Genomic DNA, 288,358 nt, shown 5'->3' on the forward strand with positions numbered 1-288,358 from the left:
TTTAGCCTGCTGAGCTAACAGTCCACTTTTTAGCTTTGAGATTTTGTCTGTTCGCATTTGGCCTCACAAGCTATCATACTTGTCTTTGTGACAGCATTCATAATGTCGGCGCAGATTGTATTCTCTTCTATTTTTTCACGTTCACGTTCTGGGCAAAGTGAGGTCGTAGTGGCAAATTTTTTTTTTAGCGTGGTTCACAATTCGAATCAAATGAGCTTTATTGACATGAGGAAACATTTCCAGGGATTCAGTCGGGCAGGCCCACTACACCCCAGTGTTCTATGGGTGCATTATTGTTGATCGCGTGGCCAGACTGAAAAAATAATAATGCGAGGGAAAAAAATAATGCATCTCTAATATTGTTCAGGGGGCCGGGTCAAATGTGGAGGTAGTTTGGGGACCACTGCCCTACAGTGTTGTGTTGAAAAAATAAAAAGCGTGTTGTATAGCTGTCACCATTCCCTGCCCATATTACTGGATATGAAGTTGTTTTCAAGGTCAACTTTGGCTTTGGGTGCTAACAAGGATTAAATGAATACTTGGCCAGCCTCTGCATTCCTGTTGGCTAAGGCCGAGTTTACTGTTGGGAAGTTTGAAGACAATCCATAAAAACCTGATTTTCACACTTGGTGTGACTTTGACAATCACCAAAACTGAATCAGCTGAAACAATATCTTCAAAAACTGTGGAGAATAGACTGCTAACAAACAAACAAACAAACAGTTTGTACATTATTTCCCTTCCTAAATCTACGAAGTATAAGGGCCACGTTAACAAAAAGTAATCATTTTGAGAATAAAGTAGAAATTTTGAGATTAATTTTGTACTTCAAGAAAAAAGTCCAGCTGCCACGGTTGGTATACCCTCTGAGTTTGTGACGTCATACTTCAGTGTGTCGGTAAATATAAGAAGAAAAATCAAACTAACTGGGGAGAGCTGATCTGTACAAAATGAAATGTCAGAGGACCGATGAAAGGTTCGTCTAGTAAAGATGATGTATGCTGTATCACAGCACCAAGGTTTTCTGTAGAGGGAAACAACGAGTGTAATCTTCACATTTAGACTTTTTAATCCAAATAGATTTTTAGACTGCTTTATTTTCGAAACGATCAACAGTCTTTCTTTTCGCACTGTGGCCCTAATACTCCACCGTCCAAATCTGAGTCGAGAGGCTTTTGTTTTGAAAGGTCTATCGGAAGTCTGTGGTTTGGAGCTTGTCAGGCTGCTCCCAAACTGCTTTCCTGTTCCAACTCCAGCAGTTACATGATAAAGCAAGACTGTGAAGTGTTTACAGAGGATGACACACAGTCCCGTCACGCATTTTGCCGCCGCGCTCGGATAAATGCTCATTTTTCCTTCCGCCTGCGCTAAAATAATAATAATTATATTTTTTATTGGCTGAATCGGATCCAGGATGCCCAGAAACGGGATAGAAATCCCCCTGTTTTCTAAATTCAGCGTGACGTCACCGCCGCTATGCTAATTTGTTACATTTAGGACACAGTGAAGTAAAAGTGGAAAGGAAAATGGGATTCCTGCACCAACTCCATCTTCTGCTGTGGAAGAACATATCTCTGAAGAGGAGGGGGCCGGTAAGTGTGGCTGTGTTCAGCCTGCCCCGCTGCTGCATTGCCCACAGATGATGTTTGGACTAATTCTACCTCCGCCTGCTTCGGTCTGCATATGTTCCCATCAGGCATTAGGATAATACCGCAGCGTGAGAGTGGCTGGGTGTTGCTGAGCAGGAACGTGTACTGTGCGTGTGCCCGTGCTGGCGAACAGGTTGTTTCGAGATAAACAACTGTATGAATTGTGAGCAGGCCTATGCAGCGTCTGTAAGCCATGTTGGCGTGGACTGATCACGATGATCATTGTGATCATATTCAACAGCTGCTGTAATATTTTAGAAATATTACAACATGTTTGATTTCAGCCTGAGAACGGAGGCTGTAACATGTTGTCATCGCGGAGCTACTTCAGCACCACCCAATGAAACAGATTTCATATGAACTTTTCTCATATTAAGATTTATGGCAACAGGAATATTGTGATGCTTGACTGCAGTATTCAGGTTATTCTGATATGCATGTGTGTGACATAATGGTGATGAAATCATTCTGTGTTGGAGGAGTCAACAGAGAGCTGGAGGAGCAGGGACAGATATCTCAGCTTCTTGTTGATATGTTTTTGTGGAGAGTCAAACTCTGGAGTTGCTCTTGCAGTATGCTTTGGGTCGTTTGCATTTGACATCACCAAATCACAACAGCAGTTCCCTGAAGTGCACTTGCACTCAGACAAGCTCTTCTGAGTAAGTACTTGACAGTGAAGGATAAACTGGGACAGAACCAGGTTCAGGGAGGGGCAAGGACCGTACTCTACTCTTTATATCATGTATACACGCCTGTAACCCAGTTCCACTGGCGGCCATATGCCCATGTCATACCAACGCATCCATCATGTTTGACAGATAATGGGGTTTGCTTTGGATTATAAGCTGTAAAGTTATTTCTGTCCCTTTTTCTTAGCGTCATTCACGTCAACTAATCTTGGTTCCATCCGAAGCCTTCCCGTCATAAATGTGCTGGTTCTTGCAGCGCTTTTCAACTCGAGTACTCAAACAACTTGGAGTACAACACACACGTTACACTGTGTTATGACACTTCTGTATTTACATTTTTAAATTCCTCTCTTGATAATGATACTCCCACCTCCTTCAGAGTGTTGACTTGGACAGGTGTTTTGAAGGGGTTTTCTTAACCAAGGAAACATTGTTGCAATCATCCACTATATTTGTCTCACATGGTGTTTTGGTGTTGCTGGAAGACACCAACAAAATTTAGCCATGTCACTGATTGGTCTGAAGGGAAACAGGCCTCGGCTGGTCACAGAACTGATCGATCAGTCGGTAGTTTTCTGCTTTCTTTCTCTTTAAATGTAGCCGAGGCACCATAGGCATGTACCCAAGCTGCAATCCTTCTGTAACTGACAGCAGTCGCACATATCTATGAGTGTTCAGTGTATCCTTATATGCTGAAGAAGGAGGAGGACAGCCACAAGAACAGGGAAAAGTACACATGGCACAAAATTTCACCTGGAAGTCGGTGACTAGTTTATGATAGCTATGACTTATTCGACATAAAAAATACACATTACCTTTTATTATGATTATTAGTTTGTTTTTTTTAGACAGCTGGAATTGCTGTTGTGAAATTAGCTTTTTTCTAAATTCAACATTGTAGTAATGTTAGTAGTAATGCTATTTGGCAACAAAATATTATTTTAAAAAGGTTGTCTACCATGAATTTAAGGAATTTAAGTCCATGTGTTAATCATTTTGGATTTGACTTGATTACTTTCGAGCTATGCATAAAATGGTGTAATTCTTTTACAGTTAATGCAATATTTCTGTTAAAGCCCTTCATTTATATTATATCTTGAAGCATAATCACCAAAATTATGTAACTTCCCAATATTCCTAATGGAATGAAAACTATTCCTTTGTGTAGATGCACAGGGGCATAAATACATGTGACAGTAATGAAATCCAGGGCTCTGCTGTAATGTGGTGTTAGTCTGTAGTACCAGCAGCTAGCAGTGTGTCTGACCTAGAGCTAGTAAACAAAAGTGGACTTGCATGGTATCTATAAAGACCACGAATAGCTGGAGACTAGAAAAAGATTTTAAATGAAGAGAGAACACAAAAACAGAAACACAGCAGGAAAGGGATAAACCATCTGCACAGGAGAAAGGAGAGGATGTGAGAGAGAACGATTTTAGAGATGGATGGATGAAGAATGAAGCTCCTGACTCATAACAGAGCGAATCTGTAGAGGAATGTTCAATGACAGTTATTTGTAATGTCTAAGAAGCTGGACCACCGAGGGCTAGTACCGGAGACGCGAGACTTGATCTGGAAATCCTTGGGTTACAAAGTTCGACTCGACTTGAGGGGATTTAGATGCAGTTTGAGCTTCTGTTTGTTCTGCTCCACACGTGGATGAAGTTACTGACGAGGTTTGAATCTCCTCCACCAAATGTGTGTAATTTACATGTTTACAGATGAGGTTGTTCCTTACATAGACACATCCACAAAGCCTGACAGTGTGGTATAGGAATATTAACAGATCTGCAGTGTGTGCTATGTAATACATATAAAATACTCATACCTAATCAACACTATATATAGACCTATCCTCAAATACTGAAAACTAACCTGTTTTCTAGGGCTGTGCGATATGACCAAAATCTCATATCCCGATATTAAGACATCTATCGTCCGATAACGATATAAATCACAAAAATGTAACATTTTCTGTAAATTCTGTGAATGTAGGGCAGCTTGACTTGCGGGAAGTGTTTCTAGCTGCACGTCATGTGGAGTCGAGTAGTTTAACTGATGCATGAAACGATACATTTTTAGACATAAGTTGTAACGGCCGCCGTTTTCTTTGTGAGTATTTATTACACAGCGTGCTGCGGGGAAAAGCCTGTTCTAACGTTTGAGTCTAAGGTTTATTTTTTAGCACCTGACGGCTCTTTTTTTACTTCTCATCCGTAAATACTCTGCATCTTTCACGTGATTCAGTTTATTTTGAAAAGTCTCAACAGGATCTTGAGCTTTATTGTGAAAGGTTTATGTGGGACAAACAAGCGGACACGCGATGGTGTTACCGTCGTTGTTGCTAACCACAACGCATAAAAACAAGCGCTTGTCCTTCTGTAGTGTTGTTATATAAAATATAAGAGAAAGAGAGAACTTTAAGAAATTAATGTAGCCACTACAGTGAGCATCAAAATAATGAAAAAATATTGCCGTAAACAGTTTATTTTGCGACACCACGAAACAAACAATAGCGTAAAATGAAACGATAGACGTTTTTCTATCGTCATCTGATATATATCGTTATATCGAACACCCCTACTGTTTTCACACACAGAGTGCAGCACTGAACTTTCCTCCACCCGGGGGTGTGAAAGCCTGATGGAGTCAGATCATATCGGATATCTAAATATATTCATTTATGGTGATGTCTAAGTTTCTGTTTCAAATCGAGGTTATGGTTGGAGGAATTACTTGTTAAAAGAACAATTAACCTAAAAATATCCAAATATCTGTTTTTCTGACAAATATCGAGCTTGTTCCAAATGGGTTAAATGAAGACTTCACACCAGGCTGTCCACTAGGTGTTTATGCTAAGACTATTAAAGCAGTTCTGATGCACAGTACTGGAGACAATGAAAGCCAGCTCAGAGCTTTGTCCACCGAGTGCCTGTTCTGAATGGACGCTGAGTTTAAGGAGCTTGATTTGAACCATTATGAAACGTACTGTTGGTGAAGAAGTGATGATAAAAATTTGGTAGTTCTGGACCATCATCATCTTTTGCCTTTTTTCGGGGTTTGTTTTTCCACAGAAATGCTAAGATGTTTGAGTCTGGTGACTTAAACCAAGCAATGGAGGATTTACTAGCGATCAGTGAGAGTTGATTTTAGGCTGAAGGTAAAGACTTCAGTTTTAACTGTTCAAATATAAGAAATTCAAAGTCATCCAGTTCTTAATGAAAGCAAGGAAAAAATGCATGGAAGCAACATTTTGTGGGTTCTTTTTCTAGAATATGCAAGGTGCATAAGTGGCAGTTATGTTATGTTAGGTTGGTGGATTGCATGGATGAGGCCAGAAATAGGTATTTAAAAAAAAACAACATAGCAGTTGATGAAATAAAATTGTCAGCAGTGGACTATCAGTGCTCTTCCAAGTATGCCAGCCCTGTTTCACAGCCTGTTGAGGAAAACTGCATGATCAGCTGTGTCAAACGCTGAAGTACAGTCAAATCACATTACTTAAGTATTGATTAAAATCCTATCCATAACCCTAAGCTTCTTCTGAACTGTTTTTAATAGTCAGACTAAAATTAATACGTTTTTGTGTTCCATTAGCTCTATAAGCTGCCTGCTAATTGTGTTTTAGGGGAAATTTGCAGATTGGAAGGTAGTTATGATATAATATATGATCTATTTAGAATTTAATATTGCAGAAACCTCTCGGTCTTCAGCAGAGGTGGCACTGACATTCGCTGGAACATGGTTAACTAGACTTTTAATGTTGTTGAAGACAAGTTACAGGTTATGTTTCATCGTGGTAACCATCTGTGAAGTTAGTTCCTCAGTCTTTATGAAATCAGTCATTAAAAAAACACAACTGTCTCTGTAATGGAGACCAGGGGTTCCATTACCTTGTTTGTATTGTTAGTAATTAATTGATGGATTGGGAATTTAAATTAGTATAATAAAGAAAAACACATTAGTTCTTATGAATTCTTTACTAGGTTATTTGACATACGATTAAAATTGACAGCTTGTAACGGTGAAGAGACAGTGGGACTGGCCATCCTACCTGTGTCAGAGAAGAACCAAAGTTAGAGCTGCTTACAGTTAATCATTTATCAAGAACCTAAATATATGTGAAATGAGAACTTCTAAAGGTACTCACCTGTCCTGGTTGCTTCTTGCAGGATGTGGAGCAAAAGGGTGAAAGCAGCTCAATCACCTGCTTCTGGAGCAGACCAGTGTGCCAGGTTAGGGAGTATGGTTAAAGAGGGTTTTAATTTAGATAGTAATGGGTGAAGCTTATGTTATTGGTTTGTTTATAGTACGTGTTGGAAATATGTATATGTTTGTGATGTGCTTTAATGTTATTGTATGTTTGTTTGTGTGGAGGGTTATGTTTTCATTTTGATTAGTTAACCCCATACTTGGACTATTCCGGATGCTCACCTGGAAAGGTAGAGTATAAAAGGAAGCCATTTTGTTTAGTTGTAGTGAGTGTGTGTGCTCTTATCATGTTCCTTCATTAATGAAGTGCCAATCCATGGATGTCTTTTACTCCAGTCTCGTGTCATATTATTGGACAGAACCTATGACCGCCGGCCAAAGCTGACAGTCTCATATGAAAGGAGGTAGAGCAGGTCATCTACTGATCGGAAGAAGACGTCAGTGTAGGTTTTCAGTCATCCACCGCATTGTAGTCTAAGGACCTTGGACATAAAAGCGACTGGACTTCTTTAAATTTCTTGAAGACGTTTCACCTCTCCTCCGAGAAACGTCTTCAGTTCTAAGATCAAACAATTGCAGAATCTCAGGTATTTAAACCCCAGTGGGAGTTGTCCCTAAGAGGGCCCACTATTGATCATGTGGCAATCACATGAGCCGAAGTGTGAAAAAAGGCCGTGGGTTACCATTGTGAGACCTTCCCTCACTCTATCATGTGACCCATTGAGATCACCTGATGATGTAGATGTGAGTGGACGTTAAGGCGTCGTGCCTTATGTTGTGCCATGAGTTCATGCAGTGGCTGTTTGGTTTCTCTAAGGTCTGAGTACTACTTGTTGCATGCACAGCATACACTGTCTGTATTAGCTTATGTTTGGGAGATTTGTCCTTGGGATGAACCAGTGTTTGTCTGAGGGTGTGGCTGGGTGACCAGGATGTCATGTTTGTAGAAAATTCTCCTGAGCTTCTCTGATAAACCTGTTACATAAGGGATGACAGTGTTGTTCCTTTGTAGGGTCCTGATTAATCCCACTTTGTGTTCCAGAGGGTGGTGGGAGTCAAAGAGGAGGGCTGTGTGTGTGTGGGCTTCAGGTAAACTTCAGTCTTGAGGTTTCCATTCTCCTCAATGTTCACAGCACAGTCCACGAACAGCAAACTGTTGTCCTTTGTGTCTTCTCTGGTGAACTTAATGTTTCTATCCACTGTTGATGTGAACAATGAAGGATTATACTTTTTGATTTTTTACGTTTTGATTTTGACAACATATCTGTACCAGTGGCTAGGTGCTGTCCCTTTAAAAGAGCCAAGAGCCTTTCTGTCCTAAAATGGATGACACCGAGGAGTCCATGGCACATCCATGTTTTGCTCTGTAGAAAATAAGTTCGTCAAAATAGAAGCCTTAACTGTTCACCAGCTTTTCTTTCCAAGCTCCTTACAGTACTGGTCAGAAGGTTGGTGGTTCGATCCCCGGCAGCTCCAGTCTGCATGCCAAATCCTCTTGGGCAAGATACTAACCCCAAGTTGGTCACTGATGCATCCATCAGAGTATGAGTGTGTTTGAATGTTAGATAGAAAGCACTTACGCATAGAAAAAAGTGCCTGTGTGAATGAGGCATGTTGTATAAGTGCTTTGAGTGCTCTGGGAGAAAAGTTCTGTTTAATTGATAATGTTGACTATAACAATTAATCGATGCATGATATAATAATAATAACAATAAATGTTTTTTGTAACTGCAGTACACTACAGGTAATATTACAGTAATCCTTTTCCACCTAACATTGGGTAGTTAATCTGTGGGTTGGACTATATCATAATAATCAGTTAAACTGTTTAATTGGCACTGAACACTACTCCACCTGAGAAACTATAACATACAGCCATCAGTGTAATTAGTTTTTGTCTAATTCTGTTTGTTCTGTTTTACTAGTAGTAAGCACAGGCATTTAGATGAATCTGTCCTGTAGAGGCTCGAGCACCTCTCAAAGTGCTGAAGTCATGACAGAGAGCATCACCTCAAAGATAAGAGCACGCCTCAGTCCAGGGTATGTCCCCCGCTATCGTGAATTCATGAGCTGAATCATCTGTTAGCTTGTTTTTTTGGACTGGAAAATAAAGTCTTTTTGATTCAATTTAAAGCTTTATTTGAACTGATGGATAGAACCCATTTCAGTTTCTTATTTGCACATTATCTTTTGTTTAAATACTACTAGCACTTTAATTTGTATTACTTGATATTTTTATTTATTTCATTTTTAGTGTGACGGGCTTATTGAGTTATGTTAAAAATACATTTGATTATTTTTGAAATTCATGTGTTTCCTGTTTTAATTTGCTGTGGGATGAGACAACAGGGTGATATTCACAGGTGGGCAGACGTGAGCACGAGGTTTGCTCTCAGGAAGCAGAGATAAGAGTTACTGAAATAGTCCTTGACTAATCGAATAAAAGTCAGTCAACAGATTAGTCAACAATCAAATAATCTTTAGCTGCATCCCTATTTAAGAATCAGTCCATTTACCATTCCCCTTTGAACAAGCATGTGGCAACAGGAATGACAAACTTCCTTTTAACAGGATGAAACCCCGGGTAGAACCAGGCTCAGGGAGGGGCGGCCATCTGCCACCACTGGTTGAACACATAGTGAGTGAAAAAGAAATAATGCATCATGAGATGTGCCCAGTAACTTTTTGCGCTAACTAACTAAGAGAGAATTCAGGGTCACCTGATCAACCCATAACTATAGGCTTTAGCAAAAAGTCAAGTTTTAAGCCTAATCTGAAAGTAGAGATAGTGTCTGTCTCCTCCAAACTAGGAGATGGTTCCATAGAAGAGGGGCCTGTGGAGTGTGGGGTTAAATGCTTTGGTTTATCCTGCCTCTTGCTCAAACAGTATTAAAAGTGACACCTTTGTGATCACGTCTTCTTTTATACAATGAATCAATCTCTCTGTATTTCCTGTGCAGCCAAAAGTGCCATAAAAGCACCACATTGATTCTGATAGTAGATAGCAGATTTTCTTAAACTCCTCTGCCCATTTAGGTTTGTCTAATACTTTTTTCCCCCTGATCCTCATACGTCAGTTAAAATATCATGCAAATATTTTTATAAAGGTGTCAGAAATTTCACTGGACCTAAAATACCTGCTCCAGCAGGACTAGATGGCATTAGCTTAATGTGGAAGGGTTTTTTTGTCTTTTATAACATGTGTCTAGCTGAGATGAAACCTGCTTAAATCACCAACTAGGCCATCGAAACTGCAAAAAAGCAATTTATGTTTTATATGTTTTTGTTTTTTTTTTAAATATACTTTAGTAGACTGTGCCTGCTGGCAGAAGTCATTCTATACTCTTCACTGAAAACCAGTTACCCAAAACCAGTAGGCTTTGCTTGTGGCAGAGGGTTCCGTGAAGAGCACCAGAGATACATTTTGATTACATCTATAGATGAAATTAAGCGAAAAAGAATTACTGGATAAGATAAAAGTGGTTGGAACATTCATCTGATAAAAGCTAATCTTGGGTTGAAATGCAGTTGTTTTTAAACCTCTTTCTTAATGAAACACATGTTTACATGGCAGGTTATACTTCAAATCTTGGGATTTGCCTTCCATCAGTCTACTTTACTTAATCCATAATGTCAAATTATTTCGAAAAAATTCTAATTTAACAGTACTGATATCAGTCCCACAGTGTGTGCAGTATTTTGTATATTTTGTTAATTAGCCAAATCTAAAATCTTTAGACCTTCCTAGAAGCTTAAGTCTGGATTCAGTCCACTATTGTCTTGGGTGTTTTCGTTGAGTCATTGCTGTGCTGAAAAGTGATCTGTTGCCTTGAGCTCCGGTCTCTCTATACCTATACCCACTTCATCCATGCATCACCTTTGAAATGCGTTAGACAGGTCAAGAAAGAATGCCTGGTGGGGGGGTTTTCTGCTTTTTAAACCAACTCTTGAGAAATAAAATTCTTTCTACAAAAGTGTCCTATTAGATCTTTGTGCATCCAATGGTCAAGTCCAATTTTGTGTGGAGTTTGAATGTTCTCTATGTGTCACGGGGTCTCTTAAGCTTACTCATAATGTCCTTCCTAAATTCCCAACACATTCATGTTAGTTTTCTTGATGTCAATTAGTCGTTGATGTGTTTAGTGCTTACAGTACATTGAATAGAGCACTTTATGAAATCGTGGTTAAATGCGTGCTTTGAGTATTAAGTAAGAGTAGAAAATGCTGTATAAAGGAACATATGTCTGTAGGTTTTCAGTCATTCAGGTCATGGTAGTCCGAGGATCTTGGAAAGAAAGTTGAAGAAACCTCTTAGATGACTTTTCTCTTCAAGAAATTTTAAAAAGTCCTGTCACTCTCTTTCTAAGCTTTTCAGACCCCTAAAGGGACCAGTTAAAAGAAGAAGAAGAGGAATCTATAACGCCACCAAAATGTTCCTTCCACTCCACGATTTGGTTTTTGTCCTGACATGCAGTATAGTTTAACTGTAACCGTAGTTACCGAGTTGTGTTAACCGTACCTCAGGTTACCACAACTCTAATGCGGTCAAGGTCTACACACACCTCAAATGTCCTGTATGTAAACTGTCTCTTACTAAGTTTTTAGTCTAACTAGGATAAATAGTAAAAGGACTAGTTCTTATATAGCGCTTTTCTTCTCTGAGCACTCAAAGGGCTTTACACAACTTGTCTTATTCACCCATGCCCTTTTTTCTGTGCTGTTTCTAAGTGCTTTCTGTCTAACATTTACACACATTTATACTCCGATGGATACATTGGAGAGCAACACAGGGTTAGTATCTTGCCCAAGGATATTTGCCATGCAGACTGGAGGAGACTGGGATCAAACCACCAACCTTCCGGTTAGTATCTGACCTACAGCCACCCCATGGTGTAAGACAGTTTACAAACAGTACTCACTCTACTAGATCTGAGTAGTTACCTGTTGTAAGTGAACAATGTATCAAACATGTTTGTGGAAGTAAACAAATAAGCAAAGATTTCTGATACCCCATTTCCATCTGTCTGATGGTGTCATTGGTGAATAAGCATCCTACTCACAGTTTTTATTTGTGGGTAAGGTCCTATAATAGGGCTGTGCGATATGACCAAAATCTCATATCCCGATATGCGACATTTATCGTCCCAACAACGATATATATATCACACATCACAAACATTTTACATTTTCTGTAAATTCTGTGAATCTCGGGCAACTCGACTTGGGTGACGTGTTTTCAGCTGGGCGTCGTGTACCTGGAGTTGAGTGTTTTGACCGATGCATGAAACTACATTTTTAGTAGGGGTGCAACAATACTCGTATCGATATTGAACCGTTCGATACAGTGCTTTCGGTTCGGTACGCATATGTATCTAACAATATAAAAAATTTTAATTTATTTTATCAACTTTTCTTCTGACGATGCTGTCTGTGTTGAGCACTCAGTGGATCTGCGTTCGACTACTCCGCCTAGGCTGCACTGTCGAGTGCAGATCCACTGAGCGCAGCACAAGCTAGCAAGACAGAAGCTAAGCTCGTTGCAACATGGCAATTGAACCTCCCCCACCCTCATTCAGATCTGGCGTTTGGAACTATCTTGGTTTTCATGTGAAGCATGACCCTGATGGTTAGAGTTGGATGTCTCGAGACCGGTCTTGGTCTCGAGACCACTTTTACGTCGTCTTGGTCTCGTCTTGGTCTCGACTTGGTCTCGACGGACTTTTGTCTTGGTCTCGGTCTTGGTCTCGCTGTTTCGGTCTTGCGTTCTCAAATCGACATAGTGTTCGGGAGATTTGGAGTCAACCATCAGCGGAGCGGGGGGGGTGGCTTACTGGGCTTAAGCCAAGGTCATTTTTTCAGAAGCATGGGGTCTTTTGGAGTGCAATTTGTTAGTTAGATGCCTGACTGATAACTGTATAAGACAAAAGCAACACACGAAGCACAGAGCGCACGGTCGTAAATTCACCCTAATTTTGCACCGGGCGACTGAGCACAGCACCCATGTGAGCGAGTCGGGAGAAGCTGCTGCCTGCGAGTTTGCTGCAGACAGAGGAGAGCTTAAGTTTGACCAGGTACCAAAACAAATCATTCGTACTGAACTAATAATGTAAATATGACGGTGTATCACAAAAGATTGATATCAAACTGATCACTTGGTTGCGTTACTTGCTCTTCGAGTGAATCAACAAATGGATAACTAAAAAGCCGAACGACAATGCTGATTTTTTTAGAGAGTCTTAGCTTACATTTCATATTTTCAGTTCTTACCCTCCACGGCTAAACAAACTCTCTAAATCGGTTTCAATTGTGTACTGATGAACACAACAATGGACATAAGGAGCTTCTTTCAAAGAAAAAACTCAGGTAGATGTTATTTTATATATTATGCTTTGGATGTTGTTCAGTATATTTCTATGCAAAACAAGAGGAATTTCAATACACAGCAGTATATTCACAGCTGAAACCAGATGTTTACATACACTTTAGGGAGAAAACATAAAAACTGTTTTTTTACCGTTAAACATCAATTTAGAGTAAACTTTTGTTTTAGATAAATAAATGTTGAAATATATATATATATGTATATATACAGTTAAGCCCATAATTATTCATACCCCTGGCAAATTTTGACTTAAAGTTACTTTTATTCAACTAGCAAGTTATTTTTTGACTGGAAATGACACAAGCGTCTCACAAAAGACAATAAGATGATGTACAAGACGCATCATTGTGGAAAAAAATATTTCTCAGCTTTTATTTACATTTGAGCAAAAAGTATCATGTCCAGAATTATTCATACCCTTCACAAACTGTCACAGTCTCTGGGAAAATCCAAAGTTCCATACCATTCCAAATAGTCAAAGCTGTTCTAAAGCATCCTAATTACCCTGATTAATTGGAAATAGCTGTTTTAATCAACTCAACAGGTGAAAAACAGCAGCTCTCTGCAGGTGGTCTGTGGACATTCATGGCTAAGACAAAGGAACTCAGTGAGGACCTGCAGCTGTGCATTGTGGCTGCTCACAAGTGAGGAATGGGCTACAAGGCCATATCCAAATATTTTCAAGTTCCAGTGGCTACAGTGCAAAGTATTATTAAAAAATACAAGATGTTCCACACTGTGGAAAATCTCAGAGGACGTTGTCAGAGGCCAAAAGTGAAACCTGTGCTGGCCAGGAGAATAGTGAGAGAGGTGAAAAAGAATCCAAGGATCACCACCAAGGCCATTCTGGTGAATCTGGGCTCTGCTGGTGGCAATGTCTCAAGGCAGACAGTCCAACGGACACTGTTGGGTTCCACGGATGCAGACCAAGAAAAACACCACTTCTCCAGGCACTTCTAAGGCATGCAAAAGCTCATTTGGCCTTTGCAAATGCTCATCTGGACAAAGAAGAAGATTTCTGGTCTTCAGTGTTATGGTCAGATGAAACAAAAATTGAATTATTTGGTCACAATGATGTTGCCTTCATTTGGCATAAAAATGGAGAAGCCTTCAATCCACAGAACACCATCCCCACTGTCAGGTGGTGGGAACCTAATGCTTTGAGGGTGTTTTTTAGCCAATGGACCAGGGAACCTAATCACAGTAAACAGCACCATGAAAAAAGAGCAATACATGAAGATTCTCAACAACAACATCAGGCAGTCTGCAGAAAAACTTGGCCTTGGGAACCAGTGGACATTTTAGCACGACAATGACCCAAAACATACAGCAAACGTGGTGAAGAAATGGTTAGCAGACACCAACATTAACGTTTTGCAGTGGCCTAGCCAGAGTCCTGACTTGAAACCAATTGAGAATCTGTGGAGGGAGCTAAAGATCATGGTGATGGCAAGAAGACCCTCCAACCTGAAAGATGTGGAGCTCATTGCTGAAGATGAATAGGCAAAAATGCCTGTGGAGACAAACTGGTCTGCAATTATAGGAAGCGTTTGATTGCTGTAATACCCAATAAAGGCTTTTTTCTATTGATTATTGAGAAGGGTATGAATAATTCTGGACATGATACTTTTTGCTAAAATATAAATAAAACCTGAGAAATAGTTATTTCCACAATGATGCCTCTTGTACATCGTCTTATTATCTTTGGGGAGACACCTGTGTCATTTCTGCTCAAAAAAGTACTTGCTTGTTGAATAAAAGTAACTTTAAGTCAAAATTTGGCAGGGGTATGAATAATTATGGGCTTAACTGTATATGAAGTCATTCTTTTTTTGAACAAAACTCAAAACAGAGCATAATAATCTTTCTGTCATTTCTACCCTCACTTAATTTCCTTTCGCTGCTCAGCTCTCACACAGTGGCTCAGTTATGCTCCAATCCCTCCATATTGTGGCCAATCACATGCGAGGATATAGGATAATATCATTATGTGAAAAACAGAGAGGGTGAGAGACGCGACAGTCAAGTGGAGCATCCGTCTGTCCTCTCAGTAAGTGAGTGAGACAGTAGACAGCGGTGAGGAGGGCTGTGCGAAAGCAAAAACACATAAATATGCCTGAGACCCGTAAACGAAGCAGCATCTGGCTGCAGTTTAAAGACTTTTTTTGTCTCGGTCTTGGTGTTGGTCTTAGTCTTGTCTCGACTCGGTCTCGGTCTTGGTCTCGTCTCAACTTGGTCTTGGTCTTGGTCTTGTCTTGGTCTCGATACCCTCTGGTCTTGGTCTTGTCTTGGTCTCAATACCCTCTGGTCTTGGTCTTGCCTTGGTCTCGGATTAGGCGGTCTTGACTACAAGTCTACTGATGGTAAGCGCGTCATGGACAAAAGTAAATCAGTATGTCGGATGTGCCACGCAATGCTCAACTGGTGGGAACTAGTGTGTTAGCGCTGTTAACGTGTTAACGTGTTGACACCGTCCAGCCCCACGCACGGGGCGATCCGCGGTAACTCGTTAACGGAGATTTGCCGCGTTATGGCATTAATGTCATTTTAACGAGATTAAAGCTGACAGTACTAGTGGGAACACAACGAATATGACTGCACATTTACGCTGACATCATCCTGGTGCAAAGACAAGTGGAAGCAGACAAAAACAACAAGCACGCATGCTACAAACTTTACCCGAGTCATTTAGACAGCCGTCAGCACATGATTCTCCTTATGGGGACCTGATATGTTTCATATGCTGCTGAGAATATACCCCAGAAGAAGGGTATAGTATAGCTTTTATTTTGGAAAGAGCCATTTCTCTGTAATAAACTCTCTTTTCCAAAGATGAGTGATTTCTCGATCAGATAGATTTATTTTTTTATTTTGTTGTTTCAGCAACATTAAATTTAAAAACTGTACTTTTGAGTTAAAATATATATTTATAATTTTAATAAATGACAAATTAAAAAGGCATGAACATTTTTTTGTATCGAAAAAATATTGAACCGTGACACCAAAGTATCGAACCGAACCGAACCGTGAATTTTGTGTATCGTTGCACCCCTAATTTTTAGACATAAGTTGTAACGGCCGCCATTTTCTTTGTGAGTATTTATTACATGGCGTGCTGCTGGGAAAAGCCTGTTTTAACGTTTAAGTCTAAGGTTCATTTGGAGCACCTGTTGCCTCTTTTTTACTTCTTATCCCTAAACTCTCTCCAAACTCTTTCACTTGACTCTTGCGTAGGTGGTAGAAGAGCTTTGCCGTGTTAGAGTCTGAAGTGAGGAACGGTTTCCTGCATAAGTTGCATAGTACAGTTAGAGCTGGGCGATATAAGATTTTTTCATATCACGATATGTTTTTTTCATTTCAGGCGATAACGATATATATCACGATATAAGCCAAATAACTATATTTGTAAGATTTAAATGTGCCGTTGCTCACAAGTAAAATGTGAAATAATTAGCAGCTTGTTTTAATTAAAATATTTATTTCCCATAATAAGTTCAACAGGGTAGATGTACTTAAGGAACATGAGACTTCAGTTTCAGATAAATAAAGGCAAATATTGCAAACTACACAAAAGGCAGCCGCTAAAGCGTTTAAGTTTCAAAATAGAACAAACAAAACAGACTAAATTGTCAATTCCACTTAGAAACAAAATATTAATTCTAAAAATAAATCTTAGGTCGTTTTACAGAAGAACAGACAAAATTGACTAACTTTAGTCAATATCAAATAAACTGAGAACTAAAAGGAAATTCTCAATCTCTCCTTGTTGTATAGCTTAGCTTTTCAAACAGTTTTAACAGTTACTTTAGTCTGACAAAAGCCGAATGACGAATTAGCGCTTTCAGTCAGAGATTGAGCATGCACCGCTTTATTCTATTTCCAGACTTGCTTTCGGCACAATTTACAGTGCGCGCTACTCTGTTTTTTGTCAGACTTGAAATAGCCGAAATACCTTCACACTACGGAACTTCTGTGGCCCTTCTGTTCGACAATCTCTCCAGCATTGGAACCATCATCTGTTTTTTTCTTCGGTAACCTTCGCTCACGCTCTGATTTTTCTCTAGTCGGCAAACTCATTTCCTTCATTACCCGGGCTGCACGGCTGCAAAAACAAATACACATGTGCGCCTTGGCACTTGTGCTGTACGTAACAAGTCACATGACGTGACGCTGCGGCTGTGATTGGTTCGGCTCTGCGCTACTTAATTTGGATTGGCTGTTCTTTTTTTTTTTTTAAGAGGACAAGAGAGATGAGGCCTATCGCAATAGTTTAATTTTTCTATCGAGAAAAAGTTATTTCGCAATACATATCGTTATCGTTTTATCGCCCAGCTCTAAGTACAGTTTTCTGGTCCGTGTCAGACTTTTCATAACCAAACCATGTCCATGCTACAGAGGTAGCCCTTCGTTTAGGAATAAGGTCCTTGGTTTGTTTTGACTAGTCCTTTTTATTTGTCATCATTTCAGTTTATTTTGAAAAATCTCAACAGGATCTTCAGCTTTATTGTGAAAGGTTTATGTGGAAAATGAACAAGCAGACGGCGGAGCCACACGCTTGTTGCTAATGACAGTGCGTAAAAACAGTCGCTTGTCGATACGTAGTGTGGTTATTTTAAATATAAGAGAAAGAGAGAACTTTAAGAAATTCATATAGCCACTACAGTGACCATCAAAACTATGAAAAAATATTGCTGTAAACAGTTTATTTTGTGACACCACGAAACAAACGATAGCGTAAAATGAAACGATAGACGTTTTCATATCGTCATGCGATGTATATTGTTATATCGCACTGCCCTGTCCTATAATGATCCATCCATCCGTCCATTCTCTTCCGCTTATCCTTTTCAGGGTCGCAGGTGGGGGGTGGGGGGCTGAAGCCCCAAATGATTATGTTGAAAGTGTCAAGGAAAGGACTTTAAACATGTATTTGTTTCAAATATGTCAAACAAAAAATTTCTCATCAATCAGACTCACAAAAGTGTTGGAAGCAGATAGCTCTTGAACACCTAAATATTAACTGCCTTGCTGAAGTACTTATTAAGCTTGTCCTGAAATCCAAATGAATCAAAGTATAGTAAGTATTTTTAAAAAGCCATGTACATTTTTTTCATGAAGTGCTAAAAACAGTGCTGATGAGGTGTATGATTTAAAAATATTTTTTCCATGTCACAGGGAATTGAAAATTTGTAAAAGTTGTAATTATACTGCACTTGTCATTGTGCATTGTAAAACCTTGGGTGGCTGTAGCTAAGGTGGTAGAGCAGGAAGGTTGGTGGTTCGATCCCCATGTTGCTCTCTGATGCACCCATCGGTGTGTGAATGTTAAATAGAAAGCACTTACATATAAAACATAGGAAAAATGTGCTGGGGTGGATGAGGCGAGTTGTATGAAAGCGCTTTGAGTGCCCAGTTAGAATAGAGAAGCACTATATAAGAACCAGTCCATTTGCCATTTATTTTTTTACCCAGCAGTCCAGTCACAGTGGAAAACGGGTGAGACAATCACTGCATGACTCACTGTCAAATCCTACTTGTACAGCTGTTATAATACAATGGAGCTATCAGAAAACCTCAAGTAAACACAATACTGATAAAACCTCCACGGTCAAGCTTTTAAAAGAGAGCGTGGTGTTGGCCTGGTGATTAGAGATGGCACGATACCACTTTTTTATCGGCAGATATCATAAATTTGGATATGTGACGATAACGATGCGTAATATCGGATCGGTCCATCCCTACTGGTGATAGTAAAAAAACATTTGCCCTCAGAATTTTGCTAGTTGTACTTTAAAGTTCCCAGACTTCTCTTAAAATAGATTCAATATTTCAACATCGTGAGATTTCCTTACCTGGTTGATTGAGACATTTTAACTCACTTCGGTGTGACTTGAATTCACTGAGAAGGCTCGTCTAGCACAGCATGAAAAGTCTAAGACCAGGCAACAAAGGATGTTTGATTGACTTTTTGTGCCTCAGAAACACCAGCAAAATTTGCAGAAGGATGCCACACCGAGCATGAACACCTGGGATCAAAGGCACAGAATCATCAATTTGTAACAACAACATTGCAGATGTGGAAGAAGAGCAATGTTTGATGAAAGCACTTACTTCATTTAGTTACGACAACAACATTATCATTCTTCTGGCAGACAAGGGTAGGTGCACAGTTTTGCTAAATCTGAAAGACTATGACAACATTTTATCACTGCTCAGTGACAAAATCACTTATGAGCCCCTGAAGCGAGACCCAGGTAGTGGTTACAGGAGAGGGTGAGAGATTGTCTGAAGCAGTTAGAACAAGACAACGCTATTGACCAGACCTCAACTTGGTCACTGTGGCAGGGAGTGGTTGGTGGCTTAGCTACAGGGGATGAGTGGAGCAGCAGGTTCAGGGTGTGGTGTCAGGGAAGGCTGGTGTTCTCAGCCGGTGAACATCATCTAATCATCCCTTCCCAATTTCAGTAGCAGCTGGGCCAGAGAGAAGGATGGAGCAGCAGACACTTTAAAAAGTTTCAAACAAAAACGTGACAACACAGTCATTGTGAATAAAATTAAAAAAGCTGAGAGGGAGGATTTTGAGCCGTGTCTGGTCCTTCAGCGTTACAGTCACCTATAACATTTCAAAGTTTATGGCTTTGGTTATTAACTCGTTAGTAGGCAGCTCTGAACATCACATCCAGAACACCTTTGATTTTTTTTTTTTTTGAGAAGGTGCAAGATGTCATCATGGAGGCAGATGAAACAATGGTCTCATTTAGTCGTCTTGATGCATTCTCAATCATCCAGGAAAGTAAATCTCCAAAAGTTGAATCTGTTCATCTGGACGTAGCGTTTTGTGGGAGAAACGTTTCGTCACTCATCCAAGTGACTTCTTCAGTCTCAGCTGACTGCAGGTTTCCCCAATCTTATAAACAGTACATTTGCATAATGACTGAACCCAGCCCACTGAAGGAACAATGGGCTGGGAGGTCAGTTCCTTAATCATAATTATGCAAATTCTCATGACCAGCCTGCAGTCAGATTCAACTTTTGGAGATTTACTTTCCTGGATGATTGAGAATGCATCAAGACGTTTTAACCCACTTTGGCAAGGACTGCCTAAAGCTTGTACGTCAGTATGAGCAAACAGCACGTAAGATGGCGGACTACAGGAACCACCTGAGATTCAGCCTCAGATGCCGACAAAACAGGATTACTCCTAAAAGTCTGCAAATGAGCTCTTCAGTTAAAGGCTTCCGGGCAACAAAAATCCTCCAGAAGGCACAGCATCAGTTGCTTAATGAACGGGTGAGGCAAACAAATTTTACCATCGACATGCTAAAATCTCAAGAGGAGCGGATCCAACGGAGACTGACAATACTTTTAGATGAGAATACTCTTAAAAAGCTCTTTGACTTTACTGAGAAGGCTCATCTAGCACAGCACAAGAAGTCTAAGACCAGGCAACAAAGGAAGTTTGACCTACTTGTTGTACGTTGGAAACCACCGCAAAATACGGAGAGTGTCCTCAGTGGCCAGAAGAGACAAGGATGCGACACGGAGGATGTGGACAAGTGGGTGAAGAATTTGTCTGACAGACAGCTCACCCAAACAGAGAAAAACATCCTTGCTAAAGGGTTGAATTTTGCTGTCGCACCGAGATAAATCCCACATTATCATCCTTCCGGCAGACAAGGGTAGGTGCACAGTATTGCTAAACCAGAAAGACTATCATGAGAAGATTTTGTCACTACTCAGTGATGAAAATACCTATGAGCCCCTGAAACGAGACCCAGGAAGTGGTTACAGGAAGAGGGTGATAGACTGTCTGAAGCAGTTAGAACAAGACAAGGCTATTGACCGGACCTCATACCACAGGCTGTACCCAGGGGAGTCTACACCAAGTCTGTATGGTTTACCGAAAATACATAAACTGGGTGCACCTTTAAGACCGATTGTCTGCATGATCAACTCTGTCACCTATAACATCTCCAAGTTTCTGGCTTCGATCCTCAACCCGCTGGTGGGCAGCTCTGAACGCCACATCCAGAACACCTTGGATTTTGTTGAGAAGGTGAGAGATGTCATAATAGAGGCAGATCAAACCATGGTCTCATACGACGTTACATCTCTCTTCACTTGCATCCCAGTCACGGAAGCGTTGGAGGTAGTTCGTAAGAGATTACAGGATGACACCAACCTCAGCAACAGGACCACTCTCAGCATCGACCAAGTGTGTTTGCTTTTGGAACTGTGTCTTCATTCCACCTACTTCACATACAAGGGTCAGTTCTACAGGCAGAAACATGGGTGTGCCATGGGCTCCCCAGTTTCACCCATCGTGGCCAATTTGTACATGGAAGAAGTGGAAAAGAGGGCGTTGCTATCCTACCCTGGAACACCACCAAGCCATTGGTTCAGATATGTGGATGACACCTGGGTGAAAATCAAATCTCAGGACGTACTACATTTCACGGATCACATTAACTCGGTGGACCAACACATCAAATTCACCAGGGAGGATATGAAAAGTGGCAGGTTAGCCTTCATAGACTGTGAGATTTCCTTCACTAATGGGGGACATCAAAAAGCTGACGTGTACGGTAAACCTACGGATACGGATCAGTATTTAAGGTTTTACTCTCATGATCCACTGGAGCATAAACTGAGTGTCATCAGGACGCTACAACACAGAGCGAACACCATCCCCACTGACACCCACAGGGCAGGGAAGCAGAAGAACATCACATCAAGAAGGGCCTGAGTAAATGTGGTTATCCCAGCTGGACTTTTGTCAAAGCTGGGAAGGCTCCTAAAGAAAGCTCCAGCTGATCCAGGAGAGAAGGACAACCGCTGCCCAAGCGAAAACCTGTAGTGATCCCATATGTGTCAGGAGTATCGGAACAGTTGAGAAGCATTTTTTCTAAACACCAAAATACTGTGCCAAAAATTGGCCCACCCCAAGGATCGTGTCCCCCGACACAAACAGGGTAATATAGTGTATGCAACATCAGCAGCAGTTGTTGTGGTTAGCACTAGAAGTGTCCAGGAAATGACTGTAGGTCAATTATTAATGTATAAAGTAATAGAAACGTCCTTTCTCAGGGAGAACACACTTTGTTTTTTAGGATTGACACTGCAAAACACTTCTTCTGCTGAGCATAGACCATAGCTTGTCTGTCTTTAAGCACAGAGTTTATTTACGTCAGCCCATGCTCTCTCAGCTCTCAAGTCAGATGAAGTTGACAGTGGGGTTAATAATTTGGGGATTCACTATTAATCATTGCTTCTGGGTGAAGTGCCTCTTTAAATCTAAGTGTGATTAGAGGGAGAACTGCAGTTTATGGCCACCTGACTTAAGGAAATTTAGAATGATGGACTGATTACTCCACTGAGGGAAGAGAAGAGAGGTAAAAGTTTTCAGAATGAACATTAACAGGACTGCTTATGTCACACTGTTGTTGACTGAATTGAAATGGTTGTAGCTTTTAGGTACTATTAGTTTTGTCAGTTACTTTTAGATTTAATTTGATTTATTAAATTCATCACTGAGAAAAAATACTCACAACCATCTCACAGAAATAACATTATGTACAGCTACTTTCAGTAACACTGATATTAAATTAGGCTCTTTTTCTCCAGTCGATCTTTCTGTAATTCTGTAATTATTTTATCCAACCAGACGGCACAAAGAAGTCCTACTATTAATTTAATCTTAAATATGATCACTCTGTCTCTGTTAATCGGCTATGTACCACAGACTTTCAAGCTAGCAGTACTTAAACTGTTACTTAAAAACCATCTCTAGACCCAGCAGTCTTAGCTAATTATAGGCCAATCTCCAACCTTCTTTTTGTCTCAAACATTCTCAAGAGAGTAGTTGTACAAGAGGTAATAGCGGAATAGTTTATTTGAAGAGTTTTAAAGAGTTTTAAATAAGGTTCAGGTTTCACAGCCCATGACAGCACAGAAACAGCTTTAGTGAAGGTTACAAATTATCTTCTTATGGCCTCTGACAGTGGACTCATCTCTGTGCTTGTCCTGCTAGACCTCAGTGCAGCGTTCGATACTGTTGATCATAATATCCTATTAGAGCGATTAGAACATGCTGTAGGTATTACAGGTACTGCACTGCAGTGGTTTGTATCATATCTATCTAATAGACTCAAATTTGTTCATGTAAATGGAGAGGCTTCTTCACATGCTGAGGTTAATTATGGTGTTCCACAGGGTTCAGTGCTAGGACCAATTCTGTTTATATTATACATGCTTCACTTAGACAGTATCATCAGAAGACATGGTATATATTTTCACTGCTATGCTGATGACACCCAGCTCTATCTATCCATGAAGCCAGGTAACACACACCAATTAGTTAAACTGCAGGAATGTCTTAAAGACATAAAGACCTGGATGTACTCAGCTCTGAAAATCTTAGAAATATGTTGCAAAATGCTGCAACAATAACACTGCCAGTAACTAGAAAGAGAGAGCATATTTCTCCTTTACTGGGTTATCTTCATTGGCTCCCTGTTAGATCCAGAATCCAATTTAAAATCCTTGAATAATCAGCCCCATCTTATCTTAAAGACCTCATAGTACCGTGTCACCCCTGCACTCAGTCTGCAGGCTTTTGCTTTCTAGGGTATTTAAAAGTAGAATGGGTGAGCCTTCAACTTCCAGCCCCCTCTTCTGTGAAACCAGCCTCCAGTTTGGATTCGGGAACAGGGTTCGTACGGGTGCTTGAAATCCTTGAAAATGCTTGAATTCTAATGTTGTCTTTTCAAGGTTTGAAAAGTGCTTGAATTTCAGATGTGGTGCTTAAAAGTGCTTGAAAACGTAACTGTATTTCATTCACAATAAATAGCTATCTGATTGAATTGTTTTCTTATCAGATAGAGAAATAAAATGAGACGCAAAAGCAAAATTTCCCGCCTGGGCTGCCTTGCGTCTGTTTCAATATGTGACCCCGCCCCTCCCTCGGACAGTCGGGGATGAGTGCGCTAACATACCTGTAGGTTGCTGTTTTAATGTGTTTGATGGAAAACAACAATGGCGGAGTTTGCGTTCTCCAGTCGCATGATAGGTGAGTCCTAGTAAATAATTTCCCAGTACGTGTACGTTACACATGCTATTTTTTTTAAATTATGGTTATTATTTTGCTAGCTATCAAACTCGCTGGAGAAATGATTGAAATGCACTGAGTGTGATGCAGTATGGCAGCGCTATTACGGAATATGCTGTGAACTTAGCTAACATTACTTAGCAGTAATATGAGTTAATTTACTCAAGTGAAAGCTTTAAACATTAGCCCGATACGTAACTAGCTAACTTAAGGCTTTCTGATTAACCCTCTGGGGTCGACGGACCCAGAGCCTCCATTTCAACTTGGGTCGAACGTGCGGACTTCAAGCTATATACCAGTTTTTAAATTGCGTTGATAGGGCACGTAAAACCGATGTTTTTTTGGGGGGGGGGGGGGTTCTGAATAAAACAGTGGCGTTTACTACAGGAAGAAACGGTAAAAACAGCATTTTTTATGGAGAGCGCTAGCAAACACGCTTTGCTTGTGAGTGAAAAAAGAAAAAACACTCCTTCCCTATTGGTGGAAAAATGTACCATGTCGACCAATCAAAAAATGATACGGCAACATGTGGTATTTGGTTGTTGGGAAGAGAGAGAGAGCGAGTGAGCGAAAAAGAGAGAGAGAGTTTTGATACGTGAGAGATTTGTGACGTTTATCATGTTTGGAGTCTCAAGTTAGTGTGTTGTCTTGTGTAGTTAGTGTGTAGTGTAGTCGTTTTGTTTTGTGTGTCAGTTCTACTAGTGAACGTCACAGTTGCTGCAACTGTGTGCTGGAAAAGCTTAAAAAGGGACCTTGAAAGTGCTTAAAAAGTGCTTGAATTTGACCCTGAAAAAAGCGTACGAACCCTGTGGGAAACAGACACCCTTACTACCTTTAAGATCAGGCTTAAATCATACATGATAGACTTCGGACTTTGCGACGCATGGCGTTCCCTTCACCCCAACTATAAGGTATATACTTTTTTTCTCACATCCCAAAAGGTTTATTCTGTTCATCTGGACCTTTTCAGTGGGAGAAACATTTCATCATCATCCAAGTGACTTCTTCAGTCTCAACTGACTGCAGGTTTCCAAGCTTATAAACAGTACATTTGCATAATGGCTGAAACTAGCACCACTGAATGAACAATGGGCTGGGAGGTCAGTTTATAATCATTAATATGCAAATTTGATTGCCATTCCCCAAATCTCTGTGAATGGTACTCATGACCGTTGATCAGTTGGTCAGTGGTCAGTGATTGCAAAATTTTGAAGACAGTAACAAATCCGGTCAATTTCTAATTGACCAGTTAAAGATAAATAAAGAAAAAATGACTATGTGCTGTTAAAGACTCATCTGGGAACACAATATATGACCCTGAAAGAATAAACAACACTTTTAGGGACAGATAAACCTATCAAAAAACAAAATTGATCAGTTTCTTGACAATGTAATCCTTCTGAAATGACCAGACAGTCAAGCAACAGTGCTGGATTCATCACTGACACCAGGTGAACTCCAGGAAGCCCTGAAAAGTTTGGCTTTGGAAACTCTTTCATTAACTGGTTAAAAATATTCTGTAATTCCCCAACAGCTTGTGTCAGGACAAATGACCAAACATCTTTCTGTCTCCTGAGGGGCACCAGGCAGGGATGTCCACCCTCCCCTTCACTGTTTGCAGTTTTTATCGAACCACTAGCAGTAGCAATTAGACAAACTTTAGTAATTAAGGGCATAAGATGCAAGAACACAGAACACAAGATCAGTCTTTATGTGGATGATGTGTTGCTTTTTCTCCAAAACTCACAAACCAGTCTCTCTGAGATAATTACATTAATAAACTCTTTTTCAAGAGTTTCAGATTATTCAATTAACTGGTTAAAATCTACAGTTCTTCCAGTTAATTGCTCCTTCCATAATTCTTCTTCTACCCCACTGCAATCTGGAAATATTAAATACTTAGCTATTAATGTTAACTAAGCTTGCAGATTTAACTAAATTAAAACACATCCCACTTTTAAAGAAAGTGGAATGTGACGTAATTAAATTAAAACTGGCTAGATGGAAATCTCTACACGTATCAGTCATGAAAAGGGTCGCTACAATAAAAATGATGGTCTTGCCAAGAATCAATTATTTATATTCAATGATCCCAAGTAAACCATCACCAGACTGGTTTAGATCACTGGATTCGTATATTTCTAAATTCCTTTGGAAAGATAAACCCCTGTGTATCAGATTAAAAACACTACAAAGGACCAAGGACCAAGGACTACATCTGCATAACTTTCAACACTACTTCTTAGCCAACAGGCTTCAGTTCATCTCAGGATGGTTAAAACACACCCCCTTAGATGAGCCCTGGGTAGATGTAGAACAGGCACTATGCAGCAATATAGAGATTTCGGATGGACAGCATGGTGGGAGTTTGTAAAAATGACTGAGTCTTCGTTAATCCCATGCAAACGTTCACCCATTTGTAACAACAATGACTGCACCAGCAGGCAAGTCGACCAGCACTACTGGTGGTGGTCAGAGGGCCCGGTGGCGCCAGTGTCCGGCAGCCTCGCCTCTGTCAGTGCGCCCCAGGGCAGCTGTGGCTACAATGTAGCTTGCCATCACCAGTGTGTGAATGTGTGTGCGAATGGGTGAATGACTGAATGTAGTGTAAAGCGCTTTGGGGTCCTTAGGGACTCAGTAAAGCACTATACAAATGCAGGCCATTTACAGAAAAATAATATGATTATGGGGGCCTGAATGTTGAGTGAATTCACTAAATGAATGTTGGGGTGGGTGTAGTTCTTCCTCTGCAGTGGGGTCAGGTGGGCCACCCTGGGCTCTGTGGGGCTTTCAGTGCAGCACCACCACTCCTTCCCTTACCCCCCCCCCCCATTGCCTCCCTCCTCCTACTCATCGCACCACCACACATGCAGGGACTTGAGGGGAGGCATCCCTCCTCTGTCCTCTGTCCCCTCCTGGCCACCTTAATTTTATTCCACAACTTAGACACTCCATTGGATTGCTTATGCTCTCATGACACATACATATAGGGTCTTGGGGGTGGGCACACTAAATAGCTTCCAGAGGAATGTCTGTTTATTCAGCCTTACCTCTGGTGCTGGTGCTCACCTCTCAATTTTAAATACATGGAGATATTGAGGGTTCTTGGGAGGGGCTGTGCTGATGCCAGCTGCTACCTAGCAGAGGGTCTTTGCTACCATGCCCCTCCCCTGTTTAAAATGTACTGTAGAACAGCACGCAGCAACACCACATATGAGTGGGCAGGTGAGGTATGGGGTCTTCACACTCGCATTCTCTGTTCACCAGGGACGGGGGGCCGGGAGGACCTGGCCGGCTGGTCGGGGTCCTGGCTGGTGGACTTCCTTGCTAGTGCAGGACCGGGGGCGGTCCGCTTGTCTCCACCCCAGAATAAAGGCAAACATCTCCTGCGTCTGGGGGTGGATTGCCCCTCCGGGGGTGATGGTGTCTGGACCTGGGCGTATAGAGTATGTTTGGGGAGTGTGAGTGTGTGTACTGTGTTCAGTTCTGTTTGTCCCTATGGCTTAGTCGGGCCTCTTCTGGGGCGCGGAGGGCCCTCGGATCTCGGGTCTCTGGGTCCGGGGCAGTCCGCTCTGGTGTAGCTGGCTGCCAGCAGAGCCTGTTGTTCCTCGGCCCCCTGTGGCTTCTGCACCGTGGCTGCTGGGTGACCCCCTGTCTGGGGCTCTATAGGTATACTATAGGTCTTGGATTGTTTATACTGTGTGCACATGTAGTGAGAATCATTTTAGCCAGTGAACATGAACTAAAATTATTCCTGGACAGGCCTTACTTACAGATTCTCTTTAGTATCATAGACAAAAACACATTAAGACAATTGTGGAAACTGGCTGATCCACTGACAAGGGCCAGGATGTGTCCCTGCTTTTTGTTTGTGGAAATGTTTGTAGGAGGTAGATCCATGTGGCACAGACTACGCACAATCACGGATTACAAAGCCAGGGACACTGCGCCGACCAACGCTGACTCTACATTCTCCAGCAAGCTGAACCAGTTCTATGCCCGTTTCGAGGTTAGCCAGGCGGCTAATACTAACGACTGCCTGACAACTGAGGAAGGTGACGTCATCAGAGAGGGACCGGCGAGCACGACGTCCGAGCGGCGCTGAGGAGAGTGAGCACAAGGAAAGCGGCGGGGCCAGACGGCATCACCGGCCGTCTGTTGCGGTGCTGTGCTAACCAGCTAGCAGGTGTGTTCACTTTGATGTTCAACCAGTCCCTGGCTAAGTCTGTGGTCCCCACATGCTTCAAGAGATCTACCATCATCACTGTCCCCAAGAACAACAAGCCCTCATGCCTGAATGACTACCGGCCAGTTACACTGACCTCGAAGATTGAAGATTGAAGGCTGCTGAAGAAAATCATCTCCTCTTCCATCCCAAACACCACAGATCCGCTCCAGTTTGACAGATCCACGGAGGACCTCGTCCATGTCCTGCACACCACCCTCAGCCACGTGGACAAGAAACAGGGTAACTATGTGAGAATGCTGTTTGTTGATTACAGTTCAGCGTTCAACACAATAGTTCATGGTAGACTGTTCACAAAGCTGAGGGATCTGGGACTCAACAGCCATCTGTGTGCATGGCTGTTGGACTTCCTCACTGGAAGAATTCAGGTGGTGAAGGTGTGTAGCTGTGTCTCCGACAGCAACACCATGAGCACGGGAGCGCCACAGGGGTGTGTCCTCTCGCCACTGCTCTACTCCCTCTACACTTCAGACTGAGTGGCCACCCACGGCTCCAATACCATTGTGAAGTTTGCTGACGACACAGTGGTGTTGGGCGCCATCTCCAACAACGATGAGGCGGCCTACATGGATGAAGTGAAGAATCTGGCATCGTGGTGCCGGGACAACCATCTCCAGCTGAACGTCGGCAAGACAAAGGAGCTGGTGGTGGACTTCAGAAGGAGTCAGCACAGAGACTACAAGCCCATTATCATTAATGGAGCTCCAGTGGAGAGTGTGCAGTCCTTCAAGTATCTCGGTGTCCACATCTCCTCAGACCTGACATGGTCTGCCCACATTCAGGTCCAGACCAAAAAGGCTAGGCAGCGCCTGTACCACCTACGACAACTGAGGAAGTTCAGGGTCTCTCCAGAGATCCTCAGGACTTTCTATACAGGTGCTGTGGAGAGCATCCTCACACAGAACATCACATTCTGGTATGGAAACAGCTGTGTCAAGGATAAAAAAGCTCTTCAGAGAGTGATCTGTATGGCAGAACGCTTCTGCAGGACTGCTCTCCCTTCCCTACAGGACATTTACGTCAGGAGATGCTGGACTAGAGCAACTCAGATTTTGAAGGACCCATCCCATCCCAGCAATGAACTGTTCCAGCTTCTGAAATCAGGCAGAAGGTTCCACACCATCCGAACAAGAACAGAGAGGCTCAAGAGGAGTTTTTATCCTCAGGCCATTTGTGTGTTGAATCAGCCCCCCCATCATCCATAAGTGACTGAGACAGGACTCATTACCACATTCTCACTACAGCACAAGACACTTTAACACCCTACCCACACAATGTACACAAGCTGTAAATTTCCAGATTGTTTTATTTTATTTTATTTCTCTTTATATAATGTACATAACTCACCCACTTGCTGTACATAATGTCCTCCTTGTATATACTCATTCACTGTATATAAAGTTCTGTCTCTCTCTTTTTTCTTTGCACAGTCGTGGAGCGTATCAGGTCACATTTCACTGCATGTTATACCTGTATAACCATGCACGTGACAAATAAAGAATCTTGAAACATCCTGCTCTCTGTTCTTCCTTTAGTTTGAAAAATTCCTTCACCATTTGTCATTGTCAACTATTAGTAAAAACATTTCAGTAATATAGTAGTTACCAATACTGATACGTAATATGTATATGTAATATGCAGGCTAATTTCCCTGCAATGGTTCTCTTTAGGTGGATTGTCTGAATACTAGAATTTCACATATGATATTAATTCTTCAGAAAATACTCTGTACCATTTTCAATACCGTTAATTTCAATATGGCAAAAACTTGACAATACAAGCAGAGGTTTAAGTTGTCAGACATAACATAACACATGTGCAGTGTCTCTCTCTTGCTCTCTCTCTCTCTTTGTGTGTGTGTGTAATAACTTGACCATATAAACTTGGTCATAAGGGAAAGCTGTAGAGTCAGACACTGAGAAAAAAACCTGTTGTTTCTAAATCAAATCAGCCATTTGCATTTTTCCCCCAAGAAATGAAAAATAATACAGTTTTAAAATCACATTAAAGTCTCCTTATTTGTAGCATTTTGTTTTCCCAAATTGACCAAAGTTGAGATGTATGAGAGTGCTGTCAGATCAAATGGATCATCTATAATAGAACTTGATATGTGAGAAGAGACATATTAGTTTATTGTAACCTGTGTGTCAGTGGACTCTTGTCTCTGTCTAAAGGGCCTCTTTGTCTGTGCTAACCTTCACAAACAGAACACACGCAGCAGCTGGGTGTGTATCTGTGGGCATCCAAGACAGAAGCACAAAGACATCATGGTTCCAACAGTTCTGTGTGGACAGTGTTACGAGTTACAGTGTTATGATTCATGATTCCTGGAAAGAATCAAGGCCTTCATTTGGCTTTGTTAGCACACACCTTTGTTTTAGATTTCATTAAATGAAATAAACTGCAGCTGCTGGGGGTCCATGTCCAGGTTAAATTCAGGAGTGTTGAAAGAGAAGATGACAGGAAGTTGCCCTAGATGCCAAAGAGCTTGATGAAATTGTCTTGAAAATTTCTGGAGTAATTTCTGAGAATTATTCTGGTGATCAGAATGCACCCTGATCAGCACTCACAAATGCAGTGATACATTTGTGAGTGAGAACACGCAATCTACTGTGAACCTTTGTTTTAAACTATGGTACTTTTGTCAGCATCTTCTCTTCTCTTCTCTCCTTCCTGCACTGCATGCTGGGAGTGTGAGTGAATGGGTGTGTGAAGGTGTGTGGTGAGTGCGTTGAGCTGCTGAGTGAGTTTGGGACGTTTGGACTGTTTTTTTCCGGAAAACTTTGGGCTTATGGGTGGTTAAAAGTAGGGATGCACCGATCCCGATACTGGTATCGGGTATCGGTGCCGATACTGTAAAATGTGTGCGTACTCGTACTCGTAAAAGTCAACCGATAGCATGAACCGATACTAATGTAGCCCGGATGGGAATTTGGTAGTAGATACTCATAATTCCCATGGACTTGAACGCCACATAAGGTGTTCACAGTTCACAGAAGAGAACGGCATGGAGAGATGCACGAGGTTAGCTGAACCAAAGTGAGAGACTCGGCTAGTTTTACTGAGGTTAACTTGCACAAAAGAGTGTGTGACTAGAAAGCTAACCGTGTGAGAGCTTCGCAACAGAGTGTGGGTGAAGTGACTTTTTGTTTCAACGGTCGCACCACCGTCCGTGGAAAACTGTGTTTCCAGCCATGACCGCCGAGGCTAAAGGCTAGCCCGGACTGCTTGGCTGCGCCACGGAGGCAGCTGCTATGGACTGTCGGAGAGCTGGACAGTGACTGGCTAACGCGCTGTAGCAGAGACAGCATCGGGTCCGCAGGGAGTGGATTTAGTGTGGGACTGGTGAATGGCGACCTACCGAGCAACGGAACTGTAAGTCAGACTTTTGTGCTCTTACTGGGGAGAAGAGGATTTTTCTCCATCGTCCGGCGTGAGCAGCAAACAGGCCTGCAACAAGTGTGAATGTGAGTGTGTGTGGAGCCCATGTGTGAATATTGTATGTTTAGTGGATTTATATAACGTGTTTTGGAGTGTATATTAGTGAGTCACTTACCAAAAGGTGATAACATAAGTTGGGTTGTTTAATATAATTTGCAAGGGAATTATTTCATTTATACAGTGTATTTCATTTGGTTAAGGAATTGGAATATCATTTGAGTTTAAAAAAGGGATGTGTTGTACAGTATTTGTCTCTGCCCTTACCTTCAGTAAACCTTTCGTTTGTGTTAAAGAGTTGTGTGGGGTCGTTTCTTTACTACCGGTTAAGTTTAACTTGTGTGTGGCAGAAGTATCGGTTTTTGTACTCGGTATCGGCAAGTACTCAGATCCAAGTATCGGTATCGGATCGGTTTGAAAAAATTGGTATCGTTGCATCCCTAGTTAAAAGGTAAGGCAAGTTTATTTCATTGTGTTGTGTGAAGTGAAGAATTTTAGTTAATTGGCTGGTTTCACCTTGAGTCATGGCGTCCCTCCTCAGTGAGGGTTCGCCTCCCCTGTCTATTAGACATGGGGCCAGGGTGGTGGCACCCCAGCAGTATAGTGTGGAGCAGGTTCTGCTGGCTGTTGGTGAACAGGTGGGCCATGAGAACATAACTTATGGCTCTCGGATGAACAAGGCTGTGGTTGCTTTTCTCCGTGAGGAGCGCTTGGTTCACCTGTTAGTTGAAAGGGGGATCGTTCTGGATGATTTGTTTGTGGCTGTTTCGCCACTGTTTGTGCCATCTACGCGGGTCACCGTGTCCGGTGTCCCGCCGTTCATCCAGAATGAACTACTTGAGAAGGAACGGACCCGCTTTGGAAAGTTTGCTAGCGGGTTCAGGGTTGTTCGTCTTGGCTGCAAAGACGCCAGACTGCAGCACGTTCAGTCACTAAGAAGGCAGGCCTTCATGTATCTGAACGATCCTTCACAGACACTGGAAGTGTCGTTTAAAGTACGATATGAAAACGGCTTATATACTGTTTACGCAAGTGCAGGTAGCATGAAGTGCTTTGAGTGTGGTGATGTTGGCCATAAACGCTCATCCTCCCCTCACAAAGAGCAGGAGGTGCGCGGTGACACAGGTGACCAAGAGGCTCATGCTAGTGGGGCAAGTGGGCAGGAGCGCGCTGTAGATGCCGGTACGGGAGAACAGCCGGCTCGTAGCGGTGCGGACGAGCAGCCGTCTACGAGCAGCGCTGTCATCGGCGAGCCGCTAGCGGCGCAGGGTGACAGAATGGAGGTCGCAGCCAGTGCTCCACAGGCTGCGCTAGAAGAACAGGGGATAGTACAGGGGACCAATGAGGTGGAGGATGGATGTGATGACATACAGGACGGGGAAAGTGTGGAGGAAACTCAGGACAGTGGGCAGACCAAAGCAACGGCAAGTGAGGTGGGTGTTCTGAATGTAATTTCAGGTTCTTTGAGCGCAGAAAATGAGGAAGATGATTTGTTGGAAGATGATTCCCTGTCACAATGCTCTGATGTTGTTTCACAAGAAGACCATCAGCAGTCGTATTCCTTAGAAGATATAAACCGCTTTTTGGATGAGACATTTGGCATGCAGTCTGTGGAAGTCACTGAGTTTTTTCCAGATGTTGATCTTTTTATAAAATCTGTTCTGAAAATAAGAAGAGTTGTTGGTTATGAACAACTGAGCAAACAGAAAAGATTCCGTCTTAAAAAGATCCTGACTAAGTTGAGGAGGGAAAAACGAGGAAAAACTCCTTTAAAAGCATAGTAAAATGTTTGGAGCACTGTGGGTGTCTTTCTGGAAGCGTCTCACTGTCTTTTCTCTTTTTTTCCTCCTCTCTGTCTTATATGGCGAGCTTGAGAGTAGGTACACTTAACATTAATGGGGGTAGGGATAGGGAAAGGCGTGCAGTCTTAGTGGAGCTTAGTAAGAACAAAAACATCGATGTGTTCTTTTTACAGGAAACACATAGCACCATAGATAATGAGACAGAATGGGGAATGAGTTGGAGTGGGCAGGCTTTTTTAAGTCATGGTACTAACCTCAGTGCAGGTGTAGCAATTTTATTTTCTAGGCACTTTCAACTGTCACATGTTTCTGTCTGTGAGATAGAGCAGGGAAGGGCACAGGTAGTACAAGCAACCATCAAGGGAATTTCTTTTGCTTTTATGAATGTATACGCCCATAACTCAGCTGCGGGTCGTGTGCGATTATTTCATAAAATTAATGATGAGTTATCAAAATTAAATAGTGGGTCAATAATAGTGGTGGGAGGGGACTGGAATTGCACAACCCACCCTTCAGTTGACAGAAACATAGGAGAGCCCCGCCCACTTTCGGGCTCACTTTTGTCTACAATCATTCTTCAGAATGATTTGACTGATGTGTGGGGAAAGCTCCATCCCACAACCAGACAGTATACATATGTAAAAGTTTCTGAGAGCAATGTGAAAGCAACTCGGCTTGATAGGTTATATATCAACCAGATGTATAATAATAGACTGGTTAAAGCAGAGATTTCACCTATTGGTTTTTCTGATCATCATTTAGTGACTGCAGATATTTCTTTATTGATGCATTCTAACATCTGTTCGCACTGGCACTTTAACGTGCAGCTGATTCATGACAAAGAGTTCTGTCGAGCTTTTTCTGACTTCTGGCGCCACTGGAAACTAAGGAAAATGGACTTTTGCAATTTGGCTCAATGGTGGGAGGTGGGGAAAACACAGATTAAGCTTTTTTGTCAACAATACACATCACATGCAACGGCCACTGTTAAGGACTGCTTTGAGGACGAGAGCTCAAGGGGCTAGAGACTGAGATTGTAAGTGGGACAGATAATGCACATAGTACCTGGAACAGTAGGAGGAAGGCTTTGGGCAAGTTTCTTCACGAAAGAGCAAAGGGTGCTCTTATAAGGACTCGGATTTCTACCATTAAAGAAATAGATGCCCCGACAAGGTTCTTTTTTAAGTTGGAGAAAAGGGTTCGAGAGTCACACCAAATGTTGCACCTCAGGCTTCTAAATGGGAAGGTGACATCTGACTCAGTTGAAATGAGGAAGCTCGCCATTGACTTTTATGCCAGCCTCTTTAGTGCTGACACGTGTGACCCTGAATGTGTGACGAAGATGCTGGTGGGGCTGCCACGGCTGGATGAGGCTGAATCGGCTGTGTTGGAGTCTGCTATTTCTTCTGAGGAGATGTCTTTAGCGGTTCAACAACTCAACAGTGGTCGGTCATCAGCAGTTGATGGTCTTCCTGCGGAATTTTACCAGAAATTCTGGTCGCTGCTAGGAGAGGACATTCATGAGGTTTGCAAGGTTCATGATCTTGCCAACAAGTTGCACGAGGCCAGGGTTGTTCATATGTTGATTTGGCATTCATTTTCAGTTATGGTTGTGAGTTGAAGTATTGATATAATAAAGGTGTGTTAAAGGTCAAAGGTCTCTTCTCTTCTCCTCTCCTCATCTCATCTCATCTCCTCTCATCTCCTCTCCTCTGATGGTGAGGCACATATCTTGCAGTGGATTGTACAGCAAACCTGCCATATCAGCCTGTCTCTGATGGTGTCTTTAATCTGTAACATGCCCACAGAGCAAACTAAACTGCATTGCACAGCCTGCTTTAGTGAGGTCCACACCAAGAAAAAAGCACTATAAAAAATTTTTGTTTGCATTTCTTATTGACTTGGGTGAGTAATAACCACAATCAATATTTTTTTTTTCAATAGACCCTGTAGCCTCTCCGTGAATCGCTACCTTATCGTGGTGGAGGGGTTTGTGTGTCCCAGGGATCCCAGGGGCTATGTTGTCTGGGGGCTTTTGCCCCCTGGTAGGGTTTCCCATGGCAAATTGGTCCTGGGTGAGGGACCAGACAAAAAGCGATTCAGAAGACCCTTATGAAGAGAACATCGAGGGAACAGTTTACCCTGCCCGGGATAGGGTTACCGGGGCCTTGCCCTGGAGCCAGGCCCGGGGAGGGTGCCCGAAGGCGAGCGTCTGGTGGCCGGGCCTTAGTCCATGGGGCCCGGCCGGGCACAGCCCGAAGAGGAGACATGGGCTCATCCTCCCGCAGGCCCACCATCAGCAGGAGGCGCCATAGGGGTCGGGTGCATTGTGTGCCGGGCGGCGGCCAGGAGCGGAGGCCCTGGCGGACTGATCCCCGGCTGCCAAGACTGGCAATAGGGACATGGAATGTCACCTCTCTGGTGGGGAAGGAGCCTGAGTTAGTGCGTGAGGTTGAGAAGTACCGGCTAGATATAGTCGGGCTCACCTCTACGCATGGCTCGGGCTCTGGAACCAGTCTCCTGGAGAGGGGCTGGACCCTGTCTCAGTCTGGAGTTGCCCCTGGTGAGAGGCGGCGGGCTGGGGTGGGTATTCTAATATCCCCTCGGCTTGCTGCCGGTACGTTGGGGTTTTTCCCGGTGGATGAGAGGGTTTGTTCCCTGTGCCTCAGGGTCGGGGAACGGGTCCTGACTGTCATCTGTGCTTATGCGCCGAGTGGCAGTTCAGAGTACCCAGCCTTCTTAGAGTCCCTGGGGGGGGGGGGTGCTGGAAGGTGCCCCACCTGGAGATTCTGTTGTCCTGCTGGGAGACTTCAATGCTCACGTGGGTAACGACAGCGAGACCTGGAGGGGCGTGATCGGGAGGAACGGCCTCCCTGATCTGAACCCGAGTGGTGTTTTGTTATTGGACTTCTGTGCAAATCACAGTTTGGCCATAACGAACACCTTGTTCGAACATAAGAGTGTCCATAAGTGCACGTGGCACCAGGATGCTCTAGGCCGCAGGTCGATGATCGATTTTGTAATCGTATCACCAGACCTGCGACCATATGTTCTGGACACTCGGGTAAAGAGAGGGGCTGAGCTGTCAACTGATCACCACCTGGTGGTGAGTTGGATCAGGTAGCGGGGGAGGACGCTGGACAGACCCGGTGCACCTAAACGTGTAGTGAGGGTGTGCTGGGAACGTCTAGCAGAGGCCCCAGTCCGTGAGATCTTCAACGCACACCTCCGGCAGAGCTTCAACAGCATTCCAAGGGAGACTGGGGACATTGAGTCCGAATGGACCATGTTCAGCGTCTCCATCGCCGAAGCTGCTGCATTGAGCTGCGGTCGCAAGGTGGTTGGTGCCTGCCGTGGTGGTAATCCCCGAACCAAATGGTGGAAACCAGAGGTGAAGGGAGCCACCAGGCTGAAGAAGGAGTCCTATCGGGCTTGGTTAGCCTGTGGGACTCCGGAGGCAGCCGACAGGTATCGACAGGCCAAGCGGAATGCGGCTCGGGCAGTGGCTGAAGCAAAAACTCGGGTGTGGGAGGAGTTCGGAGAAGCCATGGAAAAAGACTTTAGGACTGCCTTGAAGAGATTCTGGCAAACCGTCAGGCGTGTCAGGAGGGGAAAGCGGTGCTCTACCTGCACTGTGTATAGTGCTGGCGGAGCGCTGCTGATGTCGACTGAGAAAATTGTCAGGCGGTGGAAGGAATACTTCGAGGACCTCCTTAATCCCACTGACACGTCTTCCGAGGAGGAAGCAGAGTCTGGGGATGAGGGGAATGACCCGCCAATTTCCGGGGGCGAGGTCACTGAGGCAGTTAAACAACTGCTTGGTGGCAGAGCCCCTGGTGTTGATGAGGTCCGCCCCGAGTTCCTGAAGGCTCTGGACGTTGTGGGGCTGTCTTGGTTGACACGCCTCTGCAATGTTGCGTGGAGATCAGGGGCAGTACCCCTGGACTGGCAGACCGGGGTGGTGGTCCCCATCTTTAGGAAGGGAGACCGGAGGGTGTGTTCCAACTACAGGGGGATCACACTCCTCAGCCTCCCTGGGAAAGTCTATGCCAGGGTGCTGGAAAGGAGAGTTCGTCCGCTAGTCGAACCTTGGATACAGGAGGAACAATGCGGTTTTCGTCCTGGTCGTGGAACACTGGACCAGCTCTTTAGCCTCTCAAGGATACTTGAGGGTGCATGGGAGTTTGCCCAACCAGTCTACATGTGTTTTGTGGACTTGGAGAAGGCATTCGACCGTGTCCCTCGGGGTGTCCTGTGGGAGGTGTTGCGGGAGTATGGGGTGTCTGGCCCATTGCTACGGGCCATTTGATCCCTATACAACCGTTGCAAGAGCTTGGTTCGCATTGCCGGCAATAAGTTGGACTCTTTCCCGGTGGGTGATGGGCTCCGCCAGGGCTGCCCTTTCTCACCGGTTCTGTTCATAATTTTTATGGACAGGATTTCTAGGCGCAGCCAAGTGGCGGAGGGCTTTCACTTCGGTGGCCTCAGAATCTCATCTCAGCTTTTTGCGGATGATGTGGTTCTGTTGGCTTCATCAGGTGAGGGACTCCAGCTCGCACTGGAGCGGTTCGCAGCCGAGTGTGAAGCAGCGGGAATGAGGATCAGCACCTCCAAATCTGAGGCCATGGTTCTCAGCCGGAAAAGGGTGGAGTGCCCACTCCGGGTCAGGGATGAGTTCCTGCCCCAAGTGGAGGAGTTCAAGTATCTCGGGGTCTTGTTCGTGAGTGATGGGAGAAGGGAGCCGGAGATCGACAGACGGATTGGTGCTGCGGCTGCAGTGATGCGGACGCTGGACCGGTCCGTCGTGGTGAAGAGGGAGCTAAGTGTAAAAGCGAAGCTCTCAATTTACCGGTCGATCTACGTCCCTACCCTCACCTATGGCCACGAGCTGTGGGTAGTGACCGAAAGAACGAGATCGCGGATACAAGCGGCAGAAATGAGCTTCCTCCGAAGGGTGGCTGGCCTCTCCCTTAGAGATAGGGTGAGAAGTTCAGCCATCCGGGAGGGGCTCAGAGTAGAGCCGCTGCTCCTCCACATCGAAAGGAGCCAGTTGAGGTGGTTCGGGCATCTGACAAGGATGCCTCCTGGGTGCCTCCTGGGTGAGGTGTTCCGGGCATGTCCCACCGGGAGGAGGCCCCGGGGCAGACCCAGGACACGCTGGAGAGATTACATCTCTCGGCTGGCCTGGGAGCGCCTTGGTGTTCCCCCGGATAAGCTGGAGGAGGTGGCTGGGGAGAGGGAGGTCTGGGCTTCCCTGCTTAGGCTACTGCCCCCGCGACCCGGCCTCGGATAAAGCGGACGAAGATGGATGGATGGATGGATAGACCCTGTAGTTTTTAAAATATTGATCTCTACCAAATGGTTGAGATGTCACTTAATGGTTAACGTATGAAATGCCCTGCAAATACAAGTACAGTAGATAATACAGTTGAAAAAAATCAAATAAATGGCCAAATTATAATTAAATTAATAACAAAAACTATCCAGGGCATTGGATACAGTTTATTTCTAGTAGCATGCCAGTGAACATTGGTGTTTTCATTCCATGAAAGGAAAGTATTATATCAAACAACAAAATACATTTTTTTTTAATCTGCAAATGTGAAAAATGTGCAACAGCACAACAGCAAAAAAACAAAAACCTTGCAAATCAAGCACGTCTGTTTGTGGTTTTGGTCGTTGGGGTCTTAGGGTGTAGCATTTATTCTGTGGTCTTGGAGAGCTGAATCATGGTTGTCCAACTCTAGATGCTGGCTTGTTAACTTGGTTCAGACACAGCCAAGCAGAAACCTTTTTGAGAGCCATCTGTTTCTGGTCCAGTAGGGCACAGTCCCTCTTGTAGACCAGGTATTCTAGTCAAGGACGTGGCATGTGGAATATGCCACGTCCTTAACTTGTAACTTATAACTTGTCTTATACAGGTGTAATAGCATATCAGAAAGCTTAATTCCTCCCATATGCTAATTATATACAGGGATGAATGATGGGCATGAAAAGGTGATCTTTGCATTGGACTCTTTGCTCCACCGTTTGACCGATGAAAGAGGCATGAACCCACAGGCGTTGTTTAGAAGGTTGACACATTTCTTGTCAAACCATTTTATTGCAATCAGACCTGTAAGCAGAGGCTCCATGGCCCTTCTTCATCAGGTCTTTGTCTGCCATCAGGGGAGCTCCACCAGTGCAGTTTGGTCATACAGTACCAATGCACCTGACACCCAAGGAGGTGTGCAAGTTCTGGACCAAGCTGAAACTTGTGAAGAGCTGAGGTTCTTTTATGGGTTTGCATAGTGTTTTTTACAACTTTGGCGCCTTAGAGGTAGCTTCTGTTCCTTTTCACTGAGGGGAGCATTGAAGAATGTAGACCCCCCTGATACAGCAGCAAGTCGTGGATGATGCCAGATGAGCTTGCTTGGCAGAACAATTTAAAGCCCCACTCATCTGGTTTGTTGGCAGTATATTGGTGGAGAGTGCCAGCCCTTGTGGCTTCATATGAAACCATGACCTCAAACACACTGTGGTTGAGGGTGGATGGTATCATGAGCATCATGCCACTGGACCATGTGATTTTTAGCCATTTAATTGCTTAGAATAGAATAGAATAGAATAGCTTTTTTATTGTCACTGTTACAAGAACAGTGAAAGGCAGTTTGGCATTTCTCCATGTGTGTGGAGTACACAATAGCCTAAGTATTTACACAATAACAGACAAATTTACATTTACACAAGAAAGATATGTACAAGTTATACATACACCTGCAAACATACATGCACATACATACATATATGTATATATACATATTTGCATCCGTACATGCATACACACACATATTTCCACATACACGCTTACATCTATATACATACACATACATGCCATCTAACTAGCAGGTGCATTGAGAGGTGCAGTGTGATCAGTGATATTGCACATTGAGTGTGTGTGTGGGGGGGGGTGATATTGCACATTGAGTGGGGGGGGGTGCTGTTGGAACTCTACTAAATAATGTTATAATAAATACAGTTTAAAGAGGTAAAGGTGTTGGTTGCATTGAAGTATAAACAGAAATACGATTTATAAATAAGGTGTAATGTCCATGAGTGTTGGCAGTGCAGTTATCCTCCAATCAGGGTGGAGGTAGGGCATGTTTGACAGCCTGTGGGTAAAAACTTCTGTTGAGTCTGTTTGTCTTCGACCTGATGGACCTGTAGCGTTTACCAGAGGGAAGGGGGGGGAAGTGAGTGTCCAGGGTGCGAGGGGTCTTTGATGATGATGCTGGCTTTCTGCTGAAGTCTGCCAGTATAGATGTCTCTGAGGGGAGTTAGTGAAGTGCCGATTGCCCGCTCTGCTGCCCTCACCACCCGCTGCAGTTTCCTCTTGTCCTCCGCGGTGCAGCAGTTGAACCACAGTGTGCAGCAGTAAGTCAGAAGGCTCTCAATGGTGGAGCGGTAGAAGTTTACTAGCAGTCTTTGGGGTAACTGGGCCTGACGTAGTTTCCTGAGGAAGTGCAGCCTTTGTTGTGCTTTCCCTACCTGGTGGGAGATGTTTGTGGACCAGGTAAGGTCAGCCGAGATGTGGACTCCGAGGAACTTCAAGCTTTCTACCCTTTCTACCTCCTCCCCATCAATGTAGAGGGTAGAGTGCTCAGATCGCTTTGTTCTTCTGAAGTCGATTACCATCTCCTTGGTCTTGGCTGTGTTCAGATGCAGGTTGTTGTCGTCACACCATTGCTTCAGATGCTGAACCTCCTCTCTGTAGGCTGAATCATCGTTGTTGTCGATCAGTCCTATGACAGTGGTGTCATCAGCAAATTTTATAATGGTGTTACTGGTGTGGATTGGTGAACAGTCATGGGTGAAAAGTGAGTATAAGAGGGGACTGAGGACACACCCCTGTGGGACACCCACATTCAGAATGAGGGTGGAGGAGGTGTGCTCTCCCATTCTTACATTCTGGGATCTGTTGCTCAGGAAGTCCAGTATCCAGCTGCACAGTGAGCTGCTGAGTCCTAAGTTGCTTAGTTTATTAACCAGTTTGTGGGGTTGAACTGTATTGAAGGCAGAGCTGAAGTCCACAAACAGCATTCTCACATAGGTGTTACTACAGTCCAGGTGTGTGAGGGCTGTGTGAAGAGCTGTTATTATGGCATCCTCTGTCGACCTGTTTGCCCTGTATGCAAACTGGTATGGATCGAGGTTTGCAGGGATGGCAGCTTTAATGTGTGACATGACGAGCTGTTCGAAACATTTGGCAATTATGGGTGTTAAAGCAACTGGACGATAGTCATTCAAGTAGCTCACTGTGTTCTTCTTGGGCACTGGAACGATGGTGGCTGACTTAAGGCAGGATGGTACTACAGACTGTAGCAGTGAGAGGTTGAAGATGGTGGTGAAAACCTCTGCTAGTTGGTCTGCACATGCTTTAAGCACTCTACCGGCTACACCGTCAGGACCAGCTGCTTTTCTCGCATTGACTCTGCGCAGTGTGGCTCTGACCTGGTGCTGCTCCAGCTGGATGGGAGCGTCATCCCTCTCTGTAATGGCAGGATGGGTGATGGTGTCCCTGTTTTCTTGGTCAAAGCGGGCGAAGAAATGGTTTAGGGTGTCAGGTAAGGTGATGTCTGGGGAGTTGGTTTGTGTGCGACTGTCTTTGTAGCCAGTGAGTGTCTTGATCCCCTGCCACATGTTTCTGGAGTTCTTTGTGTTAAAGTGTTCCTCGATGCGCTGTTTGTATTTGCGCTTGGCTTCTTTTATGCCTTTAACCAGAGATTGGTGTGCCTCTTTGTAGACTTGTTGGTCTCCTGATTTGAAGGCGCTGTCACGTGCTCTTAGTAGGGCTCTCACCTCACTGTTGAGCTATGGCTTCTGGTTTGGGAACACTTTAACAGTCTTTGTTGTTGTTACGCTCTCAGTACAGAAGCTGATGTATGAGAGTACGGCAGATGTGTGGCCCTCCAAGTCTGATTCTTCTGCAAATACACTCCAATTCGTGTTATCAAAACAGTCTTGTAGGGCCGTGGTGGCTTCCGCGGTCCACACTCTTACTGATTTTTCAGATGGTTTTTGTCTTTGAATTAGAGGTTTATAAGCAGGGATCAGGGAAAGAGAGAGATGATCAGAGTATCCGAGATGAGGCAGGGGGGTGGCCTTGTAAGCATCTGGGATGTTGGTGTAGACCTGGTCTAGTGTGTTGTTTTCCCTCGTCTGAAAGCTCACGTTTTTAAAGAATCCAGGCAGGACAGATTTCAGGTTTGTGTGGTTAAAATCTCCTGCCACGATCACAGCGCAGTCCGGGTGCGTTGTTAGCTGTTTATTAATGGAGTGCTGGAGTAGCTCCATGGCTGACTTAGCATTAGCTTGCGGCGGCACATAAACTGCTATTATTGTGATCGCTGTGAGCTCTCTCGGCAAGTAGAAGGGTCTGCACTGAACCATCATGTATTCTATGTCTGGGCAGCAGTGAACGACTTTAACTGTGTTGTTGGTGCACCAGTTATTGTTCACAAACACTAGCAGACCTCCCCCGCGTTTCTTACCGGACTCTTTGTTCCTGTCCGCTCTGAACGTAGCATGGCCCGCTAGCTCAATCGCAGTGTCTGGGGTAAAAGAGTCCAGCCAAGTCTCTGTGATGATCATAACACAGTAATCCAGACAGCGTGAGGTGATCCGCAGTCGTAGCTCATCCATCTTGTTATTTAGTGACCGTGAGTTGGTGAGGAAGAGACTCGGAATAGCCGGTCCGTGTGGGTTAGCACGTAGCCTAGCCTTCAGCCCCGCTCTCTTCCCTCTCTTCTGTTTCCTGTGCCTCCGTCGCCTACGCCACTTCAGCGGTGGTATGGTGAAATTAGAGTCGGTGACCCTCCGGATCTCCGGGGGAATTGAGTCCCAGTCATTGTCAGCAAAGGTGTGCAGGTTTTTGTGGTTTAGAACCGCAATCAGTTCAGTTTTACTGTACTGCATATGTGCTCCTGCATATCGGAGTAAAAGTGAAACAAAAATACACAAAATAAAAAGAAAACCGCTAAATTAAGGAGAGCGCCGGGCCGCTGCGACTGCTCGCGCCGCCATCTTGAAACTATAGGGTGCATACAGTACTTGTTAAACATGAAATTATAATTTTGACAACTTAGTAATATCAATTTACCAGCTACTGTAATTTGATTAAAAGGTAATCAGTTGTGATATTTGTGATTTCCACATGTTATTCTTGATTTTTAAGATATTTACTAATATTAACTGAGAAAGTTACAAAAATTACTTACTGAGGAAATTATTTCAGCATATTCTTGCTGTGCTAACACTTAATGTGATTTATCATTAGAACCATAAAGTGACAAATCAACCGTTTGGTTGAGCACTTTTTTAAAAAATTATTAAACATTTAATTTCACTTTTTTAATGCTGTCAAGTGACATACATCTGTTTAGTAAGTCCTCTAACACTATCATATATCCAAAAATTATATCTTCCTACCTTAGTTTAATCAAAAACACTCAAAATATGTTGGAAGGTTTTTTGTTTCTGACTTCCTGGTTGGGAGTTTACATTCACATTGCCTTCTGGTGGATTTTTTTGGCATTACAGATGTAAACTGATTTGTAGAAAAGACTCAATAAGGTAGGTAAATTTCAGCCTCAGTTGGATATAGGGCCTGAAAATGTACTCTACCAATTGGTTGAGCAGAACGCTAAAGGGTTAGAGTAATGGCCACATAAAAAGGGTTTGGCATTGCAATGAAGAGCAGCTGTGCAGACTGGACATCTTTCACACTCCCTCACTGATGTAAAAGATTGATATCTTAAAGTAAGCAAACTCTGTAAAGTCTGTTGTGAAACATGAACTGTGAACTGTGTGATGGGAACTGACAAGGAGAGTGTAATGGTAAAGATCCATGACTCAAGATCACTGACCTGAAACTGGGCTAGGTTTAGCCCAGATTTCATTGAAACGGAGTGAAAAAATAATACTGTAAATTATCTTTCTTGTTCCAATTCAGTGGGTGCTGGCTTTTGAGATTTTCATCCCGCTCGTCCTTTTCTTCATCCTCCTGGGTCTGAGGCAAAAGAAGCCAGCAATTCCTGTCAAGGAAGGTAAGCAGAGCGTTTGAGAACCTAAAGACAGCAGTGGGGAAAATTGTATTACTAGTAGACACGGGGATGGAAGCGGCGATACATTTTACTGAAGTTGCTAATAACCAGGATTGGCCTTTAAAAGTGTCTACTGCATCTTCATCCTCAGAATCAAAAACATTTCAGTACTCGTACTACATCCTGCTGTTTACAGCAGTGATTGCAGATGAAGCACGGATATTCTTAGTATATTTTTAATCAGTGTCCATTGCATAGAAAAGATTTAGGTTAATATACAGTAGTTTGTCAAAGCTACATATTTCTCTCAGTCAGTCAATTTTTTAAAGATTTTTTTTAAATTAAAACATTTCATAATCAAGTTCAAATTATTTTTAGTTTCAGCATGTTTAGAGAATGTTTTTAAATACATAATGAATTATAATAATCAAAAAATGTTAACCTAAAAATATATAAAAATGACTAGACCAGCATAATAACTGTGTAAACACAAAGTGCAGGTATCTACCAGACAAAGCAAATCTAAGAAGCTTCCTGTCAGTTACTTCATGGGTTAATCGAGTAATCGGATAAGAAATGTTTTTGTTTTATTAATGAACAATAATAAATATTTAAAATAGAAAAACAGCTATTTCAAAATGAACTGCTCAGTGGTTTCCAATTTAGAAACTGGTCATAAAGGACCGATTTTATAATTAACCCTGTACAACATCTGTCAGAAAACTAAACTTATTCATTATATTTATGTGCTGTATTAAAGTTTAGGTATGGCAAGAAAACTTAAACGTGAAAATGAATAAATAATCTACAGTATGGTAATGTCACATAAGATAAGACATATATGTGCAGAACATAAAATGTGGCTTTTTCCTGCCTTATTGGAATTCTTTTTGAAATAAGAGAAATAAAAAGTTTCATCTCTCCTGGATGACATAGACTTGTGTGTGTTCATGTGTATGTGTTTTTGTGCGTGTGCATGCATGTGTGTGTCTGTCAGCCTTTAAAAGAGCACGTGGTAGCTGAATGAAGAAAAGTGAGCCAATCAGCATCCTGAAGTTCTCCCTGTGCTTTCATGCAGTTTTGTGATGCTGGAAACATGACGACATGTTAACATGTTAATAATATCTCAGTGTCCAACCTAACAGTTTTACTGCTTTTATATTGGGCTGCACACAATTTAATTAATACAACATTTTATACAATGCTTTAAATCTGAAAAATACTGTCACCAAAGCCTTGAAATAAGGACAGGGATATAGTACACCCCATGCCCTCCTTTAGATTCACCCCTGCTTGTTGCAGGTACATCCACACACAGTGATGATGGCAGCTGCAGAGATCGCTTTTCTTCATATAAAAGTAGTTTGATGAAAGACTCTGTTTTTATTGCAGGTTTGCTTTTAGTCCCAAATGTGGGTGAAACTTGTATTTACATGATGATGACTGAACACAGTCATCATCAGTCAGTGCATGAAACAAAGCACTGAGGATTTTAGAGTTACTGTTTATGGCTTAAGTTTATCATAAAGGGGGTGGAGTCATGTGCACTGCCTTAATACTCCTCATTTTTGGTCATTACTCTTACCAGGAGGAACTGGAACTTAAGTAAACTTGATATTATTTATTCATTTTAAAAAGCATAGTCAGCTCCTGCTTCATGGTGAGGGAGCAGTCTCACTGCTTTCAAAGTTAAAACATGCAACATGAAACAGCTTTTATTAAATAAAAAAACTTTGGAGAGCTAATTTAGTCTTATATAGACCCTTTATACTGTCCTCCCACTCAATCCACCAATAATATGATATTAGATCAACTTCTGCAACATTTCCAGTTTTTGTGTTCTTGGTTCATCTCTTAGTGACGTGTCAGCTCAGCTGTTTGCTGGTTTTTCATGTTTAACCCTGTAGCCATCGTAGCACCCAGTTTATTTTAATTTCTTTGTCTTTTATTCTTTTATTTTACATTTCTTTCTTTTTTCTTCCTTCCTTCCTTTCTTTCTTTCTTTCTTCTGCATGATGCATGTTCTCAACATTTTGGATGGACCAGTGTGTAAGTGCCATTGTGAATTTGTTTTATGCTAACAGATTATATAATATACACTCTGTATATTGCAAAGCTGAGCTCTACCCGGACCTCTGGCTGATGGAGATTTCTTTCTTTCTTTCACTTTGATTTAAATTGCTGTCAGATTTGTTTGAGTGATAATCTTAAACTGTCCCTTCTGTTATCTCTTAAAGTTGATTTTTGATACAAAGTCAAGAAATGAATTCATGGTTTAACTATAAATGGAGCATTTTAAATGCAACACAGAGAAAAAAGTGATATTTGCACCACAGAATAAAAGACTGAACAGGCAGCCAAGTTTGATGCATCTTAAATGTAGTGATGTATAATCATGTCTCATAAAGGAAATAAATGAGCAGGCGTACACACACATTAGTGTATATAGTTGTGGTTACACTTGGGCACACTACTCACAAAACCAGAGGATGTAGACTGAAAATCCAAAAGCCAGTTTCATATTTCTTCTGAATTTGTACATTGGACCACCTTTACAGGCTACTCAACACATTAGATGCTAAACAGTGTCTTTGCCCAGTCAGGAGCCAGTACGGATAATTCCAACTGTGCCTTTTAAAATAACATGATTGACGAGCATGATGTATTTGCTCCAGGTGTATAAATGAATGAGCTCAGCACATACAGAGTTGGTAAAATGTGAGTGCAGATGAGTCTGACGGCCTAAAACTTGGATTGCAGAGTAACTGCAGTTCCCAACATAATGGTTTTAGTTTAGTCCTAGCATAGTGGATGTTACCCTTCTCAGTCGTGACTTTATGTCTGCTTACTGGAGCATTTTCTACTTCATAAGATGCAAAAAAACAAAGTAATCAAGGGAATTAATCTTTCTTTATGTCTCATGAGCTGCTGAAGGACTGAATTTAATTCAGTGTGTGCACTCAGGTAAAAAAGCTCATCTGGCTCCTGTGAGTGAGCTCCGCTCAGGCTTACTTAGTTCACCTCAGAACCAGCACCGTGATGCACACCGCTGGTTGGCGGACACAGAGAAGCACATCTGTTTTGTTATCCAATGGAATTACGAAAAGTAATCTAATCCACAACAGAGCTAATAAATACTTCTGTAATTACTTTGTTGAATCTTTTCACACATTCATTCACCATGTTCAGTGTTTCTGACCAGGCTATGAAAACTTACATTTATTAATGAGCTGCTGTTTAGTACATGCTAATTCTGTTTCCTACGCCATGCTGTGCACTTAACACTCAGTATATCTAACAGACCTGATCAGAGAGGACAGATGTCAGTGAGCTGAAGAATGAACTGAACTACTTTGTAGGGCACATTTTACATACTTATAAATTCACACTTCCATTATAGAAATGCATGATGACATTATTCACTGTGGACTCATCACTGAATAAATGATGTCTATATATACTTGGTGGCCTGTGACATGTAAAGACAATCTTTGCTGTTGCCTGGATCTTGTATTGACCCTGTGATCTCCAGACAACCCGTGGACCAGGAGTTAAATGCAGTCATTAGTTTAAGGTGGACTCCTTTCTGAACACTATAGTTTCTTCACCAAGTCTACCTTTTGTTTCATTTTTTTTTTCATTTGAAAAGAGGACATCCTGTAAAAGTCAGCTTTTTGTGTGGTTAAAATGTTCCCACTGCGTCAAAGGGACGTCTTTTATGTCATTTTTGGACACACAATTTTAGTCCACTGAAGAGGTTGTTTTGTAGCACCAGGTGACCTCTTTTTTTATACATCTTTAATACTTCTAGGGTTGATGTCAGAAGGACCTCCGTGGACGAGCTATTTATAGTCCAAATCTGGTGGCTGTGTACATCTTTTCAATGTCAAACTTAGACTTATTTTAGATGGTGTTTTTATAAAGCTTCCACCTGTACAGGCTCTGTAGTCCCACAGGGTAGAGGGCATGTTTTCTGTACTGAAACAGTTATGTGTGAAGGAATGAAGAGTGATCAGCAGACATCTCCAAGATGGTGCGGGCTCCTGGGCTAAAACAAAACTGAGCAGCTGCACAGTTTTGAGCAGAAATGTCCTCAGATTCTAACAGACAGTTTGCAAAATGTGCACATCGACAAAGACTGTCAAACAGATAGTTCAGTTCATACACACTTGTATAAACTTTCCATCGCAACTTCTCTCAGTCCTGCTAGCGATCACAAGCACACTCACTTCCTCTTATACAGCTCTTCACAATAACACAGGATACCAACCTCACTAAAATAAAAATGAACCATATATTATGCAAATTCTTTTTAAAACTTGTTAAACACATTATACTCCTTTTAAAATGAATTGTCTTGATGCATGCTCAATCATCCAGGTAAGGAACTCCCAAAAAGTTGATTCTGTTCATTTGGACGTTTTCAGTGGGAGAAACGTTTCATTATCATCCAGGTGACTCCTTCAGTCTCAGCTGACTGCAGGTTTACACAACCTTATAAACTGTACATTTGCATACTGACTGAATCTAGAACCACTGACAAACAATGGGCTGTCAGGTCAGTTTCTGAAGTATTAATATGCAAATATTCATGACCACTGATCAATGTCCATGAGTCCCATTCACAGAGAGTTGGGGAATGGCTGCAATCACAGCATTGTAAGATGGTGACAGATGGACCCTTAGGCCCCCTCCTCGATTCACAGGTGGTCTTTCCCTTTTCACGTAAATGGCCTCCTTGACTCCGCCCTCAAACCAGCGTTCCTCCCTGTCCAGGATGTGTACATCCTCATCATTGAAAGAGTGTCCACTGGCCTGTAGGTGTAAATAGACTGCAGAGTCCTGGCCTGACGAGGTAGCTCTGCTGTGTTGTGCCATCTGCTTCGCCAGAGGTTGTTTGGTTTCCCCGATGTATAAATCCTGGCAATCCTCCTGGCACTTAACAGCGTACACTATGTTACTCTGCTTGTGTCGGGGGACCCGATCTTTGGGGTGGACCAGTTTGGACCAACAGTTGTTGATCAATGGTCATGACAATTTGCATCAAAAACTTTATGAGGGGAGCAGGTGAAACACTATGAGACTAAGACAGCTGTAGGCAACCATTACAGAGAGAAGTTCAATTCAATATAATTCACTTTTGCTTATATAGCACCAAAATGCAACAACAGTCACCTCAAGGTGCTTAATAATGTCAGGTAAAGATCTTCCAATAATAGAGAGAAACCCCAACAATCAGGCCCCCCCCCCCCCCCCCCCCCCAGCTAGCACTTTGGGGAGGAAAGAGAAGGAAAAACTTAACAAACAGGAAGAAACCACTGACAGAACCACGCTCAGGGAGGGGCAGCCAACTGCAACCGGTTGGGGTGAGGGGAGGGAAACAGGATAAAAGACATGCAGAGTGGTTATAAACACCTGGTGAGAAGGAGAAACTGTAAGGATGGCAAAGCTGGACAATATAGATATGAGAGTGAGCAGGAGGACAGTGGGAAGTGTTTCTGTGGGTAGGATGAACTGAAGCCACACTCACAGGCAAGCTTCAGGAGCAGAGTAACCATGGAAACTTGGAGCAATTAGCAGGAACCAAATTTTCTTTTATCACCGGCTATGAGATGGTCCAGCTAACATTTATGGACAGAAGTGGGAAAATGTCACAGACCATGACAACATGATGAAAGGCTTCATATTCAGCATTGACATGTGGGAGCCTCTTTGGCCATTAACTGCTGTGCTGCCTGACAGCTTTCCTCCTTCCTCAGTCTAACCCAATCTCTCCTTCTTCTTTTTTCATACTCATTGTCCTGTTTGGTGGTCTGATTTTCTTTACATGACATCCCAACCCTTCATATTTACTTCCTCTGTTTCACCCTCGTCCCTCTCACTCTGTCTGTGGCTGTGTCTTTTTCTCCTTTTGTGGCACCTGTCCCATTTTTTCCCTCCCTCATGTCCAGCCTTTTACAGCGCTGCACCGCTCACCTCGGCTGGCATCATTCCCATCATGCAGTCGCTCTGCCCAGATGGACAGAGAGATGAATTTGGTTTCCTTCAATATAAGAACTCCACGTGAGTAGGGCTTGTCCACAGTCACTTTCTCATTTGTGTTTTGGTTGAGAAATATGCTCACTGCTTCTTGAGCACACTCTAAGGTCAGTTCTTCTACACATGATGGTTTCACTGCAAAGGCCTCTGACCACTCCAAGCCCCTCACATTTCCCAGCACTGAAACTAGGCCTTGCTGCAGACGGTAAAGTTGAAGAGGCTTGAATTGAACGCTCACTTTTGTGATCAATGTTGCTAGAATGTTACAACATTACAAATTTTCATTTATGCTAATAATTATTTTTAGATTTGAAAGATCATAAATGTCAGCAAAAATTTCTGGCACAACTTCACCTACTTCCAAGGTGCATGGAGACGATGAAAGAATTCACAATGCAGGAACTCCAGCAACACTTGAGGGAAGATGAACAACTTTAATAATTGACCAACGCGTTTCGGCTTGTGGCCTTCATCAGGGTCATAGTAAAACATTGTAGAAAATTGCTTAAATACAAGACAGGAAACAGAAAAAAATTGAAATTAACCAGTCAAAACTTCATAGATAGATCAGCTGACATATAAGAGGTAGGTATTGGTTATTTGGTTAAGTCACGCCCAAGTAAATACTGGACTAGATCATTAATGATGAGGAGGGGGAGAGGTGACATAACCCCCACCTGTCTGAAAATAACATGCATGAAATGCATAAGAAGGATCCTATAAATATACACACAAACAAAAACTAAAAGGGGGGGGGGGGAGACAAAGGGCAGTATTTAATAGTAAAAGCACATTTGAATTAAAAAACAAGATTACATCATCACATTTGTTAAAAGGTCCTTATTTATGTCTCTAAAATGTAAAATCTCTAAAATTTAGACTTAAAATGTAGACTTAAGATGAGATGTCTAGAACGCTACTCCTTTGGCTGAAAAAATAAATAACATTAATTAAATAAACATTACTCATGTGAGAATAATTTAACTGATAAAATTAGGATAAAAACATTTTTTTTAAAAAAGAAGAAAAAAAAAGGTTTAGTTCATAAAAACTCATTGATAGAAAAATCCTCATTCATACCGCTGGGGTGCAGACTCTTAAAACGGAATGTCCAAAATGCTTCTCTTTTTTTCCAGATAAAATTTACCACCTCTTTGGTTTAGTTTAATGGCTTCAGTGCCTAGGAAAAATAATGGTGAATTTGGATGTTTATCATTGAAGTGTCTTGCAACAGGTGTTCATTAATTCGATCTTTCAGAGGGCGGGATGTTTCTCCTATATATATTTTATTGCATGGGCACTGTATCATGTAGATCACATTTTTAGTTCTGCATGTGATAAAGCCCTTTATGGCAATGGTTTTGTCACCTATAGGGTCTTTGAATGATTTAACATTTTTGGTGTATTGACAATTAATGCATGCCTCACACTTGAAATTACCATGTAGGTTATGGGTTATCAGGGTTTTGTCTGGAGTATTAGGGTCCTGGCAAGCTCTAACAAGCCTATCTTTAATATTCCTTCCTTTCTTTCAATGAGTTTTTATGAACTAAACCTTTTTTTTTTTTAAATGTTTTTATCCTAATTTTATCAGTTAAATTATTCTCACATGAGTAATGTTTATTTAATTAATCTTATTTATTTTTTCAGCCAAAGGAGTAGCGTTCTAGACATCTCATCTTAAGTCTACATTTTAAGTCTAAATTTTAGAGATTTTACATTTTAGAGACATAAATAAGGACCTTTTAACAAATGTGATGATGTAATCTTATTTTTTAATTCAAATGTGCTTTTACTATTAAATACTGCCCTTTGTCCCCCCCCCCTTTTAGTTTTTGTTTGTGTGTATATTTATAGTATCCTTCTTATGCATTTCATGCATGTGTTATTTTCAGACAGGTGGGGGTTATGTCACCTCCCCCCCTCCTCGTCATTAATGATCTAGTCCAATATTTACTTGGGCGTGACTTAACCAAATAACCAATACCTACCTCTTATATGTCAGCTGATCTATCTATGAAGTTTTGACTGGTTAATTTCAATTTTTTTCTGTTTCCTGTCTTGTATTTAAGCAATTTTCTACAATGTTTTACTATGACCCTGATGAAGGCCACAAGCCGAAACGCGTTGGTCAATTATTAAAGTTGTTCATCTTCCCTCAAGTGTTGCTGGAGTTCCTGCATTGTGAAAGATCATAAATGTAGCATAATTTATCAGTTTTTCTGCTGAGGTGACTTATACAACACTGTTTTTTATGTGCAGGCACTAAAAAGGCACATATAACAGAACCTGTCATTAACTCCTGCCTATAGAGAGACTATGTTCTTCTTTTTGAGGTGTGTGACTGTTTCATGTCTGAATCTCCCTTTCAGTGTGACCCAGCTGCTGGAGCGGATAAGTGAAGTGGTTGAACAGAATCACCTCTTCACATCTGATAGACCTGGTTTAGGTCAAGAGCTGGAGACCCTGCAGCAGCACCTAGAGAGTCTCAGCTCCACCCCATTACCACATGAAAACAACTTTAACAACAGCCAAGGTGTGACTTCCAGCTATACTACATCGAATTTGACTGTTGCTTTGTCGAAGTCTGTGCTTCACTATTTTAAAACAGTATTTGTGTTTTGAATTTCCTTTTGAGAAAGAGGACAAAGTGGTTGGGAGTCAGTGCAAGATCCTGCACTGGGACAAGACACAGTGTGTTTTCTTCTTCCAGTGGTGATCCTCAAAATGAAGGATAGTGCAGTGTAACTCAGCTTAGCTCCACAGTGAAATTTCAAACCAACATATGCACAGTTGGGAATCTAATCTTATATAGCAGGAGAGCCATGAGCAGAATGATGGTGCTCGAGAAGAAGAAACTCATGTTTCCTCTGAGTACAGTAGAACTTCTCGATCATACATATATACAGGTTATTTTCAAAACTCTTGTTTTACTGAATGTAGACCACTGACATGAAAGTGTTCACATGTGTTTTGGGTGCAGGCTTCACTCTGGCCAGCGTGTTGAAGAATGAATCAGTTTTCCAGCAGTTCCTGATCAAGAACCTTTCCTTGTCTGACTCCATAGCCAACCTTCTCCTCAACACTCCAGTGAGCCTCGGAGAGGTGATTCACCATTACTAACATAACCTCTTCACTCGGTCTGTTTGGTTTTTTTAGTTCATCTCAACTCAGGTAAACTGCTGTTATTTTATATGTTATGTGACCCTTTTGGGTTTGTTTTTCCTGAGTTGCTATGGTAATTTTTCCCATTACAAAATCAATTTAAAAAGTAGCCAACGTCCAAAGGACAAGACATTCATAATGCCCAGAAGGCACTTTAAAAATAATTACAGTAGGTGAAAGTCTGGCAAGATATACATGAATGTTCAAGACTTTTGCACAATGTAGAAGTTTAAAGAAATGTAAAGGATGAATCCAAACATAAAGTTGTAACCTAAAATATAGGTCATGCTCATAATTCAGATAGAATTTTGTGATGCTTTTGAATAATCATACAATTGACCAATTTCACATAATCCTAAATAAAGTGAAGGCTTGCATGGCATCGGTGCTGCAAACTCATGAACAGCTGCTGCTTAATGTTTGTTGTGGTCATTATATTCTGTTTTGATGAGAAACTGCAGTTTCTGTACAAACAAGATAACTAATCCATATCACCTGAAACATCTTCTCAGTTATTTCTACTATTCAGACTGTATGTTGTGCTGGTGTGTTCATGAGTGTATTGCATTGTTAGCTTTAGCACTTTAAAGGACTCTGTCATTGCTCTGAGAGGGAGTCAGAGGACGGAAAGCTTCCTTCAGGCAGGCATTAGCATGTGGCTCCAGAGGGGAACTGGATTCCAGTAACACACTGGTCTCTAACTCTTAAGGATATGCACTGCAGGGAATCCAGCTAGCTCACACAATACACCTGCAAATGTGTTTGTAATCAATAAGCTAGTTTAGAGTAAATGTCTTTAAGCCAACCCAGGTTAAAGTGCTGGATTGAAGCTGGAAAGAGCAAAGAAATATCCTGAACTCAAAGCATCCATTACAAAGTGGTTCAGTAAAGATGGATAACTGGTAGTGTCCACAATCTGCAAAGTCTGTGCAAATTACACCTGTGAACACTTACCTGTGAAGCCCCTCCTCTCAGTCCCTCCCAAACATGCCTGAAGTGTTCCACGGAGCATAAAAAGAAAATGTTTTGCTCAAAAGCAAAAATAAAAAAACATAAAATTTATTATAAAAATCCCAAAACAAAATTTTTGTGTTATTAACGTTTGCTATTTAAGTTTTATCTTTTGCTTCCATACCAGTTTGTTTTGCAATGCCAAAATCAAGTGACACTATTCTGGCCATCAGTTTGTGGCCTGAAGTTCAAGCACACAAATGCTCTGCAGCAGGAGAGTGATTGGAAACACACCAGCAACTCCACGGCTGAATGGTTAAAAAAAGATTTTGAGTGGCCATACTGAAATCCTATTGACTCGCTTTGGCAAGACGTTTAACGGGCCTTTTATACTCAAAAACCCTCCAGTGTGGCTGAACAGAAAGCATTCTTCATAGAACAGTGGTCCAAACCTCCACAGTGACTCACTGACAGTTTTGTGTGTGCTCTGTAGGTTTACAGCCTTATCGTCGGTACACATTTCGGAGATGGTGGAGGAGCCCACAGCTGGATTCAAAGGGCCAAGGGCACCACACAAAAACCAAGAGACAGAGTCCTTCAATTAGAAGTAAGTGCTTCAAGACTTTAAGGCTCATGTGGCAGTGATTCTTGAGATAAGGGACAAAACATGTCCGGCAGATAAAACCCAATTTTGGGGTTACAAATATGCATACAAGTGTTAACCCAACTGACTAAAAGACAAACCAAGGCAATGTTTATACAACAAAAGTATGATTTTGCATTTTTTATACACATATATTTATTTTAAATGGTACAATACATTACCAGTACCCTAAAAATCCATTGTCCAGAAGCAGGTGTGATAATATTAAAATACAGAAAAAACATAAAAGTAATGTAAAATTAAACATCATGGCTCTCGTCACTAAGTATATAAGTCAATACCTTATATAATATCAAAATATGATATTGAAAATTTATTTTTACATATTTTTTAAGTGATTAAAATCGTGTCCAGAATTTTTGTCAACACCATTAAAATTTTTTAAAAGTACAAAAAAATCAGGAATTATTGTGGGTAGCTTACACTCTGAGGACCCCTTTACCACTTCCTGTTTGATACACATGCCATGAGGTCACTGCTGTGATATTTTTTTCATTTTTATTTCATTTATGGCAAACCTTTCTGATAAAACTCTGTGTCACAACCATAGTGCGTCAACACCAAAGTCGATGTAATGCAAGATTTAATTATTATTTTTTTTGTAAACAGAGCTTCATTTAGGTAGATTGTAGAGGCCATAAGCATCTGATGAAAAACAAGATGGCGTCTGTCAGAAAAACATGTGTTATGAGAGAAAGTAGGGCATTTTGTCAACACCATCAGGATTTTTGTCTGACGGTGTTGACCCTTTTTCTAATGGTGTTGACAAATGCCACAAAAGTGTGCTATTCATCAATTATATTAAGTTATTTTTATTAATATTTCAGTCATATTACTTCCTTTGTATTTTACTGATATTTCTGCTTGACAGATGTGTCGAATATTTGCCTTATCTTGAATCTCATTGTTTATGTATACATTATTAATCCTGTAGGAAAATGCTTAGTCCTCTGCATTTGACTCGTTCACTCAGTGATGCAGTGGGCAGCTACCAATCCAGGATAGCCGCTGTTCGTTGGATTTGAATGCCCAACCTTCCGATTGTGTGGCATCTACTGAGCTAGCTGTGCCCTGAGAGCTGGTCTTTAAGTGATGATGTATGAATCCTGCTTCCGGGCCCAAACTGCTCTGTGTTTATTAAGCCTGTTGTGCTGTTAAAATGTTTTAATGGTTTTTATCTTGTTCTGTTTTTCTGAACAAGCCCATAAAAACAGTCAGTGATCACTGTTGGCCTAACCATCAGAAACCCTTCCATTAACTTTTATCAAGTGGAAAAAAGTTAGCGTTCATCCTCCAGCTTCACTGTGTTTATGCTATGCTAACATAGCTGTGTCGCTAGCGATTACCTAGCACATCATTATATACCAGCTAGTCCAACTTCAGTAACACTACAAACGTCACTGCTGTTTAGTTTTCTGTCTTCATTTATGTTGGAATGTAGGTGGAAACCAGCGAGCTAACGTCTATCTCAGCCACACTGATCATTTTATTAAAGATGAAAGAATTTAGACAGTTTGTAACTCTCAGTGATGCCGCAGAGTTCCTTTGACTTTGGGATCTGCAGCAAGACCGGATAGCATTTCTATTGCTTAATACATAATTGTGTTGTGAATATCCATCCTTAATCTGCATATGGTTCTGAAAAATTATAGTAATTACAAAATGGCACATTTCAGGCTAGAATGGCAAAGGAGAACCTGTCAGTAGAGGAACGAAAGAGAAGGAACGGGGATGATCAAAAAAGGAGAAAAAATTAACAGCCAGCCTGAGTTAAAGAAAGAGTTTCTCATAAAGGAAAGGGAAAGAGGGAAAAATAAAGAACATCAGTGATCTGAAAGAAAGAGAAAAAAGGCAGAAGAGAAGGTTTTGGAAACAAGCACAGAGAAACATGAGGAGAGAAAGTACAGCAGGATCACGCAACCACAGAGAACTTTAGGAATCAAGGAGGAGCAGGCAGCTACTTGCTGGTGAACTATTAAGATGTAGAACTTGACATGAGCAAAAACAGAATTGTTATGATGTGTCTTTGTAATATTACATAAGTTGTTAAGGTTTAATGGTCATTTTGAAAGAAATAATATCTTGTTTTCTACTAGTGTGTCACCACCGTCAGCACCTTGTCAACTCCATAATATGGAGTTTTTGTTTATTTTTCTCTTTTGGAGAACCATATATTTTCCTCCCTCATGATCTTCCAATAAAAATATGTAATTTTCTCAATAAATGTGTAATTTGCATGCTGCTAAATATGATTGTTTCTTATAGAGATTAAATACAAGCTTCTGAAAATATGTATGACTGTAACTCTAATAATAAAAAGCCAAAACAATCTTATTTTTAAACGTGGTATAATTAGTTTAAAAACATACGTGCATAAAGAATAGAATAGAGAAGCTGCTAACTGTCAAAATAGCTGAAACAACTTAATTTAAAATATATCTTTGCATTTTTTTGTGCCTGACGGTGTTGACAAAAACCTTGCACTTCTCCAGCAAAAACATAAATTATTAAAAAATGTTACACCTGGGAGATTGTACCAAAACATGGTGAGACAGCCAAAACTTACAACTTGCATAACAATTATATGTAAATATGTTTTTGAAAAATCAAAAAATATATTTTAGAAAATTAAAACCTGTTTTGTCCCTAATCTCAGGAATCACTGGTGGGCAGCGACAGTGAAACCTAGAGGGGTGTAACTGGGAGGAATGGCCTTGAAGAAGTTGTTTAACATTTAAACCTATTTTCTGCATATTCCAGCATATAAAATAAAATAATGTTTTGTGTTTACACTCACTCTTACAAATAGATGCAAGTAAAACACAGCAAAAATAAATAAAATCAAACATTCAGCAGCACTGAGTCCTGTCGCTCTTAAATCTATTTTCACCTGTTTACCAGGAGTGGGGCGGGTGGAGGTTTGCCCACAGTGGTCATGTCAGTGGGGGGATCCGGGGGTTTCTCTGTGAATGTCACATCCCCGTGGCAGCGTGCTCGGTGTTCGCTCAGATTTGAAGTTTAATTATTCGCTGTAGAAAAACGTTTCCTTCCCACTCAGAGTGTACGGCGGACGTTAATCTTTTTGTGAAACTCAAAGTAATGTGAGTACGTCCACGCTTTAAACGCTGCATGGTCGTACTCTCTCCTGCACTCCATATTATCCATTGTTGATCTGCACATGTCTGTCAGGGTTCCTGGGTCATTGACCCAGTGATTTCAGTTTGTTCATATTCAGTTTATTTTGCCACATCAATGTTGTTCTCACTTCCTGTTTCTCCCGTATCAGCTCGTCTCTCATGTCGTTAGCCAGATTATGTTCAGCTGTGTACTCACCGGTCTCTCATTATCATCCGCATCAGTCTGTGTATTTAAGTCCTCAATTTCCTCCAGTTCTTTGTCGTGTCATTGATGTTCGTGTGATGTTGTCCTTCCCGTGTGTTCCCTCAGTTCAGTCAGCCATTCAGTTATCCAGCCAGTCAGTGTCCGTTCACCCTCCGTTCATCCACTCCTTATAATAAACCTTCACCAGTCCTCACCTACCTGCGAGTCCTGCGTTTGGGTTCTTTCTTCCTCGCCTCCACACAAAACCTGACAACGTCCCACGCTTGTATGTCATTGTCATGAGAAACTCCCACAAACAAACTCACGGTTTAGGAATGCAGCGAGCTTACAGGGGAGTAACAGTAATCTAAATACTTTTTTTGCAATAGTAATCCTTTACTTTTCTCGTTACTTGAAAGGAGTAATCCATTGGTTGATATTTGATCACAAAATGCATACCCTGCATGTGGCCCTTTATCATCTCCATGAACTCAATTAATTCAATTCAATTTTATTTACACAGCGCCAAATCACAACAACAGTCGCCTCAAGGTGCTTTATATTGTACAGTAGATCGCACAATAATAAATACAGAGAAAAACCCAACAATCATATGACCCCCTATGAGCAAGCACTTTGGCGACAGTGGGAAGGAAAAACTCCCTTTTAACAGGAAGAAACCTCCGGCAGAACCAGGCTCAGGGAGGGGCGGGGCCATCTGCTGTGACCGGTTGGGGTGAAAGAAGGAAGACAGGATAATTTCAATATTATAAACTTACCTTCTGTGTGTCTTTGTGTTTGTGTGGCACATCTGTATATTTGTGTGTCCATGTCCAAGAGCTGGGTCATTTCATGTGGCTGAACTCCACAGACTCACGTAGAGCCTGAAAGTCTTTATGAAGATTTTCCCCACTAAAGTATCAGGAGCTTTGGTCAAGTAAAGTGTTTCTGTTGTTCATAGGACAGCCTTCTAACTGGATCCACGCTTGAGGACCTCACCTGTGGGGACAGGTCCACTGAGCTGAGTAAGATCCTGCTGGTACCTGAGAAGCAGCGGCCCGTGATCCAGGCGTATCGCAGTTCTGTGTGTAGCGAAGGGGCGGAGCAAAAGTCAGCGCGCTTCAGGCAGCTGAGCCTGGAGCTGAGAGAGCAGATCAACACGCAGAGTGTCACTGAGAAGGTACCATGGAGAACATCTATCAGGCCATTTTTAAACATTGGTATAATTACAGTTATCACTGACAAATAATGTTGTTAACTATATGCATGTTTTTCATTTCCAAGACCTACTCTACTACCTGTTTTGAGACCTACAGCCCTGGAGTTTAGGGATAGGAATTTATAAGAATTTAGCGCTTCCGAATCCATTATCGATATCACTTATTGATTTGTCTCCTATTGAAAATGAATTGCATCACAGTGTTTCTGCTTTTGAGACGTGAGCAGATAGAAATGGAGTTTGCAGCCTGACTGTTCACTCAGCTTTCACTCTGGGTTCTTGGCTAGCTTAGCATTAGCATCCTGTCTGTGCAGACGCTTGCAAAGAACCAAAGTTGTGTTAGCAACATAATGCGGTTGTTTATGTCCTGGATGCAGTTTTCCACTTTACCATCATTCTGTCGTCCTTTGGTGCAATAAAACTATATTTCCATATCCACTCTCTACACTGCGCCGTTATTTTCCTCGTCTGACACACAAACTGATATTAGCTGATTGTAGAACGAAGGCACGAACTGATAAGCAGTGATCAGGCAGACTAACAATTCCAAGGAACTGGACTTCTAGGGACCGGTTTTCTACAAGAATTGGCTCTCGACTCCCATCCCTACCTGGAGTAGTCTGATAGTTGGTGCCCAAGCACTGAAACTGCAAGAGCCCTATCTGATCCGTTTAGTGCGAAAACCCTGTTCTGTCTGCTTCATTCAGTTTTAGGTCTTCAGCACAAAGTGCAGAGGCATTATTGTGTCTGCTCTGTGGAGTATTATTATTATTTTATGGAATGAACCAACTTTCTAAGGTCATAACCATGACCATGTGTGCACATGCTTCAGTAACAGAAAATGTTCGTATTATATAGGTTTCACATACTGAGACTACAGAATGCTTTTTTGAACTCTGGGGATTTGATCTGATCAACTTTATATTTGGTCAATCTTAACTACATCTCTGGGGCAAATTAAATAAAATTTATATTTGCTCAGTTTCACATATATCATCCATCTGGACCAAACCTGTCATATGGGTCCATCCCTGAACCCAGTACTATGTTAGCTTTTAACAATAGTCACAGCACCACATAGTGGTGACAGAAAATGTCATGTTTTATATTTTGAGGTACAGTTTCCTGGTGGTTTTGCAGAATCATATAACATTTGGTCAGGAAAGCCTTAACGAGTATTACTTGATTTTAAAAACAGTTTTGGTTTTGTTTTGTTTTTTGCCACAGGACACTACACGGTTTCTCAATTGTCAAGTCTGTCAAAAACTGGACATGCTTGAGTCCCAACTTTCAGACGTCTGAGTGCCAATATTGGGTCACTATTATGGCGCCACCTAGTGGCAACAGGAAATATCCAGTAGATTATAATCATCCCATTTAGGTGAAATTTTAGTTGGTGCTTCAACACGATATACATCAGCAAGACATGTAATAGTGAGTATTCTCCATTCTCCAAGCGCTTCATTGTATCCGGCCTGTTTAATGTTAGTCAGGGAAATGTCTGACCTTTGTGAAGGCCTAAGCATGCTCGAAAACTAAACATGTTAGCTATGGTGAAAATTTACGTGTTTTATGAATCACATATGCAGAGTGGAAAATGGATCTACAGCACCTGTAACAGTGTTACGAGCACATAGATTGATCTTCAAATATGAAAGTTTTGGACAAAAAAGTCCATGGGACATATGACCGTAACATAACAGGAAGTCCAACATTTTGATTTTAGTAATTTTATAATTGGGACCTGATAGAGACAGCTAATCAAGTACCGAAGAGCAAAGGAAGTAACTGTATGGCAGGAACTGGAGACGACCTAAACCACATTCTTCAGCACTACCTATGTCTGAAAATTTTAGAAACCAGTACTGTGATCACCCAAAGGTGGATTTGGTCAGAACCTGGGAAGAGTGTGTACTGCAGAGCTCTTAAATGGATGTAACGTCTGAAGATAATTAAAGTCTCCGATCTCGCAGTCGTATATAACTGGTTCCACATGCAATGCATGTGTGACCCCCATAACTACCACCTTTGCTCATGTATGTTGGGCTGGCCTCTGCCGCTTCCTCCTAATTGATGTGTTTTAAGGTTTTATTCTGATACCTTTGATTTCATTTAATCTGAATAAAAACCTTCTGAAAGTGTTTTTTGATACAAATTATATATTTATATATATGTACAATATTAAGGTACTAAGCTCAATGCCATATTTAAATGCCATATGTGTTAAATAATAGATTGTCTATTAATTAACCTTTTTAAATTCTATTTTATCATGTGTGACAAGTATTTTGGGCTTCAGTCTCAGTTTATACAAATGTGAATTATTTTAATCAAATGGAGGATGTTTTAATTAATTTTGCTTAATCCTGAGGCTAGGGAGAATAAAACCTTATTTGAATATTAATATTTAAATTTGATTGTGGATTGGTAGTACTACTTGTATTTAGACTGTGATCTGAATGGCAGATATAAGTTTTTTATTAGTCATACTAAGCGTGGGTGTGGACACTTCCAACTGTACGGTTTGATTTGATTTTTGTGTCTGGATCCTTTTCTTTATTTTGTAATTCTCTGGGAACCATGAAGACCCAAGCTGCTGCTACAAGTTTTTTTCACTGTCCAGGAGTGTGAATGTGGGCTAGCAGCCCTGTGGTGAAGATCCCAGTATGGAAGCTGTGGGTCCAGTTTGCAGAAAGACCAGTTAATGCCTGAATGTGCGTCAAAGGTGCACACGACTACAGAACAGACTTTGTTACTCACACAGAGTTTCTGAAAGTCGGCCTTGCGAAGAGAGTTGTAACAGTAATGTGTGGTTCTCTGCCCCGAGACACCCACAGTGCTGTCAGATGGTAAGCATGTCTATTATAGCTTACGCTTCATAATTGTCTAGCAGCCTTTGGGCATGCATTTGAAATGCAATAAATCTCCTAATCAGCTAGAAATATTAACAAATTTACTATCTAGTCAAAAGAAAGAAAAAGCAACTAAAAGCTATCAAACAATGACGATGTTCAAAAATTTAAATGAACATGCGTTGAAGTCACAGTTAGTGTTGAACCGTTCCTTAATCTGTAGAGGCACAAAGACTACATTTGTGTCTGGTTGAATATCAACCTGCTGTAATGATTGTTGTTGAGTCATTTTTGGTATTGCAAACTGTAAACCAAAAATAATGCAGTTCACATGACCCCAAGTGTTCGCAAACCCACTGGTTAATACCAGGAAGTCCATGCCTTGTCTTGCCCATCCGGCATCAAAGACAGTGGGGAGACTGCACACAGTGATTTTAGTGAGAGGTAATCGAGAATATATGCTGACTGCACCTGTGCTGCTAAATAGTAAAGTCAATTATCACCCTTCCCTTTTGTTTGACTGTTTGACCTTGAGACATGCATCCACGTGTGTGGAATGTCTGGATGCCTGTGTGCAAGCCCACATCCATGTCTGCCGCCTACAGTCAAAGTCATCCCCTTCCTGGCCTCATTATCTCAAGATTGGGAGTTAATTATTTTGTTATCTTTTGCTAGCAGATTACCTCTCCAAGTTACCGCACTTCACCAACCTGGAGAGGTAATCTGCCACTATATTACACTTGCCAATAATGAACCTAAAAGCCTGAAGTGAGAATCACCATTGTAACAGGCAGCTGTTGTAATTCTTCATGGAATTGATCCAAGTGAGTGCTTGGTGGTCAGTTTCCAGATCAAATTTATCTACACAAATAATATTGGAGTTTTTCCAGTGCCCGCTTAATGGCCAAGGCTTCCTTCTTAACAGTAGAATACATTGTGCCACGTGGCTTCTGGCCGTGATATAGGACTGGATGTTCTTTTCCATGGTTTCCTCGGGCCAGGACTGCTCTAGAGTGGTCTGTGGAAGCATCAAAAATCTTCAGCTGAAGTCAGGATTCCTGAGAACTGTGGAAGGTACACAAGTAGGCTTTCAGGGTATTCACAAACTGCTTGTCATATTACTGGGTTTCTTTGCTCCTTGCTGTTTGGGGCTGTAAGAGGGACTGCCATCGTTGCAAACTAGAGTACTAGCAAACAGTCCTGAAAAGAACCGTTCCTCCTTTTAGGTGCAAGGCTGAATTTCTGGATGGCTTCCACCTTATCCTGAGGACCCACCTTGTCTCAACCCTCTTGATAGCCCAGGTAGCATGTCTCTTGCTGTGGCCATTCACATTTAGAGGGGTTGAGTGTCAGCCCTGCCCTTTTGGATCCTTCTGGTGACCTCTGACAGGTGCTGCAGATGCTCTTCCCATGTGTTGCTGTGGATCACAACATCATCAAGACAGGCTGCACTGCAGTGCTCACACCCCTGTAGTATCCTCTGGAAGGTGGCGGGTGCCCCTTGCAGTCTAAATAGCATCACAGTGTACTGGAAGAGCCCAGCTGGTGTTCGGAAGGTTGTGTATGGTTGAAAGGACTCTTCCAGTGGCACTTGCCATTTACACACATCTCCTTCTTAAAGATGATGACCACTGGACTGCACCTCTCCGAGAGGAAGGCTCAGTCTCCCCAAGCTTCAACATCTTCTCCACCTCCTGTTGCAAGTTTCCCACCAGTGGTTGTAGAACCCGGTAAGGACGGTGGTGGATGCGTTTCCCATGTTTTAGGTGTATCACATGTTTGACAGAAGTGGTTCTTCCGGGGTTAACAGAAGACAAAGATGGAACCTCCTGGAAGACCTGGAGTAACTGGGCTGGCTGCTGTAGAGCAAGACGCGACAGCACCAAAGACATCAGAAGGGTTTCTTGCTCTGATCTCACCTCTAACTTTAGGTTTACTTCCTTTTACCAATCGAGCTTTTCTGGAGTCTGAATTGGACACTCTTTCCCCTCTTTCAGAAGATTTTCAAGGTAGGTCTGTTTCATTTCTTAATTTTCTGTGTGATTCTCATATGTCCCTGGCCCTATCCTGCGAAAAACTATGGTCCCTTTCATTTTTGTCAGAATTTTTTGTTTTATAGCAAAAGGAAGGAGTAACAACACTTTTTGACCAGATGGAATTCACAGTGGCAAGCCTGCTGCTCATATCAGCTCTTCTAGCTTTTCTGAGCCTTGTGCAGGTTGACCTCAGCCATCTTGCGGTATCTTGCCAGCCAATCCCTTATTTTGAGCAAAAACTGCTCCACCCTTTTATCACTTTCACTGGAGAAGAGAATTTCCACCCTTCCAGGGTGCTAAATAGTGGATCTAACAACTTTCCTTTATACAACTTTCCTCATTCACCCATTCATACAAGTACTTTTTTTCTATTCAAGTGCTTCTAACACACACACACCAATGGATGCATTGAAGAGCAACTTGGGTTTAGAATCTTGCTCAAAAGAGCAAACCTCTCTGTTAACTACCTCACTCTCTCCCTCCAGGCTTTATATTAGAAGGTAAAGACCCTATAATTAAACAAAAAAAACAGAGAAATCTCCAACAGTCATGTGAGCCCCTTTGAGCAAGCGCCTTGGTGGCAGTGGGAAGGAAAAAATCCCTTTTAACAGGAAGAAACCTCCAGTTGAACCAGGCTCAGGGAGGGGCGGGGCCATCTGCTGCAACTGGTTGATGTGAAGGGAGAAAGAGAGGATGAAGGCACTTTGTGAATGCGAACCAGAGATTAGTAATAACTAACGATTAAAAGCAGAATGGTTTGCGAACATATAGTGAATGAAAAAGAAACACCCAGTGCATCATGGGAATCCCCCATCCTAGACATATTGCAGAATAACTAAGGGAGGATTCAGGGTCACCGATCCAGCCCTAACTATATGCTTTAGCAAAAAGGAAAGTTTGAAGCCTAATCTTAGAAGTAGAGATAGTGTCTGTCTCCTGAATCCAAACTGGGAGCTGGTTCCCCAGAAGAGGGGCCTGGAAGTTGAAGGCCCTACCTTCCAAAGCAAAGTGCTTTAATAGGGTGATATGGTACTATAAGGTCATTAAGATAAGATGGGGCCTGATTATTTAAGACCTTGTATGTGAGGAGCAGGATTTTGAATTCTGGATTTAACGGGAAGCCAATGAAGGGAAGCCAATACAGGAGAAATCTGCTCTCTCTTTCTAGTCCCTGTCAGGACTCTTGCTGCAGCATTTTGGATTAGCTGAAGGCTTTTCAGGGAGTTTTTAGGACATCCTGATAATAAAGAATTACAGTAGTCCAGCCTGGAAGTAATAAATGCATGAACTAGTTTTTCAGCATCACTCTGAGACAGGATATTTCTAACTTTAGAGATGTTGCGCAAATAGAAAAAAGCAGTCTTACATATTCGGCATCGTGATGTGGTGGGACACGTCCAACAGGGCAGAGGAGGATTTGGTCTTGGCGCAGTAACACCTCGGTGGCAACAGGCATCTGTAACCGAACGTTGAAAAATGGTGGTGGAGGAGGTGCGTCGACAGGAGGAAACAGCCAGACATGCCAGAGCTGTGGCACTGGCCAAGCAGGGTCGCTGGATGAATTGGGAGAGTGTTGAAAAGAGGAAACTCTCATGGAGTGAAATCTGGGGAATGGAGTCTAATACACTAAGTTTCATCATCCGAGCAACATGCGATGTGCTACCTTCCCCAATAAATCTGCAGATGTGGTTCGGAAAGGACCCATCCTGCCCCTTGTGTACAATCCCAGCAACACTCAAGCATATCTTGGTTGGTTGTAGGACTAGCCTTACTCAGGGCAGATACACATGGAGACACAACCAGGTTCTCAGGTGTCTAGCTGAGAAAGTTGAGTGCAAAAGAAAATCCATCAACACTAAACCTTTCACGAACCAAGAGGAGCGTTAGTTTTCATCAACATTTGTCCAGGAAGGAGACAAGCCGAGGACAAGCCCCTCAACCCCAGACCTGGGCCTGTTGAAGGTTGCCAGGGATTGGCAGATTTAAGTGGACTTGGATCAGAGGCTAATTTTTCCCACAGAGATCGTAACAACAACTCTGCGACCAGATCTCGTCCTTTGGTCTAACTCCCAAAAACTTGCGTACATCATTGAGCTGACGGTACCATGGGAGGAAGCAATTGAGGAAGCGTTTGAGCATAAGAAGCTGCGGTATGCCAACTTGGCAGCTTAGGCAGAGGACAGAGGCTGGAAGATCAAGGTGCGCCTGGTGGAAGTGGGGTGCAGGGGCTTTGTTGCCCATACAACAGCAAAACTGCTTAGAGAGATTGGGATCAGAGGACAGGCTATAAGAGAATTGGCTAACACTGCTGAGAGGACCAGTCACTGGTTATGGTTAAAAAGGGCTGACATCACTTGGGCAGCTAAGGTAGTCAGCTAAGAGAAAAGAAATATTCCGCTCTTCTCCCCTCTGCTCTTCTTCCCTTTTCTGGGAGGCAGTGGGGAGGTAGAGCATACAGCCCAATCCGGTGGGGAGGTGTGGGAAGCCACATCGGGCGCCCCCCTTCCAGCTCTCCTCTCGGCTTTCTCCTATCTTGTCCCTTTTGTCTTTCTTCTCTCTATCACCTTTTCTATCCCTTTGAAGAAGTTAGGCTCCATAAATGCTAAAGAGGTAAGTATTATTTCTCAGTTGCAGTGAATAGATGGGAAATAAACTGTAGGAAACTAAACAGAAAAAAGAAGAAGAGAAATAACAATTTAACATAAACCAGTGACACACTCCGGGGCCTGATCAACCCTGGCAGGGTCTCCTTGGATGAGGGTGTCTAGTGATAATGGCCGAAACACCCGATGAATCCAAGGTCCACTACTGATGATGTGTCCCAAATTTTAAAATGATAAGCTAGATCAGACCTCTAATCCCTAAACCTAACCAAGGAAGGAAAATGTCAGATTAGCCTGGGTAAAAGACCGAAAGTTGAGGCACACAACGATGTGTGCTGCTGGTAAAGTTTCTGGGCTGCCTTTCCTCATAACAGCCATCCCTCAAGAGTCTCTCCATCTAAAGCAATGCATTATCAGGGACTGTAACATCTCGTCCTTTTTACTGAATGTTTAATATGTGCATTGAAGGACATGTCCTGGTCAAAAATGACTCCAAGGTTCCTCACAGCATTACTGGAGGCCAAGGTAATGCCATTCAGAGTAAGAATCTGGTTAGATACCAGGCTGCGTGTGATAACTTCAGTTTTATGTAAATTTGAGAAAATTAGAGGTCATCCTGGTCTGTATGTCTTTTAGTTTAACTAATTGGTGTGTGTTAATTGACTTCATGGATAGATAAATTTGGGTATCATCTGTATAGCAGTGAAAATGTATACTATGCCTAATGAAGAAGCATGTATAATGTAACCTTTTAAATTTTTGGAGTACACATAGATAATGAACACCAATGCACTCTACAGGAAGTATGTCTGTGAAGGTTCTCAGTCATCCAGGTCATCGTAGTCCATCCCGAGTCCAAGAGCCATCCAACTGTTACCTTACCACTTAGGCTAGTAGCTGTCCTAACCACACTGTTTAAGTACACTTTTTTCAAATTGCTTGGTCTTGTAATTTTCCAAAGAGGGACAAAGGACCCCCTGGTGTCCCTCTTTGGGGGGATACTCCCACTGGGTTTAAATCTGGGACTCTCGGCCATTTGACTTTAGAACTGAAGAAGCTTCTCGGATGAGAGGTGAAACGTCTTCAAGCAACTCAAAGAAGTCCAGACGCTTTTCTTTGCAAACTCCTTTGACTCTACAGGAAGGGCCAGACTCGTCTTTATTTTCTGAGGCGGCTGAGGTCTTTTAAACATCTGTTGCCCAGGATTTTCTATGAGTCTATTGTGGCCATGCTATCCTGTGTGCGGTTGTATGATGGAGCTTCAGGTTGAGGGTCGCAGATGCCAACGGACTCAAACTGGTCTGCAAGGCCAGCAATGTTTTGGGGATGGAGCTGGACTGCCTTAAGGTGGTGTCGGAGAGGCAGATGTTGTCCAAGTTAAGGACAATGCTGGAAAATACATCCCAACTACTCCATGAAATGCTAGCCAGTCACAGGAGCACGCTCAGTGAGAGGCTGAGATTACCCAAATGCACCATTTAACAACTCAGGAAATCATTCCTGCCTGCACTAGCACTGCATTGGCACACGATAACAGTGGAGAAATTATATCCTTTACTTAGTTATAGCACAGAAAGACGTCTACTGTGAGAATATCTATTCCCAGTTGTGTGTAATCTCTTATTGTAAATTTAAATGTTATCAAGGAATGATCAGAGAAAAGAAGGACATAAGGGAATGTTGTGAAATATTCAGTTTCTATGCGATATGTTAAAACAAGATCTAGATTAAAGTGGTGGGTGGGGTCTAATAACAGATTAAAAGGCTGTGTTGAGGCTGTCATTTATAGCATCTACATGGATGTTAAAATCACCCACAATAATTATTTTATCTGAGCTGAGCACTAAATCAGATAAAAAGTCTGAGAAATCAGACAGAAACTCTGTGTAAGGCCCAGGTGGACGATAGATGATCATGAATAAGACTGGTTTCTGAGTTTTACAGCTGGGGTGGACAAGGCTAAGCATCAGGCTTTCAAATGAATTCAAACTCTGTCTTTAAATAATAAGCTTCATTGGACAATTGATGCCAAACCCTCTCTTGGCCTGTACTTTGAGGATTCTGACAATTAGTATGACTCAGGGACAACTGATTCATTTAAACTAACATTATGTTGCCTGGTAGCCTGGCTGCCCCTGAGTGGATCCGGGGCAGGCGGGGGGCTTGGGGTTCGGGGGTGCTTCGTCTCCGTGATGGGGCTCTGGCTGGGCCTTGGGGCTTCGGTCCTCGTCGGTGTGTCGCCGAGGTTGTGGGCGGGTGGGTGCACGGGGGCTCAGCCCTGGCGCAGGGGGCCTCTGGTGCATCGACCTAACTGGGGGACTCTTCAACTGGCAGGGAGGTTGTTCCATCCTTGCAGAAGTCCACTCTGCAGGTGGGGGAGAGACACAGGAGAGGTGGAGAATAAACCTAACCTGGGTGTCTGTTGTCGTGTGTAGTCTGGAGATGATTGAATGTTGGGGTGGGTATAGTTTCCTCTGCGGTGGGGTGGGGTGGGCTTCCCCAGGTCCTGTGGGCTTAGCGGTGCTGCTGCCGTAGGCCCCGATCGGGATGGGCCTGGGCTCCCTTGCCTTGGTGGGTACTAGAGGACGGGGGTGCCTACTGGGGTCAGCCGGGGAGCTGGCCCTAAGGAGGGGCATCTTGCCCCTCCCTTCTTTTCCTCCCCATCCCCGGCTGCCTCCCTCTTCCCACTCCACCACACCCACCCACACAGGTAGGGCCTTGGGGTGCGGGTGTGTCACCAGGGTGCAGGGGAGGCATTCCCCCCCCTCTGTCCCTTCTGGCCACCTGTGCCTCAATTTTATTTCACAACTTAGACATCCACATTATTCACACTCTCATAACACACACACACACATATATATATATATATAGGGCCTTGAGGGTGACCACGTTAACGGCGTCCAGAGGACGGTCTGTGTATTCAACCCTACCTCTGGCGCCGGTGCCCACCTCTCAATTTTAAATCCATGTAGACATTGAGGGTTCTCGGGAGGGGCCGTGCTAACACCTGCTGCTCTCTGGCAGCAGCACCATGCCCTCCCTTGTTTTAAATGCACTTTAGAACAACACGCAGCAACACTACACATGAGCGGGAGGAGGGAGGTATGGGGTCTTCACACACCCCCGTTCTCTACTAGCCATCGGGGCGGGGGGCTGGGAGGAGGTGTTGGCTGTCCGATTGGCCTCCCTGCTGCTGCGGAGCCTGGGGCGGTCTGCTTGCCTCCACCCCGGGGGAAAGGGTCACATCTCTTGGGTCTGGGTGCCGTTTCCCCCTCTGGGGGCGAGGGTACCTGGACCCAAGGCATAGAGTATGTTTGGGGAGTATGATTGTGTGTACATGTCTATGTATGTCTATCCCTACGTTGGGTGAGTGCTGAGTGTTTGTATATGTGTGCATGAGGGTGGGAAAGCATGTTTATGTCTGTGTGTGCCTGTTTGTCTGTGTCTATATGTCAGGTCGGGTCTTAGACTCCACCTCCCTGGGTACTCCCAGGCCCTCCAAGTGTGGAGGCCTATCTCCCCTCACCACACTCCCTGCTGGTAACTGATGCCCTCAGGGGTTGGTGCATTGGTGGTTCTTGGTGTCCGGGGCTGGGCGCTCAGGTATGCACCAGCTCACTCCCGGTGGCTACTTGGCGGGGCCCGGTGCCTGTCGCTCGGTCAGGCCTCTTCCGGGGCAAAGGGGGCCCTCCGGCCTCCGGCCTCGGGGCCTGCAACTCGGTTCACTCTGGCACAGCTGGCTGCCAGCAGAGCCGGCGGGCACGCCGGTGCAGCCCCCTCTGGCTTCTGCTCCGTGGCTACTGGGTGACCCCCTCGTCTGGGGATCCCCTCAGCCCTTCCCAGGAAGGTGGCACGGATGCCCCTCCGGTGGTACTCCTTGGGCTCTCGCACTCTGGGGCCTCTGGATGTCTGGAGCCTGGATCTCCTCCATGCCTGCTTCATGCCCTGGGGGACGGGGCTATGGGCCTCCACACCCTCTAGCAGACCGTTACATGGGGAAACCTTTTGTATACAAGCGCGTTGATCCACACAGGTGTGCACACGGGTGTTCACTGTTCGTAGACATAAACTACACCTTTCTTAGCTGCTATTTCAAAGCACATTGTGCGCTGTCTGTCCTGCGTGCTGCACAACAACTTTCAATATTTAGTATTTACTGCTGTTCACACTCAGCTAGATTAACGTGATGGTGTTGTGTTTAGTATGTTGCTTTGTTTTTGTTTGGTTTTTTTTGCTTGTCTTCTCTTCTTTTTCTCTCAACAGGTGATCCAGGAGATTTTTTATTTTTATTTTTCTTTCTCTTTGTCTTTGTAAGTGCCCTTTCTCACTGTCCCTTTTCCCTTCTGTTTTTCTTTTCCTTCCTCTCTTTCTTTCTCCCTTTCCTATCCCCCCGTCATGTCTGTCCCATCTGTAAAAACTGAAAATAAAATAAATAATAACAACAAAGTTTGATCAAATGGACCAATACGGCAATGCCATGATGATCCATTTGGCAAAATAAATCCATTTGGTATCCTTGTTGGTCTTCAGACAACAATTCTGACGGCTTAAGAACCAAATGGGACAGACAAAAAAAAAAAAAAAACTAACATTATGTTGAAACCAGTTTTCTGTAAGGCACACTAAATCAGTTTGTTGATCAATTGTTAATTCATGTACTAACAGGGACTTAGCGGGACACCAAATATTAATCCAGATTTGACAGTTTTACTCTTCGGTGCAGTTTGGGACTAGACATAGTCTGTAGCTGCAGACAGCTGTGTAAGATTCTGTCGCTCTTTCTGGTTAAGATTTTGGACAAATCAGTTCATCTGTTTGAAGCACCTCTTGCACCTCTAGTTCTTGGGCATCTCTGGCTCCACACTCGTAATCCAAACACTGATTGGTCACATAATAGCATTTCTGGTTAGATCACATGGTGTCAAACCAACTGCATAAAATCTGCATCACTACCTTCAGACACTTATTCTCTTTTACCTCCTGATGAATCACCACCTGATGTGAAACTTTCAAAATGTTTTCAGTTCGGGTATAGTAACAGCACAGGGAGGATTGAATTCATGAATTCAGCTGCTTTCTACATCAATATCAGCAGGGGGTCTAGAGCAGATTGCAGTTGTGTTCTCAGGTAGTTTTAGTCTTTAGTTTGAGTTAAAATGTGCATTGACATTGGAAAACAGGGTCCTTTTTCATATGTCTGCTGTAGCCATCATGTAATTTGCCTATTTCCTCCTTTCTTCCCATCCAGCTTCACCTGCAGCCCAGCTCTTCGGCTCTTCTCTCGCAGTCTAACGTTGGGGCTCTGTTGAAGGAACTGGCTGATGTAGAGAGGCTTCTAAAGGATGTGGACCTGCTTTCTAGTCTAGCTCGCCTGTTGCCCAAAGGGGCCTGTGCTGGTCGAACTCCAGCATCGCCTGCAAACACAACATGGGCTCCTAATGCCACCACATGGGGCCCCAACACAACTGACATTCCCGGAGAGGGGGATGAAGGAGGAGAGGAAGTTGGAGGAACAGGAAGTGCGAAAGGGAAGAAGGAAACGGAGAATCCTCATTCTCAGTTTTCAGCATTTGTACAGCTATGGGCTGGACTGCAGCCCATTCTGTGTGGGAATAACAGGTGGGTAAAACAAAAACTGTCTTTAATTGTGTGAGGAATGCTTTTGTCATGTTGTTTTAATATGAACATACATTTAAAGAAGTGCCCACATGTTTAGACTACTCTTTTGTACAAATACTAAAAGCCATCCAACAGAAGAGAAACAGAAGCAGTCACAGGTTTTATCTTTATATGAACAATGCTCAGAGTATAAAGTATATGCAATGAGAAAACTCCTCAGCTTCTCAACATAATAAAGTTTTAGCACATAAATTAAATACTAATCACATCAAGAATATGAGAACAATTATCCAAGCCCAGAAAGATTGAATGGTTCATCGAATGGTTCCCTCCAGCTTGCCCTGAAACGGTTCGCAGCCAAATGTGAAGTGGTGGGAAGGAGAATCAGATAGGGTGAGAAGTTCAGCCATCCGGGAAGGCTCAGAGTAGAGCCGCTGCTCCTCCACATCGAAAGGAGTCAGTTGAGGTGGTTCAGGCATCTGACAAGGATGCCTCCTGGACACCGCCTGGGTGAGGTGTCCTGGGCATGTCCCATTGGGATGAGGCCCCGGGGCAGACTCAGGACACACTGGAGAGATTATATCTCTCGGCTGGCTTGGGAATGCTCTGGTGTTCTCCCGGACAAGCTGTAGGAGGTGGCTGGGGAGAGGGAGGTCTGGGCTTCTCTGGTTAGGCTTCTCCGCGACCCGGCCCCCGGATAAGCGGAAGAAAATGTATGGATGTTACTTAGCAGTACAGTTGGTGCTCTTTAACCATAGATCTTGTTGCAGGATAATTGAACCGGAGGCTTTGAAGCAGGGAAACATGAGCTCTCTGGGATTCACCAGCAAAGAACAAAGGAATTTGGGCCTACTGGTTCACTTGATGACTACAAATCCCAAGATCCTCTACTCTCCTATTGGCTCCCAGGTGGACAAAGTGATTCAGAAGGCATGTAAACAGCACTCTCTTTTGTGTACATGTACAAACAGATTTACATCATCAATCAAGTAGATCACCACCATCTAATTTGTAGCCCTAACCTGATACAATGTTCATTCAGAACATTTTCGATGTTTTGTGTTGGTGCAACATGATCTATGCAAAACTCCATAATGACAAAGCAAAAGATGTTTCCATTCACTTGTTTTAAAATTGTTGAAAAAAAAAAGGCTGATATTTTCCATTCACACTATTAATCATGCACTTTGATATAACTGTGCTCTGTTGTCTGTGAAATGTTTTTATGATTTGATTGGAGTCCACCTGTCATAGAACATAACTGAAAAGGGTAAGAACCAGGCCAGTGAGACGGGGCTGTGTCAAAGCACAGATCTGGGAAAAATATATTTAGGATGTTTAAGACCACGGTAACCTCCACTACTGTAAGAACTGTGTTATTGTATTGGAAGAAGAAGATATATATTATTATTATTATAATATATATATATTTGCATATACAGATTCATACAGATTGTAATGAAGAACTAATGTGTTCACTTTTTTCTTTAAAGGCCAATGAGACATTTGCATTTGTTGGGAATGTGACACATTACACCCGGGTGTGGCTCAATATCTCCTCACAGCTCAGGAATTTCCTGGAGGAGGGCCAGTTCCACAAGCACCTGGTGTGGCTGCAGCAGGTACATTTACAAGAGATTCCACTTTTGACATAATGCTGCACTAATATTTTCCCTTTACATCCATCTTCACCTAGAATTTGATTTTGAGTCAGGAGCATTTTAATGGTTCTCTGCTTCTGCTTCATTCATCTTGTTTTTCCTTGCTCAAGCTGTTCTCAGATCTTCAGCAGCACCCTGAGTTGATAAATGGCACAGACACTGAGCTAATGCAAAGTCTGATGGAAGGAAACTACAGTCTTCCCAACACTTCCACCCTGCTTGAACAGCTGGACACCATTGACAATGCTGCCTGTGGCTGGACACACTTTATGTCTAAGGTCAGCACAGTTTTTATCTTTACTTTTACGAAGATAAAACAATGCATCACTTCATGACAGGGGATTTCTTTAAATCACCCTGCCGTTCTTTCTTTAGCCAAGACTCCTGAGTTAGAAAACACAAAACACTGCAGTTCTTTCACTCGCGAGGACGGTCACAGAGCACTCGCACAGGAGACACTCATGGACTCGCACTTTGTCACCATCTGCGTTTCTTTATTTATACAAGATGTTTCTGTGTGTGTGTGTGTGTACAAAGATAACAGAGTTATTCTCAGAACTCAGAGCTGAGGTTCCCCTTTTCTAAGTCTGTATGTTCCAAAACAGAAAGAGGAAGCTGTAAGTTGTTTATCACAGAAGAGTTCATGTCAAAAGTTATTAGGTGAAAAGTCACGTAGACATGTGCTTAATGATCAATAAAAGAATACATTTCATGTTAGCTGATCACAAAATACACGATTTTCCTTTGACACTTCGTAAACTTAGTTTTGACCTGATAAAAAAGCAGCACTATAAAGTTAAAGTAAACCCTTATCTGTGTCTTGGCGTCGGTGAGCAGGCGACCACATGCCACATCGGCCCAGGTTTGAGTCTGATCCGTGTATGTCTCCCCCCCCCTCTCTCGATCTGCTTTTCTGTCTATCTCTACTATCGCTATCCAATAAAGGCAAAATGCCTAAAAAATAAAAACACTTATGCATCCTGGATAACTATGCATAGTATGGATATCGAGTTCAGAAGAGAGAGAGTTCTCAATAAAAGGAAAAATACAGTAGATGATTTAAGAAGGGGCCTCCTGAGCACTGAATATTGAGCTGGCAGTACAGTTTTGGACCAAATACTATAATCCCAGAACCAACTGGTGGACATGGGAGGTGATCAGGTTGAAGAAACTCTTACCTGGCTTTGTTAGCCAATGGGACTGCTGATGCAAAAACTTGGGTGTGGGAGGAGTTTGGGAACATAAAACAAGACTTTTGTTCAGCATCAAGGTGATTCTGACAAACTGGCAAATGACTCAGGGGGGGATGCAGTGTTCCACTCGCACTATGTAAAGTGGTCGCAGAACACAGAACAAGCTCTTTATCCTCCTGAGGTTATTTGAGGGTGTGTGGAAGTTTGACAGTTTGCATGTCTTTTGTGGTCTTGGCATTCAATCACGTCCCACAGGGTCTGGGGTGTCTGGCCTGTTGTTATGGGCCATTTGCTCCCTCTACCACTGCAGCGCGAGCTTGAACCATATTGTTGGCAGTAAGTAGGACTTAGTGAGTGCTGGACCATGCCAGTGCTGCCCTTGGTCACCAGTTTTGTTCATAGCTTTTATGGACACATTATCTAGCCCTAGCAGGTGGTGGAGGCTCTTGGGGTCTTATTCACAGGGTCACAGATACAAGTGGTGGAAATCCAAAGGGTGTCTGGGCTCTTTCCTTAGACATAAGGTGAGACGTTTGTTCATCCAAGGGGGACTTGGAGTAAACCCTCTGCTTTTCCACATCAAAAGGAGTCAATTGAGGGTTCAGGAGTTTGATTAGCATCCCTACTTTATGCCTCCTAGCCAAGGTGTTTCAGGCATGTCCTACTGGGATGAGGCAACAGGTCACGGAGAGATTATATCTGTCAGTTGACTTGGGAACAATGCAGTGTCCCCCTGGCTAAGCTGGAAGAGGTGGTCAGGGTGAAGGAAGGCTGGGCTTCTCTGCAAAGACTACTGCTCCTGCGAGCCAAACTTGATGCAGGGCTGCAATAATATAGCATACAATAATAATGACAACAGTATTCATTCATTCATTTTTATCTGCTTCATAATAATAATAATAATACTAAAGAAATAATCTTTCTTTAATAATGTTACTTATGGAATGGGGTCATTAGCGACTGCTATCAGCTTATAGCTACGTCTTTCTTTTTTCTGTTTAATCATGTGCCAGTATTTCAAGTGTTTGGATTACACATGCAAACACAAACGGTATACTGGTTTGATATTAACTTTTTTATTTGCCTTCTTGATTCCAGTGTCAGTCACAATAACCATGGATGACTCTTTGTGTTTATCCATCCATCCATCCATTCGCTTCCACTTATCCTTTTCAGGGTCGCGGGGGGCGCTGGAGCCTATCCCAGCTGTCATAGGGCGAGAGGTGGGGTACACCCTGGACAGGTCGCCAGTCTGTCGCAGGGCCAACACACAGGGACAGACAACCATTCACACTCACATTCACTTGCACATTCACACCTAGTGACAATTTGGATTATCCAGTTAACCTATCCCCACAAGCTGCATGTCTTTGGACGGTGGGAGGAAACCGGAGTACCCGGAGGGAACCCACGCAAACACGGGGAGAACATGCAAACTCCACACAGAAAGACCCCGGCCTGATGGTGGAATTGAACTCAGGACCTTCTTGCTGTGCGGCAACAGTGCTAACCACCGTGCCACCGTGCTGCCCATTCTCTTTGTGTTTATATTTTATTAAAATTGTTATTAGGAATCCACAGATAAATGCAAAGTCATTGCAAGTTATTACATTTATTTAATATCTTCGGACACGATCCTACTGCGTGCTGTAAATATGCAGAGACTTTGTAAGCTCATATGATGGTTTCACCTTTTGTGCTAAAACACTAACAGCCTTCTGCAGTGAAACATGATTTGTGTCTTTTACTTGTGTTTACAGGTCAGTGTTGATGTCTTTAAGGGCTTTCCTGATGAAGACAGCATTGTCAACTACACCCTGAATCAGGCTTACCGGGACAATGTTTCTGTGTTTGCCAGTGAGTCACCTTTGCATGTCAGACTGTAATCATGGTATCTAATGCATTTAAGTGAGGTGGACATACTCTAGATTTTCACAATGTCCTGTTTGTTCTTTGCTTGCAAAAAGGTCATTTGTGTACCCAGAGACCTTAGGCCACTTCCAGCTAGAGGCCAGCTGACAGGATGACAGGCACCTCCTTCACTCTGGGTGTATCTCATTCCACTATAAACACGCCCCTTTCACTTTCAATTGCAGAGTGTCACAAGAAGGTGCTTTCTTCAAGAAACCTTTGACTTGGATAGTTAGCTATAGATGATTTTCTTTATATCACAAGTCTTTACCTGATGATGGAGAGCGCATTGAGGCCACTGTTTTGATTTGGTGCTATAGAAATAAAACTGAATTTGACGTTCTTTTGATAGCTTTCATTTTAAACCTCATCCATTAAAATATGAAAACTTTGTTGTAAAATGTAAAATAAATGGATAAATAGATCTCAAACCACGTGTGGAGGTTGGGCTGCAACTTAATATTTTGATTTACACTTTAGATTTCTTTAAACTCTTAAATTGTGCAAAAGTCTTGGGTCCATAATTTCTCTATATTTTGCACAAGAGGCCAAACTGTCACTGAGTTTTTCTTTTCTAAGTGCTCTGCAGGCTTAATGAAGGTGTTTCAAATTGTTCTTTGGACATTGGCTACTTTTTAAATCATTTTCAGTCCTGTCCTCGTACCACAGAGGGTCATATTTTAGTAATGTCTATTTTAGTCTTTCAGCCATACAAATGAAAGTGTATTACACCAGTGTTAACTTGATAGATATGTGTGGGTGTGTAACTTATCAGCTGTTTGGGGTGAGTTTTATGGGGGCTTGGATTACATGCTCCCACCGTTACACCAAGTTAAATGTTGGAGCTTGGAAAGAAAAGCGTCTGGACTTCTTTGAGTTTCCTCTCATGCGAGAAGCTTCTTCAGTTCTAAAACCAGTCGGTCCCAGATTATTTGCCGTAGTGAGAGTTGTCTGTTATGAGGGTCGTTGACTCGCTAATGATCCTCTACCCTAATCACATGAGCCAAGGTGTGAAAACGGGTGTAGGTCACAATCACCATTGCGTACCCACTGTGAAACCTAGCCCCACCCCATCATGTGATTTCCTAACGTGAAAAGGTCCAGGATGTGAGTGGGTGTTAAGGCGTCTGAGAAGGATCCGACCCATAGTCAGACCACATCTGGATCCCCTTCAGTTTGCTTACCAGCCCCACCTCGGAACTGAGGACGCCATCATCTATCTGCTCAATCATGTCTACACCCACCTGGACCAGCCGGCGAGCACTGTGAGGGTCATGTTTTTTGACTTTTCCAGTGCTTTCAACACCATCAGGCCGACCCTCCTGGGTGATAAGTTAACAGCGATGCAGGTGGATGCTCTGGTGTCCTGGATTGTTGATTACCTGACAGGAAGACCACAATACAGGGAGTGCAGAATTATTAGGCAAATGAGTATTTTATCCACATCATCCTCTTCATGCATGTTGTCTTACTCCAAGCTGTATAGGCTCGAAAGCCTACTGCCAATTAAGCATATTAGGTGATGTGCATCTCTGTAATGAGAAGGGGTGTGGTCTAATGACATCAACACCCTATATCAGGTGTGCATAATTATTAGGCAACCTCCTTTCCTTTGGCAAAATGGGTCAAAAGAAGGACTTGACAGGCTCAGAAAAGTCAAAAATAGTGAGATATCTTGCAGAGGGATGCAGCAGTCTTAAAATTGCAAAGCTTCTGAAGCGTGATCATCGAACAATCAAGCGTTTCATTCAAAATAGTCAACAGGGTCGCAAGAAGCGTGTGGAAAAACCAAGGCGCAAAATAACTGCCCATGAACTGAGAAAAGTCAAGCGTGCAGCTGCCAAGATGCCACTTGCCACCAGTTTGGCCATATTTCAGAGCTGCAACATCACTGGAGTGCCCAAAAGCACAAGGTGTGCAATACTCAGAGACATGGCCAAGGTAAGAAAGGCTGAAAGACGACCACCACTGAACAAGACACACAAGCTGAAACGTCAAGACTGGGCCAAGAAATATCTCAAGACTGATTTTTCTAAGGGTTTATGGACTGATGAAATGAGAGTGAGTCTTGATGGGCCAGATGGATGGGCCCGTGGCTGGACTGGTAAAGGGCAGAGAGCTCCAGTCCGACTCAGACGCCAGCAAGGTGGAGGTGGAGTACTGGTTTGGGCTGGTATCATCAAAGATGAGCTTGTGGGGCCTTTTCAGGTTGAGGATGGAGTCAAGCTCAACTCCCAGTCCTACTGCCAGTTTCTGGAAGACACCTTCTTCAAGCAGTGGTACAGGAAGAAGTCTGCATCCTTCAAGAAAAACAGGATTTTCATGCAGGACAATGCTCCATCACACGCGTCCAAGTACTCCACAGCGTGGCTGGCAAGAAAGGGTATAAAAGAAGAAAAACTAATGACATGGCCTCCTTGTTCACCTGATCTGAACCCCATTGAGAACCTGTGGTCCATCATCAAATGTGAGATTTACAAGGAGGGAAAACAGTACACCTCTCTGAACAGTGTCTGGGAGGCTGTGGTTGCTGCTGCACGCAATGTTGATGGTGAACAGATCAAAACACTGACAGAATCCATGGATGGCAGGCTTTTGAGTGTCCTTGCAAAGAAAGGTGGCTATATTGGTCGCTGATTTGTTTTTGTTTTGTTTTTGAATGTCAGAAATGTATATTTGTGAATGTGGAGATGTTATATTGGTTTCACTGGTAAAGATAAATAATTGAAATGGGTATATATTTGTTTTTTGTTAAGTTGCCTAATAATTATGCACAGTAATAGTCACCTGCACACACAGATATCCCCCTAAAATAGCTAAAACTAAAAACAAACTAAAAACTACTTCCAAAAACATTCAGCTTTGATATTAATGAGTTTTTTGGGTTCATTGAGAACATGGTTGTTGTTCAATAATAAAATTATTCCTCAAAAATACAACTTGCCTAATAATTCTGCACTCCCTGTATGTGCATCCACAGTGTGTGTCTGACAAGGTAATCAGCAACACAGATGCACCACAAGAGACTGTCCTCTCCCCCTTCCTCCTCACCCTCTACACCACAGAATTCACCCACTGCACAGAGACCTCCATCTTCAGAAGTTTTCTGATGACTCTGCGGTGGTTGGATGCATGAGCAGGTGTGATGAGTCAGAGTACCGGGCTGTGGTTGACTCCTTTGTCACGTGCTTTGAGCAGAATCATCTGTAGCTCAACGTGGCAAAGACCAAGGAACTGATTGTGGACTTCAGGAGGACCAGGAAACACTTGACCCCTGTTTCAATCCAGGGGGTCAACGTGGACATTGTGGAGGACTATAAATACCTCGGAGTACACATTGACAATAAACTGGACTGGGCTACAAACACCACAGCACTTTATAGGAAGGGCCATAGTCGCCTCTATTTTTTGAGGCGGCTGAGGTCCTTCAACATCTTTCGGACAATGCTCAGGATTTTCTTCGAGTCTGTTGTGGCCAGTGCGACCCTCTATGCTGTTGCATGCTGGGGGAGCAGGCTGAGGGTCGCTGATGCTAACAGACTTGATAAACTGATCCGTAAGGCCAGTAATGTTGTGGGGATGGAGCTGGACTCCCTCAAGGTGGTGTCGGAGAGGCGAATGTTATCCAGCATAAAGACAATGTTGGATAACACCTCCTACCCACTCCATGACATGCTGGTCAGTCACAGGAGCACGTTCAGTGAAAGACTGAGATTACCAAAAAGCACCACTGAACGACACAGGAAATCATTCCTGCCTGTGGCCATCTCTCTGTACAACTCATCCATCTAACACATTGTTTACTGCAATAGCTACACCCTTTTTACACATGCTCTTCTTTCTTATTCAGATATTTATCAATAAGTGACATATGTGTATACATATATATATATATATATATATATATATGTATATATGTATATGTATATATATATATATATATATATATATATGTATATATATGTATATACATATATATATATATATATATATATATATATATATATATATATATATATATATATATATATATATTTAGCTGTCCATACCTGAGGCCTTGGAAACTGCCAAGCAAAGACTCACAGCCTTGGCCAGCCGCTTGAGGAGGTACACCAGAGAGATAGAAGGCAGGAGAATGAACCAGCTGTTCTCCACAGAACCAGCAAAGGTGTACTCTCAGTGGCAAGGGAACAATAACAGAACAGCACCACCAAGGCTGGAGATGGAGCAATACTGGAAGAGCATATGGGAGAAAGACGCAACCCATAACGGCAATGCTCAGTGGCTAGTGGATCTGAGGGCAGACCATAGCAACCTCCCTGAACAGGGTCCAGTAACCATCACAGTGGCAGACATCCAAGAAAGGGTCTCCAGTATGAAGAGTTGGACAGCACCAGGGCCCGACATGGTTCACGCCTACTGGCTGAAGAAGCTGACTGCACTCCACGAGCGCCTGGCATCACAAATGAACCAGCTGCTAGTTAACGAGAGACACCCGGAATGGCTAACCGAAGGTCGGACGGTCCTGATCCCCAAGGACCCCAAGAAGGGACCGGTCCCATCCAACTACCGACCAATAACCTGCCTCAGTACTACATGGAAGCTCCTGTCAGGCATCATATCGGCTAAGATGAACAGGCACATGGGTCAATACATGAGCGGGGCACAGAAAGGGATGGGCAAGAATACCAGAGGCGCAAAACACCAGCTACTGGTAGACAGAACAGTCAGCCGAGACTGCAAGACCAGACTGACCAACCTGTGCACTGCCTGGATTGATTACAAGAAGGCCTATGACTCAATGCCCCACAGCTGGATACTGGAATGCCTAGAATTGTACAAGATCAACAGGACCCTAAGAGCCTTCATCAGGAACTCAATGGGGATGTGGCGTACAACACTGGAGGCCAACCTCAAGCCCATAGCACAAGTCACCATCAAGTGCGGGATCTACCAAGGAGATGCTCTGTCCCCACTGCTGTTCTGCATAGGCCTGAACCCCCTCAGTGAGATCATTAACAAGACTGGCTACAGATACCGACTACGAAACGGAGCGGTTGTCAGCCACCTCCTGTACATGGATGACATCAAGCTGTATGCCAAGAGTGAACGAGACATCGATTCACTGATCCACACTACCAGAAGTGTAGTCAGATGGTAACAAAGAGAGGGAAGGTAGTCAGAACTGAGGGGATTGAACTACCAGAAGGCAACATTGCAGACATAGAGGACAGTTACAAGTACCTGGGGATCCCGCAGGCGAATGGGAACCATGAAGAGGCCGCTAGGAAAGCTGCAACCACCAAGTACCTGCAGAGGGTCAGGCAAGTCCTGAGGAGTCAGCTGAACGGTAAGAACAAGATCTGGGCCATCAACACCTACGCCCTGCCTGTGATCAGGTACCCTGCTGGGGTAATAGGCTGGCCAAAGGAGGAGATAGAAGCCACTGACATAAAGACAAGAAAGCTCCTGACCATGCATGGAGGGTTTCACCCCAAGTCCAGCACCCTGAGGCTGTACGCTAAGCGGAAGGAGGGGGGCCGGGGACTGGTGAGTGTCAGCACCACAGTCCAGGATGAGACAAGAAACATCCACGAATACATCACGAAGATGGCCCCAACTGACCGAGTGCTCAGTGAATACCTCAGGCAGCAGAAACCCAAGAAAGAGGAGGAAAGCGAGGAACCGTCATGGAAGGACAGGCCCCTGCACGGTATGTACCACCTGCAGATAGAGGAGGTGGCTGATATCCAGAAATCCTACCAGTGGCTGGACAAAGCTGGACTGAAAGACAGCACAGAGGCACTAATCATGGCAGCACAAGAACAAGCTCTGAGTACAAGATCCATAGAGGCTGGGGTCTATCACACCAGGCAAGACCCCAGGTGCAGGATGTGTAAAGATGCCCCAGAGACAATCCAGCACATAACAGCAGGGTGCAAGATGCTAGCAGGCAAGGCATACATGGAACGCCATAACCAAGTGGCCGGCATAGTATACAGGAACATCTGTGCCGAGTATAACCTGGAAGTCCCGAGGTCAAAATGGGAGATGCCCCCAAGGGTGATGGAGAATGACCGAGCTAAGATCCTGTGGGACTTCCAGATACAGACGGACAAAATGGTGGTGGCTAACCAACCGGACATAGTGGTGGTAGACAAACAGAAGAAGACGGCCGTAGTGATCGATGTAGCGGTTCCGAATGACAGCAACATCAGGAAGAAGGAACAGGAGAAACTGGAGAAATACCAAGGGCTCAGAGAAGAGCTCGAGAGGATGTGGAGGGTGAAGGTAACGGTGGTCCCAGTGGTAATCGGAGCACTAGGTGCGGTGACTCCCAAGCTTGGCGAGTGGCTCCAGCAGATCCCGGGAACAACATCGGAGATCTCTGTTCAGAAGAGCGCAGTCCTGGGAACAGCTAAGATACTGCGCAGGACCCTCAAGCTCCCAGGCCTCTGGTAGAGGACCCGAGCTTGAAGGATAAACCGCCCGCAGGGGCGAGAGGGGTGTTTTTTTTTTATGTATATATATATATATGTATATGTGTGTGTATATATATATGTGTATATGTGTATATATATGTATATATATATATATTGTATATATTCTGCTATTCTTACTTCTTCTAGTGTCTGTCTTTGTTACTGTTTGTATTGGAGCACTGTAACCAACATAATTTCCCCTAGGGATCAATAAAGTATTCTGATTCTGATTCAAACTGGATTATCGATGGCAGACAGTTGGTGTCATAAACCCCGCCCTCTTCATTCACAGAGAACATAGATGGCTTCTTTCACTCCTCTTTCAAACCATCTGTCTTCTCTGTCCAAAATGTGAACACTGGCATCCTCAAAGAGTGACCTTTGACCTTTAGATGCAGCTGCGTCTTGTCCTGTCGATGTGGCTCTTCTATGTTGTGCGTTTATGAAGTGGCTCTTTGGTGTCTTCAGTGTAGAGGTCTGAGCACTCCTCACTGCACTGAACAGCTACACTACATTGTTTAGTTTGTCTTTGAGATGAACCAGTTTGTGTCTCAGTGTGTGGCTGGGTCTGAAGTACACAGCAGTCTACTTCAGACCAACTGGTTTTAGAACTGAAGAAGCGTCTCAGATGAGAGGTGAAACATCTTCAAGGAACTCAAAGACGTCCAGTCGCTTTTCTTCCCAGGCTCCTTAGTACAGCATGACCTGGATGAGAACCTTCACAGACAAATTCTGATATCGGAGTTTTCATAAACGCAGCTCTGTGCTGAAAACAGTTTCTCTGACTACACGGACCTGAATAAACTAAACAGGCTTGTTCTGGCTTGACAGATCAATCCACCAAGCAAAAATTACTTCTGCATATTTTTAAGTTATGATCTTTTGTACATTCAACATGATGTCACAAAGTTTGCAGATGTATTAATAATAGTTTTTGTAACATAGTGTTGACTGTATACTTACACACACATATTGATGCAGAATCAGAGCCTGTTTAAATTTAGATTTTGCATTTTATATAAGAACATTAGCAGTGCGATGAAATAATAGTTTATGCTTTCATGTCAGAAACACAAGTCAGTTAAATGTAAATGTGCCCCCACACTGCTCCCCCTGGTGGATACACAAGACATTACCACAGGTTTTCCTAATTGTCATTTAGGGGCGTTACTATTGCATCATTCACGTCACAGGCGGGGGATACCATGACACTCACCCATCACCCAGCAGTCAGTCAGGATTCATCACTGTCCTGTCAGTGATGAGGCAGCCGTTTTAAGTTTCTGTTTTTATATCAATCACAGAGTCTTTCATAATCAAATGAAGCATATTAAATGCCCACATCGGAGTTTTGATGCAAAATTAATTTTTTTTGCATAAAGAAACTTGTCCTGAGCTTGTTATACCATTCTAATGTTTTGTTTTGTTTTTCCCAGGTGTGATTTTCCAGACTAATAAAGATGGCTCCCTTCCACCACATGTTATGTACAAAATTAGACAAAATTCCAGCTTAACGGAGAAGACCAATGAAATCAGAAGGGCCTACTGGCGCCCTGGCCCCAACACTGGGGGGAAATTCTATTTCCTGTATGGCTTTGTTTGGATCCAAGGTAAGGAAGTGAAATTCACTTACTTCCCCAGTGCTGAGCATTTGATTATTTGATTTGACTTGTTTTACTCCCTGTGATTGAAATGAGAATTCTAAGTCTTGTGTGGTTTTTGTACAGTATATAGTTCAACGGTTTTATGCACAGGACCCAAGGGGTGGCACACTGATATCAGTGCACTGTTTCGTTTGTTTTTATGAAGTAAAGGTAACATGGTTACCTTGCCTTGTGTCAGACTGGCAACCTGTCCAGGATGTACCTTGCCTCTTGCCCTATGGTAGCTGCGATGGGTTTCAAACCCCTGCAACCCTGACCTGGATAAGCAGAAGGGGATGGATGGATGGAACGTGCTTACAAAGAAGCATTTCCTAACTACAAATCATATTTTATGCTGAAAGCAGGGACACCACTCATCTGACACAGAATGTTGAATGATGAAATCAGTGATGGACGTTTCTGAAGACAGCCCAGGCAGTGTAAGGCTGTTTTTAGCCAAGAGAGGTCACAGGCTCTGACAGGGTTAGATCATTATAAAATGACTACAAATTAATGTTTCACAGTCACGTGTGTGGGAATGGAAGGAGAGGACCCAAATGCAGGACTCACAAGTTTATTAGGCAGTCGGCTTCCACCTCAGCTCTTCCTCCAGAAAGGAGAGTGGTGCCTGCTCCAGCTGGTAGAAGTCCGCTGGGTCCATTTCATATGTTCTTGGGTCTCATCGTTCTATAGCATAGAGTGATATTGTAATAGACTTTTATTGGATGTCATTCCTATGAAAACTGGTCACACTACTAGTGTGGTAGACCTTTATTGGTCTGTGGTCTTTTATTACTGCAGTTTATGTTAAAAGGAAACAGTTCAAGTTATTAGAATATTTCTACTTTATCAGCCTGTTTAAAGAATGAGCTTTTGGCTCCTCTCTGTTTATTACCCTCATTCATAACTGAGTACAAGTCACGTGCTGATGTGTAAGCCTGCAGAAGATAGGATATATATATATATATACATATATATATATATATATATATATATATATATATATATATATATATATATATATAAAAATATATATATACAAATATATATATATATATATATATATATATATATATATATATATATATATACACACATATATGTATAATTGAGTCCCTTATATTTTATAATGTTCTGGCTCACTCTTTCTCCATATTTATGTTAAATTTTGTCACTGCGCTTCCCATGAAAAATGTTTAAGCATAAATATAGAATAAAGGTTATATAATTCTACTGTATTGTATCTATTATTGATTGATTTGTAAATCAGTCTGTTGACTCACAACATCCTTTATTACCCAAGCCGTCACTATCAGCTGACATACAAATATTTACACATCCATGTTGGAGAGAAATTAAAACCCTGTCTTGACGTTTTTTTTCTCTTTTCCAGATATGATAGAGAGAGCTATCATCAACACATTTGTGGGGCATGATGTGGTGGAGCCTGGCAACTACGTTCAGATGTTCCCCTATCCATGCTACACCAGAGACGAGTAAGGAATGGACTAACACATAACACTGTACTTGTTTTATTTATTGTGATTCTGTTTATGTGATAATAATAAACAAAGTAATGGCAAGGTATCATTAGAAAGTAATGTAGAAAGAATGTCTTAATCAGTTTGAAAAGTTCATTTAAATGTGACAGACGATGATTTTGGATGAATACGTTCCTCCACCATCACATCTATCTGCTGTTGTGATCATCGGCTCATACCCTGTGTTGCTGTTTTCTTTGTAGTTTTCTCTTTGTGATTGAGCACATGATGCCTCTGTGTATGGTGATCTCTTGGGTTTACTCAGTGGCCATGATGATTCAGCATATTGTAGCTGAGAAAGAGCACAGGCTTAAAGAGGTGAGTGTTTGTTATCGTGATTGGTCCACATGACAGTGTGCTCACTCACAGATGTTCAGGGATGGGAGCAAACAATTAGTGTTTAAAACAAAACAAAGATTCAAACTTTAAACGAACATTTGAAATATAGAGCTTGTATTTACAAAAACATATAGTACAGCTCAGTGATAAAATCGCTCGCAGCATTTTTCATGCGTGTCAACACCCCCGAAACAAGTCCAACTTATTGCTGGTAATGTGGACCAGTGTCTCACAACAGCTGGACAGTGATGGAATGGCTTTCAGTAATGGCCCCAAGCACTCATGTACCTGAGGGACATGATTGAATGTCTCCACGTCCACACCCACCCTCAAATAGATAAGAAGATAAAGAGCTGGTCCAGTGTCTGCAACTAGGACGATAACTGCACTGTTCCTCCTGGATCTGAAGTCTGACCAGCGGACAAACTTTCCTGTCCGGTCAGAATCTATTTCCTGAGCAAAAAACAGCTAAAAAAAAAAAAATGCTAAAAACTCATCTTTTTAAACTTGCTTTTGGTTGATTTTTATTTTTAGGTTTTAGCTTCTGTGAAGCACTTTGTGATTTTTATCTTGAAAGGTGCTATATAAATAAAGTTTTACTTACTTACTTACTTACTGAGCAGATCCAAGATGAAGCGACTTTCTCCTCCTCTGGTAGAAACCCGTCATACAAGCAGCAAGCTGAGGGAACACAAGGATACTCACCCTGCCTGTTACCTCTCACCAAGACCAGGGGAATAAACTGTGCACGAGCAACCAGCTGCAACAAGTCACAAGTGAATTGCTCCCTGTGTGTACGCAGCTGTGTGACTCCTTTGTGTTCCTCTGTTGGTGAAAAGCAGTGTTGCTTCGAAATCCATGACAACATTGTTCCACGGTGTTGTTGTCTCCTCTCAGGCGTGCCATCACTTTGATACTGCTGACCACGCCAGCCTTACAAATACAACACAAACATGGGTCCAAATTCTGCTTGGATAAACTTGATTTTGTGCAAGCCACTTTTTACATTTTCACTTTTTTAATGATAAGATTATGTTTTTTTTACATTGATTAACACCTTACAACAAATAAATGTTATATGTTAACTTGTTGAATGGAAGTAAAATTAAATTCTCATCTATAAAACAGTGTAAAAGTACTTTTAAAACATAAGAAGTTTTATTTCATCTTATATAGGTTATATAGGTTAATAAAAAAAAGACTAACTGACTGTTCTGCTGTTTCTCTCATCAGTCAGGGACTCATCATCACTTTCCTCCTGCTTACGGCGTCCCTGTCTGATCTTTGACTTCTGTTTATCGTACACGCGCTCACACCTCTCAGTGTACAACATATCCTCTCTGGGCACCAGTATAACTCAGTGGGTGACCGTGTGACACATGGCCACAAGGCAGCAGCCTGGGCTCTCTCTGCGTATGTCGTCACTACTGGTGTCAAATAAAGACAAAATACCAAAACAATAATATTAAAAAAACAAAAACACTGTGCAGACTGATTATGATGATGAAATACAGATGACTTTCTTTATTTGCTTTGTTGTGAAGCAAACGATGCCTGCAGCATAAGTCAGGACCCAAAACCAAAAGCCACCAGTGGAAATATGTAGAATATACTGGAATATACTTGGACATAATCCTGAACTCTGTGTGTGTCACCTTAAAAAACCTCAAAGTGCTGCAGGTGTGTGTGAGTGGGTAAACATGGGGAAAAATACTACCACTCCCATTACTTCACAAAATTCACTTTCACAAATTTTCCAAATTTATCATTAAAAAATAAGGATGTGAGTGAAACAATGAGTGACTGAACAATGGAAGTTTCTCAGTCTGGAAAAGGTCAGAAAGCCATTTCTAAAGTTGTGGGACTCCAGAGAACCACAAATGCTGGAAACACAGAATAGTGGTGAACCTTCCGAGGAGGAGCCGACCAGCCAGAGTTACCCCTGTTTTTCTGTGTCAGGACCTGAAGACTTGCGGTGGTAAATGGAAACAGGATTTCTGCCGTCTACCAAAACATCCAGTAGGAAAATGTCTGGCCATCTGTTTGTGACCTCAAGCTGAAGCACGCTTCAGCAGGACAATGATTCAAAACACAGCAACAAGTCCACCTGTGGATGACCTAAGAAACACAAAATGAAGACTCTGACATGGTCAAAGTCCTGACCTCAGATTGAGATGCTCAAAAACCCTCCAGTGTGGCTGAATTACAACAATTCTGCAAAGATGAGCCAGTATTCCTCCACGGAGTGTAAAACACTCATTGACAGTTATCACAAACACTTGAGTGCAGTTGTTGCTGCTAAGGGCCAACCAGGTTTAGGGGACAATCACTTTTTCACACAGGGCCGTGTAGGTTTGGGGTTTTTAATAAATACTTTCATTTAGAAACTGCATTTTCTGTTTACTTTTGTTATATAAGGGGCAAAGACTTTTTCACACTACTGTACATACTTGCAAGTAACCAGAGTTTCACTCTGTCAGGTGATGAAGATGATGGGTCTGAACAATGCAGTCCACTGGGTGGCGTGGTTCATCACGGGCTTTGTGCAGCTGTCCATCTCTGTCACTGCTCTCACAGCCATTTTAAAGTATGGAAGGGTGTTGCTCCACAGCGATCCCTTCATCATCTGGCTGTTCCTTACCATTTATGCTGTGGCTACTATCATGTTCTGGTAAGACTTTATAAATTCCTCTCTTCTGGCTCAATGCCTCAGTGTCCACAGCTTAACAGCTAATGTTTAGTACAGTTCAGACACTAGAATAGGAAGGGGAAACTCTCACCACAGGCTGAAAGGTCAGTTTTGCCCAGACATCCAACATATCTACTGGTGTGCATGAGTCTGCTGAATTTATGAACTGAAATGCTATGTGAATATGACTTGTAAATCATGGTGCATTTAAAGACTAGAAAAATCAAATGTATACACACGTTGAAAAAAATTAGGAAATTGTCAGTTAGCATTCATCGATACAGTGGATAAAGCATAATTTAATTTTTAATTCTGACAGCAGTTTGATATCTTAAGATTAAGAAATTCCTTCCCACAGTGAATCTGCAATCAAATGTTGTTTGATATTGTCTGGCCATTTTCACTTAAACATAAGGGGTAATGAATTTTAACATATGTAAACCTGGCAGTGTTTTCATTAGTAACAAGCAGCACTCTGAGTGCAAACCTCCACCAAGGCAGCTTACTCTTTAGGTTTTAGGGAATAAGATTATAATATGCATATATTATTTTTACTTTATTCTTTTAAAAATACTTTAAGAAGTTTGCAGTGCATGAAGAGTGCAGGCTTTTGTTATTTGTCCTGTTGAAACCCACTTATACTATTTTATTACTTATTTATGTAGAGAGTACTTGTGTAGCATTCATAACACATTTAAATGTTTAGTTGACCTTGAAGAAGAGGTCAGTTGTCAAATGTGAAATGCTATTTAAATATTTATGAGGTACTTTCTACTTGTTGACAATACACATGACTGAATATAAACTCTCCACCCACTCAACGTTTCATTTTAATTGATTCAGAACTTTTCGAGGCATCGTGTTTACAGACATAATGCCAGGATGAGATGCATGCAAACTCTACCAAGGAGTTACTTCATTACCTGAAGTAACTTTATTACCATATACCAAATAAAATGCCCATTCTTCCTGCGAGCAGTCTTTATCCTCGGGTCCTCTACCAGAGCCCTGGGAGCTTGAGGGTCCTGTGCAGTATCTTTGCTGTTCCTAGGACTGCGCTCTTCTGGACAGAGATCTCGGGTGTTGTTCCTGGGATCTGCTGGAGCCACTCTCCCTGTTTGGGGATCGCTCCGATTAGCACTGGAGACCTTCACCCTCCAAATCTTCTATTCAGTTTTATTTAAACAGCACCAAATCACAACAACAGTTGCCTCAAGGCGTTTTATATTATAAGGTGCACCTACAATAATACAAAGAAAACAGAAAACCCCCAAAATTAGATGAACCCTGTGAGTAAGTGCTTTGGTGACAGCGGGAAGGAAAAACTCCCTATTAATAGGAAGAAACCTCCATCAGACCAAGGCTCAGGGAGGAACTCACATCTGCTGCTACTCAATGGGGGTGAGGGGAGGAAGACAGGACGAAAACATGGTATGGAAGAGAGCCAGAGATTAATAATAACTAATAACTAAATGCAGAGAGGAGTGAGAAAGGTGAGTGAAGAAGAAACGCCCAGTGCATCATGGGAATCTGCCAGCAGCCTACACCTATTGCAGCATAATTAAGGGAGGATTCAGGGTCACCTGGTCCAGCCCTAACTATATGCTTTAGCAAAAAGGAAAGTTTTAAGCCTAATCTTGAAAGTAGAGATAGTGTCTGTCTCCTGAATCCAAACTGGAAGCTGGTTCCACAGAAGAGGGGCCTGAAAACTGAAGGCTCTGCCTCCCATTCTACTTTTAAATACTCTAGGAACAACAAGTAGGCCTGCAGACCAACAGCGAAGTGCTTTAATAGGGTGATATGGTACTACAAGGTCATTAAGATAAGATGGGGCCTGATTATTTAAGACCTTGTATGTAGGTGTTGTGTTTTGGCGCTACATGTAGACTGACTGGGCGCCCAGTTGGATTACTGCAAAAAGGTGCTGTGCCCACCAGGGAAAAGTTGCTGTCCCAAGTGGAGGAATCTAAGTATCTTGGCGTCTGTGATGGAAGCAAAAGATTGACCGATTGGGGCCATTTTTGCAATGTAGTCCTACCTGGAGGAGACCCAGGGAACGCTGGAGAAATGTCCCTCCCATAGCCTGAGAATCCCTCAGTGTTTCCTAGACGAGGTTTCTGGGGTGAGTTAGGTCTGGGTTTCTCTTGTTAGGCTGCTGTCCTTGTGACATGGTTATTCATGGATGGATGGATGGATGGATACTAAGCTGCCAATATTTCAATGTAAGAGGATTTTATAGTCAGCCTCGTGGTCATGACTTTTGGTTATCAATGGCTTTTTTTCGTTCAGTGCTGGAGGTTTCTGCCAGATATGGAAAAACTGGTGTCTTGAGTTTCAATGTTAGTGAACATTGCACAGAGTGATGATTATTTTTGTGAAATTGTGAACCTTGTCTTTATATTTAGTGATTTTGCTGCATATCTCATTGTGTTTTTAAAAACTTGTGACGTGTGGAATATGTCATGAAACAAATGAAGCGTAACTTTTTTCCAGTTTCCTGGTGTCAGTAATCTACTCCAAGGCTAAGCTGGCTTCTGCCTGCGGAGGAATCATCTATTTCCTCAGCTATGTGCCCTATATGTATGTGGCCATTAGGGAGGAGGTGGCTCACGACAAGATCACTGCCTTCGAGAAATGCATTGCTGTAAGGCATTTTACATTTTTTCCTTTTTCACCAATAAAAACTCTTTGAATTTGTGGTGCATTGGTAAAATGTTCTTTATCTGTTGTTCTGTGAAATCAGATAATCCAAATTGTTTCCTTCTCTTGTAGTCTCTGATGTCTACCACAGCTTTTGGCCTTGGTTCCAAGTATTTTGCTCTATACGAGGTAGCAGGTGTTGGCATTCAGTGGCAGACCATAAGCCAGTCACCTGTAGAAGGCGATGACTTTAACCTCGGCCTCTCCATGATGATGCTCATCATTGATGCTGGAGTGTACGGTGTGCTGACCTGGTACATAGAGGCTGTGCATCCAGGTGTGAAATCCTTCCTCTCTCTGATTTTCTCCCAACAAACTTTATTTAGGAATCTTCTGTTGATTAGATTAAAATTGTTTTTCCCTCTCCATTAGGAATGTATGGGCTGCCACGCCCATGGTACTTCCCACTGCAGAGGTCCTACTGGTCTGGCAGTGGCCGTGTCGAGACCTGGGACTGGCCTTGGTGCGGAGGTGGAGCTGCCAGGCTGAGTGTGATGGAGGAGGATCAGGCTTGTGCGATGGACCACCGGAGGAATGGTAAAGACCAACAATATGGTGCTCGAGGACAAGATTCTCATATTCTGTCAATCAGCTTAAAAACACTGTAATACACACCATCCTAAACTTTAGTAAAGGGATAAATATTATTTAACCATCCATAATATTATAATAATATTAAATATTATTATTTCCTTACAAAGGAACCTTTCCAAGTTTGCATGTTTGACCAGAATTTCAAGATTCCAATGTGACACATGAGACAGTTCAGTTCAAAATGACATCAAGCTACACCCCTTTTATTTCCTTATTGGTCCCGAGTGATTAATAGTGCTGAGTTCAAATCTCCATGAACAGACCACAGGGTCTCTCCCTGTTGCAGACGTGATTATTTGCCCCTCCTTTACTATTTCGTCTTCCTCTTAGTGCTTTTAACAAAAGAAGTGGAATTAATGATGGAGAAAACACTTTTTAAATCTATATTTTTATAAATGATTCAGATTTTGTTCACACTGCTTTTTCTTCTGTGTCATTCCAACTCCAGAGGAGATCCGTGGGATAGAGGAGGAGCCCAACCACCTTCCCCTGGTGGTGTGTATAGACAAACTGACCAAGGTGTACAAGACAGGCAGTAAACTGGCCCTGAACAAACTGAGCCTCAACCTCCATGAAAACCAGGTGGTTTCCTTCTTGGGACACAATGGAGCTGGGAAGACCACTACAATGTGAGAGGCAGTGTGCAACATGCAGTAATGGTTTTTATTCTGCAGCTACGGCACTCTGACCTGTACCCTTCTTTGTATTTGTTTTTTTGGAGACTTCAACTACAATTTACTCTTGCATGTTGTTTTAGATCACACAGAGAGATGCAGGTTTTATAAGACTTTTATTTAATGAAACATAAAAATCCATTATCTGTTCTTAAATGTTCAGCCTGCTGTAGCTATACACAAACCAAAAAAAAGGAAGAATATAAAAAAATGATATTTTTAAAGTTATTCATCACTAAGATATATTGGCCCAAACAACATTTAAGCAACAAATCCTGTTTAATGTATCACTGTGACCTGTAATCTAAACTGTACGTTCATAGGTCGATCCTGACAGGATTGTTCCCGCCCACATCTGGCTCTGCCACCATTTATGGCCACGATATCCGCACTGAGATGGAGCGTATTCGACAGAACCTCGGGATGTGTCCACAGCACAACGTCCTGTTTGACAAGCTGAGTGTGGAGGAGCATCTTTGGTTCTACTCTAGACTCAAAGGCATGGCTGAAGAAGACATCTGCAAGGAGATGGACAAGTGAGTACAAGTCAGCTGCTTTTATTCAATTCAGTTTTATTCATGTAGCGCCAAATTACAACAACGGTTGCCCCGAGGCACCTTCTATTGTAAGATAAAGAGCCTATCTTGAACCCTTATGGAAATTCAAACTGTGCATACATAAAGGCAGCCTGGTCATCAGCACAGGCTTAATGCTGTTTAGTTGTTTGGGACTCAGTAGGGTTTAACTTGCTAATGGAAATAACCTCACAACTTTTCACTCAACCAGTCTCAGTCCTCCCTGAAAACCAATCAACAGAACACAACAAGCTGCAAAGTGCTTTGCTCTCTGTCTGTGTGTGTCCAGGATGATTGTTGACCTGGAGTTGTCCAATAAGCGTCACAGCTTGGTGCAGACATTGTCTGGTGGGATGAAGAGAAAGTTGTCTGTCGCCATTGCCTTTGTTGGTGGTTCCAGAGCCGTCATCCTAGACGAACCAACCGCAGGGGTGGACCCCTATGCCCGCCGAGCCATCTGGGATCTCATTCTCAAGTACAAACAAGGTGAGTGACTCCTAGGTCCCGTGCAGAGTGCCTTGCTTTTGGGGAATCTTTTTTCAAAGTTCTCTTTGGAGTCCAGAATTTTCAGACTACGAGACATGACATCAATCCAGGGATTTAATCCTCACCAAAGATATTTAAATGTTCTTCAGTCTGTTCGTATTTCTTGTATGCATGTGAGAAAAAATCTCGTCTGTGTTCAGTTTTCAGAATATTGTTGCAGAGGCACTCTATATCCTTTTTTTGATGTCCTGTTTGGTAAATGTAACCCAAACCACCTCCTACATATGTGTGTGGCTCCTCTGCCTTAGGCCGCACAATTCTGCTGTCTACCCACCACATGGATGAAGCAGACCTTCTGGGAGATCGCATTGCCATCATCTCACATGGGAAACTCAAATGCTGTGGCTCCCCACTCTTTCTCAAGAGCACTTATGGAGATGGATACAAGCTGACACTGGTCAAAAAGCAGAGCGAAGGCCGAGGTGTGTGTGTGTGTGATAGTGTTTTTATTTCCTGCACCTGTGATGCTGTCAGGCTACAGAGCATTTGCAGATTTACACTAAGAATTCTAGCAGAGCCCCTTAATGATACATATGGTCATGATTTGTTAATGCATGCATGCACTGGTATACACAGAAGTGCAATCATATACACTGTATACATTGTTTGTCTATTATACGATTTGTACATTTGGCATTTTATTGGTTTTATTTGACATAAGATGTCATCTCAGGTGGAAGGACAACCTTTTTCTATATTTTGGTGAATTACAGTAGAAAATACTTACTGGCACGGTGTTCTGATATGCTAATCACAAATGTACATCCAGTATTCATATCAATAATCTGATTATAATATAATAATTTATGAGGTAAGAGTTCAGTCAAAGGAGCACCTCATAAATTATATTCATTTTATTCAGTGTATGTGTGCAGTTGAACTACACACAGCAGAAAGATGTTAGAAGCAGAGCTTTTAATAGAAAGGCAAAACAAAACCACACAACTAGAAGAGCATTACGCTATGCAAATATGACCTATCCTGTTTATTACTACAACAAACATGTGCCCCACCCACCCACCAACCCACCACCACCACCATGCAAAAAACCAAAAGTCTTCATGTTTTGTGTTTTTTCTTTCAATGCTAAGGCCAGCCCAGCCTGTCTCCGTCCTCCTCTCTGTCACCTTGCTCAGAAGTTCAGGTCACCCAGTTTATTCGTCAGTTTGTGGCTTCCTGCCTGCTGGTGTCCGACTCCAACACTGAACTGTCCTACGTGCTGCCTTCTGAGGCTGTCAAGAAGGGCTGTTTTGAGAGGCTGTTTCAGGTACATTTACACAAGCAAAGAAAACTCTTCTGTTACAGAATAAACTCACAGGCCGGCTATTGATCGCAAGGTTGGTAGTTTGATCCCTGGCTGCTCCCAGTCTGTATGCCAAATATCCTTGGTCAAGATACTAACCTATAGTTGCTCATCAATGCATCCATCAGAGTGTGAATGTTTGATCAAAAACACTTGTGTAGAAAAAGAATAGAAAGAATTGTTTGTGTGAATGATGAGTGCTCAGGTAGAGCAGAAAAGCAGATAATTTACAACTTTTCTGGTAGGTGCTGATATGTTTACGTTTGTTAGCATTCTATATATGGTCAAGCTAATTTCATAAAAGACAGTGTGTTTTAAATTTAATCTAATTCAATTCAGTTTTATTTATATAGCACCAAATTACAACCACGGTTGCTTCAAGGTGCTTTTGTAAACTAACAACTCTGCAATAATACAAAAAACAACTCCCTTGGTGACTGTGGGAAGGAGAACTTCCTTTTAACAGGAAGTAACTGCAGAACCAGGTTCAGCAAGGAGCAGTAATACGCTGTGATAGGTCGGCCGTGCAGGGAGGAAGACAGTACAACTGTGGAAGAGGGCCGTGGATTAATAATCGATGGATGGATGAATGGATGGATTTGGCCTGCACCAAGCAGACCCCCCACCGGGCACCAAAGAGGCCCAAGCCAGGGGAAGCAACTACAAATGAGTAGCAGTAGGGAGGGGAAACCCCCACCCTCCATGACCATGGCCTGCAGTGGGCAGGGCTCAGCAAGGCCCAGGCTCAGGCCTAGCCAAATATACATGTTCCAAAAAGGAGACAGCCGAAACTGAGAATGAAAAAACTAAATGGGATATAATAAAAACTTAAAATGACATAAATAAAGAACAAAGATGTGGAAACCACACAGTGATAGGTAGTACTAAAATGTTGAACTCAAAATGCTAGTACAAAGACCCAGGACTATGGCTGTAAGTGTGACATTAAAAAAAACAAAAAACAGGAAGAGGGTAAATACTTTTTAACAATGCTGTAGTACCCCAAAACCTTGGCAGATCTTAGCATGGTGTGCAGTGTCTTCAAAGAAATGGACAAACTGGACAAGTGGACAAAAGAAGACCCATAAAGGCCTACAAAATTCAATTCAATTCAGTTTTATTTATATAGCACCGAACAACAGTCGCCTCAAAGAGCATTATATTGTAAGGTAGACCCTACAATAATACATACAGAGAAAAAGTCAACAATCATATGACCCCCTATGAGCAAGCACTTTGGCGACAGTGGAAAGGAAAAACTCCCTTTTAACAGGAAGAAACCTCCAGGAGAACCAGGCTCAGGGAGTGCTGCTGCTGCGACCGGTTGGGGTGAGAGAAGGAAGACAGGATAAAGACATGCTGTGGAAGAGAGACAGAGATTAATAACAAGTATGAAAACTACCCGTAGCAGATGAACAGTATCTAAAAGCCATGTCCTTTACAAACGGGGAAAAAATACAGCACCTGACATAGGACTACATGCACCCAGCCCGTCATTTGACCAATCAAATGACGGGCTGATGAGACTTCAGCATCCTTGCTGAAGTCTCATCAGAAATGATCTCACTGTAAGAGTGGCTGTCAAGAAGCCATTCTTAAGGAAGTATGCCAAGTTGTGCAAGAACTAGACTGAAACAGACCTTAACAATGAAGCCAAGTGTTTCATTTTTAGACAAATCCCCAGTGAAACACTATCAGCCATTCACTGACCTGCTCAGACCCAGGAACTTAATATTATTGTAGCGGTGTGGAATGATCTTGACAGAAAATGAAGAAAAAGGCAGCAAACATCCACAGATAAGCTTTGGAATATTCTTTAAAAAGCCTGTATAACTGAAGACTACTTCAGAATAAAATAAAAGAAAGCTTGCCTTAAAGAGTTCAGGCTGTGCTGAAGAATAAAGGTGGTCATACATAAAGATTGTCTTTGAAGCTTGTTAGAAGTGTACAAACTCTCATTTTGCCTTATATACCAATTTGCCTTTGTACCTCCAGGCTTTAGAGAAGAGCTTGGACACTCTGGCACTGACTAGCTTTGGGGTAATGGACACCACCTTAGAGGAGGTCTTTCTCAAAGTGTCTGAAGAGGACCAGTCTCTTGAAAACAGTGATGCTGGTGAGCGCATGTTTCTTATATGTTCATATGTGTGTTTTGAGTTCATCAGTTGGCACATGGCTGACATGATTACCTTTTTCCCACTCCTATTATCTCTGGGCAGACATAAAGGGTTCACCAGGAGGGAGCTCTGTAGGGAAATCGTCAATCGGTTCAGAAGGTTTTGGGGGACCACAGTGTGAGACAGGATCCCAAGTGGAGCCTGAAAAGCCAACGGTGGAACTAAACAATCTGGTGAAGTGCTCCACACTAAGCCAGAGCCAGTCTTCTCTAATGTCCTCCTCATCTGTCGGCTCAGTAAGAGGCGATGAAGGAGGGCTATATACCGACTTCTATGGAGATTACTGTCCACTCTTTGACAACAGACAGGGGGCTGACTCTGCTAGCCTCCAGGGTAAGACAACAACAACAGCAGTTGTGCTCTTGTTTGATTGTTCTTTGCCATATCCTTCATTAATTAATACACAAATTGAAAACATGTTTTTGTTTGTTTTTTGCTGGTTTATTAAAAAAAAATCTTTACAAAACCATTCTCTTACTCTGTTGAGGCAAATGATGGCGTGGTGCACTCTACTGGTTTTAGCATCTTTAAAATGTGTCAAGAAATGATGGCTGGAGACCAGATGATGCAGAGTGACAGTGAATCTAAAATTTGGGAGAAAAATGACCTTAATAAAAGAACAAGTCAATCATCCGTCCATCCTTCCCTCTCTTGTTATGGGGGCAACAGCCTAAGCAGAAAAGCCCTGATCTCCCCCTCCCCAGCCACCTCACCCCACCAGTGTGTTACGGACTTGCTCCAAAGCCTCCTGTCGATGGGACATGCTGACAATACCTCACCTAGGAGGTACCCAGGCAGCATCCTTGTCAGATGTCTGATATGTTCTTCTGATATGGAGAAGTAGCAGCTCTAGACTGAGAAAAGTGCATCGTTCCATCCTGCATCTGAGGTTTGACTAATGGACAAACTGTCCCTGAGAATAGACCTTTCGAGGGAAGCTGAGGAGTGTGACCCCCTTGTAATTATCCACAGCATGTCTTTATCCTGTCTTCCTTCTCTCACCCCAACCGGTCGCAGCAGATGGCCCCGCCCCTCCCTGAGCCTGGTTCTGCCGGAGGTTTCTTCCTGTTAAAAGGGAGTTTTTCCTTCCTACTGTCGCCAAAGTGCTTGCTCATAGGGGGTCATATGATTGTTGGGTTTTTCTCTGTATGTATTATTGTAGGGTCTACCTTACAATATAATGCACCTTGAGGCGACTGTTGTTGTGATTTGGCGCTGTATAAATAAAATTGAATTGAATTGAAGGAAACTCTCTGATCCCCCCCTTCTTAAAGATAGGAATCACCACCCCAGATCTCCATGCAGTGCTGCAGAGGAGTATCAATCAAGACAGCCCTACAAGATTTGGAGCCTTTACTAACTCAGGGCAAACCTCCTCCACCCCAAGGGCATGGCCAGGCTCTGGGTCCTCTACAGAAGATGTGTCAGTGGATTAACACATTTAAAGTATTCCTTTGCAATGCCTGACTACGTCATTAGTTCAAGTCAGCAGCACCCACACCCACTACACACTGTGTAAGTAGTGCTCTGCTTTCCCCTCATGTATCACTCGTTTGCCAGAATTGCTTCAAAACAAACTGAAAGCCTCATCAAACTGCTGCAGCAACCAAGTTTTTGCTTCAGCTACTGGACGAGCTGCATTCTCTTGGTCTGCTGGTAACCATCAGCTGCCCACTGTCTACTAAGCCCAATAAAAATTCTTCTTCAGCTTGAGGTTTACCCTTACCTCCTCTGTTCACCATTTGGTTCAGGGATTACCACCACAACAGGCAATAACCTCTTTGTCGCAGCCTCAGCAATGGAGGTGGAGAGTATGGTTGATATAGACTCAATGTCCCCAGCCTCCTTCAGACTGCTGTCAACGTTCTGCCAGAGGTGTGAGTTGAAGAATTCACAGAACGGAGCCTCTACCAGGCATTCCCAGGGCACTCTCACAATACATTTAGGGGTGCCAGGTTCAATATCCTCCCCCACCACCTGATCCAACTCATTACCAGGCAGTGGTCAGTTGACAGCTCTAGCCACTCTCTTCATGTGAATGTTCTGGATAGATCAGAAATCTGATAATACAATAAGAAAACTGATCACCTGGCATGTGCCGAGGCGCGCGCGCACCAAAGGATCCAAAAGCAGACTTAAGTGCTAGCAGGAAAAACACTTTATTATAATAACAAAAGGCGACCCGGGAAAAACAGAGAAGCAAATGAGGAACTGAAAAAACCCGGGGAAACAAATGATGCGAGGAAGCCAGAATCGGGATCGTGGGAGGCTGCAACAGAAAGGGGAGAAAATTACTAGTGAGCCGGGAAGCAGGGGACCACAACAAGACAGGGTTAGAGTAGTTGGCTTACGATCGGAGTGGGACCGTGGGGCTCGGGAGGAAAGTGTGAAAGTCCGTGGGAAGGAAATCCCAAAGTTAGTTACAGAAAGTTAGTGAGCATCCGTCAGTGCAGGGTTAAGTAGTCCTTCAGGTAATCACCCCGATGGAAAGCAGGTGTGCTGGTGATGGCCCAGCCCGGGGGTGTGGCTACCCGAGCATCACACACACAGACTCCACAGACACAGGACCACTGACCATGACAGTACCCCCCCTCAAGGGTCGCCCCCTGGTGACCGACCGGAGTGCTGCCTGGGGAGAGAAGCGCGGAAGTCAGCAATGAGGGAAGGATCCAGAATGAAGGACCGTGGAACCCAGAGACGGTCCTCAGGACCGTACCCCTCCCAATCCACCAGGTACTGCCACCCCGCCCGCGCCGGCGCGCATCCACGATCCGCCGGATCGTATAGGCCGGGTGACCGTCGATAAGCTGGGCGGGAGGGGGCTCGGACGGAGGGCACAACGGGCTGTGGTGGACAGGTTTGATCTGGGAAACGTGGAACGTGGGATGTATGCGCCAGGAAACAGGGAGCTTGAGCCAAACTGCCGCTGGGTTAATGACAGCATCAATTTCATACGCACCGATGAAGCGGGGGGTTAGTTTCCGGGATGACACGCGCAGCGGAACATTCTTGGCAGCTAGCCAGACCTTCTGCCCTGGCTGGTACTCGGGGGCGGTGGTGCGACGGCAGTTGGCATGGCGTGTGTTGTTCCTTCGTCCGCAGGAGAGCTTGGCGGACCCTGTGCCAGACCCGCTGGCAGCGCCGGAGATGATGCCGTGCAGAGGGGACTGCGAGATCGAGTTCATTTTCAGGGAAAAGTGGAGGCTGATAACCAAGGGAAGCTTCGAACGGGGACAAACCAGTGGAAGACGAGGTAAGTGAGTTATGAGCGTATTCCATCCAGGGCAAATAGGTGACCCAGGAGGTGGGGTTTTGGGATGCTACGCATCGTAGCGCAGCCTCTAGCTCCTGGTTAAGCTGCTCAGTCTGGCCATTAGATTGTGGGTGGAAACCAGAGCTTAAACTAACTCTCGCGCCCAGAATAGAACAAAAGGTCCTCCACACTTGTGAGGTAAACTGCGGGCCCCGGTCAGAGACAATGTCGAGGGGAATACCATGGAGCCGGAAAACATTCTCAATCAGGGCTTGGGCTGTGTCAGAGGCGGAGGGTAGTTTTGCAAGCGGAACGAAGTGAGCCGCTTTAGAGAATCGGTCGGTTATGGTGAGGATGACGCTCTTTCCCGAGGAATGGGGAAGACCTGTAACGAAATCTAATGAAATATGAGACCAAGGCCGGTGAGGCGTGGTGAGCGGGTGGAGCAGGCCTACCCGGTGCTTAGTGGATAATTTATTGTGGGCGCAAACAGCGCAAGCAGACACGTATTCCTTCACATCCTTTCTTAAAGTCTTCCACCAGAAATGTCGTTTGAGAAGATCAATGGTTCTACTCACACCAGGGTGACATGAAAAACGTGCGGTGTGGATCCAGTGAATTACTGCTCCACGGGCAGCAGCGGGGACAAAACATCGCCCGGGAGGTCCAGTACCTGGGTCGGGGTCTCCCGGGAGGGCCTGGCGGATAACCTCCTCAATATCCCAGGAGAGGGCGACCACCACACAGGTGGGGGGGAGAATGGTGGTTGGTGACGATGTTTCCGTGTCTGGGGAGTACTGACGGGAGAGCGCATCTGGCTTGCCATTCCGTGAGCCTGGGCGATAAGAGAGAGTGAAGTTAAAGCGGGTAAAAAACAGAGACCAGCGGGCTTGTCGGGAGTTTAATCTTTTAGCAGTCCTGAGATAAATCAGATTCTTATGGTCAGTCCATATGAGAGAAGGCTGCACGGCTCCCTCTAGCCAGTGGCGCCACTCTTCCAAAGCAAGTTTTATGGCCAAGAGCTCCCTATCTCCTACATCATAATTTCTTTCAGTAGGAGTGAGCCGGCGGGAGAAGTAGGCGCACGGCTGGAGCTTACCTTGAGGCCCAGACCGCTGAGAGAGAACCGCCCTGACTCCGGTGTCGGACGCGTCCACCTCAACGATGAATTGTTTAGTGGTGTCGGGGTGGACTAGAACGGGCGCCGAAGTGAACAGTTCTTTTAACTTAGTGAACGCTGTGTGGGCCTCCGGGGGCCAGGTGAAAGGTACCTTAGAAGAAGTGAGGCGAGTGAGAGCCGTGGCGACTTGACTGTAGTTTCGGATGAAACATTGGTAGAAGTTTGCAAACCCGAGCAAGCGTTGAAGCTTCTTCCGCAAATCCAGGACTGGCCACTCCAGAACTGCCTTGATCTTTGCTGGGTCCATCTTCACCTGCCCTCCTGCTAAGATATAGCCCAAAAAGGAAACTGATGAGGCGTGGAACTCACATTTCTCTGCTTTGTCAAATAGTCTGTTCTCCAGTAACCGTTGCAGCACACTCCGGATGTGAACACGATGCCCCTCCATGGTCCTGGAAAAAATTAGGATGTCATCCAAATATACAAAAACAAACCGCAGGGGCATTTGTTAAGCCGAACGGCATGACCAAATACTCAAAGTGGCCCAGTGGAGTGTTAGAAGCAGTCTTCCACTCATCCCCTTCTCTTATCCGGACCAGATGGTATGCGTTTCGCAGATCCAACTTCGTGAAGACAATGGCTTCCTGGAGAGATTCAAAAACAGAGTTAATTAGCGGAAGAGGATATTTGTTCTTTACTGTGATGTCATTTAAGCCCCGGTAATCTATGCACGGCCGCAACGAACCGTCCTTTTTCCCCACAAAGAAGAAGCCTGCAGCGACTGGGGAAGAAGAGGGCCGAATAATACCTGCCACTAGTGATTCTTGGATGTAGTTCTCCATCGACTCCCTCTCAGTGCGAGACTGGTTATACAACCTGCTAGAGGGTAGCAGGGCTCCAGGTAACAAGTCAATGGCGCAGTCATATGGGCGATGAGGCGGTAGGGAGCGAGCCTTGTCCTTGTTAAACACTTCCTGTAAATCATGGTACTCGGGTGGGATGGAGGAACTGTCAGCTGCTTGTGAAACAGGTGGGGACGGATTTGTTGGTGGAGCGGGGACTGCCGATCTCAAACAATTAGCTAGGCAGAACAAGCTCGAACTGGCGTTCCCTCTCCTCCAGCAAGAGCCGAGAGCGCCCGATCTGCATCGGCTCCGGCGGAGGAGGTGATGGTGAGCGAGCGCACGCTGCTGGGGAATCAAACGGGGACAGGGACGGTGACACGCGGAACTCCGGGCGCAACACGGGTTTCGGCGGTTTGGGATGCCGTTCGGTCTCTCTCTCCCGCAGGCGCTTATTTATTTTACGGGCGAGAGAGACCAAATCCTCGAATGATTTAGCTGCCTCGTAAAATGTGAGTTGATCTTTCATTTGATCATTCAGGGAACGTAAGAAAATTCCCCTTGGGGTGAATCGGGCCAGCCCACGGCGGCTGCCACGGTGCGAAACTCCACCAAATATTCCGCAATACTACGCCTGCCTTGGCGGAGCTCCAATAGCTGTTGAGCGGCATCATCCTCAGAAACCGGAGGAGAGAAGGTTGCTTTAAATTCTTCGAGGAAGTCATCGAAATCGCACTATGTATCGGGTTGGAAGATAAATATGCATCAGCCCACGCCAACACTCTTCCCCTCAACAGTCCCACAAAGTGGGAAATCTTGGCCGCATCAGTGGGGAAGGCGAGTGGCATGCGACTGAAGAAAAGAGTACACTGAAAAAGGAACCCCCCACACTGGTCCAATTCGCCATGGAAGGGTTCCGGCGGCGGAGACGTCGCACCACGGTACGCCGGGTCGGGTTGTTTTGCGTGCATCTCGCCCTGTGTCTCGCTAAGTTCTTGGAACTGATTCTGAATCGACTGAAGTAACTGATCGTGCCGGCTGAGCATGGCACCCTGCTTACTAATAGCTGAGCGTATTGGGTCTGCTGGATCCATTCTGGCCAGGCCGTACTGTCATGTGCCGAGGCGTGCGAGCACCAAAGGATCCAAAAGCAGACTTAAGTGCTAGCAGGAAAAACACTTTATTATAATAACAAAAGGCGACCCGGGAAAAACAGAGAAGCAAACGAGGAACTGAAAAAACCCGGGGAAAAAAATGACGCGAGGAAGCCAGAATCGGGATCGTGGGAGGCTGCAACAGAAAGGGGAGAAAATTACTAGTGAGCCGGGAAGCAGGGGAACACAACAAGACAGGGTTAGAGTAGTTGGCTTACGATCGGAGTGGGACCGTGGGGCTCGGGAGGAAAGTGTGAAAGTCCGTGGGAAGGAAATCCGTGGAGTTAGTGATGAGGCCAGATGATGCACCAGGTGATCCAATTGAGCAGGAGGACAGGCAGGTGGCAGATACTGGACGCCGGATCGAAATCTAAACACAAGAAGGCAGATTTAACGCAGTTCAAATAAGACATTAGCACAACACTTTCGCGGGGGTCTAGTTACCACAGAGAGGTGATTAACGGACTGGCGTGGAGCATCCGTCAGAGCAGGGTTAAGTAGTCCTTCAGGTAATCACCCCGATGGAAAGCAGGTGTGCCGGTGATGGCCCAGCCTGGGGGTGTGGCTACCCGAGCATCACACACACAGACTCCACAGACACAGGACCCCCGACCATGACATCACCAACCTAAGGTGTTCCGGTACTATGTCTGCATATGGGCACCCTTATGTTCAAAAATTGTGTTCAGTATGAACAAACTGTGATTTGCACAGAAGCCAAAAACAGAACCCTGATCTGGTTCGGATCATTCACCCCCCTTCAGGTTTCACTGCCATTGTCCACGTGAGTGTTGAAGTCTCCAAGTAAGATGACAGAGTGACTAGATGGAGCAGTGATGTAAACAGTCCAGGACCTCTCCAGGAGACTGGTTCCAAACCACAGCCATGTGTTGAGCTGATCTTGCCACACAGTAGCTAGTATCTCTCAACCTCACACACTAACACAGACTCCTTCCCCACCAGAGAGGTGGCATTTCATGTTCCAGCAGCCAGCCTCGATATCTGGGGATCAGACTGCCAGAGCCTCCATCCCTGACCACTGCCTGACACATGCAATGTTTGAATGGATAAAATGTCAGCCAAAGCACAGACAGAATATCTGTGGAGGGATATAAACATGGCAGTTCACAGGCACTTCCATTCACGTCTAACAGAATTTAAGATAACTGAACAAACAGGTGTGCACAGCTTTTAAATCTAAATCTTTATCTAAGATGACTTAAAGTTGAGTACATTTTTAATGGAAAGAATAGACTTTTTGTTTTATAAAAACACGCAGTTATCACTCTCATCATGAGTTTAGATGCTTCCATTAGAAAAGACGTTTAGAAATCAGAGTGCTCAAAACCATGAATCTCATAGCTTGTTTCAGGTTTTAGTGACTTATATTGTCAAAATTTAGGTGAATATTTTCATGAGTTTATTAGTTAATAAATACAAGTAACAATGCTACAATATTAAATGTTTTTTTCTTAGGTTTTTTTTTCTTTAGATCTTTTTTTCTTTAAAAAGTTTTGCTCATGCTTCTCGAATAAAAATGCTCATAGTGACCAAAATAGTGTGAGCACTACAGAATCATACAGACAGGCGTTGTGATTACTGTTCTCTTCAATATTTTGTCAGTTTGTCTATTTCATGTTTTCACTTTTTCACTTTAGGAGATGCAGAGAACCCCTCGTCACCAGAGCCAGAGGTGCTGGAAGGGCAGGGCACATTCAAGTTGGAGGGTTGGTGGTTGAAATTAAGCCAATTTCATGGACTTATTATCAAGAGGTTTCACTGTGCCAAGAGGAACACCAAGGGTCTCTTCTCTCAGATCCTCCTGCCTGCCTTCTTTGTCTGTGTGGCCATGACCGTGGCATTATCTGTGCCCGAGATTGGTGAGATTTTACTTCTTCTTTGGTAGGTTTTAATATTGCTGCTGTCCTGCCTTACCAAGAAGATAAACAGGACTGCAGAAGTTGTCTATATACTGTTAAACAGTTCAATATTTAGATTATGGTGAATACAGTTTTGTACACAACTTTTAATACTTTACAAGTACAGCTATTTAGAACGGCTAAGCTGGCTCTCAGCAGTTTAGATGATATATGTTGTTGTGATTTGGCCATATGTAAATAAAACTGTATTCAATTTCACATTCATCGAACAGTCTTTGTTTGTAAACATCTTCCTAAAATATAAAAACTTAAAGTTCAGTTTTGAAAATGTAAAATATGTGGATAAAACTTTACAAGACAAATGTTTGAACCAAAGTATTAAAATGAATCATGAAGGGGGTACACTAAGATTAGCAGCAGAGAAACTGAGTAATAGAATAGAATAGAATAGAATAGCCCTTTACTCCTGCACGATTGACAACGACAATAAAGTATCAATGGTAAGACAGCAGGAACAAATATATACAAACAACAGAAAAGCACATTTTGGAGAACAGGTTGCAAAGCGTTTAGAAGTAGTGCAAAGGACTCTGAGTCCATGTGTGAGTGACTGATGAGGGTTACTTAGACCAGATTGTTGAGGTGGGTTGGCAGGGTGGGGTGTGGGGGGATAGTGTCTGAATGGCCCAGTGGAAGAAGCTGTTTGTGAGTCTTGAGGTCTGGAACCTGACTGACCTGTAACCTGAACCAGAATGCAGCGGGTCAAACGGGTAATGCCGCACATTTAGTCAGCAGGCGAGACTGTGATCGCTGCCACCATGATTGTTGGGTTTTTTTTGGAAAGCGTGAATGGCGAGGAAGACCAGGAGTTTTACAAACAGTGCTAGAGATTCATGTCCGTGTCCTGCAGCGGCTTTTCACTGACCTCATTAATCACCTGAAATGTTTAGAAGCCCCCCCATACTTGTAGCAGAAACACACTCACATACATATTGTTGCATAGTCACAGTGCTCCATGCCTGTTCATTGTATTGTATTAATTGGTGCATATTGCACGATCTAGCAATTAATTAATTCATGTTTAAATTTAAATTTTACATTTTATATATGAACAGAGCAGCGTAGTTAAATAATCATCTTATGCTTTCATTTTTAGAAACGGAGGGCATCAATAATCATAGACTGAAAGCATCACTTTGTCATCTTGTTGTTATGAGTCACAGTTTGGCTCAATGTGACTCGTTTTGCTTTTCAAATTGTGGAACTCCTGCAGCCAGCTACGAAGAATGAGGGATATACCAGGGTGGAGGGTAGCAGTAGCTGGTGAGCATGCTCACTTCAGTAGATATTGCAGATATTTAAATTATTTGTTTATTTTATTCATTCAACAGTTAAAACAGTGGAGCTACTAAACTAATGGAATGCATGGGTCGACCTTGCACATGGTTTCTAGGGCTCATTGCACTTTATTTTTACAATTAGCTGTAAAATCTATGTAAAAAGATCCCTGATTAATGGATTAATTTTCTGTGTGAATTATTTTACAGGAGATTTGCCACCCTTGATCTTGTCCCCATCTCAGTATCATAACTATACCCAACCGAGAGGCAACTTCATCCCTTATGCCAATGAAGACAGACCCCAGTACAGGTAGAATGATGTTTAATTTACTGATAAACTCATATGACTCATGCAGATTTTTATTATTAAAACTAAATATTGCAGATGTTTCTTTGACAGTGAAGTTACTACACATTTCTGGGTTTTTCCCTGTGAAACTCAGCAGCTGTACATTTACCAAACAGAAACTGTTTGTGTTTCACTTTTATATTACTCAACACTAAAAAGTAACTGTTTATGCTCACTCCAGTGCTAGCTAGCCTGAAGTAAAGCAGGTACAGCAACTTGATTGACAAATAACAGTGTGTAGGCAAAAAACTGTGTTTGACCAAGTATTTCTGTGAATTAAACTGGAACATCGCGTCATATTTACAGCAAATCAAAAGTCAACATGCTTGATATTATTTATACTAAACTGTCTGTCAGGTTTAATTAGTGTAGGTGCCCTGATTATAACTGTCCTACGTAAGTCCCCACACTGCTGTACCAACTTGTCTCTTGCTTAGTAAACAGCTGCATATAAGAAAGCTCTACCAAGACATATAAAGGGTTTCTGGTGCCATGTAGTGAATCATCTCTACATCAGTAATGAAAGGATTTGTTTCAGTATATGTGGCACATGCTAAAGTTGTGTGATGGCTGCAGTGAGACCAGGGAACTGATTTCATCTCATTTTTATGATTGAAGATGTATGTGCTGATTGTTTATGCCTGCCACTGTCACCCTTACACACAACAGTGTGTGCCAAAGTGACCTGTGTTAAAAATGATATAGCCTTGTGTTAGCAGGACTGTCAGCGATGAGTGTGCCACGCATAACTATGGTTCAGGGTCATGGACTAACTCATTCAAATAATCTTATATATTACTCCATGGAGTCCTGTCACCTCGACCTCGAGCAGAGCTTAGCAAGGTTAACCAAGAGAAATCTTATTAATCCAAATACTGGAGCCTTTAGATGTTGAAATAAGCTGTTACTTTAAACAAAATCCTGGTGCACAGCAGCAATTTGCTCAAGTCAACATTGACACAGTGGAACAGAAAGAAATGTCACTGACACATCTTTGGTCCACTCTCAGGAACAAGCTGTCACCAGACGCCAGCCCACAGAAGATCATCAACACCTTCCGCCTGCCCTCGGGTATCGGTGCTACTTGTATCCTCAAGACCCCCTTCAACAGCACCCTGGACCAGCTGGCACAAACCCTCAACCCCAACGCCAATAACTCCAAAACCCTAGCTGCCAGATACTTTGATTCTATGTGTCTGGACTCCTTCACTCAGGGCGTCCCCCTCTCCAACTTTGTCCCCCCACCACCTTCGCCAGCACCTTCAGATGACCCAGACTCTAATTTTCAGGACGGTCTGTGGAACCAAACAGTCACTCCTCCAATTACAGTTCATAGTAAGTGCTTCCATAATATGTGTGCAACCCATTTAACATGTGTAGCTGTATATCTGAAAATCAAGACTTGACTTAAAACTAAAAAAAATTAAAGGAACACTTTGAAAACACATCATCATGCTGGATGTCTAAGGTGATGTGGTCCAGGTAATATATTAAGAATGAAGGATCACACATCATTTGATGAAAATCATCAAGCTACAGAGGGCTGAAGTCAGGCACCCCAGAAGTCATAGTGAAAAAATAATGCAGCATGCAAGTATATTTGGTGGAAAAATTGATTGCAGCAAAATGGTAGTCACTATTTTGTATGACCCCCACATGCTTGTATGCATGCCTGACAATGTCGAAATATCCTTCTAATGAGATGACAGTCTCCTGGAATATCTCCTGCCAGATCTGGACACACCAGTGAGCATCTGGACAGTCTGATGTGCAGAAGCAGAAGATATTCTCCCACAGGTGTTCTATTTGAAGGGAAGACTGGGGGCCACTAAGTAGTATCAGTTCCTCCGAGAATTGCCTGGATGCACCAGGAGGAACCCAGGACCCACTGTCACTGACAGCTGCCTAGCCTGCATAGGCTTGTGCATCTGCCTGACCATCACTGACTAACCAGCAAACTGGTCATACTGGTTGATGTTACAGACTGCATAACTTTCTCTATGGCTTCTCCGGGCCCTTTCATGTCTGTCTTACGGTAATAATAACAGGGCACCACTACTGGACCTGCCAACTCTAGTATGTTATGGCAAAGGCCAGTCAGGCTCCACGGTGCTGGGCAGTGACCACAGGGCTGATGGGTTAAGGACTTTCTGCCCAAGGCGAAGCGATCAAAAGTCTGGCTGTACTTCACAGCAAAAGATGCAAACTCAGCAGCCTGCAACAAGTGCTTTAAGCTGATACTGTGATACTGTCAAAGGAGGTAACACCTCGAATCTGATGAAACACCTGGCGACGCATAGCGTTTTTTCAAAAGCACTGTATTTGATAGCTTGCTGCAAGACCTCACACCGAGCACATCTACTGCGGGTATGGTGCCTGTTATTGGACCCGGAGTTAGCAACATCCCCCAAGAACCCGTAGAGGAGAGTCCTGGCCCCTAGCGCTGCCAGTGTAGCAGAAATGATGACGGATGATGATGGCAGCAGCAGCCGTTCTTCTCTGGGCGAGTAGCTTCATGTTGTTCGTGTGTAATTTACGTTGAGTAGGCTAACCACATTATTACATTAATGCATGTAAGGTGAACTAGCAAACACCGTCGTAGTTACATGCGGCTGTCTTCTTGCTTGATAGAATGATACCATATATGCCCCCTAGCTGCAGAAAAGGCTAACATTGTTATCTTTTTACAACAACAAAACAGCTAACCATGAGAGGTTTTAGGACAAAGTTTGTGTTTTCCATTCTTTAAGCACCGTTTCAAAAGTACCGGTTTGGCACTGGAATCGGATAAAACCTAAACGATACTCATCCCTAGTGTCTCCTGGCATGCTGAGATACAGCTAACCTCTGGTAATGAAATGTCTTGATGTGCCTCGCTGTAGGAGTTGGCCTGCCTGTGCAGCCTCTGTAGGGTGCAGGTAGTGCTTCATGCCACCAGTAATGACGCTGACCCTGCAGTCAGAAAAGATAAGGAGACAAACACCGTCAGTGGCCTTCATCTGTAAAACCATTTCTGTTTGGGGGTTGTCTCGTTGTTGCCCATCTAGTCCACCTGTTGTTAATATTATTAATACCAAAGCAGCTGAAACTGATTAATAACCCCCTCTGCTCCTTACCTGACCAGATCACCAAGTTTAATTTATGTGATGCCATACTTTGATTACAAAGTGTTCCTTTCATATTTTTAAGCAGAATATTGTTATTATCTTATTATATTTTGCTAATATGGACTAATAGACAGGTGTACTGATGCCTACATTTCACTTTGAACAGTGTCTTGGCTCATTGGGAGAGCTAATAAATAATTTCTAACATAATTTATTCCCCCTGTGCTTTTTCTGCTTTGAGAAGTCCATGTGGACTAAGAAAAAGATCAGCTGAATGAATGATGACTCTTTCACTTTTGCTTAGAGCCTGTTACATCTCCACCTACCTTTCCCTTGTCCATCCATGAGCCGGTGCGCTGCGTCTGCTCTATGCAGGGGACAGGCTTCTCCTGTCCCAGTGGGGTAGGAGGACAACCCCCTCTCATGAAGGTGGTGACCGGTGACATTATGGTGGATATCACAGGCCGGAACGTCTCTGAATATCTGCTTTTCACATCAGACAGAGTGCGGCTGCACAGGTAGGATTGCTGCCTGACCAACTCAACTGAGCCACAGAACAGAAATACTGACAACGTACTGCAAACTGTTGCTTTGACTTTTCAGTGTAGAATCTAATTACACAAAATACTAGTTGGATCACCTTAGTTTAAATAGAATTACAACATATAACATTTAAGTTATACATCATGGGCTGCTACTGGGACCTCAGGACATTGTGCATTAATGGAGAGCCTGAGGCAAGAAGAGCAGCTGCGAGCTCCCCTCAGAGTACACAGCAGGCATCATTATTGAAACATGTGTGAACACACACAGAGACACAGCATGTAAGGCAAAAACAGAGTTTGTACAGTTCTATATTCTTCCACACAGCCTAAGCTCTCTTAGGTAATCTTCAGGAATAGTTCTCCAGGCTTCTTGAAGGATATCCCAAAGCTCTTCTTTGGATGTTGGCTGTTTTCATCATGTTCTCTCTTCCAATTTTTGTCGAGATGATCCCACATTGCTTCAGTAATGCTGGGCTCTGGGGAGGCCAATCCATGACTGGTGCTTAGTGTTTTTTCTATTAAGGTTTGCTTAGTGCTCTGGCAGTGTTTGGGATCATTGTCATGTCTGTGAAGGTTCTCAGTTCAGGTCATTATAGTCTAAGGAACTCGGAAAGAAAAGCGTCTGGACTTCTTTAAGTTGCTTGAAGACGTTTTATCTCCCATCCGAGAAGCTTTTTTAGTTCTAAGAGCAACTGGTGGAGAGTCCCAGATTTTTAAGCTCTATGGGAGTGTCTAAGAGAGTCATGGACCCAGTATTGATCCTCTGCCTAATCACACGAGCCAAGGCGTGAAAATGGATGTGGATGAACCAGTTTGTGTCTGAGTGTGTGGCTGGGTCTGAAGTACACTGGGATGTCGTGCTTGGAGAAGACTCTCCTGAATTTCTCTGATACACCGGCTACATAAGGAACAACAGTGCTGTTCTGTTTGTCCTTCCGATTTTCTCTAGCTGGTGTCTGATCTTCTTTTCTGTGCATCTTTGCTGACTTTATAAACGCCCAATTAGGATAACCGCATGTTTTAAGTGCTTCCTTTACATGTGTGTGTTCCCTCTTTTTCCCTTCAGGCTTAGAGGGAACATGTTCTGCCCGGTGGTGTAGGGTCCTAATTACTCCAAGTTTGTTTTCCAGAGGGTGGTGGGAGTCAAAGAGGAGGTACTGGTCCGTGTGTGTGGGCTTCCGGTAAACTTCAATGTTGAGGTTTCCATCCTCTTCAATGTTCACAGCACAGTCCAGGAAAGGCAAACAGTTATCCTTTGTGTCTTCCCTGGTGAACTTGATGTTTTTATCCACGGCGTTAATGTGCGCACTGAAGGATTCCACTTCTTGTGTCTTGATTTTGGCCCAGGTGTCATCTACATATCTGTACCAGTGGCTAGGTACTCTCCCTTTGAAAGAGCCAAGAGCCTTTCTTTCCACTTCCTCCATGTAAAGGTTGGCTACAGTAGGTGACACAGGGGAGCCCATGGCACATCCATGTTTGGGCCTGTAGAAACCCTCGTTGTATTTGAAATATGTGGTGGTGAAGCAGAGGTCTAACAGTGTGCAGTCTGATCAGGGTGAAGCTGGTTCTGCTTTCTAAACAGGGGTCTTGTTGTAGTCGTTTTCTGACAGTCTCCACTGCCTCTGTTGTAGGTATGCAAGTGAAGAGAGAGACTACATCAAAGGACACCATAGTTTCATCTGGGTCAAGTGTAAGTTACTGGACCTTGTTGGTGAAGTCGGTGGAGTTCTTGATGTGATGGTGGTGTTCCCTACATGGGGCGCTAGGATGGTGGCGAGGTGTTTGGCAGTGTTGGATGTGGCTGAGTTTATGCTGCTATCAATGGGTCTGAGTGGGACTCCTTTGTGGATCTTTGGAAGTCTACAGGGTATAACATCCCCTTCGTCATGTATGATGAAGAAGCTTCTCGGATGAAACGTCTTCAAGAAGCTTACAGAAGTCCAGATGCTTTTCTTTCCAAGCTCCTTAGATCATTGTCATGCTGAAAAGTAAAGGCGTTATCAATCAGACACTTTCCAGATGTTATTAATGGTGGATCAATATTTGCTGGTACTTTTCTGAATTCCTAAGTCCATTAATTTTGCCAAGTCATACGCTCTTATTGTAATTGTGCATTGCTCTTTGGTAACATTTCGTCTTGATTTCACATGGATACAGTAACATGCGCATACTAGTTTTTCTTAACTATTTTTCTGTCAAATTAATTTTGTTACAGATATGGTGGTTTAACAGTGGGCAACATTCAGAAATCAATCCCAACATCTTTTGGGAGAAATCTACCACCTATGGTTCGCAAAATAGCGGTGCGCAGATCAGCTCAGGTAAGACAAAGACACAATGACTCTAAACTGGACAGGTACAGTATAAAATACTGCTAACAGTGCAAATTACTGTGTTCAGGTTCTCTACAACAATAAAGGCTACCACAGCATGCCAACGTATCTGAATGTCCTCAACAATGCCATCCTGCGTGCCAACATGCCTCCCTCCAAGGGCAATCCTGCTGCCTACGGTAGACACGCCAAAGTGGCCATAATAGCTGCTGAATAAAGTTGTGCTAGTTAGGTTGGTTATTTTTAACTACACAAGAGATTGTTTGTTTTATTTGTTTTGCAGGAATCACAGTAACAAACCACCCGATGAATCGCACCAGTGCCAGCCTCTCTTTAGACTATTTGTAAGTTTCTGTGGCTTTACCTTATATATTTATGTGATAGATTCACATTTGTGACTCATCGTTCACGTAAACAATGAGTCTTCATTGTGGGGTAGCTCTGGAAGAAGAGCAGACCATCTACTAAACGGAAAGTTGGTGGTTCGATTCCTGGCTACTCTAGTCTGCATGCCAAGAATCCTTGGGCAAGATACTAAGTTGTTCTCCGATGCATCCATTGGAGTATGACTGTCAATGTTATATAGAAAGCACATCAATAGATGAAGCACAGAAAAAGTGTTTGTGTGAATGCGGCAGGTTGTATAAAGTTCTTGGAGTGCTCAGATAGAATAGAAAAGCCCGATGTCAGAACCAGTCCATTCACCATTCATCAAACAAAAAAGTTAGTCATAGACTTCCTTAACCCTCAGCTGTAAAACACTGGGTGTTGTCACCCTTCATGGATACGCTACTTTGTGAACACGATAACTCAAGAACAAGGCAACAAATGATTTTCAAATTGATACCATAGGTGCATCTCCTAAAAATCTCAGATAAGTTTGGATCCTGTTGACCTTGACCTCAAGTTCAAAGTCACAGGCCAAGTTTTCTGAAAACCTTGCTAATGTGATAACTCGAGAAAGACTAGGCTAGGAGGCTTAGGAGTAGCACTGGCAGCTGCCAGTATTTTGTCTCTTCTCTTCTCTTCATTGGAGTTAAAGTATCTGAATTTTAGGAGCAGGGCCACGCCTCCGAACAAGTTCCTTTAGCTTCTTATCTATATATGCTGTTCGTTCTCGTTTTCGTGCCCCACCCTCTCTCCCCTTTTTCAGTTCTTTCACTTCTCATTAGTTCATGGGGGAGCTGCCAGGCCTGGGAGCTGCCGCCAGTCCCCTCTGAAGCCTTGCCAAAACTGCAGCTCAGTTCATGTTTAAGCCATTCACCTTTATCTACTACAAACACTGTCAAACCTAAAATGAGGACATGGGCCCAGCGAGTGAATCCAGCCATATGGCTGATGGCTCCTACTCCCTGAGCCTGGTTCTGCTAGGCCTCTCTTCCTGTTGAAAGGAAGTTCTTCTAAAAGGGAATGCTTCTCCTAGGCTATTGTCTATTAAACCCCTTTTCCATTCGTACCTACTCAGATCGACTTGGCACGGTTTTCAGGGTTTTCGATTAGGTACCTGGTACCAGGTACTTTTTTAGTATCTGCTCGCCCGGGGTTCCAGGTGATCCGACCATGTACTAAAATGTGACATCATCAGACTGAATGCCACCGATTGGCTAGTCAGTAGCGTCACTTGATGAGTCATGAGAGCGTCTCTTTCTATCACATTTAACTTAGCCTACTCGAAGATGAAATGCTGATTTGGTAGCACGTAGTGAGGCTCCAGATGCTTTCAGTGTGAAGTAACTCCAAACTGCTGACATGTCTCACACACCACAGCTGCTCTATCACGTGACGCATACTGCTCCGACATGCTGAGGTCACTACCTGGGTTACGCCATGTTGCAAGTCTTTTGAGGTACTGATACTGTATATCAGATCATTCCATCCCTAGTTATAACTGTGCTTCGGAAAAACAAATAGCAGAGGAGCCACAACGATGCCTGAGAAGAGGACAGATACAGAGAGATACATTCCCTTAGCTTACTGTAAAGATTGATGTTTAGCTTTAATTTCAGAGAGTTTTGCATAACTTTATGAATTTTTCTATCAAAAGTGCTTTGAAATGACTGTTGAGAACCAAATACTGTACACTGAAATTGAACTAGCTCTTCTCCTTGTTTTTGTACCTGCAGGCTCCAGGGCACAGATGTAGTGATTGCCATCTTCATTATAGTAGCCATGTCCTTTGTACCAGCCAGCTTTGTGGTTTTCCTAGTAGCAGAAAAATCCACAAAGGCCAAACACCTGCAGTTTGTCAGTGGCTGTGACCCAGTCATTTACTGGCTAGCCAACTATATTTGGGATATGGTGAGGATGTGATGTTGCAGATGTGAATGTCTTACTAAATGCTTTAACATGTGTGCAGCTCCTGAAAACAGTTTCTCCTTTTATCTGTCCTCAGCTGAACTACCTGGTACCTGCTACATGCTGTGTTATTATTCTGTTTGTATTTGACCTGCCAGCGTACACCTCTCCAACAAACTTCCCTGCTGTCCTCTCCCTCTTTCTTCTCTACGGGTGAGACATCTGTCTGCACACACATGATTTTTCAGCATGGTTCTGAGTTTCTGCTCATGTTGTTATGTAATTTAGTTGTATACTGACTAGAGATGGCACGATACCATTTTTTTATGTCCGATACCGATATCATAAATTTGGATATCTGCCGATACTGATATAAATCTGATATAGTGTGTTTTATAATCAATAAAAAAAAAAATTTAACATTTTGTATAAGTTCATACTCAAGTTTTAAAAAAACTAAACTAAACTAAAGCTATTCTGTTATACCTGTATGCAAAAAATACACTGCACCCAAAATATTTAATGGTTCAGCAATACTGATCAATCTAATAAACTTTCTTCAACAGAATTGCAGACTGCACAGATCGTACCTTCCCAAAGGAAAAAGTACTATAGCTTACTAGGTTATAAATTTCACTTAACAGTTACTATATACAGTAATGGACTTCTATACATTTTACATCAGATTAAAACTTTGGGTGTAATATTCAGATAATTATTTATTAAAAGCTAGACATTTTAAATGAGAATAAGAAAGAAAAGTATGTCTTTGTGCCCCCTTTTCCCTGTTCATGCCCTATCGGCCCCCCTGGCTAAACTTTGCTAGATCCGCCCCTGCACAGTTACCAGCCGTCAGCTACGTAGAAAAGGATCCTGGTGTAGAAAGTAATATTAAATACATTCTAACACCAGCTTATCAAGCTTAAACGTGCTGCTGTTGTTCAGCCGCTGGTTTCCTCTTTCTGGTGCAAAGTGGGCGATAAACAAACAAGAGAGATGGACTCGCGACAAAAAAGCCGATCAGCTGATCATTGATCAGTTTAATGACTGAAGTAGCAGCAGGAGAGAGAGAGAGAGGGAGAGGCAGTCGCTCCATGTATCGGTTGTTAAGCTTAACGCGGGAACGCTTTACAAACATTCAGAGATGAACTTACACAATTGCTTTACTTCTCTCTGGGATAACTTCCTCGGAGATGAAATGCTGGTTTGGAAGCACGTAGCAAGGCTCCAAATGCTCAACCAGACCACCGAGAGGTCTCGCACGCCACAGCCGCTAACAGGAGCCCATTTTGTCATATTGACATGCAAACTCAGAATCTCAGAACAGTACCAGCTCTAGTATCATGCTAGGTAATTTCCTATTTAGGTGCAGTGTTCACAAAATTCTACTACTTGCCTAAATGTAAATTAAATTCTAAGATCTTTTTTTAACATGAAAACATATAGCAAGTTCTCTCTAGTTTCTTTCTTCCCCTCTCCAGGTGGTCGATCACTCCCATAATGTATCCTGCATCCTTCTGGTTTAAGGTTCCCAGTACAGCCTATGTCTTTCTCATAGTCATCAACCTCTTCATAGGCATCACTGCAACTGTTGCAACCTTCCTTCTACAGCTCTTTGAACATGACAAGGTCTGTTGGATTCTTATATCTTACCTCAGACACATCTTGACTAACATTCTGTGAGCTCAAAGCCAAACACCATCACTCGTTTCCCATTCAACAGCAAAAGTACAAATTTGGAAGAGATGGCGATCTTTGAGTTAGATCACCTTCTCTTCCACATAATCGAATAAATACTACAAAATGGAAAAGTATCTGACATGACCTTTGCCTTTTACTGTATTTCTTTCTTTTACTTCTTTTTTTGTTTTTACAGGATTTGAAAAAAGTGAACAGTTACCTAAAGTCCTGTTTCCTCATCTTCCCCAACTACAACCTGGGTCATGGCCTAATGCAGATGGCCTACAACGAGTACATCAATGAATACTATGCTAAAATAGGTACACTAATAATTGCAATAAAGTTAAGAGAAAATCTTAAACTACTATGATTTATTTAGCAGAGATGAACTAACACCTCTTGCAAGAACCTAAAAGTTGTGCTATACATCCTTAAAGATTTATAAGGGTATTCAGAACACATTCTTAGTTTGGTGCTACAGATTTTATCACAAGATTTGTTGACAAAAAAGATTTCCAGTCTTGCAGGCTTTTTGTTTTCTTCATAATGATTTTAGTAAATTGAAGTGCAAAGCTGTACATTAAGATGCTGTAATTATGTGCTTTAGGGCAGTTTGACAAGATGAAATCACCATTTGAGTGGGATATTGTGACTCGAGGACTTGTTGCAATGACAGTCGAAGGCTTTGTTGGCTTCCTCATCACCATCCTCTGTCAGTACAACTTTCTGAGGAACCCCCCGTGAGTTTTATATACATATATATGTATTTTTAAACTGGATGCCTACCACTTAGTTACACAGAGAATCGTATGCTGAGAGATCTACAGTTATAGTTGGCTGAGGACTGCACTAAAGATGTATTTACAGTATAAACAAAAGGTACCAGCAGTATCAAGATGCTAAACAGAAAAACACTAAGTTTTAGTTAAAGCATAACATTCTGCATGTTTTTCTCAGTTATCACAAGATGTGTTGCAGGGGAGCAGTAAAGCTCAGCTGGTAGTTTATTTTATGATCCAGCTTTAAAACACAACTAACCATGAATGACTTAACAACAGGAAAAAAAGGGGGAAAAAAACCCCAGAACCAATGAACTGTACTGAGCTGGCACCAAAGCAGCTTTTCAGATTGATCCTTCGTATATAAGACAAATAATGCAGTAGGGTTTCCTGCTGATACACAGCTTTAAAATATCTGTGTCTCAGGGCGTGGTCTGCGGCGCAGCTGCTTAAAAAAATAAAACAAAATAATTCCCCTCTCGCCCCTGTGAGCGTTCATGCCTTCATGCTCGGGTCCTCTACCAGAGGCCTGGGAGCTTGAGGGTCCAGTCCAATCCAATTTTATTTCAGTTTCAGTTTTCAGTTTTATTTGTCATATGCAAGTTAGCACAGGGTCAACATTGCAATGAAATGTGTTTGACGAGCAGCAGTCACTCAGCAGCATGGTACAGTAGGAATGAGCAGCAGAAAATTACAGTATTGCACTTTTTAAATATAAATATCAATAACAATAAAGTGGAGTGACCAGTGCAGATTAAACAGAGTACTTGTGAAGCTGCAGGGTAGCTTCTGAGTGCGTCCTGTGGACTGTGGTGTGTGTGTTTAAGTGTTGTGGTAGATGGTAGAAACTGTTTTTAAGTCTTGTAGTCCGAGCAGACAGACTCCTGTAACGTCTGCCAGATGGTAACAAGGAGAAGAGCTGATGTGCTGGGTGGCTGTGGTCCTTGATGATGCTGTGTGCTTTACGGAGGCATCGCTGGAGATAAATGTCCTGAATGGCAGGAAGCCTCAAGCAAGTGATGTGCTCTGCTGCCTTCACCACCCTCTGTAGTGATTTACGGCTGCTGGCAGAGCAGCTTCCGTACCAAACTGTAATGCAGCTCGTCAGCAAGCTCTCAATTGCACACCTGTAGAAATTTGAGGTGATGTTGGCGTTCATGCCAAACTTCCTCAGCCTCCTCAGGAAGTAAAGCCGCTGGCGAGCTTTCCTGATTGCAGTGTCTGTGTGAAGGGTCCAGGAGAAGTCCTCGGTGATGTTGACTCCAAGGAACTTGAAGCTGCTGACCCTTTCGACCTTGACACCATTGATGTGGATGGGCTGGTGTTCCCTGACTGGTCGTTTCCGGTAGTCCACTATCATTTCTCTGGTTTTGCTGATGTTGAGAGTCAGGTTATTTTCCAGACACCACTTGTACAGTGCCATCACCTCCTCTCTATAGGCTGTCTCGTCGTTGTCTGTGATGAGGCCTATGATGGTTGTGTCATCCGCAAACTTGATGATGATGTTGGACTCATGTTTAGCAACACAGTCGTGTGTGAACAGGGAATATAGGAGGGGGCTAAGCACACAACCCTGTGGTGTACCTGTGTTTAGGATGAGTGGTGAGGAGGTGTGCTTACCAACTCTCACCACCTGGGGCCTGTTTGTGAGGAAGTTTAGAATCCATCTGCAGATCGGTGTTCCCAGCCCAAGGTCGACGAGCTTCGTGGCAAGTTTTGAGGGGATGATGGTGTTAAATGCCGAGCTGTAGTTGATGAAGAGCATCCTTGCATATATATTCCCTTTTTCCAGGTGAGTGAGGGTGGTGTGCGTTGCCAGGGCGATGGCATCCTCTGTGGCTCTGTTTGTCCGATAGGCAAACTGAAGAGGGTCCAGTGTGTCAGGGAGGGAGGAGCAGATGTGACCTTTGACCAGCCGCTCCAGGCACTTCATGATGACGGATGTCAGTGCAACAGGACGGTAGTCATTCAGACAGGAGACCACTGATTATTTGGGAATGGGAATGATGGTGGATGCTTTGAGGGACGTGGGGACCACTGACTGCCTCAGGGAGAGGTTGAAGATGTTGGTGAACACCTCTGCCAGCTCGTCTGCACACACTCTGAGTAGCCGGCCTGGGATGCCGTCCGGTCCTGGAGCTTTGTGAGGATTGACCTTTTTAAAGGTCCATCTCACAGCTTCTGTTTTCAGAGTTAAAGTTGCAGCCTCACTGTCCTCCTGAGGGTAGAGGATCTGCTCTCTGTTGTCTGCGTCAAAACGAGCATAGAAGTTGTTAAGCTCGTCTGCGAGAGATGCAGTGGGCTGAACACTGACTGTGTTGACCTTCTTGTAGTCAGTGATGCAGCGCAGTCCATTCCACAGTCGCCTGGTGTCAAAGCTGTGGTAGCTGGACTCCATTTTGTCCCTGTAGTCCTTTCTGGCCTTTTTTATGGACTTTCGGAGGTCATACCTGGCTGCTTTATATGCATCAGCATCCCCGGAGTTGAAGGCAGAGGCCCGTACTTTTAGCTTGGCCCTAACGTCTTTATTTACCCAGGGTTTCTGATTTGGATATATGCGGACGGTGGTTTTAGTGATGGTATCATCCATGCACTTTCCAATATATCCAATGACAGAGTCTGTGAGTTCATTGATGTTGCCATCAGCTGCATCCACAAATATCTGCCAGTCAGTTGTCTCAAAGCAGTCCTGCAGGACCTCCTCAGCCTCACTGTCCCATTTGTAGATGACCCTGGAAACTGGTTTTTCCTGCTTCAGCCTTTGTCTGTATGCAGGCAGCAGCAGAATGGAACAGTGGTCTGCCTTACCAAAAGCTGGGCGGGGGAGGGGTTTGTAGCACTCTTTGAATGGAGTGTAACAGTGGTCCAATGTTTGATCACCTCTTGTGGGAAAGGAGATGTGCTGATAGTATTTGGGGAGAACCTTCTTCATGTTGGCTCTGTTGAAGTCTCCCAGCACAATACAGGCAGCTTCTGGATTTTTGTTCTCAAGTCCAGTGAGGATGTCATACAGTTCGTCCATAGCCGTAGCTTTATCAGCGTGTGGGGGAATGTAAACAGCTGAAAGGAGAACTGAGCTGAACTCCCTCGGGGGGTAAAAAGGCCTGACTTTAATGGTCAGTAGCTCGAGGCTCTGAGAGCAGTAAGTTTTTAAGATACACACATCTCTAGCCCACAAAGAGTTAACCATAAAGCACACCCCTCCTCCCCTTTTCTTGCCTGAGTCCTTCATTCTCGTTCAGTCTCCCCGGTAAACAGTGAATCCATCCGGCGTGATGGCGCAGTCGGGGACGCTGGGCTCCAGCCATGTCTCTGTGAAGGTCAGAACGCAGCAGTTCCTGATGTCTTGTTGTTGTTTAATCCGTTCACGCAGCTCGTCAAGTTTGTTGTCCAGAGACTGGAGATTCGCAAGCAGGATATTTATAAAGCACTTTAAAATACCCAGCACAGGACCAAAGTGCTGTACAGAAAATATGTTAAAGACAATAGAATAACAGAAAACAGCAAAAATAAATAAATAAAACACAGGTTCCTGCGCAGTATCTTAGCTGTTCCAAGGACTGCGCTATTCTGGACAGAGATGGTTTGGTAGCGAGGTTCCAAATGCTCAACCAGACCGCCGACAGGTCTCGCACGCCACAGCCGCTCTATCACATGACGCACACTGCTCCGACGTGCTAAGGTTATGAGCTGGGTTACGCATGTTCCAAGTTTTGTGAGGTGCTTTTGTGATGGTTAATGGATTGGATTACATTTTTTATTTCTCTCTGATATCCAAGCCAGTAATTTAGGTCAGTATCGAACCGATACCGATACGTAATATCGGATCGGTCCATCTCTAGTAAATACACATACTTTTAAAATACAAATACGTTTAAAAAATGTTTTTGTAAAAGTCTTCACAATACATTTCTGTAACTCCAGACCAAGGAGAAACTATGATCATATCCCCCTTCTTGTAGTTGATAAAAGATATGTAAAACAAGTGGAATTACTGGCTGACATAAAGTGAATATGCTAAAAGATGATTGGAGTATATGTGCTTAGGAGGGTGCCGGTCAGCTCCAAGCCTATAGATGACGATGATGTAGATGTGGCCTGTGAGAGACAAAGAGTGCTGCGTGGAGACGCTGACAATGACATGCTGAAGATCAAGAACCTAACCAAGGTTAAACTTTAATATGTACTTTGGCTAACGTTTACACAACTACATATCTTAAACTGTTCGTTCAGTTATGCCATTACTTTAAAATGATCCTACTCTGTTAAAATGGTCGTTACCATCAAAAAGTTATTTACATTGCTTGATCCTCAGGTATACAAATCCAGAAAGATGGGACGTATCCTTGCAGTGGACCGCCTGTGTCTGGGTGTCCGGCCTGGAGAGTGCTTTGGATTGCTAGGAGTAAATGGAGCTGGGAAAACCAGCACCTTTAAGATGCTGACAGGGGACGAGTGTACTACTGGAGGAGAGGCTTTCATTAACAGAAACAGGTTTGTGGCTGAAATAACAGTTTACTGTTAATGTTAAGGTAACATTCTTAGCAGATACTTTAGCAGCAAATGACTGATACTTAGTTGCCAGATAAGAAATACATGCGCACTGACTGTATCCATGCATAGTCTGAGTTTGTACTGCAGGACCACTGCTGAAGTGATGCCACGTGTGCTTGCGTGTGTGTGTGTATGCATGTGTGCAGTATCCTGAAGGACCTGTTACGTGTGCAACAAAGTATCGGCTACTGTCCACAGTTTGATGCTCTGTTTGATGACCTGACAGCCAGGGAGCATCTGCAACTTTACACTCGCCTCCGTGGCATTCCTTGGAAAGACCAAGAAAGGGTTAGTTACTCTCTCTTTCTCTCTCTCTCTCACACACACACACACACACACACACACGCGCGCGCGCACACACACACACACACACACACACACACACACACACAGGGACTGCTGATTACTAATAGAAACTGTAATCCAAATCATAATAATAGAAAAAAAAGTGTCATAAAGTGATCATGAAGACTTTGGCCAGTCCTCACTTTCTCAGTGAAGAGGATAAAGCCTCATATTCATGACCAAACTCGTTCTGACCGTGGGTCCGGCCATTTCATAACCTTCCTACACGCAGTCAAAGTATCACTGGCTAACTTGGAACATAACATGGATATATTTCCTCAGACAATCGCTGACCCACTGCTAAACCAGGCAATTTACTGTACCAGTTACAAAGCCATGGTAAATGTAAAATGGACTGGTTCTAATATAGAGCTTTTCTATTCTATCTGAGCACTCAAAGCAGTTTAAACAACTTGCCTTATTTACCCATTTATACCAGCACTTTTTTCTATGTGTGCAGGCTGTGTAACATTCACACACATACAGTTGTGTTCAAAATAATAATAATAATAATGATAATAAATTTATTTCCATTCATTGAGAACACTGCATGTTATATTTTACATCAAAACATGAAGAAAAATGTATCAATATTTCAATTACTTTAGAGAAAATGAAGGGAAACATGATATTGGGCTGTTTAAAAAAGTAGCACTGTCTGGATTTTTCATTACAAGCTCAAATATTTACTCAGTAAACTGAAAAAACATTACGATTCAGCATTCCTGTGAATCACTAAACTAATATTTAGTTGTATAAACCCTTGTTTTTGAGAACTGCTTCACATCTGTGCTGCATGTTGACCAACTTCTGGCACCTGTAAACAGGTATGGCAGCCCAGGATGATTTGACAACCTTCCACAATTCCTCTGCATTTCTTGGTTTTGCCTTAGAAGCACCATTTTGAATGTTTTGAATGTTTTTGGGGGTCATTGTCTTCTTGAAACACCCATTTCAAGGGCATTTCCTCTTCAGCATAAGGCAGCATGACCTCTTCAAGTGTTTTGATAAGCAAATTGATCCATGATCCCTGGTATGTGATAAATAGGCCCAACACCTTAATAAGAGAAACAACCCATATCATGATACTTGCACGGCCATGCTTCACAGTCTTCAGAGTGTACTGTGGCTTGAATTCGGTGTTTGGGGGTCGTCTGACAAACTGTGGCCCTTGGACCCAAAAACAACAGTCTTACTTTCATCAGTCCAGTCCATTTCTCTTTAGCCCAGTCCATATGTTCTTTGGCAAATTGTATCCTCTTCAGCACGTCTTTTTTTAACAGTGGGACTTTGCAGGGGTTTCTTGCTGATAGATTAGCCTCACACAAGCGTCTTCTAATTGTCACAGTACTCACAGGTAACTTCAAACCGTCTCTGAGCCTATCATTTTCTGCACTTCTTTATATGTTTTCCCCTCTCCAATCAACGTTTTGATTAAATCTCGCTGTTCTTCTGAACAATGTCTGGCATGATCCATGTTTCTCAGGTTTTCAGAGAGGATTGCATGTACAACATGTGCTGGCTTCATCCTTAAATAAGGGCCACATGACACCTGTTTCTTCACATAATGAATGACCTCACTGATTGGATTCCACACTGCTATTATTTTGAACACGCCCCTTTCACTTAATTATTCAATTACACAGACTCAGGTGCATTGATGTCATGAATGTTGGGTCTGTTGGTTTCTCTGACTCTACTACACCTACTGGTAAATTTTTTGCCATGTAATAACACGATTTATACCAAAAACACCGACTGATCTGGTTAGACATGTTGGACTGCTATATTTTGAACACAACTGTACATATTCCAATGGTTGCATCGATTTCAAGTTAAGGTGAGTATCTTGCTCAATAATATGACACAGAAACCAAACCAGTCTGCATGGAGGGATAAGAAAAGATGAATGATCTGTGCCACTGCTTGAAAAAGCATTCTCCTTTCTTGTTTCCTCTCCCATGCACCTGTTGTCCTCTGTCTTTGAACCAAGCCAGGTGTTCATAATGATTTATATTTTTTATCTGGACAGATTGACATCCATCTGTGTATCATCCATTTTCTGCTGTGGCAACAGCTATCTAAGCAGAGATGCCCAGACCTCCAACTACACAGTCACCTCTGGGGGGACATCAAGATGTTTCTAAGGCAGCAGAGACATAATCTCTGTAGCGTGGGTTTACCCCAGGACCTCTGCCCAGTAGGACATACCCTAAACCCTTTACTAAGGTGGCATCAAACCAGCTCATCTGGCTTATTTTGATGTGTAGGAGTAGCAGCTTTAGTGGATCCTCACTTTGACTGCATGTATCAGCAGGCTCATTCCTTCAGTCACTACCCACAGCTTGTGACCAAGGTTGAGGGTAAGAATGTAGATGAAACAGTTGATCAGTTTCCTCAGCTCTCTCTTCACTACAGTGTCCACATGACTGCCAACACCACACAGTCCCATCTGCATCTGCTCTCCTCTACATGGGTACAACACCAGGAAATATGGAAACCATTGGGATAGCAAATCCTTCCCAACCTGGAGCGGGCAGTCTACCCTCTTCTTTTAGAGAAATCTGGCTTTAAACTCTCTGCTGCACGCTTGAGGTCATCGCTTGATGTTGTCAAATTAACCACCACATCATCTACAAAAAACAGTTAGATTATCTCACCAATATGGAACCCCCTCTGCCACTTTGCTGTGCCTAGAAATGCTGCCTATAAAAGTTATAACAAAGAGCAGCCCTGGTGGAGTCTGACTTCAGTGTCCCTCAAACAGGATGAAAACCACATTGGGTCCTCCTAGTTCCAAGATTTGACTAACTGCTAGTCTCTTCTTTCCAGCACATTAGCATAGATATTACTGGGACATTTGAGAAATAAGTTCCCTCTGAAAGAGCACAACCTCTGGTACAGTTTTTTTGAAAAGGGAACCACCAGAACAGAATGGTTCACTTGGACTTGATGCCTCCAGCCTTCCTCAAAATGCTGTCAGATCTCTGCTGACAGTCTGAATTGAAGCTCTCATACATCAGGGCCACTGTCATACTCTCCCAGCTTACCCACACTATGCCACACTATGTTTTTGGGATCACCATGCTATGTTCAGCATTCTCTCCTGCCCCCTGATTCACAAACAGGTAGTACACAGGGCTAGGCATTGGCATTGAGCCCTGGCACCTCTCGGTCACCACCCAATCACCACTAGTCGCGGTGAGATGTGGCGGCCCCACTTTAGAAATCCAATATATTAAGCCTCAAGGGTTCTAATTTCATGCTTATACTTTTCATGTTTTTTAAAGTTCTGTTCAGTAAACTTGCATTTGGTTAGCCTTTTTTTTTGTTTCGGCTTAAATGCCCTGGTATTTTTTTGTGAAGCACTCTGTGAGGTTTGTCTTGAAAGGTGCTATAGAGATAACATTTTACTTCCATCAGGCATCACCTTTGAGCAAGATAAGTGAGGTGTGCAACAGCAACAACTTTGCAGATATTATGCTTCCCATTTCCATTGAGATTAATAAACAGGTTCTTTTTATGTTACACAGAACATATTGCTTCTTTTGTTTGTACTTGAGCAGATACAGAAATCAGAGCTAGTTACGTACCTGTTATCTGGTTGTGTATCATTGTACAACTTAAGGTTGAAATTAAGGTTTGTACTAATCCAGTTCTCTTGTCGTCCAAGATGGTGCCTGTGTTTGGCTTCGCCGCTTGTGCCGCTAGTACAGCTCGCTGGTATAGTTTTATACTGGCCGCTATTGTCGCCTGCAATATTATTTTTACCGTTCTGTGTCTTGATTTTGTCTCTGCCACCAATATTTATGATCAGGGCACGCTGTTGTATATTAAATACTCAATGGAGAGCTACTTTGACACCTGGGACAGTTACAGGAAATTTGTCCCTCCACCTTTTGTGTGTTCCTCACCTGAGTGCATGTTACCGTACATATCGGTGGGATTCAACACAAAGAAAAGAAGGAGGGGAACCAGGGCCGCTGTCCAGGTGCGACTGAGAAGGTACCGAAGATGAGCTTCTTGGATGTGGGAAGATTTCCGCTGCCTACGACCAATTCATCTACTGTCACCTGGTGCCGACGCTACACTTCAGTTCCCAATCTATGGTCTGATGGCTCCATGTTCACCTTGCGTCCATCATCTGACCACCGTTTTGATGGCAGAGGTGATGTACTACCATGGATATTAGCTTCAGCTAGCCCTGAAGTCACTGCCCGGTGTAACAGGTGTAGAGGTGTGCACAGGTGTTTAATTCGAGTGCCGCTGCAGCCAGCTGTTGAGTGCACCAACCAAACGTCATCGATCAGGTTTGCCCTGCTCAACACTCGCTCAATCACAAACAAATTGTTTATTTTAAACAATCTTTTTATAAAGGAATCTCTCAACTTCATGTGTTTAACTGAGACGTGGCAACAAAACATGGATTATATACATCTGAAGGAAATTTGTTCAGCTGGCTGCTCCGTCATCGGAACTCCACATCTTTCGGGACGTGGCGGAGGACTCGCTGTTGTGCACCAGGACAGATTCACATGCAGGCTGATGAATTCGGATTCCTTTACTTCATTTGAGCTGCAGATGATTAAGGTCGGCTCTTTGCAAACCTTTTATTGTATTTTAATCTACCGACCTCCTGGACCTGCTGGAGTCTTTCTGACTGAATTTAACGACCTTCTGACATCCGTTATTAAATTAGAAAGGTTGTAATGTTGGGAGATTTTAACCTTCATAGTTTGACGGTGAAATGACTTACAATGATTTGGACTTCCTTGTCTCATCCTTTAATAATTGGTGTAATTCTATTTTAGACATGGTTGCACCTCTGCGCAAAAGTACTGTCCTATATTTGAAATCTCGTCCTTGGACAAATGAAAACATTCGTAATTTCAGGAGATATTGTTGTAAGTTAGAACGTTTGTGGAAGGCTTCCAAGCTTGAGGTTTATAGGTTACACCTTAAAGAATCTATCCTCTTACTAAATGACATATGGAAAAATGCCAGAACAGAGTATTTTTCACACCTCATAGCTTCAAAAAAGAAAGACCCTAAATTCTCGTTTAAAACAATTAAGAGTATTGTTTCTCCTGATGCTCCTTGTGCACCAGTTCACTCAACGTCTGAATGCAATGAGTTTATGAACTATTTCACAAATAAGGTCATTGCCATCAGGTCAAATATCTCTCCATCATCTTCTCAATATCAAACTTACAATTTGCTCACCTCTGATACTTGGTCCTCTTTTACTCCTGTTACATTACAGGACACCAGAGTCCTGCTTTGTCATATAAAACAGACTTCAAGCCCCCTTGATGTCCTTCCATCTTCACTTTTCACTAGTGTCTTTGACTCTATTGGCCCCTGTATTGTGGCAATGATAAATATTTCTCTTCATACTGGCTCAGTTCCCAGCTTCTTTAAACAAGCTGTTGTTGAGCCAATGTTAAAGAAACCTCACCTGGATCCATCTCTTCCTAACAGTTATAGGCCAATATCCAAATTACCTTTTATATCGAAGATTTTAGAAAAAGTAGTACTAGAACAACTTAACTATTTCCTGGATAAAAATGCTGTTATGGACACTTTCCAGTCTGGTTTTTGTAAATTGCATTCCACTGAAAAGGCCTAAGTTAGTGTAGCTAGTGATATCTTGATGGCAGCAGACTCTGGAGAGTACACAGTGCTGGTCCTGTTGGATCTCTGCTCTGCTTTTGATACTGTAGATCACAGTATCATGATAAACAGACTCAAGAACTTGTTTGGGATTACTGGTGTTGTCTTAAAATGGTTTATGTCATATTTGTCTGAGAGATCTTTTACTGTTTGCATGAATCATGTGACGTCAGAATCAATAATTTTGCCGTGTGGGGTACCTCAGGGATCTGTCCTGGGTCCAGTTCTCTTTCTACTTTATATAATCCCCCTAGCCAAATTATTAAGAGCTATAAAAATATGTCCTATTCAACTATACTGTTCCTTCAAAATTTCTGAGTTTTATAAATTGTCTAATTTAAGTAATTGCCTGACAGAAATCAACCAATGGTTAAATGACAATTTCCTCCAACTAAACTCTGATAAAACAGAAACTCTAATTATTGCTCCGGACCACATGGTCTCAGAAATTAGGCAGCATATCAGCTTCTTAGACCCTTATGTAAAATCGAGCCTCAGAAACCTCAGTGTCATATTTGACAGCTCGATGTCGCTTGAGCAGCTGGTCCGAAACTGTTTTTATCATTTACTGAATATTTCAAAACTCAGACTAATGGTGTCAAAGCCTGAACTTGAGATGATTATTCAAGCTTTAATTTCTTCACGTTTAGACTACTGTAATGGTCTTTTTACTTGTTTTAACAAATCAGCCTTAAATTGTCTTCAGACTGTGCAGAATGCTGCAGCATGACTCTTAACAGGCACCAAGAGAAGATCTCATATTACTCCAGTTTTAGCCTCCCTTCACTGGTTGCCTGTTTTTATTGTTTTATTGTTTTACTTTGCTGTTTTATTTACTGTTACATTGTTTTATATTTATATATCTGTGAAAAGCGCTATATAAATAAATTTTACTTACTTACTTACTCACATATGTTACATATTACATTACATGTATAGCGTATGACCCTCCTTTTATGAAGGCCAGTAGATACTTGTTTAAGACCCGCTGGGTTGCTCAGCTACATCCTATAGCTTATCCATAAAACAGCTCTGCTGGTGTGAAATCACTGATTGGCTGATCTCCACCTAGCAGTCAGCTGCCCCGTGTGTTGAGTCTCTGTCATTACAAATGTGGGTGACAGCATTTAATCCTTCCAAGATTGCTGTTTGTTTTCTGTGTTGACTCTGGCTGTGATACCTTGCCACTGTATTGCTCGCGTGCTGTGTGTTACCTCACTGTGGTGTAGAGGTTGGTGGGCCAGGTGAGTCAGAGTTTCTCTCTAGCTTATAAAGAGAGCCCAGTGGGTTGCTCATGGAGTCACGCATTTGCAGCCTTAGAGTCTAATGTAACCTGTGGTCCTTACTGGCGTATTGCTCGTGGGTTATGAGTTTACATGCTCAGCACCCCCTAAAATCTGATGTAGGCTGGTTGTGGCCCCTTACCAGCATATTGCTCATAGGTTGCAAGCTAAACTCACTGTGGTGCTGGAGTTCTGGATTTGGACCCAGATATATTCTTTTGTATGTTTGAGAAGCTTGTACATTCACGTGGTTGGTCGGATGGTGAACAGACTTTGTTACTACAGAGTCTCAACAACTCTTTGTGCTGTTTAAATGTTAATGTGTGGTGATACAGGTATGTTTGGTAAACCCTTACCTTCAGCACCAAGACTCCTCTTTTACAAGACTGCAGCCTCTAGTTCATCTCAGGTGGTGCTTGAGAGGAAGGAGGAGTACTGGAAGATAGGATGCTGCAACATCGTCTTAAAAAAATTGATGGGAAGCTCTGAGCAACTTGTACATTTGAAGATAAACCCACACAATTGATTGACATCAGACAGTTACATGCACTGAAAATGCTACATCCAGATGAACAGAATAAACTTTTTGGGAACATTATACAGTCTTATCTGTCTCTGTTCTCAGGTACACCATCTTGTGGTCATTTAGTGGACCATGATATTGATGATGCTCAACCTATTAAACAGCATTTTTACCAGTCATCTCCTGATAAGCAACAGATAATAGAATCTGAGGTAAAATAAATGCTAGAAAATGATGTTGCCTTCTTCCTCTCCTTGTTCATCTCTGTGTTTGCTGATGTAGAAGCCAGATTTCAAATTTAGGTCTTGCACTGACTTTTTCAAAATTAATGGCATTATACAGCCAGGTGCTTATCCTCTTCCCAGAATGAAAGATTGTATTGACCAGGTAGGCAAATTTTGTTTGACCTTTTGAAAGGGTATCGACAGGTTCCTCTATCTCAGAGAGCCAAATACATTTGTTCTGTCATCACTCCTTCAGGTCTGTGTTTATATGCTGTCATGCCATTTGGTCTTTGAAATGCAGTACCTACTTTTCAAACATTAATGAATACAGTTGTGTCAGGATTATAAACCAGTGCAGTTTATTTAGACGACATAGGTGTTTACAGTGAAACCTGGGAGGAGCATGTAGAGCAAATGAAGACACTTGAACAGAGGGGGGGGGGGGGGGGGGGGGGGTTCTGCCCATGGAGAAACGAAAACCAAACACATGAAGGCTCAGTAATCTGAACTATATTCACAAACACCAGTCAGGATCCATTCCCTGACATGAAGGGGAAATGACTCTTTCCTCCATTAGGTTGAACCCCAATTCTCTACTGAATCAAATTCAAATTCAAATTTTATTTGTCACACACACACAACCATACACAGTATGACATAGGGGTGAAATGCTTGTAGCTGTACAATGCCCGACCATTAAATGACAGAAAAAAGTTTTACAGTATTTACAATTTACAGGTTACTACAAAATTTACAAATTAACTTAGAAATTTACAGTAAAAAATGTGCAAATAGCAGAAAGAGATTATAAAGATTATAAATTATAGGAAATGTGTGGTGGTGCGTGTGTTAATGTGATGTGTGTGTGAGAGTCCAGTCTTATAGTGATGTGATGTGTGTGGGAGAGTCCAGTCCTACACCTGGTTTAGGGCCCGAATAGCCTGGGGGAAGAAGCTCCTCCTCATTCTCTCTGTTTTGGCCTTAAGGGAGCGGAAGCGCTTCCCAGACCTCAACAGTGAGAAAAGTCCATTGTTGGGATGGGAGAGGTCCATCATAATCTTCCTAGCTTTGGACTTGCACCGCTTGGTGTAGATGGACAGCAGGTCAGGGAGCTCTGATTGAATGATGCGTTCGGCCGAGCGCACCACTCTTTGCAGATCTCGTCTGTCCTGCTTGGTGCTGTTCCCAAACCAGGTGCAGATGTTTCCCGTCAGGATGCTCTCGATGGTGCAGGAGTAAAAGTTCTTGAGCACCTTCAGTGGCAGATGGAAGTCTCTAAGTCTTCTGAGGAAGAAGAGACGCTGACGGGCTTTCTTAACCAGGGTGTTGATGTGACAGGACCATGACAGGTCCTGAGTGATGTGGACACCCAGGTATCGGAAACTGTCCACTCTCTCCACTGGCGTGCCACTGATGATGAGGGGTTTGTAATTCCTCGCCTGCTTTGTAGTGAAGTCCACGATCAGCTCCTTAGTTTTGGTGATGTTTAGGAGGAGGTTATTCTCCTGGCACCAGGTCTCCAGGTTCCTAATCTCCTCCAGGTAGGCCGTCTCGATGTTGTCGGAGATCAGGCCTACAACAACAGTGTCGTCAGCAAACTTGACAATGGAGGTGGTGTCTGATGTGGCTACACAGTCATAAGTGTACAGTGAGTACAGCAGGGGGCTTAAAACACAGCCCTGAGGCACTCCAGTGCTGAGTGAGATGGAGGGGGAGACTTGTTTTCCCACACTCACTGATTGGGGTCTGTCTGTGAGGAAGTTGAGGATCCACTGACACAGTGATGAGCTGAGTCCTAGATCCGTCAACTTGGTGAAAAGCTTAGAGGGAACTATTGTGTTGAATGCTGAACTGTAGTCCACGAACAGCATCCTAACATAATTCCCTCTGCCAGTGTCCAGGTGACTCAGGGATGTGTGGAGCAGATGAGATATGGCATCGTCTGTGGAACGATTAGTCCGGTAAGCAAACTGAAGTGAGTCGATGGTGGCAGGAAGTGAAGAAGTGATGTGATCTCTCATCAGTTTTTCAAAACACTTCATCACAATTGAAGTCAGTGCTACTGGACGGTAGTCATTGTGGCAAGCGGGCTGTTGTTTCTTTGGAACAGGAACAATAATGGACTGTTTGAAGCACATGGGAACCACTGCTTGGGCCAGGGAGAGGTTGAAGATCTCCGTGCTGACCAGCTCCGGTGCTAGCTGGTCAGCACAGGCTCTCAGGACCCGGCCAGGGATTGCATCTGGTCCTGCTGCCTTCCTGGTGTTCATCCTCCTGAAGGTGTTCTTCACGGCATGCTCTGTGATGATGAATGCATTGTCTTCACTGGTGCACTCCGAGCGCGCGCAGCCGTTTGTTGTTTTAATTGCTGCGGCGTCGAAGCGAGCATAAAACGTGTTCAGCTCATCAGCCAGTGAAGCATCGGCATTCATCATTGAAGAAGCTGGTCGTTTATAGTCCGTTATAGTCCGCAGTCCTTTCCACAGGCTCCTAGAGTCGCACTGTCGTAGCTGTGACTCTAGTTTTTCCCCGTAGCTCCGCTTTGCCTTTCTGACCGCGCTGCGCACGTTGTAGGACGCAGCCTTGTATAGGTCCATATTACCGGAGATGAGCCCTTCATTGTAGGCAGCGGTGCGTGATCTCAGAGCGTCGCGGATGTTTTTATCCACCCACGGCTTCTGGTTGGGAAACGTTCGGATGATAGTTCTTTCTGCTGTGTCGTCCGCTAGTTTCCCGATAAATCCCACAACCGCTTCCGTAAACATGTTGATGTCATCAGAGCTGCGCCGAAACATGTCCCAGTCTGCGTCATCTAGTGCGTCCTGCAGCGCGGCCACTGATTGGTCTGTCCAGCGAGCGACCTCCCGCCTGATTGGTGGTTGCTGCTTTAGCCTTTGTTTGTAGGCAGGCATGAGGAAGATGGCGGCTTGGTCCAATTTTCCAAATGCCGGCAGGGGCTGAGCCTTGTAACAGTTCTTGAACAGGGTGTAGCAGTCGTCTAATGTCCTAGTGCCCTGGGTGGGGCAGTTGATATGCTGGTGAAGGTTGTGGAATGTCCGTTTGAGATTCACTCTGTTAAAATCTCCCATAACAATGAGTGCGGCATCTTGGTGAAGTGTTTGTTGATGTGTGAGAGCCTCATGCAGCTCACATAAGGCAGTGTCCGAGTCCGCGTAATGCGGAATGTAAACAGTGCAGGCAATGACCGCAGTGAATTCCCGAGGGAGATAGAAAGGGCGACATTTAACGATCAAAAGTTCCAGATTGGGCGAGCAAGAGCATGTGAGTGGGGAGATGTTTGTGCTGTCACACCATCTGTTGTTCACCATCAAACACACTCCACCATCTCTTTTCTTCCCCGACTCCATTGTCCTGTCCATGCGGTAAACCGAAAAGAACCCCGCCGGCTGCACGGCGTGGTCTGGTATCGCTGGGTTCAGCCAAGTCTCGGTGAAGCAGAGGAGGTTGCAGTCCCGAATGTCTCTCTGGAACTTGATTCTGGCTCTGAGGTCATCAAGCTTGTTCTCGATGGATTGAACATTGGCTAGCAGGATACTGGGCATGGGTGCGCGGTGTGCGCGAGCCCGTAGCCTGTTCCTGATGCTGGCTCGTTTCCCTCGAGGCCGTCGCTTAGGGTCGCATCCTTTGTTCTCTCTCAGGATCTCCTTTGGCCAGGTTGGGTCCGGAGTTAAACATGGTGAAATGTTCGTGTATTGTAGACCAATAGAAACCAGAGTGTCTCTACTGTAGCGTCAGGGGTATTCAGAGACCCTCGACCTTAGGCTCTTGTCCTGCCAAAGAGGTTAAATGGTCAGGTTTGCTAACTGTCCATCCTACCGTCCGAGCCTCAACTCCTGACAGCCACTGAATTCACAAAGCCCTGACCCCCTCCAACCCCTCCTGTAGGGGTGTGTCTGCAGGAAGTGAGGTCCATGTAGGACTTTTGGCCTGGGCCAGCAGTGGATTCACTTTGATGAACCTGGACCTTCAAGTCTAAACTGATAAAACTTAAATGCAACTTTTTTGTGATGATTGAGTGTTCCCTTAATTTTTCGAGCAGGTGAAACCTGAGTTGAGCTAAAAATGACTTCACATTGTGACTGCAGTTGTTGGACTTTGTGCAGTAAGATAATGAAAAGAATATCCTGTGCATGATGAACTTGCTCACTCTGTGTTACTGACGTGGAGAGACATTTAGAATGTGAAGCGTGTTTGATCAGTTTTTTGTGAAGTAAGTACAAAGAAAAAAAGAGCTAAAGTTTAGTCTTATGCAGTATTCTTCTTCCTCTGACCTTTATTTCCCAATAACTTTTAAAACTGCTATTTTATACAACAGTTAGTTAGCTATTTTAATTGTGTTATTTTTTTTCTATCAGATTCCACAGGACTCTGCGTAGCTTGTAACTTTTTGGTGTCTTGTAATTATCCACTTAACACAGCCAGCAAAACATGGTGACATGTTAACCTACAAGAATTTTTGCTGATTCCGCAGTTATTTAGTAAAGGACCAATACTTACGGTCAAAAGTCAGACCCAAAATGTTGGACATTGCCTTAACATGTAGGATAGAGAAATACAAGCTGAGGATCAAATACTGGGACAATTGAGCAAATGTTACGCAGTTCCACATTAAGGGGACTATCCTACCGTTGTCTCCTTCACCACCTGAACAGCAGAATTTCAGAGGCTCACATTACCCTTTACTCCCTGTAGGTGGTGCAGTGGGCATTGGAAAAGCTGGAGCTGTCCAAGTATGCAGACAAACCAGCTGGCACTTACAGTGGAGGAAACAAACGCAAGCTCTCCACTGCCATTGCTCTCATCGGGTACCCGTCACTCATCTTCCTGGTAAGAAGAATAGACACTCTCTGTGCTGTACAAACACACTCGGGGCAGCGTAAGAAAGATCAGGGTCAGTCCGCTGGTTCCTTCATATTCTGTTTAAAGCTTTAGTTCATTTTTGGAAGCATGTTTAACATTGAAATTGAGCTGTTTAAAGTAGCTTTGACACAGTTTATGATAGAAGTGCTTAAAAGCATAAAATAAAGGACTATATGAATGTGTGACTATGGGGCTTGGAGTAAAGTTTATAATCAGTAATCTGAGTGATCATTTATAAATATTTTTATAAAAACTTGATAGTATTGTATACATGTAAACAAAGTATTATTATCAATTAATTGCTCAGCCCAACATTTTCTTCATCCAGTTAGTCAAATGGTAAAAAATTCCAGATTTAAAAAACAAACAAACATCAGAGTTGTCCAATATTTCTGCCAGCCTATCAAAGTCCCAGTCAGTAAGGTTCAGAATCCATGCAGAGTCTATCGCTGTTTTAAACATTGTTGTGTTTGCTTGTGTTTAGGATGAGCCCACCACTGGGATGGACCCAAAGGCCCGCAGGTTCCTCTGGAATTTAATCCTGGACATAATCAAGACCGGACGTTCTGTAGTGCTGACATCACACAGGTTATAAAGCTTAGTAATGACATGCATGTTCCTCTGGAAAACCTACTGTTATACCATCTGTTTTACAAATGTTTCACCAAAGTGTTTTCACTACGTCTGCAGCATGGAGGAGTGTGAGGCCTTGTGTACCAGACTGGGCATTATGGTGAACGGCAGGTTTAAATGCCTGGGGAGCATCCAGCACCTAAAGAACAGGTCAGGACCTTCTTTAATCATAGTTAATCATAGTTATTGAGTCCAGTTTTCTGAAGACACGGTTACTCAGACCTGCAGCTCTGAGATGTTGGGATATGCAGAGGTTTGATGTGTGACATCTCGAGGGTGCAGCGACACATCTAAGGGCCGTCGTCGTTAAAGATTCAGCTCTGCAGGAGAAACCAGTGGACAGCTGAACAGCTGGATTTAGGGCAAACTGGGAGTCATGAATTTGTCCCACTGTTTATGACTGGTTTCAATGTAAGAATCTCTTGTTTTTAAGGTCCAGTTTACTCTTTCCACAACATTGCTTCGAGGATGTGTTCATTCAAATTCCAGGTTCGGGACACTGTCTGCAAGAATGAGGAGACAAACTGGGTTTCATGACTTCCAGGAGGTCAAATTATGGATCAGACAGGGTCCACTGTGTCAGAGCTTCTGATGTTAATTTCTTAAAGAGAATAATCCTACTTACCTGGAGTCGTGTCAACAAAGACACTTTGGTTGATCTTCTTGGGGGATGGACCCATCACATACATCCCTAGCGGCCTTTGGACCACCGTTTGTTGGTTGCCTGCTGGTTTCTGGTTTTTACAATAGAACACATTACAGTTTTGCACATTCTCCTGAACATCCCAGCTTGGTTTTAGCCAGCAAACAATTTCTGCAATTGTGACTAGGTTTGTTTTTTTCCCAGATGTCCAGGGGGAGGATTGTGGCTGGCACATGGTCTTGTAGGGAAGCTTGAGAACACGATAGATAAGGTCCTGCTTTGATGACATGGTGGGATTGATGTTATATCTCCTATATCAGTGATTTTTAGGGTGTGGCATTCTGATTTTCTGCTCTGCCTTCCACCTCTATCGTAAGCTTCTGTGAGGGGACCTGTAGAGCACAGACGATGGTGCACATTCTGACGTGGAGACACAAGGAGTGTCTGCTGAAAGAGAGCAGTACTCTGGTCACCCACCCCACCACACCCCCTACTCCTGAAGAGAAGTGTCTTATCTTATCATCATCAAACCAATACTTTCCTTCTGAAACATCCAGCTGCATACCAATGAAAAATATGAAATCCAAACTCAGTAGAGAAGGAAATGCCGTTGTCTTTGAAACAAGCACCACCACAGGCACATGCCAGCTTTTACTCTAAAGAGTCATTTGAGCTCTTTGGTTTTCTTGGTGTTCAGTGCCAGGTTGTTCTCTGAACACCATGCTGCCAGCTTCAGGACTTCCTCCCTGTACTCTGCCTCGTCTCCCTTTGAGATGAGTCCGACTAACGTGGTGTCATCAGCAAACTTGATGATGAGAGTGTTGTTGTGGGTCGAACTGCAGTCGTGGGTGTAGAGAGAATACAGGAGGGGGCTCAGCACACAGCCCTGTGGGGAGCCGGTGCTCAGTGTGCGAGTGGAGGAGAGATGAGGGCTGAGTCTTACAGTCTGGGGCCGGTTTGTGAGAAAGTCTTTTATCCAGGCACATGTGAGAGGAGGGAGGCCAAGAGTGACCAGTTTGGTGATGAGGATGTCCAGGATGATTGTATTAAAGGCTGAGCTGTAGTCCACAAATAGCATTCGGACGTAGCTCTGCCGCTGCTCTAGGTGACTCAGCACAGCGTGGAGGGCTGTGGCGATGGCGTCTTCTGTGGATCTGTTTGCACGGTATGCAAACTGGTGGGGGTCGAAGTCTGGGGGGAGGTAATCCTTGATGTGCTGAAGGACTAGTCTCTCAAAGCATTTCATGATTACCGGCGTGAGGGCCACAGGGCGGTAATCATTCAGGCTGGATATGGGAGACTTCTTCAGCACTGGGATGATTGTGGCTGATTTTAGACAGGATGGGATGGCTGCCTGATCCAGTGAGAGGTTGAAGAGTCTGGTGAAGATGAGGGTGAGCTGGTGTGCGCATGCTCTTAGTACCTTGCCAGGTACTCCGTCTGGACCGGCCACCTTCCTGGGGTTCACTGCTAGGAGCACATGTCTGACATTGTGCTCCGTTACAGTGAGTGGAGCGGTGCAGGAACCAGGTGAGGATGAGGATGGGAGCAGGGCTGAAGCAGATGAGTGCTGCTGTTGTGGTGTTTCAAAGCGGGTAAAGAAGCTGTTTATTTCCTCTGCCAGCTGCACACTCAGGTTTTCTGTTTTCACAGTGCTGCCTCTGTGGTTGATGATGTCTTGCATTCCCTGCCACACCTCCCGTGTGTTGTTGCTGGACAGGTGGGACTCGATGCTTCTTTTGTGGTCTGACTTGGCTTTTTTAATCCCCCTTTTCAGGTCAGCTCGAGCAGCCCTGTACAGAGCTCTGTCACCTGACCTGAAGGCGGCATCGCGGGCTTTGAGGAGTGAGCGGACCTCGCTGGTCATCCAGGGTTTTTGGTTTGGGAAAACCTGAATGCTTTTGTCCACAGTCACATTTGCAGTACAGAACTTGATGTAGTCCAGTACTGATCCTGTGAAGGTTTCTAGGTCCTGGTGTTCAAATATGTCCCAGTCTGTCTCTGTGAAGCAGTCTTGTAGTTTGTGGAGAGCATTTTCAGGCCAGGTTGTAACAGTCTTTGTGGTGGGCCTGGCACTGCGTCTGAGGGGGGTGTAGGCTGGGGAGAGCAGGAGGGAGAGGTGGTCGGACTGACCGAGGTGGGGGAGGGGTATGGCTCTATATGCATGCTTGATGTTGGAGTAAACATGGTCTCGAGTGTTTTCTCCTCTGGTGGGACATTTGACATGCTGATAGAACTTTGGGAGTACAGTCTTTATGTTGGCCTTATTAAAGTCACCTGCAATAATGTGAACACCGTCCGGGTGGGCCCGCTGCTGTTCGTTAATGGTGTTCAGCAGGATAGAGAGCGCCGTGTTTACGTTGGCATCGGGTGGAATGTACACAGCCGTGATGATCACTACTGTTAGCTCTCTCGGTAGAAAAAAAGGCCGGCATCTTACTGACATGTACTCGAGGTTCGGGGAGCAGTGACTGTTTATAATTGTCCCGTTGTTGCACCAGCTTTCATGCATGTAAATACAGAGCCCCCTCCCCGCTCTTACCGAACTCTTTTGTCCTGTCCCAGCGGAGCAGTGTGGTCTGCTAGCTGCATGCTAGCATCGGGTATTCCCGGGTGAAGCCAGGTTTCGGTGATGATCAAGGCACAGCAGTCACGAACATAGCGATTTCCCACTAGTTGTAATTCCAGGTCGTCCGTTTTTTGCACGAGGGATCTGGCGTTGGAGAGAGAGAGGCTCGGCAGAGGGGGCTTGTGTGGTTGGTTTTTTAGCCTCAGCATAATGCCGGACCTACGGCCCCGCTTTTGCTTCCTCTCCCACCGTTTGCACCGCCGCCTAGTCCCGATAACAATCCATGGGGAGCCCGGTGGTCTCGCTATGTGATCTGGGATGTTGTGCGTGCGATGAAAGTCCAGTGAAACAGATGTTTGATGCTGGTCACCGATGTCTATGAGGCACTGGTGGGTGTAGCGAACTTTGAAAGCAGAGCCGATAGTGCAGAAAAAAATAAGAAGGACATACAAACTAAACAAAATAAAGGAGTACTGAGACGGAGAGCTGTAAGCCGCTGCAACAGTGTGCGCCGCCATCTTGGAGAAAAAATAAATAAATAAATAATCCTGCACTCTTGCCCTGTCTCCACTAGTTCATCCTCACAGTCCATGGAAAAACAGGCAGTCCTTAAAATCAGACGAGGTTTATGTGTCAGCTGCACCAGATCCTGCAGTCTAGTGCAGTTCTGTCCAGGACATTGCACACAGCTGCCATCATTTCTTTAGCTGTCTGAGGATGCAAGGACAGAAAATCTTTACATTTGTCCAGATTTAGAAGCAGCTCTGCTTCATCATCCATACTCCCAGTAGAAACTGAAGCTTAATTGGGTATTTTCCAGGGGATCCCACAGGCAACCGCAAAAGACCACCCTTAACCTCAGATCTCATAGTTGACTACAGATGTGCCAGCTGTCAAAGGGTGGGAGCCAGGGTGCACCCCAGACAGGCCGCCAGCCTTTCTGACAGACAACCATTCACACCCGTGGGCAATTTGGGATTCCCCATTAACCTGTCCCCACTAACTGCATGTGTGCGGACTGTGGGAGGAAGCCAGAGTACCCAGAGAGAACCCAGCAAACACAGGGAGAACATGCAAAGTTCTTGCTGTGAGGCAACCGCGCTAATCACCACGGCACAGTGCTGCCGACATTCATGAGGTTAAAAAAGACAAAGGTATATTAAAAAAAATCCCAATTAGAAAAAAGTTCACAATTCTGGCTCACTCAGTACTCATATAATATATGTTGGGGCGCTTTTTTTAATGCGCAGAGTTGGAGAAATTTATGATCGTGCAATTATGTCCTGACTTGGCTTAGTCATGTTTCTGTTAACATGTTATAGGTTTGGAGATGGCTACATGATCACAGTGAGGACAAAGAGCAGCTCCGGCGTCAAAGAGGTGGTTCGATTTTTCAACAGAAACTTCCCCGAGGCTCTGCTGAAGGTACATTACAGCAACTCTCCAGTGTGCTCATCATTTTAACCACAGACCACCAACCTGACGTAGCACCAGACTTAACCTCACTAACAGTTCATTTGTGTTTTCATGATATAGTGTAAATTCACACCAACAGCTGCTTTATATTGTAGATTTACAATACAATACAATACAATACAACTTTATTTGTATAGCACATTTAAAACCAGCGGTACACCAAAGTGCTTTACAGTAATACAATAATTAAGAGAAAGGAAACATTAACAGGGAATAAATACACTAACAGGTGGAGAGCACTAATTAGCCACAGCGCAGTGAAAATATGTAAAAGAAAATACAAATACAACTCGACTAGGACATTATTCAGCAATAAAATAATAAAAACTACATAAAAGAACATTTGCAGGATACAAACACTAACTAGGGAAGGCTAAATTGAATTAAAAGGTTTTCAGCCACGATTTAAAAGATTGAACTGATTCAGACACATGAATAGCAATAGGAAGATTATTCCAGAGTTTGGGTGCAGCTATGGCAAAAGCACGATCCCCTCTGGTCTTCAACTGTACCCTAGGTTGCACTAAGAGCAATTGGCCCATTGATCTCAGTGCTCTACTAGGAGTGTACAAGCTGAGAAGTTCAACAAGATAGCTAGGAGCAATGTTATTTCAATTTTAAAGGTAAACAATAGTAGACTGAAGAAGTCACTTGGATGAGTGACGAAACGTTTCTCCCACAAAACGCTACGTCCAGATGAACAGATTCAACTTTTGGAGAAAGTAAACAATAGTAATTTAAAATCAATACGGTATTTGATTTTACCGTGAGTACTCTGTGAGAAAAGAAAAGCTCATCAAAGGATCTTTAAATCCTTTGATGAGGATTTAAAGTAGTGATGCGCGAATCATGAACGAATCGTTCAATACTCGAGAATCACTTTACTGACTCATGAATCATGATTCACAAGCGCAACTGACTCACTGACTCATCCCTGTTGCTGTTAGCAAACTAATGTCATTAGTAGAAATATATCTTGCTTATAATTCAAATTGTGAAGAAAAACACAACATCCAGTATCTTAACAAAAACATTTCTGCTCTGAACTGGAAGAAAAAACCCTAAGTCAGGGGTGCCCAATCCTAGTCCTCGAGAGCTACTGTCCTGCAGCTTTTAGATGCATCCCTACTCCAACACAGCTGAATCAAATGGTTTGATGACCTCTTCAGCATGTCATCAAGTTTGGCAAAGGCCTGATAACAAGACATTCATTTGATTCAGGTGTGTTGGAACAAGGATGAATCTAAAAGCTGCAGGAAAGTAGCTCTCGAGGACTAGGATTGGGCACCCCTGCCCTAAGTAGAAGCTCACATCAAGACAATAGCTCCTCGGTTCACAGTAGCATCGCTCTGCTAACATGCTAACAGCACATCTGAGCTACTCACCCCCTCCCTTCCTGCGCTGAATCATAGCGTAAGCAAATCACTCAGGACTCACTAACCCCCTCCCTCCTGTGCTGAATCATAGAGCGAGCGAATCACTCATGACTCGCTAACCCCCTCCCTCCTGTGCTGAATCATAGAGCGAGCGAATCACTCATGACTCGCTAACCCCCTCCCTCCTGTGCTGAATCGTAGCGTAAGCAAATCACTCAGGACTCACTAACCCCCTCCCTCCTGTGCTGAATCATAGAGCGAACGAATCACTCACTCACTCACCCCCTCCCTCCTGGCTCGCAGCTACTTCTTCTTCTTCTTCGTTGGCAACCAATGTTAAGGCGCACTACCGCCCCCTGGCTCACAGCTCAGTGGACATTTAGATGAGAAAATATATATTTGACACATGTAAGGAAAATACTAATAAAATAAAAATAAACAAAAGAAATGTTCCCTTTAGAAATTCTTTTGCTCTTTTTTGCTATATAAAATAGTTGTTTTCTTTAAGAATCACTCATCTTAGCAGTAGGATTTACATTAAAAGAGAAACAAATTAAGTTTGAGTGAAAATGTACATTTTTTGCACTCTCTGGTCAACTGACTCAATGACTCAAATGACTCAAAAAACCCGATTCACTTTGGTGAGTGACTCATTAAAACTCGATTCAGTAAAAAGAATCAAATTTACCATCACTAATTTAAAGATCCTCATCAAAGAGAAGTGAGATTGTCGGCTCACCAACAGAAAGGAAAAGAGTAACATAGAGCTGATGTGACAGAGTCAACACACAAGTCTTATAAAAAAGTATATCTATATGTAGTTCTGCTAAAAGTTAATCATGCATCAATATAATCAAATATGACCAAGTATAAATCTAATCAGTATAATGAACGAGCAAGTATTACCGGAATAGTGTGATTATATACTAAAACTGGTAGTACATCTTTAGCATCAGCATAGAATCGATTCAAGAATGTAAAGTTTTGTGTGGTTTAATTAGAAGATCCATATTGTTTAATTAAGCTACTTTGCCTGTGCTAACCAAATTAACCCTTGTGGGACAATTAAAGGATTATTCTATTCTATATCGCTGTGATAAAATCTCTGCATATAAAGTCTGACGATGTGGACATTCCCTAAAGTACTTACATATCCATTCAATAAGTGCAAGGAGCCTCCTTCAACTGGTACAGTTGTTGACTGTCCCTCACTTTATGTTCTAGTGGGGTGCATCTTTGGCTGGCTGTAGCTCAGGATGTAATGATCAGAAGGTTGGTAGTTCAGTCCCTGGCTGCCCCAGTCTGCATGCCATGAGCAAGACGCTAACCCTAAGTTGCTCGCCGATGCATCCATCTCAGTATGAATGTGTGTGAATGTTAGATAGTAAGCACTTAAAGCATAGAAAAAAGTGCTTGTGTGGATGTGGCATGTTGTATAGAGTGCTGTGAGTACTCTGTGAGAGAAGAAAAGCTTTATATAAGAATCAGTCCATGTACCATTCAGCTGAAACAGGGTAGGCATCCAGTCGTAGGCAGTTAAAGCTAGGCCAGTACCCTCAACACCAGCTTGAGTTAGCTACTAATTGCTAACCTAATAGGTAATACCCACAGGATCAAGAGCCGGTCCATATCCCTATAATTGGAGTAACTGGCCACAGTTACAATGCCACAGCTGAAAAATGTGGTAAACTGTAAACCTTGTTATCATGTTTGCAGGAGCGTCACCACACCAAGGTGCAGTACCAGCTGAAGTCTGAGCGCATGTCCCTGGCTCAGGTCTTTAGTAAGATGGAGCAGGTGGTGGAGGTGCTGGGTATTGAGGACTACTCTGTCAGTCAAACTACTCTGGATAATGTGAGTGACTCAGTTTCATCCAAGACTTCAAAAAGGAATCTTAAATAAAAACATTAAGTACAGGATCTCCTTTTCCATCCAGGTGTTTGTTAATTTTGCCAAGAAACAAAGCGATAACCTTGAGCAGCAGGATGTGTCGCCACTGGGCAGTGGAAAGTCCCCCCTGCAGCGCATCTTCAGCCTTCTAAAGTCTCGAACGGCCAACACAGAACTCAATGCTCTCATCAGTGAGGCGCCAGAAGAGCTGGAGAGTGATGATGATGAAGGTCTCATTAGCTTCGAAGAGGAACGGGTGAGCAGATCCTGCCTAGAGTTTTCTGTTTCTCTGTTCATTGAAGTTCAGAGGGAGGGGTACACAGGTGAAGGTGCAGCAGGCCCCACATCTTTGAAACAGTCTGGAAGGTCAGTAAAATGAGACAAACAGAGATATAGTGTGTGGAAGAGATATCACCCAGAACTTGGGCTAGGAAATACTTTAATGTTACCACGAGATGTTGTAGCTTCAGTGTAGCTTGCAGTTGCCCTCTAGCATGAGAAGACAAGGAAATCAGCAAGCAATGGAAACACTGCTACTACTGTAGAAGGACAGGTACTCAATGACCCCCATCACCACCGCACAAACCTCAGGAGACAACAGGAGTGAAGAGTTAACACTGGAGTAGCTTTCTATCACCAGACAGAGTAAACAAATGTGCTTAACCGGCATGGTTTCCTCTACATGTGTAAAAGGTAATGATTTAAATACATTCAGCCTGTTTTCAATGCAGCAATGGCCTCTAAAGGAGCGAACCATCTAACGCTGACAGTGTTACATAAATGTAAGTGTTCACACAGGATCTCAGCCCATTTATCATCAGGTAACAGAACAGGATTACACCCTAAACAGGTTGTTAGTCTGTCAGACTTCAGACTGTGGAACAACACCGAGCAGGTAGTATGTGCAGACTCTGCAGATGAGCTGGAGGTCTGAACAAAGAACCTTCTCACACTAATTTCAAACAAACTCTGGATTTTCTTATGCACGTTCCCATCATTGTGAGCTGACAAAGACATCACCACTATGTGTTAGCACGTGTAGTGATTTTCTGGTGTGTATATTTGTGTGTGTTTGGCAGGTGCAGCTCTCTTTCAATACAGACACCCTCTGTTAAAATGAGCTACTTTAACATCAGAGAGCAGAGGGGAGGGCAGAGGGGGGAACCCCTGATCCCACTGGTCTGAGCTATGCGTTCCTGAGGGTATGGCACTGCGACCCTGAAGAGGACCAAAACTCTCTGAACACAGCACCTGAGGTTCAGTATATCAGGCTTCAGATGGACTCTGCACTAGGACGGCAACATTATACTTTGAGTGTGTGAGTTTGAACCCTTTATGAAATGTTAAAAACCAAGTGTTTGATTCCACTGGTGTCTCTGAGCTGACTGGAATCACCCCCTAACCACAAAGGGTCCTTGTTACTCTGTAGACCTGCCTTGAGAGCATGCTGTGATGATGATAATACACCCTGTTTTTCTGTTTTTCTGTGGTAAGATTTACTTTGAAGGTCAAGGCAGCTACAAACTGCTGGGCTTTTTTTTGGTTTGTTTTTTTAAATCTTTTTTTGGGGGGGGTTGGGGGGGTTCGTGCACTCTGTAAAGGAGCATGAGCGGACCTGTGGGGAAGCAGGAGGCCTTTTCTTTGATGTTACCAGGTGAATGTACACGGGTGTTGTCATGGTGATGCCTCCTCCTCTCGATTTGTTCTGACACTGTACACGTGGTCGCTTTCTTTTCTGTTTTACATATTAGTATTTTTTTTATTATTATTTTTATGAATGTTATTATAACATGTTATTATGTTGTGCATTCTGATGAGAAGATCCTCTGTAAATGGGGCACTGTGTATAATAAGAACAATAACTCCACCTGCAGTGAACATGAGCAGCATTGTAACAGTCTGAACGGTGAATTTGAATTCCTGTCAACAACTGCACTCCTATCACTGTGACACTAAAAGGGACCTTCAGATCACATTTGCAGTAATATGTGGGTACGCTCCATGTTTTATGATTTGCAGATGAACTTTTTTCATGGCTTCTAGAATCAACAGATTACAAAACTATGGCTCTCTCACTGACCGTGTGTTGATATGTGCTTTAAATTGATCTCTCATGTTTCGTGATAACTGAGTTGTCCTGTCATCAACAACTCCTGTGTTGCTTCTTCTTTCACGGCTAGCTGCAGTCCTGGTTTGGTTATTACTCTGGTACTGGTGGGCTTTTTTTCCTATTGCAGATGTTATCATTAAAAAAGAATAACTGTCATCCTTTCATGTCTGAGAATGTGAGCCTGACGGGTAAAAGCAAGTCTATCATGGACTTTAACAACCATATGTCACCTACAGCCACTGGAGTTTTGAGCATTCATAGTTTAAAATAAATCTAAACTGTATGTTTTGGGATGTAAACATCAGATTCATATGTGAACTTAACCTTTAATAACGCCATTGAAGCTTATGTCTGATTAAACGACTGTTTCTGAACTGTAACTTACACTGAACAGATGCTCTTCTTATGCTTTGTGTTTGTTGCAACAGTGAGCTTCGTCCCACACATCTGCAGTTCTGCTGGCTGTGAACTTTACCCGTGTGCACTCTCACTCTGATTATAAAAACGAGTCACGTGCCCAATGGAGTCAAATATTTTGAGCTTCTTTAAGACACAAGTCATCTTTTCTTGGACTTTTCTAAAGTATTCACTCCTGGACTGTGTGAAAGCTACACCATGTGTGCATGTTCCTTGTCATGCATCCATATTTTAGTCGTTGGTTGGATGACATCATATTTCATTCTAGTTCATCGAACAGGTCAGGACGCGGTGCAGGCCAGTCGCATTCTTCTAGTTTTGGCCTTTTGCACATTATTGGACTTATTTATTCTTTTATTTAATTCACTTTTACTTTCTTACTCTTTTCCTGCCTGTAACAAAGTATCCTCCCAGGTCTGGGATTATACCTTTTTTTTTTTTTGGTTGAACATTTTGAATATTGATATAAATATGATAAGCTGGGCTCCACTGCGAGAAGACAGCAGAGAGAGAGAGAGAGAGAAGAGAACATTTTTTTAATTAACTCTGTACTATGAAATGTAAATTTGCTATTATTGTTTTACTAGTCAGAATTAATTTTACGATTATATAGAGTGTTGGTGTGGAAACCCAGTGAGACGGAGGCTACCACGTGGGTAATCTGTTGGTGTCTGTCTCCCTCACTTTGTCCTTTACAGTGTCAGCATTCAGTTATTGTAGCGTGGTGCAGCTTTCACACAGTCCCGGAGTGAATAATGCAGTAACTGAATGGCAGCATTCAGTTACTGCATTATTCACTGCTCTCCGTTTTTAGGTCTTTGCTTTTTTTAATGAAAAGCAACAAAAGTGGTAATCTGATTAGTAACTTGAAAAGAACTAATACTTTAAACATGACACCTTATTACAGGATGTGAGGTGACAATATAATATATACAAACACTATCAAAGGGCTATATTTCTTTTTTTTAAACCAGAATCTAATTCATGACATTAAGTCATGTGGAAAGTTCTTCTGTGTCCAGTCTTACCTCTATTCCATTTCCATAATAACTATAATGATATATTGAATTCCATTAATTTTTCCATTATTGGATAAAAATGCTTAAAGATGGAGCTCCATCATCACTGGAGTACAGTTTATCAGTGGGTAAATAGCAGACCGATGAATATCAATAGACTCAAAGGCCTCACATGCATTAAACTTAACTAACTCTGAGCTAAAGGTGATTTTGCTCTAACTTTTGGAAGGAGAGAGTTTGGAGAGGAGGCACATCCTGAAGATGCACTTATCTGTTCCGTGTAGGTACAGCCCAACAGGAAAGCAGCCGAGTCCAATAGGAAACAATGAAACTCCAAGTCCTCTCGGACTTAACGCGACATAAGGAGAAAAAGTCAAAGATCTTAAAACCAACTTGCAGGTAGGGTAGGTCCACAGTGTTTGGGTGGTGGTCAATCCTCTGGCATTACTTTCTGCATTTTCGGAAACACGACCCATGACTAATTACGTGTGATTGTTTTTTTTGGGTTTTTTGCCTGTCCCGTTTGGTTCTTTAGCAATCAGACAACCAAGGGCAGGGAGCCCACCAAGCCCCACAGAGCCCGGGGCGGCCCATCTGACCCCACCGCAGAGGAAACTGCACCCACCCCCTCATCCAATCATCTCCCAGACAATAGACACCCAGGTTGAGTTAATTATCCACCTCTCCTATATATCTCCCCCGCCTGCAGCATGAACTCCTGGAGAGCAGAGACCTCCTGCAAGGATGTAACCTCCCCACTAGTTGAAGAGGCCCCCGCACCAGGGTCGGGCCCCCGTGCACAAATCCAAACCCCCAAGGCACAGCCGGAGCACCCCCAGAATTACGTGCAATTTCAACATCTTATCTAAAATTACAGTGTATCTATATTTTCTTCTTACTTAAAGGTGGTTATACTAGATTTTTACACTTGTGATATTTCCCCATCTTACATCATAAGTACCTGTGCTTTGCAGTCCATGGTCCGTATCATGGAGTCACTTAAACCTGCCTAAAGTGCAGGTATTTTTTACAGGGAAGAAAAAAAGTCATTTTAAATATAGTGCAGGTAATCTTTACTACTGCTTAAGTAATTTTGGGCATGATGGATGCTCCACTATTCAACTGTGTTTTTATATTACATTTTAAAACAGACTGTGATAAGAACTTTTCTTCCTGTGAAATTTACATCGATACATACAATCAGACTTTGCAGGGCATAGGCTTGTTTCAGCCTAAAATAATGGAGACGAGGTGAGTTTCATTAAAAACATCAAACACTTTCTTAACCACTAAAAATGAGCTTTAACAATAGAAAACAATACACTGAGAAACACCGTGCTGTTCTCTTGTTTTCACACAGGGAACTGCTGCTCACTGAAAGCTTCTCTTTTGTTGCTGGTTGGATTGTAGTGATCAACACTCATACCTAATGATGTGGCCAGTGTACTTGTGTATACACCTCCTCAACATGTTTGTGAATCTCTGATCTTCAGACTTGAATGTAATGATGTTGGTTTGACAGCTGGTTTAACAATTTACAAAACTTACAGACTCAGTTTCAGACCCAGCTTCTAAGCATGTTATCAGATTACAGATAATATCCCAGGAGCAAAAATCCAGTTATATAACTACATAAGTTAAATGGTCGTCTGTCTCTATGTGATAGTCTTGCTATAGAGTGAGAGCCTGTCCAGGATGCTCCCTGTGTTACACTGTATGACAGCTGAGATAGGCTCTCTAATTAATAGTCCTTATTATGACAATAAAAAATCATACTGTCATAATTCTTTTTTATTTGAACTGGTGAACTACAATTATCACTGATGTTTTTTCTAGAGTCAGAATCAAACACTTTAGAAGAAGAAGCCATTAAATAAAAAATGACAATATTTACATACACAGTAGTGAACTGTAGTCAGGTAGTGGCAGTACAGCGACTGTGACAGTTTTTCCATTCTTATATAGCTCTGAATAATATCAAACTGTGTGGTAACATGGACCTGAGGAATGCACACAGATTCATGGTGCAAAAATATATTTACACACCACATTTACTTTTGTATGAGGGAAGGATTACAAAGTCAGTCAAACTATAAACAAGTAGAAATATTTTTAAATATTAGGACATTACACTCTTTTAACATCAGATGTCCAGCTGATATCTATCTACTGATATTCATCAATGAATTCATCCTAATTTGCTCACCGTTTAATTTCAGTAAGATGAATAGTTTCACCAAAAAACTGGCTCATGTTTTCCTTCAAATTGAAGTGATGTTTAAATTTCTTGCTGTGATTTAGACAAACCTCAGCATCTCCCTGTGTCCGCTCAGACCTACAAAACGACAGTGAAATAAATAACTGATCAGAAAAAATAATACCGCTACGTACTACGAATGTGGCCGGGGTCCAGACACGTAAATAAGATGTATGAACAGTGGTGTCAGTGTTGTCTGCTGTATTCAAAGCTGCAGTGCAACATGGCGGCTTCTATGTATGTTAAATGGATTTATTCTAAGTTCTACAAAATGTGATATGAAACTGTATGACCAAAGTAATGTAAAAGACCACACTTAAATATAACAACAACAAATGCATAATCCAAGGTGACTTGTTGTATTATCGCATTCACAAACTTGGCTGTGCACAGTGCCTGCTCACCTGCCTGCAGGGTGACAACACCTTTTACAGCTGAGCGGTAAAAACGTCTGCCGCCCTCTTTATTCTTGTGCTGTACAGAGATCGTGTGGTGCAAAGCAACCGTCTACAACTGCTGCTGACAGGAAATGACATCATCCCACCTGTGGCTGCTGAGTACAGAAACGATGGTTTTTCAAGTCCCATAATTAAGCATGTATGTAATTGTCATTTAACTTCCAATGATATAACAATAAGGCAACCTCTCAAACCAAATCATTTTAAAGATGTGAAATTACTGCACTGCAGAATATTTCTTAAACGAATGATTACAGTGACACATACAAAAAACATATGTAGAAATGAAAGCACAGATATTTAAAATAAAGTAAATGTACTTGTTGAACCCTTTATTTTTACATGCTTAGTTGTTTTTACAGTTTAGGTGATAATAGCTGTTAGGGCTGTTCGATATAACGATATATATCGGATGATGATATAAAAACATCTATCGTTTCATTTTACGCTATCGTTTGTTTCGTGGTGTCGCAAAATAAACTGTTTACGGCAATATTTTTTCATCATTTTGATGGTCACTGTGGCAGCTATATTAATTTCTTATAGTTCTCTCTTTCTCTTATATTTAATATAACCACACTATGGACAAGAGACTGTTTTTATGCGTTGTCGTTAGCAACAACGACGGTAAAACCATCCAAGAGCACCTGGCTGCAGCCACTGGGGAGCGCCATATTGCGACTTCCACACTAACCGGAAACACGTAACTTCAGTTAAATCGACTTTGACAGCGAAAACTAAATTGCGTTTTTGTTGCTATTGATGCTGCTGAGAAATAAACATGGTTCTAAGTGTTTTTTAACACTCTGGGTTTGTTAAAAAAGTCACCATCTCTTCAGCTTGTTCATGGCTGTTAAGGTTCAAAAGTTGGAGAAAAGGAGTACGGAGGGCTCACAAGCAAATAACAACTCTGGTCCGGAAGATGTGGTCAAAGCAAAGATTTATTGATTACACGCGTGGAGTCCGAAGCTGGGCAAAGTCAGCAATCGAACTGAACCCACGATGATTAAACAAAGGTTTTATATGGGTACAATAACAAAGCCCCCCTCTTTTGCAAAAATAGACAAAGTACAGCTTACATCACTTAAACCACAAAATGTTCCGTGAACTTTAACATAGTTTAAAGAATATTACGTCTCTTATCTCGACATCAGTTGCACTTCCTCTAAGTACTTCGGCACAATTCTACAATTGCAGCAAAAATACATCTCCACTTCTGCCCTACCAAAATAGATCTGTTATGGTGTGTATGTGTGTCTGCAGTGTATGCTAAGTATGTGTCATGACCTGGTCTGCACCCCAGCTTCACCTCACACCTCTGTCATACCCAGACATAAGGCCTGTGCACATACACAGCTGAACTCTGTGTGATCTCTAGGCTAAATGTCACACTCGAACCATGAAGGAAACTTACTTAAACTGAACATAAATGAAACTTAAACTTACTTAAAAGGATATAAATGATAAATGATACAAACTTAACTCTTAGCTCTCAAGGATATAAGGATATAACTCCAGGCATCTGACGTGTAAGCAGGTGTGTTGCCATTCCTTTCAGAGCTCCTGTCCTCCTCACCGTGTATTGGCTGATCCTTAACGCCTGCCAAGAGTTTCTGACCTTCACTTGACCAGGAGCCACAGCTCTTTAATAAGCTCAAATGCAATCATGTGTAAAAGATTAAAATCATTTTCATAACAAAAGTTCTCTCTTCTCAGATGTACCAATATGTTTGCTCGTCTCTACTACAGTTCAATCATTGAAAATTACACTGATCAGCATACTTTGTGGAAATTACAGATTACATCATGGCAAAAGCATTTTCCAGACCTCTCATGGCCAAAAGTGTCCATGTGTTATGGTTTTTGTTTTTGTTTCTCTGGTACTTTTTCTGCATAAAGGTTTTTTCATAAATATAAAATAGTCATTACTTTTTACATTTTTAATGCTTCAAACACCTTTTTCTGGTACAATGCACTTGTTTGAAGACAACCTCAAAACTCACCATTTCATATATCAGCAGTGCTACTGGAAAATATTGTACAGTGGTCCCTCGCTATAACGCGGTTCACCTTTCGTGGACTCGCTGTTTCGCTGATTTTTTTTTTTTTTTTTTTTTTTACAGCACATTGTGTTGTGCATTCTGATTGCTGTAGACCATTGTCAATCAATCTAGTGCAGCGTCTCCTGTACAGCAGCGGTCCACAACAGGGCCACGGCCGTGAGAGTTGAGGCTCGGGTGTGAAGTGTATGGTTTTCAGGGTTTTTATCATTAAGTCGGTTTCCCTGGGTCTTTTCCCGTGTTGTAGTTGTGCGTCTTATTTTGAAAGAACTATTTATGCGTTACCATAGTGACCATAGAGCATCAAGAAGCAGAGAGGAGGATGTTACTCTCAATGTTGTTGGTGCATTTCAGGAGTACGCTGCTAATAAAGTTACACAATTACACAGTGAATTCGCGTTTATTATTATATTTACAAAATACCACAGTTTTTGTCTTTGTCTGTATCATTTTATTTTGTCGTATTTATCCGCCACACCTTAAAGGTCGGTCCGTGAAAATATTGTGTGACATTAAACTGGTCCGTGGTGCAAAAAAGGTTGGGGACCGCTGCTGTACGGTACAGAATGTGTTTAGCTTGTCGCATTTATATAAATCTTCGATCGCAAGCAGTGTAACTCTGAAGTGCTGTACTGTATGTTTGTAAGTTTTCTCCCCAACAAACACAACAATGCCGACGAAACGTTTTGCACGGTTTCATTTTATAATACTGGACTTATGTTTCTATGAAGGTTTGAACTTTAAGAGTGTTTAAACAAAAGAGAAAAGTGTGAAAATGTTCATGCCTGTCTGAGAAAAGTGTATAAAGCATGTAGTGAGGGGTTTTACAGTCTTAACATCTATAATAATTGTAAAAAATAAAGTTGACTACTTCACGGATTTCACCTACCGTGGGGTATTTTTAGAACGTAACACCAGCGATAAACGAGGGACCACTGTATCGTTAATAGTAGAGTCTGGGACATCTAATTGATTAACATCAACATTGATTATTATGCACTATTATTGATGTTCAAGGAGAGCAAAAAATATAAAACTCTCTCTGAGCTTGTCCGTTGCCAAAAATGGCCACCTTTTGTGTATGTTCACAAAATGCTGTAAAATGTATATTTATTAAAACATTTTTCTACTTTTACCAACTTCACTCTTTAAATTAGCAGCAGTCCTTTTCATCAAAACCAAAATTGTATCTACATTCTTTTTTTTACTCTTTAAATGCCAGTTAGGTTATATATTACCAGTAACTTTTCAGATAAAAAGGTGATAAAGTCCTAATGGTTTCATAAATCTTCCTATTTATTTTTTTTCATATAAGCATCGGGGACAAGGCTGTCTTGCAATTGTTGAGGTCACTAGTGTGCGCCCTGTTTCTTCAAGGATCACTCTTCATTTATAGGTTTTAGTGGACTTCTAGTACTGTGAAGTGGTTTCATGGTACAAAGGCTTGTATTCCAAGATCTGGGAGATTGTAGAAATGAGCAGTGATGCCCTTCTTACCATCTTTCCAGAAAAATAAGTGATCCGGAAGCTGTTAGGCTTACTTACAGCAGCAGCACTTTCTGCACCTGCATAAACTCCAGGACACATTTACTAACAGTGTTTGTTGCTGTTTGTGCTGCAGCTTTGAATTTTTTTTTTTGAGAGTTAATATTTTGGCTATGGTGTCTTGTTATGAAAAGTACAAGAGTAAAACTGTTTCTAGCATGTGCTTCAAAGCCAAGTTTGACTGGGAAACTCAAAGCTCAATAGCCCGTATCAACAGAAATTCACTGCAGCCTGTGCAATATTTGATGCGTCATAATTTATTTCAGTCTATCTTGCAAATACATATTTGTGTTGCAATGTCATGCACAAACACACACAAGTATTAGATCCTTAAGATCAAACCTGTGTCATTCTTTGGGTCCACTGCAGTGTAGTAGTCAAAAAAAAGTGAAGTGGCCCCAAATGGCCAGGATAGAGCCAAGAGGGTTAATGCGTAAAATGTATAAAAATATTATTAATTACGGGGTAATACATTAATGTTAATAGCAACTGTAAGCTTTTTACTTTGAAGTTACAAGTATAAACAATGCTGTTACATTTACACTTAAATTTTTTACTATAAGTATGGACATGGAAACAGGTGAACATTTTATAATAAGTTTAACTGGAATTCTGTACACTGAAAAACAAACAACAACACATAAAAAACACAAACAAACAGCCAGTGCCTTCATCTGTCCATTAAATGTCAAACATCGCATTGACCCGTAGTCCCTGCTTGTCAGCACATTTAAAAAGAGCTCCATGTCCTCTGCAAACTGAAAAACAAAGAAGAAGAAGTCCCTCTACACAAAAACACTGCAGATGACAAGCCAGGCAAACATCTATTGATCTGTTTGAATGCCTCCTCATCATGTGAGCCTTGAAGTTTTTTTGTAAGAAGACTAAGATCACAGTGAGGGCGTTTCATTTTCATGGACTTTCCACAAGCCGCAGTTTCATTTAGCACAGAGGGTAGAGCACATGAGTGTTCTACCGAAGATTCAGAAAATGGTTTAGATGCTGGAGACAAGACATCGAGAGGGAGATGGGGCTCCATGGAGAGTGCAGCGGGAGAAAGGCGGGGCTCCATGGAGAGTGCAGCGGGAGAGAGGCGGGGCTCCTCGGAGAGTGCAGCGAAGAGCAGTCCTGAATGCTGACATGACAATAATTGCCTTGCCATATCCCCACGCTGTATGATTGTCATGTTACAGACAGGGCAGTGAAAGTGCACCGGCATATCATTTTGTCTGTAAGAGAGAAAAAAAAGGAAAAACAACAACATGTAATTTAAATGCAGTTGTATCCACAGGTTTCTGTAAAAGCGTACGTAGGCTGCCATGACAGACCACTGCTTCCGTTGTCCGGTTTTATACTTCCGGTTACTCAAAGCCGGAGCCAGCGTTCAGTCGTTGCTAGCAACAAAATCAGTTACTTTGTGCGGTAATAAGTGGCTTTACCTGTTCGAGGATGAGCTCGGGTTCAACGTGTGCTGTTGTCGGCTGCCACAATAATTCAAGAAAACTGAAAAACGCATTAGAAACATTTTGCCTTGAGCATCAACAACTTAGAAAGGCCTGTCCGTGCCCACCGCCCTACGCACTGCACTCTATGCCGCGGAAGGAGGATCGGAAACTAGCGTGGCTGGCAGCTTTAAGACTCAAACACCCTCCAAAGAGAGTTTATGTTTGCTCCTTTCATTTTATCGACAAAAAGCCCACAGAGCTACACCCCGACCCGGAGCTTTATCTGGGCTATGACCGACCCCCACCAAAGAAAAGAAGAAAGCTCACTCGGACCACTTTGAGTGTGACAGCTTCCAGTGATACGAACAACACAGAATCTGTACCAGGTAAGTGAAAGTGTAAATGTGGTTTGCCACCGTTTCGCATTTTAATCACGCAATTCTTTACTTTTACTAAATAATAGCCTATGGTGAATGGCGTTAGTATCAGCACTAGCTGGTTATTAGCAGCAAAGTCTCAATTTTAACGAAAGTTTACACCCGTGGTTAGTAATTAACACCAGCCGCATGGCTTCATTTAATTGTCCCAGAGAGATTAGCCCCAAGGGCTGTAAAAGTCTTAGGTTTGTGTTTTCTCAGGTTTGTGTTTATAAAGAACTTGTTTTTTCAAGTAAAAACTCAAGAAACTCATGTCAAAAACTGAAAACTCAAGTAAAAACGTTAAAGGCAACCTTTGCAAAAATACCAACATTTGTGACTTTTTTAGAATGAAAAATAAAATCTAATCACAGTAATTGAATAAAATTGTGACTAATATTTAGGGGACTTAGGAACATTTTATGTTGACATTTATGATTTTGCATTTGTGTGAAAGAATGTAGAATGAGAAATGTCACTCAAAAATATAATAAGCTAAGTGACACTTTACAGTTTCTCTTATGCTAACAGTTTGAGTGTACATCTGATCATATTTTTGTCTTATTCAGACTCCACAGTGTTACGTTCAGTGGAATTAGACCAGGCCAGCATCTCCTCACAACCCCCTGAGCCACATCGGCACTCAGTCCACACACAGTGGGAGGATCCTTCGCAACAAGACCATCAATACTGCAACAGGTCTCGCAGAAAAGATGTGCAGGATAAGATGACTCAGTGTGATGAAGTTGCATATTTCATTCTTCAAAATGATGCAGACGCTTTGCTGTACACTGGGATAGCCTTAGAAACATTTAACACACTTGTGTCGACACTGGAAGGATATGACAACAATGAATTTACAGTGCCTGTCCGAGATCAAGTCCTCATGACACTTATGAAATTAAAGAGTAACCGTGTAATAGGTGACCTAAGCCGCCAGTTTCATATATCACAAAGCATGGCCAGCAAGATCATCTCACACTGGTTAGACAAGCTGGAGGAAGTTCTCCGACCATTAATTCCATGGCTGCCAAAAGAAACTATTCAAGCAACTATGCCTGAAGCCTTCAAGAATAACTTTCCAAATGCTACATGCATTATAGACTGCAGTGAGACCCTTTTACAGAAACCCAGAAATCTGGGCTCAAGAGGGGAATCATACAGCCATTATTATTCACACAACACAGTCAAATATTTGGTTGCTGTTGCACCATGTGGACTAATCATGTTTGTGTCTGCGGCATATGGCGGCCGATGTAGTGACAAATTTATCACAATGGACTCTGGAATATTAACATACCTAAAACCTGGTGATGAAGTCATGGCAGATAGAGGTTTTACAATTAAAGACTTACTCTTTGAGAGAAAAGTTAGATTAGTAATACCCGCTTTCACAAAAAAACGTAGACAGCTAACCGAAGAACAGGTAACATACACACGTCGGATTGCAAATGTAAGAATCCATGTTGAAAGAGCAATCAGACGCTTGAAAGTCTACAAAATACTTTCACAAATTGTTCCTATAAGCATGGCTCCTAAAGTAGACAAGATACTGAGAATATGTGCTGCTCTAGTCAACTTAAGAGAGGATCTCATTCGTGATACACAATAATTGTGTATGTTATGAACAATTGTGGACTCAGGGATATTAAGATGGTTACTCAGGACATCAAGTTGTGTAATGTAATTATTTTGAAGTAAAAATTTGATGTACATATATGTAGAGAGTAAATAATTCCCTTTTTGTATCTTCTGTTCTAGAAGAAAGGTTATGTGTTACAGTACAGATATATATATGTGTGTGTGTATATGTGTGTATGTGTGTATATATATATATACATATATATACATATGTATATATGTATAATGTATATGTGTATATATGTGTGTGTGTGTGTGTGTGTGTGTGTGTGTATGTATGTATGTATGTATGTATGTATGTATATATATATATATAAATAAAAATTGCAATCAATTGAACAATTACTTTTTTATTGAAACAATGTGATAAGTTCTTCAAATGAAAAAAAATGTTTTTCTCAAATCTACAATAATAGTTGTGCATTCTTGACATTTTTTTGTGTTGGAAGATTACAGAAATACAGAACTATTCACAACATTTATTGTTGTCAGTTTGTCATTCATTTCCCACCATGTTACAACTATGTACATTTTAGTTGTATTGAAATATTTAACAGATTTCATATTGAATGTCTCCTTTCATTCACAAGACAGAGACCAAACTCTGCAGACATGTTGGTGTCTGACTGTCCCATTTATAGTTGTAACATGCATTAAACCTTGCCCATTATCTTCAAGTATCTCTCATTCAACTGAAACCGTCCTGCTGCATACTCCTCTACAAGTCGAGGTAAGAAATATGAGAAGTAAAACCCTCTCAAGCGCTTTACTTGTTCCTTTACAAATGCTTCATCATATTGCACTGTAAATGAAACCTGCTCACTAGGTGTCCAGATCACAAGTGTGGCAGTCTTGAGCCCTGTGCAAAACATTGTAAGTTGCACTTGCATGTAATAGCCTCTGCTGCCAGTTTTCTGCAGCTGCAGTTCTCCATCTACCAGTTTGATATCGCTGCATTTCTGGGTAAGCTGCTCCGTGAGTGAAGGATAAGTCGGCACAGGACATTTTATTTCTAGAAGCACATCTGAGTCAATGACCCCGTCAGGACTCGCAGAGAGCCATGGCTCCTGGATGCTGATAACACTACCCATGTGACGGATGTTCATACCCTGTTCTTTCAGCTGATGACAAGCTCTAACTTCATTTTCTTTACCATAGTTTGTTTCATAATTCCCACGAAAGGAAGGGTACATGTGCTCAGATAAAAATTTGTCATTTTTTGTGGTGGCACGTACTGGAACTTTTTTAGCGGAGCTTGCTGTAAGTCTGATTTTCCTGCAGTTGTGCCACAAATCAGATGCACTTTGCTCTTTTGTTTCTTCTTGTAATTGTTCTGCTTGCTCTTCAGAAACTTGAATGTATGCCTGGTAGAATGCCCTGCATGGATTACAGCTTAGTTCGTAACTGTGTGCTTGGTGTGGCTGAAAAAATTGCTCATCAACTTTACTATTGCGGTGAAGACCTGCAGATGGCGAGGCATTGTAACACTTTCCAATTAATGTGTTCTTGAGGAGGAAAAGTGGCTTCACTGGTGCTTTGCTAACACTGTCAATAAAGTCTTGATGTGTAAGGTGATATGGTGTGTTAGGAAGAGATTGTGTCACTGCAGTCTGGGAGTTCACATCGTACTGCTCCTCTGCCCTGTGATGTCTGAAGTTTATCTGGCTTAGACGTTTAGGTTCAAGGTTCTTTGCTGTCCCTGCATTCCACCTGCGCTGCTCATCTGTACACGCAAGCCCTGTCTTTCCACTGATCACAGCATTCTGCACCTGTAACAAACAATAGTTTTTTCTCACTGTCAATACTCAAGATTTAACATAATGAGGAAGTTTACACTAACAAAAGCAGTACACGGTCGGTGTCCTGCATGATATGACCCTAGGTCAATACACCTGAATCATATCCAAAACAGATATAAACACTGGCAAAGTCACCCATATTATCTATTTCATATTAATAGTCAGTTACTTTTTGATGCAGAAATATACATCCACAGTCTAATTTGTTTCAAAGTAGTGTGTGTGTACAAATATACATATATATAAACAAACATGTATTATACTACCCTGTGTCACTTCTTATAACTATAGTTTTTCTTGTCTTGTAAATTTGCCCTTAATGTGCAGTCTTTTATTTTTTATATATATATTTTATCTTCATGTGATTGTACAGCATACAGCCACACAAAGTTAACGAGTGGCTTTCACATGTAAACAGTGCTCCACTTAATACTTGGCTAGATGGCAGTAGCGTGACTCCTTAATCACAGCCTTTGACCAGTTTCTGTTCCAGTGATTTAAACATTGTGATATCCAGATAAGTGATATACCTTCCACAGAATAGCAGCCGCATGACTACATGATCTCCCTAATCCGGCGATACAGGAACAGCCGACTGTCTCCACTACTCCACTTTCTCTTAGCATTACCCATGCTAAGTGTTTCGCTTGATTAATGCTCTGGCTCGGCTCTACAGCTGCTTTAAGAAAAATAAAGTCGCCTTGTTTGTTGAGCAGTACTTTATCAATTTTGTTGCTGTGCAGGTAATTATACGCCTCGGTGCTCTTGTAATTACGTAATTCCTCGCCATCAACGCCTTCGGAAATACAAGGTAATTAATAATGTCGATGTAGCTAACATCGGGCCATAGTTTCATGTCATCTACCCACTCCGTGAGAAGTGACGGGTGAGGCACTGCAAGTGAACTGTCCTCGCTGCTTTTTAAAGCATCTCTACTGTGTATCCACCTTCGATGTGTTGCCATTTACTCCAGGTAAAAGAAACTGCAGTGAGAGAAATCTTTATCAACAGTGAAGGTGTAACCCCGCAACTGTCAACAACAGCGCAAGCGGAAGTAAAAAACCGGCTTCCGCTATGAATCGGGGTAATGGCGCGAACTCAGAAATACTGTGGATATAATGCAGTCAGTTTATCTAACAATCAGATTGTACATATTAACAAAAATATCCAAGCCATCCACAATAATGAAAGCAAAATGGTGTGGATCACAAGAGCTGTCAGGAAATGTGGTGAACAGGAAAAAAACATATTTAAGGAAAACGCGCTTTTTTCTCTCGCTGATGAATGCACTGCTGTACAATGTGAAAAGCAACTTTTAAGTCAACAAAGAGTCTGCAGAAGTGCTGAAAAGAAGTGCATATTTATAACTTTAACTATGAGGTATATTTAATACCAACATACCTTTGAAAGGCAAAGCATTTTTAATGTGTCCATTTATATGCTCCTCAATCTTTGCCCTGACAGTAGAGCTGAAAGTGGGGCACAGAGGGCAGTGAAAAAGTCTTCTGCAACATGTTGTGCATTCCTGCAATTCTGGTTTGGGGGCAGAATTCCAATTTGATATGTGCATCTAAAACAGAGAGAAAAACAGATAAACACCATATACACATTTAAGTTCAGGTTTTAGCAGAAATAACACGTTACAGTTAGCATGTGAGAGATTTGGGGAGAAAATTCTTTACAAAAACATAATTTACCAGACACTTTTATTTGTGTCATACGTATCAATTGACATATAACAGACAATTTAACAAAGGCTAACTAAAATCTGGTCAATAAAAAAGCAGAACAGAATGGAATAGAGAATATTAGTATTTATAAATATATAAATGTCTTTGTGACAAACTTCATAATGTTGATGCAGGTGGAATGAGAGACATGAATAAAGTGCAATATGCAGTAAATGGAACAATGTGCATTAATGTTACAGATAGTGAAAAGTAGTGAAGTGAATTTATTCAATAGTAAGGAGTGTGTGTACTTTTGACACCTCTGGTTAGCATTTAGTGCTCAGTTTCAAACGTATTTGACTTTTCCTTGTTAACGTTTAGATACCTCAGGGGTCTGACCGTTGTTGTAATGCTAACAAAGTGCCAACATAATCAGTGTAAGCAAACTAGATGATGCCTAGAATTATATACTTATTAACGGCAAATTTATATATGAAAGACTCTGTCCCAACCTTTACGATCCACTTGCAAGGTCTCCACAGTCGGTGATCCACGCAGGAACGTATTTCCGCCTACTGTGGAGGTCATGTGTTTCCGGTTACTGTGGAGGTCACAATATGGCGCTCCCCAGTGTACGGTGTACATTTTAGGACATCGTCAGGTCTCAGGAAAAAAGTTGTCAGGTATCAGACAAAAAAATGTCAGGTATCAGACTAAGACCAAAAAATGTCAGGTCTCAGACTCGGACGAGAAAATGTCAGGTCTCAGACTCAGACGTAAAAATGTCAGGTATCAGACTCGGACGAGAAAATGTCAGGACTCAGACGAAAAAATGTCAGGTCTCAGACTCAGACGTAAAAATGTCAGGTCTCAGACTCAGACCAAAAAATGTCAGGTCTCAGACTCAGACCAAAAAATGTCAGGTCTCAGACTCGGACGAGAAAATGTCAGGACTCAGACGAAAAAATGTCAGGTCTCAGACTCAGACGAAAAAATGTCAGGTCTCAGACTCAGACCAAAAAATGTCAGGTATCAGACTCAGACCAAAAAATGTCAGGTCTCAGAATCAGACGTAAAAATGTCAGGTCTCAGACTCAGACCAAAAAATGTCAGGTATCAGACTCAGACGAGAAAATGTCAGGTATCAGACGGAGACCAAAAAATGTCAGGTATCAGACTCAGACCAAAAAATGTCAGGTATCAGACTCAGACCAAAAAATGTCAGGTCTCAGACTAAGACCAAAAAATGTCAGGTCTCAGACTCAGACCAAAAAATGTCAGGTATCAGACTCAGACGAGAAAATGTCAGGTATCAGACGGAGACCAAAAAATGTCAGGTCTCAGACTCAGACGAAAAAATGTCAGGTCTCAGACTCAGACGAAAAAATGTCAGGTCTCAGACTCAGACGAGAAAATGTCAGGTCTCAGACTCAGACGAAAAAATGTCAGGTCTCAGACTCAGACGAGAAAATGTCAGGTCTCAGACTCAGACCAAAAAATGTCAGGTCTCAGACTCAGACCAAAAAATGTCAGGTCTCAGACTCAGACGAGAAAATGTCAGGTATCAGACTCAGACGAGAAAATGTCAGGTCTCAGACTCAGACCAAAAAATGTCAGGTCTCAGACTCAGACCACAAAATTTCAGGTATCAGACTCAGACCAAAAAATGGCAGGTCTCAGACTCGGACGAGAAAATGTCAGGACTCAGACGAAAAAATGTCAGGTCTCAGACTCAGACGAGAAAATGTCAGGTCTCAGACTCAGACGAGAAAATGTCAGGTCTCAGACTGAGACGAGAAAATGTCAGGTATCAGACTCAGACCAAAAAATGTCAGGTATCAGACTCAGACCAAAAAATGTCAGGTCTCAGACTCAGACCACAAAATGTCAGGTCTCAGACTCAGATGTAAAAATGTCAGGTCTCAGACTCAGACCAAAAAATGTCAGGTCTCAGACTCAGACCAAAAAATGTCAGGTCTCAGACTCGGACGAGAAAATGTCAGGACTCAGACGAAAAAATGTCAGGTCTCAGACTCAGACGAAAAAATGTCAGGTCTCAGACTCAGACCAAAAAATGTCAGGTATCAGACTCAGACCAAAAAATGTCAGGTCTCAGAATCAGACGTAAAAATGTCAGGTCTCAGACTCAGGCCAAAAAATGTCAGGTATCAGACTCAGACGAGAAAATGTCAGGTCTCAGACTCAGACGAGAAAATGTCAGGTCTCAGACTGAGACGAGAAAATGTCAGGTATCAGACTCAGACCAAAAAATGTCAGGTCTCAGACTCAGACCACAAAATGTCAGGTCTCAGACTCAGACCAAAAAATGTCAGGTCTCAGACTCAGACCACAAAATGTCAGGTCTCAGACTCAGACGAGAAAATGTCAGGTCTCAGACTCGGACGAAAAAATGTCAGGTCTCAGACTCAGACCAAAAAATGTCAGGTCTCAGACTCAGACGAGAAAATGTCAGGTCTCAGACTCAGACCAAAAAATGTCAGGTCTCAGACTCAGACGAGAAAATGTCAGGTATCAGACTCAGACCAAAAAATGTCAGGTCTCAGACTCAGACCAAAAAATGTCAGGTCTCAGACTCAGACGAGAAAATGTCAGGTCTCAGACTCAGACCAAAAAATGTCAGGTATCAGACTCAGACCAAAAAATGTCAGGTCTCAGACTCAGACGAGAAAATGTCAGGTCTCAGACTCAGACCAAAAAAATGTCAGGTATCAGACTCAGACCAAAAAATGTCAGGTCTCAGACTCAGACCAAAAAATGTCAGGTATCAGACTCAGACGTAAAAATGTCAGGTCTCAGACTCAGACCAAAAAATGTCAGGTCTCAGACTCAGACGAGAAAATTTCAGGTCTCAGACTCAGACCAAAAAACGTCAGGTCTCAGACTCAGACCAAAAAACGTCAGGTCTCAGACTCAGACCAAAAAATGTCAGGTATCAGACTCAGACCAAAAAATGTCAGGTATCAGACTCAGACAAAAAAATGGCAGGTCTCAGACTCAGGTGGAGGCTGCCATCTTGGAAATTTGGAGTAGTGACTTGAGGTGGAGCGACTGTGTAACGCTCCCGCACACACCCCCGCTAGCCCGGGTGCTCGAGCTTTTTTTGCTGGTTTACCGCGACTGACGGCTCGTTTAATTAAGGTAAATACAACCACGTCACTGTTATAAAAAAAGACGCACAGCTTATCTTATAGTTCTAAAATCACTCTGTTGTTAATTCGTTTGCTAGATTAGCCGCCAGCATCTGCACTGTGTTGGAGGCTTGTTGCTAGCTAGTTAGCGATGCTACACACCTGCTACTCTAATAGTCTGTGTTATTGAAGGATTCAGCGCTTCTTATGTTTTTTTTTTTATCAACATACAAGTGACGACCTTTGACCTTCATCAGGTTTTATTTAATTGTGTTAGAGAAAATCTCATGTGCTCTTCATGCAGCTGAGTTCATAAAGTGTTTAAAACGGAAGCTGTGCAGGTCTGAGATCAGCAGCTTTGTGAAACACCAAACTGAGGTCCTGTTAATGCTGATATATAGTGACACTGTTACATGAGTGATTAATCCTTTTGTTTTTTTGTCTTTAACTTTATCAATAAAACAGCTGCAGCTTTCACTACAGCACGTGTGGTACTTTAACCTTTGCACTGTTTTCATCAGTTCATTTTGCAGTTAACATGTGAACATGTTGGATGATCTGTCTGCTGTCACTGGGTGGTGCTGAGGTCTGAATCTGAGGGCAGCTCCTGTAATCACAAAGACAACAGAACCATCAAACTCAGATATAAATTTTATCCCTCAACATTGAAATAAAGCTGATCCTTCTGTCCTCACACACTCAGGATCTGAAGTTCTTCTCTTACATTTTTTCAGTATTACAGTACACTACAGTACTTTAATCCATAGTTCCTGATTAATGAGGAGTTACTGAAGTACAAGCTTTTAAAAAAAATGTTACTGTCTTTACAGATGTGGCAAGAGACTGAAAACATGCTGTTGTTTGCACATATTTAATATTCAGCTCTGCACAGGAGCTGCAGCAGGGTGCAGCCTGTTACCTTTACAGTATAATACTTGTAATAAAAGTACAGTAACAGTAATTAGTGACTGAGTAGCCCGGGGCGTTTCTCTTGATTTCTTTAGTAAGTTCATTCACCTGCACAGATTAGCTAAACGAACCCTGACAGCCGAGTGCTCATTTTAGCTAGCTAGGTCTCAGGACATAGCTAAGGACGGTAGTTACGGATTAGCTTACAAACACGATTAACTTACCGAAAAAGTGCAGCCGGGCCTCGGGTCCTTCTGTCGGGTAGTCCAGTTTACTGAAGAACACCTCAGGCTGTCAGGTTAAAACACTCGGTCGTGTTTTCGTAACGTAAACGCTGGCCCTCCTCTCAGAGCCTACGCTCTATCTGCTATTCCCGAACAGAGATACGCAAGTTTCTCCGTGACTGCAGCTGTCACTACAGTCATTGGTGGGACATGACAACAGCGCCACCTGCGGCAAGATTTTCTCTCTGTCTGTCTGAAATATAGCTCGTGTTCTGATACCTGACATTTTTTGGTCTGAGTCTGATACCTGACATTTTTTGGTCTGAGTCTGAGACCTGACATTTTTTGGTCTGAGTCTGAGACCTGACATTTTCTCGTCTGAGTCTGAGACCTGACATTTTTTGGTCTGAGTCTGATACCTGACATTTTTTGGTCTGAGTCTGAGACCTGACATTTTCTCGTCTGAGTCTGAGACCTGACATTTTTTGGTCTGAGTCTGAGACCTGACATTTTTTCGTCTGAGTCTGATACCTGACATTTTTTGGTCTGAGTCTGATACCTGACATTTTTTGGTCTGAGTCTGATACCTGACATTTTTTGGTCTGAGTCTGAGACCTGACATTTTCTCGTCTGAGTCTGAGACCTGACATTTTTTGGTCTGAGTCTGAGACCTGACAACTTTTTTCCTGAGACCTGACGATGTCCTAAAATGTACACCGTACCAGTGGCTGCAGCCAGACCCTTCTCAAACCATTGCGTGTCCGCTTGTTTATTTTCCACATAAACCTTTCACAATAAAGCTCAAGATCCTGTTGAGACTTTTCAAAATAAACTGAACCACGTGAAAGAGTATGCAGAGAGTTTACGGATGAGAAGCAAAAAGAGCCGTCAGGTGCTAAAAAATAAACCTTAGACTCAAACGTTAGAACAGGCTTTTCCCCGCAGCACGCTGTGTAATAAATACTCACAAAGAAAACGGCGGCCATTAGAACCTATGTCTAAAAATGTATGGTTTAATGCATCGGTTAAAACACTCGACTCCAGGTACACGATGCCCAGCTGGAAACACATCAGCTGCCCGAGGTTCACAGAATTTACAGAAAATGTTGAATTTTTGTGATTTATATCGCTATCGGACAATAGATGGATAGTCTTATATCGGGATATGAGATTTTGGTCATATCGCACAGCCCTAATAGCTGTTCAAAGTTCTGCCTCACTGTGCATTACTCAACATAAAACAATATGAATACACTGAGAGAGGTGTTGTTTTAATACAATATTCTTATCAATAAAAACTCTAATAAAACATGTAAATGTTGGTTTTTGTATCATTTTTATGCTGGGGTGGTTCTAGGATTAGACCTTCAGGGGGCTTAGCCCCCAAACATAACATCATGTATACAATACAGTTAATAAAATAACTGTAATATTAATAATAAATAGTTATTACTAATAATACCACACTTTGTAGCTGCTCCATCCTGTTTGTTTTACACAGATAGGAGAATAAAGCAGAAAAATAGAAAGAGGATGAGGGTGGGGGGAAAGTCCAGGATGAAGCTAACGGTGTGTTCACACTGAATGCGATAGATGCGACCAGAGCGTCAGGTTTACATGTAAAGTCAATGTAGAACCGCGATGACGTGATTGTGGGTCCCGCGAAAATTCGGAAGCAGATTTGCATCGCGAAAACGTGAAAACGCGTGAAACGCGCGTCACAGCAGCACGTCTGACTTGCGAATAAAACCACGCGCATCAGTTTTTGTGTTGCATTTTGTGCATATGCGCGTATCGCGTCTACCGCTCGAGTTGGAAAAATCTGAACTCCAACCAATCAGGAGCCTGGTGACGTGGCTCTGACCCAGATCCAGCCAAAGCCCTTCATACTTCATTCAATATGGAGGAAAGGCTAATCAACGCTGTAGCAAACCACCCGGAGCTGTACGACACCAGCTGCTTTGTGTACCGAGACAGGAATATAAAGGACCGAGCTTGGAGGAAGAAATGTGAAGAGATCGGGCAACCTGGTGAGTTCATTCATTTCTCTTTTTACATTTTTCACTGACCCGGGGAAGCCGTACAAAAGCTAGCAAGTCACCGCTATTTTCCCACTGATGTACAAATACTGTTCTGCTTTTATGCATGTTGTCATATAGGAATATATTTTATTGTTTATTAATAAACAGCACACAGTGGTCCCGCTCATCCGTCACTGCCTCGCTTTTTCGCCTTTTTTTTTTATTGCACCGTACAGCATTGCATTCTGCAGCCTGATTGACAAATCTCCTCCGTGTCGTGTCTCTTGTGCTTGCCAAATTGATCATGTTTGGTTTTGATAACCATCACGTCCAATAGAAAGAACAGCACAAAAACAGGCGCACGAAAGTGGCAGGCAGATGAAGACAAAACACGGCATAATACTTTTACGTTTTGCAATCTACAAAGGTTTGCACTTTGAGAATCAACTTGTGAGAACTGTGACTAATGTTCGTGTGTGTGGGGAAAAAAGTGTATAAAGTGCATGGCGAGGGGCTAGTTATTCTGACAACCCCTGCTGCAATAAATGAGGGACCACTGTATATACTTTCTCTATGATTATTGTATTCAACCTGTTAACATTTAATATTGTCTCGATAGAACCAGCTGATTCTGCAGCAGAGCATCCCCTGTTGCTTCTCCTTGCTCCCCAGTCCCTGAGCTCCTGCTGCTGCACCCACAGGTATGCAATTGTAGCATCAGATGTACAGCAGCACTGATAGCTTTTTACTCAGTGGGATTCCCTTGTGATCACCTTTACTAAATATCTACAACCAATCTGATTATATCCTGTTTTTTTTTTTTTCAATGTTGAAATTAAAATCTAGTAGCAGCCTTCTCATGTCTTTGTGTTTTGTGCTGTTTTACAGGCCCACAGAGGAGGACAGCTCCGAGGCAGATGAGGGATGGGTCCCAGGACGGTCCATCGGCGGTGGAGCTGGCCATCCTGGTGTCCCTGAAGAGGCCACGCCAGTCTCCAATGGAGCATTTCCTCCTCAGCCTTGTTCCTGCTCTGGAGAGCAGCTGGGTCCTTTTTATTCCTGTCTCTCTGTAAATAGTTATATTTTATATATTTATGTTTAATGTTTTTCTCTGTGAGAATTTTAATATTATTTCAAATAAATTTTTATAATGACTAATGTCTCAGTTCTACTACACAGCAAATGTTGGCACACGACTTGACACATGTAGAATTTATTTCATATTATACTAATGACAGAATATACTAATACAGTGGGATGCAAAAGTTTGGGCAACCTTGTTAATAGCCATTATTTTCCTGTATAAATCGTTGGTTGTTACAATAAAAAAATGTCAGTTAAATATATCATACAGGAGACACACACAGTGATATTTGAGAAGTGAAAAGAAGTTTACTGGATTTACAAAAAGTGTGCAATAATTGTTTAAACAAAATCAAGCAGGTGCATAAATTTGGGCACCAGAAAAAAAGAAATGGAATAAATATTTAGTGTATATCAATGTGTGTGTCTCCTGTGTGATATATGGGGTGCCTTTGTCTGGACGTGCTTCCCATCCAGAGCTCCACAGCAGAGAGGGAAGTTCCAGCGCTCCTGGAATCCCTCTGTGATGGACCGCCAGTCTCCAGGTGAAGGCACAGCCATGAAGTCGTCCACTAGACAGTCCCAGATGGCCGTCGCTACCTGGGGGGTGATCTGGCACACTGTGGACACACCGACTCTGAAACTGAACGCGATGGTCCTGAAGGAGTCCCCGGTGGCAAGGGACCTGGACAAAATTGTTCAAAATTAGTATTATGTGTACTGCAGTTACAAAATACATTATTCAAATTCCAAAATACTTTTGTGATGTCAGATTTAAATTACAAAACATAAATCTTCATAAAACATTTTGTAATTATAAGGATAATTACATAACATATATTAGATATAATATAAAACAGTCAGTTGTGTTTTGTTTTAACTTTACCATATCATAATTTGATTGGTAACAACTTTTACCCCTACAGTGAGCCAATCACTCATAATTCCTAGACATGTCAATCAGGTAGGAATGAAGTAAGACATTAATAGAAATAAAGAGTTGTATGTTGACATGTAGCCCTTTCCTTGCTTAAATCATTGTTAATATTTTTGAAAAATTAACCTGTGATAAGACATAGCTTATCAAGATAGAATATGCTAGATAGAACCATATAACTAAAGATGAACCAAACTTCACAATTTTATCTAGCTCTCAGTTTTAAGAAAGGCTGCTGACCCCTGTTATAGAGTCTGACAGCTGCGGGGATTATATACAAATATTCAACTATACCAGAATTAAACCAGGTGTAAATAAAAAAAAGGAGTGAGTATCACTACAAAGATTAACCAACAGTGGGCCTCATACCACAGTTTGATATCAGCAAACACCGAGAGCATACACTGATAGACACCACAGCCATGATATCATTGCAAACACTGATAACAGCATAAATTGAATTAAATTGGGACTTGATGAGACCTTTCGAGTATCACACCACAGTTTGTTATCAGTAAACACCGACGGCATTCACTGATAGCATAGCACATCCATGTTAGCAGTGTATAAACAGATAGCTTAGCATATATTAGCACAGGTATCAATAAAGGACTACCGTATTAAACACCTTTACTAACCTCAGGCAGATGGACAGGCGCTCTGCAAGTGGGACTGAGCGCCTGTAGTTGGTGTCTAGGCGGGCGATTCTGGGACCGACGCGGGACAGCAGGTCCTCAAACTGAGCGAGGGAAAGACGGTGATATCACTGAAAGCGGCCGTCGTCCAGGCGCAGCTCCTGGAGCAAATGGTTAAACTCACCAAACTGCTCACGCCTCTGGAGGACCTGATGGACCCAGGTACGGCAAGGACGTCCTTAACGCCGCTACTCTGCTCTCCACAGTAAATAGAGAAGGGAGACTCTCTCTTCAAATGCTAGCTCGACAGCTGCCATCTAGCAAAGATACCGTCTGGCACAACTTCCTCCCACATTTCCGGTTCACGCGCATCAAAATTGCATATTTTGACGCACGAATGATTCGCATTGGACACGCGTCGAGGTGCGAATGTGCACGCATCAAATTAGGGGCGCCTGGCACGTTTTTGTTCACGTCTATCGCGTTCAGTGTGAACACACCGTAACAGACATGTATCTGTAACAAAGCACACTCAAATGATGCACAGCGCCTAAACAGAGGGAGGTCCACAAACAAATATACAATTTTGCTGTGTGTGAGTGAGAGCGCGAGGATGTGAGTGTCTGTGTATCAGCGTTTGTCATGAGACTTGAAAAATCAGAGCCAAAGATGGACGGGAAAAACCAAGAGACCCAGTGGGGGGCAGCAGGGAGGGGAATCCAAGACCAAGGCCAAGCCCAGCTCACTCTCACACATGCACACCAAATCCACCGCACCCTCTAAAGTGTGGCTGGATAGGTGCCCCCACCATAGCCAGCCAGGATGCAGTCAACCCATCCCCGACACCATGCTTAAATCTCCTGTTTACAGTTTTGTAACTGCAATGTATTCCTCTAAATGTAATTCATTTCGTATATATCATCTTGTGTATGATATGTTTGAATAGCACAACAAAACACAATAAAATGTGGGGTTTGTTGCGAAATCAGTTTTACCCCGGTTCTTTTATTCGTTGAGGGATCCAGAGATGCACCGGAACTCAATAGTTATTTTTACAAAACCTTTATTCATCTTTATTCATCTTAAGCATGCACTTCTAGAAGGGAAGACGAGGCCGGTGTCCCTCTGAAACAATCTTCACCCCTTTGTTAGTCACAGCCAGCTTTATAGAGGCGACCCCATCATAAATCCCCATAATGTGCTCCAAACTCTGTGTCTGTGTCTATGTGCACGAGCACGTGAGTGCCTGTGTGTGCGCGTACCCACGTGTCTATGTGAGTGCACGTGAGTGAGTGTGCATGTGGATGTGTGAGTATATCAGTTAAAACACTGTGGGTGTGTGTCTCTTCCTAGGGGCCATAAATACCATCTCCCCTCCAGACCACAGTTATCAAGTTAAATGTTGAGACCCCCACACAGGTATCCTCTGGGGAATTTCCACTCAGCATTAACTCCTCTTTGTCTTACTTTCACAGTTCAACTGGGGAGGGTCTCCTAAGATCTACTCCTAAGTTCATGACACAGTCAGGCCTTTATTTATATCCAGGGCAGTGTCAGTGTCTCTGCCATAATTCTACATTCTATCTAACACATTTCTAAACTCTAAAACAAGCTAAACATTTCTACAAATCCCCCACAGCCCCCTACACTAAATCTTTTACCATAATGTTTTCATACTGTGACTCCCCATTTCCCAAAAGTGGTCTCCTGGTGTTAGACTTTGTATCAGATTCTCCCACAGCACGATTGATGAGTCTTACGAACAAGGCTCTGATACAAGGCACACAACGACACCCACACGTCGCTAATACAGGGAGTGCAGAATTATTAGGCAAATGAGTATTTTGTCCACATCATCCTCTTCATGCATGTTGTCTTACTCCAAGCTGTATAGGCTCGAAAGCCTACTACCAATTAAGCATATTAGGTGATGTGCATCTCTGTAATGAGAAGGGGTGTGGTCTAATGACATCAACACCCTATATCAGGTGTGCATAATTATTAGGCAACTTCCTTTCCTTTGGCAAAATGGGTCAAAAGAAGGACTTGACAGGCTCAGAAAAGTCAAAAATAGTGAGATATCTTGCAGAGGGATGCAGCAGTCTTAAAATTGCAAAGCTTCGGAAGCGTGATCATCGAACAATCAAGCGTTTCATTCAAAATAGTCAACAGGGTCGCAAGAAGCGTGTGGAAAAACCAAGGCGCAAAATAACTGCCCATGAACTGAGAAAAGTCAAGCGTGCAGCTGCCAAGATGCCACTTGCCACCAGTTTGGCCATATTTCAGAGCTGCAACATCACTGGAGTGCCCAAAGCACAAGGTGTGCAATACTCAGAGACATGGCCAAGGTAAGAAAGGCTGAAAGACGACCACCACTGAACAAGACACACAAGCTGAAACGTCAAGACTGGGCCAAGAAATATCTCAAGACTGATTTTTCTAAGGTTTTATGGACTGATGAAATGAGAGTGAGTCTTGATGGGCCAGATGGATGGGCCCGTGGCTGGATTGGTAAAGGGCAGAGAGCTCCAGTCCGACTCAGACGCCAGCAAGGTGGAGGTGGAGTACTGGTTTGGGCTGGTATCATCAAAGATGAGCTTGTGGGGCCTTTTCGGGTTGAGGATGGAGTCAAGCTCAACTCCCAGTCCTACTGCCAGTTTCTGGAAGACACCTTCTTCAAGCAGTGGTACAGGAAGAAGTCTGCATCCTTCAAGAAAAACATGATTTTCATGCAGGACAATGCTCCATCACACGCGTCCAAGTACTCCACAGCGTGGCTGGCAAGAAAGGGTATAAAAGAAGAAAAACTAATGACATGGCCTCCTCGTTCACCTGATCTGAACCCCATTGAGAACCTGTGGTCCATCATCAAATGTGAGATTTACAAGGAGGGACAACAGTACACCTCTCTGAACAGTGTCTGGGAGGCTGTGGTTGCTGCTGCACGCAATGTTGATGGTGAACAGATCAAAACACTGACAGAATCCATGGATGGCAGGCTTTTGAGTGTCCTTGCAAAGAAAGGTGGCTATATTGGTCGCTGATTTGTTTTTGTTTTGTTTTTGAATGTCAGAAATGTATATTTGTGAATGTGGAGATGTTATATTGGTTTCACTGGTAAAAATAAATAATTGAAATGGGTATATATTTGTTTTTTGTTAAGTTGCCTAATAATTATGCACAGTATAATGTCACCTGCACACACAGATATCCCCCTAAAATAGCTAAAACTAAAAACAAACTAAAAACTACTTCCAAAAACATTCAGCTTTGATATTAATGAGTTTTTTGGGTTCATTGAGAACATGGTTGTTGTTCAATAATAAAATTATTCCTCAAAAATACAACTTGCCTAATAATTCTGCACTCCCTGTATTGCAGTAAAAACAGACAAAGAAACCATAATTGACATAATGAAACCTTTCCATTGCCCAAAGACAGAAATCATCCACGCTTCCAGCGGGTTATCCACTCCCGAATGCTCATACATCGTGGTGGACAACGTCTTTAGGCCTTCCAGAGTTCGAGTCCCAGAGCTGTTTGGAGCTGTGTTGTTTAAAATAAAAGTACAATACATATCCCCAAACATCGCGCAAACGCCCCCTTTTTCCCCCAACAACATATCTAACGCCATCCGATTTGTACTGTCATTAACCCTCTGGGGTCCAGGGTATAATTGGCCGTTTTTGACTACTTTTGATTTTACCTCTATATTTCACCTTTAAAATATGTTTTTCTTGCCTTGTTTGGTATCATTATTTTCAGCACAATCTCAAATATCTGAAATTTGAGTTATTTTTTCATTTTGGTATACTATATTAGCACAGTTGATCTAAATTCAGACAAAAAATTCAAAATCCGAGTAGAAAAAAGTTATATTTTTTACTGTAAAACCCACAAACATGTTTAACGAATCATTTTCATAACTTGAAATGCAAATAGAAATTGTATATTTCTAAAAATTATGCACAAGTTTTGCAAACAACAAAGTCATATGGTACTATTTACCTAAAAATGCAGCCAAGACCTCAGGCGTTTTGTATATAACCATTTAAATCTATTTACAGAACAATCAGGTGTGCTGCATCAAATAAGAAGGCGCACAAATTATTTGTGCCAGTCCAAAAAATGTAGTTTGTGTTCAGTATAAGACAGAGGAGAACACCACAGGCCTAAACCCTGCAGGTCTGACAGCAGGAGGTGCATCAGTCCAGTTTTCCATGTGGGAACAGCGTTTACACTGGAATCTGCCTTTGACGGCATTTTTTGGAGAAAATGTGAAATTCAGCAGTATAACTGACACACAATACAAAACAATAACTACACAACAAACTAACTACAGCCTCCAAACACGCTAAACGTCACTAATGTCTCAGATATGAAAACTCGCTCTCTCTCTTTCTTTCGCTCGCCCGCTTTTCGTCGCGGGTGTCACTCCTAAAAACTTCCCCTTCTCCCTAAACAACCAAGCGTCACACGTTGCCATATAATTTTTTTGATTGGCTGACATGGTAAACTCTAACACCAATAGGGAAGGGGTGTTTTTTCTTTTTCTTTTTTCACTCGCAAAGGGAGAGTGTTTGCTAGCGCTGTCTGTAGAAAACGCTGTTTTTACCATTCTTCCCGCTGTAAACACCGCTGTTTTGTTCAGAAAAAAACATCGCGTGTATTTTTTATCATAACTCTGGTTTTACGTGGCCCATCGACACAATTCAAAAACTGGTATGTAGTTTGAAGACCGCACTTTCGACCGAAGTTGAAATGGAGACTCTGAATCTCTGCATCTTGTAGCTGTGTCGTCTTAAATTGGTCATGTGATTTTGACGCGCCGGCGCGTCCGGCGACCCCAGAGGGTTAAAGATGTTGGACCCAACTGTTCAGCAAGCCCTTCAACTGCGTCCCTGGTAAGGTTCGCCAGTCTCAGGACATTATAGTGCACATAATTAATACGATCCACATTCTTGCCAGGAGTTACTGGAAAGAATGCAGAAATCATTGGACAATTTTCAAATCCTCCAGCAATTTGGTCCGCTACCTTAAATTCACTTAGGCACACCCCTAGAAACCCCAATAGCATCTATGTATGTTGGTGATCCTATTGTAAGGTCAAATGATCCTGGTGACTGTTTGGCCAACACATGACGTCTGCGCGTGGCTGTCAGTTGAGCGGTGCCGGGCTTAGCCAGCCGCACCCCCTTTTCTCCTACTAAAACGAGAGGTGCACCTAAACGCACCATGGCACAGAGACCAGAAGTCCCACTAAGAATTCTAACATAATATGTACCCACCACAATAACAGTACGAACCAGCACGTGCCCACAGGCCTATTTCAGTGCCGGTGTCTCTTGATAGCTTTCCTCTGGCCAGGTACATCACAGTGCACCAATCGGCGTTAATCTCCCCGTCAGGGAAAAACACCATAAAGTTAAAACATGTGTAGTTGGCTCTTCTTGGCGTGAAGGGACCAAGTACAGTATCATTACCTATTGGTGGAAACAAACTAGCCAACGTAGTACAATTACCTTCAGAAACCGCTTCTCTGGTGAGTCTGAGCATGCCCTCAAATCCCCACTGGTCTTCGGGATATAAAGGAGCTGGTTCTGTGAAAAGATGTGGGCGGGCCGCTGCGCACGCCACACAATCTGAAACATTCTGTTCCCTAGCATTTTGGATGAGCCAGTCTGGCCACAGATTTGCTTTCACGGTAGCCAGTGGCCATTGAAATGAACTGTTTAGGTTCGAGTCTCGTATAATCTACCTCAAGTATTTGTGGGCCCGATTCTGAAAGTGACAATGGTGGGGGAGGTGTTAATTATTTCAGCCACATCAGGTGCAGAATCTCTAAAATTAATTTTAACCAGACCGTATGGGTCCTTCCCTGAGACGTCTACCCCTATGAATAAGTACACCACGGATCGAGCGGGCCACACAGTGTCATGCCAACGATTCAGTGAGAGGGTCAACGGGTTCTACCCAGCTGAGAAGTCCCGCTGAAACCCAAGCTTCTGCCACGTGGTGTCCTTGTACGGGCGCCACGTGCCAGAATACTCCACTATGGTAGACCAGTACTCACACGGGCCCTTCCAATAAGTGTGATAGGGGTAGCCAAGATTCTGATTATTACACTCTATATCTACCATTGGATTGTAACCTACCCAGACATCATATCTCCGCCATGAACTGTTTAAACCTTTACATTTAATGACAGCACAAAGATCAAATGTATACGAAGCTGTGGACCCTTTAACATGGTCCAACTCTATACCGCCATAATAATCAAAACACTCATCTGATTTACCTGTTTCACTGCGTTTGGTTCGCTTCGCCGTGGCCTGTGATGGTGGAGTCGCCGGAATGGATTCGGGTCTGTCTCTGGGCAATTCACTTATAAGAAAAATCACAGTTACAATAACAACAGTTATCACACCTAACACTACCGTTTCTCTCCAGTTTCCCCTTAACCAGCCTAGACAAGTTGACATGATATAAATTTAGATGAAAGGCTTGTCTGTTTACATCTTCTCCCACACAGAAGGCTTCTCTGCAGAGGATCAAATCATTTGTGCTGTTCACAGAATCACAATTCCATCGCTGGACCTCCTCTGCGCTGTCACTTTTGGAGCTTGGCACGCTCTCTCCATCCCTCGATTCTCATGTTCCAACGCTGCTGAAGATTTTAAGGCAGAGCACGTCGTACACCTTAGTTGTCTTCCTCAGCGTCAACGTCGACACTCTTTCATTTTATTTAAAATTTTGCTGTGCAGAGTCTCCTCATGACGATCTCCTGCACGATGTCTGCTGTGCTGAAGGTGATCTCTGATCCTCCTGAAGACTCTCTCCTGGCCTCAGCTCCCATCTTGTAGACGATCTCCTCAGTCACTCCTTCTCGTCATGGCACCTCACGACATCTACAGATTTAAAAATAACACTCCTCTCCCCACATGGCTTTCACCATGTGTCAACTCCCCAATAAGACATGTACAAGAATGTTGCACAGTCTCCCTAAAACAATCTCCAGGGTTTCCCAGTTGGAGCAGCCATACTCCAGCCTGTAACCCTGTGTAAAAACATCAGTCAGCAAGTAAATGTTTAGCTTGTTTAACTCCCAGCTCCACCTGGAGCCTATATCCTGGAAGACAACGTCTGTTAAATCAAACTTCACATTTTCAACCAACTATAGATCATAAGAGTAATAAAATATTCAGCATAAAAGACAAGCATCATGTGCAGGTTTTCTCCAATCATTAAATCACTATTATTGCCATAATTTGCCCCAAATCATGAATCATCCCAATTTATTCCACAATTTAATCGGTGACTTTCCTTAAGCAATGTCACTCCACTCATTTTATCACTGTGAGCTCAGTAGTGGCCAGCTAATGAGCCCCACATTCAACTATTCCATGAACACTGCATCTCTTATTTGTTTTCTCATGTCACTTGTCTGTTTTCTGCTGAATCCTCTACATGCACTCTTAGAAAAACAAACATTAACAACACAGATGGACAACCCTGGTGGTCAGGCGCAGGTCGACAGGTTCCAGAGGTGCTGTAAAAGGTCATAAAGTTAAGCCTGCTGTAAAAGGAGTGACACTGGTTTCAACACAGGATGTGTCTTACATTTTATTCACATCGTAAAAGTAACCTTCACATTCTCCCAACATCACAGTGTAACAGTATCACCAACTCATAACCTGTAAACACAGTTTTCTTCCCACATAAACCCAGTAATACTGTAGTAGAAAGAACATTAACCATTAGTGTGTCCTGCTGTAACTCACATAATCAAACACATGATTAACTCTCTGCTGTAGAAAAGAAATGTAAATGTTAACGCTGCGCACAAGCCCATGAATAACACACCCCTGATAGATTGACAAACACAGAAAGTGGCATTTAAAAGGTTAAATCGTCACGCAACCTAGGATGCTGCTGTCATCTTCCTGCTCCTGTAAAAGAAACACATAAATTCATCCACCCTTTTGTCCTCTCTAGGTGGAGGTTAACCTTGAGTAGTGGTCAAGTCTTGTCAGCTTTTGTCAGCTTTTACCAGTCAGTCAGTTTTTTTCTCTTTCACTCATTCATTCATTCATTCATTCTTTCTTTGCTGATAGTGGAAATTATCGTCACATTTTCATTTCCACCCACAGCAAAATGACGTCATTTCAAAAAAAAGAAAAGAAGAACTTTTAGATCGGATTATCTCGCTGAATCCTTTTTGGGCAGGGACTCATTTTCTAATTGTCCCAAATAAGCGGCTTTCTCCAGAGCTCATTGTAATTTTGGAGAAACTCACTTGCAACGGTTTTCTCGACATGTTGTATAGCGCTTTTAATTCCCGTCGTGCAGATCTGCTTAAAGAAAAGAGATTCTCAAACACAAGTCAGTGCACTTGTTCAAAACAAAAATAAAATAAAAATACAGAAGCCCGGTCTTAGGACTTGTCCCAGAATATTCTTTTTCTAATAGGTGAAAACACACCAAGTCTAAGAGTTGGTGCCATGGTAAAACCTTCCCCATACATTAGAAACAAAAAACAAAACAAAACAAAAAAATCTGCTAGTTTCACTCATTTAAACTCTGGCTGCAGGATTCTGTTCACCCCTGCTATCATTCAATCATGTTCCCTAAAATAATACTAATTCAGTCGTCTATGTATCACTTCTCAACCCACTCAATAAAACAGACAAGATGATGGTAACAGTATTGCCTACTTAAAATTGTGTTTGATCCTAATGAGCTCCATTACATGTGTGTGTGTGTGTATGTGTTAGTAGGGTTAATACATTTTCTATTTCTGTGTGTCCTTTTATTTACCTTCCCCCATTTTTCTGAAACAAAACTCTGTTCACTCCAAATTTTTGTTTCAGAAACATCTAAATGAAAATTTCTGTCATAGTCAGGCACAGCTAAACCCTAAATGCTTGCAGGTTACCATAGGCAACCACGCTGTGTGTTATTAACCTCTTCTACAAATACCCTCTTTTGATGTGTGCCACTTCATGTATGATTTCATATTCTCTATAGTGCATATCACGTGCATGTGTGGTGTTGTCTTTCCATTTTCTCTAACAGTACTCCTGCGTACCTCAGTGCTTGTCTTCCTCCCCCTTTTGTGGTGGTCTGGAAACTTTGTCAATCCTCCACTTCAAGGCTGTCGTTTGTCTCCCCAGATTCCTTAACCCAATTTGATTCCCCACACTAAAACAGCATTCCTCTGTCCTGACCTGGTCCTCTCTCCATTCTTCTCTCCCACTTTGCAGTCCAATCACAGTCAGTTCTCTTCAGCTTTGTCCCGTGTTTGCTCCCACTGTCTCTTTCATTGCCATCTTGCTCCAAACACGGCAAGTGTCAAACTCCAACAATCTTCTCAAAAGTCCTTCACACACAGTGAAGTTGCAGCTTGCTGGAAACTCATCTCCATTCATCCAATCAAGATGATGGATCTTCTCTTTCTGATGCCGTTTGCCCATAGCTGCTGGACCTCTCTGCTCAGGACTCTGGTATTGTCTCTTGGACTGCTGTCCACTGTTGATGTTCATACTTGTGCTTCTGGAACTGCACTCCTTGTCTTCAAGGAGAGATTAGCTTCCTTGGAGCTTGCTTGTTCAGGATGAGGACGGGAAGCTGCAAAACAATTCAGCCAAAAATTCTGGCTGGGTGTTTCTATTTTTTTTCTAATGATCTTAACCTATAATTTTCTTCCGACTGCTGCCCATGGAGACTTGATCCAGGTCCGTTCCCCACCTGCAATCGACAGACTGAGAGACTTTCATTATTCAGTGTGACTGCATATATTTTAATTACTCCTAAATCAACACATCTCCGCTTATTTTGTTTTGACCTCTACTGACTTTAAACCCCAAAAATGAAATTTTTATTTGTTCTTAACCGCAAACACAAAAACTCTTCTTGATGTTGTTGTTAATTATTTTCACCCACAATACTCCAAATTATGTTTTCTTTTGTGTCCAGCAGGGGAAGAAGATGACCTGTAGGGTCACTGGTTTCCCCAGTTGGAGACAATTTCTCACTATATAAATACAGGCCATTTACCATTTATATTTACCATTTACTCACACTTTCACACTTTTTAATTTCTTTGTTGTCATTATTTTCTTTCTCTCTCTCTCTCTTTTTTTTTTTTTTTTTTTTTTACACCCACACATTAACCTGTAAACTCACTCCTCCAACCTCATTTTCCTTTCACCCCAACAGCTCTCATACAGTCAGCAATCAAATTCTCCATTCATCCTTGAGTACTTGGTCACCTTTAAATGTCACTATTAATTTTATTAATTTATTTATCATCAGTGTTGGGACTAACGCGTTATTAAGTAACGCGTTACAGTAACTACGTTATTATTGTGGTAACGAGCACGGTAACTAGTTATTATGCCAAAACCAGGAACGCGTTACTCGTTACTGGGATTTAGATAGGCTCGTTACTCGTTACTTCGTGTGGTGGATATCGCGGAGCTTCCACAGATTCAATAACATTAGCAAGTGGTGGAGGCCAGCAGGTGGATGAAGGAAAAGGGAGGCAAGAGGAGAGACCCGAAGCGGCCGCCGGTCCGAGTGTCAGGTGAACTGAACTTCAGGTAAGAAGTTATGACCTGCAGTCTATCAGTCAGATATAAACCAAGTTTAGGTGGAGTTTATTTTCGGTGTGCTGACATTTTCAAACTGCGTACTAGCTAGCATGACGGAGTTTCTATACAGCTGTGTGGGTGCTATGTTACTGATGTTGAACTTTATTTTGTTCATACGGTTAATTATTAGAGTTGCCAACCGTCCCCTAAAAAACAGAATCGTCTGGTATTCAGAGAAAATATTACGCGTTTCGTACTGAGGTGAAAAGGACCGCAGTTTGTCCCGGACTTCAGCTACAATGAAAAAGACACAAAGCTGAAGCTGCACAGCTGCCTCTTCTTCTCTCATTCTCTCCTCTCCCGTTTCTACTTCAATCACGAAACTGATCAATGATCAGCTGATCGGCTTTTCTCTCTTGTTTATTTATCGCCCACTTTGCGCCAGAAAGAGGAAACCAGCGGATGTCGCGTTAAACAACAGCAGCACGTTTAAGCTTGATCAGCTGTTGATAGAATTTATTTAATATTAATTTCTAGTATCAGCTGATGTTTGCTGGAGCCACAGCTGTAAAGCTGCTGGTCATGATATCGGTTTGGTTATCTGGTGAGAGGGAAACATGCAGATGAAACCAGGAGATGTCCTTACTGAATCATCAGAGCTGAACAGGTGATGGAGAAACAGGTTTACCTTTTAGGTGACATGAATGAGTTGAAGGGAAGTTATGAACTGTTTCTGAGAGACAAATAACACCAGGATCCTTTTCTAAGTAGCTGACAGCTGGTAACTGTGCAGGGGCGGGTCTAGCAAAGTGTTGCCAGGGGGCCAGGTAGGGCATTAACAGGGAAAGGGGGGCACAAGGAAATACTTTTCTTTATTATTCTCATTTAAAATGTCTCGCTTTTAAAAAAATAATTATCTGAGTCTTACAACAAACGATTGATAGATTGATACATACATACCATCAGAACAGTGTACATCACTGTCACAACAGTGTTTATTTTCATTCAAAGGCTTTATGATTTTTCCTATAATGGTGGGCCGGTCTCTAGTCAAAATGCCCGGGCCGATTGTTTTGTCCCAGTCCAGCTCTGTATGCAGCTCATCTGCAGTCTGGTGTTACCTACATCTTCCTATTCAGAAGGCAGAATTTCCAAGTTCTGAGTATAATCAAAAGCACCACGACTGCAGTTTTTGTGTTGGATGTAAAAAGCAGGCTAGAATCATGGCGGCGGTCAACGACGGTCCAGGCGTGGGATTTCTCTCGTGGAGATGTGCACATTATTTTTTCCTTTCTATTGGTAGGTGGCACAGTGCACTTGTGGCAAGTAAGCAAGCTAGAAGACTGGCAGTGTGGCTGGGTATCCAGTTACGGAAGCAACACATTAACAAGAGAATTCTGAGTAAAACCAAAGTTACTTTCCCTAGTAACTAGTTACTCTGAAAGTAACGAGTAACTTGAAGTAACTGAGTTACTTTTTTAGAGAAGTAACTAGTAATGTAACTAAGTTACTAATTTAAAGTAACTTACCCAACACTGTTTATCATTACCTTAACACTAATCCACTGTTTAGTTTTCTTTATTTATTTTAGTTCACTTTCTCCTATTTGATCACGTTTATTTTTTAACTCTTATTATTTCACAGACAATCAACTAATCTACTTTGTCCCCCCTTTTTCCTCAAGGGAGCTCACACACACACAGCCAGGTCACTCGCCCCCACCTTTCTTCCTCTCTCACACACACACATTTTACTCCTCCTTTGTTCCACCTGTGAAGCCGCCCCTCGAGGCTGGCTCACACACACCTCATGTTTCTCACAGTCCCCTTCAAACTTTCTGCGAGACACTTCCTCTACTGATACAGGACAACGCCCTGCTCAGCACAAAGAGTGGATATGGTCCACTTTTAGAACTGAACAAAACAAAATTATAAACTCACGATCTTCAGATCGCAGCCTTTAACCGCGATTTCTCTTCTGTCTCAAAACACAGTCAAATTCAATCCCCAATAAACTCAGAATACACAACATTTAGTGGCACGGCCTCCCGTCCACATAGAGCACAAAAAACACAATCTTAAACTCAAATCTCTTAGTTCCTACACACACTCACACTTTTCCCCAAACACACACTTTTAGACGCGAATTCTTTTTGTTACTTTAATTGACTCCCATACTTCAAACGAGACGCCGATTCTAACGGCGCTTTCTCACACACTACACAGTCTACACACACTGCAGTCAGGTTATCAACCACGACTAGGATCCAACACCTAGCTTTAGTTATTTAAGGCGCCCTCAGTGCCCAGGTCACCACCCCGGCTATCCTGTCCCACAGGTCCCAACGACGCGTCCGAAGAAGGGTGGAGTTGCCAAACTCGGAGCACACACGGCCCTCAGCCGGCGACGAGGCCTTAAACCCGGCTTTCTAACTAATAGTAACACACGTTTCCTGCTTTAACGCACGGAGGACGGATCACACACCGCCACTTTTTTCCTAATAACTAAGACGGATCACACACCGTTTCTTTAACATACTGAGTGAATTTACACTGAGAAACGCTGAACTTAGCGAACAGATAATTTAGGCTTTAACCAATATGCACGGTTCGAAAATAAACGGGTCGTGCTTACCTTTTAATCATGTGAGCCAGCTCTCTGTTCGCCTCGTTTCATGATCTCAGCTCTGCCAATTCATCCTCTCTGGGCCTCGAGCGAATCCCGGGTTTTCGGCACCAAAACTGTTGCGTAATCAGTTTTACCCCGGTTCTTTTATTCGTCGAGGGATCCAGAGATGGCACCGGAACTCAGTAGTTATTTTCACAAAACCTTTATTCATCTTTATTCATCTTCATTTAAGCATGGACTTCTAGAAGGGAAGACATGCAAGGCCGGTGTTCCTCTGAAACAATCTTCACCCCTTTGTTAGTTCCAGGCAGCTTTATAGAGGCGACCCCATCATAAATCCCCATAATGTGCTCCAAACTCTGTGTCTGTGTCTATGTGCACGAGCACGTGAGTGCCTGTGTGTGCGCGTACCCACGTGTCTATGTGAGTGCACGTGAGTGAGTGTGCATGTGGATGTGTGAGTATATCAGTTAAAACACTGTGGGTGTGTGTCTCTTCCTAGGGGCCATAAATACCATCTCCCCTCCAGACCACAGTTATCAAGTTAAATGTTGAGACCCCCACACAGGTATCCTCTGGGGAATTTCCACTCAGCATTAACTCCTCTTTGTCTTACTTTCACAGTTCAACTGGGGAGGGTCTCCTAAGATCTACTCCTAAGTTCATGACACAGTCAGGCCTTTATTTATATCCAGGGCAGTGTCAGTGTCTCTACCATAATTCTACATTCTATCTAACACATTTCTAAACTCTAAAATAAGCTAAACATTTCTACAGGTTCCTATTTTGGCATGAGGCCCTAAGTACGCTTTAATTATGTGTAATTCCAGCATATTACAGAAATTACAGTATAGCTATATTTACCTACTAATACTAAGGTATTTACATTCAAATAAAGGAACAGAGTTGTTGAACCTTATCTAACATCCAGATGTTTTACTGCCCCCTTTAGTTCAACCCTTTGTGTTCTGAGTCCTGCGTTTGCGTCCTATTCCTGTCGCCTGCACAGCACATTTTGACAGTGATCAATAAAGCAGATAAAAGACCTGGAGCTGGTTTGAGGTGTGGTGCTTGCATGTGGAAGATTTTACTGTGAACAGACAATGCATCCAAGAAACTGCTGCAATATTAGACTAGCAAACTCTGCAGGTTGGTACATCCTGAGAAAGAAAGAAAGAAAGAAAGAAAGAAAGAAAGAAAGAAAGAAAGACCTTTGACCTTTAACAAACACATTTATTCATATCACAATTCAATAATACAAACAAACGCTCACAAAGTCAAAGGACGCATCACAAAAACACCACCCCAAAACCACACACACTTATATCCACGTGTAGTTAGCAAAACAAATACACTGAATAATAATATTACTCTCAAAATGCAAAACAGTGCACCATCCTCCCTCAGTGAACATAAAACATTTCGAATACACCACAAATCTGTAAACATCTGTAGATTACAAGTAACACTATAAAAAGCATGCTCCACTTTCAATCTCGATGCAACTAACCCCTTAAAAGTAAGTGCTGCATCAGTCCAACCCTGTCCAAGCATTTTATTTTTCCTTGTTTTCCAAATTGCTAACTTACCCATACCAAGAAGGAAATTGATTAAGACATGAGTCTTCTTTTTCAAAGCTCTGTACTTAAGACTAAAAACCAAAACAGCCATAGAAAAACGCTCACCCAGGGCATTCACCCATTCCTGCAATAAACTAAACAGGGTTTTTAACGTTACACAGAACAAAAACAAGTGTTCCAGGGACTCCTGTTGTTCACAAAATAGACATCCACCCCTAGTATTTGGGTCAAAGTGAGCTCTGTGTCTGTTCGTAGCTATTAATCCATGTATAATCTTCCACTGGAGGTCACCAACCCATTTCTCAACAGGTGGCTTACACAGGATCCTCCATCTGCCCTTCGGGGCAAGGTCTGAACCAAAAATCTGTGTCCACCTCGACTCCCTGACCCCCCCTAGAGAGCACAAGTTCAGCACCGTGACACAACTTTGATGCAGGTGCTTTTTCCCACTTGAACTGAGAACACCAGTGTTCTCAGAGAGAGAAGCAGTCCATTCTCCACGTGCCAGCCATCAAAAGCTGGCGCAGCTGAAAGTATTGGAAATACGTACTCATATCCATTATGCCACTGGTCAGGTAGATTGCAGTTTTCAGCAAATACTTTCAGTGACACGGGTAAGGACTCCCAGACCTCTTCCAGGATCCTCTTTAAGATTCTGGTGGACTTGATGTTAGTAAGGTCGCATAGCCTTTCTATCGATAGTCTTGCGAGGTGACCCAGTTTCACAATCCCAGCTTGAATGAACTTGGTCCTTATTGTAGGTGATGACAGCAAACAATCCCGTACAAAAAAGTCATTGTGAAACAATGGTTCCTCAAAAATCCACAGGCCAGGTCTAGGGTCAGGATCACGGAAAATCTTCAGCGTTTTCCAAGCATCCAACACTGAATGATAAAAAGGTGTTAAACCCATCATATCAAGCTCTGCTGTTTTAAGCAAAAACAGATGCTTATCCAGTCCAGGATATCCAGCTTTCTGGAGAAACACCAGAGCCAAGGGCAGCCAACCATAACTACTTCCATAAAGCAGCTTCTGAGCGGTTTGTAATCTGATGGCAGTGGTCTTGGCCATGATATCCACAAGTCCTTGACCTCCCTCTGACATGGGAAGAAATGGTACAGATGCCTTAAGCCAATGCTGCCCGGACCAGAAAAATTCCACAATCAGACGCTGAACATCTTTAACCAGCCCAGCAGGTGGAACCAACACCACAAGCTTGTGCCACAGGGACGAGGCAACCAGATTATTGGCAATCAGAGCCCTACCCCTATATGACAGCTGGGGTAGCAACCATGTCCATTTAGACAACGTGGATGCAACTTTTTCCTGTATGTCCCCCTAGTTCCATCCATCCATCCATCTTCTTCCGCTTTATCCGGGTCGGGTCACGGGGGCAGCAGCCTAACCAGAGAAGCCCAGACCTCCCTCTCCCCAGCCACCTCCTCCAGCTTATCCAGGGGAACACCAAGGCGCTCCCAGGCCAGCCGAGAGATATAATCTCTCCAGCGTGTCCTGGGTCTGCCCCGGGGCCTCCTGGTGGGACATGCCCGGAACACCTCACCCAGGAGGCGCATCCTTGTCAGATGCCCGAACCACCTCAGCTGGCTCCTTTCGATGTGGAGGAGCAGCGGCTCTACTCTGAGCCCCTCCCGGATGGCTGAACTTCTCACCCTATCTCTAAGGGAGAGGCCAGCCACCCTTCAGAGGAAGCTCATTTCTGCTGCTTGTATCCGCGATCTCGTTCTTTCGGTCACTACCCACAGCTCGTGGCCATAGGTGAGGGTAGGGACGTAGATCGACCGGTAAATTGAGAGCTTCGCTTTTACACTCAGCTCCCTCTTCACCACGACGGACCGGTGCAGCGTCCGCATCACTGCGGCCACAGCACCAATCCGTCTGTCGATCTCCGGCTCCCTTCTCCCATCACTCGCGAACAAGACCCCGAGATACTTGAACTCCTCCACTTGGGGCAGGAGCTCATCCCCGACCTGGAGTGGGCACTCCACCCTTTTCCGGCTGAGAACCATGGCCTCAGATTTGGAGGTGCTGATCCTCATTCCCGCTGCTCCACACTCGGCTGCAAACCGTTCCAGTGCGAGCTGGAGGCCATCACTCGATGAAGCCAACCGAACCACATCATCCGCAAAAAGCAGAAATGAGATTCTGAGGCCACCGAAGTGAAAGCCCTCCGCCACTTGGCTGCGCCTAGAAATCCTGTCCATAAAAATTATGAACAGAATCGGTGACAAAGGGCAGCCCTGGCGGAGCCCATCTGTCATGTTCGCGTACCGGTAGGCAAGGAGAGAAGGACCTGTCGCAAAATCGATCAATGTAGAGCAGTGAAACAAACCACGGAGGCCCCAGAAAAGTGCAATCAAACGATGAGTTTATTAATACAGAACAAAAAATTACAGCATGAGTCTTCTCTGTCTCTCTGCTAAAAATACATGTGGAGAACACTTTTAAAGCAATGGGGTATCTGCCCCCCCATGGCGTCAAATACAGGTCAAAAATACATTATGTACAGTCATTGTTTTGCAGACAATGGTACATCTTGTACATTTTTAATAGCTAGACACAGACATATAACTTCTCTTTTCTATAACACCTACCAAATAAGGCAATAAACTTCAAGCCCCCAGGGTCTCTGAGGCCGGTCACCAACTCTGGTCATCAGTTACCAAGTAGACCAAAGGGCAACAGGTTACAAAAAGAAGCAGAAGACACTTGGGTCTTCGCTCAGACCTGTCACTAAATTTATGTGTATTGTAAGCATGCATGCAGTCAACCTTCTATGTTCTCATCTTCCCTCAACATGTATCACCTGGACACTCTCACCAGTGAAGCTTAAAACCCTCTTGGATGGAACATCAACTCTAAACAAGCACAGATATGCAATGTGTATAAAATGAACTCTACCTGTGAATAGAATGAATGTGATGACAAACATATTCAATGCAATATGAACCCTGTAAGGAATATTACTAATCAAATAATGCTGTAAAACATGTTATTAATGCAATTATAATAATGCAGGTTATATGGCAGCAATAAAAGACTTTCTGAATCTCCACAGACCCAAAATGCAGGTTTCAGTGAGGCGAAATGGAACTTAAAGTAAAAGCTTTATTAGCAGGTTGCCGGTAAACAGCGGGCTAACTAACCTGGGAAAAATACAAACTAACAGGCAGATACATACGGACCGGAACACAGAGTACAGACTGAGGGTGAGTAGACATTAACAATACGACAGAGAACAAAGGTAACACAGGGCTAATATACACATGGCAGTAATCAAGGGATGAGGCACAGGAGGGGAACACACCTGGGAGGAATCACAGCTGACGAGACAGGGGAATAGTAAACTGAACACACTGACACCAGGCACGAACCTCCAAAGTAAAACAGGAAACCAGAAACACCTTACAAGGAGGCAGAAGACGCTGCACTTAATCTAGAATAATAATCAACACTATAGAAACATACCAAAATATAAAGAACTGAAGAAGCTGGGTCAGAATGACCCAGAACCGTGACACCATCACCCACCGGGAACGAGTCCGACTTATTGCCGGCAATGTGAACCAAGCTCTTGCAACGGTTGTACAGGGATCAAATGGCCCGTAGCAATGGGCCAGACAACCCATACTCCCGCAGCACCTCCCACAGGACACCCCGAGGGACACTGTTGAATGCCTTCTCCAAGTCCACAAAACACATGTAGACTGGTTGGGCAAACTCCCATGCACCCTCAAGTATCCTTGAGAGGATAAAGAGCTGGTCCAGTGTTCCGCGACCAGGATGAAAACCGCATTGTTCGTCCTGCATCTGAGGTTCGACTACCGGACGAACTCTCCTTTCCAGCACCCTGGCATAGACTTTCCCAGGGAGGCTGAGGAGTGTGATCCCCCTGTAGTTGGAACACACCCTCCGGTCCCCCTTCTTAAAGATGGGGACCACCACCCCGGTCTGCCAGTCCAGGGGTACTGCCCCTGATCTCCACGCAACATTGTAGAGACGTGTCAACCAGAACAGCCCTACAACGTCCAGAGCCTTCAGGAACTCGGGGCGGACCTCATCAACACCAGGGGCTCTGCCACCAAGGAGTTGTTTAACTGCCTCAGTGACCTCGTCCCCAGAAATTGGCGAGTCATCCCCGTCATCCCCAGACTCTGCTTCCTCCTTGGAAGACGTGTCAGTGGGATTAAGGAGGTCCTCGAAGTATTCCTTCCACCGCCTGACGATTTTCTCAGTCGAAGTCAGCAACGCTCCGCCAGCACTATACACAGTGCAGGTAGAGCACCGCTTTCCCCTCCTCAGATGCCTGACGGTTTGCCAAAATCTCTTCGAGGCAGTCCGAAAGTCTTTTTCCATGGCCTCTCCGAACTCCTCCCACACCCGAGTTTTTGCTTCAGCCACTGCCCGAGCCGCATTCCGCTTGGCCTGTCGATACCAGTCAGCTGCCTCCGAAGTGCCACAGTCTAACCAAGCCCGATAGGACTCCTTCTTCAGCCTGGTGGCTCCCTTCACTTCTGGTGTCCACCATTTGGTTCGGGGATTACCACCATGACAGGCACCAACCACCTTGCGGCCACAGCTCAATGCAGCAGCTTCGGCGATGGAGATGCTGAACATGGTCCATTCGGACTCAATGTCCCCAGTCTCCCTCAGAATGCTGTTGCAGCTCTGCCGGAGGTGTGCGTTGAAGATCTCGCGGACTGGGGCCTCTGTTAGGCGTTCCCAGCACACCCTCACTACGCATTTAGGTGCACCGGGTCTGTCCAGCGTCCTCCCCCGCCACCTGATTCAACTCACCACAAGGTGGTGATCAGTTGACAGCTCAGCCCCTCTCTCTTTACCCGAGTGTCCAGAACATATGGTCGCAGGTCTGGTGATACGATTACAAAATCGATCATCGACCTGCGGCCTAGAGCGTCCTGGTGCCACGTGCACTTATGGACACTCTTATGTTCGAACAAGGTGTTCATTATGGCCAAACTGTGATTTGCACACAAGTCCAATAACAAAACACTGCTCGGGTTCAGATCAGGGAGGCCGTTCCTCCCAATCACGCCCCTCCAGGTCTCGCTGTCATTACCCATGTGAGCATTGAAGTCTCTCAGTAGCACAACAGAGTCTCCAGGTGGAGCACCTTCCAGCACCCCACCCAGGGACGCTAAGAAGGCTGGGTACTCTGAACTGCCACTCGGCGCATAAGCGCAGATGACAGTCAGGACCCGTTCCCCGACACTAAGGCGCAGGGAACAAACTCTCTCATCCACCGGGAAGAACCCCAACGTACCGGCAGCAAGCCGAGGGGATATTAGAATACCCACCCCAGCCCGCCACCTCTCACCAGGGGCAACTCCAGACTGAGACAGAGTCCAGCCCCTCTCCAGGAGACTGGTTCCAGAGCCCAAGCCATGCATAGAGGTGAGCCCGACTATATCTAGCCGGTACCTCTCAACCTCACGCACTAACTCAGGCTCCTTCCCCACCAGAGAGGTGACATTCCATGTCCCAGTTGCCAGTCTTGGTAGCCAGGGATCAGTCCGCCAGGGCCTCCGCTCCTGGCCACCTCCCGGAACGCAATGCACCCGACCCCTACGGCGCCTCCTGCGGGTGGTGTGCCTGCGGGAGGATGGGCCCATGTCCCCTTTTCGGGCTGTGCCCGGCACAAATTTCCTGGGAGGGTTGGACTGTTCTCTACACACCATTTACCCACCAATAAGGCCTCACTTTTGTCCCAGTTAACTTTGGCCGAAGAAGCCTTTTCATACATAGTTAAGCTCCTACTCAGTTCATTCACATCATGTTGATTACTAATAAAGATAATAACATCATCAGCATAAGCAGAAACAACAACCGAAGAACTGTGACCAATACCCGGTAGGGTAAGACCTTTTAATTTTGCTCTCAATCTAAATAAAAGAGGTTCAATTGCTAAACTATATAGCTGACTTGAAATGGGACGACCCTGCCTAATACCTCTATGAACTGATACAGGGTTACTCAACCCACCTGCCACCTTCACTACACAGCTAGCATTGGCATAAAGTAATTTCACCCAAGAAAGAGAAACATTTCCCACATCAAATGCTTGCAAGGTCGAAAAAAGAAAAGTATGATCTACACGATCAAAAGCCTTCTCCTGATCAATAGAGATAATCCCCACATTTAGGTCATATGTCTCACAGACAGCAAAAACATCTCTCATAAGAAATAAGTTGTCTAACATAGATCTGTCTGGAACACAGTAAGACTGATCCACTGGAATCAGGAGGTCAATAAAAATTTTCAGTCTATTGGATAACACCTTTGAAAGAATTTTATAGTCTGTACATAAAAGAGTCACTGGTCTCCAGTTTTTAAAAAAGGTAAGGTCCCCCTTAGAGAGTACGCCCTGCTGGCAAGATGCTGGAAGTGTACCGCTAACAAAGGAATCATTGAGCACATCCAGAAGATCGTTCCCCAATACATTCCAGAAATGTTTAAAAAAATGTGCAGGTAAACCATCTATTCCTGGAGATCTCCCAGATGCCATCTGTGTAACCGGCATTGTATCCTTCTCCAATGTCAAGTCCCTGTTTAAAGTTTCCTGATCCTCTGAAGTGAGTTGAGGAAGCCCTTGAAGAAGTTCTGTTACTACTGCTTCATCACAGGTAGCTTTCGAAAAGAGATTAGCATAAAACTCCATTGCAAGTCTTCTCATCTCAGCTGGATTCGTTGTAACTTGGTCGTTTGGCAGACGAAGGCAGACCATCTCGCTCTTCCGTGCGACTGACTTCTCCAAATTAAAAAAGAATGTTGTTGGTGCGTCCACATCCCTAAGCTTTGTAAACCGAGCACGAATTAGAGCTCCTTTAACCCTCTCCTGAAGAAAAGTACGTAACTCCATCCTTTTATGATACACTAACTCCTGCTGATTATTCTGTCTAACAGAACAGGAACAATGTGGCAATTCACGACACGAGTGCTATAAGACCCAGACAGATAAAAAAATGTCTAACGTAGCTGCATGGCATCTACCTTCAGCTATTCTGACCAGGTATACTGTCTACTCATTGGATTATTACTTCTCCACACATCAATTAGGTCCATCTTTGTCAAAACATGAGACAAGAAGTTGGAAGACTCGAAATGTGGTTCCTCACCGGTTCTGTCCAGTATATAATCAACACAGCAATTCCAGTCTCCGCCTTTCACTGGAATTCACTGGAATCTATAACACTTAACTTGTCTACCAATATTTTAAATTGATGTTTCTGTTCTGAACCATACTTTGATGCATACACATTAATAAAATGAATGACAACACCCTGAATTTCTGCCTTTACTTGTATAATCCTGCCATTAATATATTCTGCACTTTCCAAAATTTGGATGTCCAGAGTTGGCGAAAATAAGATACCGACCCCTGCACAGCAATTAGTTACATGACTAAATATGCATTGCCCCTTCCAGCCTAAGCCCCATTCTATTTCAATAACATTACCACTATGGGTTTCTTGTAAAAAAAATTACATCTAACTTCTTCTGTTTGATAATTTCTGTAATCAAAGCTCTCTTCTGTGCATCCCTCCCCCCATTTATATTCAAAGAGGCCACCTTTAGATGTTCCATATTGAGAGAAGGAAGAAAAGCAGTGAAGAAGAAAAATATATATAAGATATATAAGAAACACCAAGTGATATCTGACCATCTTGCGATTAATAAAGAGATTTTACTTTTTCCTCAAATGAGTTTTAACCGCTCTTAAATTAGTAACGTTTCCTTAAACGATATCTTCTCGTCCAGGAGATCCACAACAACAACTTTCTGTATTGTCTTCACAGACTGAATAAACTTGTCAACGTCAGGAAAATAGTCCGTTACCAAAACTGATCTCCCATAACTATCGTCCAAGAATGAGTTAATTTCTTCTAAAGGGTACAAATTTTCAGTTTGGGAAACACTTTCCGCAACACAGAAACAATCGGAATCCGATTCATAATTGCACTCCATGTTTGCCACACTGTCACCATAGCAACCAGGCTGCAACGTAGATTCTCCCTCTACCTTTCTCCCCACTCCAACCTGTTCAGCTTCTTCCACAGTCTCGAAATCATCTTGAAAGTTTTCCTGACTTATTTGGGACCCCATTACAGCCACTGAAACTAGCCAGGTGTTGTGCCAAAAAGTGATTGTCTGCCAAAAAGTGATTGTCTGCCAGAAAGTGATTGTAGTCCGCGAGAGCGCGCCCAGCTGCCTAAAGCTGCAGCGCCTGGATTACTTGCATAGACAGCTACTTCCGTGCAACCGATATAACGTGGAAAAAAAACCAAACACATTTATGCCTTTGTTATTAAGTAAAGGTATGCATTTATGGGACTTTAACGTTTCTTGTAACCGAATTATGACGCTTGTCAGAAGTTTGCTTTCAGTGTGTAGCGCAATCACGAATGACTACACGCATCATGATGGAATAATTAATGCCTACAGGTTTAATATATCTACTCTATATGTTCATATTTGTTATAAGACTGTCGAATAGTAGTTAAAACAATAAAGACCTATTGTGCCAGTATCACCATGACTCTTTCTTGTTTGTTGAGAATAATGACTGAGAACATGCCATTTTAGGGCTATCAAAAAGTGATTGGGGCCTATAACTTGTCACTGAAACAATATTTCTGCTTCAAACTTGTTGGATATCATCCAGAAGGGCTACATGTGACACATAGTACCCCAAACAATCCCTTAGAACTGCTGAATAACTTTTAAAAGAACATTAATACCGATAATATGCCATTTTCTGTCAGGATCTGGAGACTCGACTGGAAAGTTCTATCAGGCACCTGAGTTCCTTGGTCTCCACCCCTGGGCAGAGCCATCATCCCTGCTGCAGTCCTGCACACCTGAGACTGATTCGGGGCAATCAGGTTGAGGATTTAAGGCCCCCTCAGACTCTCCTTCACCGCCAGTTCGTCAAAGACCTCACGTTGGTATTGACTCTACAGCTTTTTACGCTCTTGCCACTTTTTCATTGTTAACCTTGGTTTCATGTGCTGATTTCCTGGGCCTTCTTTGTTATCACCCTCAACCCCAGCTCTCCTTGGATTATCTTCATATTCAGGAAGAATACAAGGACCCTCACCTGCCTGCCCTCCAGCCTCACTCACCACCTTGGACTCAGCGGAACTCAGGTCTGCCAGCCTTTCCACTACTCCCCTGGACTATCACCACCTCTCCCTCAAAGCGAGGTTCACGCCGGTCACCAGTAAGCGCTATCAGTCAGTTCCACCTCTGCTCGGATACCCTGCACCTGCCGCCTTCTTAACCCTGTTCTCTTTTCTTCCCAGACGCAACCGCTCCGTTCCCGTCGCAACCTGCTAAATCCCCGTTCACCCCCACTGACCCACGGCTACATCATTAGCAACACCTTGTCACAAATTCACTGGTTGACTAAATAATAAACACTGCAAAACGTTTGAGCCGTCTCTGTTTGTGGTTATCTGCAATCGAGTCCAATTTAGCTATCGGCCCATGGCCACTGGGACAGTACGAACTGGCCAGACACCATGGACTCAGCAGACCGAGTAGAGACGGCGATTGCTAAGCAAGGGGCCATTCTGGGTGCACATGAGCAGGGTTTACAAGCTCTCGGAGCACAGTGTCAGTCATTACATGCCACCCAAGAAAAACTTTTAGCCGCCTAACAGGAGATTCGGACAGCGCTTCCAGCCGTGCAAGCCCCGCCAGCCACTCCTCCAGCCATGGCAGCTAACCCCCAGGGGGCACCTTCACCCGCAGCTCAATCTCCGGCAGAACCACCACGCCCAATGTTTCGTGAGGCGGCGTTTCCAGAACCAGAGCCATATTCCAGTGAGCCGGGTCGTTATGGAACATTCTTGTTAAAATGTGATCTTGCTTTCACTCACTCACCTCACACGTTCACCTCAGACTCGGTCAGGTTAGCATACCTGGTAGCTAAGCTTCAGGGCAAAGCATTATCGCGGGCCGAGGCGTACCTGTCCGTTCATCCTCTTCCAACCTGCTCATACGATAAATTTCTGGGAGAGTTTAAGAAGACTTTTGCTCACCCGGTAGCCGAAGGCAGCACGGAGGAGAGGTTGTTAAGACTCCAACAGGGAAACCGAAGCGTTGCTGAATTCATCATTGATCTTCGCACGGCAGCAGCCAAGGTTAACTGGCCGGATCGGGCGCTGGAAAGCATTTTTCGCCGTGCGTTAAGTGAGGAATTAAAGGATCAGTTAGCCTCCCGCGATGAACCAAGATCATTTGAGGATTTGGTTTCCCTCTCCTTAAGGATTGATAATCGTTTAAGGGAGAGGGAAGCGGAGAAGAAGCGGAGAAGAAGCGGAGAAGAAGCGGAGAAGAAGCCTTCGGCGCGCAGGTCGGCATTTAGCCCACTGTTGCTTCCGTCTCCGCCACTTCCGGCAACAACATCCGCCGGCGGCTGTGTAAACATGGATGCCACACCAGAGCCCATGCAAATCGGCCGCTCGCGTCTCACCGCTGAGGAAAGAGAGCGCCGCCGCCGCTCCGGGGCGTGCTTTTACTGTGGCGCGCTTGATCATATGTTAGCTCAATAATAATAATAATAATAAATTTTATTTATGAGCGCCTTTCAAGTCGCCCAAGGACACTTTACAATAGGATAAAACACTTAGTAAAACAATGGCAGAATAAGAACAATAAAACAAAAGCACAAGCTAAAATTAATAAACAGTGGATTCACAGTGAATATGCAGATTTGAACTGATGAGTTTTGAGTTGGGATTTAAACTGGGGGAGAGAACCAATGTTTCTTATTTCTGGGGGTAGAGAGTTCCACAGCCTGGGAGCAGAGCAGCTGAAAGCTCTGCTTCCCATGGTGGTGAGGCGGAAGGAAGGTACAGCAAGAAGAAGAGGAAGATCGAAGTGAACGGGCAGAACAGGTAGTGGTTTACAGGTCAGAAAGGTAAGGAGGAGCGAGGTTATGAAGGGCCTTGAAGGTGAGCAGAAGAAGTTTGAATATTATCCGGAATTTCACAGGGAGCCAGTGAAGTTCCTGAAGAACAGGGGTGATGTGCTGGTAGGAGGGGGTTCTGGTGATAATGCGAGCAGCAGAGTTCTGAACCAGTTGAAGCTTACGGAGGGATTTTTGGGGGAGACCATGCAGAAGAGAATTGCAGTAGTCAATACGGGAGGTAACAAGACTGTGGACAAGAATGGACGTAGACTGGGTGGAAAGAGAAGGAAGCAATCTGTTAATGTTACGTAGATGGAAGTAGGCAGAACGGGTGAGATTATTGATGTGAGATTTATAGGAAAGTGAACTGTCTAGGATGACACCAAGGCTCTTAACCTGAGGAGAAGGGAAAACTGTGGAGTTATCGATGGTGAGTGAGAAATGGTTCGCCTTCAAAAGGTTGGATTTGGTGCCAATAAGGAGGATCTCAGTTTTATCTTCATTGAGCTTTAGAAAATTAGAGGTAAACCAGGATTTTAACTCGGATAGACATTCGGAAAGGGAGGAAGGTGGGAGGGAGGAATCAGGTTTGCAAGAGAGATATAACTGGGTGTCATCAGCAAAACAGTGAAACTGATTGATTGATTGATTGATTGATATACCTTTATTAGTCCCACAAGGGGGAAATTTCATAAGGCTGCCGACCTATTGCACGCAATGGCGGCGCCATCTCACCCTCCGACCATACATACATTACACAAAACATCACATGGGGAAGACAGGTCAGAGGGGTATAACATGGAAAAAGCACCACACGAGGAAAGATAAGGAGAAAAAAATAACTCCCCCCAGACTGAGCTCCAACAGGGAGATCAGTTTGAGAACAGAAAAAAAACACCTCTGCACATAGCACATGAAAAAACTCTTAATACACCAAAGAAACACATGACAAGCAACAGGGGCGGGTAAAGGGTGAGAGACAGCCGATTTAGACAGTACATCCGGGCCTGCAGCCTATGCGCTGGTCTCCATGATCCACCGTCAGCATCGGAAGGGAATAAGCGTCGAAGGCGTTTGGAAAGGGAGGGGGGATGAGTGTGTGCATATCAGTGTATATGTATGTGTGTGCGTGTCCAGAGTTCAGCTGAGACAGTGTCCTTCGCCCTGCCAGGCTAAGTAAACAGTCTTCCAGCCAACCCAGGTGGCCTTGCATAGAATAGGAAGGAACAGACTAAACACAGTCTGTAATCAGGGTGTTGTTGCACAGCTCCAGCCTTGCAACCGCAGCTGGCGCCGAGAAGGTATCCGCATGAAGTGATGGTGCTTTTTACTTTAGTGCGAACAGCTTATATGAATTTCAAAGCAGTTCTACAGTCCAAGATCAAATTTGCGGAAAATGGTACCTAGAGGGAGGATGTATATTATGAAGAGAAGAGGGGCTAAAACTGAGCCTTGAGGTACACCAGAGGTGACGGAGAATAGACGAGAGCGGAATGATCTTAGTTGAATAAACTGGGAACGGTCAAGGAGACATGATTGAAACCATGCAAGGGGTGTGTCAGAGATGCCGAGAGAGGAAAGTCTGCTTAGAAGTATAGAGTGAGAAATGGTGTCGAAGGCTGAGCTCAGATCTAAAAGGACGAGAATGGTGAGAAGACCAGAGTCAGCTCCGATTAGAAGATCGTTAGTGACTTTAAGTAAAGCAGTTTCTGTACTGTGACATGAGCGAAAACCAGATTGAAATCTCTCGTAGATATTATTATTAACCAGGTGTAAATGAAGTTGAGCTGCAACCACTTTTTCGAGTATCTTAGAAATGAAGGGTAAATTGGAAATCGGACGGAGGTTGTTAAAGTTGTTAGGATCGAAAGAAGGTTTTTTCAGTATAGGAGTGACTAGAGCAGTCTTGAATAAGGAGGGAACGATACCAGTGGTGAGAGAAGAGTGAATGATAGCAGAGATGAGTGGGAGTAAAGAAGAGAGGCAGGATTTCACAAGCCCCGTGGGCATGGGGTCAAGATGACATGTGGCAGGCTTTGATTTACATATGAACTCGGAAATGTCAGATAAATCAGGAAGATGAAAAGTGGAAAACAGCTCAAAAAGGAGAAAAGGTTCTGGAGAGGGTGTAGACACAACATTTGATCTGAGTTGCTGGTGGATGTTACTGATTTTTGTAGTCCAGAACAGCATCAAGGAGTTGCAGGTTTCAGAGGAATAGAAGTGTGGTGGTAAAGCGTTGGGGGGTTGAATTAGTTTGTTAAGAACTGAAAACAGAGTCCTTGCATTACCCTCATAAGAACTGATAATACCAGAGTAGAAGCTTTGTTTGGCCTTGCTGATGGAGTCTTTATACTGAAGTACGTGGTATTTATAGATTTCTGAATCAACAGTTAAACCAGATTTCTTATATTTACGCTCTAGCTGCCAAGCTTTGGCCTTCAGAGCTCGGAGGTCAGAGGTAAACCAGGGAGCAGAGCGAGTGAAGGAAACAGAGTGGGTTTTTACAGGAGCAAGAGAATCAAGGACAGTGCGTAGACAATTATTATAATATAACAACAAATCATCAGGAGTAGAATAGAAGTCCGGAATCTGAACATTGTTCAAATTGGTAGTGAGAATGTCCATATCAATGTTCTTTATGTTGCGGAACGAGATGAGACGGGTTGGCTTGGTAGAAGAGCAGCAGAGAGTGAGATTAAATGAAAGGAGGAAGTGGTCAGTTATGGGGATTTCAGTAGCAGAAAGATTCGAGGGAGTAAGACCAGAACAGCAGACCAAGTCCAGGGTGTGTCCTTTGAGTGAGTGGGAAAGTCGATAAATTGTTTAAATTCAGAGCCTTCGAGACAGGAGGAAAAGTCTCTGGTGAGCAGAAGGTCATTATTGTCCATGTGAATGTTGAAATTTCCCACCAAGATCACATCTGGGGAGAGAGATGAAAGATGGGTTAGTAGATTAGCAAAGTCACTGAGGAAGACAGGGTTAGGTTTGGGGGGGCGGTATACAGTAGCTATGATGGTGGGAATGGGTCCAGTCAGCTCACATGCAAGGACCTCTAGAGAACTAAAGGTATCAACATTAACTGGCAGGACTTTCAAGTGCTGGCGAAAGAAGATCGCGAGACCACCCCCACGACCTGAGCAGCGAGGTTTAGAAAGGTAAACAAACCCCAGAGGAGTAGATTCATTTAGCTGAGAAAAGTCATCGGGTAGTTGCCAGGTTTCAGTTAAGCAGAAAAAGTCAAACTTACGGTCAGATAGGAGGTCTTGGATGAGAGGTCCCTTACTTGTCAATGAACAAATGTTTAGAAGACCGAAGTTGAGTGGAGTAATTTCTTTTTTGCTAATCGCGGTGGGCGCCCTGGGCAGGTGGGCCAGAGATCGATGATTGACAGCCCGATCAGGGTTCCTGCGAGGGTGGCGAGTAGCAGACCAGAACGATTTAGTTCCATTGGAGTTATGGAAAATTCTGCGGGACCCGCGATGGATGTATCTCCGGCGAGGCTGGAAAGTGATGCCCGGGTGGTAGTGGAGCGCCACCGGCGATGGGAGCGATAGCTGCCCGCGAAGCCGCAGGAGCTCAGCGGCTGTATAGCGGAGCAGTCCAGCCGTAGGATGGTAGATGAGCGTCAGGAGAATCCAAAATAGTGCCGACCAGCTCAGGAACATCTTGGCCCACATCTTTGATTATCTGGAGGAAAAGGAGCCGAGCCGGCCGGAGCGACGAACAGGTAGACTAAAATAGCTCAAACAGTTAAGCTACTGCAGCTCACTGAGAAGAAGACGTGAGAACACATTCAGCTGAAATAACAGAAGTTGAGGACAAGCGTTGCAAATCAATCCCTGGCAGAGATCGATCTGGTCCTGAGTGTGAATGTCCCTGTTCATTCAAATCTGAAGCCAAATAATCCAATTAATCCAAATAAATCCAAATAATTGAAAAATGAGTAGCGGTAGCCAGGCGCGCCAGCGTTCACTCAAGCCGGAAAAGATGTACGGTGTGGCCAAAAGGTTCCGCCCCCGCCGGTAGATTCGGGGTTACGGGTGGGCGGATCCCTGTGCAGTGCTAAGCCCCATTTATTGTTGCCAGTCACGTTATGTTTTGGTCACGTTTCTCACCCCCTTCAGGCTTTAGTTGACTCAGGGGCTGAACAGAACTTAATTGATGCCGCACTCGCAGAACGCCTCCACTTGCCACTTGAGGCGCTAGATCCTCCTATCCCGGCCACTGCCCTAAACAACCAAGTATTTTCTCACATTACTCACCGAGCTTGTCCAGTCACTCTTCTCACCTCGGGTAATCACAGAGTAACTCTTACACTGTTAACACTGTTCACCTTCACCTCCCCGGAGTCGCCACTCATTTTAGGTTACTCCTGGCTCCAGAAACACAATCCCCATATAGACTGGTTAGGGAATAAAGTTATAAATTGGAGTTTGTTTTGTCTTGCCCACTTTCTTGTGTCAGCCCTGCCACCTGGATCCATGAAGGAAGATGACTCCCACATCGACATCCCAGACCTTACCACTGTCCCTCTCGAGTATCATGACCTCCAAAAGGTGTTCAGTAAAGACAAAGCACTTTCGCTTTCGCCACATAGACTATATGACTGTGCCATTGATCTCTTACCTGGCGCTCCACTTCCCTCCAGCCGTCTGTTCAACATTTCCAAGCCCGAAAGAGAGGCAATGGAGAAATACATTCATGATTCTCTGGCAGCAGGGATCATCCGGCCTTCATCCTCTCCTGTAGGCGCAGGATTCTTTTTTGTGGCTAAGAAGGACAAGAGCCTCCATCCATGTATTGACTTCAGAGGTCTCAACGCTATCACCGTCAAGAAAAAATACCCCCTGCCACTCATCAGTGCTGCGTTCGAGCCCCTGCAGGGGGCCACTGTTTTCACTAAATTAGATCTCCGCAATGCTTACCATTTGGTCCGCATCAGGGAGGGTGACGAATGGAAAACAGCTTTCAACACCCCGCTAGGCCATTTTGAATACCTGGTCATGGCCTTTGGGTTAACCAACGCTCCAGCCGTGTTCCAAAGTTTGGTCAATGATGTGCTACGGGACTTTCTGAACCGCTTTGTCTACGTCTACCTAGATGACATTCTAATCTTTTCCAGGAACCTCCAGGAACACAAGGTCCATGTTTGGGCCGTGCTACAGCGTCTGTTGGAAAATAGACTCTACGTCAAGGCCGAGAAGTGTGAGTTTCATGCACCTTCTGTCACATTTCTGGGATACGTTTTAGCTGGAGGGCAGGTGAAGACGGACCCAGCCGAGATCCAGGCAGTTCAGGAATGGCCCACACCCACGACTCGCAAGCAGCTGCAACGCTTTCTGGGCTTCGCTAACTTCTATCGGCGCTTCATAAGGAACTACAGTCAGGTAGCCACACCACTCACCACACTCACCTCCGTAAAGCGCCAGTTCTCCTGGACGTCTGAAGCTGAGGCTGCTTTTCAAAGACTGAAACATCTCTTCACCTCAGCTCCTGTGTTGATCCAACCAGACCTCAGTAGGCCTCAGTAGGAGCTGTCCTCTCCCAACACACAGGCCCCAGAGGGAAATTACAGCCGTGTGCGTTCTTTTCACGACGGTTGTCGCCAGCTGAAAGGAACTATGATGTTGGGGAGAGAGAGCTACTAGCCATCAAACTTGCTCTGGAAGAATGGCGCCACCTATTAGAGTGAGCGGAGCAGCCGTTCACTATCTTCACCGATCACAAGAACCTTACCTACCTTAGGACAGCAAAGCGACTGAACGCCCGCCAAGCCAGGTGGTCTTTGTTTTTTGATCAATTCAGATTCTCGATCTCGTTCCGTCCAGGCTCTAAAAACACAAAAGCTGACGCCCTCTCCCGGCAATACAGTCCAGATGAGGAACATCTTGAACCAGCTCCGGTGCTTCCTGCTTCCTGCCGGGTAGGATTCCTGTCTTGGAGTGTGGAGGAAACCATTCAGCAGGCTCTCCAGACTGAGCCCGACCCTGGAACGGGTCATTTCATCCCTGCGGCTGCCCGCTCAGCAGTGATTAGGTGGGCCCATGCTTCTCGTTTCTCCTGTCACCCTGGAACAGGTCGCACCATTAGTCTCCTTAAGCGCCATTTTTGGTGGAGAACTTTGGAACGGGATGTAAAGGAATATGTTGCTGCGTGTGAGATCTGTGCCCGAAGCAAGACCCGGACTCAGCGGCCTTCCGGACTCCTACAACCTCTTGCCATACCTTCTCGCCCCTGGACTTCGTGACCGGATTACCTCCATCCGCAGGTAAAACCGTTGTGCTTTCTGTAATAGATAGATTCTCCAAAGCCGCGCACTTCATAGCTCTGGACAAACTTCCTACCGCCACAGAAACTGCCAAGCTAATGGTTGATCATGTTTTTTGGCTCCATGGAATCCCTGCAGACATCACATCAGACAGAGGACCCCAGTTCACCTCTCAGGTCTGGAGATCTTTTTGCTCTGCTATGGGTGCTCAAGTCAATCTCAGCTCCGGTTACACCCCGCAAACAAATGGTCAAACAGAGAGACTCAACCAAGAATTGGAGGCTGCCCTTCGCTGTGTCACCAACCATAACCCGGCTATCTGGGCTGCACACCTACCATGGGTCGAGTATGCACACAATTCTCATGTCTCAGCTTCAACGGGTCTTTCCCCTTTCGAAGCATCCCTAGGTTACCAATCTCCACTGTTTCCTACCGAAGAGGCTGATTTGGCTGTGCCCTCGGTCCAACACCATCTCCAGCGTTGCCGGAATGTGTGGACCCGAACCCGTGAAGCCTTGAAGAAAGCTGCCGCCCGCCATCGCCAATACGCGGACCGCCGTCGAACTCCAGCACCTAGATACGCCCCGGAGCAAAAGGTATGGTTGGCGGCTAAGGACATTGCTCTCAAAGTGTCATCACGTAAACTGGCACCTCGGTTCATAAGACCGTACACCATTCACTCCATTGTTTCTCCCAGCGCAGTGTCAAACTCACCCTACTGGCATCTCTACGGATCCATCCAGTTTTCCATGTTTCCCAGATTCGACCCACCCACTCCAGTCCTTTGTGCCCACCTTCCAACCCCCCTCCACCCGCCCGACTCATCAATGGTCACCCAGCTCATACAGTCCGGAGGATCATTAATGTGCGCCAGCATGGCAGAGGTCGCCAGTTCCTGGTTGACTGGGAGGGCTACGGTCCTGAGGAGCGCTCATGGGTTCCTTGCTCTTTTATTCTTGACCACGCTCTGATTTCTGATTTCTACAGGTCACGACGGAGTCTGCAGCCAATACAAGGACCCTCACCTGCCTGCCCTCCAGCCTCACTCACCACCTTGGACACAGCGGAACTCAGGTCTGCCAGCCTTTCCACTACTCCCCTGGACTATCACCACCTCTCCCTCAAAGCGAGGTTCACGCCGGTCACCAGTAAGGGCTATCAGTCAGTTCCACCTCTGCTAGGATACCCTGCACCTGCTGCCTTCTTAACCCTGTTCTCTTTTCTTCCCAGACGCAACCGCTCTGTTCCCGTCGCAACCTGCTAAATCCCCGTTCACCCCCACTGACCCACGGCTACATCATTAGCAACACCTTGTCACAAATTCACTTGTTGACTAAATAATAAACACTGCAAAACATTTGAGCCGTCTCTGTTTGTGGTTATCTGCAATCGAGTCCAATTTAGCTATCGGCCCGTGGCCACTGTGACATTTTCAAGAAGCCAAAAAGTGATTACCGCCTATAACTTGTCACTGAAACAACATTTCAGCTTCAAACTTGTTGGGTATCATCCAGAAGTGTTACGTGTGACATATTATATCCCAAACACTCTCCAAGAACTGCTGAATAAGTTTTAAAGGAACATTAATACCGATAATATGTCATTTTCAAGCTGCCAAAAAGTGACTGGGGCCTATAACTTGTCACTAAAACAATATTACTGCTTCAAACTTGTTGGGAATCATCCAGAAGTATTACATGTGACATATTATGTCCCAAACACTCTCCAAGAACTGCTAAATAACTTTTAAAGGAACATTAATACCGATAATATGTCATTTTCAAGCTGCCAAAAAGTGATTGTGGCCCATATCTTGTCACTGAAACAACATTTCTGCTTCAAATTTGTTGGGTATCATCCAGAAGGGTTACATGTGACACATAGTACCCCAAACAGTCCCTTAGAACTGCTGAATACCTTGTAGAAAAACAATAAAACTGATAATATGCCATTTTCAATCTGCCAAAAAGTGATTGTGGCTTATAACTTGTCACTGAAACAACATTTCAGCATCAAACTTATTGGATATCATCCTGAAGGGTTACATGTGACTCTTGGTGGCGCTGTCACTTGGTTTTCGCTCGCTCTGCGGTAGAGTATCACTTCCTGGTCCTGCTCAAACACAGTGGTGTTTCTGAGTAGCTTTTCTGCTTAGCAATTTAATTTAAATCTTTTGACACATCCCTTTTTCATAGCATAATCTTAACGTGCTTCATCTGAATCACCCTTTCTGTGTACTCACTACCTAATTTATAGCCAAAGTATTCACTCACTGTCTCTGTACTGTTTCGCTAGCTTAGCTTAGCTCGTAGCCGACTCGTTAGCACCATGGCTACTTCACCTGTCCCTCCTGCACTTTTCTGCTCATTGTGTCAGATGTTTAGTTACTCCTCGGCCTCCTTTAGCAGTAATGATACCTGTAACAAATGTAGCATATTTGCAGCTCTGGAGGCCAGGATTACTGAATTGGAGACTCGGCTTCGCACCCTTCATTCACCCATAGCTAGCCAGGCCCCTGTAGCTGGTGCAGCCGAAGATAGCGTAGGCCCCGCTAGCTGTTCCCCGGCAGACCCCAAGCAGCTGGGGAAAGAGGGCGGCTGGGTGATGGTGAGGAGGAAGCATAGTCCTAAACAGAAGCCCCAGGTACACCACCAACCTGTTCATGTGTCTAACCGTTTTTCCCCACTCGGCGACACGCCCGCCGGTGGTCAAACTCTGGTAATTGGTGATTCTCAGACATGTGAAGCTAGAGACACCGGCAACCATAGTCAATTGTCTTCCAGGGGCCAGAGCAGGCGACATTGAAGGAAATTTAAAACTGCTGGCTAAGGGTAAACGTAAATACAGTAAGATCATAATTCACGTCGGCAGTAATGACACCCGGTTACGCCAATCGGAGGTCACTAAAATCAATATTGAATTGGTGTGTAACTTTGCCAAAACAATGTGGGACTCTGTAGTTTTCTCTGGTCCCCTCCCCAATCAGACCAGGAGTGACATGTTTAGCCGCATGTTCTCCTTAAATTGCTGGCTGTCTGAGTGGTGTCCCAGAAACGATGTGGGCTTCATAGATAATTGGCAAACCTTCTGGAGGAAACCTGGTCTTGTTAGGAGAGACGGCATCCATCCCACTTTGGATGGAGCAGCTCTCATTTCTAGAAATATGGACCAATTTATTAAACCCCCCAAAATATGACTATCCAGAGTTGGGACCAGGAAGCAGAGTTGCAGTCTTACACGCCTCTCTGCAGCTTCTCTCCTCCTGCTACCCCCCCAAAAACCCATCTCCATTGAGACTGTGTCAGCTCCCAAACAGACAAAAAACAAACTAAAAACCAGCAATAAACAACTTAAACATAAAAAATCACAAAGAAAGAACAATACAGTATCCACATCTGAACCAAAGAGTAAAACAGTGAAATGTGGATTATTAAATATTAGGTCTCTCTCCTCCAAGTCTCTGTTAGTACATGACTTAATAATTGATCAACAAATCGATTTACTCTGCCTTACAGAAACCTGGTTGCAGCAGGATGATTATGTTAGTTTAAATGAATCAACACCCCCGAGTCATTCTAACTACCAGAAACCTCGAAGCACAGGCCGAGGGGGCGGTGTGGCAGCAATTTTTCACACCAGTCTATTAATTAACGAAAGACCAAGACAGACGTTTAATTCATTTGAAAGCCTGATGCTTAGCCTCGTCCACCCCAGCTGTAAAACTCAGAAACCAGTCTTACTTGTTATCATCTATCATCCACCTGGGCCTTACACAGAGTTTCTCTCTGATTTCTCAGACTTTTTATCTGATTTAGTGCTCAGCTCAGATAAAATAATTATTGTGGGTGATTTTAACATCCATGTAGATGCTAAAAATGACAGCCTCAACATCACATTTAATCTGTTATTAGACTCAATTGGCTTCTCTCAAAATGTAAAAGAACCCACCCACCACTTTAATCACACTCTAGATCTTGTTTTAACATATGGCATAGAAACTGAACATTTAACGGTGTTTCCTGAAAACCCTCTGCTGTCTGATCATTTCCTGATAACATTTACATTTACAATAATTGATTACACAGCAGTGGAGAGTAGACTTTATCACAGTAGATGTCTTTCTGAAAGTGCTGTAACTAAGTTTAAGAATATAATCCACCCACTGTTATCATCTTCAATGCCCTGTACCAACATAGAGCAGAGCAGCTATCTGAACGCTACTCCAACAGAGGTCGATTATCTTGTTAATAATTTTACCTCCTCACTACGTACGACTCTGGATACTATAGCTCCTGTGAAAACTAAGGCCTCAAATCAGAAGTACCTGACTCCGTGGTATAATTCTCAAACACGTAGCTTAAAGCAGATAACTCGTAAGCTGGAGAGGAAATGGCGTGTCACAAATTTAGAGGATCATCATTTAGCCTGGAGAAATAGTTTGCTGCTTTATAAGAAAGCCCTCCGCAAAGCCAGAACATCTTACTATTCGTCACTGATTGAAGAAAATAAGAACAACCCCAGGTTTCTCTTCAGCACTGTAGCCAGGCTGACAAACAGTCAGAGCTCTACTGAGCCAACAATCCCTTTAACGTTAACTAGTAATGACTTCATGAACTTCTTCACAAATAAAATTTTTATCATTAGAGAAAAAATTACCAATAATCATCCCACAGATGTAATATTATCTACAGCTACTTTTAGTACCATCGATGTTAAGTTAGACTCTTTTTCTCCAATTGATCTTTCTGAGTTAACTTCAATAATTAATTCCTCCAAACCATCAACGTGTCTTTTAGATCCCATTCCTACAAAACTGCTCAAAGAAGTCCTGCCATTAATTAATTCTTCGATCTTAAATATGATCAACCTATCTCTAATAATCGGCTATGTACCACAGGCCTTCAAGCTGGCTGTAGTTAAACCTTTACTCAAAAAGCATCTCTAGACCCAGCTGCCTAGCTAATTATAGGCCAATCTCCAACCTTCCTTTCATATCAAACATCCTTGAAAGAGTAGTTGTCAAACAGCTAACAGATCATCTGCAGAGGAATGGCTTATTTGAAGAGTTTCAGTCAGGTTTCAGAGCTCATCACAGCACAGAAACAGCTTTAGTGAAGGTTACAAATGATCTTCTTATGGCCTCTGACAGTGGACTCATCTCTGTGCTTGTCCTGCTAGACCTCAGTGCTGCGTTCGATACTGTTGACCATAATATCCTATTAGAGCGATTAGAACATGCTGTAGGTATTACAGGTACTGCACTGCAGTGGTTTGTATCATATCTATCTAATAGACTCCAGTTTGTGCATGTAAATGGAGAGTCCTCTTCACACACTAAGGTCAATTATGGAGTTCCACAGGGTTCAGTGCTAGGACCAATTCTATTTACATTATACATGCTTCCCCTAGGCAGCATCATTAGAAGACATAGCATAAATTTTCACTGCTATGCAGATGACACGCAGCTCTATCTGTCCATGAAGCCAGGTAACACACACCAATTAGTTAAACTGCAGGAATGTCTTAAAGACATAAAGACCTGGATGGCCACTAACTTTCTGCTTCTTAATTCAGATCAAACTGAGGTTATTGTACTCGGCCCTGAAAATCTTAGAAATATGGTATCTAAGCAGATTCTTACTCTGGATGGCATTACCTTGGCCTCCAGTAATGCTGTGAGGAACCTTGGAGTCATTTTTGACCAGGACATGTCCTTCAATGCACATATTAAACAAATATGTAAGACTGCTTTCTTCCATTTGTGCAACATCTCTAAAATTAGAAATATCCTGTCTCAGAGTGATGCTGAAAAACTAGTTCATGCATTTATTACTTCCAGGCTGGACTACTGTAATTCATTATTATCAGGATGTCCTAAAAACTCCCTGAAAAGCCTTCAGCTGATCCAAAATGCTGCAGCAAGAGTCCTGACAGGGACTAGAAAGAGAGAGCAGATTTCTCCTGTTTTGGCTTCCCTTCATTGGCTTCCTGTTAAATCCAGAATTGAATTCAAAATCCTGCTCCTCACATACAAGGTCTTAAATAATCAGGCCCCATCTTATCTTAATGACCTTGTAGTACCATATCACCCTATTAGAGCACTTCGCTCTCGCACTGCAGGCTTACTTGTTGTTCCTAGAGTATTTAAAAGTAGAATGGGAGGGAGAGCCTTCAGTTTTCAGGCCCCTCTTCTGTGGAACCAGCTTCCAGTTTGGATTCAGGAGACAGACACTATCTCTACTTTCAAGATTAGGCTTAAAACTTTCCTTTTTGCTAAAGCATATAGTTAGGGCTGGACCAGGTGACCCTGAATCCTCCCTTAGTTATGCTGCAATAGACGTAGGCTGCCAGGGATTCCCATGATGCATTGAGTTTTTCCTTTCCAGTCACCTTTCTCACTCATTATGTGTTAATAGACCTCTCTGCATCAAATCATATCTGTTATTAATCTCTGTCTCTCTTCCACAGCATGTCTTTATCCTGTTTTCCTTCTCTCACCCCAACCAATCACAGCAGATGGCCCCGCCCCTCCCTGAGCCTGGTTCTGCCGGAGGTTTCTTCCTGTTAAAAGGGAGTTTTTCCTTCCCACTGTCACCAAAGTGCTTGCTCATAGGGGGTCATATGATTGTTGGGTTTTTCTCTGTATGTATTATTGTGCGATCTACTGTACAATATAAAACGCCTTGAGGCGACTTTTGTTGTGATTTGGCGCTATATAAATAAAATTGAATTGAATTGAATTGAATATCCACCTGCACTTTCAACTGGACCACGACCAATCAGAGAGGTCCCGCCCCTGACTAGCTCTGATTGGTTTAGACCACGATAGGGGCATAATGTGTGTCTGTTGTTGACCACACGGAGACTTTTTTTTTTCCCTTTACTTGAGCAGGTGGTCGCACCGGTGCGACCTAAGATCTTTTTTATTCGCACCATTGAAAAATTTGGTCGCATTTGCAACCGAATTGGTCGCACGCTAGAGCCCTGCTCAAAGCATTTCATCACACCCGAACTTGCATACACCATATAATATCCCTCCTCATGTTTAACACGAAAAGAGACATCTAAAGACTGAGTTGGCGAGTCCAGGTACATAAACATCTGTCTACACAGAGACTGACCGTGTGCAAGTTTAGAGTCCTTACACCCCAAACTCACGGTCTTGAATCCACTGGCCATTCTTCCGAAGCGTTTAAGCTCCTGTGCCAGGAGCTTCATTGGATATAAAGGGTGGAACTCCGGACAGTGTAATCCGTGTGGACGGTACCGCCAAGGGGGAAACTTGAAAAAACTCGTCGTTTATTGAAATTCCACTTTCAATAAGTGAAAAAACTAACTCAGGTTGCTTAACAAAAACAACTCCTTTATTCATACGGGAGGCGTATGCAGAGTTTCCATGCCCCACTTTGTCCCTAACCGCCAACAGCACCTGCTCCACCGAAGTGCTGGGCTGTGGTACCACTCTCACTCCGTGTCTCAAAGACAGGGACATGTCCCTGAGGACACCATCCCTGCAGAGTTCACACCAAGACCCCCAAGGAACCGTCAATCCTAATCCAAATTCACAGACGCAAAGCAATAATTAACAGAGAAAACAAAAAAGTTTGAAATATACAACAGCTCTCATTCTCTCAGTCCTACTCACGACAGGCTCCACCACCAATCTCCCAGCATGCAATGCAGAAAGAAAGAAAGAAAGATTTTTTATTTTATTTTTAACAACACATTTATTCCCAATAAATAAACATCAAGACATCACAAGTTTTTGTCAAATGAAACATGGCTGAAACATAAATGGCCATCTATAACAGAATGCACCACATTCTTAAAACACCACTGAGAAGAAAAATCTTTTAAATTATTCATCAATGAGTAAAACTGAAACTCGGCTTTAACTCTATATTGAACCAGCAAAATGAAAGTAGTATCAACCCTTTTCTCTGAAATATTATCAGTCTTATCTTTTCTACTTTTATATAGAGAAAATTTTGCTTGACCCATCACAAAGTTTAGCAGCTTCCATTTTGAAGCCTCTTTTTTTGTATAGCCAGCACCAAACAGAAATGCCAATGGAGACCAACCCACTCCACATTTTTCAAAGACATGCTTTAACATAACAAACAGTGGTTCAAGGCGTTTACGTTCAAGAAACATGTGAAAAACTATTTCTGTTTCCTGACAAAATGGACACAATTTACTTGCATCTTTTTAAATCTTGGACACAAAACTATTAGCAGCAATGGCCCGTGCAAAATCCTCCATTGTAGATCACCTGACCTCTTATTCAAAGGGGGTTTATAAAAGACCCACCATATAGGTTTTTTACCATCCTCAACTTTCAACTTTTCTCTCCACACAGTGTCTGTTCTTCCACTCAGTTGCCTTTTATTTAACCCTTGAACAGACAGTCTATATAACAGATTTCCACTCAACAGTCTTTTTGGTTCCCGAGCAGTGGTCCTGCCATGCCTGTAAAATCAATATTCAATCCCAATCCTGGAAAAGGATCTCTTTCATCAGGAATCTCCAATCCACTGGAATAGTCCAACAGCATTTCCTTTTCAAATGAGGTTAACCGTCTAAGCCACGAGTCCAGAATACACCTCATGATGCGGCTGGATTTCAAACCAACCAAAGATGCTGCTGCTTCTGTGTTCTGAAGGTCTGGTCCAGCCACCTCCACAATTTGTCCTAGTTTGAGAACCTTTGTCTCAAGCAGTCTTTTTGCAAAAGCAAGTCCTGTTCCATCATGTGTATCCAGCCGGGCCCCAAACAGCAACGGTTCCTCTAGAAGCCAAAACAATGAAGAAGTAGGTTCCAGTCTCTTCCACGTGAAAATGGTCCAAGCTTTAAAAAGGCCTTTATAAAACATTGGCAAGTCTTAAGAACATATCAAATTACAGTTTAATAAAAACACTGAAGCATCCATGCCCAACACTCCTATTCTTCTTAAAATAACACTAGTTACTGGTTTCCAGAAAACATTTTCTTCCCTTCCCATCAAGGACTTCTGAATAAACTGTAATCTGAAAGCAGCAGTTCTGCTCTCCAGGTGAACCAGCCCTTGTCCACCTTCCTCTTTAGGCAAAAAAAAGCTCAGCCTGGGGTATCCAGTGTCAGTTATCCCCCCAAAAAATTGGTCAACAAAGATTGAAGTTTACACAATAAGCCAGGGGGTGACTCCAGACAAGCTAATCGATGCCACAATACAGAAGCAACTAAGTTAAAGTCTCCGGCCAAAAAAAGAAACTCTTCTGGATCGCACTTGCATAAGACATCCTCAGGCTTGTGTAAAAAAAGAACTCTCTCTGGCCCCGTATTTGGAGCATACACATTCACAAACATAATCATGAAACATTCATACTTTGCCTTCACCACCATCAGCCTGCCCTTTACCACCTCCTGAAAATCATAGGACTCTGGTAGAAAGTCTTTTGAAAAAAGGAGCGCCACTCCACCACTGGCTCTATTTACAGTAAATGACTCAAAATCACTTCTCCCTCCCAACCATTTTCCAGTCTGTCTCATTTAAATTATCGCAGTGTGTTTCTTGGACCATTAATACATTTCTGTGCTTTAATTTCATTAACTCATACACACTGACTCTCTTCCTCATATCTATGGCTCCATTCAGGTTTAAAGTAGAAACTCTGAAGTTACTCATCACCAAAGATACAAGGATAAACAAAGATAGAAAACACAAAACCTTAGATGCCATCGTACTCCTCATCATTATTAAATTCCTGCTTAGGTTTTCGAACTATCTTTCTCAGTCTGTAGACTTCTTTGTCTGAATAATCACCCTTTCCTTCATTGCTCAACTGTGATCTCACATTCAACAGAAGCAACTTCTTGTCTGGAAAGAAATCCTCTATTTTCACATTTTTCATATTCTTTGTGACCTTGAGAAAGTGTTTAACATTTTGCACCCCGTAACCTTTCTTCTGCTGTTTCGAGAGGCTCTATAGGTTGAACTGGCCAGACTATCTTCAGTCCAGCATTCAATCAATCAATCAATCAATCAATCAATCTTTATTTATAAAGCACTTTTCATACAAAAAAAACTGCAGCTCAAAGTACTTTACATGGTTAAAAGCACCCCACCCCACCCCACCCTCCCACTCATTCCCCACACTCTCATTAACAGAAAGGTCATGGATACACACATTCCCCCCCCCCACACACACACACACTTAAAGAGTAAAATTGGGCTGGGTACACATTAGCCAAGTGAGGAAACACTATCACAGGGAGCTGTCTGCACCGGGAGCCGGTCACAGACCGCAGCCTCCAGGCTGGGCACGCAGCAGGAGGGAGGCAAAGAAGCCCCCCAGCCAGGCTGAGAGGACCCACAGAGCCCCAGCAGCCACGGTCGATCACAGCCCCGGTGCAGAGAGCCCCCTCCGAGGAAACACTGGAGATATGACCTAATAAGAATATAAACAGGATAAAAAGATAAAATAAATAAGAGTGGGATACAATATAAATATAAGTATAAACAGAGTAAGAAGATAAAAAATGAATAAGAATACAATCAATAAATATTAGATAAAACTAAATTAATATAAATAGAATAACAGGATAGAATAAACAAGCATAAAATAAATAAACGTTAGGTAAAAGCTAAATTAAAAAGGTGGGTCTTGAGCCTGTTTTTAAAAACATGAACGTTCTCTGCGGCCCTGAGCTCCTCTGGCAGGCTGTTCCACAGTCGAGGACCATACCACTGAAAAGCTGCCTCTCCGTGAGTATGTGTCCTGACTTTAGGGACAATCAAAAGGCCAGTACCAGAGGACCTCAGGGTCCGCGAGGGTTCATGTGGTAAAAGCAGATCTGAAAGATAAGAAGGCCCAAGACCATTAAGACATTTAAAAACCAATAAAAGAACTTTAAAATCGATCCTGAAACACACGGGGAGCCAATGCAGCGATTGTAAAACCGGTGTAATGTGGGCCCGCCCTCTGGTCTTCGTCAGCACACGAGCTGCAGAGTTTTGCAAAAGTTGCAAAGGTGAAATATTCTTTTTGGGGAGACCAGAGAGCAGGGCATTACAATAATCAATGCGACTGGTAATAAAAGCATGCATCAGCATCTCCGTGTTGGCCCGAGAGAGAATAGGGCGGACTCTGGCTATATTTTTTAGATGATAAAATCCAATTTTGGTTACGTGTTTAATATGTGGGATAAAACCAAGCTCAGAGTCAAGAATAACACCCAGGTTTTTCACTTGTAGTGAAGGACATAGTGAAAATGCCTGTAATTTAGACAAGAGTTTCTCTCTCTGAGCCTCAGGACCGATGATTAAAACTTCAGTTTTGTCCTGGTTAAGCTGTAAAAAGTTTTCTGCCATCCAAGATTTTATATCTAGAATACAGTTAAAAAGGGCATCCATTGGTCTGGTGTCATCAGGAGACACGGAGATGTACAGCTGAGTGTCATCAGCGTAACTGTGGAAGTTCACTCCATGCCTCCTGATGACGCCGCCAAGAGGGAGCATATACAAATTAAAAAGTACAGGGCCTAAAACCGACCCTTGAGGCACACCACATGTCATTTTATGGATCTTAGAGGAGCATGTATCCATACTCACCATAAAAGTTCTGTCTGAGAGATAGGAAGTGAACCAGTTGTGTAGAGCACCAGAGAGGCCCACCATGTGTTTCAGTCTGTTTAAAAGAATAGCGTGGTCTACTGTATCAAAGGCTGCGCTTAGATCCAGTAGCACCAGGACTGAGAGCTTCTGGGAGTCCCAGTTACATCTAAGATCATTTAAAACCTTTAGGAGAGCGGTCTCTGTGCTGTGGTTCACCCGAAATCCAGACTGAAATATTTCTAGGATCTGTTTATCATTCAGAAAATCATTAATCTGAGTAAAAACAAGTTTTTCTAAAATTTTACTTAAAAATGGTAAGTTGGATACAGGTCTGTAGTTATTAAAATCATTACAATCCAAATTGCTCTTCTTCAGAAGGGGCCTCACCACCGCCGTTTTAAAGGCAGCAGCGAAGACACCCGACTGAAGAGAGCAATTCATCATGTATAAAAGCTCAGCTTCAAAAAATCCATAAAGTGTTTTAAAAAGTGAAGAGGGGATTGGATCTAAAAGACATGTGGTGGGTCTCACTGTGGAGAAAACTTAAGGTTCTCAGCATTAACCAGGACAAAGCTGTCCAGTGTCTCCTCAGGTACAATCGAGCCCTCAGATGTGTTTAAAATCATATCACAAGAAGATAAAATATCACATCTGATGGTGTTGATTTTTCCCCTGAAGTGGTCTGCAAACTGCTCACAGAGTGAGTCTGTGGGGTTCTTTGGGAGTTGTTAAAATCAGGGTTAAATAAATGATCTATGGTGGAGAAGAGGACCTTTGGATTATTTTTGTTATTACTGATTATTTTGGCGAAGTATGAATTTCTTGAATTCCTTAGTGTATTATTGTAAATTTTTAGTTGCTCGCAAAGTATTTGATAGTTGATTTCATTTTTATTTTTCCTCCATCTCCTTTCTGCTGCCCTGCAATTTCTTTTGAGTGTTTTGACTTCTTCGTTTCTCCAGGGTGATACACGTTTTACGTTAATCTTTTTGGTGGTGAGTGGAGCAACGGAGTCAAGGCTTTTCTTCAGTTTGAGGTTAAAATGATTAAAAATAAAGTCACAGGGTGCAGGTGGAATCACAGGGGGGCATTCGTCTAAAACCCTGGTAAAATTTGCAGCCACCTCAGAGGTTAGATAGCGCCTCCTCACAGTTCGCACCGAGGTCTCCCGCTGAATAAAACCGGTGATGTTAAAAAACACACAGTAGTGGTCAGAGACAGCTAAGTCAACAACAGAGGACACACTGGTGGACAGCCCATGGGTGATGACCAGGTCCAGAGTGTGTCCTCTGTTGTGAGTCGGCTGCGTGACGTGCTGGGTAAAATCCATACAGTGAAGAATGTTTAAGAATTCTTTTGATGCAGAGTCAGAAGGATTATCTATGTGCAGGTTAAAATCACCGGTTAGAATTATCATGTTATACTTTGAATGTATGTTTGTTAAAAATTCTGAGAATTCCTTGATAAAAGCAGCACTGTCTTTAGGTGGTCTATAAATTGTGACAGATAAAACTGGAGGGCTGCTAAAAACAATAGCGTGGAATTCAAAAGTGGTAAAATGATCAAATAAAATTTGTTTGGTGGTGAGTGTGTTATTGGTTAAAGATGCAGTCCCACCACCTCTCTTACCACTTCTAATAGAAAAAGAGAAATTAAAATTTGGTGGGGAGGCCTCAGTGAGAACAACTGGTGCATCCGAACCCAGCCATGTTTCAGTTAAAAATAAACAATCAAGTTTATTATCTAAAATTAAATCATTAATAATAAAAGACTTATTCAACAGAGAGTGGACATTTAAAAGTGCCATACTAATTGAGACTGGTGGATGTTTGACAGTAGAGTTCAATGAATGCTGACATTTTTGAAGAGGCCGGAGGTTATTAATGTTTTTGGAGTTACTGGATTTATGATAATTGTGTTGCTCTCTGTTTGTGATTATGACGGGTATTGTGTTGACTGTGGGAAAGAGAGGTCCGAGTCCAGAGTTTTGTGTATTACTGTTAAAAGTGGTGTTAGTATTCCTCTTCGCCTTCATCCTCTTCTTCCACATCACAGTCAGATTCTACCCAATTCTGTCCTGAGCTTCCCAACTCCATTTTATCTGTAACATCATTCTCAATTTGACAGCTAGCTACAGGAGGAAAGCATCCTCCTGCTCTCTTGATATTTTACCTGGATCTTTGTTTAAAAATGTCTTTCAGTCTATTGGTCCCTGTGTGCTCACAATTATCAATACCTCACTGGTTTCTGGTCAGGTCCCTGTTTATTGTAAGAATGCTGTTATTCACCCACTGTTAAAAAAACCTAAGCTTGATGCTTCTCTTCTCAGTAGCTACAGACCGATTTCAAAATTACCGTTCATTGCTAAGATTTTAGAAAAGGTTGTGGCTAAGCAGCTTATAGCTGTTCTAGCTGAATACAGCATTCTGGATAAATTCCAATCTGGCTTTCGTAGAGCTCACTCTACTGAAACTGCACTTCTTAGAGTCTCCAACGACATTTTGATGAGATGTGATGCAGGAGAATGCTCCGTTCTGCTGATGTTGGACCTGACCTCCGCCTTTGATACTGTGGACCATCATATTCTGCTAGATAGGCTGAGACACTGGGTGGGTATATCAGGGGTTGCTTTGGACTGGTTTGAATCCTATTTGCATAAACGATCCTTTTCTGTGGCTACCTCTAAGTACAGTTCCTCTTCTACTTTTCTTGCCTATGGTGTGCCACAAGGTTCAGTTTTGGGGCCTTTATTGTTCTTACTGTATTTACTTCCTCTTCAACACTTATTGAGCACTTTTAAGGACATATCGTATCACTGCTATGCAGATGATATTCAGTTATATATCTCCTTTAAGCCCCATGATGTTTCCAAGCTACAGATTTTGCATAGGTGCATAGAGTCCATTAGATGTTGGATGGCTGGAAACTTTCTTCAACTAAATGAGGAGAAGACTGAAGTTCTTGTTTGTGCTCCTAAAAATTTTGTACCTAGTGTTTTGGAAAACTTGGGTCCACTTGCTACATTTGCAAGACCGTCTATCAGGAGCCTTGGTGTTAGTATTGACTCAGCTCTGACTTTGGATGCCCATGTAAAATCTCTGGTTCGCTCCTGTTTTTATCACTTGAGAAACATTGCTAAGCTGAGTCCCATTGTATCGCGCTCCAAATTAGAAATTGTCATTCATGCATTTGTTTCATCTCATCTGGACTATTGTAATTCTTTGTTTACTTGTTTATGTAAAGCCTCTTTGGAGCATCTGCAAGTTGTTCAGAATGCTGCTGCAAAGCGTCTGACCAAGTCCTCCAAGTTTTCCCATGTCACACCCCTGCTGATTCAGCTGCACTGGCTCCCCGTTAAATTCAGAATCCAGTTTAAGGTTTTGACCTTGACTTTCAGGGCTCTGCATGGACAAGCACCAACATATATAAGTGAACTTTTACATCCATACATTCCCAGTAGGTCCCTGAGGTCATGTGACCAGGGCTTGCTTGCTGTCCAACACACGAGGCTGAAAACAAAAGGCGACAAAGCTTTTGTAACTGTGGCCCCCAGATTGTGGAACTCTCTCCCTTTGAGCCTGAGATCTGCGGACTCAGTGGTCGCTTTTAAAAAACAGCTAAAAACTCATCTTTTTAAACTTGCTTTTGGTTGATTTTTATTTTTAGGTTTTAGCTTCTGTGAAGCACTTTGTGATTTTTATCTTGAAAGGTGCTATATAAATAAAGTTTTACTTACTTACTTACTTACTCCCTGATTTTGTCTTTTGGGCTTTAAATAATAATAATAATAATAATACATTTTATTTGAGGGCGCCTTTCAGAAACCCAAGGTCACCTTACAAGAAACACAATTAATAAAAGGAACAGTAGTCATAAAATACATAAAATAAGTTACCCTAACACTGGGTCACCGACCCAGGACCATGACAATTCCAGTGTTCAGGGAGGAATGAATAATATTGGTTATGAGAGGTGCTAACGAGGGAAGACAGGCTTTAACTAACAAAGTAGGAAGAGGGTCAAGTTGACAGGTGGATGACTTAGGTTTTTTAATGAGATTAGATACGTCAGTTATGGAGGGAAGAGTAAAGCTTGAAAATAACTGACAGGAAGACAGTGGGGGAACCAGGAAGTCTATTTCAGAGTCAGGAGCTCCTAAAGAGTTAAGTTGACGGTGAATGTCTGAGATTTTACAAGTGAAAAAAGAGATAAAAGAGTTGCAACAATCAACAGAATACATGTGTGAGGGGAATGTGTCTGGAGGTTTTGTAATTTTACTGAACAATGAATAGAGGGACCTGGAGTTACCTTCATTAGAACTAATTAAACCAGAGTAGTAAGCAGATTTGGCTGAGGCAATGCAGTCTTTATAGAACAAAACATGATCATTGAGCATTTTTTTTTTGTACAGTAAGTCCGGTTTTCTTGAATAGACGTTCGAGTTGGCGTCCTTTAGCTTTAAGGTGACGCAGGTCGGAGGTAAACCATGGAGCTGAACGGGAAAATGAGACAGTTCGATGTTTAAGGGGAGCAAATATGTTAAGAAGGTTATGAAGGTTGACATTATAATGGCAAACGAGTTCATGAGGGGTTGAGGAGCTATGAATAGATTGAAGGTCATGGACGGCAGATGAAAAAACAGCTGGGTTGATATTACTAATTTTCCTAAAAGTGATATTACGAGAGATACAGGTTTTGGAAGCGGTTACGTTTGCATCAAAAGAAATAAACATATGATCAGACTGGGGAAACAATGTGGCTTTACAATGGGTGGGGGTAATGCCAGAACAACAGACCAAATCCAGGATATGACCTTTGGAATGGGAAATTTTATGTACTGTAGAAGCCCAAAACTTTCCAGGCAGGAGGTAAAGTCTCTGGAAAGAGGGATTTTATTATTGTCCATATGAATATTGAAGTCACCAGCAATGATCAGATTTGGAGAAAGTACAGAGAAATGAGTGAGAAGAGCAGAAAATTCATTTAAAAACTCCTTGTTTGGCTTAGGTGGCCGATAAACAGTACATATGATGGTGGGGGTAGATCCAGGGAGCTGTAGTGCAGTATATTCAAATGAATGGGAGGGAGGGGCAGAGACAGGGAGCACTTTCCAGTGCCTCCGGTGAATTATCGTGGGACCTCCGCCCCTCCCCGAGATGCGAGGTTGACAGGTGTAAACAAACTCAGATGGAGTGGAGTCGTTGAGAGAAACAAAGTCATTAGGCTGTTGCCATGTTTCAGTCAAACAAAGAAAGTCCAACTTACGATCACAGAGGAGATCATGTACGAGATGTCCCTTACCAGTGAGAGAGCGGATGTTTAATAGACCAAACTTGATGCTGGAGTTACCATGCCTGACAGTAGGCTTAGTTGATCTAGCCAGGTGGGCCAGCACACTGTGGTCAACAGCCCGGTCAGTCTTGCAGGGAGGACGACGAGTTTTTGACTAGATGGAAAATATTGAGTTAGTGTCAGTGATGTTGAACTTCCGCCGAAGCCCTCGGTGTATATACCTGCGGCGGGGCTGGAGGGCGATGTCCGGGTAGAAGTATAGAGCCACAGGTGGAGAGACAGCCAGGCAAAAACGAAGCCGCAAAAGATCCATAGCAGAGTACTGGAGAAGAGCTGTCGCCGGGTGATGAATGATGGATAAAAAACCCAGGTGAGCACGAGCCACACCAACACCCTGTGGATCCGCATCTTAATCAGGGCCGAGCACTGAACACAAACGGAGGGACCGAATAACCAGCTGACAGCTGCAGCGCAAGCAATAGAAGCCCGCAAATATTGCGAAAACAAGTCAAAACAGGGTCGCGCCTTAGATACTTGATTTAAATTGTCATCAGCAACTGAAAAAATATAATAAAAATAGTAATAGTAGATAATAATAATAACCGGTGAGCAGCGGCAGCCAAGCGCGCCAGCGTTCACTCGACCGGAAGCAATGTGTGGAAAGGACTCCTCTAACAACATCTGACTACCTTCTGTGTCCTCAGTATCATTTGCAGTTGTTCTCCTTTCTTGAGTCTTCCCTGAGCTCTCCTTTACCACACCTGTGTTATTTTCCTGATTATCCTGTGTATCTATCACTGTTTGACTTTGAGTGTGGACAGTTTGCTCTACATTTTCTTCTTCTGTAGTCTGCTTTTCCTGCACTTCAGCTGCTTTCCGACCAAGTTTCTCACCACTCTGCTCTCCTGTTTCGTTTAATTCATTGCTCCCCGAATCTCTGTCTTCTGCTGTTCTCTGCTTCTTTTCTCCTCCTACCACCCGAGTTTGTTCTAAATTATTTGAAGGGACATTTTTCCCGTTACACACTTGAACTAAATGGCCAACCTCGCCACACCCAAAAACACACCAACGCGCCCGAAGTCACATAAGTTATAGTCAAAATCATCCACTCACACATTAAACACTAAATTTAGGTCTTCATCCTTTTTATTTAGGATCATAAGAACCTGTCGCCTGTGTGAGACAACGTGCTTTAACAGTGGTTATTTGCAGCTCGATGACAGTTTTCTGATCGGAGAAATAATTTTTTCCATGCCGAGACAACTCTCTCACCAGTAATTCATCACTGATAAACGGAGGAATATTTCTAATCGTAACTTTTTTCGCTGGCGTGCTTAGAGGAGAAGCCGACAAAAAAAATGTCATTCACGACAATACCTTTCTCAGTCACTTTATTTGCCTTCTCCACACTGTCAACAAAAATCACCACTGCGCTGTTCATCCGAGCAGCAGATTTAATCCTGCTATGACCCACAATTTCACCCACCGCCAGACTACACTCCTCTACAGAGCAAGGACAAGTAGGTATGATCTTAAAACCATGTTGTCTCGTAAGGTTAGTGAGGTCCATTTTGGCAATTCGCACGCCAACCGGCAAAAAGCTGCAAAAAAGTCAGCAAAATCAGTAACGCTTAATTTAATTCCACGCAGCGTATAAAAATCTAAACTATAATATCAGAAAAAAGACATTACAGACAGAAAGGTAAAGTTGGAAACAAGTCCTCAGTCTCTCAGTCAGACTCACCACATGCTCCACCACAACACTCCCAGCATGCAATGCAGAAAGAAAGAAAGAAAGAAAGAAAGAAAGAAAGAAAGAAAGAAATCACTGGTGAACTCAGCAACGCAAAACGACCTGGACGTAAACAGAAGACAGTGGGGGATGATCGCAGAATCATTTCCATGGTGACGAGAAACTGCTTCACAGCAGCCAACCAAGTGAACAACAAAGAGAAGACTGCATGAAAGTAAATACAGAGTTCACTGCAAAGTGCACTCATAAGCTTTAAGGCTAGACTGGACTTTGACATCTAAAATAAGCCAGCACAGTTCTGGAAAAACATTCTCTGGACAGATGAAACCAAGATCAACCTCTACCAGAATCATGGCAAGAATGAAGTATGGAGAAGGTGTGGAACAGCTCATGATATCACATCATCTGTAAAACACAGTACAGGGAGTGTGATGGCTTGGACGTGCATGGCTGCCAGTGACACTGTGACACTAGTGTTTATTGATGATGTGACACAGAACAGAAGCAGCCGAGTGACTCTGAGGTGTTCAGAGACAGACTGTCTGCTCACATCCAGCTAAATGCAGTCAGACTGGTTGGGCAGAGTTTCATAATGCAGATGGACAATGACTGAAAACACACAGCCAAAGAAACCCAGGAGTTTATTAAAGCAAAGAACTGGAAAATTCTTGTATGGGCAGCTCAGTCACCTGATCTTAACCCAGCTGAGCACTGAGACTGACCTTTGGACAGAAAGGCCCACAAACAAACAGCAACTGAAGGCCACTGCAGTAAAGGCCCGGCAGAGCATTAAAAAGGAGGAAACCAGCATCTGGTGATGTCCATGAGCTCAACACTTCATGCTGTCACTGCCAGCAAAGGGTTTTCAACCAAGGATTGGAAATGAACATTTTATCTTCACTTATTTAATTTGTCCAATTACCTTTGAGCCCGGAAATGTAGGGCTCACTGACAATTAAAATAAATCAACAAAATTACTTACAGTATAATCTGTGTGTCCTTTCCGGTGCTTAAAATGACTTACACAGTAATTAAGATTACTGCATTTAGAGTGACTCTAGAAAAAGGTTTGTACTGTGTAGTTAAAGTTAATTTTTAAGGGTTAAGAAGTGTTTCATGTTCTTTGTTTTTCATTAAAGGTGAATAAAAACAGGCTCAGATATAATAATGAGTACTATCAATGTATCATTTTTATATTTCATATAAAAAGACAATTGAGTATGCACAAACCTAAACAGTACTTACTCAGCAATTCCTTACACTGTACTATACTGTACTTTAAATGATTTATGCTAGACTTACTTACAGTACAATTTGTGTCTCCTTTCCTGTTAAACACCTGGATGTTAGATAAGGTTAAATAACTCTATTCCCTTCTTTTAATGTAAATACCTTAGTATTAGTGGGTAAATATAGTTATACTGTCCATCCATCCATCCATCTTCATCCGCTTTATCCGAGGCCGGGTCGCGGGGGCAGTAGCCTAAGCAGGGAAGCCCAGACCTCCCTCTCCTCAGCCACCTCCTCCAGCTTATCCGGGGGAACACCAAGGCGCTCCCAGGCCAGCCGAGAGATATAATCTCTCCAGCGTGTCCTGGGTCTGCCCCGGGGCCTCCTCCCGGTGGGACATGCCCGGAACACCTCACCCAGGAGGCGCCCAGGAGGCATCCTTGTCAGATGCCCGAACCACCTCAACTGGCTCCTTTCGATGTGGAGGAGCAGCGGCTCTACTCTGAGCCCCTCCCGGATGGCCGAACTTCTCACCCTATCTCTAAGGGAGAGGCCAGCCACCCTTCGGAGGAAGCTCATTTCTGCCGCTTGTATCCGCGATCTCGTTCTTTCGGTCACTACCCACAGCTCGTGGCCATAGGTGAGGGTAGGGACGTAGATCGACCGGTAAATTGAGAGCGTCGCTTTTACACTCAGCTCCCTCTTCACCACGACGGACCGGTGCAGCGTCCCCATCACTGCAGCTGCAGCACCAATCCGTCTGTCGATCTCCGGCTCCCTTCTCCCATCACTCGCGAACAAGACCCCGAGATACTTGAACTCCTCCACTTGGGGCAGGAACTCATCCCCGACCCGGAGTGGGCACTACACCCTTTTCCGGCTGAGAACCATGGCCTCAGATTTTGAGGTGCTGATCCTCATTCCCGCTGTTTCACACTCGGCTGCGAACCGCTCCAGTGCGAGCTGGAGGCCCTCACCTGATGAAGCCAACAGAACCACATCATCCGCAAAAAGCAGAGATGAGATTCTGAGGCCACCGAAGTGAAAGCCCTCCGCCACTTGGCTGCGCCTAGAAATCCTGTCCATAAAAATTATGAACAGAACCGGTGACAAAGGGCAGCCCTGGCGGAGCCCATCACCCACCGGGAACGAGTCCGACTTATTGCCGGCAATGCGAACCAAACTCTTGCAACGGTTGTATAGGGATCGAATGGCCCGTAGCAATGGGCCAGACACCCCATACTCCCGCAACACCTCCCACAGGACACCCCGAGGGACACGGTCGAATGCCTTCTCCAAGTCCACAAAACACATGTAAACTGGTTGGGCAAACTCCCATGCACCCTCAAGTATCCTTGAGAGGATAAAGAGCTGGTCCAGTGTTCCGCGACCAGGACGAAAACCGCATTGTTCCTCCTGTTTACAATTTTACAGTTATACTGTAAATTCAAATAAAATAGGGACCCCACATTTTATGTTCTGTTGTGCTATTCAAATATATCATACACAAGATAATATATATAATATACATTACATTTAGAGCAATACAGTGCAGTGACAAAAACTGTAAACAGGACAGTGATTAATGAAATACTGTAAAATGAAATATCAAACCTAAATCAGCTGAAGTGGAAGTGACATGACTGTGAAGGCTGATGTCATGAAACAGAATCCAGTAGGATTAACACAACGCCTGTAGCTGCCATTTAATATTGACTTTACTATTTAGCTGTTGTGGTAAGAAAGAGTGAATTTGCTCTTCTGCAATCTGACACACACACACACACAGACACACACATAAGATATATGAACGTCAAAAGCTTTAGCGCTTCGTCAACTTTTTTGCTTAAAATAAAAAACTGTAACAAAGAAGAAGACTTCAACCTTCAGGTATGAGCGGACTAACTTCATTCATGTCTCCCTCCTGTTCTTACAGTTTTTTCTGATGGCTTGAGCACATTTTTTGTAACTATTGGCTATTTTTGCAAAACTCTACACACAAATAAGAAAACTCTTCACCCAATCAGCAAAACATTGTAGTTTTCTTGTAAAAGCGAATAACCTTTGCTTAACTCACCACACCTTTGTAAAAATGGTATTTTTGTATCAGACAGTTAACACAAGCCATCAAATTAATAAGCACACAATGCACCAACTACACACTGATGGTATGAATGAAAAGCACATCTGGCTTTTGCTTTCTCTGTGTACAAGGTAGGCTATGTCAGTTTGAGCTCATACTTTTGTCATAGATCCGTAAGCATAGAGGGATCCAAACTTCAAGTACTGGTGTTTATTCACACACATCAAAACAAACACAAGTGTTTATTTCCAAGTCAAAACGAAATAGTAATTTCACTGAGGAAAAAAAAGAAATCAGTCTACATTGTGTCATCTCTGTGGATCTGGCCACAAAATTTCGTCTACATCACATGAAATGTCCTCTAGTCCAGCGGTCCCCAACCTTTTTTGTGCCACAGACCGGTTTATGCCAGACAATATTTTCATGGACCGGCCTTTAAGGTGTCGCGGATAAACACAACAAAATAAAACTAGTACCGGTACCAAAAAAAAGACGATTTATTCATAACACACGTGAAAAGACCCAGGAAAAGCGAGTTAACGATAAAAACGATAACAAAATAACGCTGAAAACCATACATTTCACACCTGAGCCTCAACTCTCGCGGCCCGGTACCAAACGACTCACGGACCGGTACCGGTCCGAGGCCCGGGAGTTGGGGAGCGCTGCTCTAGTCCAAGGCACAGGGGAAAATATCTTCTGGAATTTTACATCTATGGTATTGTTGTGTTCCTCATTAGCATGGCAGTGCTACAGATCTTAGTGCAAAGTGACTGTGCTAACCGACTCTCATTTCAAAATGTCCTTATGATGCTTGCTACAGTGTAGCGGCTCAAGTTAGGCTGAACCCGTTGGCCAGCTTCCCTCAGGGTCACTCCATGGTTGATGACATGGTCCACTATTGTAGCTCTGATGTCATCAGCAATTCTATTTCTTACTCTTCTTACCCTTCCTCTCCCCCCTCCTCGTCCTCCTCTTGCTCCTCCTTGTCCTTGTTGTCCTCTTCATCCTACTTCTTCACCTCCACGTCCTCTTCCTCGGCCTCCTCTACTTCTCACTCTTCCTGCTCCCTCCATTGTACTCCACACACAGAGCTTACCTGTATTATAGTGCTTAGGCTGATTGCAAAGTGAACTAATTATCTAAAAAAGTTTTCACACGTGACAGTGTGCCAGACAGTTGGCAAAATAGTGTAAATAATGGCCATAAATGTGTATAGTTTTGCTAGGAGTGTGCTGATCATTTGGAAATTGAGTGTAAAGCCGTGAGTTGTGTTTACAGTTCTGCAAAAAGAGTGCTGTGCAGTGGATTGTAGCTACAGGTTTGCAAAGTGTGTGTTACAAAATGGCAAACTGAGTGCAAAGCAGTGTTTGTGCTTTTAGTTTTGCAAACTCAGTGAGTGGTTTTGCTATAAGTATTAATAGTTTTAGAAATTGTGCTATAAGAATCACAGTTAGGGTTTAAGCATTCAGAAAAAACTGTAATGTCGCTCCATAACCCCAGTCCGTTGGATTCAAATGGCACCGCTATACTGGTACTACATCGCGGTTAGAATGTGTTATTTAAAACGTATTTTATTTATTATATTTAAATTTATTTAAAATAGATAAAAGGGGGTACTCTAAAGTCTAACAGCTAACTAACATGCTGTGATCTTTACATACAGCCTGGTGTGTGTAATAGTGGCGAGATTAGTCGTTTTAGCTTTGGCCATGCCCTAGTACTACTGTCGCCTAGGAAACGGGGCGGGGAAACGCCGCTAGCCAAGCGTCAGACGGACCTGATAGGTGGAAGTGCTGCATGACACCATAGCGTGCCATGGTTCCATCGGTGTGGTGACACTGGGAGGTGAAGTGCAGAATCCCCGTTCAGTCAGTGTAATCTGCAGCTTTACATCTCCTGCACGGCGGGGCTGTGTTAATCAGACCTCCATAATCATCTTCTTACCAAGGTAAGTCAGTCTGCGCGCACTCACTCACACAACGACATTTTAATAGAAAAATAATAATAACCTGCAGGTTTATATAAGTAATTGACTTATTAAAATAGTATAAATAAAGTTTCTTATTTAGCTAGGGTGACCACCCGTCCTCTTTTCCCCGGACATGTCCACTTTTCACGTTCTGTCCGGGCCGTCGGTGGGGATTTTCGAGATTGATGAAAATGTCCGGGTTTTCCTATAGTCCGAGAGAGGACCCATGCGCTTGATGTCATCCCCGAACTGCTGCTTTGTGAGCGCTTGTTCTGCGCTCACAGACGGGACAGACGGTGCGCAGCAACGCGCCTAATGTTGTTTAGAAGATCCCAAAGCGCAAGTGCATCATTTCAGATGAACTGCAAAAGAAATTTCCCTCTTACCGGCCCAGTACTGGTAATTTTTCTTATGCAGATGAGGCCTTAGTTCTGTACCATTATTTAATTCCAGAGGCTTTTAAGTTATTTTTTTGTAAAAAACAAAAAACAAAAAAACCTGTAAACTTGTAAAAGCCTATATGACATTTTTCGTCCACACGTAAACGGCGTTTCAGAAACGGAAATTTTTTAAAACTCCTGCCAGGTTGGAGATTTTCGAAAACTCAGTTTTAGCATTTATGTGTGGACGAGAAATACAGAGTTCGTCATGCAACGTCAAAGGTATGTGCCTCTTTTCACGCTGTGCGCCACGTTACTGTTTACATGAGATGAATTTCTACAATCGCGGATAGAGACAAAATACTGTTATTGTTAATCTATCTGCAGGTTTTACACGCTTACATACACACGCAGTTACTGTCCCTGCATTTAGAAAGGCAGAGGCGTCATGGTGTAATTATTTTACGTGTAGTTGTTTTTTTCCTGTGATAATATTCAACATTGCTTTAAAAATGCCTCTCTGTGCAAAATGGGTTCAAAAACATAGACAGCTGTGGGATACTGTTTGTCCCTGATTTGCACAGGGGAGCTAACATCTCTAAAATGTCAGGAGTAGTTAGTCATTATAAGAAGTGTTTGTGAAGTAAAAATCAAGAATATGGGATACTGTTTGTCCGTGATTTGGAGAGCCAAGCGCTGCTCCCAACCCAGGGGAAAGGAATTCCTACCTTGGCCCTTGTGCAGGTGAAGCCAAAGGCAAGATATGCTTTACCATATTTTCTAGTATTTGGCGATGCTTCATCCTGTGCTTTGCATTTGTGTGGGAGCCCCGTAGAAAACCATGGCTCTGCGCCCCCCCCCCCCCCCCCCAGGGTGCCACCCAAAGTGGCATTATTGTGTTATTAAAGCTCTTCATGACTGAGCCAAGTGTCCTCTTTTTTGAAAAACAAAATATGGTAACCCTAATTTAGCACTTTAAAATAGCTGTGGTGTAAAACCTAACCCTGTCAGTAATCAGTTCTACGGTTATCTGTTATCTTAACGTATTAAGCGCTTTTGACCTGACACTGTAGAAATCAAAGTTAAACGAATCGATCCCATTTCAAATTGTCAGATTGTCATCGGACATCCTCGGAAAGCTCTTCAGTTTACGTGTGTTATGTTGTAGCCCCGCTGCAGCATGCTGACCCGCGTGTTCCGTGCCCACGGCCTCGTGGTGGCCTCTCACCCCTGGGAGGTGATTGTGGGCACAGTCACCCTCACTGTCTGCATGATGTCCATGAACATGTTTACTGGGAATGATCAGATATGTGGCTGGAACTTTGACTGCCCCAAAACAGAGGTGAGCAAAGGATCAGTGTCAATAATAACAAGTAGTGCAACACGTATGTTTGTATTTTTAGTCGATGTTGATGACCTCACCGCTGCTCTATTCTTTTTTATTATTGCAGGAAATTCTGAGCAGTGACGTCATCATCCTCACCATTACACGTTGTATCGCCATCGTCTATATTTACTTTCAGTTCCAGAACCTAAGACAGCTGGGGTCCAAATATATTTTAGGTACATTATCAGTGGTCATGTATTTGTAGGACATGTCAGTGACGTTTTCTTCCCTTTGACCTGACTCCATCTGCTTTTTCTGTAGGCATTGCTGGCCTTTTCACCATCTTCTCCAGCTTTGTATTCAGCACAGTTGTCATTCACTTTCTTGATAAGGAGCTCACTGGCCTCAAGTAAGGACACACTTGATAAAATGGGCCTTTTTTCAGGAACTCTTTCAGAAACTTGCGATAAATAGTTTGATCCTGTCTTTCAGTGAGGCTTTGCCCTTCTTTCTGCTTCTCATTGATCTCTCCAAAGCATGCGCTCTCGCCAAGTTTGCCTTAAGCTCTAGTTCTCAGGTATGCACTATTATATTTGGTTTTTAGTGCCACAGCCCAACAGCAGCTGAGAAACTAATATATCACTCATATGTTTTCAGGATGAAGTGAGGGATAACATTGCTCATGGGATGGCAGTACTTGGACCTGCCTTTACTTTGGATGCTCTCGTGGAATGCTTAGTGATCGGAGTGGGAACCATGTCAGGTATGTGCTGCTGTTTGGTGTCCGCATTAGGAGAGACCAGCTAGTTAGTTCCTTGGTTCCTGAGCTTGTTTTCCACAGTTTCCATGAACCGATGTCAGATACTGATACAAACATACTGTTTTACATGTGAACTGAAGCTGCTTTTATGTTGCTGTGAAGTAAGCACTGTATGAATCATCTTTTTTCACAGCTTGCTGGAAGCTGTCATGTATTTATGTCTGGTCACTTTAGCACCAGTTGAGTTTCCCACATGTTTGATTATTATTGCGTCACAAGTTTTCTTCTATTTTTGAAATCATTTGGAGATAACTACATTTGTAATCAGATCAAAGGTTGTGTAAGACTGCACATTAGTATCGACTGAAGTGACATCAGCCAGGTGTGGTTTCTTCCCCCACAGGTCACCAAGCTAGCCACTATACTGAGTTTATCATTGCTGTTATAATAACCAGTGACTTGTTGTTGAGCATTATCAGATATCTGTTTGGTGTCTTGCAGGTGTGAGGCAGTTGGAAATCATGTGCTGCTTTGGATGCATGTCTGTCTTGGCCAACTACTTTGTGTTCATGACTTTCTTCCCAGCATGTGTTTCCCTGTTGCTGGAGGTAAGGGCACAGCTTTCCTGCATTTGTCTGACATGTTGATGTTTGTGTGGGTTTCTTTGATTGATCCTGTTATTTGTTCTTTCAGCTGTCCCGCGAGAGTCAGGGGGGCCATCCTATCTGGCAGCTCAACCATTTGTCCAGAGCAATGGAGGAGGAGGACAACAAACCCAATCCTGTAACACAGAGGGTCAAAATGATCATGGTAAACTTCTAACACGTTACTTAGTGTCTTTGTCTTTATTTGAAGAAGTGTGTAATGTGTTTCTCTGCTCCACGTTCAGTCTCTAGGCCTGGTCATGGTTCATGCTCACAGCCGCTGGATTGCTGAACCATTGTCCATAAATTCTACAGTCGACATGCTCGGGGTTGGCATGGAGCTGGACCACTTCTCACCCAGGAGAATTGAGCCGGATAAACCTCTTTGGCAGTTCTACCTCACGAGGTGATGCAATAATTTAGGTTGTTTTAATTTAACGTTTGCACAGTTGTGATTACTGCCTCATGTAGCATTGCACATGTTGTTGAGCTGCTGAATGTATGACACTTTCTATGTGAGACATAAAGGGCAAAAACTCTGTTCTATGGAGAGATAGATGGTCAGGGTCATCTGTGAGGGAAAAGGCTGCTTTGTGTTTATAATGGAATTGCAGAGTTTTCCTGGACATTCCTGTTGTCGTGCTTTTCTGAAGTGAAACATGTTCCTCTCCATCTTACCTTACAGGATGATAACTATGGACATAGAGCAAATGATCTGTCTTGTCTTGGCCCTGCTGCTAGCTATCAAGTACATCTTCTTTGAACAGGCTGAGATGGAATCTACGCTGTCACTGAAGAACCCCATCTCCCTTTCCACCCACACCCTAAATCCTCCATCCCCATCCGAGCCCTGCTGCAGGGAGGATCTGGTTAGGTCACGATGCCACGCCCCTGCTCACACCATGGCTGTTCCAGGACCTGCCCATAAAGAGGAGAAAGGTGTGTCTCGTGATAGTGGTAAAACAGACGGACCTGTTAGCACTTTGTTATCAAATTCAACTTTGTTATCCTAGATGAGGTTATCCGGCCCCTGTCTGCTGCCGACAACGATCATCATCCAAGGAGCTTCTTTGTAATGAGGGAAGAAGAAGAAGAATCCAAGTCCGAGAGCACGGAGAACACGCTCCCCCAAAAGCCCAGAGACCTGAACGACTGTGTGGCCATCCTCAACAACCCTAAGGTCAGTCATTAGACGCAAATCGCTGAAGCCCGTCTTCAAAAGCTGATAACTCATTCCACAAACATTTAGTCATTTTCTTTATTTTGAATCATGCGATATTAAAACTGTTGCCATCAGTTGTGATCGTTTAAAGAATGATAATAATTTTCCACACATATCTGCTCAGGCAGCTCAGTTATATATGTGCTGGACTTCAGGATCGTTATGTTGGGCAGCTTTGAACACACTTATGCTAACATAACATGTTATGTTGTTGGTAATGAAGGAGCTCGTTTTAATCAGAGTAAAGAATCAAGTCAGTTAAACTCCTGACCTGATCAGTTAGGTAGTCGAGGGTGTCGGCCTCAGCGGCTTCGGTGTTAATGTGGAGAAGAGGGGATGGCCCCCAAACAGGAAGTGTTTCCAGGTGGAGGCCATTGACATGTTTGTCCTTCCTCATCTTTTCTGACTCATGCTGCTGAAACATGCCGTTTCCCTTTAAGTTGAAATGGTTCGGCTTTATCACAGGAAGACTGACAAGCCCACAAAAAGTTTCAACTTTCGATAATTTAGTAACAGCAGCTAACTGCAGCTACAAGATGGGACTGCCTTCACTTTAAAGTTAACAGGCCTGACCCTGCCTACCTCCACCTCGTTCATTTGCAGTTTGGTACACAAATTAAAATGATCAACTCTACTTAAAGAAACAATACCTGCACAAAGATGTGATCTGCAGTGATTGTAGAGCTGCAGTTTACACACACTCGTCACGGATGCCATGGTAACCTCAGACTTTCATCGATGTCTTTGAACTGTTCTTTTTCCAGTGTGGAAAGATTTTCAAAAACAAGAATTGGGTTCACAAGTTTGAATTTTCTGTCATTTCTGTGTGGTAAAAGTACAAATACGGGGTCAAAAGTATTCATACACACAGCAGCTACTTTAAATGAGCTCTACCAATTATGCCAGAATCATCTGGTTGACGTGCAGCTTACAAAGTAACATTAAACCAAATTACCATGAAATTCATGACCGTGAATTAGTGGATGTTTGACCATAGCATGCATGTAGTCCACGGCATTTACTGCTGAGTTATGACTGTGGAAATATTTATATAAGCAGCATGTATGCTAAACTATAAATGGTGTCAATGCCAACAGTGGGCTACATTTAACAGGTGAAGATGTTTGTTTCTGATCTTGACACCTGATGACATCATTTAATAAACTGTCTCTGACATACACCTGTTTTCCAAAATGTTTATTTGTTGTGGGGAAAAAATGACATGTTTATAAAGTCATTTCAGAATTATTTCTCTGTCTTTTAGTTATTTTATCTTACTGTATATTATTTATTATCATGTATTTAAAGTAAATTCCCAGCGACTGGTCTGTGCAGACTATGTAACTGATAGTGAGTCCGGTTGTTGCAGCTGGGCCCTCGTTTCCTGAGTGATGCTGAGGTGATGCTTCTGGTCAGCTCTAAACACATCCCTGCCTACAAACTGGAAGCCATCATGGAGACCGCAGAGCGAGGAGTGGCAATTAGAAGAAAAATGTTATCAACCAAGCTTCCCTGTTCCTCTGCGCTCTCCTCTTTACCGTACACAAACTATGACTACTCGAAGGTGAGACACAACTGCGTTCTCCTCTGTTGTTGTCTAATTTATGCCTGAACTGCTCCGAACTTACCTGAACATTTCAAACAAAGGGCCTTACCATGGGGAAAGGAAAGGAGGAAGACTTTAGTAGTGTGTTGTACCGGTTACACATTCTTTGTTATAAGCTATCACCACACAACTGTTAATGACTGTGTTCACACATATCATAGCAAAGTCCTGTTAAGAAAGTAAAGTTTATTTTGATAAACAGGAAGTCACAAAGCGCTGGCTAAAATAAAGAGAACATTAGGCACCAAAAAGATCAAACAAAAGGTTAAAGGTCATTGAAGGTTAAAAATCTCAACAGAAGTTTTATTTAAACAGAAACATTTGTAACTGCACCATCCGACCATATGAGCCTAGTTACACTGATCATTATTAACTACCATTTATAATTATTAATATAACTGTAACATTAATGAACACAGAACATTGCAGCCTGACCCACAGAGCAGTGGGAGGAAAGCTTACACGTGTTTCCAGCCTCAGGTGTATTTACAGTCATACAGGTGACAACATGATGGAGCATTGCATCATACAGGAGAAGCACACGTACACACTACAATAACTGTACATACTGAAAAGTACACAGTCAGTATAATGAGAGGGGCATCTCAGTGTGAGCTACTGTATATGTATTTAGCTGTGTGTAATATACTGAGACATTTATAATTACAGCTGCTCTGTTGTATCTGTGTTATTTATTTTAGTTAGTTACTGTTGTTACTGTCCTGAAGCACCTGTGACCAAATAATTACCTCCTAGATTAATAAAGTTTTCAGATTCTTTCCTCTCACCTTATTTACTGGGATGTAGTGGTAATTTCCAGTACAGTATTAATTTTCTAAGAAACTATTTTGGTAAAAACATCAATTCTTAGCTTTAAAATAAAATGTCAGTAAGTTTTTTTAAACATAGCCTTTGTTTTCCAGGTTGTCGGCACCTGCTGTGAGAACGTGATTGGCTATGTGCCCATACCTGTGGGTGTGGCTGGACCACTACTTCTAGATGGGAAACAGTTCCAGGTTCCCATGGCAACTACAGAAGGCTGCTTGGTAGCCAGCACCAACCGCGGCTGTCGAGCAATCGCAGTGAGTGTTGCAAGTGTTGTTACTGCTAGTCTTTATGTGCTGCAGGACAAGTTACAGCATGAACGCAGTATCTGAAACACTCAGTAGTACATGTACCTTTATTTAACTGTACCATAGTGTGTTTGCTGCTGCATAATGTTGTTGATTAATTTTCACCCTGAAATATTTTATCATCAGTGGTCTATTGTTTCTTTGTTACAAAGTACATCAAAGTGCATCAAAGCTAGCATTGGTATTATTTGATATGTGCTGCTCTCACACACATGTTTGCACACTGAGGGCTGCACATGTATACGTGTGCATTTGTCCCCCACATATAATCCAAGAACAGAATTATGAACTCATCAGACTGGTGAACCTTTTGTTTTTAAGCAGACTCGCAACAGATCAGTTGGTTTGGTATAACCTGTAATGGTTTTACTCAGTTTCACATTTCACTGGTGTTCATGTTTAAATTTAAAATTTGAGCCTTTCTGGAACTTGATGTTTACCAGTAGTGACTCAATGCAGTGAAACATTATCAAACATATGTTAGTTTTTGTGTTATCAGTTACTTTACAGTGTGAAAAACCAGTAGTACTATGAACCATGTGTTAATATTTACCATATATATATGTGTGTGTAGCTGGGTGGGGGAGCCCATAGTCGTATCTTGGCTGACAGCATGACTCGGGGCCCTGTAGTCAGGCTACCCTCTGCCTGCCGTGCTGCTGAAGTCAAAGCCTGGCTGGAGAGCACCGACGGGTTTCAGGCCATCAAAGCCGCCTTTGACAACACCAGCAGGTAAACTGTTCTGCAGTGTGTACACTCAACCTGTTTGTGTGTCTGCAGTGTGTGCACTCAGTCTGCTTGTGTGTCTGCAGCGTGTGCACTCAGCCTGCTTGTGTGTCTGCAGTGTGTGCACTCAACCTGTTTGTGTGTCTGCAGTGTGTGCACTCAGTCTGCTTGTGTGTCTGCAGTGTGTGCACTCAGCCTGCTTGTGTGTCTGCAGTGTGTGCACTCAACCTGTTTGTGTGTCTGCAGTGTGTGCACTCAGCCTGCAGTGTGTGCACTCAGCCTGCTTGTGTGTCTGCAGTGTGTGCACTCAACCTGTTTGTGTGTCTGCAGTGTGTGCACTCAGCCTGCAGTGTGTGCACTCAACCTGTTTGTGTGTCTGCAGTGTGTGCACTCAGTCTGCTTGTGTGTCTGCAGTGTGTGCACTCAGTCTGTTTGTGTGTCTGCAGTGTGTTAGGGTTCAATGTTGAGAGAGGAATCCAAAAATAACCACAGATCCAGGCGTGTGCAATTTAGACGGCATTTTAATGAACACATGTGTGAGTTCAACAACCCAATCAGTGTTGAACTGTCTTTACCATATTCAGACAACAGTTTTATAGGGTTAAGATAGTACAGCCCCCTTTTCTGTTGCTAGGCAGATTTAAACAAAGCATACGTCACTCCAAAACCACAATGACTCTTAACATAGTCTAAAACAGAACATCTTCTTCGGGTCGACGCCAAGCGCTTCCTGTCTCCATCCTGCCCAGGCTTATCTTCCTGGAACATCAGGTGCACTTCCTGTACAAAATGTCACTCATGCACAACTTTGCAGTCATAAACTCTTACCTACTAAATGAGTCTATCTGTGTGTGTGCACGTGCGAGGGCGCGTGCATGCTGTGTACTGCGTACGTGTCATGACCTCTCACTATTTGTGTCTGTATATGTCTCGCCCTTAAATGCTCTCACATCTCACCCGTTACACTTCTGACCTTTCACCAGAACAGAGGCTCATCCTTACATATAATAACCTAACTGGAACTATATATGTAATCTACTGAATAAATGTTTTAATCAAAAGCCTCTACTAAAAGCTTAAATCAAAGATAAATGCATAATAAACACCCTACTCTTTGGCTTGCACTCACTCTGCTTTCGGTTTCACTTCTGCAAAACCTGCAACTTCAAAAGCCTATAACTTCCTGTCTCATTTCGGTTTATAGATTCAACTCAACAGTTTAAAGTGGTTCTTACTGGACCTGTAATAAAGACTAATATGATACCAATACATTTGAACATTTGAATGCAATATCAATACCTCTTGTATACATATGCTTGCTATATGTTTATGATGCAACAGTAATGACAGTAATACCAATAATAACAAAATAATAAATCAAAATGACAAAACATACTACCTCCTTCTCCACAAGTGTGTGCACTCTGTCTGCTTGTGTGTGCACTCAGCCTGCTTGTGTGTCTGCAGTGTGTGCACTCAACCTGCTTGTGTGTCTGCAGTGTGTGCACTCAGTCTGCTTGTGTGTCTGCAGTGTGTGCACTCAGACTGCTTGTGTGTCTGCAGTGTGTGCACTCAGCCTGCAGTGTGTGCACTCAGCCTGCTTGTGTGTCTGCAATGTGTGCACTCAGTCTGTTTGTGTGTCTGCAGTGTGTGCACTCAGTCTGTTTGTGTGTCTGCAGTGTGTGCACTCCGTCTGCTTGTGTGTCTGCAGTGTGTGCACTCAACCTGTTTGTGTGTCTGCAGTATGTGCACTCAACCTGTTTGTGTGTCTGCAGTGTGTGCACTCAGCCTGCAGTGTGTGCACTCAGCCTGCTTGTGTGTCTGCAGTGTGTGCACTCAACCTGTTTGTGTGTCTGCAGTGTGTGCACTCAGCCTGCAGTGTGTGCACTCAGCCTACTTGTGTGTCTGCAGTGTGTGCACTCAGCCTGCAGTGTGTGCACTCAGCCTGCTTGTGTGTCTGCAGTGTGTGCACTCAGCCTGCAGTGTGTGCACTCTGTCTGCTTGTGTGTCTGCAGTGTGTGCACTCAGTCTGTTTGTGTGTCTGCAGTGTGTGCACTCCGTCTGCTTTTGTGTCTGCAGTGTGTGCACTCAACCTGTTTGTGTGTCTGCAGTGTGTGCACTCAGCCTGCAGTGTGTGCACTCAGCCTGCTTGTGTGTCTGCAGTGTGTGCACTCAGTCTGTTTGTGTGTCTGCAGTGTGTGCACTCAGCCTGCAGTGTGTGCACTCAGCCTGTTTGTGTGTCTGCAGTGTGTGCACTCCGTCTGCTTGTGTGTCTGCAGTGTGTGCACTCAGCCTCTTTGTGTGTCTGCAGTGTGTGCACTCCGTCTGCTTGTGTGTCTGCAGTGTGTGCACTCAGTCTGTTTGTGTGTCTGCAGTGTGTGCACTCAGCCTGCAGTGTGTGCACTCAGCCTGTTTGTGTGTCTGCAGTGTGTGCACTCAGCCTCTTTGTGTGTCTGCAGTGTGTGCACTCCGTCTGCTTGTGTGTCTGCAGTGTGTGCACTCAGCCTCTTTGTGTGTCTGCAGTGTGTGCACTTAGTCTGCAGTGTGTGCACTCAGCCTGCTTGTGTGTCTGCAGTGTGTGCACTTAGTCTGCAGTGTGTGCACTCAGCCTGCTTGTGTGTCTGCAGTGTGTGCACTCAGCCTCTTTGTGTGTCTGCAGTGTGTGCACTCAGTCTGTTTGTGTGTTTGCAGTGTGTGCACTTAGCCTGCAGTGTGTGCACTCAGTCTGCTTGTGTGTCTGCAGTGTGTGCACTTAGCCTGCAGTGTGTGCACTCAGTCTGCTTGTGTGTCTGCAGTGTGTGCACTTAGCCTGCAGTGTGTGCACTCAGCCTGCTTGTGTGTCTGCAGTGTGTGCACTCAGCCTGCAGTGTGTGCACTCAGTCTGCTTGTGTGTCTGCAGTGTGTGCACTCAGTCTGTTTGTGTGTTTGCAGTGTGTGCACTTAGCCTGCAGTGTGTGCACTCAGCCTGCTTGTGTGTCTGCAGTGTGTGCACTCAGCCTGCAGTGTGTGCACTCAGTCTGCTTGTGTGTCTGCAGTGTGTGCACTCAGTCTGTTTGTGTGTTTGCAGTGTGTGCACTTAGCCTGCAGTGTGTGCACTCAGTCTGCTTGTGTGTCTGCAGTGTGTGCACTCTGTCTGTTTGTGTGTCTGCAGTGTGTATTGTTCCTGTGTGACAGAGAATTGTTGTTTGCAGGTTTGCGAGGCTTCAGAAGCTGCTGGTGGGTCTGGCAGGGAGAAATCTTTATATCCGCTTTCATTCAAAGACTGGAGATGCGATGGGGATGAACATGATCTCTAAGGTAACTGTGGTTGTGCCTCCAGCTTTGTCCTCTGTCACTGTGAATACCACAATGAGCACGAGTTAAATCAAATAATGATAATAAACTAGCCAAATATGGCCTTACTGTCTGCAGCACTGCTCTTTAACATTACCTCCGACTGGTGCAGGGACAGGGCTGCACCTTCCTCAGCCTTGTTTGGCTCCACGTGTTTTTTTGTTAAAGCGATTTCTGCCTTACACCATCACCCAGTGCTCACTCATACTGGATTAACAATGGTTCTTATTCAGCACTTCTGGAAAAAGTGTTTTAGATGGATCAGCGTTCATCAACATGAAACTGCGTCGCTGTGTCAGATGCATTTATGACGTAGCAACCATACGTAATGAATCTGATCTGCCCACAGGGCACAGAGGAGGCTCTGAGGTTACTGCAGCAGCACTTCCCAGAGCTGCAGGTGGTGGCTGTTAGTGGAAACTACTGCACAGACAAGAAGCCAGCTGCCATCAACTGGATCGAAGGCCGGGGCAAGTCTGCTGTCTGTGAAGCCACCATCCCTGCCAAGGTGGTCAGAGAGGTAGGAAACACTGTGTGACCTTTGATGGGACTAGCCAGTTTTATACAAACTGTCTGCCAATAGAGTTTCAGCAGAAACCTGCAGTGAAGTGTTGCCTCCCTAAGATGATGACCAGAGGGGCAACTGGTTTCCTGTTCAACAACGTGTGGTGCTGTGATAAAGAATAGAAAAAGGGACACACGTTGAGCTGGTGTCAGTTTCACAACAGGAAGGTTTATTCTTCACAACAGCTTAGAACAGCTTCAGGTATCACCACACTAACTGCTGTTAGTGTTTCAGTCCAGTTTACCATACATGGCCACAGTTCCCTGAGCTAGAGACTGTATAAATCTCTCAATACAACTTTGACAAAACATAAACAAAATGTTGCTTAAATCCATTGATAATCTCAGATCCACAATATATCACAATAAACACATTTGTTTTACAAGAATAAACAAAACACAATAGTGTACTCTGTACTTCATTTTTAACTACATTTACAAACATCATAAAATGAACTCATTTTACAGATTTTAATTCTCGTTCAGCACTAACTTATTTATGTGAAATGTATTTCCACTGTACTGACAATATAACTTCTGTTTTTTAAAATATACAGCTATTTTACTCTTTACAAGAAAATAATGTCTTTGACATAAGACAAACATATTTACTGTTCTTATACAACCTACAACTATATAAAGTGCAATGCTCCTTTACAGCGTTCACTACTACTGTGCAGTCAGCATTGATCAAACAGTTTCCTTATAACACTCTATAAATGTCTTTGTATTAAACCACAAACTTGTTCTTGTAACCACAACATCAACCAGAAGAATAAAACATAGTATCAAACCAATTTATCAGAGTGCATAATACATTAATAGTTCACAGTCCAGAAGTCTCTCACAGGTCAGATTAGCTTCCCCACACACACTCAGTATCCCACATTAGCCCAGTCCGCTAGCATTAGCATCATTTAGCCTGCAGCCTTAACCCACAATTCGGACACAACTCAGAACGAATCCATTTCTTTAGCGAGTTGCGCTCATTACCCACATAAACAACATCCTCTGTTTGTAAGGTCTGCAGTATACATTCATTTAAATGCATTTACTAACCTGTGATAAAGAATAGAAAAAGGGACACACGTTGAGCTGATGTCAGTTTCACAACAGGAAGGTTTATTCTTCCTCTGTGCCCCAAAACGCTACTTGATACCACTACGCGTAATGCGCCCTCTAGCGGCTGGATGCAGAATAGCATTGTAAACTGACAGGTACACAAATACAATCATAACAAAAACCTTTGGGGGGGGGGGGGGGCTGTTTTCCCCAGTTTATTTCTGATACCAGATTTTACTAGAAAGCTTTTTCAACTCTCTACAGAAGCAATCTTTCACTTTAAAGACTTGGAGAGTCGTAGTATGGAACGCCAGGACTGCCATAATGAATTAATTAAATACACCATTAAATAATTAATTAAATTTGGCAATAATTAATTAAAATTGGAAATAATTAATTAAATAAATATTTTTGACACATTTAATTAATTAATTATTGCCACATTTAAATAATTATTTAATGGTGTATTTAATTAATTCATTTTGGCACAGTTGACTCCTTCAGGTCTCACCATGAATTGATTTTATCTGTCAACCTCACCCATCAAACCCAGGGGGCGGGGTTAACGCTGATCGAGTCAAAACCATTGCTTTGGCCTGGTGGCCATTGTTTTTAGCAGGCGTTTCTGCACACCAAAAAACGGCATGTTGAAACTAACAGAACTGAACTTTGAAAAACCCTGTTTGTGTGTCACCAAATACCGTTTTAATATTTTTTAGCCGAGAATGCAGCGGTTTAATCTTCAGATATCTGGTCAGTTTGTCAAGATACAGCCTCTTTGCAAAAGTGCTTCGATGATTTTGGAGATGTCTGCCCAGTCTCACGGCAAAGCGTGGGATAGACCCGCTCGCCTCGCAAGCAATCAAGCTGTTATTACCGCCGACAAAGCGCAGGCCCCGGTACACAGCTGTAATAACCCCCGCTGACACTGACTTCATTTACTGAGGTTATATTTATCAGGTTTTTATTTCCTGATGTTCGTATGTGTCCTACGTGTTTCAGTTGCCAATTCTGAATTATAACAAACATTAAAAACATGTTTAAGGAGGAGAGAGAGCAAATAAATCCGATTAACAGCTGATCTTTGGGTTTGTGTTCAGTAATCAGCGTGACCTGCGTATAAACGCATAAAAGAGATAACGTTGGTGTTTCCGTCATGTAACTGCTGGCTTTAACTGTACAAAGGTTGTTCGACACTATGAAACACATACAGCCTTCATGATTTTGGGCTAATATTTTTATTGTGAATATTAATCATGAGGGTAAACGGCCCTGTACACCACGGAGCGAGGTCAGCATATCCACGATATCTTCAGCTCTCTGAGTTAACACACAGTTTCCCAGCTGACTAATCTAACTGTCATCTACGAATATGTCACGGGTCATATTACAGTTTTTCTCAAATGCTAAAACACATTTCACAAACGTTCCCACCATGTTCCCCAATTTCTAAACACAACACCCTTTTCTAAAGCTACATAAACACAACCACACCTTCCCACTGCAAAACTCAAACTTTCACACCAAAAGAGCAGCTCGAAGCTTTCAAAAATGTAAACACTATACACATCATTACACACTACAGCAAAACAACTGAAAACACAATGCTCAATTTGTGAGAAGGTTCTTTGTTTCATAACTGCCAATGCATATTTCTAGAAACCATACAGTAACGGATCGTCGTAGATCTCTGCAGAGGATTAGGCATTTAGACTTGTGAGTTCCATATGAAGAGTATCAATCTATCGAAAATCCTGCATGTACGTACACTACTGTAACACAACTCAATGCAAAAACAGAATCTATTGCACACAACAGTACTCTTGAAAACATGATCAGGGTGTGAAGTTTTTTTATTTACTTTATTCACACCACACACACACCACAATCACTGTGCGGCATCATGTCTCTGAGCTGCATCGGGCCACATCACCTCATCCACATCGCAGGCTATATTGTCTCTTGCCAGGCACCACGGGAAAAACACCCTGGAATGGCGAATCCGTCCTTGGAAGGCCTCCGCTGGGATGTCAACACAGGTGAAAGTGTGAAAGTGCACATGTGTTCAGAACAACAGTCAATCAGGTTGCACAGTATTGTCCAGAAGTAATGTAGGCCACTGAGCAACACAGTATGTCCACTAATTGTACTGTGAACATGGATGTATACTTACTTGCACATACTCGTAACGTAGGTCTTTGTGTCGCGCAGAGTTGCGCTCAAAGGGAACCCTATAGACCTGTTTCATCCGCATCTTTTGGCGCCGGAGAACTCGGTCTATTGTGGCCAAGCTGACATCGTCAATGCTCTCAAAGTTGACCTTATCGGCAATGACTTTGTCTCTGATCTCCCGGAGTCTGATGAGGTTGTTCCCACGAACCATATCCACAATGAGGGTTTCTTGTGCGGCAGTAAATATGGCAACCCTCCCACCTCTATGTGGCATTCTTTCAACTCTAAAGAAAGAAACATGTGTTGTCAATTGACATGTGTTACAATACAGTCACAACTGATTTGAAACCAATAGACTACTTTCACAGGTTTGTTAAACTGTATTGTGACAAAGAAAGCAATAGAGTCCAATACCTGTTGTGTTGTCTGAATGCCCTGATAATGGTGGCCACGGTGAACCTACTCAGGTTTGGACGGACTCTTAGTCCTGCTTCAGCCATTGTCATGCCATGGACAATGACATGGTCAATAACTGTTGCTCACATCTCGTCCGTAATGATGGTGCGAGGTTGTCTTGCTCTCCCTCCTGGACCTTCTCCTCTCCCATGTTGGCCTCCTCCTCTTCCTCGTTGGCCTGCTCCTCTTCCTCCTCTCATTTGGACTCCTCTTCCTCGTTGGCCTGCTCTTCTTCTTCCAGGGCCAGCTCTTCTCCCTCCTCTGCATTGAATTCCTCTTCCCCTGACTCTGCCTTCATCCATTGTGTTTGTTTGGAATCTGCACTCTGAACTTGCTTTTATACATGTGGTCACAGCATTAGCAACAAGTGTCTTCAATTTTGAGTCGTTGTGTGTAATGAATGACGCCAGGTGTGTTCATTGTGTTCAAATATTGCTGACTGTGGCAAGCATGTTGCATCACATGAGCTTTCATTTGAGAATATGAGCAGAGTTCTTTTGCAACTTGTGTTTTGGCAAGGAAAGATGTGGTTAGATTTATGACAACGGAGGATTGTGTTCTGTGAATTGTGTCTTCATGTGACATGTGTTTATGATATTGGTAAATGATGGCTAGATTTAGTAAATGTGTTTAGACAACTGGTCATTTGGTTTAGAGGATTGGCTTTTGTGTTTTAGCATTTGAGAAAAACTGTAATATGATTTTACAGAAAATCATCCTTATTACTGCCAACTATTCCAGAGATGGGAAAATCTACAGAATAAAGAACACAAAAATATGGCAGTCTAACACAACACTGTAACAGAGATGAACGCATCAGTTTGTCACAGATCAAAGTGGAATGAAAGTGATTGGTTGAACAGGTGTTCGTGATCTGTGTTATCTGCGTTTTTATCAGCGAAAGAGACTCAGCAGCAGATTAGAATAACATTTATACATTTAATAAATCACCAAATTAATACTCGCAAGAAACGATCAAACCTGTTCCGACAATTTTAGTTTGTGTTCCCTCAGCTGCAGACTCGCTGCTGTTTAAATGTTTGAGAGGAAGATTAGATATAAAGCAAACGCCAAACATAGACACAGTCTGCGTTCACATATGATATGAGGCCAGCACATATAGTGGCTGTGTCCTGTTTTAAGATCATATATGTAAAATTGTTGTCTGACCTGCGTCGATCCAGCTGCTCAGAGTCCGTGGTTACCATGGTTACTGCATAAGCAGCTGTAATTTAAACAGCTGGCACAGCGGAAACCTACCGGCGACATGAGTGTTTATGTTTTTCATTGCAAAAGAACTGTCTGAATGGTTACCTGAAGTTAACCTGGATAAATTATAGTTAAGGAGTATCACAGATAACGCCCACGGAGCTGTGTGACTGTTCACCACTACACTGAAATAAGCAGGCTATTACTGAAATACACGTGCTATATCATAAACTATGATATAAATAGGGAGGTCCTATTACACTTTTTCCAGAATGCTTAAACCCTAACTGTGATTCTTATAGCACAATTTCTAAAACTATTAATACTTATAGCAAAACCACTCACTGAGTTTGCCAAACTAAAAGCACAAACACTGCTTTGCACTCAGTTTGCCATTTTGTAACACACACTTTGCAAACCTGTAGCTACAATCCACTGCACAGCACTCTTTTTGCAGAACTGTAAACACAACTCACGGCTTTACACTCAATTTCCAAATGATCAGCACACTCCTAGCAAAACTACACATTTATGGCCATTATTTACACTATTTTGCCAACTGTCTGGCACACTGACACATGTGAAAACTTTTTTAGATAGTTAGTTCACTTTGCAATCAGCCTAAGCACTATAATACAGGTAAGCTCTGTGTGTGGAGTACAATGGAGGGAGCAGGAAGAGTGAGAAATAGAGGAGGCCGAGGAAGAGGATGTGGAGGTGAAGAAGTAGGATGAAGAGGACAACAAGGACAAGGAGGTGAAGTTAGAGGAAGAGGACAAGGAGGAGCAAGAGGAGGATGAGGAGGGGGGAGAGGAAGGGTAAGAAGAGTAAGAAATAGAATTGCTGATGACATCAGAGCTACAACAGTGAACCATGTAATCAACCATGGAGTGACCCTGAGGGAAGCTGGCCAACGGGTTCAGCCTAACTCGAGCTGCTACACTGTAGTAAGCATCATAAGGACATTTTGAAATGAGAGTCGGTTCGTACAGTCACTTTGCACTAAGATTTGTAGCACTGCTGTATGCTAATGAGAAACACAACAATACCATAGATGTAAAAATACTGAAATTGTTACTTTACAGAATTGCTAGACGACCAGATGCTGGGAGCAGAGGAAGAATGTTCACTGCAGACCAGGAAACCCATATAGTCAATATGGTGATTGCAAATAACTCCATAAGGCTACGTGAAATTCAGCAGCGCATAACTGAGGATGACACCACCTTCCAAAACATACAAAATGTGAGCATTTCTGTATTAGGTTGTGTACTTGCCCGCAACAGAATCCGAATGAAACAAAGTGCATACTGTAGTGCTGTGCATGTGCCTGCTGTGCTGAATTTGTTTAGACTTGTCTAGAGAGTGATGGAGCTAGAGGCAGATGGGTCATGAGCAGTTTGTTGTGGATGAGGCTGGTTTTCACCTCACTAAGACAAGGAGACGTGGCAGGAACATTATTGGACACCGTGCCATCATCAATGTCCCAGGACAACGTGGTGGTAACATAACTATGTGTGCAGCTATAAGTCAAAATGGTGTTGTTCACCATCATGCAACCCTGAGCCCATATAACACTGCACACATTATTACATTCCTGGACACTTTACATGACATGCTCACTAATGTTCAAAGACCAGAGCAGACCAGATACATCATCATATGGGACAATATGACAATATGAATAGGACTGTCAGTGCGCCCCAGGGTGGCTGTGGCTACAATTTAGCTTGCCATCACCAGTGTGTGAATGTGTGTGAATGTGTGTGTGAATGGGTGGATGACTGGATATGTAAAGCGCTTTGGGGTCCTTAGGGACTAGTAAAGCGCTATATAAATACAGGTCATTTTACCATTTACCACAATGTTAGTTTCCATAGGGCTGCTTTGGTCCGCAACTGGTTTACAGATCACCCACTCTTCACTGTACTCAACCTCCCCCCATACTCTCCATTCTTGAATCCAATTGAAGAGTTCTTCTCTGCCTGGCGCTGGAAGGTCTATGACCGTCATCCCCATCAGTGCATAGCCCTTTTACAGGCAATGGAGGAGGCATGTGGGGATACTGACCAGGCATCATGTCAGACCTGGATACGCCATTCCAGGAGATATTTTCCCCGGTGCCTTGGACTAGAGGACATTACATGTGATGTAGATGACATTTTGTGGCCGGACCCAGAGAGACGACACGATGTAGACTGATTTCTTTTTTTTCCTCAGTGAAATTACTATTTTGTTTTGACTTGGAAATAAACACTTGTGTTTGTTTTGATGTGTGTGAATAAACACCAGTACCTGAAGTTTGGATCCCTCTATGTTTACGGACCTTTGACAAAAGTATGAGCTCAAACTGACATAGCCTACCTTGTGCACAGAGAAAGCAAAAGCCAGATGTGTTTTTATTCATACCATCAGTGTGTAGTTGGTGCATTGTGTGCTTATTAATGTGATGGCTTGTGTTAACTGTCTGATACAAAAATACCATTTTTATGAAGGTTTGGAGAGTTAAGCAAAGGTTATTCGCTTTTACAAGAAAACTACAATGTTTTGCTGATTTGGTGAAGGGTTTTCTTATCTGTGTGTAGAGTTTTGCAAAAATACCCAATAGTTACAAAAACACAAATTATATGTTAACCTTGTTTATTTTCAGTTAAGTAAACTCTAAAAATTCTAACAGACAGCTGGTGCTTAGCATACAGTTGAATAACTATTAAAAAACAGATGATGTAATATTTCTGTCCAGGTTGCAGTCTTCATGATGAACATGCTGTTGCAAACTCTGCTCCTCTCGGTGGAAATGCGCCTTCTCTTTCCTCTTTGTATAAAAACATTTTAAAAGTCAGTTTAATCTCAAAATTCACTGTTAAAAAATCCAAAACACACCAGATAAAGAAAAGCGAATGGTTCAGACTAACACATGTGGCAGTGAACCATTAAATTTCAGTAAAACTATGCGGTTATGAAACGTAACTTTCACCTCAGCCAAACCGATTTCCTCAGTTGTAAATAAAACAGCGAAGTAAACGTGACCCGACAGACAAAACCTGAGTGAATTAAGTCCAGTGTTTAACCACTGAGAGCTAAAACTCAGGTGAGGTTTCAAAGCTGTGTGCCGGTGATTGGACATCAGCCACTGATAAAGCTGGTTCGCCTATAAAGTGCTCTGTAGGGAAACAAGCTCCAGCAGCTCTGCCCTCGGGGGAAAAAAAACTATATTTACTTATCTTGTGCAGAAAAATGCGCCGACATTGCGTTATATCGAGCACAGTTAAACTGTGATCTCTTTTTTCTTTTCTTTTTTTTCTTTTTTTTTTGCCTGTCCCGTTTGGCTCTTTTGCCATCAGAATTATTGTCTAAAGGCGAAGAAAGATGCCCAACGGATTTACTTTACCAAATGGACCATCCCAGCCTTGCCGTATTGGTCCATTTGATTGACCTTTTATTGTTTATTTTATTTTATTTTCGCTTGCTACACACAGGACAGACTTGACTGGGGAAAAGAAAGGGGAGAAAGAAAGAGGGAAAGAAAAACAGCGGGGAAGAGGGACGGGGATAAAGGGCAAAAAACAAAAACCAACAAAATAAGCAGACAAAAAATACATATATCGATCACCTGTTGAGAAAGAAAAAAGGGAAAACAAGCAGAAGAAGAAAAAGAGCAACATAATAAACAACATCACGATGATATATGGGAATATGACAGTAAATACTAAATCGCTACCGTGAATCGCTACCTTATCGTGGTGGAGGGGTTTGTGTGTCCCAGGGATCCCAGGGGCTATGTTGTCTGGGGGCTTTTGCCCCCTGGTAGGGTCTCCCATGGCAAATTGGTCCTGGGTGAGGGACCAGACAAAGAGCGATTCAGAAGACCCTTATGAAGAAAACATCGAGGGAACAGTTTACCCTGCCCTGGATAGGGTTACCGGGGCCCCGCCCTGGAGCCAGGCCCGGGGAGGGTGCCCGAGGGCGAGCGTCTGGTGGCCGGGCCTTAGTCCATGGGGCCCGGCCGGGCACAGGACCGAAGAGGAGACATGGGCCCATCCTCCCGCAGGCCCACCACCCGCAGGAGGCGCCATAGGGGTCGGGTGCATTGTGTGCTGGGCGGCGGCCAGGAGCGGAGGCCCTGGCGGCCTGATCCCCGGCTGCCAAGACTGGCAATAGGGACATGGAATGTCACCTCTCTGGTGGGGAAGGAGCCTGAGTTAGTGCGTGAGGTTGAGAGGTACCGGCTAGATATAGTCGGGCTCACCTCTACGCATGGCTTGGGCTCTGGAACCAGTCTCCTGGAGAGGGGCTGGACTCTGTCTCAGTCTGGAGTTGCCCCTGGTGAGAGGCGGCGGGCTGGGGTGGGTATTCTAATATCCCCTCGGCTTGCTACCGGTACGTTGGGGTTTTTCCCGGTGGATGAGAGGGTTTGTTCCCTGCGCCTTAGGGTCGGGGAATGGGTCCTGACTGTCATCTGCGCTTATGCGCCGAGTGGCAGTTCAGAGTACCCAGCCTTCTTAGAGTCCCTGGGGGGGGGGTGGGGGGTGCTGGAAGGTGCCCCACCTGGAGACTCTGTTGTCCTGCTGGGAGACTTCAATGCTCACATGGGTAACAACAGCGAGACCTGGAGGGGCGTGATTGGGAGGAACGGCCTCCCTGATCTGAACCCGAGCAGTGTTTTGTTATTGGACTTCTGTGCAAATCACAGTTTGGCCATAACGAACACCTTGTTCGAACATAAGAGTGTCCATAAGTGCACGTGGCACCAGGACGCTCTAGGCCGCAGGTTGATGATCGATTTTGTAATCGTATCACCAGACCTGCGACCATATGTTTTGGACACTCGGGTAAAGAGAGGGGCAGAGCTGTCAACTGATCACCACCTGGTGGTGAGTTGGATCAGGTGGCGGGGGAGGACACTGGACAGACCCGGTGCACCTAAACGCGTAGTGAGGGTGTGCTGGGAACGTCTAGCAGAGGCCCCAGTCCGCGAGATCTTCAACGCACACCTCCGGCAGAGCTTCAACAGCATTCCGAGGGAGACTGGGGACATTGAGTCCGAATGGACCATGTTCAGCGTCTCCATCGCCGAAGCTGCTGCATTGAGCTGCGGCCGCAAGGTGGTTGGTGCCTGCCGTGGTGGTAATCCCCGAACCAAATGGTGGACACCAGAGGTGAAGGGAGCCACCAGGCTGAAGAAGGAGTCCTATCAGGCTTGGTTAGCCTGTGGGACTCCGGAGGCAGCCGACAGGTATCGACAGGCCAAGCGGAATGCGGCTCGGGCAGTGGCTGAAGCAAAAACTCGGGTGTGGGAGGAGTTCGGAGAGGCCATGGAAAAAGACTTTCGGACTGCCTCGAAGAGATTCTGGCAAACCGTCAGGTGTCTCAGGAGGGGAAAGCGGTGCTCTACCTGCACTGTGTATAGTGCTGGCGGAGCGCTGCTGACGTCGACTGAGAAAATTGTCAGGCGGTGGAAGGAATACTTCGAGGACCTCCTTAATCCCACTGACACGTCTTCCGAGGAGGAAGCAGAGTCTGGGGATGAGGGGAATGACCCGCCAATTTCCGGGGGCGAGGTCACTGAGGCAGTTAAACAACTCCTTGGTGGAAGAGCCCCTGGTGTTGATGAGGTCCGCCCCGAGTTCCTAAAGGCTGTGGATGTTGTAGGGCTGTCCTGGTTGACACGCCTCTACAATGTTGCGTGGAGATCAGGGGCAGTACCCCTGGACTGGCAGACCGGGGTGGTGGTCCCCATCTTTAAGAAGGGAGACCGGAGGGTGTGTTCCAACTACAGGGGGATCACACTCCTCAGCCTCCCTGGGAAAGTCTATGCCAGGGTGCTGGAAAGGAGAGTTTGTCCATTAGTCGAACCTCGGATACAGGAGGAACAATGCGGTTTTTGTCCTGGTCGCGGAACACTGGACCAGCTCTTTATCCTCTCAAGGATACTTGAGGGTGCATGGGAGTTTGCCCAACCAGTCTGCATGTGTTTTGTGGATTTGGAGAAGGCATTCGACCGTGTCCCTCGGGGTGTCCTGTGGGAGGTGTTGCGGGAGTATGGGGTGTCTGGCCCATTGCTACGGGCCATTCGATCCCTATACAACCGTTGCAAGAGTTTGGTTCGCATTGCCGGCAATAAGTCGGACTCGTTCCCGGTGGGTGATGGGCTCCGCCAGGGCTGCCCTTTGTCACCGGTTCTGTTCATAATTTTTATGGACAGGATTTCTAGGCGCAGCCAAGTGGCGGAGGGCTTTCACTTCGGTGGCCTCAGAATCTCATCTCTGCTTTTTGCGGATGATGTGGTTCTGTTGGCTTCATCAGGTGAGGGCCTCCAGCTCGCACTGGAGCGGTTCGCAGCCGAGTGTGAAGCAGCGGGAATGAGGATCAGCACCTCCAAATCTGAGGCCATGGTTCTCAGCCGGAAAAGGGTGTAGTGCCCACTCCGGGTCGGGGATGAGTTCCTGCCCCAAGTGGAGGAGTTCAAGTATCTCGGGGTCTTGTTCGCGAGTGATGGGAGAAGGGAGCCGGAGATCGACAGACGGATTGGTGCTGCAGCTGCAGTGATGGGGACGCTGCACCGGTCCGTCGTGGTGAAGAGGGAGCTGAGTGTAAAAGCGAAGCTCTCAATTTACCGGTCGACCTACGTCCCTACCCTCACCTATGGCCACGAGCTGTGGGTAGTGACCGAAAGAACAAGATCGCGGATACAAGCGGCAGAAATGAGCTTCCTCCGAAGGGTGGCTGGCCTCTCCCTTAGAGATAGGGTGAGAAGTTCGGCCATCCGGGAGGGGCTCAGAGTAGAGCCGCTGCTCCTCCACATCGAAAGGAGCCAGTTGAGGTGGTTCGGGCATCTGACAAGGATGCCTCCTGGGCGCCTCCTGGGTGAGGTGTTCCGGGCATGTCCCACCGGGAGGAGGCCCCGGGGCAGACCCAGGACACGCTGGAGAGATTATATCTCTCGGCTGGCCTGGGAGCGCCTTGGTGTTCCCCCGGATAAGCTGGAGGAGGTGGCTGGGGAGAGGGAGGTCTGGGCTTCTCTGCTTAGGCTGCTGCCCCCGCGACCCGGCCTCGGATAAAGCGGATGAAGATGGATGGATGGATACTAAATATTAAACATTATTGTGCAGCACGTAAGATCGACAGCACACAGTGTGCTTTTAGGTAGGAGCCAAAAAGGGTGTAGTTTGTGTGTGTGAGCACCCGTGTGTACACCTGTGAGCATGGACACGCTGGTATTTAAAAGGTTCCTTCATGTAATGATCTGTTAGAGGATGTGGGGGGGCCATAGCCCCGTCCTCCAGGGCATGAAGCAGTTATGGAGGAGATCAAAACTCCAGACATCCAGAGGCCCTCAGAACACAAGAGACCAAGGAAGACCAACAGAGGGGCAGCCGCGCCACTATCCCAGAAAGAGCTTAGGAGAGCCCCAGATGAGGGGTCACTCAGCAGCTGCGGAGCAGAAGCCGGGGGGGGGTTGCAGTGACGTGCCCATGAGCTCCGCCGGCAGCCAGCTGTGCCACAGTGACCGAGCCCCAGGCCGAGAGGCCGAGGGCACCCCACCCCGAAGGGGCCCAAGCGAGCCCCAGGCTCCAGGCCCCGATAAGCAGCCACCAAGGAGTGAGCCAGTGTGTACCTGGACGCCCATCCCTGGACACAAAGAACCACCAACACACCGATGTCTGAGGGCGTCCGCCACCGGCAGGGGAAGTGGTGGGGGGGAGTTAGGCCTCCAAACCTTGGAGGGCCTGAGATGGCCCCAGAGAGGTGGCGTCTGATACCCAACCTGACATATAGACACAGACATACAGGCACACACAGATACAAACATCCATTCCCACCCTCATGCTCTCATATGCAATTACTCTACACTCACCCAACGTGGAGACAGACATAAAGAGACGCTGTACACACAATCACACTCCCCAAGCGTACTCTAAGAACCGGGTCTAGGTACCCTTGCCCCTGGAGGGGGAAACTGCACCCAGACCCAGGTGGTGTTACCCTTTTCCCTGGGGTGGAGAGAAGCAGACCGCCCCGACTCGGCAGCAGCAGGGAGGCCCACATTCCAGACCCCAATCGGACGGCCAACTCCTCCTCCCAGCCCCCCCGCTCCAGCAGGCCGCAGAGAACGGGGGTGTGAGAAGACTCCCGACCTCCCTCCGCCCGCTCATATGTAGTGTTGATGCATGTGTGTTCTAAGCAGTGTTGGTCAAGTTACTTGAAAAAAGTAATCAGTAACTAATTACTGATTACTTCCCCAAAAAAGTAATCCCGTTACTTTACTGATTACTTATTTTCAAAAGTAATTAATTACTTAGTTAGTTAGTTACTTTTTAAAAACATGATTTACAACCTGAATAGGTGATAAAGCGATAGATCTTTCAGCCCAATTCTACTTTTTGTGCATAATCCATCATACAAAATGTAATCAAATGGAAATGTGTCTTTTTAAAACTTGTTTTATTAGTTTTAATCTTTTAACTTTATGCATCAAGCAAAAATTAAATTATATGCAACTTTCTCTGACTGGAAGAAATTTGTTTAACATTTAAACCTATTTTCTGCACATTCCAGCACATAAAATAAAATATGTTTTTGTGTTTACACTCACTCTTTCAAATAGATGCAAGTAAAACACAGCAGAAAATAAATAAAATCAAAGACTAGCGGTCCTGTTGCTCTATTTTCACCTGTAAAGCAGGACTGGGGTAGGCGGAGGTTTACCCTGGTGCAGGTGTGCCGCAGCGGTCAGTGGAAGAATCCGGGAGTTTCTCTCTGAATTTCACATTACGTCGTAGTGCACTCGGTGCTTGCCTGGAAGTTTAGGGGTTTAAAAAGAAGTTTTCTTCCCACGCACAACGGACACTAATGTTTTTGTCACTTTTTATGGACTCAAACTCAAAATAAGGTCAGTACTTCCACGCTTTAAACGCTACACGCTCATATGCTCTCCCGCACTCGATATATTATCCATTGTTGATCTGCAGACAGCTGTTGTCACGAACGTCACACTCGCTTACGTCACTGTCATGAGACATTCTCGCAAAAAATCACGGTTTTAGTAACGCAGTAACGTAGCATTCCTACGTGAAAGTAACGGTAATCTAATTACCGTTTTTGCAATAGTAATCCCTTACATTACTCGTTACTTGAAAAAAGTAATCAGATTACAGTAACAGTAATTGTTACTGCCCATCTCTGGTTCTAAGGTGCATTTAAAACCCAGGAGGGCATGGAGCTACCTGTGACTATCACCAGGTAACGTGGGCGTGTTTCTTGAATTAGCAGCAGGTGTTAAACAGCTGACAAGTGAGGAGGAGGATGCATGCAGGTAAACTGAGGGTCTGCTGAGCTGATCGCTGGTGTCGTGAGAAAAATGTCAGCTCGTTCTTTATGTTACAGAAGCACAGAGATGCAAGACCAGGCGGAAAGAGATGATTGTTCGGTGAAAATGAGAATCTGCGAATGCAACATGTGGAACACGGAGAGTGGAATATGTAAACAAACCGGTTAATGTAACCCCCCCCCCAAAAAAACAAACAAAAAAACCAAAAAAAAAACAGTTAAACTGGAACACCGGGGCTGTGAACTCGGTACACTCTGCATGCTGACTGTTAGCAGAGCAGTGACATCTCTGAAAACATCTGAGCACTTTTGCAAACATGTTCTGTGTTGACAACCTGACCAGACATGTGAAGATTACGCCACGACATTCGCAGCTAAAACACTATTAAATGTGTAGTTGGTGACAGAAAATCGGGGTATTTTAAAACTTTACACCACCACCATTGCTGCCTGTGATTTGAAATGTATTCTGGGATACCTGGCTGCCCCAAGTCCCCACAAGCAATCGATTATCTAGGATCGACCTGTCTTGACTTACTTTGCACGGCAACCAATCAAATGTTAGAAGCTGCAGTGGCAGCGTTTACCCCGCCCACTTAGTTTGATGGGTGAGGCTGACAGATAAAATGTTTTAAAGGCGAGACATGAAGGTGACAATAGTGCCAAAATGAATTAAATAAATAAATCATTAAATAATTAATTAAAACTGTCAATAATTATTTAAATGTGTCAATAATTAATTAATTAAATATGTCGTAAATATTTATTTAATTAATTATTTCCAATTTTAATTAATTATTGCCACATTTAATTAATTATTTAATGGTGTATTTAATTAATTCATTATGGCAGTCCTGGCGTTCCATATAGTAGAAAATGCATGTACTGACTCTGCTTTTTAGAGAATTATTAAATCCGTTTTTCAAACAGTAGGACCAAGTATAACCTTGAGTGTTAGGTTGGGTTAAAAACAGTCTGACAGAAAACAAGATTAAATTTGTCACACAAAACTGAGGAAACGGGATTTAAGTTCAAAATTATTGATCATAACACTCAGAAGTCTGATGGACCTTTATTGTTTTCACGAGACGTTCTCTCTCACAGGATGACGTCACAGAGCACAACTGTGTGGTTTTACCCACCAGGTGCAGAGTTATTTACCTGTGCTACCTATGAGTCACTGGGTGTGTCCCATCTGGAGACTCCAGTGTCCTACTGTGTCTTTTCATAAATCACTTTGATTGTTTCTAAAATGACGACAGCGTTTCATGATCCTGTCTCGGTCTCATTCCCTTCAGGTTTTGAAAACAAGCACAGAGGCTCTGGTGGAAGTTAACATCAATAAGAACCTGGTGGGCTCAGCCATGGCAGGAAGCATCGGGGGATTTAATGCACATTCAGCCAACCTGGTCACAGCCATCTACATAGCGTGTGGACAGGTAAATGACCTGTGAGGAAATGTTGTGCATCCAAGTTATTCCCATGTGTCCTGTGTTAATGTGTGTGTGTGTGTGTGTGTGTGTGTGTGTACAGGACCCAGCTCAGTCAGTGGGCAGCAGTAACTGCATCACCCTCATGGAGCCGTCAGGCCCAGCAGGAGATGACCTGTACATCTGTTGTACTATGCCATCTATAGAACTGGGCACTGTAGGAGGAGGAACCAACCTGCCTCCACAACAGGCCTGTCTGCAGGTACATGCACATCATGCATGTCAAGCAACTGAAGATCAGCAGTTAACACTGGGCAGTCCTTTTCATTTTAAAGTGGTTACACAACTGTTATATGTTTAGGATCATTTAAGATCGTGCAGTTAGAGGTGTCAATAATGGCAATGACAAGAAAGACTGATGGATGTGGTGCACAGTCTGAGTGTATGAAGAACTCAGCAGGAGGGAAACCTGCAGAGTGAGCACCAAAGTAAGAGGCCATAAAAGGTCTCAGTCATGTAACTCACTGCTGTGCCAGTAGATCAGTAAGTTGTCCTGAGTCACTTTTCTTGTGTCTTGTTGACAGCTGACAACTATAACTGCTCTCAGTTTGAGCCGTGAAAACAGTTTAGCAGGCTGCTAGCTAAAGTGACGGGAGAGAAACCCACTGGAATCAGTGACACAGCAAGCCCTTACCAGTTTAAAGTCAATCATCTGCAGCAGAAAAAAGTGAAGACAATGACATTACACTGAAGCAGGCGTAGGTTCCAGCTTCCTGACATCATCAACAATCCTTTTAAATACAGTTTTTATATTCTGTTCTTCTGAAGTAACATTTCTGCTTCCCTCCCAGTTCATGTCTGTCTGACCTGGACGATTACAAAACAGTGACACGTGTCCCCCGAGGACTTTTTATCAAACACAGACAGTGAACACATGCAGATGTTCAGTGCCCAACAGTGTCCATGAAAAATAAAACATTTTGGATTTCAGCTTGGACCGTGTCCCTTTATAGTTGTCTCCATGACGACTGTTTTTAGTTTGCACAGTCGTGTTGTTGTACCTGTGTGTCTGCAGTGAGTCACAACTAAAAACTTTGTTCTTAGATTTGGTTTTAGGAAAGACGCCAGGAGAGTAAATATTTCAAGAGGATGCACCAAGTGCAAGTGTGAGCAGAAATATATGGTGTGCTGCTGCACAGTGACACAAACCACAGTCGTGTGGTTTTTAGATCCTTGCAGAGCTCTTACATGGCAAAGATTACACAGTCAGAAATGGATTTGCAGCACTGTTTCATTCAAAGCTGCATCAATGGAAGGATTTGGTTGCCATATAATTTGTGCGTTCACATGTGTGTGTAGATGCTGGGTGTGCAAGGGGCCAGTCAGGACTGTCCAGGCGAGAACGCCCGACAGCTGGCCAGGATCGTGTGTGCCACCGTACTCGCTGGAGAGCTCTCACTGATGGCTGCTCTGGCTGCTGGGCATCTGGTCAAGAGTCACATGACCCACAACAGGTAAGAGCCTATAGTCCAGTGTTGGAGTTATGTTATTATTAACGTAGTATTCAGATAGAAGCAGTAATGAACCTATATTTTGTTATACTACAAATCCGAAAAGTATTCACAGCACTTCACTTATTCCACATGGGAGGGTCTTGTCTAGGACGCTTACTGAATACAGACGCCCCAGGTGGGAAACAAACTTGCGACTCCCATTGTATCTATATATATATAACACCCATCTCGCCCCTGCGGGCGGTTTATCCTCCAAGCTCGGGTCCTCTACCAGAGGCCTGGGAGCTTGAGGGTCCTGCGCAGTATCTTAGCTGTTCCCAGGACTGCGCTCTTCTGGACAGAGATCTCCGATGTTGTTCCCGGGATCTGCTGGAGCCACTCGCCTAGCTTGGGAGTCACCGCACCTAGTGCTCCGATTACCACGGGGACCACCGTTACCTTCACCCTCCACATCCTCTCGAGTTCTTCTCTGAGCCCTTGGTATTTCTCCAGCTTCTCGTGTTCCTTCTTCCTGATGTTGCTGTCATTCGGAACCACTACATCGATCACTACGGCCGTCTTCTTCTGTTTGTCCACCACCACTATGTCCGGTTGGTTAGCCACCACCATTTTGTCCATCTGCATCTGGAAGTCCCACAGGATCTTAGCTCGGTCATTCTCCATCACCCTTGGGGGCATCTCCCATTTTGACCTCGGGACTTCCAGGTTATACTCGGCACAGATGTTTCTGTATACTATGCCGGCCACTTGGTTATGGCGTTCCATGTATGCCTTTCCTGCTAGCATCTTGCACCCTGCTGTTATGTGCTGGATTGTCTCTGGGGCATCATTACACAGCCTGCACCTGGGGTCTTGCCTGGTGTGATAGACCCCAGCCTCTATGGATCTTGTACTCAGAGCTTGTTCTTGTGCTGCCATGATTAGTGCCTCTGTGCTGTCTTTCAGTCCAGCTTTGTCCAGCCACTGGTAGGATTTCTGGATATCAGCCACCTCCTCTATCTGCCGGTGGTACATACCGTGCAGGGGCCTGTCCTTCCATGATGGTTCCTCGCCTTCCTCCTCTTTCTTGGGTTTCTGCTGCCTGAGGTATTCACTGAGCACTCGGTCAGTTGGGGCCATCTTCGTGATGTATTCGTGGATGTTTCTTGTCTCATCCTGGACTGTGGTGCTGACACTCACCAGTCCTCGGCCTCCTTCCTTCCGCTTAGCGTACAGCCTCAGGGTGCTGGACTTGGGGTGAAACTCTCCATGCATGGTCAGGAGTTTTCTTGTCTTTATGTCAGTGGCTTCTATCTCCTCCTTTGGCCAGCCTATTACCCCAGCAGGGTACCTGATCACGGGCAGGGCGTAGGTGTTGATGGCCCAGATCTTGTTCTTACCGTTCAGCTGACTCCTCAGGACTTGCCTGACCCTCTGCAGGTACTTGGTGGTTGCAGCTTTCTTAGCGGCCTCTTCATGGTTCCCATTCGCCTGCGGGATCCCCAGGTACTTGTAACTGTCCTCTATGTCTGCAATATTGCCTTCTGGTAGTTCAATCCCCTCAGTTCTGACTACCTTCCCTCTCTTTGTTACCATCCGACTACACTTCTGGTAGTGTGGATCAGGGTTTTAATAGTTTTGCAATTTTCATTAGTTTTTATTTTTATTTCGTTTTGACTTCAGATTTTCAATTTTATATTAGTTTTAATTAGTTTTTACCAATTGTTTGCTAGTTTAGTTTAGTTTTTATTTTTTTGAAAATCCTTAGTTTCAGTTTAGTTTTGATTAGTTTCAGTTATAGTTTTAGTTGTGTTTGCAATAAAGTGTAACAAAATCCCAGTTTCATCATATCAGTCATTCTCTTCTGCTTATCCTTGGGTATGTTGCTATTCCAGCTACCATACCCTGCACCCTGCACAGGTCGCCTGTCTGTCACAGGGCTAACACGCAGAGACAGACAACTCACATTCCCACCTATGGGTTCTTTAAATAAATAAATAAAGGCAGATGAACAACCATTGATACCAGGCAACTATAAAATGTATATCTTGGCCCCAATGAGACTATTAACTCTTGCAGCACCGGGTGTTCGTAATTTTGGTCCAAGTGAATTGATAAACTTTTTGAAGGCAATTGACTCACACAGTTATGTAGATATCCCAGTCCTGTTGTCTCGGGATGCATCACGCTGCCTTGCCTGGTGTTAGCTTCTGTTTCTGGGGATGAGGGTTGGGCGTGCTCCCTTACCTTCTCCAGGTAAGCTAGGTTAGCCTTCTTGTGTGAGCTTTTCAAGTGCACTTTAAGGTTTGTGGGATTTCTTTCCCTTTAGAAATGTCCCTCATAATTTGTCTCTTTCCACTACAAGACACTTGCTTTATCCAAAACACAGTCATATTCAAAGTAATCCCAAATTGGACTCTGACGCTTTCTCACGACTTTTGTTGACATGATGCTACGCGTGGACGGAGCAGCAACACAGACGACCCGACTGAGGTACTTGCCACCTGCTGGCATAATGAGACACAGCAAGAACATAACCTGGAAAATACACTTCATTCTCACCCTTGACTAACGTATGACACATACACATCAACGAAAACTAAACACATTTTCTCTATAAATTCAGTTAATTTTAGTTAGTTTTGTGAACGGTCATTTCAGTTTTAGTTAGTTTTCCTTTTATTGCAAAGTCTCGTTTTTATTTTTATTTCCGTTAACGAAACTGTTTTTTATTCGTTATTTCGTTAGTTTTCGTTAACGATAATAACCTTGGTGTGGATCAGTGAATCGATGTCTCGTTCACTCTTGGCATACAGCTTGATGTCATCCATGTACAGGAGGTGGCTGACAACCGCTCCGTTTCGTAGTCGGTATCCGTAGCCAGTCTTGTTAATGATCTCACTGAGGGGGTTCAGGCCTATGCAGAACAGCAGTGGGGACAGAGCATCTCCTTGGTAGATCCCGCACTTGATGGTGACTTGTGCTATGGGCTTGAGGTTGGCCTCTAGTGTTGTACGCCACATCCCCATTGAGTTCCTGATGAAGGCTCTTAGGGTCCTGTTGATCTTGTACAATTCTAGGCATTCCAGTATCCAGCTGTGGGGCATTGAGTCATAGGCCTTCTTGTAATCAATCCAGGCAGTGCACAGGTTGGTCAGTCTGGTCTTGCAGTCTCGGCTGACTGTTCTGTCTACCAGTAGCTGGTGTTTTGTGCCTCTGGTATTCTTGCCAATCCCTTTCTGTGCCCCGCTCATGTATTGACCCATGTGCCTGTTCATCTTAGCCGATATGATGCCTGACAGGAGCTTCCATGTAGTACTGAGGCAGGTTATTGGTCGGTAGTTGGATGGGACCGGTCCCTTCTTGGGGTCCTTGGGGATCAGGACCGTCCGACCTTCGGTTAGCCATTCCGGGTGTCTCTCGTTAACTAGCAGCTGGTTCATTTGTGCTGCCAGACGCTAGAATCTATAATCCAGTTTTGAGTTCCCTCCCCAGACGCCTTAACGCCCACTCACATCCTGGGCCATCTGACCTCAGGAAATCACATGATAGGGTGGGGCCAGGTTTCACAATGAGCTCACCCGAAACCCTGGCTGATTAGGTCCCACACCCACTTTCACACCTTGGCGCATGTGATTAGAGGATCACCAGGGGTCCTTTGTCCCTCCTTGGGGGGATACTCCCACTGGGTTTAAATCTGGGACTCTCGGCCATTTGACCTTAGAACTGAAGAAGCTTCTCGGATGAGAGGTGAAACGTATTCAAGCAACTCAAAGAAGTCCAGACGCTTTTCTTTGCAAACTCCTTTGACTGCCACTGTGATGGTTACCGGACCCTGTTCAGGGAGGTCGCTATGGTCTGCCCTCAGATCCACTAGCCACTGAGCATTGCCGTTATGGGTTGCGTCCTTCTCCCATATGCTCTTCCAGTATTGCTCCGTCTCCAGCCTTGGTGGTGCTGTTCTCTTATTGTTCCCTTGCCACTGAGAGTACACCTTTGCTGGTTCTGTGGAGAACAGCTGGTTTATTCTCCTGCCTTCTATCTCTCTGGTGTACCTCCTCAAGCGGCTGGCCAAGGCTGTGAGTCTTTGCTTGGCAGTTTCCAAGGCCTCAGGTATGCACCTTCTTTGTCGCACCTTTCTGCAACTCCGTTAGTTGGCTAACCTCCCTCCGTGCTACTTTGATCTTGCCCTCTAGCCTCCTTCTCCATGGAGGGTACTGCCCCTTGTGGCTGTTCAACTTGTAGCCAAGCATCTCAGTGATCACTGCTGCCGTAGTGTAGATCAGCTTGTTAGTGTTGGTAATCGTGGTTGTAGGTATTATCCATAGTGCTGCATTAACATCATCTAGCAGACCTAGCAGACCTTCTGAGGGTACTTCACGTAATCTTGGTAACCGGCTACGGGGGATCCAGGTTTCAAGCTTGGCCATGATCCTATCTTTCAGGTCAGTTCCTCTCGCACTCAACGATCCTTCTCCTATCGCACTTGGGGCTATGTACCCAATCTCGGGTGGGGGTGATGATATCTCCCCCCTGACCTGGCGTCCTGACTCCTCCTTGCCGTAGCATTTATGTTGTACCTCGTCAATCTCTAGCTGTGAGAGCAGTCCCTTCTTTCGAATGTTGGAACACTGAGCTACTAGTTGTTTCGCCGTTAGTGTGGATGCTGGGTATCGAAGATTCCATAAGTCCCTCATCCTATTCATGTAACCCCTTCCGCCAGGGTTACTTGCGTAGTAGCATTCCAACAACGCCCTGTTTTCGTCTCTTGCCCACCGATGCCTTCTTGTTCCAGTAGCCCACTTGTCGTCAGGGTGCCCTGACGATAAATATATATATATATATATATATATATATGAACTTCCTGATGATATTTTATAAAGACAAATTAGTGCCAGAAGGTCTACAACATGTTATTTAGGAATACACATACATAAATATTACATTTGTGAATTTATGTGACACTGACAGTGTGTCAAACCCCCACATGCATGTGCGCTGTGATCTGTACGTATCAGTCAGTCTGTAGGTGTACATTTAACAACCTGTAAGAGAAAACAATATCACAAATACTCATTTTATACACACAAATCTTTTTGAAAGCAAACTGATCAGATTTTGTGAATAAGAACTCTTTATTCAGGTTGTTATACGTGTATAGATGAGTACTCACAAATGCATGCAGCAAAATTATGCGTTTGCACACATTTCATTGCACACCTGTAAATATTAGGTGGTTTGATCATCAGATCATACACATCTATGATTCTTTTAGATCTGTGGTTCCCAAAGTGTGTGTGTGTGTGTGTTTCCAAACCAGGTGAAGGTGCCAAGTTAGGTCTCCCCGACAGAATTAGTTTCCCCTGCGTTGGGAGCACACGCTGGGCTGTCCATATCACGGACAAACAGTATCCCACAGTTATGTTTTTAAACCCATTTTGCACAGAGAGGCATTTTTTGAAAAATGTATTGATGGCAATGTTGAATATTATTACACAGGAAAAAAAAACTACACCTAAAATAATGACAACATAAAGATGGTTTGTTTTTCTGTTATTTCAAAGAGGTAGCAGTTTATTTTATTGCTACCTGTAATTTATTGCAATTTACTTATATTTGTTTAATTGTTTACAAAAGGTTTGAGGTGTGAAATAAACAAAATATGGGTGTGTGTGGTTGGAGAATGTGTTTGTGCGGGGTGGGGGTTCTTGTAGAACAAAGGGGGGCCTTGCAAAAAAAGTTTGGGAACCACCTTCTTAGACTAATTTGTATGTTTTTGTGTTTGTACAAACTCTTACCTGAATGATTCTTTATCTACAGCCAATAAAACAGAAGACCAGCACTTAACTGAAGCAAACAGACTGATTTGTGTTATTGAGCTGTTCCTGAAATTTGCAGGGCTGTTGCAGTATCACATTCTCAAAATCTGAAGAATTCCCTATAATGAATTGTAATAATGAATAATTCATTTAAATTATTGCGTTATATTTAAAATGTGAATGTCCATAATCATTATTTAATTCTACCAACAATAAAGATCTAATGAATCTATTTTGTCTTTGTTTTGGTGCAATGATGCCATGATGGGACCTGATCTGACTCTTCTGTTCACAGGTCGAAGGTAAACCTGCAGGAGACAGGAACCTGCACCAGGGAAGCATCGTGAAAGAACAGCTGGGCCTGCTGGGAAAACTCAGGTTACTGGAAACATGTGGCCAATCTGAAAGGGGCGACTGATTCATCAATGACCTTAAAGATGATCCAAATCAAAGAGACTTTCTGCTGAACAGTTCCTGTTCTGACATTAAAGGATGAATCAGTATGTTTACTGAGTCTGGTTGTTTGATTACACCGAACGATCAGTTCATGACTTCTTTTATTTCAGCAGAATGATGTAAGCTTTACAGCCCATTGGATTCAAATTAAAATTTCTCCCCTCCTACATCCAGTCTGAGAGCTGTGAATACAAATACCATCATACCTGTAACTGATGTGTGAGACATGCTGTTTATCACTCTGTATGGTTTATAATTATTTAATTTCTTTGTCTAACAAGGGCACGTTTCAGTTGTTAAACATTCAGTCTGCACTTCACTCTTAGAGAACTACTGATTGCATTTTGCTGGTTTTATAAAAACTTGTCCACATCCTGACACAAACACTACAATACTACACAAAAGTAAAAGCACATTTGGGGTAATGCAACAGCAGCTGACTGCCTTTGACCATAATAGCACACGTGACAGCAACATTAGCAATGCTGCTGCAGACACGTGGAAGCAGAGCATGGATCCAACAGAAGAAATCATCACACAGAAACTTAACCACAGCTTTATGTGCTGCAAAAGGCAAAGCAACAAAACTGGAACAAAGCTGACTTACAGGCTAACAGAAGGTTAGCGGCTCACGTACCATGAGGGAGCTCACAACAGACAGCAAAGGGAGACGAAGAAAATATACACACACGAGGGAACATGAAGGAACAGCTCACAGCTGACACTAATCCAGAGTACTGAGACAAAGGAAGCAAAACTGATCATTGCAGACACTAGGCAGGAGACTATCGAAATAAAACAGGCAAACAACACCCTGAGACACAGGGACTGGGAATCAGCGGATTCAGATAAACGCAGGACCAAACCCATACAGAGAACCAGAACACCAACATCTCCCCAGCCCCAAAACACTGAACCACAGTAAACTCAAAACGCTCAAAGACTCAGGACCATGACAAAACGTACTTGGAGACAAACTCCATCCCACGTCACTCATGGTGCTGGTTGTGGAGGTAAGTCAGCTCACCAAGGTGTGTATTCTTACACTGATGATGACGATGATAATGGTGGACAGTTCCAGCACTGAATTCCTTTAATATGTCCCTGTACTTTGTTATTGTCTTCTTTTGCCTTTTCAAATGAATTTACTGATGATGTTCTTTACAGGAACATTTTAACTTGTTTGACTTAAAAAAAATAATATTTCATATTTACTTGAAATGATCTGACCTTTATTTGCACATTGGATTTTTAAAAAAAGACAAAAGAATTTTAAAAAAAATCTACACAATGACTCAGTTTTGAGGTCTTTAGGTTTGTAGAAACGATCTTACAGCTGAGTGTTAGAATGTAGGTGTCCTGTTGAATTCAGTGTGGTACATGTGAGTCTGATAAATGTGTGACAGCTACAGGTAAGCTTTTAATTTGTCCACTCCTGCTCAGTGGGTGTGGTCAGCAGAGATCTGAAACCTGCAAACCAAGGCCCAACCGCTGGTATCATGTTTGAGTGAAATGATTGGCTGACCTACAGTGGGATGATAGTAATGTTCGTATATCATGTCAGATTTAAGCTGATTCCATGTTACTGTATAAAGAGATTTAAATACATCTCCACTCGTCTTTTCAGATGACTTGATGTGTGACAGAATAGGTTCAAATACATGACTGTAGTTACAGTTGGCCTGTTGTTTCTTCTTCTTTCAGCTGCTCTCTGTAGGGTCGCCCACAGTGGGTCATCACCCTGTTCCTCACCCACTGCATGCCCTTCATCACTGCATCCACGAGCCTCCTCATTGGTCTGCTGCTTTTCCTCATTTCTGAGAGCTCCATTTTCTGGATCCCTCTCTTAGTTAATTAAGTTATTTTAAGCAGATGAAAATCTGAAAAGTGTGGTGTGTATTCAGCCCCCTGTGCTCTGATACCCTTAAGCAAAATCCAGTGATATCAATTGCCTTCAGAAGTCACCTAATTAGACAATCAAGTTCACCTGTGTGTAATGTAGTCTCATTATAAACACACCTGCTCTGTGAAGGCCTCAGTGTTTGTTAGAGAACATGAATTTGACAGACAGCTCAGGGACGAAGCTGTAGATATTTTAAGCAGGGTTAGTGTTGTGGAAGTTTTCCATTTAAATAAAGCCTGCAGACGAGCGGTAGCTAACATTCTTTAATCAAACACAAAGAACAGACAAACCAAGCTTGTGAAGAGCCTGCATGATCGCGGGGCAGACAGTCAGCAGAGTCTCCCAAGCCTAACATGGCTCTCAGTTAAATGCCTTCTTCAGAAACAAAAGGCAGTACACAGCTGTTTCACACCTTAAGGTTCACACTCCCTTGCTACCTCCCAGAGTCCTCAAAGAGACAAAAGATTCTTCCTGTGGAGTGGTCTGCTTCCCCCAACTTCCTTCTTACAGTATGGGTGTCAGACATGTTAAAATCCAGTGGCACCAAGGCATTATACAATAAAATAATGTGATTAATACACAAGTAAAAGAAATTCCTATACAGTTAGGTTATAAAAAATATCCCAAGCTTTGAACATCGCTGTTCAATCCATCATCCAAAAATGGTAAAAGAGACCAAAGCTGAATGATTTGGGCCTAAATGCAAAGAGCTACATGTTCCAGAATAGTAACACTGCTCATCACCCTGAACGTACCGTCCCCACTGTGAAACATGGTGGTGACAACATCATGCTGTGGGGATGCTTTTCAGCAGGAACAGGGAAGCTGGTCAAAGGTGATGGAAAGATGGATGGAGCTAAACACATGGCAGAAAACCTGTTTATGAATATGATACAATTATGGCAACACGGTGGTGCGGTGATCAGCACTGTCCTGAGTACTCTCTGATGCTGTAGGAAAAGGTGTTTTATTTTAAACGCACATATAGTGCAGGCATATATAGATCGGTGTTACAGTTATGTCAAAATCTACAAAGATGCATCAAAGAAGACAGCCGACCAAAGCAGGATAGTATTTATTGTTCCTGAGTTTCATGTCAAAGTAAGGAAAAGGATCAGTGACAGTTTATTAGTGTACAGAAATGGTTTCAGTACTGTCAGCTGTCCAGTGGACTGAAGACTCAAGACCATTAAGATCGGTGATATGCTCAGACTCAAGTTCATCATTGGCTAGTTTGCAAGACAGTGACTCAGATAGCAGGCCAGACATTCTGAAAGAGGTTCAGCAAACACTGTACAGAGTCAGAGAGATGGGGCTTATCATCACCACCTTATGGGTACCATGGGTATCAGTGAATTGGTTATCAGTGTTAGCAGGACAGATAATACGGCAGAAAATGGAAGAAAGGTGTCAAAAGCAGTGGGAGGAAAACCTGTTTTAATGTCAGAAATATGACGCTGAAAGAAGACAGCTGATCCAGAAGCTCGGTGATCTGAAAGTGAAAATGGACTTGGTTGATGTATTTTTAAGAACTCGAGTATTATCAGGCCATATTTAGTTTTTTAAGACACACTCATTCTCCACACCAGCAGGGGGCGGTAATGCACCATTGTGCTGTTTGGCAACCGCCAATAAATGACGAAAAAGAAAGAAAGCAGCAGCAGAAGAAGAAGGAGAAGAAGCGTTGGCTGTCAAAACACTGGGAGTATTTGTCGGACCGTCAGTAAACCATGCGTTTGTTCTGTAAGACACCAGGGATTTATTCACACATGTGTCAGTTCGCGAGCACACAGTTCAGCATGCTGACACAGCAGAGGAAGAAGGATTTGGCGAACCAGGTACGAGCTGAGTCTAGTGTGACTGTACATGATGCTAATGTTAGATACGAGCCACACTGACAGTGTCCTTTATGTCCACTGTAGTTTTGGAGATTATCTCACCTCCCGGGGCTTCGTCCGTTCATTAACCACGCGCTGCATCCCGCCTGCCGGCCTTCACACAGCGTAAGTTCAGCTTTTACTCGGTGGTGATGGGTTTAAACTGTAACATACTTAATGACGGTTTGTAGTTATCACCGAGCCTGCTTCACCGCCATCTCCAGTTTATCTTCAAATGTTTGGTCTGGTTTTTACAGAGAGGCACAGAAATGGTCCCTCCACACACACACACACACACACACACACACACACACACACACACACACACTAAACCGTCGTCACTATGTAACAAATTAAGATGAATTGTATCAAATTAAAACACAACCTGTTGTGAGGCCTGTTTAAACTCTACATGGACATCCTCACTGTTCTGCACTCCGTCCTGACTGAAGAATTGTTCAAATATTATTACTTCTATAGTTGAATATTATCACAAATATTTACTGTTTGCTGGTGTAGGAATTTTCGAACCATCCCTTTAGGAAAAGAAGCAATAAAACCCTCAAAACACCTCAGTACACTATAAACCATATTAATGGAAAATTCGCTTAAATGATCAATATCTCAGTCGATCAGTTGTCTTATTGTGTGTTGTAATACAATAAACATCCTCTTTATTGCATGAGTGTGTAACTGTCGGCATTCTTGCATCTGTTTTTGAACAAATTTTTGACAAGCCTGTGAAATACTGGGAGAATACAGTCTGGTCAGATGACACCAAAGTTGAACTCTGCCAGATGCTGCGAGAATGGCTCAGCCAATCACCTGACCCGAATCCAACTGGAAAATCTATAGAAAGTTCTGATGCTCAGAGTTCTTAGAAGGGCCCACAGAACCTTTGAAGAAGTAAACAAAGTTTAATAGAGAGGCTTACAGTTAGAATTAGCTTATGTCTCAGTCCGAAATCAGGGAGGGCCTTGCACCTCCAAATTCAACACTTTATTAAGCATAAAAGTACGTGTCACAAATGTTTCACATTGATTGATTTCATGATCTGTCTTCAAAATGGAAAATATACGAACTATAAAATTCAAAGTTGGCCATAAATACTCTACAAGGTGCATAATTGTCAGAAACCAGCTGAGCATAAAACTGGACTAAGGAGAAGAATAATTAAATAAGTTGTTGGACTTTTCTATTTCAGTGGTTCGGGAGCAGAATTAATGGTTGCAGGTGGAGCAAAACCATCTACCTGAATTCACCAAGTCAGAAAAAAGTCACCCTCGTGCATGTAAGGTAACCAATATTTTAATTTTTGTTTTTCTCCTTAAGCATTGCTTAAGCTTTGGCTACTTGAACTAATTTATAACTTTCCGTCATTCTCTAAAAGTGAACTGTCTGTAGCAACATATGAGAAGCTGGTCGATGAGACACTGGATGCTCTGGCTGATTACTTTGAAGACCTCACCGATGAAGCTTTTACTGGGGCAGACTATGATGTTGTCTTCTCTGTAAGTCACTCTATGGATGTTGTAAAGGTTGCTAACTGTAAAGTGAACTTTAATCGTAGCCATAATAAATGATGGCAGAATTATCTAAATGCTTATTTACAGAAACTAAATGATGAACATACAATTAAAGTAGGGCTGCCACAAACGATTATTTTGATAGTCGACTAGTCACCGATTATTTTTGCAATTAGTCGACTAATCAGATCAGGCATGCACTGGACGTAACATGTACAGCTTATTGCACCAGCATGCGTCTGCGCTTATATAACTATCATTAGCTTACAGCTTTAAGTGTTTCAGGTATGTGCTAACTAAAAATAAAGACAAGACGATAGTTTATTAAACTTTTAACGAAATTTGCAGATTGTCTCGGTGGAGTTTAATAAACTCAGCCGTCTGCTCCTTGCTATCTAAATATAACAGGACACTGGAGTAAACTCTCGACCATCTCACACTGCTGTTTAATCAGTTTTCTGTTTGACTTTTATTCAGCTGTGTGAAAACTATAACTTTAATCTCAGCCAAACCGATTTATTCAGGAACAAATAAAATACTGAAAAAAGCCAAACAATAACATTTTTAAGTTATCTAAGTGACTTGTATGTGACTTGTTTAACCTGACTAACCAAAGACCGCGGGGGGTTTCAAAACGATGTGCCAGGAGTTCGCTGTTATCGCCGTCTCTGGTGAGCCTTGACCTCCCCGTCAGCTCGTCTCCAAAGACGTCAGAGCACTTTTGCAAATATGTGATGGCTCGATAAACCGAGCAGATATTTGAAGTTTACACAGCTACCTTCTTGCCTGAGAATATCTTAGAAGTTTTATTTTGTGAGTAATAAGAGTAATATTAAAACTAAGTTGGAAACTTAGCTGTTGGACAGTTGTTGGAACTAGAATTGGTTTGGCCGCGCTATGAATTCTGGGATAGGTTGGGGATCACGAAGGATACACCCGACCCATCCTTCAAATCTGAGGAAAAGGAGGACTCATTTGTCGGCCGCATTTGGAGGAGTCTACAAATTTGGACAGCCTTCGTCGTGTTGCTGTAACGTAATCGCTGTACAAATGCGGCCTCCGAAGGATGCAGCCCCTGAATTTGGACACAGCTACGATACTGGAGACTGCTTCTTCTTCTTTGGTGTTTAACAGCAGCTGGCATCCTTGTAGATGTTCTGTTTCAGTCCGTTATTACACCCTTAAATCCTACAACTTATTCCTGCGTCTTTCAGGATCTCACAAAGCTTCAAACGACGCGTCAACTATTAAATTAGTCGTCGATGATTTTGATCGTCGACGTAGTCATGACTAGTCGACTATTCATGGCAGCCCTAAATTAAATATTACAAAATAGCTCTAAGAAATACAAATGGCTGTAATATATAAATATCCGGGTATATTACACAAATTGAATATGGATCCAATTGAAATTGAGGTGCCTCTCTTAACGTTACTGACTTTATTTTGTCAATAGAGGATGTGATAACTCTTCAACTACTGCAGTGTGTACTTGTGCTCTTAGAGGAATTGTTCACAGAGGAAACCACAGACAGGAAAGATGTCTTGTGTCATTCAGTGGTGACTCCGGGTAATCTCTCACAGAACGTGTTCCTGTGACTTGCTGTGGAGTGGGAGGGAGGTATTGTTGGCATTTTGAAGATGGAAGTCACTGAGGTTAACACTCCTGACTCCATGGAAGAGGGGATGATGTCAACTGTAAGGGGGGCACAGAGAAGGTAGACATGTGTTGATTAAGCATGTGGAGTAATCATTAATTCTGCGGTTTTAATTAGGGCTGCTCAATTAATCGAATTTTAATCTCGATTACGATCTGGGTTTTCAACGATCATTAAAAATGACTGAGCCGATTATTAGCACCTCCCTCGTGCTTTACTCTCACGCTGCTCTGTGTGGCAAATCGAGCGCACCTCTCTGCGTTTCGAACACGCATCACAACAATTAAGAGGACCCGAGGGAAGCTCGGAAAGCTAAGCAGAAGTTATTTGGAGAGGAGAGGATAATGGCTGCTGAAGAAAGAATGCCGCTGGTTGAAAAGAGGTAAAACGACTTCAGTGGTGTGGAAACCAATGTTCCCTCTAAGCTGCGCACGTGCGCAATTGCGCACTGCTGGCACGGTCTCTGCGCACAGAAAATCTGCGTTGCGCACAAAAAAAACTAACCTGAATTGAAATTAAAATTAAAACTTTAACAATTCTGTTTTGCAGTGTTAGTCAGTAAGTGACTGGCTGCTCCTGTATGGGATTAGAACGATGCCACCTTATCCTATAGTCCAGCCAATAATGCAATTCACATTCGTATATACGCAGCCAATCAACGTCGCTGACAGGCTATGACAGCGTCCTTATGTGCCGACACCGGTGTTTTAGCTAGCAAAGCGGCGTGGCTGATGTGCAGTGAAGCCACGTTAATGACAACGTGTCCAACCATTGGAGATGTGAGCAGGACAGACGGAACAACTGAGGGAAAAGTGTGGACTTTATACCAGTTTTTAAATTGTGTTGATCGGCCACGTAAAACCAGAGTTATGATAAAAATATCTGCAATGTTTGCTTTTCTTCCTGAATACGATCGTTGTTTATATTTACTGCGGGAAGAAACGGTAAAAACGGCGTTTTATAAGGAAAACGCTGGAAAGCCTGTGAGCAAAAACAAAACCAAAAAACCCCCCACCCTTTCCTATTGGTCGAAAAAAGTACCGTGTCGACCAATCAAAAAATGATATGGCAACGTGGCATCTAGTTGTTAAGAAACGGGGGAAGTTTTAGGAGTGACGGCGGTGTTCTGAGATGTGAGAGATTTGAGACGTTTAGCGCAAATCTTGTGTAGTTAGTGTGTAGTTAGTGTGTAGTGTAGTCAATAGTTTTGTTGTGTGTGTCAGAACAATGAGGCGGTTGCTGAATGTTACAGGTGTTACAGCAGTGATACATCTCCTGTTGTCAGGCCTGCAGGTATCAGGCTGTGGTGTTCTCCTTTATCTCATAGTGGACAAATGATTTTTTGGAGTGGCACAAATAATTTGTGTGGCATCAGATTTGATGCAGAACAGCTGATTGTTCTGTAAATAGTTTGAAATGTTTGTTTAAAAAAACGCCTTGGCTGCATTTAAAAAAAAAAAAAATAGCTGCAAAAAACTTTGTTGTTTGCCAAACTGAGGAGTAACTATATAATTAATTGCCCAACATTGGTCATTATATACTGTATTTGGCAGACAGAGAGTTACAGACTCTCTCCCAGACCACAGACTCATAATACAAGTCAGAGCTTTATGAAAAAAAAGAAAAGAAAGAAAGTTGTGTTTTCAAAATTGGAGTTCAAGTTATTTTTACTTCCAATAGTGTTAACATACTACACAGGTCATGAACAGGATTTTTTACATTTTCATTGTAAGTGGGCTAAAGCAGTTAATTAAAAGTAGTCTAACATAAATGTAAATGCTGTAATTTGATTATTTTAATAAACCATGTAACTTGGATGGATTCGATGCTGGCGTGACCACAGTGCACACGTCTGATGTCGCTCACAGTGGTCCAAGGGACGCTCAGGGAGTTTGTGTGTTCGCTCAGACACGTGAAATATTAGAGGGAACATTGGTGGAAACATTATGGGTTCGCGGAGTCAGACGTGGATCAAATATTGTGCAGTATTTTGAAGTTCACTAAACATAGATGTTTACATTTTTCATTTATTTTTTATATTCCAAACATTTGCACTGTAATCAGTATTTGCACACTATTTTATATTATTTTTTGACAATCTTTAAAGCCATTATTCAATACATTGTTATTGTTAAATAAATATCGTCAAATAATCGAGATCTCAATTTCAGTGAAAATAATCGTGATTATCATTTTTGCCATAATCGAGCAGCCCTAGTTTTAATCCCTACTTGCATTTTATTTGCCAAATAAAAATGACAGTGAACACGGCAGGTCTGTACAAAGACAGGCGTGACGAAAAGGCAAAAAAAAGGTACGAGGAAAAAATCAAAGGAGTGAAAGCGTCAGACCCATACGAGCATACAGAGTGGAGTAAGGACGTTAGCGCGCTGCCCAACTTTCATCACGCACATATTTATTATTATATGGTCCTAAGTGTGAGTGCATACACTCACGAAGTGTTTAGTAACTTCAGATCCCTGCTACAAGCCCAGGTCCAGTTTACTTTGGTGTATCTATTTTCTGATTTGGACTATTTCATTTTACAGCTGTCATTAAACTTTTTCCTTTATCTCCTGTACAGGCAAACGCAATCTATTTGTAGTTTCAGGTTGTAGTATTACACAACTTTTTAAGATGCAGTAGAAATAAAATAAGTCTTTAATAATTCATTCAATTTGTTGTCTTTATTTATAACTGGCATTATTGTTTCATTCTATTATAGAATCTTACAAGAAAGAGGCAAAATTGTATTCCATTATGCTTTATTAGCTGCTTCGGTGAAAAACAAATCAACAATGCAAAAACCCCCCCAAAAAAACCCCGTTGCAAATCAACATACTGGAAAACAGTTATTCGTCACTTGATTGCTTCAATACAACCCTTGGGCACATATATGCGGGACGTTTCGTGGCTGTTTTGATGTCGCTCTCTCTCTTAACCGATCAAATCTGGCTGTGGTAGCAGCTTTAAACTCGGTAACCCAGGGTGATAGAGGTGCCCGGTCTGGATCGCATTCCAGCATTTTGTAGGCTGGTTTTCCTACAAAACACAACAAACATTAGCCCGCAAAGCTACAATGAACAAAGCAGCATAGCGCAACGAATTCAATTCAAATCAATATAAGACTTATTTACATCAACGATTATGTTATGATAAATTATGTAATAACTACAACAGAAGACTTACCTTTGTGGAAATGCTTGGAGCAGACTAAGGAGTGTTCTGGAACGTTATATTTGGTCTTCGAATGGCTGCAATCCAGGCCATTCGTCGGCTCTTCGTGACTTCGGAAACATGACTTGAGCACTTTTTCTTCCGTGAAGGAATTCGATAAAAAACCGATTGCTTTACCCGTCGGCTTCCCGTGGCTGTCATGCGACCGGCTATGGCACAACAGCTTCTTGCCATTCTTTGTGTTTCTTTTTATCGCTGTGTGACTGTTGTCTTGTAATAGCTCGTGCGTGCTAGTACCACTTGCCACTTGTACCTACAATCCTTTGCGGTTTTACTCCGGAAATGACGTCACATTTTCAAAATGTGACGTCATTTCCGGGGTGAAACTCGTGACAGCCACTGGAAGCCGACGGGTAAAGCGATCGGTTTTTATCGGATTCCTTCGTGGAAGAAAAAGTGTTCAAGTCATGTTTCCGAAGTCACGAAGAGGCGACGGAGGGCTTGGATTGCGGGGTAAGTCCAGAAATACACGGTGGTACAAGAAATCCCTTTCACTGGAAAGAACAGTGACTGTCGCTGCAACCCCTCTCTCTTCCGGTACTTCGGAGCAAAGAGACAGACAGGATGGCCAGGGACGTTGCTAGGCTTTCTTTGCCCCGCTCCGATTTTAGTGGATTTTAATGCTGTGGCTGATGCCATTGGACTCTTAGTAGGGCTGTGCGATATGACCAAAATCTCATATCCCGATATTAAAACATCTATCGTCGATATAACGATATAAATTACAAAAATGTAACAGTTCCTGTAAATTCTGTGAATGTCGGGCATCTCGACTTGCGTGAAGTGTTTCCAGCTGGGCGTCGCGTACCTGGAGTCGAGTGTTTTAACTGATGCATGAAACGATATATTTTTAGACTTAAGTTGTAACAGCCGCCGTTTTCTTTGTGAGTATTTATTACACGGCGTGCTGCGGGGAAAAGCCTGTTCTAACGTTTGAGTCTAAGGTTTATTTTTTAGCACCTGGCGGCTCTTTTTTGCTTCTCATCCGTTAATACTCTGCATCTTTCACGTGACTCGTTTTATTTTGAAAAGCCTCAACAGGATCTTGAGCTTTCTTGTGAAAGGTTTATGTGGAAAATAAACAAGCGGACACGCCGTGGTTTTACTGTCGTTGTTGCTAACGAAAACGCATAAAAAACAAGCGCTTGTCCTTCCGTAGTGTGGTTATATTAAATATAAGAGAAAGAGAGAACTTTAGGAAATTAATATAGCCACTACAGTGACCATCAAAATGATGAAAAAATATTTCCGTAAACAGTTTATTTTGCGACACCACGAAACAAACGATAGCGTAAAATGAAACGATAGACGTTTTTCTATCGTCATCCGATATATATCGTTATATCGAACAGCCCTAACTCTTAGTGTTGTTTTTATGTTTTTACTGTGTGTTCTCTCTGGCCAGGGGTGTTTTTAACTGTTTTAAATGTTTTTGTGAAATAAATTATATTTTAGTAATCAAGTTTTATATTGTTCTATTGCCTTGGCTACTCCACTGCTCAGTCCGTTTTTTGAAGGGTTGCCCTTCACTTAGAATAAAACCTGGTGTCCACCTACGTATCTGGCTACTCGGAACATGTCTGTGTCCTGTACCCATCGGTCGGTAAACTGGACCTGAGCTTGTTGCAGTGATCTGAAGTTACCAAACACTTCATGAGTGTATGCACTCACACTTAGGACCATATAATTATAAAAATGAGTGTGATGAAAGCTGGGCAGCACACTAACGTCTTCACCTTTTTTTTTTTTTTTTTTGTGTCCTTTTCGTCAAGTCTATCTTTGTGCAGACCTGCCGTGTTCTCCTTCGTTTTGTACATAACTGTTTTTGGGGCAAATAAAATGCAAGTAGGGATTAAAATCGCAGAATTAATAGTTACCTGTGCTGGAAATGCTAGCGCTTGATGCAGTGTTTTGATTTTGCTGCCACTTGTACCTACAATGCAACGCGCAAAAGTCACGTGGTCTGTCGATCTCTATAGCCATACCAAAGGCTCATGGAATGAGCTATTCAAAAGTGGGACTGCTACATCTAAACATGAGGACTCGGCTGCCTCCCCAAACTTATGTGCGCTGTGTTGCTTTGGCGATAGCTCGCCACCCACGCTACATTCACCGGGGCTGCCATCATAATCTCCATGTGTATAATAATTCTGTGGGAAACAGACTTTCTCTGCACATTCCATCCATCTGGACAGCTTCCCGTCATCTCTCACCTAGACTGGATAGAAAAACTAGATGTGTCACTGCCACCAATTTCAGCATCTGGAATTTGTACCATCCACTATTTTACCCAGCGCTGCCACACATTCAGTCTCAGATTATCCACAACTTAAATTAGCATTAATCAATGTAAAGTCCGTGGTGAATAAGACCTTCATATACTGTGACCTGTTTGTCTCCTGTGGTTTGGACTTTCTTTTATGACTGAAACTTGGCTACCCACCGATGATCTAGCTGCTTTTGTCAAACTGACTCCTGAAAACTATAACTTCCTTAACACATGTAAGACCTGCCGTCGTGGAGGCGGCTTGGCAACAATTTTCAGAGATCACTTTAAATGCAGAATGCTGCCCAGAAGTGACTACACTAGTTTTACAACTGTTTATGCTGGATCTGTCCTCTCCTTTACTCTGTGCTCTAGTAGACAGACCTCACGTTAACAAAGATTTCATTCAGGAATTTTCTGACTTTCTGTCTGTGACATTACCAACCACTGATAGGTTGCTAATCCTTGGTGATTTAAATATCCATGTGTTGTCCCTCCAAACCTTTGGTTATTGAATTTTTGCAACTCTTGGGGTCATGTAACTTAATCTAGTCTGTCAGTGGCCCCACACATAAACAAGGACACACTCTAGACCAGTGATTCTTAACCATAGGGCCGCTGCCCATTTTTGGGCCATGAGCCACACCTTGAGGGCTGGAAAAAAAAAAAATTTGTTTTACACCTGTGGGCCGCGAGGGCATCATAAGTTGTTAATTGAAGACACCATGGACTACTGTTATCCATGAAAATCTCAGTCACAATACAGCTTCCCACTGCTTGGTGGAAGTTGTTTAATCAGCCTCAATAAGCAAGCAGAAGAAGATACTCGTTTGCAGTTAGCAAAAGATATAGAGAAGTTCTTAAAATGCAAAAATGAAGTAATCCCCCCCCCGCTCGCAACTACAACTCTGACTGATCACAGACAGGGCCTTAGACATACAGCATCAGCTTCTGGAAAGAATAAAAAGTAGCCCATTTTTTATCTTTGCAACTAGCCGAGTCCACTGATGTCACCAATGGCGCACTGCTGCTGGTTTTTGTTTATTATCACTGGGACAGCAGTTTGCATGAAGACATGCTGTTTTGTGGAGAGCTACCAACACGAGCCACAGCTCAGGAATGTTTTACTGAGAACGACCTGAACTGGCAGAACTGTTGGGGTGTGCAGTTATGGTGCAGCTTCAATGACTGGCAGGCATCACAGCGTCATTATGCAGATTCCTGACCCACTGTTTTCTCCATCGTGAAAGCCTTGCAGCAAAATGATGTGACCAGAGTTGAGGTCATGGATGTAAGTGTGAAAACTATCAACTTCATTAAAAATAATGCTGTAAACTCCAGATGTTTTGCCAAGCTTTGTGAGGACATGAAAGCAGATCATGTCCAGCTGCTCTACCACAGTGAGGTGAGATGGCTTTCAACAGGGCTGGTCGTCAAGCGTTTGTTTGAACTGAGGAATGAGGTCTTCTCTTTTCTAATGGAGAAAAAAAAATCTCCTTTTTTCATTATTATGCCAACTCAAAGTTCACAGCTGAGCTTGCCTGCCTCTGTGACATTTTTTTCACTGCTGAACCTGCTGAACATCTCACTTCAAGGAACAGCAACATGTTTTGTGTTGCAGACAAAGTTGAAGCTTTAAGAGGAAACTTGCTTTGTGGACTAAAAGGGTCCAGGAAAAGATGATGGACATGTTTCCACTTTGGTCTCAAATCTTGGATAACTCTCCTCAGGTGAAGATCAGTGACCCTGTCTGTCTGAGGATCCCAGAGGAGGATGTGTGTGGATTTTGGAGGGCAAAGCAAAATGATGCTGCTTTGCCCTGAAATCTGGAATCCCAGCTTCGTTAAAGTTGCAGTGGGGCAAACTGGACTTGGGCTCTGGACTGGTGTCTTAAAGGAGTACCCATGTCTGGCACTGAGAGCTGTAAAACTCCTTCTCCCATTCACAATTACATATCTGTGTGAATCAGGATTTTCCACTATGGCCACAACCAAGACCAAAGCCCAAAGCAGACTCAGAGGAACACTGGAAGCTGCTCTGAGAGTGAGCCTTTCCCCCAGTCCAGACTGGATCTGATGGTGTCTGAGAGGCAGGCTCAGGTGTCTTATTAAGAGGTGAACATAAAGGGGAGTTACCTGTTTTGACTGTTTGTCTCAAATATAAAGCATAACTTCTGCTTCTGCCAATGAAAAGAGATTTACTGCTGAAGCAAGTTTCAGACTTTCAGACTCACTCACAGATTATAAAGCTGTATGTTCATTTGCACTTTATTTATATGTTATAATAGTTTTTATTTATATATTTAATTAGAAATTATTTTGAATGTATTTATTTTATCACCACATTATTTATCCAATTTCTATTTTCCCTTTTTTTTCATGTCTCTTTTGCTGTAGTAAAATTGAATTATTAATTATTTTTGTGTTATTAAGCCTGACTTGAGCCTTTCAATTTCAATTTGTACTTGCAGTTTGGTTTGTTCTATGAATTGTTAACCTGCTTGGCATTTTCTTTTATGTGCAGGTTCACATACACATAATAAATAAATGTCTTTGATTAATACATTGCATCATGTCATTATCATATTTATTTGACAAGGTTTTAGCTGTTAAAATTATGTAGATTTGATTTAGTTATTAAATATAAATCAAACCAAAAGCAACATCAATTTATTCAGTACAGTGTTAATATCTGAATGAGGCCACGGGGCCACTTTGTAGTGGAAAGGTTGGCCCAGAGGTAAAAATGGTTAAGAACCCCTTGTCTAGACCTCATCTTGTCATCTGGGCTTTCAGTGATCAGTGTTGAGGTGATTGATGTGTCCATCTAATATAATCTCATTTTGTTTAATATCCCCACCTCACTCATCTCCTAAACAAACCCGGACCGCCTCTTGCAAGACACCGGCCCTCGAGTCCTGGAGTTCCCTACCCCTGCCCTATAACGTCTGAAATCTTTTATCTTTTGCTATCAGTATCAGTCTGGTTTCAGAGCCTTCCACAACACAGTCTGCTCTACTGAAGGTGTTCAGTGATGTGATTCAGGGGGCTGGGAAGCTCATCTTGTAACTGGAAGGTTACTGTTTCGATCCCCTGCTCTGTCCGTCTTGGTCGTTGTGTCCTTGGATGAGACACTTCACCTACTGGTGTTGGCCAGAGGGGCCGATGGCGCGATATGGCAGCCTCGCTTCTGTCAGTCTGCCCCAGGGCAGCTGTGGCTACAACTGTAGCTGCCTCCACCAGTGTGTGAATGAATAGTGGAATTGTAAAGTGCTTTGAGGGTCTCGAAAAGCGTTATATAAATGCAATCCATTATTATTATAAACCACTTGAAGACGTGCGTCGGCATTGAAGGCTCTGCTCTAAAATGGTTTGCCTCTTAGAGAGCAGAACATACTCCATGATGCTGGGTAACAAATATTACCCTGCTACACTCATTTGTGGAGTACCTCAAGGCTCTTTTCTGGCCTCTATTTTATTCTCCCTATACATACTACCATCAGGCTCCATAAGAAACACCAAATTTCTTATTACTGTTATACAGATGATACACAGTTGTATCTCTGTCTAAAACCAGACGTTGATAGTACATCTGGTAAATTGCTACAGTAATTTTAAGGGCAAAAAACAGATTTTGCAGACAGATAAGAGAGTCATAGTCATCAAATTCAAACAGAAAAGGATTGAAACAATTTACATTTTTTTGCGATGAATATAGAATATAATAAAGTTTACATACATATTAAATGAATAAAAATTAAATTAAGATTAGTTATACTCCACATAGATGTTTGGTCAAAATTGTTTTGAAAATAGAACAGTTGTTTTCAGTTGTTTCTTGTTTAACAGAGTGGGGTTCTGACAGTGAAGCTGGGTGGAGACCACGGCACCTATGTGATCAACAAACAGACACCAAACAAACAAATCTGGCTTTCTTCTCCTACCAGGTAAGACTAAAGCTTTGTATCACTTCATGGTAATATGAGTAAATGGAACCCAAAAATGTCTCTGTTCAATTTACTTAATACAGTTATTTCAACAATTTCCACTAAGCTGAGTTTTGTTTTTTATAATTCTAAATTATTATTAAGATGCCAATAAGTGACTTATGTGTTACCAACATAACCAATCTGGTCAGCTTTGAGTTAAGTAATAAATCTGTGTTGACTTAATTAAAGTGACCAAAAAAATGCTAAACTTGTTGATTAACGCAGACATGAAAATATTTCATTATTGTAGCGATTAAATCCAATATTTTGACGGTGTGGTTGCTAATTGTTTGTTAGTAGTTTTTACATGCACTCAAAGTTCACCATGCCAATCTCCGTTTCCATTTACATTCATGTGTCATTTATTTCCTTTGCAATGTCTGGTTTTCTTTATTTTCCCATTTATACAAACACAACAGCAACAGCTGAACAGAATTACCTTTGACCTTAAATAACCCCATCCCTGCCTCTGCTGTAATCAAGCCGCCTATAAGCAAAAGTCCTTTCCATTTTCTCCTTCACCACCTGTTAGTTGTAGCTCTCTTGCACATCAGCCAATAGTGCCAACCTTTCTTCCTCTACACAGTAAAATCACCAGTTTGAAATTGACACTGAGTGTTAAATTTAACACTAGAAAAGTGTCTATATGTGTCCACACTTTTGAGTGTTAAATTAGCACTTTTCAACCTGTTATATTTTTAACACTGACCTAGTGTTTTTATAACACTAACACTGAGCAGTGTCAACAATATTCTACACTGGTGTTAAGTAGGGCTGTTTGATATAACGGTATATATCGGATGACGATATGAAAACAAAAAGTTTAACACTGAACAGTGTTGATTTTCTAACACTAGTGTCGTCACTGCCAGATAACAATAAAATCACATTAATCACTGACATCTCTACTACTGCAATTAAACAGAACGTATTTACAACCAATGCCCCCTACAGCCACTGTACCCACCACAGCCATCAATGCCAAATACCCATTAAAAAAAATGTAAGAGATTAATTTACAAAAATGTATTCAAACAATAAATCATCCAGTTTGTTTACTAGTGGTGCAACGGATCAAAAGTCTCACGGTTCGGATCGGATCACGTTTTTTTTCGTCACGGATCGGATCAATTTTCGGATCAGCAGAAAAAAAATGAGACAAAAATTTAACTCGCCATTTACTTAAGTATTTTTTGCCTATTAAAAAACATTCAACTCAAGACTCATTCCACGCAATTATATGAAAACAAATTAAGATGCAATATAGGGCAGTACAGGGCTTTCTATCTACCACTCTGCTGTGATATAATGAGCGGTCACGGTCACGTAGCTTTCCGTATCCTTGGAGGTCCACCCATTTGTAGTTAGGGCAACAGAAGGCAACAGCCTCCCAGACACTGTTCAGAGAGGTGTACTGTTTTCCCTCCTTGTAAATCTCACATTTGATGATGGACCACAGGTTCTCAATGGGGTTCAGATCAGGTGAACAAGGAGGCCATGTCATTAGTTTTTCTTCTTTTATAGCCTTTCTTGCCAGCCACGCTGTGGAGTACTTGGATGCGTGTGATGGAGCATTGTCCCGCATGAAAATCATGTTTTTCTTGAAGGATGCAGACTTCTTCCTGTACCACTGCTTGAAGAAGGTGTCTTCCAGAAACTGGCAGTAGGACTGGGAGTTGAGCTTGACTCCATCCTCAACCCGAAAAGGCCCCACAAGCTCATCTTTGATGATACCAGCCCAAACCAGTACTCCACCTCCACCTTGCTGGCGTCTGAGTCGGACTGGAGCTCTCTGCCCTTTACCAATCCAGCCACGGGCCCATCCATCTGGCCCATCAAGACTCACTCTCATTTCATCAGTCCATAAAACCTTAGAAAAATCAGTCTTGAGATACTTCTTGGCCCAGTCTTGACGTTTCAGCTTGTGTGTCTTGTTCAGTGGTGGTCGTCTTTCAGCCTTTCTTACCTTGGCCATGTCTCTGAGTATTGCACACCTTGTGCTTTTGGGCACTCCAGTGATGTTGCAGCTCTGAAATATGGCCAAACTGGTGGCAAGTGGCATCTTGGCAGCTGCACGCTTGACTTTTCTCAGTTCATGGGCAGTTATTTTGCGCCTTGGTTTTTCCACACGCTTCTTGCGACCCTGTTGACTATTTTGAATGAAACGCTTGATTGTTCGATGATCACGCTTCAGAAGCTTTGCAATTTTAAGACTGCTGCATCCCTCTGCAAGATATCTCACTATTTTTGACTTTTCTGAGCCTGTCAAGTCCTTCTTTTGACCCATTTTGCCAAAGGAAAGGAAGTTGCCTAATAATTATGCACACCTGATATAGGGTGTTGATGTCATTAGACCACACCCCTTCTCATTACAGAGATGCACATCACCTAATATGCTTAATTGGTAGTAGGCTTTCAAGCCTATACAGCTTGGAGTAAGACAACATGCATGAAGAGGATGATGTGGACAAAATACTCATTTGCCTAATAATTCTGCACTCCCTGTATAGTACACCAGATCATCTACACAGATGAGTGTGAAGGCATCCAATCCATCCTCAATACTAAATGCATTTAAGTGATCATTGAAATACATTGTTGAGACCTTAAAAGTAAGAAGATAAGCATTGTTTGTGTAATTGTTAGAGATGGCAATCTTACTCCTTTTCAACATCAGAACAAAAATACATCCCGACTTGATATTCTGTTGTTCTGTCTCTGCATACATCAAAATGCACACCAAGAACATGCTCTATGGAGTCAGCTATTTTCCATTTTTGCTCAAATTGTCTGTATTAAGACATTAGAATGTTTTTTCAAGTTGATCCAGATACAGACGGACAAAATGGTGGTGTCTATCCAACCCGACATAGTAGCTGTAGAAAAGCAGAAGAAGACGGCCGTAGTGATAGATGTAGCGATACTGAATGACCGCAACATCAGGAAGAAGGAACAGGAGAAGCTGGAGAAGTACCAAGGGCTCAGAGAAGAGCTCAAGAAGATGTGGAGAGGGTGAAGGTAACAGTGGTCCCAGTGGTAATCGGAATACTCGGTGCAGTGACCCCCGAGCTAGGTAAGTGGCTCCAGCACATCCCAGGAACAACATCGGAGATCTCTGTCCAGAAGAGTGCAGTCCTAGGAATGGCTAAGATACTGCGCAGGACTCCCCAAGCTCCCAGGCCTCTGGTAGAGGACCCGAGCTTGAAGGATAGACCGCCCGCAGGGACGAGAGGGGAACTTTTATTTATATATATATATATATATTTCTCTTTTGATAAACTGGTATAATAATAAACTGTTATAAGTCAATAAAGAGTAATCTTACTTCCCTCTTCCTTTCTTCTCTTGTGTTTACAGTGGACCCAAGCGCTATGACTGGACAGGTGAACGCTGGGTATATACTCATGATGGCATCAGCCTTCACCAGCTGCTTTCTAAGGAGTTTTCCATTATCTTTAGTAAGAACATTGACCTGTGTGACTTGCCCTATTCCTAAAACCCTGTTAAATGCTTAGAGTATTCACGGACTCAACGACTCACAGACTGAATTTCTGTACAGTATACACAATATCTGTCAAACAAAGAAAATAATGAAATTATGTATAAAATGCTGTTTCTGTTGCATTCTTCATTCTCTTAGCTGAATGACATCATCACATTGAGCTTTTTCACCAGTCGTGAAGAAATATTTGAGTTAATGGTTTATTTGATCAGGGCTCTAATCTTGGCATCTGGGTAACTGATGTTTTCAAAGACCAACTTATCAGCAGCAGAATTCACACTAACTGGCCACTTTATTAGGTACACACGTTCAACTGCTTTTTCACAGAATATCTAATCATGCAGTTTCATAGCAGCAACTTTTTTAGGTATTATTATGGCCTGCTGAAATTTAAATCCAGAATCAGAATGGGGAAGAAAGGTGATTTAATTACCTTTTAAACATGGCATAGTTTGTGGTACCAGATCATTTTGTATGAATATTTGAGAAACTGCTGTTCTTCTGGGATTTTCTCACAAAACCATTTCTAAAGTTTAGAAAGCTCCAAAAAAAGAGAAAATATCCGTTGAGCAGCAGTTCTCTGGGGCTTGTTGATACTACAGGTCAGTGGAGAATGTATAGACTTCGTGTGTTTCCCATACCTTGTTGAATCTGTGCCACAGAAAACTGAGGCAATACTGAAGGGCTTCATCCAAATACTAATAAGGTTTAACTGACAAAGTAACCAGTGAGTGTACATTAGATTACTGCAGAGATCATAGTTCAATTATTTAGACATGACGGCATCAGAGTAAGCTCAGAAATGTCCATCTTTTGAAGTCTTGTAAGAGTTCAGTAGTCATGGTCAGTGTGGCCACTGAAATCCAGTGCTAATTCTGTGAGTTTATCAATGAAAGTAATTAAATGCTTTACCTGTTACGTCTCAACTTCTGTCTGTGAACATGTCTTTGTAGAGTCGTAGTGATCCAGGTCATCTTAAAAGCATCCAGAGTTTCTAAGGCTACATCCACACTAATACGTTTTCGTTTGAAAACGCATAGTTTTCTCTCCGTTTTGGCCTCCCGTCCACACTGAGACGGCGTTTTCGCTCATGGAAAATGCAGCGTTTTGAAAACGCTCTCGAAAACGCATGCATTTGAAGATGGTGCTTTTGCGTTGCATTGTGGACAGCGAAAACTGCAACTTTCAAAAACGATGACGCATGTTAGTCATATGATGCAGTCGTGTGACCAATTAAACTAATCAGAATCAGAATCGTGTTTATTGGCCAAGTATATGTGCAGACACATACAAGGAATTTGGTTCCGGTAGATGGTGGCTCTCAAGCACAGCAATGTAAAACAAACACACACACACACACACACACACACACACACACACACACACACACACACACACACACACACACACACACACGTATCTATATATACATTACACATTGTTACGGGTTCGAAATTGAGGATGAGAGTAAAACAATGATGGTCCAGAAGAGGTCAATCAAACAATTGATTTTAATGAATGCACGCAGCGTGGAGAGGTGCAAACTGCCAAACAGTTGTACATCTCTACCCAAAATACACTCTAGATTGCTTTTATAACATCAGGGTATTGTAACGCCCCTTCTTGCGTTTACAAGCACATAATTTGCATGTACAGAACATTCATGTATTTTAAGAATTAAATGCAACATAGAGGTTCCTCCTTGTGGCATACTCTTCCGAATATGGTGATGACCTAAGGCCTTTGAGGTCACCATGGACTGGACATCCTTCCGTCACCTGTAACTAAGCAAACTCAAATACCACAAGAAGCTGAATACATTCAGGCCTTTGCTCAGCTACTATTTTACTGTAACAATATACTCAGCATATGAGTTATGATATATATATATTTAACTCAATCATTTTAAAGTAGTTATAACTGCACCTGTAATAAACATGTTAATATTTGATTAGGATAACCCCTATAATATAAATTATAACATAATGCCAGCAACTTCAATAAATGCTTGGATGAAATGATAATTAATGCAATGACAAAGATGATGGTTATATAAAATAATCCCTATAATTCTACAATTCCCTCTCTTGACGTCTTCCAAAGACGTCACTACACCATTCCCAGGTCCACTACCTTCGCTCTGACCCTCTCTAGCCGCCCCCTGACTCAGCAAATCCGACAACAACCTCATGTCCTCTAGGTGGTCCAGCAATAAAACACCAGCTCCCACTTGAAAACACTTCATGCTTAAGTGGTCTCTGCTCCTTTTCTGGGTCCTTCTCTAGTGGAAATCTTCTCCTGTAAGGGATAGAAAACAAACAACCTTTCTCTGCTATACCTTACTAACTTACTGTGTTCATCTCAGGTTCCTGTCATTATTCAAAGTTGGTTCCCAATATCATATCAGGCAAAATCACAAACCCTACTGCCACGTCTGCTTTGTTAAGCTCTTCAGTTAGACTCTGTACCGGTTTGCCAATCTGTGTGTACATGCCTCTACACTTTTAATGTCTAAATGCACATCTGGATGTATGTGCACTTGTATGTCTATCTGCATCTATGAGTCAGTGGTTTTTCAGAAAAAAGGCGTTAAAGTGAAGAATGTTTCCTGACTATTAACTCCTGATACTGGAGGGACTTTCCGGGTTGCCCAACCTCCTAGGTTTGGCCTTTTACACTTTTACTAAAAAAATTTTAACAGAGCCCAAAGAGATTTTTATTTTACTCCTGTGCTTGACAGGTTAAGCGAAGTTGTTTTTTGTTTTGTTTTGAAATTTTTCCTTTCTGTGTGTGTGTGTGTACATAAGTAAGAATATAATAATCAACATAAGATCCCTGGTTTGCAAATGATTTTCTGCCCCCGCTGCAGGGCAACATCATGTGGTGGTGAGTCTATGTTGGCTAGTTTAATACAGATATGTAACAGTTGCTTGATTGCATGGCCCACTCAGAGTTGCACAGTTTTAATGTATGTGGAGAGTGTTTTCACAGTTTAAACATAGGTTACTCACATTTCTAGCCTGATTGTTTCCCAATGAAAGTGAAATCAAACATTACATTTGATTTTACTTATGTATTATCCTGTTCTGGGCTCTATCCATTATATTAACTTTATTTAATCTCAATACTCTTTATGTGTGTGAGCAACGCTTTTAGTCTTATTAAACACAACCCAAGTAAAATGCACACCATCCCCATGTCAGCCTAAATCTCCGCTAAAAAGCACACTTCAAAATTTTCTATCTGGATTTACGCCTCTTTTGGCCTCAAGCATATACATAACATGCCAAGGTTACTGTTAATGCCCGTTAGACAAGTTTCCATTATCTACAACATTTTGTTTCACCCGGCTCACCCTCACACATTTCCTGTTCACTTATTGCATATTTATCTTTAACACCTTTTACCTCAGTAGTTGCTAAGCAGAAACAAAACAACCTGTGGTCCACCTTTACCCTGTAACATAAACCCCTGTCATGTTTGTGTCTGTAAGCATGTTTTGCATTCATTCATTACACTCCATGCCATTCCTGCAAGTTAGGAGCTGTAAAGTTGAAAGCTACCTCAAGTCCAGGCCTTCGGCCTGGCCTATATATAAATCATGTGTGTTTGTAAGCGTGCGTGCAATTCACCTGCTATGTTCTCATCTTCCCTCAACATGTATCACCTGGACACTCTCACCAGTGAAGCTTAAAACCCTTTTGGACGGAACCTCAACTCTAAACAAGCACAGATATGCAATGTGTATAAAATGAACTAAACCTGTGAATAGAATGAATGTGATGACAAACCTATGCAATGCAATATGAACCCTGTAAACAATATTACTGGTAAACAATGCTGTAAAACATGTTCTTAATGCAATCATAATAATGCAGATTATATAATAGGAATAAAGAATTTCCCTCAACACAGGCAGGGTTCGCAACCCTCGCCATTATCTTTACCAACCCTTTCAATTCCCCAACCCTATCTGTCTCCTCAACGGGTTGTATGTTTTCAATGTTTCCTTATTATTTTGTCATAAAATAAATCAAACAAATAACTTAAGCTGTGTGACGGCACCTTGCGTTTACGCCAGGCTGTGAGCTGCCCTGAATCTACACCCCCTTTTACCCCATTTACTTTCTCAATCTTAGTTTAAACTATTCCTGACCTTCTCCTTCTCTCATCTGATCATCTCAAGCACGTCCTGTACCAAATTTGCTTCCTCTTTTCAAGCCCACATTTAATTACAAGCTCTAACACATTTGCCCTATACGGCGGTCTCGACGTGTTTCCTGTCTACTTACAAAAATACCAGAGTTATTCTCAGAACTCAGAGCTGAAGTTCCCCTTTTCTAAGTCTGTAGGTTCAAGAAGAGAGCAAGCTGCTAGTCGGTAAACAACTTTATCATCACATAAGTTATTAGGTAAACGTCACGTAGACACATTTCATGTAGCTGATAACATATATACAATTTTCCTTTGACATATCTGTATGTGCACGCCTAAATTATAACCTCTTATTCTAGAAATCAAAAATAACCTGAAAATAACACTTTCTGCCTCAGTTTTACCATACCTAAATTATCAAAAAACCTAAACATCATCAAGTAATCCTAAAACCCCTTTCAAATTAAACCTTAAATCCTGTAACTCCCCCCTTTTTGTGACACATCTCATGTGTTACAAACTCAAAATCCTTCACTCAGGTTAGGGCCTTAAAAAAGGTTAGTCATATCATATTAAGTCTACATGCTCCGGACCTTCAAACCTGTTTTTAAGGAATGAAATCAAATTAATCATCATGTCAAATCTTTTCTTGGCTCCATCCACAGCCTGCATCCTTGAAACGTCCTATAAACAAAAGCCTGTGTGTTAACCAGAACATCACCTTTTATACTCACTTTCTCCACTGATGATCCAACCTGTGTTATAACCCAAAATAAACTTACACAGAACAGTTATTAATCATGTGTCCCCTCCGTTCATGGTAACTTAAATTACATCAATGTTTCCCTTTTAGCATTTAGCATTCTATAATGTAATAACATAATCCAACCCCAATAAATAATTTTCTCAACGCACACATCAATATCCCAAAATCAGCATCCCCAGATTTAAGTCTCCCACTTGTCCTGTTTGTCAACCTTTTATTTATTTCCCCTCTTGGTCCCATCACTCACATTCACTCCCATGCATTCACACATGATATTTTTTGCTGATCTGCAGCCTTCCGCGCACGTCATCAGATGCTCCACATCAGCAAAATGAGCTCAATCATTTGTTTTATTTCGTTTTCCTTTTTAGGAAAATAGTTCTCTATAGTTTTGACTGGATTGAATCGATCAATCCATTTTTAGACAGGGACTCGCCGCCAATCAGTCTCTGATTGTAATCAATTATAATTCTGTAATGCCCACCTGATTTTCGTACTTGGTAATTTTGTCAACGCCGTCCGTTCGCTCTCTTCCAGGCCTGCTTAGAACAAAAATGAAAAAAGAGAGCTGATTATTAGCTCATCAAAGTACAAAACAAAATCACCTGACAGGTTTTTCCTGAGTGCACTACTACAAAAATTTTTGGGGCCCCTCTCAGACATATCCATGTCTTAATTAAACACCCTCTCTGGAAATAAAACAACAGCCTCAAAAATCTGAAACAATCTTAAATTTCACCCGTTCGACACACCGAAAACCTC

The 288,358-nt window shown here is 43.1% G+C and overlaps 5 protein-coding genes and 3 long non-coding RNA genes across 14 annotated transcripts; 7 read left to right on the plus strand and 1 right to left on the minus strand.

The window, feature by feature from the left end:
• Positions 1 to 1,215: 1,215 nt before the first annotated feature.
• On the plus strand, positions 1,216 to 148,354 carry abca2 (ATP-binding cassette, sub-family A (ABC1), member 2). Of its 5 annotated transcripts, none has more exons than XM_005447870.4 (49): positions 1,216 to 1,592; positions 44,516 to 44,609; positions 46,653 to 46,655; positions 50,558 to 50,669; positions 53,018 to 53,181; positions 53,629 to 53,750; positions 55,255 to 55,368; positions 59,708 to 59,926; positions 72,705 to 73,075; positions 73,846 to 74,005; positions 74,569 to 74,697; positions 74,847 to 75,014; positions 77,690 to 77,786; positions 85,759 to 85,932; positions 87,359 to 87,461; positions 87,710 to 87,824; positions 90,326 to 90,516; positions 93,028 to 93,178; positions 93,307 to 93,511; positions 93,607 to 93,771; positions 94,277 to 94,457; positions 94,826 to 95,038; positions 95,367 to 95,563; positions 95,872 to 96,045; positions 96,715 to 96,890; positions 98,922 to 99,042; positions 99,146 to 99,436; positions 107,131 to 107,352; positions 108,900 to 109,002; positions 110,051 to 110,376; positions 112,453 to 112,666; positions 114,912 to 115,017; positions 115,097 to 115,208; positions 115,313 to 115,373; positions 117,153 to 117,327; positions 117,422 to 117,537; positions 118,806 to 118,953; positions 119,201 to 119,324; positions 119,612 to 119,744; positions 123,831 to 123,951; positions 124,099 to 124,277; positions 124,484 to 124,625; positions 137,099 to 137,233; positions 137,751 to 137,854; positions 137,957 to 138,049; positions 142,434 to 142,536; positions 145,680 to 145,817; positions 145,900 to 146,109; positions 146,933 to 148,354. In XM_005447870.4, exons 1-49 carry the CDS (start codon positions 1,527 to 1,529, stop codon positions 146,966 to 146,968), a joined length of 7,377 nt encoding a protein of 2,458 aa, XP_005447927.1. In that variant the 5' UTR covers positions 1,216 to 1,526; the 3' UTR covers positions 146,969 to 148,354. The 5 variants fall into 5 exon arrangements, with proteins under 5 accessions (XP_005447927.1, XP_019221507.1, XP_025752659.1 ...); XM_025896872.1 differs by lacking the exon at positions 1,216 to 1,592 and adding an exon at positions 44,359 to 44,400; XM_019365962.2 differs by lacking the exon at positions 46,653 to 46,655.
• Positions 148,355 to 156,595: 8,241 nt separating this feature from the next.
• LOC109204380 (uncharacterized) lies at positions 156,596 to 164,075 on the minus strand. Of its 3 annotated transcripts, none has more exons than XR_002063891.2 (3): positions 163,203 to 164,075; positions 162,422 to 162,590; positions 156,596 to 156,948 (listed from the first exon to the last, which is right to left on the minus strand). XR_002063891.2 is itself a non-coding variant. In XM_019365206.2 (3 exons), exons 2-3 carry the CDS (start codon positions 162,452 to 162,454, stop codon positions 159,875 to 159,877), a joined length of 1,149 nt encoding a protein of 382 aa, XP_019220751.1. In that variant the 5' UTR covers positions 162,455 to 162,590; positions 163,203 to 164,075; the 3' UTR covers positions 159,545 to 159,874. The 3 variants fall into 3 exon arrangements, 2 of the variants coding, with proteins under 2 accessions (XP_019220751.1, XP_019220750.1); XM_019365206.2 differs by lacking the exon at positions 156,596 to 156,948 and adding an exon at positions 159,545 to 160,990; XM_019365205.2 differs by lacking the exons at positions 156,596 to 156,948; positions 162,422 to 162,590; positions 163,203 to 164,075 and adding exons at positions 159,545 to 160,990; positions 161,551 to 161,819.
• On the plus strand, positions 156,998 to 159,368 carry LOC106098001 (uncharacterized). The gene is made up of 2 exons (XM_019365204.2): positions 156,998 to 157,550; positions 158,150 to 159,368. Exons 1-2 carry the CDS (start codon positions 157,169 to 157,171, stop codon positions 159,190 to 159,192), a joined length of 1,425 nt encoding a protein of 474 aa, XP_019220749.1. The 5' UTR covers positions 156,998 to 157,168; the 3' UTR covers positions 159,193 to 159,368.
• Positions 164,076 to 227,419: 63,344 nt separating the features above from the next.
• On the plus strand, positions 227,420 to 262,885 carry hmgcra (3-hydroxy-3-methylglutaryl-CoA reductase a). The gene is made up of 20 exons (XM_003437610.5): positions 227,420 to 227,575; positions 229,145 to 229,318; positions 229,428 to 229,539; positions 229,625 to 229,712; positions 229,796 to 229,880; positions 229,961 to 230,066; positions 230,565 to 230,671; positions 230,757 to 230,873; positions 230,953 to 231,113; positions 231,393 to 231,646; positions 231,721 to 231,887; positions 233,299 to 233,493; positions 234,459 to 234,617; positions 235,243 to 235,400; positions 238,586 to 238,691; positions 239,077 to 239,247; positions 254,819 to 254,959; positions 255,054 to 255,212; positions 256,310 to 256,464; positions 262,558 to 262,885. The coding sequence occupies exons 2-20, from the start codon at positions 229,157 to 229,159 to the stop codon at positions 262,607 to 262,609; spliced, it is 2,655 nt and encodes an 884-aa protein (XP_003437658.1). The 5' UTR covers positions 227,420 to 227,575; positions 229,145 to 229,156; the 3' UTR covers positions 262,610 to 262,885.
• LOC112841820 (uncharacterized) lies at positions 239,396 to 240,743 on the plus strand. The gene is made up of 2 exons (XR_003213206.1): positions 239,396 to 239,459; positions 240,412 to 240,743. It is a non-coding gene; the product is annotated as an uncharacterized LOC112841820 (long non-coding RNA).
• Positions 241,656 to 246,344, plus strand: LOC112841819 (uncharacterized). The gene is made up of 2 exons (XR_003213205.1): positions 241,656 to 242,392; positions 245,276 to 246,344. It is a non-coding gene; the product is annotated as an uncharacterized LOC112841819 (long non-coding RNA).
• On the plus strand, positions 255,219 to 255,876 carry LOC112841821 (uncharacterized). The gene is made up of 2 exons (XR_003213207.1): positions 255,219 to 255,438; positions 255,535 to 255,876. It is a non-coding gene; the product is annotated as an uncharacterized LOC112841821 (long non-coding RNA).
• A 3,362-nt stretch (positions 262,886 to 266,247) lies between the features above and the next one.
• Positions 266,248 to 283,502, plus strand: fxn (frataxin). Its single transcript, XM_003437527.5, has 6 exons — positions 266,248 to 266,459; positions 266,544 to 266,624; positions 267,703 to 267,794; positions 267,889 to 268,009; positions 279,034 to 279,131; positions 282,531 to 283,502. Exons 1-6 carry the CDS (start codon positions 266,352 to 266,354, stop codon positions 282,667 to 282,669), a joined length of 639 nt encoding a protein of 212 aa, XP_003437575.1. The 5' UTR covers positions 266,248 to 266,351; the 3' UTR covers positions 282,670 to 283,502.
• Positions 283,503 to 288,358: the final 4,856 nt, after the last annotated feature.

Source organism: Oreochromis niloticus, linkage group LG12, assembly GCF_001858045.2.
Source record: "Oreochromis niloticus isolate F11D_XX linkage group LG12, O_niloticus_UMD_NMBU, whole genome shotgun sequence".
Taxonomy (NCBI): domain Eukaryota; kingdom Metazoa; phylum Chordata; class Actinopteri; order Cichliformes; family Cichlidae; genus Oreochromis; species Oreochromis niloticus.

Coding starts and splice junctions, on each gene's coding strand:
- fxn (XM_003437527.5), top strand. CDS start 266,352: ATGCGTTTGTTCTGTAAGACACCAGGGATTTATTCACACATGTGTCAG. Junction 268,010..279,033: donor ACTATGATGTTGTCTTCTCT/GTAAGTCACTCT, acceptor CTTGTTTAACAG/AGTGGGGTTCTGACAGTGAA. Junction 279,132..282,530: donor TGGCTTTCTTCTCCTACCAG/GTAAGACTAAAG, acceptor TTGTGTTTACAG/TGGACCCAAGCGCTATGACT.
- LOC109204380 (XM_019365205.2), bottom strand. CDS start 161,646: ATGCTAAGAGAAAGTGGAGTAGTGGAGACAGTCGGCTGTTCCTGTATC. Junction 160,991..161,550: donor CGGCTGCTATTCTGTGGAAG/GTATATCACTTA, acceptor TGTTTGTTACAG/GTGCAGAATGCTGTGATCAG.
- LOC106098001 (XM_019365204.2), top strand. CDS start 157,169: ATGAGCTCGGGTTCAACGTGTGCTGTTGTCGGCTGCCACAATAATTCA. Junction 157,551..158,149: donor CAACACAGAATCTGTACCAG/GTAAGTGAAAGT, acceptor TGTCTTATTCAG/ACTCCACAGTGTTACGTTCA.
- abca2 (XM_005447870.4), top strand. CDS start 1,527: ATGGGATTCCTGCACCAACTCCATCTTCTGCTGTGGAAGAACATATCT. Junction 94,458..94,825: donor GCTGGGAAGACCACTACAAT/GTGAGAGGCAGT, acceptor GTACGTTCATAG/GTCGATCCTGACAGGATTGT. Junction 145,818..145,899: donor GTCAAACTACTCTGGATAAT/GTGAGTGACTCA, acceptor TTTTCCATCCAG/GTGTTTGTTAATTTTGCCAA.
- hmgcra (XM_003437610.5), top strand. CDS start 229,157: ATGCTGACCCGCGTGTTCCGTGCCCACGGCCTCGTGGTGGCCTCTCAC. Junction 229,540..229,624: donor GGGGTCCAAATATATTTTAG/GTACATTATCAG, acceptor CTTTTTCTGTAG/GCATTGCTGGCCTTTTCACC. Junction 256,465..262,557: donor AGTCACATGACCCACAACAG/GTAAGAGCCTAT, acceptor TTCTGTTCACAG/GTCGAAGGTAAACCTGCAGG.